We start from the raw sequence: 288,358 nt of genomic DNA, 5'->3' as shown, positions 1-288,358 counted from the left end.
CTTAAATTTTTGGCCAAGTCAAACATGTGGATAGTAAAGAATGAGATTTCAATACTGGATTTCAGTAACCACCTTCAGTATCGGTCAACAGGGTGGAAACTGTACTACTGCTGGCCAAAGACAAAGGAAGAGGAGAGGGGGAAAGCATGTTACAAGGCAGTGAGAGAGAAGGAAAGGCAGGAGTTTTAAAGTAAGAGTATAGACTTTAAATATCGGGACTATGATTGGTAAAGAGAGAGAAAAGACCTCAGAGAAGATTCATGGATTCAGTGAAAGAGGACTTGCGGTTTGCGATTAGAGGAGGATGCTGGGATAGAAATGAAGGCAGATAAGCTGGTGTGACGACCCCTAAAGGGAGCAGCTGAAAAAAGAAGAAAAACACAATTTATATGTTAGCAAACGTTATACAATATGCGATCATACTGTAAAATGTGTGTGTCATTCTCTTATAATCAGTATTACCGGAGGAGAACGAAATGTCAAATTGCATCTTATGTAGAGACAGTTATTAATGCTGGCTTATAAAATCATAGTAATCTGAGAGCTGTATTTTAAGGATAGAGAGCTTATTTTCTGAGCACATGACTGTTGCATTTGGTGGTAGATTCCAGAATGTGGATAAATTGCATTCGGAGGACTTTTTGCTGTGCTTGCCCTCTGTGTTTGTGCTACTGCAGTGCTGATTGAATGCTGTAGCTCCATTTTTCCATCATAGTGAAAATAATATCTGTTGCTGAACTGAGTCATCAGTGATCCCTGAGTTCCTTATTTCTTCTTTCTTTTCAGGTAAAAATCAACTATATCGCTTAAAAATATGTTTCCAAAAAAGTAAACCGCATTCTTTATTGCATTTACATTCAAATCATTTTTTTTCTCTCTGATATAAGTTTAATTTAAACATTTCATTTAAAAGACCAATAAAGTTATCATGAACAGACGAGTAAAGTGCTGGAGGTATAGACCACAAAACGTTTAAGCAGGAGGTTTTATTGCCATGTAGGACAGCTCAGTTTATTGGTGTTTTGTTTTTTGAAATTTCCGTATTGTTCACTTCAGTTTTGTGACCCAAAGAGCTCTGTTTGTTCGGTTTTTTTTTTTGGTTTTTTTTTTAATCTTGTCCTGTCTGGCAGCTTTTGCAATCAGAATTATGATCTGAGTGCTCGGTGATGCTGAACACATTTTGTTTTTGCAAGTTGTATGTACCCTATCTCCTTAGAGGCTTGGCTGAACTGCACAAACACCGTCACTCCTGCAGCGATTATTAACATCTGCAAGTTTAAAAAACATTTACTATAAACTTCAGTTCTTTGGATGTTTGGATTCATCATCATGCCGCGAATGCGATGTTATGCTCTTCGTTTGTGTTTGTTTGTCACATTCAGCAGAAGTTGCTTATATACCACCAAAATTTGTATCCACAACAGAATTTAGTTTGTCTCACCACTAAATGCAGGGCAACTGCATTTCGTTGCCCTGTACCTGTGCATGTGCAATGACAATAGAGTTGAATTCTAATTCTAAATTCAGAATGCAGAGTTTAAAAAAAGCGCTGCAGGTCCTAATAAATAATAACAAACTTTACTTTCATGTCACCTTTCAAAGTTCTTCAGGAGATAAGAAGCAAACAAACTGCAAATCAAACTTTATAGAGGAGATTCAGGTGATCAGCTCTAGGTACAGGATTCAAAGAGATTCCAAGTGATGAATAAATAAAATTAAACCTAGACAGATTAATTAAAAGCAAACATAAAACAATTAAGATACATTAAAGGAGAGCATGATTAAACAAATGAAGGGCATCATAGAAATAGCTCTAATCTATGTGAGTGAAGTTGGCCCCCTCACCTTCTTCAAATCCAACAAAAGTGGTATCAAACGTTTGTGCTACGTTTGTGCTGGTTTGTGCTGCAAAAATTTTTGTTTGTGCTGCTATCATTTTAAAGATATTAATAAAAATTTCTAGAGGTCATCAGAGGTCAAACCCCCCCCCCCCCACATTAATTAAATCAAACAAAATGGGTGTCAATCAACTGTGCCACGTTTGTGCTGGTTTGTGCTGCAAAAATTTTCGTTTGTGCTGCTATCATTTTAAAGATATTAATAGAAATTTCTAGAGGTCATCAAAGGTCAACCAGCCCCCCCATATTAATGGAATCAAACAAAATTGATGTCAAACATTTGTGCTGGTTTGTGCTGCAAAAATGTTTGTTTGTGCTGCTAACATTTTAAAGATATTAATAAAAATTTCTAGAGGTCATCAGAGGTCAACCAGCCCCCCCACATTACCCAAATCCAACAAAAGTGGTATCAAACGTTTGTGCTACGTTTGTGCTGGTTTGTGCTGCAAAAATTTTCGTTTGTGCTGCTATCATTTTAAAGATATTAATAGAAATTTCTAGAGGTCATCAAAGGTCAACCAGCCCCCCCATATTAATGGAATCAAACAAAATTGGTGTCAATCAGTTGTGCTATGTTTGTGCTGGTTTGTGCTGCTAAAATTGTCGTTTGTGCTGCTTCTGTTTTAAAGATATTAATGAAAAGGTAAAGGTCAAAAGGTCAACCAGCCCCCCCATATTAATGGAATCAAACAAAATTGATGTCAAACGTTTGTGCTGGTTCGTGCTGCAAAAATGTTTGTTTATGCTGCTAACGTTTTAAAATTTTTAATAAAATAACGTCTTGATGTGTGCTTAATCATCCAGGTAAGTAAATCCCAAAAGGTTGATTCTGTTCATCTGGACATTTTCAGTTGGAGAAACGTTTCGTCACTCATCCAAGTGACTTCTTCAGTCTCAGCTGACTGCAGGTTTCCCCAACCTTATAAACACATGTGAGTGAAATTGGCCCCCCTACCTTCTTCAAATCGAACAAAATTGATGTCAAACATTTGTCCTGCAAATTATTTTGTTTGTGCAGGTTATGTTTCCCTAATTTTATAAACAGTACGTGTACAGTGAGAGAGAGATGTTACATCTGTCTTCACTTGCATCCCAGTCATAGAAGCGTTGGAGGTACTTCATAAGAGATTCCAGGATCACCCCAACCTCAGCAACAGGACCACTCTCAGCACTGATCAGTTGTGTTTGCTTTTGGAACTGTGTCTTAATTCCACCTATTTTGCATAAGGGTCAGTACAGGCAGAAACCTAGGTGTGCCATGGGTTCCCACAGGCCCATGGTCAAAGTCACCAAACCAGTTCGTAAGCAGGTACAGGTGTGGCCAGAAGGGTCCTCAGAGGCACTGCAAGACTGCTTTTCCACCACAGGCTGCTACACACGACAACACCACAGACTTTAAGGAATATACAGAAACTGTTACTGCCTACATCCCAAAATGCATCGATGATGTCACAGAGACCAGGTGTCACGGGTTGCTTAGAGGATCCACTCGCAGGACTCATGAGTAGCGTTTAAACAGAGACGGTTTATTTACAGATCTTCACCAAGTGTATGTACAGACAGTGCGGGGTTAGTGCTATATACAAGACGTGAGGGGCAGGGCTCCAGGGAAAACGGGGAAATCACACACGCGCTCAGTTCAACCTCTCTCTTCTCCGCTAGCAACCAGTCGCTCCTTCCACACTCCACATGGGGAAACACGGGGACTCTAGGAACAAAGAAACACTCGTTAAGTCTCTGAGATGGAGGCACAGGAAACTTGAGCTAGACGTGTACTGACTAGAGTCTTCACAACAATCCAGCGTTGAACAGATCTCCCCCTTCTAATATACCAGCTGGTCTGATGAGGCCCAGGTGTTCCCAATCCAGGAAGGCGTGGACCGAGGGCGTGAAGCCGCCATGAGTTCCACCCCTGCAAAACAGGGCAGAGAAGGAGAGAGGGGGAGAGAGAGGGAAAAAGAGAAGAGAAGGAGGGCTAGGAGTGGAGAGATTCTGATCAGCACCTTGCCGATCCTGCAGGTCGTGACACCAGGCCTATCACTGTCCGGGCCAATCAGAAACCATGGCTCACAGGTCAGGTTTAAATGCTCCTAAGGTTGAAAAATGCAAGCCTTCAGAGCCGGGAATTAGGTGAGCCAAAGAACAGCAAGGGCAAACCTGTCACGTGGCATCAGCTACAGCAAAGCTTCAGCGACAGCAGAGATACTTGAGGCAGTGGCAAGGAATACAAACCATCACAGACTACAAGCCTACTCTGCAGACCGTGGTGACACAATCCCCAGACAGTGTGTGGAGATCCCTTGCCAAAATCAGTACCGCCGTTCCCACATGCCTCAAAGCCTCCACCATCATTACTGTACCCAAGAAGTCATCTACCTCCTGCTTTAAGGACTACCGTCCTGTCAAACTCACCTCCATCATTATGAAGTGCTTTGAACGGTTAGTCATGCATCAAATCGAATTATCGCTTTTGTCAAAATGCTCAAGTGATGATGGAATTTCAACTGCCCCTTACTCAGCCCTCACACATCTCAACACTAGAGACTCATATGTCAGAGTGCTGTTCATAGACTTCAGTTCAGCCTTCAGCATCATCATTCCCCAGCAACTCATTCACAAACTGGATCTGCTGGGGATCAGCACCTTGCTGTATAACTGGCTGCTAGATTTCTTGACAGGAAGACAGCAGACAGTACGGGTCGACAGCAACAACTCCAGCCCAAGAACACTGAATACGGGGGCTCCCCAAGGATGTGTGTTGAGCCCCCTTCTCTTCACTCTGCTGACCCACGACAAGATCTACTACAGGGGTGAAGTTAACCATCTGGCAGAGTGGTACAGCAACAACAACCTGTCCCTGAATGTGGAGAAGACCAACAGCGACTCTACTTCCTCTGCAAATTGAGAAGCACAAGTATGACTCCTGCACTGGGTTCTGCAGGAAAAAATGACAACGGGTAGTGAGAGCAGCTGCACCTGCCTCATCTGGAAGGTCCTCTCCATTACAGGTGACTCCACTCATCCCTTCAGCAGCGTCTTCAGTTTGCTGCCATCAGGAAGGATACTGAAGAGCCTCCGGGCCAGAACACACAGACTGAGAGACAGCTTCGTCCATCGGGCTGTCAGGATGCTGACCATCTCTGAATCGAGAAGGGGGGCCCAAGGGTACATCTTTCGCCATCCTACAATGCTGTGATTGTAGCCATTCCCCACTTTGTGTGAATGGTACTCATGGCCATTAATCAGTAGGCTTTGATTAGTTGTCATTGATCAATGGTCATAAGAATTTGCATACTAACAATCATGGAACTAACCCCCCAGCCCATTGTTCATTCAGTGGTGCTAGTTTCCTTCACTATGCAAATGTACTGTTTATAAGGTTGGGGAAACCTTCAGTCAGCTGAGACTGAAGAAGTCACTTGGATGAGTGACGAAACGTTTCTCCAACTGAAAATGTCCAGATGAACAGAATCAGCCTTTTGGGATTTACTTACCTGGATGATTAAGCACACATCAAGACGTTATTTTATTAAAATTTTTAAAATGTTAGCAGCACAAACAAACATTTTTGCAGCACGAACCAGCACAAACGTTTGACATCAATTTTGTTTGATTCCATTAATATGGGGGGGGCTGGTTGACCTCTGATGACCTCTAGAAATTTTTGTTAATATCTTTAAAATGATAGCAGCACAAACAAAAATTTTTGCAGCAGAAACCAGCACAAATGTAGCACAAACGTTTGACATCAATTTTGTTTGATTTGGGTAATGTGGGGGGGCTGGTTGACCTTTTGACCTTTACCTTTTCATTAATATCTTTAAAACAGAAGCAGCACAAACGACAATTTTAGCAGCACAAACCAGCACAAACATAGCACAACTGATTGACACCAATTTTGTTTGATTCCATTAATATGGGGGGGCTGGTTGACCTTTGATGACCTCTAGAAATTTCTATTAATATCTTTAAAATGATAGCAGCACAAACGAAAATTTTTGCAGCACAAACCAGCACAAACGTTTGATACCACTGTTGGATTTGAAGAAGGTGGGGGGCCAACTTCACTCACATCTCAAATCTCCTCGGTGGGATCATTAAAGAGATCGATACCTAACTTTTGTTAGGTATGATTTATGATTCATGATTTATGAGCTGAATCATCGTACATTTGCTACAGTATCATACAATTGGTATCGATACTATTGATACTGGAGTGCTCTGCTCTAGTTCTCAGCCAAGATTGTTGGATGACCAGCAGAGCCTCAGCTGAGAACCTGTGGTTACAGCCAGGGGCTGTGCTCAGAGTGGCACTTAAAGGAGATTAAAAGTCAACATTGAAATCTTAAATTAATTGTTTCCTTTTTCAGGTTTCAGGAAGAAGTCTGGCTGCGGCAGTTTGGATTAGCTGAATGAAGAACTGCAGTAATCTGACCTAATCTAGCTCTAATTTCTTTTTTGTACAAAACTCAGCTGACCTTTCTGAGTCTCCTAAACTGACTAAAACACAAATGGACAAGTGACATGCTTACTGATTCATGCTGGTGGCAGGAAAGACACTGGCCACAAATACTTAGAAATGCAAAAGAAAAAGACCGTTTGAGGCCGATGCATAAGAGGAAGCATGAATTAAAACCTGAGTATGACTCATGCAGATCTACTCAGTTGAATTCACAACATAAAACAATCATAATAAACAGAACAGTTCCTCTTTGCAGGTAAACTCCACATAAATGTGTTAACATGGAGCAGGTTTGGGTCCACGTCCAGAATAAATGCCTCTAACATTTCGCAGATGGATTGTGAAAACAATGTTTTTCTGAATTGACAGCCTCTCAACCTCCCGAGTTCAGAGGATAAACTGTCCGCAGGACCGTGGGATGTTGTTAATATTCTCAGGTGTTATCGTCATCATCGGACCTCTGTCTGTGCATCCTGCACAGCTGACATTATGCCAAAGACAAAGACGCACTGCTGAAATGTCCAAAGTTTAAATGAGGATGGCCTTGCATGCCGCCGACTTCACCCGCAGCTATCTTCTTGCCATTTCCTAAAAGGAATGTAATTTCTGCAAAAATCAAAACAAAAAGCCAAAACAAATCTTGTCTGAGGCAATTTTCAGCTATTTACTTGTCAGGCCAAGCTTTTTAAGATGCCAGATTGCTCAGAGACGAGTGTAGACAGCAGCTGACATTCACAGATGCAGACAAATTACACATGGACACTTCAGCTGCAGAGAGAGCAAAGACAAAGACAAGTGCAAAATATTTGAACACAATTACTGATCCCGAGACGGAGTCAGATCATGCCATCGATTGCACGCTTGTCTGAGAAACCGCTGCTATTAAAAGATGGGACCTCCTCAGAGAAGTAAGAAGCCTTCACAGAACATGAATGGTTGGTGGAACAAAGATGACAATGACTCTGACCCCGACCAACCACACCTTTGATGGAAAAAACCAAGATCGGCAGCATAAAACCATGAAAAGGTGTTTTAATCTGGTCCAGTTTGTTAAACAGTGGAGGAAGATCATCATCAGGTTGCACGCTGCTGTTATAACGGTGTGTGCACGTTATACACACTGCAGCAGGTGTGTGTGAATGCGAGTGCATGCGGCAGTGTTTGCAGCACCAAAGCCTCTGGGAGCTAAATGAAGATAAGGGGATGAAAACGAGGTGGGGGTGTTGGTGGTGGAGGTGGGAGGGCTAAATCTGCAGCTGCAGACTCACATGCTTTCTGACTGCTATCCATCCACATTTTGTCTTTCATATCTGTATGCAAACACGCTGTAGCTGTCCTGGTGATGAAAGGAAATCGCTTTGATTGCTTCTGTATAATTTTTTGTTGTGAGTAGAACAATACAAGCTGCCAGCTTTGGTGTTGATGCAGTGTAGGTGTACAGAACAACCATTTAAAGTCATTCTGCTGCTGATGAAAAACACTGGATTCTCAGTTTTCTTACTTTGTAGTTCTGAGAATCCGGAAAAAAAAAAGAATCTCACTCTATTTGTCTCTGCTTTTATGGTCTTTACAATCATTTGGAAATGCAAGGTTTTCACCTGACACCATGTACTAGTGCTCCAGTGTGAAATGTTCCCACAGTGTCTGCTGGCCTTGGATGATTCAATAATACATTCATCCTCACATAAAGGGAAAGTTTACGTTTCGTAGCTGAAAATCCTGAATAGAAACAAAGAAAGAAATCTTATTTTTTTCATTGAATTAGAAAAAGTAAAGTGTGGAAGCTTTACCAAGAGAGAAACTCTGAACAGAATCAGCAGTGGTTGTTGTGCCGAAGTTAACTCTGCTTTATAGCTGCTGAAGTCTGTTTCTGTCAATTTCATGAATATCCAAAGACTATGCACTGATTATGTAGATTATTATGAAGACAATAATTAATTATTATGATTTATAAAATAAAGATCTTATTATCAGCAGCCAGTTAACACAATAAATCTCTGGACCGTGTTTGTGCTGTTGGAGCATTTATAATTACATCATGTGACCAATATACCAATATATGGCCACTGTACTAACAGAGCGTCCAGGAGAAACTGGATGTTACTGAGTGTTGATTAGCCGGGGTTAATTCCAGCTGACAATTTGGTACATTATGGCACATTTCTGACTCCCAAAATTCAAGATAGTGGTAACCAAAACTCTAATTTCACTGGCTGGGCCCACGTCCTCATTTTAGGTTTGACAGCGTTTCAGTAGGTAAATGTGAATGCTTGGACATGAATTGAGCTGCGGTTTGGGGAAGGCCTCGAAGGAGACTGGTGATGGCTCCCGGGCCTGGCAGATCCCCATGTACTAAATAGGAGTGAAGAAGTTAAAGAATTGAAAAGGGGAGAGAGGGAGGGTGGGGCACGTAAGTGAAAATGACCAGCTTGCAGAACTGGGGGAACCTATATAGATGAGAACCGGAAGGAGCGTATTTGGAGCCGTGGTCCCACTCCTGAAATTCCGATAAATAATCTCCAAATGATAAATCCACAACCAGTGGGTGACATCATGGTAGCCATGTCCATTGTTTATGTACAGTCTGTCCCCAGGAGGTGCAAAAACAAAAAAACAAAATAAAAGTGTGGCAGCTCAGTTCTGTAGTTTTGTCAGACCCTGGAAGTCTCTGCTGATGCAGTGCATGTATTTTAAGTATTCAAAGATAAAAGCCACAGTGGATGTATTGCTTTTATTGTCTGCCTCCTGCCTGTCAACTGTAATTATATAGCAGTCACAGCATCAGTCCTGAGCGCTCAGAAACACATTTAAAAACTGGACTGTATCCATAACTACCACCTAGACTATGTGTGTGTCAGAGGAAATATTTATGTGTGCGGGTGAAATAGCTCCTATTAGAGCTGTGGGTTGAGATAAAGGTGAAAAATAAAGTGCATGTAGAGACAGGGATGGAGGGAGTCTAGAAGGCAGACAAAAAGACGAGCGGCAGATAGACAGTGAGATAGACAGGTAGGTTGGCTTTGCATAAACTCTGTAGGGACACAAGGGTAGTATTAAAAAAGTTAAAAGAGAAAACCTAATTAATGTTATCTGAGCGTCCCCATGGAGGGAGTCGAAATTAAATTAAATTAAATCAATGTCAGCTCGGAGGAGGCAGCGAGAAAGTCTCCAATTACAGCTCAGAGCTTTGTTACCTAATCAACATGTCTCACACTGATACCGCCTCTCAGGTGTGCTTCTTCGTGTGTGTGTGTGCGTGTGTGTGTGTGTGTGTGTGCATGTGTGCGAAGACAAACATAAAACAGAATGCCGAAGCAGCAGCAGGAACAAGAGTTTGCTGAGAAAAGGTGCAGAAGGCGTTTTTTCTCTTTTAGAAGAGCAGTGATCTCGTGCAGCTGGAACATCAGCTGTTCAGGTAATAACAGAAGAAATGTCAGCAGGTTGATGGATAAGACACAACGTACTCTATTTATCTGCAAATTTGGCAAAATCCTAGAAAATTGCTGCCTATTTACAGCCTGAGCTAATCCAAAGGATAAAGAAGGTCATGGACATGAGCTTATGGGGTTTTTTTTCAGCCTGGTGTCTCCCGTAAATTTCAGTAAAACTTACAGGTAGGGATGGGTACCGGTATCCGGTGCCATGATGGCACCGGTTCTGACATAAATGGTAGTAACCAGACCGAAAAGCAGCGCACATTTCGGTGCTTTATTTCGGTGCTTTTTTTTCCTGAGCTGTGATACACTTTAGATTCTAGCCAATCATTTTACGTTTCCGAGGATAGTAGGCGGGCCCAGGTACGTACGTTCTTTTAGAGCAGAGCTACAGATTAAAAACGCCCAAGGCGAAGCGGTTGAATTCTGGCTGTACTTCACAGCAAAATATGCAAACTCAGCAGCCTGCAACAAGTGCTTTAAGCTGATACTGTGATACTGTGCAAAGGAGGTAACACCTCGAATCTGATGAAACACCTGGCGACGCATAGCGTTTTTTTTAAAAGCCGAGAAATGCGCCGTATTTGATAGCTTGCTGCGAGACCTCACACCAAGCACATCTACTGCGGGTGTGGTGCCTGTTATCGGACCGGAGTTAGCAACATCCCCCAAAAACCTGAAGATTAAAGTCCTGGCCCCTAGCCCTGGCAGTGTAGCAGAAATGATGACGGATGATGATGCAGCAGCAGCCGTTCTTCTCTGCATGAGTAGCTTAATGTTGTTCATGTGTAATTTACGTTGAGTAGGCTAACCACGTTATTAAATTAATGCATGTAAGGTGAACTAGCAAACATCATCATAGCTACATGCGGCTGTCTTCTTGTTTGATGGCAGATACTCCCTTCACCCTGGCCAAAAAGGCTAAAATGACCAAAGAAAAAGTGGGAAACAGCTAAACATGAGAGGTTTTTGGACAAAGTTTGTGTTTTTTCCATTGTTTAAGCACTGCTTGCAGCCAAGAGTGATACCATATGTGCCCCATAGCTGCAGAAAAGGCTAACATTGTTATCTTTTTACAAAAAAACAGCTGAACATGAGAGGTTTTTGGACCAATTTTGTGTTCTCCATTCTTTAAGCACCGGTTTGAGCACCGTTTGAGCACCGGCACCATTTCAAAAGTACCGATTTGGCACCGGTATCGGATAATACCTAAACGATACCCATCCCTACTTACAGGTGTAAAAAGGTCTTTGTAGAGGCGAGCTCCATCTACTCTACCTATGTGAAATTTGGTCGTGATTAAGCAGTGTATTCCTTGTATCATTTTCCCCAGGATGTTTTCCACTTCCTCGCCTGGGATACTGAGGTTTTCCCAGACCAGATCCAGCGTTTCTTAGTCTACCTCTGAGCTTTGCATGCCCGCCAGATTCTGACGCAGAGAGAAGACAGTCACACAATATAGAGAGTCATTAAAGGTTTGTTTGTCTGAGTGTTGAGCCGTGATAGACTGTAGGGAAACGCGTCCTCATCATACTGAACATGAGCAGCGTCTGTAGAGTGGGAGGGAGACGGTTAGGTATGCTTTGTTTATTAAAGGGTAGTAACTGAAAGGGTTTGCAGGATGAGGTCTTATTTGAGAGTCCAAGCAAGCAGAGCTCAGGAGGAGGTACCAGTGGGCAGTGGAGATCTGTGAAGAGTGGGCAGTCAGGTGAGTGGCAGGTAAGCCTTAGAATCCACCAGGGGCATTTGCCTGTGTGGGTGACCAAAGTGTGAGACCAGTCAGAAACTGTGCCGGCCTCTTTTACCTGCAGTCTTGTTCTTCTGGTCAATACTGAGATATCATGAACACAGAAGACTGAATGATTCAAAGGCTCACTTTACTGTTACAGGATTTCCTCGGCCTGTCTGTAGGGTTCACAGGAAACTTGTGTCTTATCTGTATATTATCTGTATATAATCTGCTCTTATTGCACTTACTGCTTTTGCACTTCTGATTAGATGCAAACTGTAGTTCGTTACCCTGTATTTATACATGTGTAATGACAATAAAATTGAATCCTAATCCTAATCCTTGTATCTGAATCTGTTCATTTTGGTCATTATTGAGAGCTCAGGATGACAATTGAGGTAACATTTAAGCTTCACTTCAGTCCAGCACAGCGCTCACATTACCACTGACCCTGCAGATATCCACTGTCCAGATCCCAAAATTCATAAACTGCTCCCTTTGGGGGCAACGACTCTTATTCCACCGTGTTCCAGCGAACCACAGCTTTATCCACATCACTTCACGCTTGGTGCAAACTGAGGTGGATTCTGACTAAGCCAGCAGAAGCACATCGCCTGAAAATAAAAGCAAAGGGATCGCGCCTTTCTCTGAACGAGACACTGTCCACTCACCCAATCAGATCCGTCATTATCACAAACACAGAACACACAACACTGCATCAACGGGACTCTTCACAAAAGGAGTCCACCTCTTCTTCAGCTCATATTCTCAGCAAATTTAGATCAGTCAAAGCAGAGAGGAAAAATCTCCTCTTTGGCCTCAGAGTTTGTCAGCCTAAAGGAACTAAAACAAGAAGGTCATCAGTCTTTATGTAAGCTAGCACCTTTGGTGGTCTGAACCTGATCCAGTTTCAGTTTGTGATACTAAGCACATTTAACATTCCCCGCAAAGGACACTTAACCAGAGGGAAGTGTTTTAGATTCATAATGATGAAGATGATGATAATTATTAACATATTATTACTCTTTCAGTCATCCTTCTGAGCTCCATGTGATGTCCTTATGCTAAAGTAGCATAATTTTCTGATTCAAATGTGATTTAACATGATCTGAGATTTAATTTCAGATTCAGTTTGGAGGAGAATTGATTTAGCGTGCAAGGTGGATATTAAACCTGCAGAGAAGTTGACGCTGGATGTCTGCAGCTTCAGATATAATTACACCTTAATTAAATGAACAAAGCTGAATGTGAGGTACTGTAAAAGCAAGGAAAAGGTGAGACTGGAGGGGTGGCGAGGACTCAGATGTGACGAATCAGACGCAGGTCACCATGAAGTAATGAAGATGATTACAGCAAAGCAGCCTGGGAGGCCTCTCAGAAGACCTGACTCGGGTGACGGCACGAGGGCTAAGTCTGATCTTCATGTTCAGAGTTCAGTAAAGATCCATTTCTGTCCTCCACACATATAATCTGCACAAACTGACCACTGAGGCTCGTTACTGGACCTCAGGATAGCCTTACGAGACCTAGAAACGTAAAAGGTTCATATTTGGACTGTTTTCTGGATTTAAAGATTCATTTCAAATGTTTTAACTGAGAAAATGTACCATTTAAATAAAAATATGAGCTCATTCGAAGCAACTACAGGGCCATTTTTGGACTCTCACTGGAGAGTCTACTGCGAAGATATACTCCAAAATCATGTCCAAAACTCGAAAACGGAAAGATCGCGTTAAGTTACAAAGAGCAGAAGGTGGGAACACTCAACACTGTTGTGTCATAAAAAATCTAATGATCAATTTTGACGTTTAAAGAGTTTAGATCGATCAGTTGTTTACATCACTCAACACAAGCAGAACTGCATTACAGAATCAGAAGATACATCGTCCACATTCAGAAGCGCATCTCTGTATAGTGACATTTTGAGCCCATAACTGGTCTTATGATTTAAACAGGCAAATGTTCAGCATTCAAACTACAGGTGAAGAATAGTCAAACCAGATGTTTCCCCCGTTATGTCGAGATCAGCTAGTCAAGTACACACCTACACAGCATGTTAACAAACCGTGAAAAAAGCCACACAAAAAATGAATGATTGCTGGTAACGGTTTCTATACATTAGTATTTACGAAGGGTATGTTGTGACTTACCTTCAAAATTACAGTGGTCCCTCGCTATAACGCGGTTCACCTTTCACCTCGCTGTTTCGCAGATTTTTTAGTGCAAGTTTGCATGCTTTTTTTTACGTCACATTGTGTCCTGCGTCCTGATCGCTGCAGACGATCTCCTCCGTGACGTCTCTCCTGTACAGTACAGAATCGCTGCATCGATCGCTAGCAGTGTGACTCTGAAGAGCAGTACTGTATGTCCACGATGTCCACCAAACGTTTTGCACCGTCAAAAAATAAAATTGTCTACTTGATTTCACCTATCGCTGGTTATTTTTAGAACATAACACCCGCGATAAACGAGGGACCGCTGTTTACAGATACTGAGAAATATAAAATTTGAATCCCTTTTCTCTTTTGGTCTGAGGCGCGGGGGGAAAATATCGACAAGTCGATGAACATCATTTACAGATATATTGGGTAAATGCCCAAGACATCTATAGAAATGTAAATTGCCGCTTGATTCATTCATTTGCTTAACTTGTTTTGGACCGTAAACAGGGACGAATAGGACACCGGAAACAAAGCTCCCCACAGGAGTTTCCGCACCGGAAGTAGCATATGCTAATGTGCACATAGTCAATTACGAAAAATAGAGAGAGCATAGCCTAACATATGAAACAGGAAAAGACCGCTGTGTAATCCCTTTATTTCAACAAAGTAACACTATTCTGAATATCACCTTTTAAAACGGTAACTGTAAGAATACAGTTACTCATATTTTATATTTTAAATACGTAATGCCGGTACATGTATTACGTTACTCCCCAACACTGCACACTGCTGTTGAATTACTGAGTTTTTTTGTTTTATAGCCGGAGATGGTCACTATACACTATTAATGCTCTCCCTGTTTCAGAGTACTAATCTGTCATTTACAGTCTCATTCCACTGGTAAAAATAAGAGACGTCATTTAAAGAAAGGCAACTTTTCCAAGTGCAAAACACTTTCAAGCAAACTTTCAAGCAATCCATCAGCACTTAATGATGCTCTGAAAATGTGTCCACGGATGAACAAACAAAGTTAAGACAGTTAAGACAAATCAATCTCAACATCATACATATTCCTCTGGAGGAAGCAGTTTATACACAACAGCAGAAGAAGAAGTTATCTTTACTTTTTAAAACTTACACAGCACCTCAAATTGATATATTTTTGAACATCATTCTTTATAAATATTTATGATTCAAAAAAATCTAGTGACTGATAAATTCAGGAGTTTATGTAATTATAGACTACATAAATGATGATATCAGAAGGCAGGTTACTGCTGAAGAAGCCATAGGTGGGTTTAAACCTATATTAATCTCCCTTTGAGTCTTATAAAGGATTCCCTTCATTCTTACATTGAGTGTAACGATAAGTAAATAACTAGGCACAGGAAACTTAAAAGAAGATAGGAGGATGCAATAGAGACAACAAGGAAGACAGGGCTATTTATACACATGGATGATGGCAGAAAAATGAAACCCAGCTGAAAGTAATGTAGTTAAGTAGATTTTGGGGTAGGCTTTTACGTGATGTCCTTGAATGCAGCGCTAATGTCCACACCTTTCCAGCTGATAATTAGAGGCCTTCACTGCTCTTCACTACCACACAGAGGCATTTGGCAGTCCTTTCCCATCCAAAGTGGCCAAGAGCATTAAGCGGTTAAGCATTGTAGAGCGGTTTGAGTTCTCCAGGAAAGCTGCTCATTTTAGTATTGCCCTTTAGAAAGTGGATTGTGCCACACTGCTGTAGCCATGTTGTCATTTTGCAAACGTTTATGGACTGGCCTTAACTGACTCCTGGTTTTATGGTCCTTTTACTCTGAATTGTTTGATATATTTTAATCATGTTTTTATAAACCATAACTGTACCTTAGGGAGTATTTGTTTCATTTATATCTCTTTTAGGGTGATTGTGGCTCAAGAGTTGGGAGTTCGCCTTGTAATCGGAAGGTTGCCGGTTCGAGCCCCGGCTTGGACAGTCTCGGTCGTTGTGTCCTTGGGCAAGACACTTCACCCGTAGCCTACTGGTGGTGGTCAGAGGGCCCGGTGGCGCCAGTGTCCGGCAGCCTCGCCTCTGTCAGTGTGCCCCAGGGCAGCTGTGGCTACAATGTAGCTTGCCGTCACCAGTGTGTGAATGAATGTGTGGATGACTGGATATGTAAAGCGCTTTGGGGTCCTTAGGGACTAGTAAAGCGCTATATAAATACAGGCCATTTACCATTTTACTGATTTGTTTAATGTTTTATATGTTTTGTTGTTTTGTTGCTTTAGTGGAGGTCATTTATGTCCACTATGAGCGACCATCTTTGAACAGAGGCGGTGGCCTACGACATCAACTATCCATCTATAATCCAGTTTTGAGATCCCTTCCCAGACGCCTTAACACCCACTGGGCCATCTGACCTCAGGAAATCACATAGGGTGGGTCCAGGTTTCACAATGAGCTCATCCGAAACCCTGGCTGATTGTGACCTACTCCCGTTTTCACACCTTGGCTCATGTGATTAGGTAGAGGATCATCAGGGGTCCTTTTGTCCCTCTTTGGGGGGAAACTCCCACAGGGTTTAAATCTGGGACTCTCTACCATTTGACCATTTGAAGAAGCTTCTTGGATGAGAAGTGTAACGTCTTCAAGCAACTTTTTTAAGTTGCTTGAAGACGCTTTTCTTTCCAAGCTCCTTAGACTACGATGACCTGGATGACCGAGAACCTTCACAGACATATTTCCTGGGGTGTAACTCCCTCCCCAGGTGGCATTGTCAACATCCCTTAGTCACCTTCACTGGTTATCCCTTCGCGCCACCACAGTAATAATGACAATCACAGCAGGGGTCTAACGCTCAAAGAAAAACCTAAAGGACAAATATGAAACGCAGAGGCAAGAAACTCACACTAAGCCATGATACAGCCAAGACAGTAAGTATAGTTGTATATAGTTCAGTATGAAATGAAATCAAAGGAAACAGGAATCCAAACCCAACCAGCCAAATGTAAGAATTAAAACCTAACCAGACCCATAACTCATGCAGACAAATTGGAATCCAGAAGTTCCATAAACATCATCAGCCCCCGAGATCATGAAGCATTCTGCTTTTGGTCAGTAAGCTGATTTATTTGAGTTGGCAATGTAGATAATATAACTGGCTATCATCTGCATAGAATAGGAAATATTTGGCTTAAACACTGGCAAGCTGCAGTACAGTTATACCTATATGTATCATGCACTTGGGTGCTTACATTGTTTTTCCCAGGCACCACTTTAGATCATTTTACATACCGTATTTTCCGCACTGTCAAGTGCACTCTAAATCGTTTAATTTTCTCAAAAATCAACAGTGCACCTTATAATCTTGTGTGCCTCATGTATGAGTTCTGGTGCTTACTGCCCTCGAACTGATTTTTACTGAAGTTGGGCTAGCTGGTATATAATGATGTGCTACGTGATCACTAGCAAGACAGCTATGTTAGCATAACATAAACACAGTGAAGCTGGAGGAGGAACACTAACTTTTTTCCACTCCATAAAAGTTAATGTGAGGGTTCCCTATGGTTAGGGACAAATGCAATCGCATGGTAGGATGCTGTAAACGGACCAAACTTCAGTCAGGAGAAAAACTGAAATAATCCATCAACAATATGAGGTTAGTCATTATTATACTGCAACAACATGGGAATAGAGCAGCTGCGAGAGAATTCAACATTAATGAATCGGAAGTGGAGGAAGCAAGAAGAATGAGTTGAGTAAAGTTTGACTTATCTGATTTTGTTTTGCTTAATGCGCTTTATAATCCAGTGTGCCTTATGTATGAAAACGGACCTGTTCGTGGACAGTGCGGCTTATAATTCGGTGCGTTTTATGGACCGAAAATTATGGTATTTAAAGTGTGTTCTCACTACATCTTCCAGAAACTAGTGTAAGTAATCCCAGCCAGGTTTATCTGAAAACAGCCTAAGAGCCATGTTTCGGGTTTAAATAGATAAAGCTACCTCTCCGTTGAGTCTTATCATATGTCTGTATTATCAGTGGCATGAAAACCTGTTGTTCCTGTTCTGACAGCACTAAGAATCAACGTGTCAGTAAGACAAGCTTATACACCATTAGCTGCTTTTCTGCTTCACTTCCTCACTGATTTTGTTGTATGGCACCATAAGTGACTCCTCATAAAAAGCTAATGACTATGTGCAGGCAAAAGCATTCAGACAGTTTAATTACAGAGTAACGTGCAGCTACAATACATTCTGTATGTCTTCAGCATGAAAAAGGTAAGACTCAATGAAGCTTTTAAAAGATCGATGATGCTGCTGGGTGTTTGGCTCTACAGTGGTCCACAAGCACTGCACAGCAGATATTAAAGAGACACGATGCCTTTTTCTTATCTGGACGGCTAATATAGGAGAGGGTTGATGAAACTCTGAGTGAAATTTTAACTTCAGCAGGGGATGGCCATTACCGCTCATTCAGTGTTGATATGCTGCTCACACTGGGGACATTTACAGCTCAGTGAAGCTGTGAGGATGTGTTGAAGCTCCAAGTCTGGTCCTCATCCATGACTCTGGAATCTAAGAGTCTTCTTCACAAGTGAGGGAAGAAAGCAGGTGGGGCATCTACAGTTATGTGATAAAGAGAGAGTTGAGAGTGAAGGTGAAGCTGTTGATTTACCCTCACTGATGGAGCTCTGGGTAATGACCAAAAGAATGTATCTGAAGACACAAGTGGCAGAAATGAGTTTCCTCTGATGGGTGAAGGCAATCGAGTACGGCTGCTACTCCTCCACATCAAAAGTGGTTCCGCATCTGGAAGCAGCAGGATGCCTTCTTGGACTTTATTCATATTTCAGCAGACATAGTCACCATATATTAGGTAACAATACAATACAACAGTCTGTTATCAACATTGATGTAGTTTTTCTGTTTTCAGAGTCACCTTTGGCCTGGAGTCACACAGCTTCTGATAAGTGGAGAGTGATTTGGGCCAGATTTGGATTGCTGTTGATCACATTGTAAACCTCTGGCCTTGCTTTCCCCACAGTGAGCGCTGATTCCTCCTCTAATGACTGTGGGTGTGATTCACTTCATAGCTCGCCTCCGTAATTGTCCCCCACTAATGTTGTCCAATCACTCTATCTCGGATGTATCCTCTGACTTCACCTCATTAATCAGTGTTAATTATAAATGCCTTTTCTAGTGGCTGTTGTAATTGAATTAGTGCCAGGAGACCAAGGTAAAAGAGGTCAGCGTTGCAGCAAGTTTGGGTTTGTGCTGCTGCACAAGAGGGAAAAAAGAGCAACAAAAGAGAGAGAGAGGCAGAGAAGAGCAATCAGAGAGATGAAGTTTTAACGAGAAATAGGAATGAAGGCGTGGATGAGTAGAGGGCATGTAACAGGGAGGGTGATGAGAATGGAAATCATGGCAGACTAATCCTGAGAGCTTGTTGTAAAAGTGATTTCCCAGCAGACTGCATCTGGTTTGAATTGTCACACTTTCTCCACTTAATTTTCACACACAGGAATATTTCTTTTTACCATCCAATATTTGCCTCTTGCTTGAGTCTGTGGCACAGAGCAGTTCCTGTTCAGACATCATGATATAGATTCTGTGGGTTTCGTCTTAGTCTATTTCAGTCTGTTGTAGAAAGAAAATGCAAAGCTTCTTTGTAGGAGCTGTTATCTCAAACGCCTCTTGTGCCTTGTGATGTGAGGGTGATTGTGTTGCAGCCAAGCCAGTGCCACTGCAGAAACTCCTCCACTGTTTGTGAAATCTGGCATTGGCCAGCATTCTGCTGCAGGCTGCGATTTCAAGCACATCCAGACAGCATGCTCAGAAAACTTCTAATGAACCCAGCTCACTACTTTAATGTCGCAACAAGTCAATGAGATCTCTGATAATAGACTGTTAATGGCTGCTAATCAACACAAACACCTATTTATATATGCATCTGTCCACCTCTCTGTGGTCATGGTACTCCAGTCATGCCTCTGCCTAACAAAACCCAGGACATTTCAAGTACAAACAAAAAGGATAATCTCCTCACTGTGTTCTGGGTCCAGACGATGCCTGGAAAAGCATCAATGAAGGGGACTCAGGAGGACCTGAACCATCTCAGAAGGGTCCTTTTAACACAAAGAGACTCAGCTCTGAACTCCCCTCTGGACATCTGAATGATTACACTCAGACCTCAAAGAAACAGAAAGTTCAAAGCTGCAACACATTGTCCTGGAGCAAGAGCTCACATGGAAAGATAGACAGAAAAAGAAGTAACCTCCAGGGTTAAAAATTAAGCCAACTTGGAAATGCACTCTGTCAAATTACCTGTTGAGGCTGGCTCCAAAACGGAGTAACGTACTTGGATTTAGAAATGATCAGATTAGATTTGATGGTCACAGGTCAACGTGACTGCAGGGGCCTCTTTCAGCATGATAATCAGGAGTGTTTTAGACATTTTTAGCAACATTTTAAGAAATCAGATCCTTCAAATTTCTTCAAATCTTAATCTTATCTGGGCATCTGTGGAGTGTGCTCGAAAACAAGCCCAAGCCACAGAGCACCAACCATGAAACTTCACATCCAGCAGATTCCACTCCCTCTGGTTCCGATCTTTGACTTGCTGCCCTCAACAGATGAGACTGTCTTACTCTGAGCAAACTCCGCTGGTAGCAGAGTTTTTACAGTTCCGTGACTAATTACTTTCCCTGATGAGATTCATATTTTGTGACAGAAGTCTGCTAATTGCTGTAATCCTCCCTGCAGGTTTCAGAGTAAAATTATAAATGCGGAGTCTTCGTGTTTTGATCCATGTCACCTGAGGTTCACAAAAACCAGGACAGCAGCTTCAGCTCCTGCTCTGAAGGAAAGGCCAACCAAGGGCTAGTCTGAGGAAGCGATGCTGGTTGTTAGCTCCTTTTCCATCTAAATGAGTTGTATTTTTACCGGCTGATGCAGAGCTCCGTGTTCCCTCTGCAGCTCCTTTGATCTGTTTTGGCAAATTTGACATAATGAGGGGGCTGCATGCTGCCCTTTGTGGCAGTGTGCTGGTTGGGTGAACACATCACAAATTGAATGCATTATTTAGTTTATTATAAGGAAGAAGAAGCTGGACATATCCTTAGCTCAGGCTTCATACTGCTGCTTGGTCCAGTGTTTACATGCACTTCATATTAAAGCACAAATTACCCAGTAGTCTGTAACTTTACTATGAAGAGAGCATCCTGGAGGAAGAAACCTGCATAATTTCACTCGAGATCACAGAGAAACTAATATGAATGTTTTTGAAGAAAAACAAGCAAAAAGGGAGTTTGATCATGTAAATCTTTTTGATCTAGATTTTTGATTCACTACAATTAAATCTGGATGCTTTTTATTATTGACAGTTAATTATTTTTTTAAAGTGAGCTGTGACTTGTGAACTTTGTTTAGATTCTGAAGTGAGGCACTAAAAATGCGAGAACCATTGACTCAAACCACTGACTATGGACAGGAGCTAAAATACCTTTTTACAGATAATTGTGTTCTCACTGAGAACCATTTGCTGGGAGTAAGGGCGCCCTCCGTTTGCGAGGTGCGCCTGCTGCTCGCGGCACAGGGAGGAGAGGGCGGGCCGCGGGGGATTCTCTGGCTGGCTGGAGCAGTATCTAATAACCTCCAGGGTTTGATGTTTGATGATTTAACGTCTCACACACAACCTGTCGAAAGGGGAGGGGGGCCGACTGGTTCCAAATACAGCACATTTCCTTCATAATGTTATAAATCCAAGCCCATTATGTATTCATGATTTGAATCCTGGGTTGTGCGAAATCCCAGATATAAACCCTAGACAAAGCATATCTGTGAACTAAGGTGTAGGTCTATTAGGTTATGTTGTGGCAGTCCTCGAGTTGGGGGATTTGTGTTCATACTGGAGTGCAAAATTAAAACTAATGGAAGATGGACAAGAAAAGTTCAAAGCCATCAGGTGATCAGTTTAGAAAAAATAGAAAAGAAGAGGGAGGGAGTGTTCGCCCAGGGTGCCAAACAGGCTAGGACCGCCACTGGTTCTGAGCTATCTTAATGTAATCTGACATTGCATATTTACCTTATATGTTTAATATATATGTTTTATACATTTAGCTGTTGAATAAAAACTAGAAAAAGTTGCATTTCCTGCGAAAATACTGTGTGAATGCCTTGTAGTGGAATCTGAAAAAAGCAGAAGAAGAACTATCTACTGAAAACACTGTGTGGAAGCTTATGTCTTTGTTGAAAACTGCTTTATTTGAAAGGGTAGAGTGAGTGCAAGAGGAGAAGACGTAGAGCATCAGCTGCAGGTAGGATTTGAACCTGCGGCACTTGGTCTCAAGGCGGCTGCTTATCTCACCAAGCCAAACTGGTTCTCAGGTGACTGAAACGATATGAAACTGAAAATTGTCCTTAAAAGAGGTGAAGATTCTTAAAATTCTGCTGAAAAAAAGTGAACTTGTTGAATTTTATGGTAAAAAGAGTTGAAGAAACTGAGAGTTCTGCTGTAAACAGGCCAAGAAGCTAAAAATTCTGCTGAAAAGACTTGAACTTTCACTGCGATTTTCATAGCTCTTTGTACCTCCATCGCGCAGATATGACGAGAGAAGAAACAGCTTCATTTTCAGAGTTAGAAAACTGAGAGAAGGACAGATTTCCGCCCCTCAAACAAACGTAATTCATGGCTCAACGGTAAGATAATTGTGAAAACTGCTTCCACTGTGAGTGTCAGCAGTGTCTGAAGATATATTGGCACAAGCCTCATGTCTTAACTTCGCTTCATTAAGGAGATATGACAATTTGAAAATCCCTCCCGTTACAGGATTTCAGCACTGAGTTTCACAACCTCCCCATAGACTTTGAATGGGGAATTTTCAGACCTTTTTTCACTTTAAGGGAAATTGTGAAAAAAACGTAGCTCGCACGATAATGATAGTGACACTGTCTTAAAGCCAACAAAAATACCTACGTTTTGATGTATAATTTGTGTGGGTTCAGCGAACATTGAGTAAGCAACAGGAGTTTGTTCATACGTGAAGAAGGGATTCAGAGCTTAGAGTGCACGCACTCGAACTCTCAGTCCATAGCAACGATAACAACCCATGCAAATCCTCATAATTCATACAAAAGTTAAAAATTAATTTAAGGGAAACGGTAGAACTTATGGAAAAGCTGAATTAGACAGACTGTACAAAAACTTAATGTTTCATTGTATTTCATAATGCAATATATAATTGCATTATGTAATTGTAATAATAATATAATAATATAGCTTCATAATGATTACAGGACATCAGACTACTTGTTCTTATTGCTTAATGATGCAGAATAATCATATGGAAATAAAAAACCTGAAGTTGTGCGCTATTTGAGCATGTTGCCTGCAGCACTCAAGGACTCCGCGAGAGACGTCTGTCTTGCCCTAGCAGTACCTACCCCTCTCCTCCTCTTCAGTTCACCTCAACATAAGCTCGTCATATTCTGTGATATGATGTACTCTGAGGTCTTTGACGAGGTTAGTGGTGTTGCCACAACACCTCACTGTCTTGCCACATGTATCGCAAACTACGTCTCGGCCGTCTGTGGAAGTAAAATACGTCCGCACATGACTCCATCTGCTGCTTAACACCGAGAAGACCAAGGAGCTCATCGTGGACTACAGGAGGAATGCTGACCCACATCCACCCATCCACATTAAGGGGACGGCTGTGGAGCGTGTGAGCAGCTTCAAGTTCCTGGGAGTCCACATCTCCGAGGATCTCACCTGGGCGACCAACTGCTCCAAGCTGGTCAAGAAGGCTCACCAGCGCCTCTTCTTCTTGAGGACTCTGAGGAAGAACCACCTGTCCTCAGACATCCTGGTGAACTTCTATCGTTGCACCATTGAGAGCATCCTGACCAACTGTATAACAGTCTGGTACGGGAACTGCTCTGCCTCGGACCGGAAGGCGTTGCAGAGGGTCGTGAAAACTGCCCAGCGCATAGCCGGAGCACCACTTCCTGCCATAAAAGACATCTACAGGAAGCGGTGTCTGAAAAGGGCTGGGAAAATCATCAAAGACCCCAGTCACCCATCACATGGACTCTTCAACCTCCTGCCCTCTGGGAGGCGCCACAGGAGCCTCCGGACTAAGACCACCAGGTACCGGAACAGCTTCTTCCCCACAGCTGTCAGACTCCTGAACTCTGCCTCCTGACATCTGACCCACGTTAACACATGGACTGGACATACACACACCCACAATGGACAACTGTACCCTCAAACACACAATAATAACATGGACTGAACCACCACTCACAACCACTAGCACTTTATATAGCCTCTGTAGGAATTATATCTCACTTATCTTAACTGCACTACTGTATAGCTCTGTGTAAATAATCATTCTGTACATTCGATCATTTTTAATCCTACAACTGTTTACAACTTGCATAGTTCCCATTTCTGTATAACTGTATATCTCAGATTTCTGTAAAGTTATTTATTTCATATTCTGTATAGTTTTTCATATTTATATCCTGTTCATAGCCTGTACATAGCTTGTACTCACTACAGCCTGTACATACTTATAGTTATAGAATATTCACAACATACCTCATACCGTGTACATTATAACATAATAGACCCATTTCTGTAATATACTTACATATCTATATTATTGCTAATATATATTGTAATATATCTATATCACTAAAGCACTTCTGAATGGATGCAAACTGCATTTCGTTGCCCTATACCTGTGCATGTGCAATGACAATAAAGTTGAATTCTAATTCTATTCTATTCATTTATGCTCAGCCATTGTTGTGAGTGCGCACGCCAAGTGGCTGCAACGCATTTCTCACATGACTACGACAGGCGGAAGAAGAAGTAGTTCCTTCCAATGTAGACAATCCAAATGATATAGTTTCTTTCCACTGTGTTCCTGTTAATGATAAACTACAAATTTTCCCTAAATTACTAAAATATCGATATTTTAATATGAGAATTGATTCTAGAACATAAATGACTGGTATCGGAGGAATCGATATTTCAGTATCGATCCGCACATCACTAGTCCAAACTGCAAATGAATCGCGCATGAGTGAAGCCGCTGCTCCTGCACTGACTGTAACGCAATCAGTTCTTCTTTTACTGTTATGTTGTTTTGTGGATCACAAGGTTTAAAAATACTTAAACACACACATCAATATTTCAATAGCGATCCGCACACCACCAGTGATTTGTTTGGAAGCGTGGGTTCGGCGCTGACATCCGCCGGCTTTCCGGCTAACTCACCCGGCCTGTGGCCCGTTTCGGAGCAACGTGAGAGGAGCTGTGAGTTTTGCTAGCGGGCAAACCCGCTGGTTTTCGCTGAAGTGGCGGGCGGCCGGAGTTACTTCATAACTGGATTTAGCGGAGATAAGACGACTAGATGGATGGACGTAGTAGACCGTATGTCAGGTGTCGAGAAAACTGCTAGGAGGTCGTCAGCATTCGGTTTCTCGGAAGCGCCGCTGTGACGTTCGGTGTGTTTCTGGGATTGCCGGAGGAAAAGTGATGGATGCTGAGCCTGAGTAGTTGTTAGTCTGAAGCGACGTCTGACCGAGAATGGACCCTGTTTGCACATAAATGATAATGAACAGATGGTAGAACTGGGGGAACCTATATAGATGACAACCGGAAGGAGCGTTTTTGGAGGTGTGGTCCCGCTCCTGAAATTCCAATACATAATCTCCAAAAAATGAAATTTAAAGTGAATTTTAAATTAAATGTGTTTCTTTTCTTTCTCCGTCAGAGTGCAGACATGTGTGCTGCCAGCAGTCTGCGATCTGAAGATCAGTTTCTGTGCTGCATCTGTCTGGATGTGTTCACTGATCCAGTCAGTATACCATGTGGACACAACTTCTGCAAAAACTGCATCACTCAGCACTGGGACATGAATGTTGTGTGTCAGTGTTTTTTTTTATGTGTAAAGAGACTTTCTACATTAGACCTCAGCTGAGGGTCAACACTTTGCTCTCTGAGGTGGTCGCTCAGTTCAGAGCAACAGAGCAACAAGCTGCCAAACCAGGAGAAGTTCCCTGTGACATCTGCACTGGAACCAGACTGAAGGCCCTGAAGTCCTGCCTGGTGTGTCAGGTGTCCTACTGTCAGACTCACCTGGAGCCTCATCTGATAAAGAAAGGCCTGAAAAGACATCAGCTGATTGAGGCTGTGGAGAACCTGGAGGGCAGAATGTGTAAGAAGCACGATAAACCTCTGGAGCTGTTCTGTAAGACTGACCAGACATGTGTCTGTGCACGCTGCTCTATTTCAGACCACAAGAACCACGAGTTTGTTCCTCTGAAGGACGAATATGAAGGAAAGAAGGCAGAGCTGGAGAAGACAGAGGCTGAAATTCAGCAGATGATCCAGAAGAGACGACAGAAGATTCAGCAGATCAAAGAGTCAGTGAAGATGAGTAAAGGTGCTGCAGACAGACAGAAAGCAGAAGGTGTTCAGGTCTTCGCTGCTCTAAAGAAGTCTGTCGATAGAGGCCTGAAGGAGCTCATAAAGGAGATCGAAGACAAACAGGAAACAAAAGAGAAACACGCTGAAGGTCTGATCAAAGATCTGGAACATCTCTGAGCTGATGAAGAGAAGATCTGAGGTGGAGCAGCTCTCACGCTCTGAAGACCACCTCCACCTACTCCAAAGCTTCTCGTCTCTGAAAGCTGCTCCACCCTTGGTGGGTGGTGGGGACTGTGGTGAGAGCTGTGGCTCAGCTGGAGGAGACACTCAGGAAACTCAGGGAGAAGAAGCTGTCTGAGGCTACAGAGCTGAAGAAGGTCCAGCAGTATGCAGTGGATGTGACTCTGGATCTGGATACAGCAAATTCTAAACTCATCCTGTCTAATGATGAAAAACAAGTGCACTGTGGTGATGTGAGGAAGAAACTTCCTGACAACCCAGAGAGATTTACACGTTATTGTAATGTTTACAAACTCTGTTTGTAATCAGAGTTTCTCTTCAGGCAGATTTTACTTTGCGGTTCAGGTTAAATCACACTGTGTTCTCAGAATGGTTTCTGGACTGTGTGGATGAGAAATGGAAATGAATACAGAGCTCTTGCTGGTCCTCCAGTCCCCCTCTGTCTTCAGTCTGGTCTTGAGATGATGGGGGTGTTTGTGGATTATGAGGAGGGTCTGGTCTCCTTTTATGATGTAGGTGCTGCAGCTCTTATCAACTCCTTTACTGGCTGCTCCTTCAATCACAAATTCCACCCATACTTCAGTCCCTGTAACAAAGATGGTGGTAAAAACTCTGCACCTCTGATCATCTGTCCTGTCAATCAAACTGAGTCGATCAACAACAGATTTTATTAGATGAACTGATTGATTTTTATTGAACAAATGAATATATTCAGCGTAAATACTCTACAGTCTCCATGTTTTCTAATAAAATATGATTATCAGGACTCTGATTAACACTTTGATTTGACTTTCATGGAATTTGATGCAAACAGAAGAAAAGTTGAATCAGGAAATGTTCCCACTAATGGAGACTCAAGCTGAAAACCAAATAACAGAGAATAAATGTCAAAAAGCTTCATCAAGTTTGTTAAATGCTTTGACTGAATATAGAAACGTGTCTGTGTTATATGGAGCAGTCAGGGTTCAGCTGAGGGGGAGTTATGCTGTATAAAAAGTGGTTTGGTTATTTTGGGTCTGTTAGGATTTTTGATCTGTTCACTGAAAACTGATAAGACAGGATAATATTTGTTAGAGATTTTCTACATTATACAATATAACCAAATCTCTATAATACAATATAATCAAGTAAACCTTATATTCTAACCAAATATGCCTTATATTGTATGTGTGTGTGTGTTCATATATTTTCACACAGGCAAAGCTTATTGTTAAAGAGAACATAATGCATTCCTTACTCAAGTGTTTAAGATGTTTTGACAAGTCATGATATACTTTGTATTTCTCACCTCAGTATGTGATGTCAGATAAGCATGATATACTTCTATGTTGTTATTTTCAGTATATGTGTGCAAGGTTAGATAAGCTGAGGTAATGCCTGACCTCTCCTCTGACAGTTAAAAAGAGGAAGTACTATGTAACCCATTTTTGCCTTATAAATAAAGCAAGCAAGCCTGCACTCGGTGTGTCTGTCTTCTCAGAGGCATTCACCCGTGTACACGTTCTTAAACTCTGAGTCGGTCTGCAGTGTCTTATTTCTCTTACTTGTGTTTGAACAAATGTCAACCCCTGACATTTAATTGGTCCTTCGTAGCCGGATAACTAACTGTTATTTTTAACGTCTAGTTTTCTACAGACGGTCTTCATCGATCCTGACGTCGTGTTGCCTGCGCTGGAAAAAACCTGTGCACAGTAAAGGAGAAAAACCGGGACCATTCGATCTCCGGTCAGCGTCTTATACAGGCCCCACGGCGCCAGGACCAGATGAGCCGGATCCAAAACGCAGCGCCACAAGGTGAATATGAAACACTGCATTCCATCAAGCGCTAAATTACGTTGATATTGAGATTTTCCTCTAAAATAGTGTGTAAACCTGGTGAGCGCCGACAGATCTCAGTGTCCAAGAGGGACTAGGAGACAACAGGCAAGAGCGAGATTCTAGAAATCGCTATTAAAAGTTCCGGTTGCTCTGAGGTAGCAGCTGAACGGAACGAGTTCCGGTCACTCGAGGAGTGGCTGCAACGGAACAGTTAGAAGGTTGCACAGCGAAAAATACGGAAAATCTCAATAAAAATTATAAAAGCGCGCTCTGTTTGTGTTAACAAAGAGGAGTGAGTTGTCATTTACGACCCAATACGCGGTCGAACCACTTCTCTCACAGTTGTTTTCCTGTGTACACTCACGTACTGGTTAAAGTGGGATCGATTAGGTTGTGCGTCATCACGTAAAATCAATAACCGCTCACTCGAGTAGCCAGTGAGTAGAAGCCTGTTATTGATAACCCGCCCACTTTTGGCATACCAGAGACAGTGTCACAGTTCAGACGTAATTAGTTTAAAATGGGTAACTCTAAAACGAAAGTAAAATTAACAGCAGATGAAGAATGGTTAAAAAAAAAAACTGTTCAAATGCAGGAATAGTCAGTGCAAAAAGGTGGAGAAATCCACATAAAATATATTGTCCAGCTTGGCAAGGCAAATGCACGCCTGATTTAATAAGTGCTTTAAAAGCCGCTTTGCAAAAGGAGCTGTATGAGGGAAAAAGTCAGAAGAAAAAAGCAAAAAGTAGGACAAAGAAGGGACAAGAGAGATATTAAATGCTATAATTGTGGAAAAAACGGGCATTTTGCTCGAGACTGCAGGAGTGTAATTCAGGAACAGGAAAGTGATGATGACAGGCGTAGAAGGCGTGATGAATGACTAGCACGAGAGGAAGGAAGTGAAACAGATGAAGCGGAGGTTTACAATGCAGAACAACTACTGTTAGGTTCAGAAGACAAGCCAACAGTTGTAATATATGTGAAAGGTGTGCCGTTAAAAATGTTTTGAGACACAGGAGCTTGTAAAACTGTTTTAACTATAGAAGTCCCAAATGTAACATTCTCAAAAAAACACTATAATTGTGAAATCAGCCTCAGGACATGTGACAAAACAGCATCTAACCGATCCCCTTTTTATGTCACATAGAGATAGTGGCCGTGGCTGCAAAAATCAGTGCATTTATGACCCATCATGCCCAGATTGTATGAAATAAATAAAAGGGAATCATTCATATGAAGACCTTTTCTATAAAAAAGAGAGATGCATAAGGTAGATTAAGGCTGTGTCATTGTTCAGCCAAGGAAAGTGTGTGAAAAGATAAATGTTTCCATCCTGGAAGTGGGTGAGACTGCAGCTCGTCCACAGTCCCTGATGGATACAAAATAAAATATAATAATCTGAAGGTTGGATCTGAGATGAGGCAAACAGAAAACCAGTCCAAAAGTAGGCACAAACCTGTTCAGAGAAAAAGCAAATTTGTACAGATTGGATGAACTATAAATTATCTGTTTGCTGAGTAAGATGATCCTAACTATTAAATTAGCTTAGTAGTAGTATAGTGATATACACTAATAAAATATTGTAATATACTATTGTCAATATATAGACAGAAAAAGATGATAATAATTAATAAAGATATAATATTAATATTGTTATGAAGTAGTCTGCATCAAGCTTAAAGGTTTGCTCAAACTCAGTATAATGACATATGAGATGAAGAAAATAAAAGCAATATCTAAACCAATTAGGTGCATAGAGGCACTTAACCTGCTTGGAAACCTGCCATTTATCCTAGATAAATATTACTGAGATACAGAGCACATCTATAATAACAACTAATAAGCCAAACCCTGTAGATAATAACTAAACCTACAGGATTATGAAGCTGAATTAAATGTGTGGACACCGCTAAGTTGATGAGCATGTTACACATTTATTTTTATTTATTTATTTTTATTTATTTGTTTTTTAGAGCAGAGGCTGCATGCTATTAAAAGCCAACACATGCAGCTGTCTGTGAGCTCAGTTTCCCCTCACACTTCTGCTTTGTTTCTGGCAGCATTTTTTCTTTGTCTTTTTGTGTCCTGACTCATGTATGTTTTTGTTTTGTTTGATTATTTTGTTAGTTTGGAAACAAATTTGTGCCAATACTTGTGGATTATGGTGACACATAGTGATTAGGCATATGATTTACAAATGCCCAGTTTTAGAACTGTGAGCTATGAACAATGCAAAGTTTAGGAAAAAAAATATATATATATACAAAACAAAAAACTTCAAAGTTTGAAATATGTAAGATGTGTGAATTCTTTGAAAAACTAGAAGGTATCTAAAATTGCCTCAAGTGAAAATGAAATTCTCTAATGACACTCTGATAGTTAGGTCAGCATAAGGGCCAGAAGGCCTGTGAAACCACAATATCCTTTGAGTGCAGAAGCAAAGGAAAGAATTAGGCCAGTAATTGCAGACATGCAGAAAGCAGGTATTCTTGTGAAAACTAATGAAGCCACATGTAATACACCCATTTTTCCTGTAAAAAAAGCCAATACAGGAAAATATCGTCTAGTGCATGACCTAAGAGCAATAAATGAGGTAACAGAGCAAATACCTCCAGTGGTTGCTAATCCACATACCATTTTAAATCAAGTAACACCAAAAGAACAATGGTTCTCGGTGATTGACCTCTCAAATGCATTTTTCTCTGTTCCCCTTACACCAAGATTCACAGAATCTATTTGGATTTACTTTTGATAATGAAAAATACACATACACCAGGCTACCACAAGGATTTCAAAATAGCCTACCACTGTATGCAGAAGCTCTAAAGAAATCAATGTCATTTTGCTCTCTCCCTGCTCCAGGAAAATTTCTGTTGTATGTAGATGACATATTGATCACAGGCCATACACAGGACGATTGTAAACAAAACACAATGACGGTTCTGCAACATTTGGCAGAACAAGGCCACAAAGTATCACCACAAAAGTTACAACTGTGGAGTGACAAAGTCATCTATTTAGGACATCAGCTAACAGGCCAAGGCCGCACCCTTCTAGAGAGCAGGAAGACAGCAATCCAAAATGCCGCAAAACCAATAACTAAGCAGCAAATGATGAGTTATTTAGGTCTGTGCAGCTTCTGTAGGTGCTGGATTCCAGAATATGCATTGCTGGTCCAACCACTACAGAACCTCATTTATGGTAAAGACCTAGCATTAAAAGACAAAATACAATGGACCCCAGAAGCAGAAAAAGCTTTTGTTGATTTAAAAATAGCATTGCAAACATGTACCGTCTTAGCATTACCAAACTATGAAAAACCTTTTGTCCTCCATGTGGATGGTGCAGGAGGGTACATGAAAGCAGTCTTAACTCAAGCTTTTGGAGAAAAACAACGCCCATTAGCTTTCTACTCATGTAAACTTGACTCTGTAGCTGCTGGATTACCTACCTGTGTTCAGGCATGCGCAGCAGCAGCAGAGGCAGTTAAAAAAATGTGCAGACATTGTTCTGGGACATAAACTAATCATCAAAGTCCCACATGCAGTGACTTCCATTTTACTGCAAGCAAACCTTTCATTCCTTACGCATGACAAAGCAGCCAAAGCAGTGGTGGAAGCAAAAGCTCTCAGTTCCTCAAACTCTGCTCAAAGCACAGAACTGACCAAGGTCATCAGAGCATGTACACTGTTCAAAGGTCAAAGTATTAATATATACACAGACAGCCAATATGTCTATTCAGCAGTTCATCATTTTGCAAAGATATGGCATAACAAAGGAATGACAACCTCCACAGGCAACCCAGTTCAACATGCAAATCTTCTAAAACAGCTACTAGAAGTAATAACGTTGCCAAAAGAATTAGCACTATGCAAATGTGCAGCTCATCAAAAGGATGACACAGAAATAACGAGAGGAAATAACTTTGCTGACAAAGCAGCCAAAGCAGCTGCAGAAAAACACATTGATGTTTTAACAACAGAAACCATAGATTTAATACCATTAGAAATACTAGCAGATGCACAAAAGACAGCATCACTAAGTGAACAAAAATCTTGGTTGAAAGATGGAGCAGAATTAAAAAATAATCTTATGATGTGCAATGGCAAACCAGTTCTTCCAAAATTTTTGCATAAGACCCCACTTTAGTGACACATTCAAAAACTCACGTGTCAAGAGGTGGGATGATTCATATACTTAATAAACAATTCTACACAAATTTTTTTTTGAAAGATCAGCATAAAGAAGTGATACTAAGCAATCAACTGCCGAGTGATCTCTCTCCAGTCTCTTGCAGGTTGAACCCTGGTGATTGGATTCTGATTAAAGTCCTCCAGCGAAAAAACTGGAGTGCTCCCAGGTGGGAAGGTCCCTTCCAGGTGTTACTTACTACACCGACAGCTTGTAAGATAGCCGAACGACTTTCGTGGATACATCAAAGCCACGTGAAGAAAGTGTTTGCACCACAATAAGACGCCGGTTCCCCTGGCTTCTAGGTGATCTGCCGGTGGAGGAAGGGCTGATTGGGTATATCCCGCCTCTTCGCTTCGCTCGGAGTCTACTCACCAGAAGTTTTAGGGGTACCAGGTCATCCTGAAGAACAAACACATAATAAAGACTGACCTATCCCACCGAAGAGCAGAACCAATAACAACACCAGGGACGCCTGAATAAAATCTCAACAAGATGACTGAGGAAAACAACCTGATGAATCCAGAAGAAGAACCAGCCCCAGAGCTAAGCGCAACACAGGCCTCAAGCCCCATGATCCATTCTTTGGTTCTGATGTACCAGATGACTTCAAGCTCTGGACCAAGAGCCAGAAGAATGAAGAAATTGATGCAATTCGCATCACTGTCATGCAACACCGAGTAGCTTTGGACATTGTTCTTGCAGAGAAAGGAGGTCTCTGTGTACTGTTCAACAAGACGTGTTGCACCTATATACCTGACAACATACACTCAGTAAACATGACAAATGCTTTAAATGTTCTGAAACAACTGAGAGACGCTCAGCAACAGGACTACGAGACCGATGAACAAGGCTGGTGGGACTGGTTGCTGAGCGGCTCCTGGAAATATTTGCTGATTAAAGGCCTGTTGGCCCTATATACTATGATGTTTCTATTTTGCATTTTTGTTGCTTGCATTATTCCTTGTTTGAGACGTATGGTGATGAGTATGTTTAACCGTACTTTAGGAAATTTTGTTTTGATCCAGAGGGATATGGAGGATCCCTATCGCCAATATGATACGCTAAATATGGAGGACAGAGTGGAGAATCTCTATTATAGTCTTCACAGAGCTGATGTTTAGATACTTCACTGAATGACATGCAAGTTGAAAATGTGATTTAACAAGTGACTATGCATTGATTTAAACCTGTGAAATATATTAACAACAGGAGGGAAATGTTAGAGATTTTCTACATTATACAATATAACCAAATCTCTATAATACAATATAATCAAGTAAACCTTATAATCTAACCAAACATGCCTTATATTGTATGTGTGCGTGTGTTCATATATTTTCACACAGGCAAAGCTTATTGTTAAAGAGAACATAATGCATTCCTTACTCAAGTGTTTAAGATGTTTTGACAAGTCATGATATACTTTGTATTTCTCACCTCAGTATGTGATGTCAGATAAGCATGATATACTTCTATGTTGTTATTTTCAGTATATGTGTGCAAAGTTAGATAAGCTGAGGTAATGCCTGACCTCTCCTCTGACAGTTAAAAAGAGGAAGTACTATGTAACCCATTTTTGCCTTATAAATAAAGCAAGCAAGCCTGCACTCGGTGTGTCTGTCTTCTCAGAGGCATTCACCCGTGTACACGTTCTTAAACTCTGAGTCGGTCTGCAGTGTCTTATTTCTCTTACTTGTGTTTGAACAAATGTCAACCCCTGACAATATTAAAATAAACTTTGTAAATATTCATACATCCATGTTCTCCACCTCTTCCTGTTAAATTCAGAATTTAATTCAAAATCCTGCTCCTCACATACAAGGTCTTAAATAATCAGGCCCCATCTCATCTTACAGTTTTTGCTCGTTGCTTGAACACTATAAACCCATGCTTAGACTAAAGTAACACAACTTGAAGCTTTTGTTACCATACCTCAAACACATGTACCCATACCTTAAACAAAAGTGCTGCTTTGCACTCTGGTTGCAATTATGCAACACACTTACTCCTTTATGCAACACACATGGTCCTGCATACTACACTCCATTTCATACATAAGACACTTCGTTCAAAAATGAAATTTCAGGGTGCCATTTGGAAAACACATGTATCCAAAATACAAAACACATCGGGTAATTGCAACCACTCAAATATACACCTGAAGGCACTTACTTGCAAAACTGAACACCAATTAGCCAACCACAAAAAGCCCTCAGTTTAGCCATTTCAAGAACTTTGCAAGCATGGATGGATGGAGAGCAAGAGGAAGAGGAGGAGGAGGTCAAAGAGGCCATGCACGGACCCATATTTCTGATGATATAAGAGCAACTTTGGTGGACCATGTCATCAACCACGGCCTGACTATGAGGGAAGCTGGGCAGAGAGTCCACCCACATCTAAGCCGCTTCACAGTGGCATCTGTAATAAGAAAATTCCGACTAGAAAACAGGTCTGTCTTCATCTCACTGCCTTCTACTCTACTCAGATGGTTTTTATAGTACTGTTCTACAGTTACCATATCAAGTGTACAGGGTATTGCAGGGTGCTAATGCTCCTTTTGCAGCCAAAGTGGTAGTTTCTGTGAAACATACCATGATTACTTATATTGAAGTACAGTGTTGTACAGTGGATGATACAGTACATACAGTAAAGTACTGTAAGAAAAATAAGCAAACCGATGACAATATGTGGTTGTATTTCTCTAGAATGACTCGAAGACCTTCTGGGGGAGGACGCCAACGCCTGTTCACACAACGGCAGGAACTTGCCGTTGTGGACCTAGTGAGGGCAGACAATGCTATCCGTCTCCACCAGCTACGAAAGCAAATACTTGCAGACAGGCAAGTGTTCAACAACATAAACCATGTGAGCATCACCACCATCAGACGCATCTTGGGAAAACACAGCATCACCATGAAGCAGCTCTACAGAGTCCCATTTGAGAGGAACAGTGACAGGGTCAAAGGACTTCGAGCTGAATATGTACCATATCAGTACCACATGAATACATTCTGAGAGCTACACAGGTACCCGTGTGATGGGGTGAGGGTTCTGTATGTGTAGCACTGTAGTACAGTAATATGTTCTCTTTTTTTTTGTTTTTACAGAGAATCTTGGCCATGGATGGAGCTGCACAGCCTCATGAATTCATTTTCATTGATGAAGCTGGATTCGACCTGTGCAAAACAAGACGACGGGGTCGTAATGTAATTGGCCAAAGGGCAATTGTGCAGGTTCCAGGGCAGCGCAGGGGAAATATCACATTGTGTGCCGCCATAAGCCTTCGAGGGCTTCTGCATCATCATGCAAAACTAGGTCCATACAATAGGCAACATATACTCACATTTCTAGATGCTCTCCATGATATAGTTGTACAGAACAGACCAGATCAGCCCAGGTTTGTGGTGATATGGGATAATGTCAGTTTCCATCGGGCTGCTCTGGTCCAGGCCTGGTTCTCCAACCACAGTCAACTTGAAGTGGTATGCTTGCCCCCTTACTCACCATTTTTAAACCCTATAGAGGAATTTTTTTCGGCTTGGAGATGGCGAGTATATGACCGCCAACTACATGCCTGCATGCCTCTTCTGCAGGCAATGGAACAGGCCTGCGGCGACATTCAGGTGACAGCAATCCATGGATGGTTTTGACATGGAAGAGGATATTTTCCCCGGTGCCTAGCGGGAGAAGACATTGCTTGCGATGTTGATGAGGTCCTGTGGCCAGACCCCAACAGACGGCGGGATCCATGAGCCCACGTATGCACAATTGTCATGATTTTTTGTTTACAGTATAGTGTTTTTTCTATTACTGTATTATGGGTTTTTTTTTTTTTTTTTTTTTTGCTTTATCTGAATTCATGGTACTGCAATGTACAGTGCTGCAATGTACAATATTGAGTAGGCCTATTTGCTTTTTTGGTTGTTTGCAAATGTGTCTCCTGAAAATATGCCTTCTGAATGAACAATGGAAATCAAAGACTGCAGTGCTTTATATAAAGTAGACTAGTGTGTTCCCCCTGCTCTGTCAGTGTTTGCATATGATGCAAGTATGTGTCATTTTGTCAACAGAGTTACATTTTGACAAAGGAATGTTAGGTTTTGATAGCAGAGTTTAGGTTTTGAGAGTAGAGTTTCAATTTGGTGCAGATGTGAATGGTATATTTCCCAGTGTTGTGTCATGTTTACTTGTGTTTAGGGTTTTGGCACAATGAGCAAAGTTTTGCAAAATGTGTTCAGGCAACGGGCAAAAACTGTAATGACCTTATAGTACCGTATCACCCTATTAGAGCACTTCACTCTTACACTGCAGGCTTACTTGTTGTTCCTAAAGTATTTGAAAGTACAGTGTGGGCCATTTATATGGATACACCGTAATAACATGGGAATGGTTGGTGATATTAAAGTCCTGTTTGTGGCACATTAGTATATGTGAGGGGGCAAACTCCTCAAGATGGGTAGTGACCATGGTGGCCATTTAGAAGGCGGCCATCTTGGATACAACTTTTGTTTTTTCAATAGGAAGAGGGCCATGTGACACATCAAACTTATTGGTAATGTCACAAGAAAACAATGGTGTGCTTGGTTTCAATGTAACTTTATTCTTTCATGAGTTATTTACAAGCTTCTCCTTGTTCACAGCCATTGACATGTCGAAGAGGTTAACACGTGAGGAGCGGATCGAAATTGTGTTGATATCTGGTGAACGCAGTAACCGGGTCATTGCAGCAGATTTCAGTGCAAGACACCCTACGAGACCACCCATCTCCCATGCTACAGTTAGCAAACTGCTTGCTTCATGAAACTGGTTCAGTGTTGGATTTGCCAAAATGTGGACGCAAGAAAACTGTCACTAATGAAGAAACATCAGTGGAAGTCCTAGCTTCATTCAGCAAGAGCCCACAGCGTAGCACTCGCCGCATGTCACTGGAGAGTGGCATTAGTCGAACATCCCTTCTGCGGATATTAGCTACTCACAAATGGCACCCTTACAAACTCCAGCTACTGCAGCATCTCAACGAGGATGACCCAGATCGGCGCACAGAATTTGCAGAATGGGTAAAACAAAAATTGGAACAGGACCCTCAGTTCACGCAGAAGATTTTGTTCAGTGATGAGGCAAACTTTTATGTGAATGGTGAAGTTAACAAACAAAACCACCGCTATTGGTCTGACACTAACCCACATTGGATGGATCCCTCCAAGACTGTTGGAACAACAAAAGTGATGGTTTGGTGTGGTATATGGGGTACAACGATAGTGGGTCCATTCTTCATCAATGGAAACCTCAAGGCCACTGGATATTTGAAATTGCTACATGATGATGTGTTTCCCTCTTTATGCACTGAAGCTGGCACGTTCCCTGAGTTTTTCCAGCAAGATGGTGCACCACCACATTATGGGTGCCAGGTCCGAGCATTCCTAGATGAACAGTTTTCTGGAAAGGTCGTTGTGGGCCAGTTGAATGGCCCCCAAGGTCTCCCGATCTGACCCCCTTAGACTTTTATCTTTGGGGTCATCTGAAGGCAATTGGCTATGGTGTGAAGATACGAGATGTGCAGCACCTGAAACTACGGATACTGGATGCCTGTGCTGGCATTTCTCCTGCGGTGTTGCTATCAGTGTGTGAAGAGTGGGAGAAGAGGGTTGCATTGACAATCCAACACAATGGGCAGCACATTGAACACATTTTATAAGTGGTCAGAAACTTGTAAATAACTCACGAAAGAATAAAGTTACATTGAAACCAAGCACACCATTGTTTTTCTTGTGACATTACCAATAAGTTTGATGTGTCACATGGCCCTCTTCCTATTGAAAAAACAAAAGTTGTATCCAAGATGGCCGCCTTCTAAATGGCCACCATGGTCACTACCCATCTTGAGGAGTTTGCCCCCTCACATATACTAATGTGCCACAAACAGGACTTTAATATCACCAACCATTCCCATGTTATTACGGTGTATCCATATAAATGGCCCACCCTGTAGAATGGGAGACAGAGCCTTCAGTTTTCAGGCTCCTCTTCTGTGGAACCAGCTTCCAGTTTGGATTCAGGAGACAGACACTATCTCTACTTTTAAGATTAGGCTTAAAACTTTCCTTTTTGGTAAAGCATATAGTTAGGGCTGGACCAGGTGACCCTGAATCCTCCCTTAGTTATGCTGCAATAGACGTAGGCTGCCGGGGAATTCCCATGATGGACTGAGTGTTTCTTCTTCACTCAGTATGTGTTTATACATCTCTGCATTTAATCATTAGTTATTATTAATCTCTGGCTCTCTTCCACAGTGTGTCTTTGTCCTGTCTTCCTTCTTTCGCCCCAATCGGTCGCAGCAGATGGCCGCCCCTCCCTGAGCCTGGTTATGCTGGAGGTTTCTTCCTGTTAAATGGAAGTTTTTCCTTCTCAATGTCACCAAAGTGCTTGCTCATAGTCTGATTGTTGGGTTTTCTCTGTATTATTATAGTGTCTTTATCTCACAACAGAAAGCATCTAGAGGTGACTGCTGTTGTGATTTGTTGCTGTATAAATAAAGTTTAATTATGTTAATACAGGTGAGGATAAGTGAGATTCATATACCAGGACATGTGCGTATATTTCATTATCCTGCCATGGTCTCACTCTGGATGTTTTATAGTTAGAAACAACACGTAACTCTGCCACTGATCTCACATAACACTATGATTACATGTATGATTGAGTTTTTCCTTTCCAGTCACCTTTCTCACTCACAATGTGTTAATAGACCTCTCTGCATTGAATCGTACCTGCTATTGATCTCTGTCTTTCTTCCACAGCATGTCTTTATCCTGTCTTCCTTCTCTCACCCCAACCGGTCGCAGCAGATGGCCCCGCCCCTGTTAAAAGGGAGTTTTTCCTTCCCACTGTTGCCAAAGTTCTTGCTCATAGGGGGTCATATGATTGTTGGGTTTTTCTCTTTATCTATTATTGTAAGATGTACTGTACAATATAAAGCGCCTTGAGGTGACTGTTGTTGTGATTTGGCGCTATATAAATAAAACTGAAATTAATTTAATTGAAATTCTCTGGCTAAGCCCCTCAGAGTGTCCACTATGGAAATAAGCTGACTGTCATGACTGCCTTTTGATGCTTACTGCATGCTCTTCATTTTTAGATGTATTAAGCATATTGTGCTGCGGTGGTTTGAATCATTTTCATCCAACAGGGTATAATTCTTTGTTAATATAAAGAGTCTTCTTCACACTGGAGTTCGTTGCAGTTGTGTACTCAGACTTTTTTCACTGCAAAAATTTTCATTACCCACCAGATGATACCCAGCGTTATCCATGAACCCAGAGTTCTTCCTTGCCTTTTTCACCAATTGCTGCTCATAGGGAGTCGTCTGACTGTTGGGGTTTGAACAAAAAGAAAAAAACTGAAGACGTTTAAGGCTTTAAGAGCAGGCTGTTTGAACAGGCTGTTAGAAATGATAGACTAACCCTCATGACCAAAATTCTGAGTTTCCAACCTCACCTTTACAGGTTAACCACATCTACAGTTCTTCGCTTGCCTGGTCATGTCTTATTGCTGTCTTGCTTTTCAGTCATCAACTCAATAGTCACTTCAAAGTGTATTATACTTTAAGATAAAGACCCTACTATAATACAGAGAACACCCAATTCAGACAGAGGACAATGAGCTGGAGGCTGAAATGTTTCCCTCTGTGAGACTCTCAGCACATGAAGAGGAACCTCTGCTTGTGGTGCATGAATCAACCTGCTGTTGCAGAGAGAGCAGAACCCCTTATAACAGGGGTGGGGGAACTCCAGGCCTCAAGGATCGGTGTCCTGCAGGTTTTAGATGTGCCCTTGATCCAACACAGCTGCTTTAAATGGCTAAATTACTTCCTCAAATGGTCTTGAAGTTCTCCAGAGGCCTGATAATGAAGTAATCATTATCACCTAGGGTGATATCTAAAACGTGCAGGACACTAGCCCTTGAGGCCTGGAGTTCCCCACCCCTGTCTTATAGCATAAATGATGGGAAAAAGCCAGAAGAGTTATCCAATAAATGATTTTCAGAAAGTTTGTTTGATGATAAACATTGCTCACACACACACCTGGTGATTGTGCATTCAGCCCCACTAGTTTCACTATGTTTAACATATGGGAAGGAATTCCTTATGTTCTGTCACTAGGTGTATGAAAAGTGATGGACAGACTTCCTCAATTTGGGGGAGTCTGTCCATGCTTTTTAAAGATAAAGCAAAATTTTACACCTGTGTTCGCTCACCATGTGTCATTTGGTATTTCTCCCACAAGAAAGTGATGACCATATTAAAGGCCCACGATTGACAGCAACTAACAGGGGCATTCGAAAACAGTAAACAGTCAGTCAATCTTTTAAATCTCATTTAAAACATCTTTAAAAAAAATATGAACCTATCACTATAAAATTATTTTTGTTTCTTGGGTACTTATAAAGATGTTTGTTTCCTATCACTAGTTGGATGTGTTTTTGACCCCACTCTTATTTCATGAATTGGCTTGTTCCACGTGCACGTGCTCCTGGACTGCAGTAGGACGGCTCCATTAAAAGTGAAGGCTGGGTTTGAAAAAAATGAAAGCGGGACAGATGGAACTTTAACTAGTGGTGAAGTGAAAGAAACTGCCGCGTGTCCCAGTGGTAGCTAGCTTACTTCATCACTAACAGGAAGCATGTGCTCGGTGAAGCCTGACCCTTTGTACACGTGTGCACTACGTTACTTACGTGGTGCCACACAGATCACACCTCTAGCTCAGGCTCAGCTGTCCCACTCACATCTCCCCACAGCCACACTGCTGACACTGAACCAGCCCACTAACACCTGAAGAAACAGGGGAACTCTAAAAACATGTGTCTGACTGCGGGAGGACCCGTGGGAAATGTATTTTTATTCTACACGCTATTTATTTCATAATAATAATACATTATCCCTATAACCCACATAAACAGAGCAGTTATGGAGACGTGTGTGTTGCTCTGCACATATTTTGCACACGGATTTACTTTGTTTGAACACTAAGATCCAAAGGATTATTTAAGTTATATTTCCCAATACTTAATATTATGAATACAATGTTTTAGCAGTAAAAGTACTTTACACCATTTTATAGATGAGAATGAAAAATTATTTCTGTTCAAAGGTTTATGTATATTTAATTTGTATTTTGTGTAAGGTACCAATCAACAGAAATAAAATTTAAAAAAATTAATAAAATTATAGTATTGTTATCATTAAAATGATTAAAAGCATATATCTCATCAACCTTGCATGAAATCATTAATTCTATTTATCCATTTTTCATGTCTGCACAGTGTTTGTGGGTGGTGCCCAAAGTGATATTATTATTTATGTCCCATATCTCTGGTGGCACCCTTGGTGCTAAATGACAGAAAACAGGCACAAAATGACTCAAACTCAAATTTATTCAGTTACTCATAAAACACTCATATAACAGAAAATATCTGGACCTAGTTATGTCAGTCAGTGTGACCTAAAATTCTTGATCCGGGCTCGGTTAAAACAAGTTTTTAGGGTATTGACTCACTGAACAACACCCTCAGTCCAAATAGAAATATGACAACAACAAAAAAAGAGAATAAATGATGCATTGAATATTCACACAATAAAACGTGTTTGATACTCTCGTATAGTCTGGTCCAGGGGTCGGCAACCTTTCTGATGGCGAGTGCCATTTAAAATTTCCTCAGAAGTCAGTGTGCCACATGATTGCATTAGCAATAAATTTAATAACGTTCTATATGAACAGTTACACAATATATAGAACCACTTTAAAGAATTATATTTGTTTGCAGATGTTGACAGCTATCAGCGAATAATATCAGCTATTTTGAAACAAATCCATAATAACAACTCCATAAAAGCAAATGAACTGCACAACAGAAAATACAAATGCTATTTATGGTCTCCTCACAACAATGATAAGAAAAATAAACTAAGCCAATATGGCATGTTTGTTAATACAGAGACACACATGTTAATGTGATCTCTGGTCTCCCACTCAGAGACACAGGTCTCCAAATGTCCAGCATTCAGACGGCTACCTGAGGACTCATGTGAGAGAAAATCTGCTCACACAGACATGTAGAGCCAAATACTGTCAATAAGGCCTCTGTAATGTTCTGAAGACAGTTAAACTTGTCAGGCAGTGATGTCCAGCAGGTGAAAATGCAAGCTCCATGAACACGCACAGCTGTGGATTCCAGCTGCTTCGATGTTGCATTAACTGGCATTAACTCAGCCAGTTAATGCGAGACAAACCCAGCTGCTCATTAAAGATTTCTGCTTTGATCAGAAAATAGAACATTGGTCCATACACCTGAAAGTCCCAAAAATGCATTGTGTCTCGAGTCTACGGATGTATCTGTGTGTTTCCGTGGTGCTGATGCTGTGCTGAGCAGAAAGCTCCTGAAGCTTTTGAAGTGTCGGAATGTGGAAAGTCAACAACGTCCCTCTCACCAGTAGGATAAGTTATTTTTAGCCAATTACAAGTTGAATCTGGTAGTTGGGTTTGTTAGCTAAGATACCGTCATTAAGAAGAGGCACAACTAATGTGTCTATGCGAGCTGATTTGCGATGTGCACCGCTGGCGCAGCCATTTATTTTTTAATGCACCATCTCAGATTAGTTCACTGCGTGTCGTGCCCAGGGCTGGACTGAGACAAAAAATCGCCCCGGGCATTTTGACTACAGACCGGCCCACCAGGTATTAAAGCCATAAAGCCTTTGAATGAAAACAAATGCTGTTGTGACAGTGATGTACAATCTTGTTGGTATATGTATGATTTCTATACATTTTATGTCAGATAAAAACGTTGGTTGTAAGCTTCAGATAATTATTTAATAACAGCTAGACATTTTAAATGAGAATAAGAAAGTATTTCTCTGTGCCCCCCCTCTCCCTGTTAATGCCCTACCTGGCCCCCCTGGCAAAACTTTGCAAGACCCGCCCCTGCACAGTAACCAGCTGTCAGCTACAAAGGATCCTGGTGTTATTTGTCTCTCAGAAACAGTTCATAACTTCCCTTCAACTCATTCATGTCACCTAAAAGGTAAACCTATTTCTCCATCACCAGTTCAGCTCTGATGATTCAGTAAGGACATCTCCTGGTTTCATCTTCATGTTTCCCTCTCACCACATATCCAAACTGATATCATGACCAGCAGCTTTACAGCTGTGGCTCCAGCAAACATCAGCTGATACTTGAAATTAATATTAAATAAATTCTAACAACAGCTGATCAAGCTTAAACGTGCTGCTGTTGTTTAGCGCGACATCTGGCGGTTTCCTCTTTCTGGCGCAAAGTGGGCGATAAACAAACAAGAGAGAAAAGCCGATCAGCTGATCATTGATCAGTTTAATGATTGAAGTAGAAACAGGAGAGGGAGGGGAGAGAATGAGAGAAGAAGATGCAGCTGACAACGTAATGACAGAATAAATCCACCTTTGTGTCTTTTTCCATTCTAGCTGAAGTCCGGGACAAACTGCGTCCCTTCTCAGCTCAACACAAAACGCGTAATAATTTCTCTGAATACGGGACGATTCCGTTTTTTACAGGAAGGTTGGCAACTCTACTAACTAACCTTATGAATAAAATAAAGTTCATTATCAGTTACATCATAGCACCGACCCAGCTGTATAGAAACGTTGGGTTACTTAACGTAATCCCTGGTTCTTTGATAACAGAGTGAGGTGTTTCACTATGGGAATCGCCTCGGCGTGACCAACTACAGAAGCTCCAATGACACCACGTCTGTCTATGACAGACCTGTCGAGCCGTGCTCAGGGCTCCGCCCCCTCATACTAACACGGCCGACCAGTTCCTCCTAACTCATTCCAAGCAGATTTCTTTCCGTGCCTAAGCAAGGAGGGAAGTGTTGGTGAAACACCTCACTCTATTATCAAAGAACCAGGGATTACGTTAAGTAACCCAACGTTCTTTTTCTAACTTCGCTCGGTGTTTCACTATGGGAGATATGGCCCACTCCCGGATTGCGCCAGCTCCCGAAGCTACTCTCCAGTGCTACTCCAGGATCTCAGGTCGAACCTGAGGCACCAGAATCCAGCACCGTCTGAGCCAGGGATGACTGTGCAACATCCAGCTGATAAAACCGGACAAACGTGTGCGGCGTAGCCCAGCTTGCTGCTGCATAAATATCCTGGACTGATACACCTCTGAACAACGCCCAGGATGTGGCCACACCCCTAGTTGAGTGTGCTCGGAGTCCCAGGGGGGCCTGCAAGCCCTTACAGCTATAAGCCAGAGCTAAGGCCTCTACAATCCAATGAGCTAGCCTCTGGCGTGATACGGGCCTGCCCTTGTGAGGGGAGGCCCAGGAAACAAACAGCTGATTCGACTTCCTGAATCCAGCTGTTCTGTCAACATAAGTCCCCAAGGCCCGGACAGGGCACAAAGTGTTCAGCCTCTGCTCCCTCTCTGAAGAGAATGGAGGGGGGTGAAAAGCTAGGAGCTCTACTGTAGAGCACCTGTATGATGTTTCCAACACTTTAGGGACAAAGGCTGGGTTAGGCCTCAGGAGTGCTTTAGTGAGTCCCGGGGCCAGCTGTAGACAAGAGGGGTGAATAGACAGAGCCTGTAATTCACTAACTCGCTTGGCTGTGGTTAGAGCCAACAGCAGAGTGGTTTTAAGAGAGAGAAACTTCAACCCCACTGCCCCAATAGGCTCAAAGGGGTGGTGGGAGAGGGCGTCTAAAACGACTGACAGATTCCATAAAGGGACCAGTGGTCTAGAAACTGGGAGCGTTCGACGCGCCCCTCTCATGAAGCGACATACAAGGGGTGCTGCCCAGCAGGTTTATCACCAAACCCCACGTGGCAGGCTGAAATAGCTGCTAAATAGACCTTTATAGTGGAAAAAGCTTTCCTTTTGTCCAGCAAGTCTTGAAGAAAGCACAACAGCTCCACCACTGAACACTGAAAAGGGATAATCTGCTTTTCATGGCACCACTCTTCAAAAACACGCCATTTGCTGCTGTAAATGGAACGAGTGGAGGAGGCTCTGGCATTCTGAATGGTTTCAATAACCTTCGGAGGCATGCCTGCTGCCTTCAAATTCTACCTTTCACGGGCCAGGCCCAGAGAGCAACCTGGTCTGGATGGGGATGGTATATCTCCCCCCGCGCCTGAGACAGAAGGTCCCTGCGGATGGGGAGTGGCCATGGCTCGTCCACCAGAAGCTGGATGATTTCTGCTATCCAGTGTTTGGATGGCCACCGTGGAGCTATTAAAATCAGAGACAGCCCCCGATCCCTCACTCTGATCAGTGTTGGGGAGATCAGGCTGAGGGGAGGGAAAGCATACAGCAGAGTTTTTGGCCATGGATGGGCCAGTGCATCCACGCCCAGTGGCGCGTGTGCGTCTGACAGGGAGAAAAACAGAGGGCACTGTGTGTTTTCTCGCGAGGCGAAGAGATCTACGGCAGCCCGGCCGTATCTCTGCCAAATCTGCTCCACCACCTGTGGGTGAAGCCTCCATTCTCCGAACAGTGGATTTCCTCTGGACAGGAGGTCCGCCCCCCTGTTCAGAATTCCTGGCACGTGAGTTGCCCGAACTGAGAGGAGCCGAGTGCTGCTCCACATAATTATTTCCCTGGCTAACCTGTGTAGCTGCCGGGAACGGGTGCCGCCCTGGCGGTTGATATAAGCAACTACAGTGGAGTTGTCTGTTTTCACTAAAACATGTTGACCCCGGAGATACGGCAGAAAATGCCGTAAGGCTAGGAGCACCGCGCGGAGCTCCAGCACATTTATGTGATTCAGAGCGAGTCTCTGTGACCAAACGCCATTCACTGCTCTGCCCATCATAGTTGCAGGTGATTCACTACCACCTCGGAGTCTTTGATCGCCTGCTCGCGCGATCGTGAGCATATTAGATAATCGTCTATGTAAGAGAATATTCTGATGCCGCTGTTCCTTAACGGAGACAGCGCTGCCTCCACACATTTGCTGAACACCCTTGGAGCTAAGGATAGCCCGAATGGGATAGTTTGAAACTCGTACGCTACGCTCTGATAAGCGAACCTGAGATATTTCCTGTGTGGAGGATAAATGGCGATGTGAAAATATGCGTCTGATAGGTCGATTGTAACAAACCAATCGCCTGTGTGAATTGAGCGACAAAGCGTCTTGTGTGTGAGCATTCTGAACGTGTACTTTCTCAAATGCTTGTTTAACACACGCAGATCCAGAATGGGACGGAGCGACGTTCCATCCTTTTTCGGGATGAGGAAATAGCGGGAGTAAAAGCCCCGCTGAGCTTCTTCGCTCGGAACCGCTCCGATCGCCTGTTTGTGTAACAGGGAGGATATTTCCTCCTCCAGCACATTCGCTGAATCGCGACTGGCCACTGAAGCTAACACTCCGCCGAATCTTGGTGGTTTTGCCGCAAACTGTAGTCTGTAACCATGGGAAATGATTGACAAGACCCAGGGATGAACTGCGCATGTGCGCCACTGCTCCAGCCGCGCTGCGAGCGGGCCTCTGAAGAAGCGGTAGCGTGACGTCACCCCTGTCTCCCGGAAGGAGTTGGGGCTCTCCCCCTCGGGAAGAGCGTGAGCTCCCCCCGCTGGGAACAACGACAAATTGCAGTGATTTTCTTTTGTTTTTATTTTGAAACTGGGGGGACATTCTGCCCTTGGCAAACTGCCTGGCTGCAGAAATGCACATTTTATTTCTTTTGTTACCCCCAAACCACAGTGAAGTGTCTGATGACTCTGGGCAGTGCTTGGTGACACAGACAGAGTGCTTAGAAGTGTTTGGTGACACTGCGCCATTTGTCCACAAGTCTGTCCTCCCTGAACTGCAGGAGGAGACTGAGAGGGTGCTCCTGGTGAACTGGAAACTTCCGGAGACCCTGAACTTTGGAGTGATTTGGTTACCCCTTCTAACACCTTCCTTCTCTTTGGGGAAGAAAAGCGGGGTGACACAGAATGCTGCAGGTGTGCTAGGCTGACCGCTTCTTTTTCCCCTCTCCGGGGTGTGACGGCTTGTTCTTTGCAGCAACTGCTGCAAAGGAATGCTTGCCCCAAGGTCTTCGGTTCTCTACCTTGGCCTGGTGGGCACCCTGCTGGCCTCCTGCTCCTCTCTGCATTCTGACCCCACTCTGTCTCCCTCTCACAGCTGCTGCTGTTGCTGCAAAGCCAGCTCTTGGCACCTGCTGGGGCTGAGAGTTAGGTTTTCTGGGTAAGCAGAGGTTGAATGCTTCTCCCTCCTGCTTTCTGCGGGTGCTTGTTTCTCTCATTCTCTCCAGGGCTGGGCCAAAGAGACCCTTGGTTGGGTCATAGGCTGCATCCATGACCTCAGCCTTCTGAGCATCACCTAGGCCTGACAGGTTTAGCCACAAGGCTCTCTCACCCGAGACTGCAAGGCCCATAACGCGGCCACACCCTTGGACTGCTCCCCTGGAGGAGCGAAGAATGAGATCATTAACCACGCAGATTTCATCCCAGAGGGCTGGGTTCGGGGAACCCGAGTCAAGCTGACGGCCCATGTCTTCCAGAATTTCTGCCTGATATGCTGATAGCAGTGTGACTGCATTAAGCGAGCATACTGACTGTGCAGCATATTTGTACATCCTTTGATAAATAGATGCCGTGAGGCGATCTATCTTGTTGGGCAAAGAAATGCTAGAAGAAGCTGAGATTGCCCTGCGGTTAGGGTGAAGGTGATACGCCACTGAAGGCTCCACTGCTGGGGGTTCGGTCAGCCCCAGTTCACCCATCCCCTGGATCTCAAGCTTAGAGCAGCCCTTGATCGGAAGCTTGCTTTTAAAAGGGCTTGACCAATAGCGACTCATTTCTTTCATGCAGGCTGGGACTGCTGGCAGAAGCTGCTTCGATGGCGGCAAGGCTGGTGGGAGCCTCTTGCTGTCATACAGGTCGCGTTCTGCCCCTTCGGCATCCTGGGCGGCTGGCCATGGGATGCCTAGCTTGGCAGCAGCCCGTTTGCAGACCTCGTACAAATTGCTGTCCACCAGGGGTGCAACTTCAGCCCCACTCGGTGGCCTGGACTGCTGGGGAGGAAAGGTAGAGTCATCCTCCTGTTCCTCATCCATGTCCTCCAGGTCGAGGAGGTCGGAGTCGGCATCGCCCTCCGCGTCCTCGCCACCCGGCTCGCCCACGTTTTGATCGAGGAGGTCCTCGAACAATGGGGGCATGAGCGGGGACTCTTCTTCCATCATGTCCGCCCAGCTTGTGGAGGCTTGCGGATGACGGATATCGCTCGTAGCAGTAGCAGCCGACAGGCAGGGGTCCTGACTGTTCATTACTGCTACTCTCAGCCTCCTTTCCAGGACTTTCTCTGGCATCAAAGCACAGTGTGGGCATCCCTGAGGGTCCGCCAGTGAAGCCTGAGCATGCTTGGCACCCATACAGACGATGCACATTGGATGAGGGTCCCTGCCCGAGATGGTGGCACCGCATGATGCGGGGCACGGGCGGGATGCAGCCTCTTTAGCCTTCGGCTCCGACCTTTTGGCGGGAGTAGGAGCCGTAGACATGGTTAGCGGAAAGAGGGTGAGACTAGGCTACACCAGGCTCGTCTCGACACGTTAGCCCGTAAGTAGCTAGGACTTGCAGCGGGTGTTAAATCCGATCTAGTCGCGGCGGGAGTCAGCTCGTCGTGACACGTTAGCTGCACTCCGCTAGCCAATATTGTTAGCAACTTAATGCTAACCGAACCCTAGGTCGACCAACAAGCTAATGCTAGTGAGACGCTAATGTGGTTCGTGGCCTGCTAACAAGTTAATGCTAGCCGGACACTGAACGAACAGCTGACCGTAACGCGTTAGCCCGAGTCACACAACGTCGGCTACCTCGCTAACTAAAACCAGGAACCGCTGGGACAGCTCGCCTGACGCGGTTGCTGTTCCACAGTGCAACTCTAAGTACACTTCTTTCGAAGAACTTACTCAGCATGATCCAAACTGGAACCGGAAAAACTGCGTTCGGCGACATACTCCTACACGGGACGCCTGAGAACTGTTAAGCAGCTAATCAAGTTAGCCTGGATGCGCTGAGGGAGCTCAAAGTAGTTTCTCACGGGAAGAAAGCGAGAATGAGTTAGGAGGAACTGGTCGGCCGTGTTAGTATGAGGGGGCGGAGCCCTGAGCACGGCTCGACAGGTCTGTCATAGACAGACGTGGTGTCATTGGAGCTTCCGTAGTTGGTCATGCCGAGGCGATTCCCATAGTGAAATACCGAGCGAAGTTAGAAAAAGAACTCCGTCATGCTAGCTAGTACGCAGTACGAGTTATTCTAACTGACTGTAAAACGTCAGCACAACAAAAATAAACTACCCCTAAACTTGGTTTATATCTGACCCAGATAGACTGCAGGTCATAACTTCTTACCTGAAGTTCAGTTCACCTGACACTCGGACCGGCGGCCGCCTCGGGTCTCTCCTCCTCCTGCCTCCCCTCTCCCTCATCCACCTGCTGGCCTCCACCACTTGTTAATTTTACTGAATCTGTGGAAGCTCCGCCATAGCCACCACCAAACAACTGAGTTATTTTTACACACCGGCCAGGATCTGGCCAATCCACCACCTTTCATTGTTTATACCGTTGCAAAGAAAAAAAAAGTCACTGGGCCACCGAGCAAATGCCCGGTATGCCCGATGGCCAGTCCAGCTATGGTCATGCCATCAATTAACCCTTCGCATGCCATAGTTGGCACGCGTGCCTAGGGTTGCCGACCCCTGGTCTGGTCTAACCAAGTGACCTAAGTGACCCAGCGTTAGGTGATATTTAGCATTTGTCACTTCTGGCTCCAAAAAAAACAAATCAAATGAAAAACAACATGGTGGTTGCCACAAGTCCAGAAGCTTTGTTGTTTATGTCACAGAGACCACATCTGTCTGTGTATAACATCTGGATGCCAGAAGCCTCCAGGCTGTACTCAGGGTTTAGACTGAAAATAGTTTTTTAATTGATTTTGTCTACAGAAAGTAAAATTAAAATGACTTTTTGTAAGAATGAACTCTTAAGTTTGCCTGTGTTTTCTTTGTTACACTTCCTCATCTCTGGAAGCACAAAAACACATTTTATCATTTGTTGTTTGTTAAAGTCATGCTGACCTCACGCTTCTACAGCCAAATAATCTGAGATCAACAATGAGCTGGAGTTAGGAGTGAGCCCTGTGATGCTGCTCATTGGGAGTGTATTTCAGCTCCTGCTGATATGACTGATCACAGTGCACGCTCTGAGAACTCAGTCTGTGTATTCAAAAGTCTTCTTCATGAGCTCTGAGCCTCTCTGTTTTTTTCTTCCTGGGAGACATGAGCACCTACAGGCGGTGAATTTAAATGTGTCGGCCAGGGATGATAAAGGCCGACTGTCCATCCATCTTCACTGCTCAGCAGGATGAGTGCTGCTGGTGGTGGTGGTGGTGCTGTTGCTCGACCACAATCAGAAGCACATCCTGAACCAGTATCAGAGCGACGTCTGTGAGCTGAGACACAGAGTCCACAATCTGCAACTATCAGTCAACCACACACACACACCTCTCTCTCACACACACACACACGCACACACCTCTCACACACACACACACACACACACCTCACACACACCCACACACCTAACACACACACGCACACCCACACACCTCACACACACGCACACCTCACACACACACACACACACACACACACACACACACACACACACACACACACGCACACCCACACACACCTCACACACAAACACCCACACACCTCTCTCACACACACCTCACACACCTCTCTCTCTCTCACACACACACACACACCTCACACACACACACACACACACACACACGATTATTTAAAAAATTAAGGCAAATGGATTGTTGGGATAAAAACTATAATTAAAATAAAAATAATATGTAAAACATTTTACTAAATGCTTCAAGACCACATAAAAATAACTCTCTAAATCAAAAGTTCAGAAAATAATAAATGTATATATATAAATAAATTATATCTGATTACTCCCCCTAAAAAACCCAAATATTAAAACAATATTAAATAATTACATACACAGATTAAAAAGATTTTTTTTAAAAAGCAATAATTAGAACAAGAATCCTGAAAAAGAAATAAAATTACAACAGCATTATGGAGTTGGAGAGGAATTAGAAATAAAAGACATAATAAATATATGTGATATATTCTAAAATAATAAAGGTAGATAAAAAAAAATGTTACAGTTTTTGCCCGTTGCTTGAACACCATGAACCCATGCCTAGACTAAAGTAACACAAGTTGAAGCTTTTGTTACCATACCTCAAACACATGTACCCCTACCTTAAACAAAAGTGCTGCTTTGCACCCCAGGTCCAATTATGCAACACACCTACTCCTTTATGCAACACACATGGTCCTGCATGCTACACTCCATTTCATACATAAGACACTTCGCTCACAAAATGAAATTTCAGGGTGCCATTCGGAAAACACATGTATCCAAAATACAAAACACATCGGGTAATTGCAACCACTCAAATACACACCTGAAGGAACTTACTTGCAAAACCGAACACCAATTAGCCAACTACAAAAAGCCCTCAGCGTAGCCATTTCAAGAACTTTGCAAGCATGGATGGAGGGAGAGCAAGAGGAAGAGGAAGAGGAAGAGGTAGAGGAGGAGGAAGAAGAGGAGGAGGAGGCCGAAGAGGCCATGCACGGACCCATATTTCTGATGAAATAAGAGCAACTTTGGTGGACCATGTCATCAACCATGGCCTGACTATGAGGGAAGCTGGGCAGAGAGTCCACCCACATCTAAGCCGCTTCACAGTGGCATCTGTAATACGAACATTCCGACTAGAAAACAGGTATGTCTTCACCTCCATACCTTCTGCTCTACTCAGATGGTTTTATAGCACTGTTCTACAGTATATCACATTACCATATCAAGTGTACGGGGTGCTAATGCTCCTTTTGCAGCCAAAGTGGCTGATTCCTTATATTGAAGTACAGTGTTGTACAGTGGATGACACAGTACATACAGTAAAGTACTGTAAGAAAAATAAGCAAACCGATGACAATATGTGGTTGTATTTCTCCAGAATGACTCGAAGACCTTCTGGGGGAGGACGGCAACGCCTGTTCACACAACAGCAGGAACTTGCCGTTGTGGACCTAGTGAGGGCAGACAATGCTATCCGTCTCCACCAGCTACGACGGAAAATACTTGCAGACAGGCGAGTGTTCAGCAACATAGACCATGTGAGCATCACCACCATCAGACGCATCTTGGGTAAACACAGCATCACCATGAAGCAGCTCTACAGAGTCCCATTCGAGAGGAACAGTGACAGGGTCAAAGGACTTCGAGCTGAATATGTACGGGTACGTGTAACTGTCCCTTACATTTACAATAGAGTATTGGTGAAGTCCAGTAGCAGCTGAATATGTACCATATCAGTACCACATGGATCTATTCTGAGAGCTACACAGGTACCTGTGTGATGGGGTGAGGGTGCTGTATGTGTAGCACTGTAGTACAGTGATATGTTCCCCTTTTTTTCAGAGAATCTTGGCCATGGATGGAGCTGCACAGCCTCATGAATACATTTTCATTGATGAAGCTGGATTCGACCTGAGCAAAACAAGACGACGGGGTCGTAATGTAATTGGCCAAAGGGCAATTGTGCACGTCCCAGGGCAGCGCGGGGGAAACATCACATTATGTGCCGCCATATGCCTTCGAGGGCTTCTGCACCATCATGCAATACTAGGTCCATACAATAGCCAACACATACTCACATTTCTAAATGCTCTCCATGATATAGTTGTACAGAACAGACCAGATCAGCCCAGGTTTGTGGTGATATGGGATAATGTCAGTTTCCATCGGGCTGCTCTGGTCCAGGCCTGGTTCTCCAACCACAATCAATTTGAAGTGGTATACTTGCCCCCTTACTCACCATTTTTGAACCCTATAGAGGAATTTTTTTCGGCTTGGAGATGGCGAGTATATGACCGCCAACTACATGCCCGCATGCCTCTTCTGCAGGCAATGGAACAGGCCTGCGGCGACATTCAGGTGACAGCAATCCATGGATGGTTTCGACATGCAAGAGGATATTTTCCCCGGTGCCTAGCGGGAGAGGACATTGCTTGCGATGTTGATGAGGTCCTGTGGCCAGACCCCAACAGACGGCGGGATCCATGAGCCCACTTATGCACAATTGTCATGGTTTTTTGTGTTTACAGTATAGTGTTTTTTCTATTGCAGTATTATTGTGTTGTTGTTGTTTTTTTTTGCTTTATCTGAATTCATGGTACTGCAATGTACAATATTGGGTAGGTCTATTTGCGTTTTTGGTTGTTTGGAAATGTGTCTCCTGTAAATGTGCCTTCTGAATAAACAATGGAAATCAAGGACTGCAGTGTTTTATATGAAGAAGACTAGTGTGTTCCCCCTGATCTGTCAGTGTTTGCATATGATGCAAGTATGTGTCATTTTGTCAACAGAGTTACATTTTGACAAAGGAATGTCAGGTTTTGACAGCAGAGTTTAGGTTTTGGGAGTAGAGTTTCAATTTGGCACAGATGTGAATGGTATATTTCCCAGTGTTGTGTCATGTGTACTTGTGTGTACAGTTTTGGCACAGAGAGCGGAGTTTTGCAAAATGTGTTCAAGCAGTGGGCAAAAACTGTAAGATGAAAATTATAATAAAAAATTAATTATAGTTATGTGATTCTAAGTTTAATTTAATTTAATATAAGTTTAAAAAAGGGAAATAAGGAAAAATATAACTACAGCACAAAAAGGTAAATAATAAAACGAAGAATAAAAATAAATTAATAATTAATAATGACAATAATTAAAATGTAAAATAACAAAAATTATTACACTAAAACTATACATTCATATGTAAATAAAAAATGAATATAAATAAAATGTATGATTAAAATATAAAATATCTGGGACATTTTCAATAATAAAAGATAAATAAATAAACAGTCATTACAGTAATAGCAGATCGTGTCTTTCAGTCAGATGACGTTGCTCTGAGGTCACACTCCGGGTCAACGTAAGGAGTAAACGCGCGTGCGTGGCGCTTGTTTGACGCCCGGAGAAAGGGAGAGAGAGAGAGCGAAAGAGAGTCTGAGTTTCGGGTGAGGAGGGGGTGAGGAGGAGGAGAAGGAGGTTTCGAGGTTTTCCTCAGTGCTCGCACGCGCTGGGCTTGCTGAAAGACGCACGAGGCTGCTACTGGAGTAGATTCTAACCGGCGGGAGACGCGCGTGCCGTTACGCACCGGGCAGCTCCGGTGTGTGTCTGTGTGTGTGTGTGTGACAAAGAGGAGGAAGAGTAGCGGACAGAGTCACATTGAGCCCGGAAAGTTGGAGTACAGCTGCGGAGTGATCGGGGGCAGCTGATGTTCTTCACCGAGGACAGAGCTCCATCTCCGGGAGAGCCGCTCCGGAGCATGCGCTCCTGCCCGGACTCCCACTCTTCTTCGTCTTCTTCTGCGTCCCTGCCGGGGCTGCTGTGAGCCCAGGACGGCGGGGTGGGAGGGGGGATCCCACCGTGTCCGGGGTTCGTGCTCGCGCCACTATGTCGGTGGCAGTCCGCGCGATGTGCGGAGAGAGAGAGTGAGAGACCCCGACGCTCAGAGCGAGAGAACCATGACTTCCTGTGGGATTACAGCAGCACGCGACATGATCCTAATCGGCGTCGTCTGCCTGCTGCTCGTGCTCGGTGAGTACACCTCCGCTGCCCGCGTGCACGCGCACAGGTGAGGGCAGAGGCTCGGTTTGCACCTCTGTCAGTCAGCTGTGTCTAAAGATGCTCTCGTGCTCTGAAACACCGAGTAACCGTCAGCAGGAGTACTCGGATACTCACAGAGATACTCCATTACAAGTGAAAATGTTGCAGTGCATGAAGTTAACTTTTAAATCTCCGCAGACAAACAGCGCGCGCCCTTACCCTCAGACCCATGTACCAGCCGTGACGTGTTAGAATAGTACAGAGTACTGTATGTGCAGATTACTGTGTTTACAGAGTACTTGGTGTACAGAGTACTGTGTGTACTCTGCTGTACATTCTGTTTGGATTTCTATTATGTTTCTATTCAGTGTTTATTGTTCATCAGAGCCATAAAGAGCATCTTTGTTACATTCAGTAAATGAAGTATCTTCAGGTGCAGTACTCTCTGAGGTACTGCCATTTTATCCCTGACAGGGTGTAGTTATTTGTACTCCCAGGGGTTTGACTACTTCTACACCTCTGCCTTACTGTGAGCTTCTACTAAAATATGCTGTTACCGTGCTTGATACCAGGACTGAGGACAGCAGGTCTCGGGAACCTTTGTTCTGATCCTGAATATTTTAATCTGAACTTTTTACTGCTGCACAAACATCCACGTACCCCTGAAAGGTCACATCGTTACCCCGAGGTCCAGTAATTAGCTCTTTGTGTGGCCCTCACCTGTGGGAGCTGTTCCTCTGCCCCTGGTTCTGAGCGCTGGTCTGATGTGTTGCAGCTTGTTGAGGTGGAGCTGTGGGGTGGGTGACACAAGCTCGTGGTGCTGGAGCATTTCTGTCTGCAGTGGAACAAACAGAGTGTGGAGCCGTGTTTTTTCGTGCCACCTTTTTTTTTTGTGTCTCTGCAGAGTGTAAATGCACATTTCATGAGAGCAGCACACGATTTTGTCCCACTGTTCCAGCAGGGGGCGCCTGGTGCCCTACTGACCTAGCACTAACCACAGGAAAGTCTGGAGAGTCACCCAGGTTATTTTTTACAGATACAATGTGCAGATGTCCCCTGCAAGCATCGCGTCAGGTGCTGATAAATTGTGAGATGAGGGGAGCCTGCAGAGTGTCCCACAGCTTCCATCAGTTACTCATCATAGGAGACTCAGTGAAGGCCAGCTCAGGTCTCAGACGTCAGTCCCCGTCCAGTCAGCTTAAAGGTGTAGCATTGTCCACCAGCTCCAGCAGCTCCACTAGCTCCGGTTCTGAGGTGGCTATGTTCCACAGTGCTCTCCTTAGACCAGGTGGACAGGAAGAGCCTCCTCGAGTGATTGTGAGGATTAAGGAGGACTTCAGGGACCACAGCCTGTGTGGGACATCAGTATTCACTGCAGACCATAGAAAGCATATAAAGATGTGGATGAACCCACAGTAACAGCCTCGTTCATGAATGTTTTCACACGGATTACAAAGAGTTTAGGTTTATGGTTAGTTGAGAGTAACGGGTTAACGGTCCACCTGGCTGTAACAGACAGCTCACCTGTAAGAAACAGCTGCAGGCAGGTTGAGGTATATCAGTCGTTACCTGCAGAGCTGTGGTTAGGCTCGTATGAACACAGAGAAGATGGAGGATAAGGGTGAAAATCTTCCTAAATGAAAGTTCACTTTGAGGTCCCTCAATGGGCAGAAGGCACAAAGAAGATGCCAAACGAATCAAACTTCAGCCGAGAGAATGGGTGAGATGATCTGTCCACAGCATGAGGTCAACCATTCATAGTCTGGATTACTCGCTGTGAAAGCCATGATCCCCGGCTTCTGGTCCACATGTGAGGTTTCAGGAGCTGTACCAGGGACGAGGAAAATGGAAGGAGGAGCGTGCTGCAGCACTTTCACTTTTACTTTGAAGGAGAACTACAGCTCTTTGCACTTTTATTTTGAAGAACCGCAGCTCTTTGCACTTTTATTTTGAAGGAGAACTACAGCGCTTTACATTTTTAATTTCGAAGAAGGACTATGGTGCTTTGCGTACTGAAGGACAAAGATCTGAATGTGTGTTTGTTCCACATCGTGTTTCCTCTCTATAACACAGCCTTTATATTCATTCACAGAGTTATTATATGATTATGCTTCTGGTTATCATAGGTAATTTTTGGGACTGTGAAATGTCAGCGGCATGTAATGTAATAGTTTACTTTTACCCTCCTGCCTGGTTTTGTGCCGGTTAACCATCAGATCGTGTTGTTTGTTGGCGTTCAGCATGTTATGTCTCTAAAATAATGACTCCAGCAGCTCACACACACACTTCCTGTTTCTGAAAACCCTCGAAATCCCACGAAATGCACACACCTGCTATCTGTGGCTGCCGACAGGTAAACATTCATTTATCTGGTCCCTGTGATGCTCGCTTAATTGGATTCACCCGCATGTTATTGTCTCTGCTGGATGGAAGCTGTTGAACTGCCTGACAAAGGCCACGCTCGACACAGATGGAGCTGAGTCTGTGCGCCCTGGAGGAGATGTCGAGCCGGATTAGTGTGGGATATTTTCTTGAGGACATCCGCGCAATGCCTTCTAATGTTTCCTATTTCAGTTTCATATGTTTCTGTCACAGCTAATGGCCGCTGGAACAACAATAACCTACAACAGGAAGACATATATGATATGATGCTCTATGAACACGTGCTGGCTTTATCCTCAGCTTCTTATCAGGAGATCACCTCATCTCGATCCGAGATCCATCACTGAGCCTTCAATCTGCAATCCTGAGTCACAGCTGAGAAACTGAGGCATAGCATACAGACACACCTCCACCTGCACCAGAGGAAAAGCCTGCCTGAGTCTGCAGAGACGCACATTTATCTGACCAACAGTCCCATTAATATTTTGACATTTAGTTTTAAACGAGCTCTGTTTGAACTGATTAGTTTGCTATGTTAAAGAGGTGGAAAAAGATCACAAAGAAGCAATAAGTGACAGTAAACAGGCGCCAAAAACTACAAAGAGACAAAAATATTGGAAAAATATTTAAAAAGACCATACGCACACACAAAAATTTAACAAAAAGCAGAGCAGAGACACACGGTGACTCTAATGAGACACAAAATGACTGCAAATAGATAAAATGATCACAAAAGTAAACAGGAAGTGAGTGAAGCTAACACCTCTGTGTCTAACTCCCGCCTTCTCCCTGTTTTCCTGCAGATGTGTGCGTTTGTGACTCGGAGCTCAGCACCCCCGGCTGGAGGGAACCTCTAGACTGTGTCCGAGCCTCCGAGCTGTGCAACCAGAACAGCCAGTGCAGCTCGCGTTACCGGATCATGCGCCAGTGCCTGTCGGGCGGGGACAAGGAGCGCAGCGCCATGCTGGCCTCCAAGGAGTGCCAGGGGGCGCTGGAGGTGCTGCAGGACTCGCCGCTCTACGACTGCCGCTGCAAGAGAGGCATGAAGAAGGAGCTGCAGTGCCTGCAGAACTACTGGAGCATCCACATGGGCCTGACTGAGGGTAAGCCTCCCATGCTGGGCCCTGTCCAGAGCTAATAAAGCCTCCTGCTGCCGCCGATGGAGCACAGCAGCTTGCTGGTGTTTTTATGTCAGGTCTTCTCTTCACACGCTGAGGTCGTCTGTTGGCCTGAAACGCAGACAGAAAGTAGAGAAAGTTTTACTCAGTGAGCACTTGCAAACAGCAGGTAAAGACGTGAGAGAGTGCAGGGGAGCAGCCTGAAGTCTGATGTGACAGGAAGTGTGTTTATTCAGGAGACGCTCAGACATCATCACCAGAGTATGAAGAGATTTGACAGGAATGGGGAATGGATGAGTTACACTGTGTCTGCAGTGCGAGCCCTGCTGTTTTTCATCAGTATAATTTGAATTGGCTGGATTCTTCATGCTCCTCTGGATTGTCAGGGAAGCATCACTGATCCCTCAATCTCTGCAGGTTCTGCATCCTGGGCAGAGTTGTTTTTCTGGCTGTTTATGTGTGATGGACAGTAGATGTAGTGAAATTCTCAGCAGCACGAGCCACCCTGAATCTAATGACAATGGGATCGTGTCTGTGCAGTCAGGTTTGAGGGAGTTATTACTGATTGTTTGACAAAATTGCTGCAATCATGTTGATTAGTGGGTGACCTTTAACCTGGGCCAGCTGCTGGTTCAGATCGACTCATGTTTGTGCTATTTTTTTAAGATTACTCTTATTTCACCAAACTATTATTTCATTATTGATGCTGGAGTTTTAGGGCCGATATTGATAACCATCCCACCATCTATCTGTCCGTCCATCCAACCATGTGTTCATCAAACTTTGAAGGCGAGCGCCTGGTTTTGGGTCCATGAGGCTTGGTTGGACACCTACTGAATAACATGGATCTGCTGCTCAGTGAGCCCACTGCCCCAGAGGGCCTGGGGTTGGGTGGAGTGTGAGCTGGGCTGTTGACAAAAGTGGGATTGGTGTTTATGGACCCCCAGACTGGACTCAGTTAATGATTTTTAAAATCCAGATGGTAGTTAGCTGTAAATACATGAAGTCAAAGAGTGTTGATTTTATCAATCGGTAAATCTCGTGTAAAGGCTCAGAGTAAAGATGCTTTACTTCCATTTAGTTCCTATAATAACAGACAGCTAGCTGTAGCATAGCTTCACAGCATGTATTCGACATGTGACTTCATCACATCCAGGTCAGGTGTATATGAAACACAGTTCATACAGCAGAGCACTGTACCCCAGGCTGCCTACAGACCCCCACAGCCATCACACTGATGGCTGTGGGCGTCAGGCGTCCCTTCCTCTGCCATGTTTCACTGAAATCTGCAAAACCCAAAAACTCTCAGTCCAAATAAACCTGCAGCCACACTGAGGTTCACCCGGGGCTGTGTTCCAAACTTTGTCAGCTCTGACTTTGTGATTTTACAAAGGGAGGGCGGCGTGTTTGTTTAGCTGTTTGGTTTTCTGCAGAGGAACCTAAAAATGATTTTAATCCTTTTAAAGTGTCCATCGCGAGCGCTCCAGCGGTGCGCCAACAGACGAGCCTCTGACGGCTTTCCGAGATGCTTCTTTGGGAATTTTAGCACAACAAACGAGCCGCTCACATGAAACGCTCGCTCGCTGCAGAGCTGCTGCGTTCTCAGTCACCTGGATAACGCCCGTGGCTCGTTCACATCCCACTGCCACACACACACGCGTGCACACAGCCCGTTGGCTGGCCTAGTTTAGGTCTCGGCAGTGGCAGAGCTCATTAAGAGCCTTTGTCTTTGTTCTCCTTTCCATTGAGGATGTCTCTGTAGTGCCAGCAAAGCTAGCAAAGCCTCCACATCACACATACACACACAATGCTGTGCGGCCACACACAGGCCGTGTGTTTAAGCCTGACAAAGTTGTAATGTACAGAAACGCAAACATGCTGTCTGACACGCAGCAGAACAAATATCTATACCCACTAACACTGCACGTGCTCACACGGCTTTCCTTCGTGCTGTGTTCGTGTGTCTGAGCTCTGCAGTGTGTTTCAGAGTCTTTTTGCATTAAAGCATCACATCTTAACCTGGGGATCAAACATCTCGGTCGCACACAGCTGAAGGTGGACCAGTGAGAAACGCTTTGAGATCCAGAGACAGAGTCATGTGCAGTTCTTAATGATCTTCCAAACCTTTATTATTTTCTCTGCACTGATTTTGTTCACTAAAATCTCTCTTTTAGTGACTTTTAGCTCAAGCTAAACCAACAGTGAATGACTTTTAGGGAGGGGCAACGGGAGTGTTTGGTTTATTAGACAAAATTAAATGAGCTTGCCTTGTTTCCATCATCTCTAAAAGCCAAATTATAATCTGATCAATCCTCCAGCCCTGCTAGAGGCTGATGACCAGAAACACTGAGTTTATTCAAAGACAGGACCTGAGCGTGAAAATTACAATGCTAGCTGTCACAGAATATGTCCAGTTTGGACCCTGAGAGGAGGTGGAACTGAAAGTCAGTCCTCAACTGGGCCCAACTTGCACAAAAGCAGAGGAAAAAGAAACAGGAGCCATGACTTCACACTTAAAGGTAAAGCTTGCAGAGTTCAGAAACCATCAAGCTTCCAACACGGAGCCTCAGTAGAGGTGACTGTGCATCTGAATGACTTGAAAGTATTTGGCAGAAGTTGCCGTCCTCTTTCAGAAGAGCTGGAAGCCTCTTGGGGAGGTACTGAAGATGGGTGTCCAGGTTTGGTGAGATGTTTGAGGATTACCTGGTTACTTAGCTTGATGATGGACACCTGGATGAATTAGGGTTGGGCGATTGGACGAATATATTGACTATCCTTTTTACAGGGGAGATTTATTTGCCCATCAGTAAGTTTGCTAATAATGATGGAGCTAATAGAAGCAGTCAACAGAAAAAAATAATAATAGCGCTGTTTTAACAGCACCCTCTTTCATCTGTGAGCAAATGCACCCTCCTCAGAGTGCGCCCAAATGCTTGTTGATGGAGCTGCAGAAGCTAGTGATCGCCGCATATCAGCCGGATGGTGGACACGTACATGCTCATGCAAATTAGTCGCGTTTGAGTACTTTGCTCGCACTATACGTCTGCACAAGCGGCACACCGCTTTGGTTACATCCTTAGGTTTACCTCTTTCATCTGGTTTAAAGCCCAAGAAATCCCAAATTGGCGACTTTATATTTCTTTTAGTGCTGTCAGTGCTAACTAACGCGATTAACAATTAACCCATGTGGAGGGTTAATTGTTAATCCGACGCTACTGAGTCAAAATCCCTGAAATGTCTCTGTCAATGCATATCGGGCAGTTTGTGCAAAGTTTGTTCATTCTGCGCTCCAGATGGGTTGAGAGCGTTAAAAATTTTAATCGTGATGACCATGTTAATGCTGCATTAACGCGTTTCTTCCTGTCAAAAGGGAGTTTTTCATTCATGTTGTTGCCAAAGTACTTCCTCACATGGGGTCATGTGATTGTTGGGATTTTTCTGTAATCCTGTAGGGTCTTTACCTAACAGTATTAAAACACCTTGAGGTGACTGTTTTTATTGGTGCTATATATAAAATTGAAAATAAAATTGAATTGAATCAATAGTTATGTTTTTTTAGTGGCTATGAGGGATGATGATCAGTGCTACAAAGCTGTCACATCAGAGACTACAGTCCTCTCCAAACCTTGAACAAGGTGACAACTCAAAGTTAAAAACTCAAACAGTGTTTGTGCACTTTCAGCTAATGAGCAGGATTTCAAGGGTGCAGGTAAATGGCTTGATGTGGCGCGCAGCCTTGAGTCATGAATCTTAAAAATGATTTGAACATGGCAGCAGTCTGTGCAGATTGCTACGAACGTCAGCGTGACTACAAAGAAGCTTTAAAAGGTTTCTCACAGGAAAGTTCATCTGCTGCTCGCTTAATTACATCCTGCTTCTGATGGGTTTATAGAAATTGTGCTCCTGTAGTTCTGGCTTCCAGCTATATTTTTCTTTCATGTGACACTGAACAAAAGATTTTCTCTTGCACTGTTTGTCTCAGTCATGCATGACGGGCAGGAGGGGATGTGTTGGCTTTTCAGCTTAAAACTTATAATAGAAGTCAGGAGGAAGAACAGGTGAGACTGAAAAGACTCCGAAGTTTCTCCCAGTACGAGGTTCAGCCTGTGTTTATGTGCCTGGAAAGCCTGGATTTAGGAGACAGGTTCAAAACTCAGAGCTGTGGTCATCAGAGGAGCCAGTCTTTAACTACATAATGATAATAATAATAATAAGAACAACAACAACAACAACAAAAATATTACTAAGAAATAATGATAATAATGATAGTAATAATAATAATACAAATTTTACAATGACTGTTACAGTGGGGCAAAAAAGTATTTAGTCAGCCACCGATTGTGCAAGTTCCCCCACCTAAAATGATGACAGAGGTCAGTAATTTGCACCAGAGGTACACTTCAACTGTGAGAGACAGAATGTGAAAAAAAAAAAATCCATGAATCCACATGGTAGGATTTGTAAAGAATTTATTCGTAAATCAGGGTGGAAAATAAGTATTTGGTCAATAACAAAAATACAACTTAATACTTTGTAACATAACCTTTGTTGGCAATAACAGAGGTCAAACGTTTACTATAGGTCTTTACCAGGTTTGCACACACAGTAGCTGGTATTTTGGCCCATTCCTCCATGCAGATCTTCTCGAGAGCAGTGATGTTTTGGGGCTGTCGCCGAGCAACACGGACTTTCAACTCCCGCCACAGATTTTCTATGGGGTTGAGGTCTGGAGACTGGCTAGGCCACTCCAGGACTTTCAAATGCTTCTTACGGAGCCACTCCTTTGTTGCCCGGGCGGTGTGTTTTGGATCATTGTCATGTTGGAAGACCCAGCCTCGTTTCATCTCCAAAGTTCTCACTGATGGAAGGAGGTTTTGGCTCAAAATCTCACGATACATGGCCCCATTCATTCTGTCCTTAACACGGATCAGTCGTCCTGTCCCCTTGGCAGAAAAACAGCCCCATAGCATGATGTTTCCACCCCCATGCTTCACAGTAGGTATGGTGTTCTTGGGATGCAACTCAGTATTCTTCTTCCTCCAAACACGACGAGTTGAGTTTATACCAAAAAGTTCTACTTTGGTTTCATCTGACCACATGACATTCTCCCAATCCTCTGCTGTATCATCCATGTGCTCTCTGGCAAACTTCAGACGGGCCTGGACATGCACTGGCTTCAGCAGCGGAACACGTCTGGCACTGCGGGATTTGATTCCCTGCCGTTGTAGTGTGTTACTGATGGTGACCTTTGTTACTTTGGTCCCAGCTCTCTGCAGGTCATTCACCAGGTCCCCCCGTGTGGTTCTGGGATCTTTGCTCACCGTTCTCATGATCATTTTGACCCCACGGGATGAGATCTTGCGTGGAGCCCCAGATCGAGGGAGATTATCAGTGGTCTTGTGTGTCTTCCATTTTCTGATGATTGCTCCCACAGTTGATTTTTTCACACCAAGCTGCTTGCCTATTGTAGATTCACTCTTCCCAGTCTGGTGCAGGTCTACAATACTTTTCCTGGTGTCCTTCGAAAGCTCTTTGGTCTTGGCCATGGCGGAGTTTGGAGTCTGACTGTTTGAGGCTGTGGACAGGTGTCTTTTATACAGATGATGAGTTCAAACAGGTGCCATTCATACAGGTAACGAGTGGGGGACAGAAATGCTTCTTACAGAAGACGTTACAGGTCTGTGAGAGCCAGAGATTTTCCTTGTTTGAGGTGACCAAATACTTATTTTCCACCCTAATTTACGAATAAATTCTTTACAAATCCTACCATGTGGATTCATGGATTTTTTTTTCACATTCTGTCTCTCACAGTTGAAGTGTACCTCTGGTGCAAATTACTGACCTCTGTCATCATTTTAAGTGGGGGAACTTGCACAATCGGTGGCTGACTAAATACTTTTTTGCCCCACTGTACATCACACACAGAGAAAATCTACAAACACAGGAGTGAAACTAAAGTGTGCAGCAGACATCCAGTTTGAGATCTTAATCTACTCTTAGGTTTTTAATCTGATTCATGTTAAAATTAGTTCTCGGTCTCAAACTTGGTCTTTAGTCTGATTTTCATTCTTACATGTTTAATCCAGTCTAAAGATTTTAGCCAAGTCTTTATGTGTTATTCTGGCCTAAATAATCATCAGTAAATTCCAACCTAATCAGGATTAGTCCTGTCAGATTATTGGATTTTTGGCTGCTAATAAAAAATAAACCTTGAAACTAACACACAACGAAATGTCTTTTGTTTTGGAAATGAGAGGTTGGGGTCGCTGAGGGCCTCACATAGATCATCTAGTCCTTAGTGTTACATTTAGACCTGAGTCTTGTCTTTAGGCCTAATTCTGTAAATTTCAGTCTAATCTCTGCTCACTGCTGGGCTCAGCGCTGTGTTCAGGAGACCTTCCAGACATTTCTACATATTTCCGTGAAGGGTTTTCCTCTCGAGACTGCAATGCTTCCACCACGGAGGTTATTTGTGTGTTTTTAGTCAAAGATTTACTTTAATTGTTATTAAAGTTCATGTAGAGGGGCGAAAACTCGGTCACTGTGTGATGCTAACTTTCAGAAATAATGCTGTCACATCCTCTGAAGTGCGTCTTCAGTCCTGAATGTAGTCTTTAATATGTGATGAAATCTTTACTTGTCATTGTGTTTCTGAGGGTTTATGGTTTAGTTTGTTGCCTCACTGTGGTTTTGGTTTCTGTAACGTGCCCACCTGCATTCCAGCAACAGCCAGTAATCGTTTCTTTTCTTGCAAATATTTTGTCGATCCTTTTGTTCAGAGCACAGAAAGAGAAAAGAGTCAGAAGTGAAATGGTCTCTGAAATACCAGCATGCTCTGGAAATGTGTTTAAATTGCTAATTACACGTAGTTCACTCCTGCGTGACGCTGCTTTTATAGTCTGATACAGAGTCTTTCACTTAGTCTTAAATATGGTCTTTGTGAGTCACTTGAGTAAATCAGCAGCCTGTGGCTTAATTAGGAGAGCTGTGATTGACGGCAGCATCCAGGTTTCACTTTGCAGACTCTCCAGTGAGTCTCTCTGCCTGGCAGATCCTCCGAGAGCTGCCGGGAAGGTGTTGAAGGAAAGGGTGGAAATGAGTAATGAGCTGAGGGACAGAAAATTGGTTGTGGGTGGAGAGTGCCGAGTCCAGAGATGGAGGACTGGAGTCTTTCCTGAAAGCTTTTCCTCTGGCATTCTTTTCATTATTCGTTCTTTGAGGGCTGCAGAAGAAACACTCACCCAGGAGGAACAAAGTGGGGTGACAGAGACTCTCAGAGGTTTCCTCCCACCTGTTATTATGTTCACTGTGAATGTGAAGGAGGTGAGTGGAAGCACCTTAATAGGAGAAGGAAACTTACAAATTATCAGAAAGTGAGGCACAGAATAACAACCTGGATATGGTTAGAGATGCTGAATAAATCTATTACCACAGTAGCTATGATGATGACGACTGTGATGTCACCATGACTCACCTGTGGAAAGACCTGCATCATCTGTTGATTTAACATTTTGCCTGTCATTTTGTTAATATATTTCTTTATTTTATTAAGGTGGACTGATGATTGAGGATTTCATCACTTGGCCTGCAACACACATCTGTTCGCAAGACATAGCTATAGTTGCACACATTACAAAACCATGGCAAAGCTAATCCCATTACCAGGAATGGGTTTGGGGGGTGGGGTCACAAATCCATCTGTGAGCTCTTGCTTGTCAGGTGAACGTGTAAAGCACTAGTCTACGGAGGCCTGATGGTATCAGATTTCTGAGTAGGATTATTTCAGGTAAAAGGACAAAGGATGAACTGAAGCTCTGCCATCACGTAATGTCGCATACTGCTGTTTCTGATGTCATTTAAAGAAAAAAAAAAAAAAAAAAAAGGATTATTTCAGGTAGTCAGATATGACTAGAAGGTGAAATGTTATTTAATTCTCTGAGAGCTACAAGAGCATCCTCTTGGTGGGCACCAGTGAGTGGACCCGCAGTTGTTCTATCATAAAGGTAATATAGAATGGTAAACAATCATCACGTCTTTAAACAGAAAACACCATTCAGCTTTTCCATCTGAGATGCAGTGATGATGACTGTAAGCCGGGGCCCGAGGGCAGAAGGATAAACAGCATCGAGGGCCTTAAGAGCAGCTGCAGAGGCATGCCCATAAATCATATCGCCATAATCCAGAACAGAGAGAAAAATGGCCTTAGCTACTTTTTTCTGTAAAACACAGGGAGGTTAGTTCTTTGCAAAACAACACACGTCTGAGCCATCATTTTATTTTGTTTGCTTCCCTCATGGCTCTCATGGCACTTTTGCCTTGGACCAGACGTTCACAGATTTCTTTCCTGCAGACCTTTGCTTGACCCAGAATAATGTCCTGCTCATTGGTAGTAGCTTGAACCGAATTGGCCAAAGCAGAGGTTCCCAAGGTGTGGGGCCCGCCCCCTGAGGAGGCGCAGAGCTATTGCAGGGGGGGGCGCAGTATGAAAAGAGAAAAAAAAAAGAATGCTTGGACACTGCTAGCATAATGAACAGATTTTTGACGAGGCTCCCACACAAACGCAAAGCAGGAGATGAAGCATCGCCAAATATGTTTCCAAACCAACCTCCTTCCAAGCCAAAGACTAGAAAATATGATGAAGCATATCTTCCCTTTGGCTTCACCTGCACAAGTGCCAAGGTAGGTCTCTGCAATAGAATTAGTTTTCCCTGCATTGGAAGCACGCGCTGGGCTCTCCAAATCACAGACAAACAGTATCCCACATTTTTTATTTTTAGTTCACAAACACCATCCATCCATCTTCATCCGCTTTATCCGAGGCCGGGTTGCGGGGGCAGCAGCCTAAGCAGAGAGGCCCAGACCTCCCTCTCCCCAGCCACCTCCTCCAGCTTATCCGGGGGAATACCAAGGCGTCCCCAGGCCAGCCGAGAGATATAATCTCTCCAGCGTGTCCTGGGTCTGCCCCGGGGCCTACTCCCGGTGGGACATGCCTGGAACACCAACCCCAGGAGGCGCCCAGGGGGCATCCTTGCCCGAACCACCTCAGCTGGCTCCTTTCGATGTGGAGGAGCAGCGGCTCTACTCTGAGCCCCTCCCGGATGGCCGAACCTCTCACCCTATCTCTAAGGGAGAGGCCAGCCACCCTTCGGAGGAAGCTCATTTTCGCCGCTTGTATCCACGATCTCGTTCTTTCGGTCACTACCCACAGCTCGTGGCCATAGGTGAGGGTAGGGACGTAGATCGACCGGTAAATTGAGAGCTTCACTTTTACACTCAGCTCCCTCTTCACCATGACGGACTGGTGCAGCGGCCGCATCACTGCAGCCGCCGCACCAATCCGTCTGTCGATCTCCGGCTCCCTTCTCCCATCACTCGCGAACAAGACCCCGAGATACTTGAACTCCTCCACTTGGGGCAGGAACTCATCCCCGATCCGGAGTGGGCACTCCACCCTTTTCCGGCTGAGAACCATGGCCTCAGATTTGGAGGTGCTAATCCTCATTCCCGCTGCTTCACACTCGGCTGCGAACCGTTCCAGTGCAAGCTGGAGGCCATCACCTGATGAAGCCAAAAGAACCACATCATCTGCGAAAAGCAGAGATGAGATTCTGAGGCCACCGAAGTGAAAGCCCTCCGCCACTTGGCTGTGCCTAGAAATCCTGTCCATAAAAATTATGAACAGAATCGGTGACAAAGGGCAGCTCTGGCGGAGCCCATCACCCACCGGGAATGAGTCCGACTTATTGTCGGCAATGCGAACCAAGCTCTTGCAACAGTTGTATAGGGATCGAATGGCCTGTAGCAATGGGCCAGACACCCCATACTCCCGCAGCACCTCCCACAGGACACCCCGAGGGATACGGTCGAATGCCTTCTCCAAGTCCACAAAACACATGTAGACTGGTTGGGCAAACTCCCATGCACCCTCAAGTATCCTTGAGAGGATAAAGAGCTGGTCCAGTGTTCCGCGACCAGAACGAAAACAGCATTGTTCCTCCAGTATCCGAGGTTCGACTAGCGGACGAACTCTCCTTTCGAGCACCCTGGCATAGACTTTCCCAGGGAGGCTGAGGAGTGTGATCCCCCTGTAGTTGGAACACACCCTCCGGTCCCCCTTCTTAAAGATGGGGACCACCACCCCGGTCTGCCAGTCCAGGGGTACTGCCCCTGATCTCCACGCCTCTACAATGTTGCGTGGAGTTCACAAACACTTCTTGTAATAAATAACTACTCCTGACATTTTGGAGATGTTCACTCTTTATACAGTAAAGTTACAGTGGGATACAAATAATATCAGGCTGATCCTGCCACAATTTGTTCTCCCTGTCCAAATCACAGTATCCCACAGTTGTTTATGTTTTTAAACCCATTTTGCACAGAGAGGCATTTTTGAAAAATTTATTGATAGCAATGTTGAATATTATTACAAACGAAAAAACAACTACACGTAAAATAATGACACCGTGACGCCTCTGCCTTTCTAAATGGAGGGACAGTAACTGTGTGTGTATTTGTAAGCGTGTAAAAACTGAAGATAGTAAGATTAACAGTAACAGTATTTTGTCTCTATCTGTCATTGTAGAAATTCATCTCATGCAAACAATAACGTGGCGCACAGCGTGACGTGAAAAAAGGCACATACCTTTGACGTTGCGTGACAAACTCTGTATTCCTCGTCCACACGTAACGCAAAAACTGAGTTTTAAAACATCGCCATTTTCGTTTATTCAAAACGCCGTTTACGTGTGGACGAAAGGCCCAAACGCATAGAATCAGCTGCATTTTCAAAAATACCATGTAGGTGTGGACGTAGTGTAAAAGAATTAGAAGTTTATTTCATTGCTACGTGTAATTTATTGCAGTTTACTTGTATTTGCTTAATTGTTTACTAAATGTTTGAGGTGTGAAATAAACCGCGATGGAGGTTATTTCACACCTCAAAATATGGGTGTGTGTGGTTGGGTGGTGGGGGGGCGCGAAGATTTTTCTTGTAATACAAAGGGGGGCCTAACAAAAAATGTTTGGGAACCACTGGGCTAAAGTATCGAAAAGTTTACATCAGGTCCCACTAGGGTTGGGCAACATGTAAAAATTTTCCAAGCGACAATTGTCAGTTCAATAACTGACGACAGGCAATATAGTCACGCATGTGCAGACTTTTTGATGGGAGGAGCAATGTAATCATGCACGGACTGATTTCTGTGTTTGGACAAACTAATTGCCAAATTGCACACTGGAGGAAAAGGCTCAGATAGAAATGAACCGTTATCTCAGCGAGGAGGTCGTAAACGGAGAAGACGATCCACTGGCTTGGTGGAAAAGGCATGAAAAATGTTTCCCATTGATGTCACACATGGTTCGGAAATATCTGCGTATACCAGCCACAAGCAAACCTTCAGAACGGGTCTTTCAACACCACCTATTGTTAACCACCTGCGCACACTGCCAAAACCTGATAAAGTAAACATGCTCGTTTTCCTGTCAAATATGTCACAAACGGTTGCGGGGACACAACGGGCTGGAGAGCACCGGCTTGACCTGGGACACATGAAACACGTCATGAATGCGCATGTTGTGCGGTAACTTGAGGCGAACAGACACAGGGTTAACAATGGCGTCTATGGCAAAAGGGCCGATGAATTGGTGTGAAAGTTTCTTAGATTTGGCCCTTAGTGGCACAAAGCGAGTAGACAGCCATATCTGTTGTCCCACAGCATACTCCGGGGCGGGTGTCCGACGGTGGTCAGCGAGCGCCTTGTTCCGTTCTTTAGTGCGGAGTAGGGTGTCTCGAGTTGCACGGCGGCACCTACGGCCTGTGAGCCTGCACAGAAGGAACGGTGTGCTCACCTTCGATAGCAGGAAGCAAAGGCGGTTGGTATCCCAGGGATGCTTCAAAAGGAGAAGCTGTTCACAATCCACGGAAGCTGTTCACTCCAGGTCGATTGGTTACCGGATGCGACGCAGCGGAGGGCAGCCTCAAGCTCCTGGTTAGCCTGCTCAGATTGTCCATTACTCTGTGGGTGAAACCCGGAAGAGAGACTGACCTTTGCTCCCAGAGCGGAGCAGAACTCCCTCCACACTAGGAACGTAAACTGCGGCCCTCTGTCCGAGACGACATTCTCGGGGATCCCGTGGAGCCGAAACACCTGGGCGGTGAGGAGCCGAGCTGTCTCCAGGGCCGTGGGAAGTTTCGGAAGGGCGACGAAATGAGCGGCTTTGGAGAAATGGTCAACATGAGCAGATGGTATTGCGGTGTTACCTGAAGAGGGCGGTAATCCAGTGATGAAATCCAGGGAGATATGTGACCATGGGCGAGCCGGTGTGGGGAGAGGCTGAAGAAGGCCCGGGGGAGGACGATTCTGGGCGCACGTAGAACAGGCTGACACATATTCCCTGGTATCCTTTGTTATAGTGGGGCACCAAAAGTAGCGTCGGAGGAAGGATACAGTGCGGAGGACCCCGGGTGGCACGAGAAATGGGCGGTGTGAGCCCACTGGAGAACTTGAGGGTGAACAGATGTAGGAATGAAGAGGCGGCCGGGCGGGCCGGTTCCCGGGTCCAGCTCAGATTCTTGTGCCTCCTGGATGAGCGACTCGATCTCCCATAAAACTGCCCCAATAACACAGGCGGACGGGAGGATGGGTCCAGGGTCCGATTCCTCCTCCGTGCTGACAAACTGCCGGGAAAGGGCGTCTGGCTTCATATTCCGTGAACCCGGCCTGTAGGTGATAGTGAAATCAAAGCGGGTAAAAAACAAAGCCCACCTGGCCTGCCGGGAGTTGAGGCGTCTGGCCGAACGAAGGTACTCCAGGTTCTTATGATCCGTCCACATGATGAATGGCTGCGCTGCTCCCTCCAACCAGTGCCTCCACTCCTCCAGGGCGAGCTTGATGGCCAATAGTTCCCAGTCTCCGATGTCATAATTACATTCTGCGGGAGAGAGGTGGCAAGAGTAGAAGGCACATGGGTGGAGCTTGCCATCCTCCTGCTCGGACAGGACCGCTCCCACTCCGGAGTCCGATGCATCCACCTCCACAATAAACTGCCGGGTGAGGTCCGGTTGACGGAGAATGGGCGCTGCAGAAAGCCTCTCCTTTAGCAGGGTAAAGGCATGCTGCGCAGCAGAATCCCACTGGAAAGAAACTTTGGGAGAAGTAAGTTTAGTGAGTGGGAGAGTGATTGTACTGAAATCACGAATGAATTGCCTGTAAAAGTTTGCAAATCCCAAAAAACGTTGCAGCTGCCGACGATTTGGAAGGTCGGTCCTTCAGTTCCCCCTCTCGATGATATAGCCCAGAAAAACCACCGAGGTCACGTGGAACTTGCACTTCTCCCCCTTCACAAAGAGCCGGTTCTCCAGAAGGCATTTGAGGACCTGCCTCACGTGAACTTGGTGCTCCGCAAGCATCTTTGAAAGGATAAGCATGTCATCCAGGTACACAAAAACGATTGACAAAGTCACAGAGCACATCATTGACCATGGCTTGGAACACTGCGGGAGCATTGGTTAGACCAAAAGGCATCACGAGGTATTCAAAGTGGCTCAAGTGGGTGTTGAATGCAGTTTTCCACTCATCCCCCTCCCTGATACGCACCAGATACCTCCTGCATAGAGCCCACTCACACCTGGATGGGGGAAAAGGCACGGTCAGGATCCTGTTTCTTGACTTTTCCAGTGCCTTTAATACCATCCGGCCCTGTATGCTTCAGGAAAAACTGAACAGGATGGAGGTGGACCCCTGCCTGGTGGCTTGGATCTCCGACTACCTCACTGACAGACCACAGTACGTCAGGCTGAAGGACATCACGTCTGACACTGTGGTCAGCAGCACAGGAGCACCACAGGGAACTGTGCTGTCCCCTCTTCTCTTCACCTGTACACCTCTGACTTCTGCTACAACTCTGAATTATGCCACATTCAGAAGTTTGCAGATGACACAGCAATCATGGGGTGTATCTGGGATGATCAGGAAGAGGAGTACAGAAGTCTGGTGAGGAACTTTGTTGCATGGAGTCACACAAACCACCTGCAACTCAACACCTCAAAGACTAAGGAACTGGTTGTGGACTTTGGGAGGTCCAGAGAAGGTCCACTGCCGGTTCAGCTAGAGGGGGAGGAGTACCTCGGGCTGTGGGTGGACAATAAACTGGACTGGTCATGCAACACAGAGCACCTGTATAAAAAAGCCCAAAGCCGACTGTACTTCCTCAGGAGGTCTGCAGGAAGCTCCTGAGGATGTTTTACCAGTCAGTGGTTGCTGGAGTACTTTTCTATGCTGTGGTGTGCTGAGGGAGCAGCACAGCAAAGAAGGACTCATCCAGGCTGGAGAAACAGATCAGGAAGGCTAGCTCTGTGGTCGGCATGAAGCTGGACACTCTGGTGACAGTGGCAGAGAAAAGGACACTAAAAAAACTGCTGGACATTATGAACAATGCTGGGCATCCTCTGCACACGGCCATTAACAACCAGAAGAGTCTGTTCAGTGACAGGTTGCTTCTCCCCAAGACAAGAACTAACAGACTTAAAAACTCCTTTGTCCCACACGCCATCAGACTGTTTAACTCCTCTCTGGAGGGGAGAGGGAGGGGAAACAGGAGGACAAAGGAGGGGGGAACAACTAAGCTGCAGTGCCTCTTCACTTCACTGTGCAATACCTTTTGTGCAATACTTTTGTTAATAGTCAACGGTGCAATAGACCTCAATACTTGAAATGTGCAATTCACTTGTATTTTTATTTTTATTGCTATTTATTCTATTTATCCCCTTCGTATATTTTATTTATATATGTCTCTGTATTTATATATGTGTGTGTGTGTATATATATATAATATTCTGTAACTCTGTAACTTCTGTCGGTGCTGTGCTTTTGGAAACCGAATTTCCCAGAGGAACCCACCCGAGGGATTAATAAAGTTTCATCTTATCTTATCTTATCTTAGATGGTAAGCATTGCGCAAATCCAGCTTGCTAAAAACAGTCATGCCTTGAAGCAGCTCAAAGGCGGAGGAAAGCAACGGCAAAGGATACTTGTTTTTCACAGTGATCTGGTTCAGGACCTGATAATCTATGCATGGCCGCAGAGACTTATCCTTTTTAGCCACAAAGAAAAACTTGGCCGTGACAGGTGAAGAGGAAGGGCGAATCAAGCCTGCCACGAGCGACTCCGTGATGTAGCGCTCCATGGCGTTTCACGGGCGAAAGCCGTGAGCGTCCCAGCTCCATGGGCTCCTACTCCTCTTCACTGGCCTCAGATTCGCGCAGCCCACAAGCCGCTGTGGAGGCTCCGTGAAGCCCCAGAGGTTCATAACGGGAGGGTGCGTGTGAACTCCAGTGCGCGCGTACTCGATTGTCCACTTGAATACACAGGGTCATGAGAGCATCTAGGGAGGAAGGCAATTCACAAAGCATCAGTTCATTTTTGAGTTCATCAATAATGTTAGTTTCCCCCCATTTCATCTGCTCAGCCAAAGTGGAAGAGAGCATAGAAAAATTGGCCATGCTCCGCTTACCTTGTTTGAGAGCGAGTAAGCGTTGGCCAGCGGCGGCTGCAGTGGACTTTTTGTCAAACACATTTTAAAATTTATCAAGGAAGTCAGAAAAGGACATTTCAGGGGTAGTGTGAAGCACTGCTTGCGCCCAGGTCAGTGTGCGATACTGGAGTAACTGGACAATATAAGCAATTTTAGCACCATCACTAGAAAAAACTTGCGGCTGCTGACAAAACTGGAGGAAACATTGAGTGAGCAAACCAGTGCATTTACCAAGTTCTCCAGAAAAAGCTTTAGGTGTAGGGAGAAATCTGTCTAATAGAACAGGTGTAGGAGCTGGTGGTGTGGCACTTACAACTGGTGCTGGCGTCTCCTGTGGGGGGTGTGGCGGCGGGTGGATTCACCGCCAGAGGTGTTTGCTGAGCCACAGCCTGCGTGAGGTTTGCAAGCTCACCTCGAATGTGGATAAACATTGCTCCTTACGCTCCAGCATCGCTGCCAATGTGGCAAGAGTGGGGGTCGAGGTCGCTGAATCTGCTGAGTCCATTTTTGTGGCTGGATGATTCTGTCACAAACTGTTGCAGGGACTCGCAGAGTTCCTCGCAGAGCGGGTTGTCAGTTCCAAACACAGAGTTTATTTACAAACACCAAGTGCAGAATATATACTGTACAGTGGGGGAAATTCGGGGTTCTGAGGGTCCAAGGGAAAGGTCCAGGGGAAAACTCTCTTGCACTCATTCTCTTCTCCTATACTCCAACACACACACGTCCACACAGCGGGGAGGTCACGGGTCCGGGGGGGAGAACTATCACACAGGAAAGGCAGGTTACACAAAGTCACGAATCTTACACAAGCTAACGCTCACAAGAGCTAGAGAGGATCACTAACGTGTCTCACACAATCATCCAGCGACGAGAAGTCTGTGTCCCAGCCTTAAATGCTAGACACATAATGGCAACATAACAGTGACAGGACCGGGAGACCGCAGTGAGCTCCGCCCAGGCAGAGCGGCAAAGGAGAGAGAGAGAGAGAGAGGGAGCACTTTACTGTATAAAGAGCTAACATCTCCAAAATGTCAGGAGTAGTCAGTTAGTCATTACAACAAGTGTTTGTGAACTAAAAATCAAGAATGTGGGATACTGTTTGTCCGTGATTTGAAGAGCCCAGCGGTGCTCCCGACTAAGGGAAAACCAATTTTGCAGGGGAGACCTACCTTGGTACTTGTGCAGGTGAAACCAAAGGGAAGATATGCTTCACCATATTTTCTAGTCTTTGGCATAGAATGAAGTTGGTTTGAAAACATATTCAGTAATGCTTCATCTCCTGCTTTGCGTTTGTGTAGGCGCCCCATGCTAGCAGCGTTGTTTTTTTGTTTTGTTTTTTTCCCTTTTCATGCCGTGCCCCCTCTGCAATGGCTCTGGGCCCCACACTTTGGGAAGGTCTGCACTAGTCTATGTATCACTTTCATCTTACTAGTGACTTGGACAAGATGACAAACAGAATCTCATGCTGAAGATGCTGTCTGGTCTTCATGAGTTTCATTGTATGTGTATATGCATGTAGGGTTAGTATGGTTAATGCATTTTCTGTTTGTGTGTGTTTTATGTACCTCTCTCATCACGTTTTCATTATTCTTATCACTGCTTAAAACAACACACATTTCTCACTCTGTTTTTTTTAACCCTCCTTTCTTTAAAAAAAAGAAAGTGGGATTGCAGTTGTTTCAGGCTGAGAAACACCAAACACTCTTCATGTTATCATTCATATTTCATCCACACAAATATTTTATTTCTTTTGTCCACTGGGCAGGTGACCTGCAGTACACATCTGCCCCAGCTGGATACCTTTTCACACACACTGTGACGTCAGACACATTCACCCTCACTTTTGCTTTGCACACAATTTCACTTCATTCTTCAACGATCTACACACCACGTGCTGCCCAATAAATACTTTACAGTGTATTTCATCCTCTTTCAAGGGAGACTTACTCAGTTTATTCTCCATTACAAGACAACAATCAGCCACACTCACACAGACCACGTCTGGCCCGCACACACACAAAATAGACACATACAAGAGCTCTGACCTCCTTTCAGTGGAGAAAACCAACACTCAACGCCCTCAGCAGCGGAGAAAAACGTTTTTAACTCTCCTTCTATTCGGTGGAGAAACCTGCTTAGACCTCCTTAAAACTGGTGGAGAAACCATCTTAAATCTCCTTACAAAAATTAAAAACACTGGCGGAGAAGCCAGACCTCCTTGAAACTGGTGGAGAAGCCAGACCTCCTTAAAAAAAATTACAGAAAAAACTGGTGGAGAAACCAGGTAGCTTGCGTCTACACGCACAGCTTGCGCACTCATGTACCTGCGTTTAACCACACGGTCACGTAGCCGCTCTCTATTGTTTTAGGTTTGCGTGAAACTGCGCAACCAGCGCTCCCCCGGACCCACGTCTGCACGCGCAGTCTCAGTGACGCATAAGGCCTTTTCTACTCACTGTTCGTGTTGTTTTCGTTCATCGGAAAAGTCTCTGGGTCCCGTCAATCGCCATCCAACCCGAGGGGAGTTCAGACGCAAACTGTCCGGCCTGGTGACAAAGTTAAGCACCAGGGCTTTCGTCAGGCGTCCCAGACACTGGCTGCTAGCAGACTACGGCGGCGTCATCTCCCTCTCCTCGGTGGATGTGATGTGTTGGGTTCCAGCTCGGAAGGATCAAATAAATGTTGGGTCAGTGTTTCCACAAGCCCCGCTAATTCTAGAGACTTATTCATCATGAAGAAAACAAGACAGTCAGCGATCGATCGATTTACTTGCAAGGGAGGCCTCGTCGGTATCTCAGGAACGCACTTCGAATCCTACCACAAAATGACCCCACATCCGGCCTCCGCTTGCTGCCTTTTATTGGGAAAACAGTTCACACAATACACATCACAGCAAAAGCACCTCCCACCGTAAAAACCCCAAATGGTTCTAAGACAAGGCAGTATGTGTGTGTATGTGTAAACATCTATATGCATGTGCAAGAACGTGTGTGTGTGTGTGTGTGTGTGTGTGTGCATGTCAGAATGTGTGTGTGTGTGTGTGTGTGTGTGTGTGTGTATGCATGTGAGAATGTGTGTGTATGTGTGTGTGTTTGTGTTTGAGTGAGTGTGTGAGAATGTGTGTCTCTCTGTGTGCGTGATTTCCAACTGTTTCTAACAACATCCTTAGTCATAAAATGGTAATCTCCCCCACACCCAATATATGGTTCAGTTTCTTCTTTGGCTCTCGGAGGAGGCGGACGCACTTTTCCTCCTCTCCCTTATCTTCCCTGCTTATGTCCTTGTCTAGTCTCGTGTTTTTTTTTTTTTGTATTTTCCTGGAACACTCTCTCACAGTCTGTTCTCTAAAACCTAAAAGAGGAATTATGGATTGGATCAACTGGTCCCTAAATGCAATTGACACCCCTTTCTCAATGAGAAGTTTGGGTTTGGGTGAGCCTGAGTGCTGAAGATATCTACCTATTCGGAACCATGGTAACAGGGTTCTGGCTGATCGGAGCTGGCTTGGCCCTGGCTTATCGAAGAATTAAGAAAGTGGAACCGGCTGTTCAAACCCCCACAAGGCTGCCCGCTGGGATTGGAATGATGGGAGAGGTGTGAGTTTCTCAAAATGGGCTCATTGAGTCAGCACGGATAAGATCTTGGAGAGGCTACGGCTGCTGTGAATACTCAGAATAAGATCTCTGACTGCAGACTGGATACATCTCGGAAGGGCTAGCCCAGAATAACATCTCTGGGCGCAAATTGGATGACATCTCGGGGAGGCACACTGCCCTGGGTTCTCAGAAATTGGCTCCTTCAGCACAAGAAATGACAACATCACAGAACGCAAGTATGGCGACGCTCGCGGCTCTTCAACGGGAGATTGAGAGACCAGTGTTGGACTGTAGAACTGCTTTGAAATTCATATGAGCTGTTCGCACTAAAGTAAAAAATACCATCACTTATGCGGATACCCCTTTGGCGCCAGCTGCAAGGCCGGAGCTGAACAAAACACCCTGATAACGACTGTGTTTAGTCTGTTCCTTCCCATTCCATGCAAGGCCACCTGGGTTGGCTGGAAGACTGTTTACTTAGCCTGGCAGGGCGAAGGACACTGTCTCAGCTGAACTATGGACACGCACACACACACATACATATACTGATACTGATAAGCACTCACTGACGCATCACCCTCCCTACCCCGGATCCAACGCCACCTCCAACGCTTACCTCCCCTCTGATGTGGACATCGGGTCAGTTGGAGGCGCAGTCGAAAGATTGCAGCGGTCCCAGATCAGATGTACACACTGGAACTCTTTCCCATGTTGCTGTCTGTGTTTATTGTGCTATGGTGTGTTGATATCTGTGCATTCCTGTATTATCCTTTTGTGTTACACATTTCGATGTTTTTTTTTCCTTGCTACCTAGCCTGACCTGTCTCCCCAATGTGATGTTTGTGTATTGTATGTACGGTCGGCAAGGTCTGTCATTTCGGTTGTGGGCAAAAGACCTGCAACTGACAAATAAAGGCTATCTCATCATCTCATCTCATCATCAGTTCCTGTATTGTTTCACCATGCACAACACAGTGAAGCCACGGAAGGGCAGGAAGCTTACCACACAAGAATCAGATCTTTCAGATAGGATGTATCTGCAATAAAACCTCCCCCAGCACAGAGTGGCTGGAGAGGTGGTCAGAGACAAAGGAATGACTTTGATCCTACTGCTTGAACTAAGACTTTACAAATTTAAGAACCACAATGACACATTCAACAATTTGACTTAACAATGGGGACCATGACAGTACCCACCCCTCAACTGGAGCCTCCTGGCGACCCACCAGGCTTACCTGGATGCCTAGGATGGAATAATTTATAAGTTTTGTTTGGAGGGAATATTTTACCTTCTTTTCTTGGTTGTTTCAGTATTAATATAGCTACTTTTGGATTATTAATTTATTTGTTTGATATGTGCCCAAATTGCACAAAAGACTTAACTTTATATCACAGATATTTTTTTATGTTCACTGGAAGAGATATTTTGACTTTTAACATAGTTTTTATTTAATTTTGTATTTGTTGTTTGGCAGAGTGTGTAAGACAGATAAACAATGGAACAGCCTGTAAACACAAAAGAAGCCAGTTTTTCTTTGTTTCCTTCACCACCATTGTGTTTTTTTATTTAAATAAAATATTTTTGTTTTTTCTTAACATAGGCTAAAAGTTTTTTCTTAACACCAAAGAGGGCTCTTTGGTGGAGATGCCCGAGCCAGTCAAATTAAGTTTCATTCATTCTGACCTCTCAGTTTTCCTTCCATAGCTTTTTTATTTGGCTTTTCCAAATAAGCAGAAATTCTACAAACACAGGTCGACTGTGACCAACCCTGAACCCCAAAGATTACAGCTTTCATTGGCTGAAACATGGACAACACCTGGCTGGAGGGTCTGTGTGAATGCAGCCTCTGACCTGCAGTTCGGAGTGTGCTGCGTTTCATTTACTGCAGTGTGAAGATGAAAACAGTGCAGACTTTCTCACACCTTTCTGCTGTGAGACAGTGATCGGGATCAGAACGTAAAGTTTGAGCTCTGGCTGCTCTGTAGAGCCGATATCTGAAACATGCAGTACACCGTCTTCAGGACCAGACGTCTATGCTATTTGTCTGATGGATCTATTAAACATGTTGCTGTTCAGCAGACATTTTATTTTGGTCCTAATTCTGGATTCACGGCCTCCTGTGTGCCGGAGAGATTTTCCACCCTTCTGCAGCACGCGCTCACTGAGGTAAGCAGGCCGAATCTGTGACATCTCAATTAGGAGGCGTGAGGCACTCTGCTCTCCTCTCCGCTGGCCTACTTTAGACTTCACACTGATAAAACGGCTGTGTTTGAATACCGCTCGCAATTCGGGTGGCTCAGAAAGCTCATCATCCATCCTAATTTGTGTTGTTATTCAGCAGCCTGCAGGTGAGGGCAGCAGCAGTCATATTATTTATCACGTCAGCGCAGGCCACTGTGCTCGTATTTATTTTACCCTACTCAAATTCAATTTATGATACATTTTATTTTGAAAGATTTCAAAATAAATCTTAATAAATAAAATGGGCGACCGTGGCTCAGGGGGTTGGGAATTGCATCTGTAACCGGAAGGTCGCTGGTTCGATCCCCGGGCTCTCTGTCCTTGTCGTTGTGTCCTTGGGCAAGACACTTTACCCTACTTGCCTACTGGTGTTGGCCAGAGGGGCCGATGGCGCGATATGGCAGCCTCGCTTCTGTCAGTCTGCCCCAGGGCAGCTGTGGCTACAACTGTAGCTTTCCTCCACCAGTGTGTGAATGTGAGAGTGAATGAATAGTGGTATTGTAAAGCGCTTTGGGTGCCTTGAAAAGCGCTATATAAATCCAATCCATTATTATTATTATTATTTAAAATGGTTCTTTAAAGAACCATTTTTAAAAAGGTCCTTCAAATCGTTCTTTTAAAAAAGCATTTTAAAGAACCTTTTTTGAGTGGTTCTTTAAAGAACCATTTTAAGCCTTTCAAAATAAAATGTATCATAAATTGAATTTGAGTAGGGTAAAATAAATACGAGCACAGCATAGACATATATTAATGGTTTATTGTCATTTCGTAATATACCAAAAGACAAAAAGGCATTTTAACCCTCAGCACAACATCACTACTAATACATGTCACATATTAGTCATTTAAACAGTAATAATTAAATATATTTGCTATACTATAAATAAATATATATATAAATACTATATCTACAGATAACACCACAATTAATACATGTATTGTTTAATTAATAAAACATCAGAAAGTGATAAAACACATTAGAAATAGCAATAGCTTCAAAACAGACCAATAAATCAACACATTTTCATCAGCAGATGTTTGCATGTTCAGTAAAAATATTTCAACAAGTTTATGATTAAAATTATCAATGAACTTCAGCCTTACGTTATGTAAGGTAAGTTTCATGTTGGACTCATGGTCCTTTGTTTGTCCAGTTTAGGACAATGTCTCTGACATATGTATCATATCAAATATATGTCATATCAAAACAAGCCCACACCTGCAGTTGTTTCAGTTTTTCACAGGTGTTTCCTATCAGCTGGCAGTGTTGGGTAAGTTACTTTTAAAAAGTAATTAACAGAGGTGTGGACTCGAGTCACATGACTTGGACTCGAGTCAGACTCGAGTCATTAATTTTATGACTTTAGACTTGACTTGAAAAAATGTTCTAAGACTTGTGACTTGACTTGGACTTTTACACCAATGACCTGGGACTTGAATTGGACTTGAACCGGTTTACTTGAAAAGACTTGATATTTTACCCCAAATATAAAATTTAACATGCATATTATATAGAGATTGAAAATGTGACGTCATTCACGGGTAGAACCGCAAAGGATTCTGGGAACTCGTGGCAAGCGGTACTAGCGCACGCAGGCTTTCAATTAAAATCAGTTATACAGCGATAAAAAGAAACACAAAAATGTCAAGAAGCTGTTGTATTATTAACTGCAATAGCCGGTCGCATGACAGCCACGGGAAGCCGACGGGTAAAGAGATCGGTTGTTATCGGATTACGTCGTTGAAGAGAAATTGTTCAGCCATGTTTCCGAAGTAACAAAGACGCGACGGATGGCCTGGATTGCAGCCATTCAAAGATCAAATATAACGTCCCAGAACACTCCAGCTCACAGGTTAGTCTGCTCCAAGCATTTACACGAAGGTCAGTGTTTTTTAGTAGTTAATACGTCATTTTCATAACATAATTGGTGATATAGGTTACAAGCAAGTCTGGCGCTGAACAGAAAATGTGGCGCTATGCTCCTTTATTTATTGTGCATAAATAGTGAATTGTCCTGACACAATATTGCGTTTCGCTTCTGTTATTATGGTACAGTGACAAAAACCTATACTTTTATTCACAGGATAAAACAGGTTTTTTGTATCACTAATTGCCCAGTACGATTACAGCATACAGTATTATTGTCACTGCTACATTTCTGTGATGGGTACCAGAAATTATTTCCACTGCTAATTAATTACCGTTGAGCTCAAAGGTCCTATTAATAAACGGTTAAGGAATGTGTATTTATGACGACGATTTGTGAGACTGGTAAACTTATGATAGGTACGATGGTCTTTCGTTCTACACGGTGCATTTCAAGGTCCTGCACCCATCCGTCGGTAAACTGTACCTGGGCTTGTTGCAGTGACCTGAAGTTACTAAACTTCATGAGTGTATGCACTCACTCCAAGAACCGTATGATTATAAATATGCATATAAATATGCTACAATGAGATAGCTGACTTCATCTAACTAGCAAATGTTGTCCAGGCTACGTTGGTGATGCAGTTTTTTTAATCTGTATGATATTTTTGTCATGCGATTTTAAAGCCGGTCCTACAACCGCATCCAAGAATAACATGCAGCTTATCTCAGAACTGTCGGTGAAAATTATTCTTGGAGCTAAGTTTAATTGAGCTGCATTTTAAAGAGGTGCAATTTCACAATTTGTGTATATTTTCTAAGTTCACTATTTTGTCATGTGTTGAGAAAAACACAGATTTTAAAATTACATGGTCTAATATTTACATTTAGCATATAACTGCAACATGCTTTTTTCGTTGTTTTTTTTTAAAGACTCGAAAGGACTTGAAATTCAAAGTTTCAGACTTGTGACTTGACTCGGACTTTTACACCAGTGACTTGAGACTCGACTCTGACTTGCCTGACATTACTTGAGACTTGACTTGAGACTTGAGGATAAAGACTTGAGACTTACTTGAGACTTGCAAAACAATGACTTGGTCCCACCTCTGGTAATTAATTACTATTACTAATTACTTAATCAATATTGTATTTAAAATACTTATCTAATTACTGTGTCTGAAAAGTAACTTAATTACTCAATAAGTAATTTAACTAAATACTTATTAAAATCCCCATAAACCTTGAGTGGACAAACAATAGAAATTAAACTCTTAAAATAATAAATAATTTTTTTTAAAAATACGAGTCAACATGAAATAGTTTCACCTTTTTGCTTCCTGAATCATCTTTATTACATTCTATAAAAAAAACATTCTTTAATATTTACATTTTTTAGTAAGGAATGTAACTTTCTTTAGCTAAGAAACACAATTCCAGAATAACGAATATATTTTTCTGCAACATATCTGAATAACAAAAAAGCTTAACTTAAGAAATGTTAAACATGACATATTTCACGCAGTAAACATTAAAATTTTTACATTTTCAAAGCAATGAGTAACATATTCATACATAATGTATGTAGTCATGTCATGTGATTCAACAAAGTGAAGTTAACTCTGAACTTTGGTTAACAAACAGAATTCCTCTGAAACTTCCTCAAACCAATGAGCACCATATTTCCTGCATGCTGTATGCACTCATGTTTTCCAAAACATTTTTAGTACTACTTAGCTGTGTTGTTTTTGAAAAAGTTGTTGTATTTCATTAATGTAAGTCTCTCAAAGCGTTCACTTGACAGTCTGTTCCTTCTGGGTGTAAGCACAAGATTGCCGAGGCTAAAAAGCCTTTCGACTGGTGCGCTTGATGGTGTGGCTGTGTTGTTCCTCAGTGAAATGGCCTTAATCCTGGGAAACTTGCTAAGAACACCCAGCTCAGACCCAGCAGATTTCAAATATTCCATCACCTCTGTTTCAGCAGAGTAGGTACAGTCGTCCTCCTCAAATGAAAAAAAGTCATCAGTGGAGTTAGCAGGGTTCTTGTGATCTTGAGCAGGTTGTTGGTCTTCAAGAGACAACCCACGGCACTCTGTAGTAAGCATTGCCCTAACCATGTCTTTTTTCTCTTCTTCTCTGATCCAACGTAACTTAAATTTAGGCAAAGTGACTGCAGCCAGGAGAGCTTCTTTATTGTCCATCATTGAGGAAAAGCGCACCTTGATCGCCTATGAGAAAAAAATACATCAGACACTTCACATAAGAGCATGATAAATAAAACAAAAATTTATTTTAGGGTAAGGCTATATATAGATTACCTTAACAATGATATCAGGGAGGGATGCTGTCAGCTTAAGCTCGTCCTGCAGTGCCAGCGTCCTGGACATTAGAATCTCCAGAGTTGGAAGAAGGATTCCAAAATAGCAGTTCTCTTCTCCTTGCAATATGTCTAGTGCAACAGTGAGTGGCTTCAACACGATACAATACTCCTTTAGGAACAGATACTCCCGATCAGTGAAGCATTTGATTCCAAACTGAGTGCAGACAGTATTTAATTCAGCAAGGGGAATGTCAGTGATCCTGGACAGAGCGTCGTGAAATGAATTCCATCGTGTTGAAACAGGTACTGAGTTTTTTCTTGAAAAAATTATCTACCAACTCTGAAGCAACAGAAAAACGGTTTGCTTTTGTCCACATTGCAGAACACTTTGAAGTTGCACTTCTGTAGATGAATTTTGCCTCATTTGCTTGAAGCCATTTCTCAACATCATGAAAAATTAAGTTCAGTGTGTGTGATGCACACCTTAAGTGTGGAGGGAGAGAAAACTGTCCTTCAGATTCTGTGGAAAGGGTCTGCTCAACATCAGTAAATGTCACCTCTTCATCTTCTTCCGATTCCTCATCAGAGTCTGATTTTTGGAACATTCTAAAAGTTTTGATAAAATTGGACCCGTTGTCTGTCACGGTGGCTGTCACTTTAGAGTTCAGTCCATAAGCCGAATGTACTTGCTTGATTTCATTGCCGATGACATCATATGTGTGTCTCCCTCGAACTCTTTTACATGCTAGCGCAGCATGTCCTCGTACAAAAGTAGAAGGATCAATCTAGTGTGCCGTCATTCCGAGAAAACTTTTGTTATGGTTCGTCCAAATGTCAGCAGTCATGGAAATATATTCCAAACTCTCGAATGTCTCTTTAAGCTCCATTTCCATGTCAGCATAATGGTAAATGGCCTGCATTTGTATAGCGCTTTTCTAGTCCCTAAGGACCCCAAAGCGCTTCACACTACATTCAGTCATCCACCCATTCACACACACATTCACACACTGGCGATGGCAAGCTACATTGTAGCCACAGCTGCCCTGGGGCGCACTGACAGAGGCGAGGCTGCCGGACACTGGCGCCACCGGGCCCTCTGACCACCACCAGTAGGCAAACATGAGGTTAGTATCTTGCCCAAGGATATTTGGCATGCAGCCAGGAGGCAGCCTGGGATCGAACCACCGACCTTCTGATTAGTGGCTGATCTGCCACCTGAGCTACAGCCACCCTTATCTAAGTAAGTAAGTAAGTAACACTTATCTAAGTAAGTAAAAAACGTTTTTCGATCATGCAGTGCTGCTTTTTTGCCACACACAGGTATTTTGTTTAATATGCACCTAAAAGACGGAGACTCTACAGTACGCAGCGGTAGCATCTCTTCCACAACGTAACCTGCAATCATTTTCTTAAGCTCACCTTCAGACACTTTCTGTGTTGCTGAAGTGAAATCAAGTTTCGTCTGCTTAGCAGGAGTTGCCGCGGTGTTATCCATGGATGATGAAGATGGCTCACTCAGAAGGCTTTGTCTGTGCTGCCGTGTCAGGTGCTTCAGCAGATTACTCGTGCTATTGACAGCGGCCGATAATTTTTTCTCCCCAGGACATAGCTTACATATTACCGTAATGTTCTTGTCTGCTTGTTTTAGAAAAGTGAAGTGACGGGAATATTTCCATTTCATAAAACAGGCCCTCGCTTCAGCCGAGTCCAACATCTTCCGCTGTAGAATATGACTATGCGGCAAACTGGCGCGAAATGATGTACAGCTGCACTACAGCGATGTTAAAGCGGCGGAGTTTATTTTTACCATTAGAAGATAAATTATTGAAATTAAATAATGATTTTCAGCGAGTTTAGTTATTTTACAATGTAACGCAAGTACATTGTAAGTAACTGTATTTAAAATACCTAAAAATGAACAGTAATTAGTTACTCTACTTTTTCAGTGGAAAAGTAATTTAAATACAGTAACGCGTTACTTAGTAACGCGTTACACCCAACACTGTCAGCTGGTCAACCTCACTCAGGCGGACATCCATATCAGCCAACCAAATGACAAGCTCCTCTGTCACGATCTGAGGGGACAGACCGTGCGGTGGTGTGTGTGGTGGACCCAGGTGCGAACACAAGAGAGTAGACCGGAGTAAACTTAAACTGAAAGCGAGCCTTTATTGTGGCTGATGACAGGTCTCAACACAAAGCAGAAACACTGTGACTAAACTGAACCTAAACTAAACTGGGAAACAGATACTGATAAACTAAGCAGACTCAGAAAACCATGACGATGATTGTACAGACTGGCCGTGAGGACATGGAGGGTGGGAACACAGACGACGCGACACAGACTGTATGAAACACAGAGACTAAATACACATGAGGGATGATCAGGGGAAGTGGCCACACATGGGAGCACAGCTGACACACATGAACCTAACGACAGGACAGGAGAAGTGAAACTGAATACACTGACATTGAATACAGACTTTCAAAGTAAAACAGGAAACATGGAGATTAGACATGACATGAACTAAACATAACCACGCAGACATGACGCATGAACCAGGGAGACTTAGTACAGGGGGAGATGACATAAACAACTAAGGAACAAAGGACTAAACAGCAATCTCAAAATAAACTAGATGAGCTAAACTAGGGCACAAATAAATACAAAAGATACATAAAACTCAAACACTGGGTCGCTCGACCCAGGACCATGACATCCTCCCTTTGTGCTTCAAATCCCTCCCACTCTGAGACAAGGAGCTGAGAGAGAGAGGAACGAGTCAATTATAAAGAAGAGAGAAAAGTGAAACCGTCCTCAGAAGGTCTGACTCGCCAGCTCACTGGCGTTCACGTCATCCCTCGCCGATGCCAGCAGCCGAGTCTGCAGGGTGCCCTGGAAGAGCTGAGTTAATGTTCGACTCCTCCTGGTCAGGCTCTCCAGCTGGATGATCTGAGGTCTCCCCTCTCGCCGCTGCCTCTGAACACAGAAACACAAATTGCATCTGAAGCAGGAGGTGCAGATTTTTTTTGCTATTCTTTTCTAAATCCAGGCTAAATCACGTGGAGGTATTTGGAAAACTTTTTTGGCCAGCGGGCGACTGTTGTCTTGCAGAAAGTCAAATCAAACATACGCGATACAAAATCAATTCACAAGAACACATTATAAAAAACAAGTCCAGTTCTTGCCTGATTTCAAGTGAATTCTGCATCAAACAGGGTAAAACGAGTGTTTGCAGCAAATGTGAGCACAAAGCCTCACTTTGTACAAGCCTGCTATTAAAATTCTCCTCTATGCAAACGACTTTCCTGTTTTCAAGGCACAACTTGGATCTGCTGTACGAATCTTATGGATACACACTAAATGAAACAATAGTGTGCACGACTCCAGATTCTAATATGGTCCCAAAAGGCTCACAAAAACCAACGTAGCAATAGCAATAAAGCAAATGTTGAGGCTTCAAAATACTAAGTCCATAAACCAATGGCTGACATGGGATTTATCATAAGGGTGATAAATATACAGATTTCAGTCTGTCTTAGAGATTTGATGTTCATTTACCTGCAGATGCACTATACGTGCTATACTATACTATACTATACCATTTGACCTTAGAACTGAAGAAGCTTCTTGGATGAGAGGTGAAACGTCTTCAAGCAACTTAAAGAAGTCCAGACGCTTTTCTTTGCAAGCTCCTTTGAATACTGCTGGGTGGTTTGTAAAGTTTACAATAACTAGTATTATCATTATGCTATATTTTCAAAAATATATAATGTACTGTTCTCTCTATGTGTTAAACTCCCTGAGTGTGAACATAGATAAACAGCCAGCCAAACTCCTTTTCAAGAGCCAGGAAGGTGAGCATCCAGAATTCATCAGCAAGTACCTTTACTCGTCTCCACTGGCACTTTAAAAGTTCTTTTCCAACAAACTCGCCAGCTGGAGGTGGTACACCAGGTTTCTGCGTTACTATCATAGCGGGAGTCAGCAGCAGTGGTGAAGAAGGATCGGAGGAGACTGGGATCAATGGCCTTGCATTGATTATAGCAGACACCTCTGCCATCAAGGTACAGAGCACTTCATGAGTCAGGGAACTGTGTTTACCGTGAGACAACATGGAGTCCAGTATCCTCCTGGTTACACCAATCCCACACACCTCCCATATGCGAGGCATGTAGAGGGTTGAACTCTCATGTACAGGCCGTGTTCGTAGAAGTATCTCAGGATCTTGTCTTGACTCTGATCATCTTGTCTTATTCCTAATTCAGAACATGCTCCAACAAAGTTTGTACCACAGTCTGACCTCAGCTGCTTCACAGGCCCTCTTAAAGCAAAAAGTCTGCGTAGTGCATTGATGCAGCTACTTGAGTCCATGGACTCAATGACTTCTATATGCAGAGCCCTGGTACTCATGCACGTGAAAAGGATCGCCCATCGTTTACTCTGAGCTGCTCCACCTCGAGTTCTTCGGGTGATTACCTCCCACGGACCAAAAACATCCAACCCTACATATGTAAAGGGAGGAGACATGCTCGGACGTTCTGGGGGAAGGTCGGCCATTTACTGGACTTCCAGTTTTCCTCTCGGCTTTTGGCAGACAATACAGGAATGGATTACAGAGCTAATCAACCTTTTGCCAGCAACAATCCACAGGCCTTCCGCTCTGATTGCCCCTTCTGTAAACTGTCGTCCTTGATGTTTTATCTTTTGATGGTAATGGGTCACTAGCAATTTGGTCACATGATTCTGTTTTGGGAGAATGATTGGATTTTTCATTCCAAGACTAACAGTGGAGTGTTTCAGACGTCCACCAACCCGTAAAAGACCGTTGCACATGAAAGGGTCTAGCTTGAGGATTGTGCTTGTCTTTGAAATTGCTCTATTCTCTTGCAGTGCAACATACTCTTCTGGATAAGCGTCCCTTTGGACCAACCTAAGTATGGTCAGCTTTGCTGCCTCCAGTTTTTCTGGAGTATGAAGTTTGTTGCACATATGCCATCCTCTACATGTATTTGGGGGGTTGGTACTGAATGATTGAGTCTGGTGGCTCAAGAAGGCAACCGCTCTCAGTAAAGACCTCCAGGTGGAGAAGCGTTGGAACCTATTTGAAGTCAACTTACCCTCGGTTATATGGGTAGCACAGGATGTCAGCTGTGGTCTTACCTCTACATCTGCATCTGGTCCCACCAGCTCAAAGGGCTCATGTGTTTTAGCCACAGGAGGCTTGTGAAGAAAATCTGGACCTGTAAACCACATAGTCTCTCCAAGCCGAGATGCTGGACCGATCTGGTGGCTAGGTCAGCTGGATTCTGATCTGTTGGCACGTAGTGCCACTGCTGAGGAGAAGTTGTCTGTCAAATTCGGTGAACACGATTGTGCACATACACATAGAATCGTTTAGAATCATTGTGGATGTATCCGAGAACCACCTTGCTGTCACAGAAAAACTTCACAGTATCAGGTTTAAGATCGAGTTCCCTGAGGATTAGTTCTGCCACTTCGACGGCCAGCACTGCACCACAGAGTTCCAGGCGAGGGATTGCGGGCTCTGGTTTAGGAGCTAGCTTGGCTTTCCCAAGTACAAAGCCGACTCGACACTGTCCGTCTGTAGTGATGACTTTCAGGTAAGCTACTGCTCCTATGGCCCAGTTTGAGGCGTCAGAAAATACACACAGCTCAGTATACATGGCAGTGGAGAGGGACTGTTGTATGTAGGCACGAGGAAGCTGAAGATTACTTAAATCCTGTAGTGATCTTCTTCATGTTTCCCATTCATTTAACTTGTTTGTGGGAAGTTCTGTATCCCAGTCGCATATGTCAGCTGAAAGTTCCCTTAGTAGTGCTCGTCCTCAAATGGTCACTGGAGCAGCCAAGCCCAGTGGGTTGAAGAGGCTGTTAACTGTCGATAGCACTCCTCGGCGAGTGAAGGGTTTATCGTCAGCTGCAACCTTGAATGTGAAGGTGTCAGAATCTATCCTACAGCACAGACCAAGGCTTCTTTGTGCTGGGAGAACTTCCTCATTTAGCGCCAAGTCTTTTAAACCTGTAGCCAGATCTTCAGGGGTGAAAGCCTGCATCACTCTGATACTGTTGGAGGCAATCTTATGCAGTTTAAGATTAGATTCTGCCAGTGATGCTTGAGTGCACTTGAGAAGGTCAATAGCCTCTGCTTCTGTCGAGAGAGAGATCAGTCCGTCGTCCACATAAAAGTGTCTCTCCACAAACTGGCGTGTGTCAGGTCCGTATTTGTGCTCACCCTCTTGGGAAGCTCTTCGAAGTCCATATATAGCGACTGCAGGTGACGGGCTATTCCCAAACACATGCACGCGCATGCGGTATTCCCCTACTTCCTTTGTCAGGTCATGATCTTTGTGCCAAAGAAATCTTAGATAATTTCTGTGGTCCTCTCACCATGAAACCATAGAACATCTGTTGGATGTCGGCTGTCACAGCAACAATGTCCTTTCTGAACCTGAGCAGCACTCCTAACAGGGAGTTATTTAGGTCAAGGCCTGAGAGCAGGGCGCCGTTAAGAGAAATGCCCCTTTCTTGTGCGCTTGAGTCAAATACCACACGTATTTGATCGGATTTTTGGGGGTGGTAGACCCCAAAAATGGGTAAATACCAACATTCTTCATGTTCTTGGAGAGAAAGTGCCTTCTCAGCGTGCCCATTTCAAAGAGCTTCTTCATGAACGCAATGAACTGCTCTTTCATTTTAGGATTTTTGCCCAATGTGCGATCCAGAGAGTGGAGACGAGACAAGGTTGAGCACGGTTGTTTGGTAGGCGTGGTCTGGGCGACCTGAATGGCAGAGGAGCAACCCAGCTGTTTTGTTCATTCTGACAGAACTCCTTCTGCATGATGTTCAGAAAGCTCTCGTCTTCAAACGACAAAGCCGGTTCGTTATCACATGTCTGTCTTGTGAATACGCTTACCCCAAGTTTTTCCTCAGCAGGCATGTTGATGGAGCCATAACTGGACAGGCAAGGGTAAATATCGGGTCTTTGCTCCCCGCCATACGCCAACTTTTCTTTCACAGATATTTCATTCTGACATGGCACCATGAAAGATGGACGTCCATTCAGCAGGACACTAGTCTTATAGACAGCTACAGTAGGCTTGTGTGTCCTGTTGATGCAAACTTCCCCAACTATCACCCATCCCAAATCCAACTGCTGGGCAAAGGGAGCATTGTGGGGGCCGTTAATTTGTTGCCTTACTTTGTGCACACGTATGAGATCTCTTCCCAGTAAGATCAAAATCTGTGCTTCGGGATCTATCTCAGGAATGTAAGGCGCTATGGGCATCAAGTTGGCATGGGAACGCGCAACCTCTGGTGAGGGGATTTCAGACCTGTTGGTCATGATGTCATTACATTCAATGAGTGGAGGTAAGTCTAAGCACACTTCACTGTCTAAAGCCTCAATCTGGAAACCGACTGCCTTTCTCCCTGTCATCTCAGTAGTACCAGCGCATGTCTTCAGCAAGTACAGGGAAAGGTTGCTACTGATCCCAAAGAGTTGGAAAAACTCAGATTTGGCCAGCGAGCGATTGCTCTGGTCATCAAGGATGACATACATCTTGACTGAGCGCTCTCGTTGTCCCTTTGGAAAAACTCGCACCAGGCAGATCTTAGCGCAAGATCATTCAAGGAGACCAACTCCACAGACTTCAGTGCACTTTGAGGTTACCTCTGTTGTGGAGTTGTTTCGCTGGTCTATATCTGACACTGATGCAGGAGGCGACGCTTCTGGGAGAGCAGTCTCCGGATGAAGAGCAGTGCAGTGCTTATCACTCTCACATTCATTGCACTGTAGCTTCATGTGACATTCCCTCGCAACATGAGTAACTGAGCAGCACCTAAAGCACCGTCTGTGGTCCTTTAATAACTTCTTCCGTTCCATGAGTGGTTTCGCTTTAAAGACCCTACATTTTTCCAGAGGGTGGGGTTTGTTGTGAAGTGGACAGTACTTAGCAAGATCATTTGCGCCTCTCCCATCTGTTTCTTCTCTATGTCTGGAGCTTGGATTAGCTACTGTAGACACATTTGTCTTTCGAACGGCTATGGCAGTTCTCCCACCATCATGATTTGCCATGGGTTTTTCATTTCGATTATAATAACGGCTGCTGTTTGTCAAAACAAAAATGGGATCGTTCCTAGCCTTGGCTTCACTGTTCACAAAATCCACAAAAAAGGCAAATTCGGGGAAAGCATACCCCATTTGCCTTTTTTGCCACAAAAAAGGCAAATGCTGAGGAAGGATGACTGCCAAGCTCTGTAGCCTTCTGGCTGATCATCAAATTTAGTGAGACCTGTGGTTACTAATTCCCTGCGTGCCAGATACTTTGCAAAGTCTAACATGCCTGTAGATGGAGTCTGAGAGTTTTGCTGTATGCTGATCCTTTGAGAAGTATCTGAATGCCTTATGTGTGGACTGTGTTCTGAAGATGCCTTACAAAAATAGCGAGGGCTCAATGGAGTGGACTGAGGCGAGAATGGCTGCTGTCCTGTAGTTGGCTGATGCTCACTTAGCTGTGAGTAACCAGGGTTTGTGGATAAAGTGTGATATTCTACGTTGGATTCTGGGAGTTCTTGTTTTGTTGACAGCGATGCTTTCTTAACATAGATGGGACTCAGTGTGGCTTGAGAATCTATGGCAGGTTTAAAACTGATTCGAGCTTGATCTTCGAGGTATGCCTCAGTTTGCTGTTTTATGGACAAAGGTGAGATGCCACTCCTGTTGCTGTGTATATCATCACAGTCTATGGCTGCTGCTGCTTCTAAAACCTCAGCCTCAGCAACAGCAACGGCAGCTGCTTTTTCAAGTTCCAATGCTTCTAGATCTGCCTCAAGAGTAGCCTTTTCTAAATCCAACTTGGCCTTTTGTTTTTTTTTATTTCGAGCTCCCTCTGTGCAAATGTGGCCCTGGTGCGTGCAGCTTCAGCGATAGCTCTGGCTTTTGCAGCGGCGCTGGCTACTGAATGCTTTGAAGAAGAGGTGCGCTTGGAGCTGGAGAGCGATGACACTTTGTCGTCCATTTTGGTATCCATAACTATGCTGGAGAATCCCTCTGACGAATACAGGAAGTGCAGAATTATTAGGCAAATGAGTATTTTGTCCACATCATCCTCTTCATGCATGTTGTCTTACTCCAAGCTGTATAGGCTCGAAAGCCTACTACCAATTAAGCATATTAGGTGATGTGCATCTCTGTAATGAGAAGGGGTGTGGTCTAATGACATCAACACCCTATATCAGGTGTCCATAATTATTAGGCAACGTCCTTTCCTTTGGCAAAATGGGTCAAAAGAAGGACTTGACAGGCTCAGAAAAGTCAAAAACAGTGAGATATCTTGCAGAGGGATGCAGCAGTCTTAAAATTGCAAAGCTTCTGAAGCGTGATCATCGAACAATCAAGCGTTTCATTCAAAATAGTCAACAGGGTCGCAAGAAGTGTGTGGAAAAACCAAGGCGCAAAATAACTGCCCATGAACTGAGAAAAGTCAAGCGTGCAGCTGCCAAGATGCCACTTGCCACCAGTTTGGCCATATTTCAGAGCTGCAACATCACTGGAGTGCCCAAAAGCACAAGGTGTGCAATACTCAGAGACATGGCCAAGGTAAGAAAGGCTGAAAGACGACCACCACTGAACAAGACACACAAGCTGAAACGTCAAGACTGGGCCAAGAAATATCTCAAGACTGGTTTTTCTAAGGTTTTATGGACTGATGAAATGAGAGTGAGTCTTGATGGGCCAGATAGATGGGCCCATGGCTGGATTGGTAAAGGGCAGAGAGCTCCAGTCCGACTCAGACGCCAGCAAGGTGGAGGTGGAGTACTGGTTTGGGCTGGTATCATCAAAGATGAGCTTGTGGGGCCTTTTCGGGTTGAGGATGGAGTCAAGCTCAACTCCCAGTCCTACTGCCAGTTTCTGGAAGACACCTTCTTCAAGCAGTGGTACAGGACGAAGTCTGCATCCTTCAAGAAAAACATGATTTTCATGCAGGACAATGCTCCATCACACGCGTCCAAGTACTCCACAGCGTGGCTGGCAAGAAAGGGTATAAAAGAAGAAAAAACTAATGACATGGCCACCTTGTTCACCTGATCTGAACCCCATTGAGAACCTGTGGTCCATCATCAAATGTGAGATTTACAAGGAGGGAAAACAGTACACCTCTCTGAACAGTGTCTGGGAGGCTGTGGTTGCTGCTGCACGCAATGTTGATGGTGAACAGATCAAAACACTGACAGAATCCATGGATGGCAGGCTTTTGAGTGTCCTTGCAAAGAAAGGTGGCTATATTGGTCGCTGATTTGTTTTTGTTTTGTTTTTGAATGTCAGAAATGTATATTTGTGAATGTGGAGATGTTATATTGGTTTCACTGGTAAAAATAAATAATTGAAATGGGTATATATTTGTTTTTTGTTAAGTTGCCTAATAATTATGCACAGTAATAGTCACCTGCACACACAGATATCCCCCTAAAATAGCTAAAACTAAAAACAAACTAAAAACTACTTCCAAGAACATTCAGCTTTGATATTAATGAGTTTTTTGGGTTCATTGAGAACATGGTTGTTGTTCAATAATAAAATTATTCCTCAAAAATACAACTTTCCTAATAATTCTGCACTCCCTGTATAGTCTTTCACTGTACTGTTCTCTCTATGTGTTAAACTCCTTTTCAAGAGCCAGGAAGGTGAGCGTACTTGCTCCTTTAATGACTCCAAACATAGCAATCATCTTGCACTGACATCATTGAACCGGAGTGAAAGACTATTGCTTTCTGAAGGACTCCTTTGAAGGATTGCTTTGGATTCCACATGAATGATTACAAAGGTGTAGACATGCTTTTCCCACTGTTCTCTGCATTTCCTGCTTCCTGTCTATGCACATGTCAAAATAAAAGCCTTCCTGTCTTACCAGTTGTCAAAATAAAAGATTCACAATTTTCCAATGTATAACAATAGAAATACACTTTACACTTATTTGTGTCATTAGCATATGAACATATTGAAAACAGAACATATAATAATCTCAAAAGTAATGGCTTGAAGCAGAAATTAGTAATACTTTATTAAAATTCATTATAGTGAATAAATATTTATGCCATTTTACACCATCAAACTTAGATAGCTAAGGATGAAGAACCTTTTGTTCTTTAAAGAACCATGGTTCTTTAAAGAACCATGAAGACATCTGAAGAACCATTTAAGAACCATAATTTTTTCTGAGAGTGTGTCCCAAAACGTCGGCTGCATCCTCCGGAGGCCGCACTTGAAGGCCGATTACGTCACAGCCAGGCGACGAAGGCTGTCCCAATTCGTCGACTCCTTCAAATGTGGCCGACAAATGCGTCCTTCATTTCCCCGAATTTGAAGGATGGGTCGGGTGTGTCCTTCGTGGCCCACCATATCCCAGAATTCATAGCGCGGCCTAGCCAATTTCAGTTTCCAACAATGGCGGCCGCTACTAAGTTTTAAAATTACTCTTATTAATCTTTCTGGGTGACAAAATAAACTTTTAACATATTTAACGAGAAAGTAGCTGTGTAAACTTTAAATATCTGCTTGGTTTATCAAGACATCGCATATTTGCAAAAGCGCGCCAACGTTTTCTAAGACGTCTGTTACCCACCCGCTCGATAGCAAGCCGGGGGGTTCAATGGCCACTCGAGCCGGCGAGAGCAGCGGACTTGCTACTCAGGTTAAACATGATATATCACTCGGATAACTTAAAAATGTAATTGTTTGGCTTTTGTTTTATTTGTTCCAGAGTAAATTGTTTTGGCTGAGATCAATGTTATTAGATTATTAGATTAAATAAAACTTTATTAATCCATCGGGTGGGTTCCTCCGGGATTTTCACACAGCTGAATAAACGTCAAGCAGAAAACTGATTAAACAGAAGTGTGAGATGGTCGAGAATTTATGCCAGTGTCATTTTTAGATAGCAAGGAGCAGACGTCTGAATTTATTAAACTCCACCGAGACAGCGGTGACGCAAATCTGAAGGCTAGACCGTCCCATTTCACAGCCTCGCACTTCCGGCTGTCTCGGTCTTCGAAGGACCCGGCCCATGTAGACCGCGAAGGCCGGGTCCTCCGTAGGATGCAGCCTACGTTTTTGGACACAGCTATAGTCTCTCTTTCACACACACACACACACACACACACACACACTATAAGGAGATTGCTGTTTTATGTTTCTGTGTATTTTATATTTTTGTGTTCCAAGTTCTGTATGTTTGTTTCTCTTACAGGAGCGACAGTCAGTGATATGTTATACATTTCTATTTGTACTGTATCATTTTATCATGCCCCCCCCCGTTTTGGTTTTTTTCAATCTGGCTCCAATTACTGAGCCAGCCCTCCTCACCAGTTTTTCCAGTCTCCTTGCATCCGTTTTTTGAACGCAGTGGGTGTGAAAGGGTGAATGTGGCATGTTGTATAAAGCGCTATATAAGAATCAGACCATTTGCCATTTTTGATGGCCCTTGATATTGATAAAATGTCACCAAGCAAAATGGATGGATGGAATATGGATTTCCCCCACCCATGTCTCTTCAGCAGCATGCACAGATCCTTTGCATGTGAAGCTGCAGCGGGTATTGCACGTATCACTTCCTGTTGATCTCTTTAACGTTATGATTTTTGCGATTCCTTTCACTGGATGCTTCTCTCTGTTTAATTGGCTGCTAGTTCACGGTTTTGAGCTGCGATCATTAGAAGATGAATTCCAACTCTTACTGTGGATCTTGTGCAGCTACATTATTAAGTGTTATTTAATTGCTTACACAATGCATACAAATATTGTTTGACAGCAGATTAATGTGCACAGCTGTCTGCAGTCATGGAGTTAAAAGAATGAGTCTGCAGGCTGTTTGAAAGGAACAAGCTGCTGATTAAACTGCAGCGTTTGTGTGAACAGCAGCAAGACAGCGGGGCTGAGGGTAACTCAGAGGATCAGCAGATCAAAGACTGATACCCCGGGAATCAGATCAAAGTGTGATGACAGCAGATGACAGACGAAGATGCAATTTGAGGACAGGGAACAGAAAGAGGAGGAAATGGTGCAGAGCAGGGAGAGATCAGAAGGAGGAGTTCAGATAGACGAGAAGGTGGGCGACACAAACCTCTATTTCTCTGCCGCTGGTCGTTAAAGGACTCGGAACGGCAGCTTGGGTGCAGGTTAAGTCTTCCTGTTTACACGGCTCACTCTGAGGAGGGTTTGCTGTTTTTTGGTGGCAGGAGCTGTAAAACGCTCCATGAATCAGTGGCTGGCTGTTTGATTACGGCGTGTCGAGCTGCTGAGGTGATGTATGGACACTTGATTTCTGATTGGCCTGCGCAGATCCATCACCGTGGCACCGATGCGTGGTGCCTGCCCGCCATACAGTGACGTGTTTGTGCCACTTGCCGGTCCATTAAACGGTACTGAGAGTGACGACCATCACAGCGTTTCTGTGTCCTTGAGCACAAACAAAGAGAAGAGAAGCACTTAAAGGCAGAAACAGAGAAAAATGGAAATATTCACAAACATCTGCAGCTGATGAAGAGCCGCAGAGGGCCTGGATATCCAATGCTAATAAAGAAAGATTATTTGGTACACTAATGTCTGTACGCTTGAAGACAAACAGCTTGGGTGGTTTTTTTTTTTTGGTGTTTTTATCTCAGCCCGTTCTCACTCCCAGGGCGTAGCATACCGACGTTTTGTCACGTCCCGCGGTGTTCCTGAAGAACGCGAAAGGTGACCTTCGGCGTGAACGAACATGCGTAGATTGAGTCCAAACGGTTCTCGTGTTTTCTCATTTTTCCGATCTCGTCATTTAGGAATGTGTTGGTTACCCGAAAGCGTAAAATGTTGACGATTTGTCACCTAGCGTAAAATATTACGCTTAAGGAGTGAGAACGTGTTGTTTATCTTCATGGCAAGCATTCATGTTACAGTTCTGTGATGAATGTGGGGTTAAAGGGTAGAGGCTGAGCTGCAGTTTGAGGGGTAGAATAAAAAATGCTGCATTAATCACTGCAGAGAAACCACAGCCATTTCTATACACAGATCCTATTGTTCTCACAGATGATTATTATTGGTGCCCTTCCACTTGGGAGTAAAGCTGATTTGACCTTAAATAGTCTTACTGATGGCAGACTGGTCGCTGATGACCTGCTGTATTAGTCTAATGGTGAATGAGCGACTTTTCGTCCAGTCTTGGTGCTTTTGGCTTTTTTGCTCTGGATCGTTTCACTGCCAGAGGAGTGCTGAGGCAAGTCTCTGTTTCCCTCCATCAGCTTGAAAATCCTCTAATTCCTCTGAGCCCTGAGGATTGACAAGGTCAATACTGACACCCTGATAATACTTGATAGTTTATTGTTTTGATATCATGGGGAAGATCTCGACCCCGTCCTACAACAACAGGAGTAATTGTCGAAAAACTCATATCTCGAAAAAGTGAACTTGTTTTCACTTAATTTTTCCAGTTATTAGTGAGATTGAACAAAATAAATAATAAATGCATTAAGAATAAATTTAAAGTTTTTATGTATTTTTTAAAATGATTGTCATTGATGGATCGCTTTATCACAGAGTGTGAAGATAAAATAAGACAAACAACACAATACTAACAAATCTAAATCATTTAATTATTGTAGAAGAGGATGATTATGGAAAAGTTCAAATGTCCTTTGGATAAAGTACAAAGCAGATATAAAAACAGTTCTGTGAAAGATTGAACTAATCACAAAAAATAAAGAAGCCTCTGCTGACTGGCTGCTTTGGTCCAGGTTTGACTCTTTATTTGCTCCGGACTCTCTGCTCTGTTCAGCTGTGTTATCCCTGCTGCTCTGCACAGCAGGATCTCGCTTGCTTCATATATCCGCAGTCCGCTCTGTTACAGTTCAGGATTCCATCTATGACTCATTAAGCCTCTATAATTAGTCATCTTTATCTAACTACAGTCTGCTAGCAGCTACGTTAATCGGGTAACCTCTAATAGTTAAACAGCTAACGCATTCACTGGCCAGGTTAACATTTCTGTTTAATATTTCAGTGCTGTTGAAACAGGAGCTCACTGCCTCTCATCCATGTTGAGTGTGGCCTGCACAGAGTCTTCTCCATTTAAAGGGATACAGTGGCTTGCAAAAGTATTTGGCCCCTTGAACTTTTCCACATTTTGTCACATTACAGCCACAAACATGAATCAATTTTATTGGAATTCCACGTGAAAGACCAATACAAAGTGGTGTACACGTGAGAAGTGGAATGAAAATCATACATGATTCCAAACATTTTTTACAAATAAATAACTGAAAAGTGGGGTGTGCGTAATTATTCAGCCCCCTGAGTCAATACTTTGTAGAACCACCTTTTGCTGCAATTACAGCTGCCAGTCTTTTAGGGTATGTCTCTACCAGCTTTGCACATCTAGAGACAGAAATCCTTGCCCTGAACTCAATTTGTAGAGCTCCGGACTACTTTATCCAGAGGAGAGCGTTATGTTCATCTGCACTGATTCATATTTAGTGGATGTGGTGTGATCTCGAATAATCCTCCTCTCTTTAATGACCAAAATCAGAACTACTGTGAGACTCGAAGGGTCCACGGTGACCCCCAGCTGTGGGGATTGTTTTTATCTGACACAGGAGTTGCTGGTCCACAGCTGCCACACTCTGTGACTTTGGTGTTTTGCCTTCTAAGATGTTAAAGATGAAAAGTGTTCTGCTGTGTGGATGGATGCGATTGGATTCAGGTAGCAACATGTCTCAGGTCCAGTTCTAACCCACTGGATGCTGAGCTGCCATTAAAAGAACAAATCACCTTCTTCTGCCTGAAAATATACAGAGACATAAATGCCAACAAAGCTGAGTGGGTAGTAACAACAGATGGCCACCTTTACAGAAAATAAAAGCATGAAGCCAGTGACAGAAGCACAAACAGCTGTTAGAGGTGTGATTCAGCCTTTTGTTCTCACAGAGTCGCAGCAGATCGGGGTGAAATCAACACGTCTGGCGTTTCTCGCGCCTCGAAGGAGCACATCTAGGCGAAAGTACAGCGAAAGGATAACTCACTTTGTCAGACTGAACCAAGAGCTGAAGATGAGCTTTGAATCCAGTCTTCTTCCACACATTTCTAGTCCCTGAGAGATGAAGTACATTGGGACTCGTCACACTGTGACAGACTAGCACGAAGAAACATAAATGGATATGAGACGATATGAGTGGACCAAAAGAACAGAGTTATTGTTTTATCTGAGCGAGTGTGGCTGGGAGTGGAGTCAGGGTGGAGGGTGGAGGGTTTGGGCCAGTCTAAGCTGTCCCCAGAGGGAGTTGGATAGAGGATGGGAGGCATTAGTCAGCTCTCTGCATTGTCAGTTGATTCCTTCAGCTCCGCTCCGAGCTCCCACTGCGACCGATCACCTCCATCTCCTGCAGCTGAAACATGCAGAGGGGGCGGAGGTTGGTGAGGCGAAGCCACCTGTGGAGGTAGCAGGTGCTCTATTGGAGCAGGTTTGGATGCGTCATACCTGAACCACACCTCCACACTGCCACCATTGCCATGGTTGCCAGATAGAAACAAGGACTGACACCTCATCAAAGAATAGTATTGGCCAGATGTTTCCTTGTGACATCACTATCAGTTCTTAACAGTGAAGTGACTGTACTGCTCAGGTAAAAACTTAGAACAGCTTCTGACTACAGCGGAAAAGGAGTTAAATATATTAAAAAACTGGTTTGATGTAAATAAGTTATCATTAAATATAAAGAAAACAAAATTGATTATTTTTGGCACTAGACAAATGAAAAATGTATCTAAAATAAGGGTTAATGGAATTGAAATTGAAAGAGTGTACGAAAATAAATTTCTTGGAGTGATAATTGATGATAAGCTGAGTTGGAAGTCTCATATAAACCACGTGAAAACAAAAATGTCAAAAACCATTGCTATTCTCTATAAAACAAAGCATGTCCTGAACAAAAAAATCATTATACACACTTTATTGTACTCTGTTGTCCATATATGACTTACTGGGAGATATGGGGTAATGCATATAAAACGAACACTCTTCCTATTTTGAAGTTACAAAAAAGAGCTATAAGAATTATAAACCAATCAAACTATATAGAACCAACTAACATTTTGTTTATTAATCTGAATACCCTGAAATTTTATGATTTAGTTGAATATAAAATGGCACAGATAATGTATAAGCACAAATAACTTGCTTTGCCCCAGTACTCAGAAGCTGTTCAAAGTCAGAGAGAGTCAATATGACTTAAGGGGAACAGATTTCTTTAAAAAAAACAAGATAAGGACAAATATAAAGCAGAGATGTGTTTCTGTTAGAGGAGTTAACCTGTGGAATAGTTATGACAGTGATTTAAAAAGGTGTAGTTCATTTTCCTTGTTTAAAAACATGTTTAAAAATAGAGTAATAGAAAAATATATAAATCAAGAATGAAAAGAGCAAAAAGGAGAAAAAAAAACAACCTCTTGATTCTTTTGCTTTGATGTAGTTACTTATCTAAGGTGGAAAGTTTTTTTTTTCTTTGTTTTTTGTTTGTTTGTTTGTTTGTTTGTTTGTTTGGTTGGTTTTTGCTTTGTTTTATTATTTTCTTCAAGCCCTGTGTACAGGAGCTGCATACAAAAAGATATTTTGTGAAAAGGGTTGGCGTAATAAGCAAATGCTTCAGCCAATACCTTTTGATTAGCCTTGTCTCATGCTTTCTTTCTTTATGGTAGATTTTTGTTCTGTTTTCACTGTTTTTTGTTTTTTTTTCACTGTTTTCACTGAGATTTGAATTTGAATGCTAATCAATAAAATCAAAATCAAAAAAAAAAAGCTTGAGGCTTCAAGACTGAACCCGTGGGTGTGGTCACAGCTGTAGTAGTCTGAAGTAGTCTGACCACAAATGTTACACACGGGGCTCAGCATGCACTCTGCTTGAAATAAGTCAGTCTGAGGCTTATTTCCACTGTTATAATCGTTGAACACTGTGACCACAACAGCCTTTGAGAGCGCTGCTTCCTCTGTCTTTGTTCTGTCTTTCTGTGATCTTCACAGTTTACATGGAAATGCAATTAAAAAGTCATTAAGAGAGTAATGTGGGAACGGCAGAGCTCGAGTAAACAGCGCTCTCATTATGTTAATGTGATCAGAGGAGGCAGAAACACTGAGGATATACAGATATTCTCCCCTCAGCCATCTTTCTCAAATGTATCAGCTGACTGTGAGTTCTACCTTTGTGCACAAAGGTAAAACGCATGTGCAGCTTTAATGGTTTTATGTCTTTTGTGTTTGCTTCAGTCTCACTGCTTTCTTACGATTACAAGAAAATAACCCATAAGTCATAAAGAGTGACAGATGTGCGTCAAATCCAGATGTTTTTAGAGTTGAACACACGGTGCAGGTTCTTTCACCGCCTGGCAGTGCTGCATAAACCATACACTTGAAATTTGACTTTCAGATAAAGAGATGCTGTTTTTAACATTCTTTGAATTTTACCCAAATTTGTTTTCATCTTTTTTTTGTGCCCATCTGCCTGCGAACATTAATGATATTCAGATTTACGGAGCTCTTCTGTCCTGGAAACAATTTAAAGTCGACTATAAAGGATGTGAGTGCCTCAGCTTCCCGTGATTCTCACCCAGCGGAGCTGTAATCCCAGAGGACGGCTCAGCGGTTTCCTGCAGGCACGAGGAGCTAATGTGGAAATATGGAAATTATGATTTAATATTAAAAATATGTCCATACTGAGTTTAGGAAGAAAGTAATGGATCCAAATAAACTTAAAACAATGTGCTGCCTCAGAGAGAGCGGCCATGAAAACTCATTAACAAGCAGCCAGAAAATCCCCAAAATAAAAATCTTTCAAAGAGCAGATCATTATGAAAAGTAACGTATAGCTAAACACAGGGCATGCAATATGAACAGTCAACTGAATAATGGAGGATAAAAAGGATGTGTTGTTATATTGTACACATACTGTACAATATACCTTTCAAAAAGGCTGCCAAAAAAAACAATTAAATATTCAAAATGCTGAAATAAGATTCAGAGCGGTTATTCAAAACTAAAGAACAAACTGAAATAAAGCTGAATTTGTTTAGAGTCAGATGTTTGGTAGAAATTGTTTTTGCTTAATAAATAAATGATAACTGGTACTTATATACTTATATAGTTCCTCTATACTCAGTTTGAGCACTCAAAGTGCTATCTTGCTACAAGTCTCATTTACTAAATCACGCATCCACTGGAACACTATTGATATAACGTCGTTCTCACACCTGAGCTGGTTAGTCTGTTTTATCAACCTCTTATGTTCTCCTGAAAGTCCGGGGACGTGGGAAAGTAACAAAAAGGAAAATGCTATCACTTCCATCCAGTCTGCAGGGCATGAAGGCTGTTCTGCTGAGCAGGACAAAAAGAGCGAAGGCAGTCCCCTCAGGGCGAGTGCGAATGAGCAAAAACCAACTGCAGAAGGCACATAACAGAATCAAAATACTACAATACTACTACAACACTACCACAAGAGGTGTGAGTTTCTCAAAATGGGCTCATTGAGTCAGCACGGATAAGATCTTGGAGAGGCTACGGCTGCTGTGAATACTCAGAATAAGATCTCTGACTGCAGACTGGATACATCTCGGAAGGGCTAGCCCGGAATAACGTCTCTGGGCGCAAATTGGATGACATCTCGGGGAGGCACACTGCCGTGGGTTCTCTGAAATCGGCTCCTTGAGCACAAGAAATGACAACTTCACAGAACACAAGTATGGCGAAGCTCGCGGCTCTCCAACGGGAGATTGAGAGACCAGTGTTGGACTGTAGAACTGCTTTGAAATTCATATGAGTTGTTCGCACTAAAGTAAAAAGCACCATCACTTATGCGGATACCCCTTTGGCGCCAGCTGAGGTCGCAAGGCTGGAGCCGACAAAAACACCCTGATGACGACTGTGTTTAGACTGTTCCTTCCCATTCCATGCAAGGCCACCTGGGTTGGCTGGGAGACTGTTTACCTGGCAGGTAAGCGAAGGACACTGTCTCAGCTGAACTCTGGACACACACACACATACATATACACTGATATGCACACACTCATCCCCCCTCCCTTTCCAAATGCCTTCGATGCCTATTCCCTTCCGATGCTGCACCCTTTACCCACCCCTGTTGCTTGTCATGTGTTTCTTTGGTGTATTAAGAGTTTTTTCATTCAAGGTTCAAGGTTCTTTATTTGTCACATGCACAGTTATACAAGTATAACACACAGTGAAATGTAGCCTGACACGCTCCTCGACATGTGCAAAAATTGTGTGTGTGTGTGTGGGGGGGGGGGTAGAGGAAGAACATTATATATATATATATATATATATATATATATATATATATATATATATATATATAGTATATATAGTATATATATATATATATATATATATATATATATATATAGTATATACATTGGGTGAATGTGCAGTAGTAGCAGCAGTAGCAGCAATGTGCTATGTGCAGAGGTGTTTTTTTTCTGTTCTCAAACTGATCTCCCTGTTGGAGCTCAGTCTGGGGGGAGTTATTTTTTCTCCTTATCTTTCCTCATGTGGTGCATTTTCCATTGTTATACCTCTCTGACCTGTCTTCCCCATGTGATGTTTTGTGTAATGTATGTATGGTCGGAGGGTAAGATGGCACCGCCATTGCGTGCAATAGGTCGGCAGCCTTATGAAATTTCCCCTTGTGGGACCAATAAAGGTATATCAAATCAAATCAATACTGCTGAGGCTTTCAGTAGAAGAGCTAACGAGGGAAACTTGAAATGACTTGATATCAGCCATGTACACAGACTGGGGTCACAGGGTGACGACACGTTTAATCTCATATTTCGGACAGATCATGCTCCTCAGTTGTAGGTGACCTTATATAAGCTGGATGAAGCCAAACATCAGGATCATGTTTAACCTTTTCACACAAACAGAAGAAGCTGATTGTTTCACATAAAGTTGTAAAGTTCATTTTGGGAGCAGACTGAGTCTGAGTGACTGATGTAACCCACAGTGCTGTGGAACAAGGCAGAGAACCTTCACTGTGGAGTTTACACATTGTCCTTGTTCAACTAAGGTTCATTTAAATATGACACTGAGGCCTCCAGGCTGTTCACCTTCCCTCTAAAGCGCTAAAGTAATGTCCTTCAGTGACACAGGTGGTGTCCTCCGGTGCTATTTAATGTAAGGTAAAGAGCCCACAATAACACTTTATATTGAAGCCTGTTAATAAGGGTATAATTCCCCTGTAAGTACATGTCATGTCAGCATGTTTTATTTTAAATCACAGTGTAATTATATTTACCTACAAATACTTAAAGCCAGGCACACTGGAATAAGGAGGTATCAAGTCAAGTTCTTACCGACCCTACAGTATTAGAAAGAAACCCCAATAATCACATGACCCCTAAAAGCAGCACTTGGTGACAGTGGGAAGGAAAAACTAATGTTTAACAGGAAGAAACCTAGGCAGAACTAGGCTCTCTCTTTCTACTCTTTCTGCCCTTGATTAATTTGGCTAAGTATCTGAGCCAAATTAATCAAGGGTCAATGTCACGGCCGGCAGGCTGACACAGGCGGAAGGACTCAAGTGCAGACACTCAGAGGCACGTGAAGCGAATGCAAATATCCGAAACTTTATTTACAACATATAACAGAACCGACAGGGTGACAACTCAAATAAACACGACACCTGGTGTGATTTACTAAACCCTGGGGATTAATTAAATTCAGACCAGTCACTGTAAGTTCAGATTTAGCTATGACTTCAAATGATGAAAACACAACTAGTTCATCTGATTGATTATCATCACAACGAGCTAATAAATCCCTGCAGCAGAGAACAGAATGCCACTAGTCACACTATGAAGGTTAAACTAAGATTCCCTGGAATCTAGGAAAGTTACACAAGCTCAATACAAAAACACTCCAGGTGAATACTATAGACGCTGCCCTACCGAAAGAGGCACTATGTGAGTCACTCTATGTACACATTTACAGTGAATACATGGTTCGCATTAATCATTAAGTGGTCAGTGAGGGAGTACATGAGGGAGCCTTGGGGCTGTCGTGAACATGGCTGGGAACCGACACTGGGAAATATCCAGAGCAGGAACCTGGGAAGAGGGGTAGAGGAAAAAGGGTGGAAGCGTGAAACTCAAGTCACTGAAACAAGAAGTTAGTTACTATTCCAAACACAGGTCCCAGAAGTAGGTTGCATCTGCAAACCGTCTTACTTTCTACAGGCGGAGGCGAAGCATAGAGGGGGAGACGGCCTGGGTGACATGAAGAAAGTATTCAATGCACAATCCATCCTCTTGCTCTGTATGACATCATAAAAATCCCAGAGCTTGCCATAACTTCACTGTTGAAAGCAGCCTGAGCTTTGTTACAGGGATTACTGTCCTGGTTGTTTCTTTACACGACAGTGAGGAATAAACAGTCTGCAGGCTTGGACTAGGATGTTTTACGCTGTATAACCTCCTTCAGTGTTTCAGTTTTTCTAATGATTTTAATGGTTTGATGTCTTTGTGTCTGCATTCAGAGTGAGTGAATTGTCCATAAAGACGAGAGTTTTGTTGGCCACAGAAAAATCCTTTTTGTTGTAGCAGGGACCTCCTGTGGAGCTGCCTCTGCTGCCTTTGTGTAGATATGAATAAAAGTGTTTGGGAGTCGTGCAGCTCGCTGCAGCCCGAGCTGCTGAAAGTGCAGGATTTCCTGCGGCTCAGGCACACAGTGACCTGACAGTATTTAAGTAATTGCTCGGAGTAGATTGCCAAATCCTTTAGCTAATAGATCAGGGCACTTAGTATTGACCGAAGCCATTTAGCATGCATGCTAATGTGCCGGGCTTTAAGTATTCTGTCCAGTGACTGGCTTGTAGCAGCAGCTAATCACAGAGGTCCTTGGAGTTCAGCCTGCTAAATGACACATTTAACACTGACGTTGGTATTTAGCATGTAGTCAATAAATGGCTAATTTACCAGTCTGACTAATGACTGATGTGTTTAGCATGCAGGCTAATGAGCGAGGTATTTAGCATGCGGGCTAATGAGTAAGCTGGAGGCTGATTAGTATTGCTCCGCAGAGAGACACCACTGTTCGCTGTTTACTCATCTCATTCTCAGCTGCGTGTCACACACACACACACACACAGAGTCAGAGTGTGTGTGTGTGTGTGTGTGTGTGGCGAGCGTGAGCAGGGAACAACTGCAGTCACACGTAAGAACGAGGTTTTTAGTCAGATTAAATCCACACCCATTCCTTCTCCTCACAGGAACCGTGAGAAAAAACCAGGGCTGGGCAGTTAATCGGAATTTAATTTGATTTTAACTTTCACCAATTATGAGACCATAAAGAGGATAAATCATCCATTTTTCCAAGGTAATTTTCCACAGATTTCATGTGCTGTAAATGAAGTCCACCTCTTTTCTGTATAGCTGTGCATTTCCACCTCTGCCTAAAAGCCGAGTTTAGTATTGAGAAGACAAAATCATGTCAGGTATTCGTAGGTGAACCTATGCAGGGTGACCCTCCCAGCCCAAGAAATTAAAAGTGCATGGAGAGCTAATGCTCTCCTCCTTGAATCGCTACCTTATCGTGGTGGAGGGGTTTGTGTGTCCCAGGGATCCCAGGGGCTATGTTGTCTGGGGGCTTTTGCCCCCTGGTAGGGTCTCCCATGACAAACTGGTCCTGGGTGAGGGACCAGACAAAGAGCGATTCAGAAGACCCCCATGAAGAGAATATCGAGGGAACAGTTTACCCTGCCCGGGATAGGGTTACCGGGGCCCCGCCCTGGAGCCAGACCCGGGGAGGGTGCCCGAGGGCGAGCGTCTGGTGGCCGGGCCTTAGTTCATGGGGCCCGGCCGGGCACAGCCCGAAGAGGAGACATGGGCCCATCCTCCCGCAGGCCCACCACCCGCAGGAGGCGCCATAGGGGTCGGGTGCATTGTGAGTCGGGTGGCGGCCAGGAGCGGAGGCCCTGGCGGACCGACCCCCGGCTGCCAAGACTGGCAATAGGGACATGGAATGTCACCTCTCTGGTGGGGAAGGAGCCTGAGTTGGTGCGTGAGGTTGAGAGGTACCGGCTAGATATAGTTGGGCTCACCTCTACGCATTGTCTGGGCTCTGGAACCAGTCTCCTGGAGAGGGGCTGGACTCTGTCTCAGTCTGGAGTTGCCCCTGGTGAGAGGCGGCGGGCTGGGGTGGGTATTCTTATATCCCCTCGGCTTGCTGCCGGTACGTTGGGGTTTTTCCCGGTGGATGAGAGGGTTTGCTCCCTGCGCCTTAGGGTCGGGGAACGGGTCCTGACTGTCATCTGCGCTTATGCGCCGGGTGGCAGTTCGGAGTACCCAGCCTTCTTAGAGTCCCTGGGGGGGGTGCTGGAAGGTGCTCCACCTGGAGACTCTGTTGTCCTGCTGGGAGACTTCAATGCTCACGTGGGTAACGACAGCGAGACCTGGAGGGGCGTGATTGGGAGGAACGGCCTCCCTGATCTGAACCCGAGCGGTGCTTTGTTATTGGACTTCTGTGCTAATCACAGTTTGGCCATAACGAACACCCTGTTCGAACATAAGAGTGTTCATAAGTGCACGTGGCACCAGGATGCTCTAGGCCGTAGGTCGATGATCGATTTTGTAATCGTATCACCAGACCTGCGACCATATGTTCTGGACACTCGGGTAAAGAGAGGGGCTGAGCTGTCAACTGATCACCACCTGGTGGTGAGTTGGATCAGGTGGCGGGGGAGGACGCTGGACAGACCTGGTGCACCTAAACGCGTAGTGAGGGTGTGCTGGGAACGTCTAGCAGAGGCCCCAGTCCGCGAGATCTTCAACGCACACCTCCGGCAGAGCTTCAACAGCATTCCGAGGGAGACTGGGGACATTGAGTCCGAATGGACCATGTTCAGCGTCTCCATTGCCGAAGCTGCTGCATTGAGCTGCGGCCGCAAGGTGGTTGGTGCCTGCCGTGGTGGTAATCCCCGAACCAAATGGTGGACACCAGAGGTGAAGGGAGCCACCAGGCTGAAGAAGGAGGCCTATCGGGCTTGGTTAGCCTGTGGGACTCCGGAGGCAGCCGACAGGTATCGACAGGCCAAGCGGAATGCGGCGCGGGCAGTGGCTGAAGCAAAAACTCGGGTGTGGGAGGAGTTCGGAGAGGCCATGGAAAAAGACTTTCGGACTGCCTCGAAGAGATTCTGGCAAACCGTCAGGCGTCTCAGGAGGGGAAAGCGGTGCTCTACCTGCGCTGTGTATAGTGCTGGCGGAGCGCTGTTGACGTCGACTGAGAAAATTGTCGGGCGGTGGAAGGAATACTTCGAGGACCTCCTTAATCCCACTGACACGTCTTCCGAGGAGGAAGCAGAGTCTGGGGATGAGGGGTATGACCCGCCAATTTCCGGGGGCGAGGTCACTGAGGCAGTTAAACAACTCCTTGGTGGCAGAGCCCCTGGTGTTGATGAGGTCCGCCCCGAGTTCCTGAAGGCGCTGGACGTTGTAGGGCTGTCTTGGTTGACACGTCTCTGCAATGTTGCGTGGAGATCAGGGGCAGTGCCTGTGGACTGGCAGACCGGGGTGGTGGTCCCCATCTTTAAGAAGGGGGACCGGAGGGTGTGTTCCAACTACAGGGGGATCACACTCCTCAGCCTCCCTGGGAAAGTCTATGCCAGGGTGCTGGAGAGGAGAGTTCGTCCGCTAGTCGAACCTCGGATACAGGAGGAACAATGCGGTTTTCGTCCTGGTCGCGGAACACTGGACCAGCTCTTTATCCTCTCCAGGATACTTGAGGGTGCATGGGAGTTTGCCCAACCAGTCTACATGTGTTTTGTGGACCTGGAGAAGGCATTCGACCGTGTCCCTCGGGGTGTCCTGTGGGAGGTGTTGCGGGAGTATGGGGTGTCTGGCCCATTGCTACGGGCCATTCAATCCCTATACAACCGTTGCAAGAGCTTGGTTCGCATTGCCGGCAATAAGTCGGACTCGTTCCCGGTGGGTGATGGGCTCCGCCAGGGCTGCCCTTTGTCTCCGGTTCTGTTCATAATTTTTATGGACAGGATTTCTAGGCGCAGCCAAGTGGCGGAGGGCTTTCGCTTTGGTGCCCTCAGAATCTCATCTCTGATTTTTGCGGATGATGTGGTTCTGTTGGCTTCATCGGGTGAGGGCCTCCAGCTCGCACTGGAGCGGTTCGCAGCCGAGTGTGACGCAGCGGGAATGAGGATCAGCACCTCCAAATCTGAGGCCATGGTTCTCAGCCGGAAAAGGGTGGAGTTCCCACTCCGGGTCGGGGATGAGTTCCTGCCCCAAGTGGAGGAGTTCAAGTATCTCGGGGTCTTGTTCGCGAGTGATGGGAGAAGGGAGCCGGAGATCGACAGACGGATTGGGGCTGCGGCTGCAGTAATGCGGACGCTGCACCGGTCAGTCGTGGTGAAGAGGGAGCTGAGTGTAAAAGCGAAGCTCTCAATTTACCGGTCGATCTACGTCCCTACCCTCACCTATGGCCACGAGCTGTGGGTAGTGACCGAAAGAACGAGATCGCGGATACAAGCGGCGGAAATGAGCTTCCTCCGAAGGGTGGCTGGCCTCTCCCTTAGAGATAGGGTGAGAAGTTCGGCCATCCGGGAGGGGCTCAGAGTAGAGCAGCTGCTGCTCCACATCGAAAGGAGCCAGCTGAGGTGGTTCGGGCATCTGGCAAGGATGCCCCCTGGGCGCCTCCTGGGCGAGGTGTTCCAGGCATGTCCCACCGGGAGGAGGCCCCGGGGCAGACCCAGGACACGCTGGAGAGATTATATCTCTCGGCTGGCCTGGGAACGCCTTGGTATTCCCCCGGACAAGCTGGAGGAGGTGGCTGGGGAGAGGGAGGTCTGGACCTCTTTGCTTAGGCTGCTACCCCCGCGACCCGATCTCGGATAAGCGGATGAAGATGGATGGATGGATGGATGGAGAGCTAATGCTAACATGCTGGGATGGCAGTAATCTGAATCCTGGTGATCGAGCAGCATGTGTACAAAAAGCCTGTCAGTAATCTGTAATGTCTGCAGGAGATTGAGGGCCCCGGTCAGTGTCTCAGCAGAAAATGAGAAAATGTCCCTGTTTGTGTGCAACAACATAAACCCTCCTGACGTTGTGTTTCACATCTCAGCAGAAGTTTCAGCAGGGACGCCGCAAACAAAACAGCTTTTTCTAGCTTCATTTCCTCAACTTAACACTAACTCTGAGTCGTACTCTGAACTTCACACCATCACTCAAAGAAAGTGCTGCAGAACGACCGTGTGCAGTGGAGCTGCGATCTCATTGGCTTTTAAATGGTCGCTTTGAAGGCGGGGACAGGTGACACTGGTTTGTCTAAGGCTGAGTCGGTCTGTCGTCATTCTGCGAACAGGGTTACGTTGGTAACTGCATGCAGTCTGTTTTTAATGACACTTTGATCAGCTGTCGTGGATTGAACACAGAAAGAGTCCAGCCAAACGGTGCAGACACGGTGACGCAGTGTCTACACAGCGATATGGGCATGGCAGCAGAATATGACACTCAGTGTGGTCCTGTCGTGTTGGCATTCTGTGTGTGTTTAAATGATTTAATCTTCAGCAAACAGAGAGCGACCACAGTCAGTCCAAGTCACACTGTGATCGTTAGACATGGGTTGCCTTCCACCAGGTTCCTCAGAGGTTGTGGGACTTGCATGCTTGAAGTCTGGGTAACCAGTTGGTCAGTGGGAGAGCTGGCAACCAGCAAAGTTGGTTTATGACAGCAAAAAACTGATTTTTGCTTTTCACAAGGAGGTTAGCGTGTATTTTCACTCTGGTGTGAGCTCTTAGGAAAGGCTGTGGGCATTTCACTTTCCTGGATTAGGACTCATTGATGTAGTAACCTGTGATAACCTGGTGACTGTGAGAATTATTCCACCCTCAGTGCTTTACCATTATGAGTGGCATCCAGATAATAATAGAGATGATGTACTGAAGTGTTAAAGTTAAAATTACAGCCACTTAGAAACTTTTGATGTTAATAAGAAACGACAGAAACATAATGTGTTTGTTTTTGTTTGTTTGATGTGATATTTTTTGTCTGAACCAGAACAGCAAATAGACACATTCTGTTAAACATTAAACAATAAAAATGCCTAAAAATGTTCTCTAAAGCCTCACACACCCACACCTACCTGGAACTGTAACATGCAAACTCACAGCTGTATAACACACACAGGATTTTGCACATGACAGGAATCAGTATAGATTAGTCCCACAGTCTTCAAACGCTCCACTGCTCAGTCAATGAGCATAAAGATCGAAGCAGCAAGCTGCAAGCTGCAGTTTCACAACAGAAGACAGTTTAGTGGAGCTTTATAGCAACATCAGAGCTCTTTGGAAGCTTAATTATTTATGAGTAGATGGTCCGGCTCTAATGCCACACAGCGGTACCAGACACGGCACGCCATCGATTATCTGAAAGCACAGAAAGTTAAGAAGGAGTGAGCCCGCGTTTATCGGCTGCTTTGGGATGCTGTTGACTGCACAACTTCCCCAATCGACAACTAACGCGTGTGTGTGTTTAACGGGAGGGGGGGGGGGGTATCGAGCAACTACACCTCACAGCACACACAGAGTGAACAAAGAACCACAGAAAATTTTAGAGATCTCACAGTTTTAACAAGACTTTCCAGCTTTAGCTCAGCTTTGACAAAAAAGCGTAATTTGTCTTTAATGTTGGGCAGAAAAAGTTCAGCTGCTGAAGATGAACTGAATAAAAGTGAAGCTGAAGCTGGATCTGAGCACGCTCCTCTGGTGTTAGATGAAGCCTGACTGTATGGACGTCTATGAGAAACCAGAGCCCTGCACTGCAAGCCAGGATTTAGCCCTATCCAGGTAACTTCAGGTTAACCCTGGGCTCTGGGCACTAAAGGTAGTTCACTGAGGTATATCACCATGGTAACTCATGCTGCAGGTTAGAGTCCAACATCATCATCTTGATGTTTTCAAGAAAATATCCCAAACTAATCCAGAACCCTTCTGGCTGCAGGCACTCCTGTCCATGTTGAGGTCTGAAGTCTCTGATTTGCGTGAAATTTGTCTAAGAGTAGCGTGAACAGACCAATCACAGCTGTTCGCCATGTGCAGGTCTCTGTTTGCTCATGGGTTTAAGGCAGCACTATGAATGAAGCAAGATGATCTTAATCTAAACCAGAGCTCACTCCAAACTTAACTGAGTCCCCGCATTGCCTCTGAGCAAACACAGCTACTGTATGTCCCCACAACATGAGGAACACACACACACACACAGAGTAATTACAGTGATTAGGCCTGAAATGATTCTCACTTTCTTATTTGGCGGCGCTCACTCGCTCGCTCTGTGTTTACTCATTTACAGACACACACACACACTCGACAGGAATAGTAACGACAGCATTCGAGGCGCTCACTAATTGATTGAAACATTTGTTGTTGGAAAGCAGCGGAGTCAGACTGGACTCTGGAGGAACACCTGCACTCATCAACCTGCAGCTCTCCTGAGCTGTGACCGTCCAATCAGAGCACTGCCACAGTCTCATCACCACACCAGCAGGTGTGTCTGTGTTTGCCCACAGGTGGGAGTGCTGTGGAGATGCAGGCTGCGTTTGGACAGAGCTGAAACTGGAATTCCAGCCACATTAAAAACCTCATTGACTTTTCAATAATTTAAGCAGAAACCGTCAAACCTTTCTCCGCGCTGGGTCATGAGTGTGATAAGTGTGTTTAAATTGTGGTTACATTTAAAAACTATCCACATAGGCCACGTGGAAATGTTCCAGCAAATGAATGAATAACTCCTGCGTGGGGATTCAGCCGCTGACCTCAGCTACATTTTACTGAAGTTTGTTTGTGGTTGGGTGCAAAGTTGAATCCTGCTGGTATGGCTTACCAACAAGCCACACAAATGATTTATTATTAATCTGACTTCTCAAACCAACCAAACCACTGTTAGGACCTGCAGACATCTGAGTGAATATGCGTGTTTAGTTATTCTACTCAGAGGTTTCAGTTTCTACTTACAGACAAATATTAGAGCCTGCACAGGAAGTGATATCATGACCTTCCTCTCTTACTCTTTGAATGGTACTAATACTCTTTTATTAGAAGAATTCTCCTTCTCTGTCTTAGTGTTGTATTGTTCCAAGCAGTCTGATTATGATTCCTCAGACCCCCAAAACAGATCCTGACCACAGCGCGTATGACAGGTTTGAAAAGCTGCGTTGTGGACGAGGCCGTGGGCTCGTCCAACAGCTCACAAAGTTTCCTTTTACAGCTGCAAGTAACATAAAGTCACGATGTAGTAATGGGAATATTACATTCCCACAGGTTATTGTAGTAACGCCTGAGGCCATATTATTATTGGGGTAATAGTTGCTCAGCGGAGGAGTCGTAGATGAAGTCTGATGCACGTCAAATGTCTTTGGAACAGGAAAAGGTCATCAGCTCATCAAGCTGACGTTAAAGCGTGAGCATCCTTTGAGTTTGGGGTTCTCATGCATGCAGGCTCATGACTCAGATTCAGGTGGAGAACCAGAATTAAAATATCACCACTCATCTTACATCGTACTGTACCTTACGGACTGACAGGGGGCATCCGCCAGCTGCTGAGGGTGAGGGCCCTCCAGCTTCAGGCTCAGAGTTTAGTCTGAGGGTTGAGAGTCCAGTTTAGATGGCCGTTAGCTGTGAATGATAGTAATTATTCGTGTTTTCATGCAGCAGCTGATGACAGGACCCACAGTGAAGAGGCGGTGAGTTGATGCCGGAGTACTATAGATGAAGCGTTTGACAGAAAGTAGAAGATGTGTGGTGGCGATGGTAGCCGCAGAGGGTGGACACGCTCTCCCTCCTGTCAGGAATAATTAAACGGGGAGTGAAAGGAGAGAGGAGTAGCAGGGAGGAGTGCAACTAAGCACTTTGAGATTCTTCAAAATCAGCGTATTACATACACACACGCACAGGCTGGACAAGAAGCAGGCGTGCAGCTTCACACAGGAGCCGCAGCTCATCAGACCAGCTGCTGACAGAGTCCTTGTACCGCCATCACTCCTCCTCATCATCAGGCTGTCACTAACTAAGTTATGGGGGCGGGGTTAGACATGCATGCATCTGAAAACAGCAGTGCAGTTCACACTGGAGCCTTTCAGCACTCAGAGTGATTCAAAACATCTGCATCCAAACATCCATTACTTCAATTCAATTTTATTTATATCGCACCAAATCACAGCAGCAGTCGCCTCAAGATGCTTTATATTGTAAGGTAAATACCCTTACAATATACCCAATACAGAGATACCACAACAAACAGAATAAGCGCTTTGGCGACAGTAGGAAGGAAAAACTCCCTTTTAACAGCAAGAAACCTCCAGCAGTGCCAGCCTCAGGAGGGGCAGACAGTTGGGGGAAGAAGACAGGACAAAGACACGCTGTGGAAGAGAGCCAGAGATGAATAATAACTAATGATTACATGCAGAGATGTATAAACACATAGTGAGTGAAGACGAAACACTCAGTGCATCATGGGTATCCCCCGGCAGCCTACATCTATTGCAGCATAACTAAGGGAGGATTCACGGTCACCTGGTCCAGCCCTAACTATATGCTTTATTAAAAAGGTTTTTAAAAAGTTTGAAGCCTAATCTTGAAAGTAGAGATAGTGTCTGTCTCCTGAATCCAAACTGGAAGCTGGTTCCACAGAAGAGGGGCCTGAAAACTGAAGGCTCTCCCTCCCATTCTACTGTTCTTGGTCATCACATTTTTTATATTACAATTTTTATATGTTATAAGCACAAAGAGCACCTTTTCAATTTCAGTTGTTTTATTTTGTCTCGTGAATTCTTGCTTAATGTCCTTTTTTGTCGCTGTGATATTGTGTTTGTTGAAGGTCTAATGTTGACCACAGACAGAGTCTTACTGTCACAGTATTGTCATTCGTGGAAAACCTCTGTGTGCAGCTGATGGTTAAATAAAACATTTCAATTCATTCAGATTTTTAGTATACAAAGTCGAAAACATTGAATGGTCAATTTGAATAAGTGCAATTTTAGGCACTATATGGTTGAAAATAACATTTGTCTGTCATATCATGATATTAGATTTTCCTCATATCGCCCAGTACTATTGCCAGCTTGAAGGCCTGTGGTACGATTATTAGAGATAGGTTGATCATATTTAAGATTGAAGCATTAATTAATGGTAGGACTTCTTTGAGCAGTCTTGTAGGAATGGTGTCTGAAATAGGGTTGGGCGATATGTAAACATTTTCCAACTGAAAATCGTCAGTCCAATAATCTCATCTGGAGCGCAGAATGAACAAACTTTGGACAAACTGCCCGAAATGCGTTGACAGAGACATTTCAAGGATTTTGACTCAGTCTGCGCTCCAGATGGGTTAATTGTTAATCGTGCTAGTCGTGATGACGGTGTGTTAACGCTGACTAAAGAATATGAAGTCACCATTTTGGGATTTCTTTGGCTCTAAACCAGATGAAAGAGGTAAACCTAAGGATGTAACCAAAGCGTTGTGCCACTTGTCCAGACGTATAGTGCGAGCAAAGTACTCAAACGCGACTAATTTGCATGAGCATGTATGTGTCCACCATCCGGCTGAGTATGCGGCGATCACTAGCTTCTGCAGCTCCATCAACAAGCATTTGGGCGCACTCTGAGGAGGGTGCATTTGCTCACAGATGAAAGAGGGTGCTGTTAAAACAGCGCTATTATTTTTTTTTTCTGTTGACTGCTTCTATTAGCTCCATCATTGTTAGCAAATTTACTGATGGGCAAATAAATAAATAAATCGCCCTTGTAAAAACGATAGTCGATATATTCGTCCAATCCCCCAACCCTAGTCTAAAAGACACATTGATGGTTTTGAGGAACTAATTACTGAAATTAACTTAGAAAGATCAGTTGGAGAAAAAGACTAAATGAATATCAATGGTACTAAGAGTAGCTTTAGATAATGTTACATCTGTAATTTGTTCTCTAATGGTTACAATTTTACTTGTGAAGAAGTTCATGAAGTCTTTACTAGTTAACGATAAAGGAATGGTTGGCTCAACAGAGCTCTGAATTTTTGCCATTTCCTCTCCAGCTTACAAGTCATCTGCTTTAAGGGAGACGGGTTGCCTTCCAGCATTAAATGGTAAAGCAACAGGGAGTTGATGCAATCTTAGGTTGCTCTAAGGAATTAGGGGCGGTGTCAGTCAAGCGATATCTGTTCTAATTGTAAAAGTACTGTTTTTATGCAGTGAGTTTAAATATACAGCTGTAGTTTGAGGAATCCGTGCTTCATTTTTGCAGTAGTTTGTGTCAGGAGTTGCTGTGTGGATGTGGAGAAGAGGGACCCAAGCGCTGGACTCGTGGTGAGAATTAAGGTGTTTATTGGAGTGGCAGGATGAACGGATGAACAGAACGGGGAAGAAGGCAGGCAGCCTGGCTGGCTGGCTGACTGACTGACTGACTGACTGACTGACTGACTGACTGAACTGAAAGGCAAACACGTGGAATAGACAGCAGTGACAACATCAATGACACGACACTGAACTGATGAAACTGAGGGACTTAAGTACACAGGCTGAATGATGAGTGATTAGAGACAGGTGAGTGAACAGCTGTACATAATGAACTAATGACAAATGGGAAGAGAACTAGAACATAATGCACACAGAGTAAGGCTAACACAATACAACAGGAAGTGGAACATACAGAAGATAAACAGCGAACATGAACTGAAAATACTGGGTCAACGACCCAGGAACCCTGACAGTTTGTTGAAGTGAAGAAAACAGACATTTGAATTTTGTAGAACCCGAGCAGAAACAAAGACTCACAGGAAACGTGTGGAAGTTCTGCTGAGCGTGACACAAACGAAAAGTCTCGTCTGCTTGAAACTACAAGGTGTTGATCCTATGAGAGTATTTACATTAGTCAGTACGACGTACTGCAGCTCACACCAGGTATTCATAATGTGTACAGGCAGTCATTGGACACGTGCATGCCACTGCAGGTGTGTGTGCCTGTGGGCTGCTCTGTTTACACACACACACACACACACACACACACACACACGCACACATGCGCACACACACACACACACACACACACACACACACACACACACACACACACACACACACACACACTCTTCATTAGAATATGATTCTACTTCCTCTGCTCCTGACACACTCTCCTGGTTTCGAGGTGGCTCATCATTCAGGAACACGTTGCTGATAATTAACCTTCAGGTGGAGACAGTCGCTGTGTTATCATTAACCGTATGGCTGAGCGGAAAATTTAAATGAGGACGTGCATTAAAATGATGTCAGCGCTCCGTAACCGCTCATTACACCGCCTTTTTAATCTTAAGGTCACTGCATGTATTTGTTGGCTTGCTTTAAGGCTGCTGCGCATCTGTTTGCTCGGAAGCTCGCTTTTTATTTCAGTGTACGTTGCTCTGTTTGCAGCAGGTCCAGTGAAAAATGGGAAGAATGACAATTAGAATATATAAAGCTGTGTGAGAGCAAGGACAGACAAATTGTTTACAAGGTCCAAACCTGAGCTCAACTCCTTTCCTCTTTTATTAAAGGTGAGCAATAGCTATGACCTGGTAAAGAGTCATTAAGACATCAAACCGAGCCGTGCACACTCTGAGATTATATCAGCTAACTCAGTGATGCTTTAGATATGCTCATAAAACCAAATATAATTATTCAGACTCATATTTTTACTGTTTAACGAGTTTTTTGTTTCATTGATTCAGTTAATTGTTTTCATTGTGTGTGCAGTGATCCATGTAAATGCTCTAAACACTCCGTTTATTAAGTTTTTTTTCTACTCGGGTCTGTGTGATGTCACAGAGGCATCTGAGGAACTGCAGCCCCTCCCAGAATCATGCAAAGCTACTCTAGAATGACAACACCCAGATGGAGGTGAGCTACACCACAATGGTGGAGTAACTGGAGTTTTGTGGTGGTTGATTTAAATATGGGAATATTTTTTGGTTTTGCCCTACGTTTCCAGCTTCTCTTCCTCACATCATTACCAGAGTTGGTTATCCGGTCACAGTGACCTTTTCTCTGCTGTTTCTTTGTAAAAATGCATTTTTAGGATGCAAAAGCCGCTCGTGGCAGTAATTGCAGACACACAGCGGCACTCTCTCCTTTCATCTGCTCTCAGTACCAATCTGTGGACAGAAATAGGCAGCATTTATTTACAGAGGCTGCCGGATCAGAAATCCTTCCCGTACGGGAGTCAGCATTTCTCTTATTTCCTCATGAACACAGCGAGCATCTGGTGTCAAAGCCTCGGCACATGAAACGAGATCAGACGGGCAGGTGAGGCGCGGGAGTGTTTCCCTCTGTTTATTGTTGCAGCAGCTTGGTTCTTCTCTCTCAAACTATCATTTTACTCTGTGAGAGTAAATTAGTTGAAACTCGGCGGGATGTGATGATCTCAGCTCTGTAACTACAGGCAGGAGTGGGGCCAGCGGCATGGCAGGGGGGCGCGGTGCTGCTAAATGCCAGACGAATGCTCGCGGGTGGAAAACAATTGTGGGGGGGGGATTCAGCGTTAATGCGGCAGTAAATCAGCCGCTGAGGTTTCCGGGCTCAGTGCAGACCTGTAAACAAAACAGCAGCAGAAGAAGAACGGGTGCCGGTGGTTTGGAGGTCGTGGTTCAGCACGCCGTGAAATGTCACATTCAGCCAGCCCTGCATCTGAGGGCTGGCTGAATGTGACATTTCACGGAATCAGCCGCTCTCTGCTTCAACTGCAGGATGAAAGCTCTTTGATCAGCGGCTGTGTTGCTAAGCTCGCATGTCAACATCACACTCAGTGTTTGTGGCGAGCAGCGGTTAGGTCAGTGTTTCAGGAATGATCATACGGCAGGAAGCACCGTCCTGCTGCGGACTGAGAACGTGCACACGTGACCCACGCGACGTGACGTGAGGAGCATCATACCTGCTGTATGTAGAAGAGGGGATGATGCACCTGACACAGCCTCACATGAGTCACTCACTGGAAGTCTCGTTAAGCCCACCTGCCAGATGGCTGAGGTCCTGGCGAGATCAGGAGCTGCCCTGGGCACCGGTTCCTGATTAGGGTTGGTCCTGAGACAATGTTGCTCAAACACACATGCATCATTAAAAAAGCAGAGTTTCCCTCATCAGGACCATCACACAATGCAATTAAAGTTCAAAGTTCGCGACATGCTTATTGTTTTAGAGTAGTCTAAATAGAAGTAGTTTGATTTGTATGATAACGAGGACGATGGTAAAAACTGGAACAGTTAAGTCTGTAAAAGAATTCCTAGGGATGGGAATCGAGAACCGGTTCTTGTAGCGAACGGTTCCCAGTAGTCCAATTCCTTGCAATCATCAGTTTTCCCGCTTATCCGTTCTTGCACTCTCGCTACGATCAGCTGATTTCAGTCCGTGTGTGAGGAAAATAGTGAACATTACTTTTATTTTTATTGCACAAAAGGATGAGAGCGCAATTGTAAAGTGGAGACTGCATTATACTGTTAGCACAACTTTGGCTCTTCGCAAGCACCTGCACAGACAGCATGGTAACACTAAGCTAGCCAAGAACCCAGAGTGATGGTGAAGCTGAGTTTAGCCTTTTCATCTTTGCTTTGTGTTATCGGCTTTGAGTTCATACCTAAACACTAAGAGAAAGATCACGTGTGTCCTCATTAGGACAGGGATTTGTGTTGGTGTGTGGGGCTGTAGTCTGTAGGTTTATATTGTTGATTGGTGATAATGAGACAGTGTGTTTCAGATTATTTTACAGAGTAACGTGAAAATAACGTAACAAGTAGTGTAACAAATGTCTTTATCCTGGGTGTAATTAAGTAATGTACTGCATTACTTTTAAGAAAAGTATTCCATATAATATGTGCAATAATTACTTTTTTGAGTAATGACCCTAAAACTGATCATAAAAAAGAGAAGAAATACCTCCAGCATGCGCGCATTTGAGCATGTGGCATGTGATTAATTTTTGATAAGAAATTGAACTGATAACTGATATTGATAACAGAATCGGATTTGCTACACTGTTATTAATTCCCATCCCTAAGGATTCCTGTATGAAGTGAATGGGCAACTTTAAGGTTAACAGAGTGTGAACCTGCACAGGTGGAGCTGGTGCTGCTCTCTGTAGCTCAGAATCAACTCTGAGCTACAGAAATAACTAAATTCAGCAGGTTCCACTCAGACTTCCAGCCTTCGTGTGCTGCAGGCACCGGTGAGCTCATATCAGCTGCTGCAGGCTGAGCAGCGGAACATCAGGATGTAAACATCACGTAATATGTCAAAGGCAGCACACTGATATCACACATACACACACACACACACACACACACACACACACACACGTGTTTAAGCTGTTTCCTCTTGGTTTCAGTTAGCATTTCTGTGACAGGAACCTGTGAGAGCTGCTAGCAGAGGCCTGAAACCACGGCTTCTGTTGCCGGTTACGTTTCCATCATTAACTCATTAATAAAGAAATCAGCTCAGCTTTCGAGCACCGGTTGATGTGGACACGTCTCTTTAACAAAGACAGGTGTGCAGTGAGGAGAACAGCGCTGTGATGCAGCAGAGATCCAGCTTCCTGTTTGGATTGTCCTGACTGAGGAGGTGTGATCACATGCGGTGGTCGGTCTGTGAGGTGTTAGTGCACAGTGTTATGTATATGCTGCAGTGAAGGAACAGCTGCTGGAGACTCGCTGACAGCCCAACACGTTCAGATGGAAACAAAGGCGCTTGCATAATTACAACCCACCCGCCGCCTCATTGCCTGTCATGTTGTATGTTTTGTGTGGGAGAGAGCATGCAGCTTAAAGCTCAGGTATAAATATATAGGAAGTGCTAATGCACGCAGCAGCATGCAACGCTCCACATTCTTCAAACAGGGAGTCAGCGATCCTCTTCCATCTTTTATGAGAATACCAGATTCACACTGAGAGGAAATTTGTTCCACTTAATTCGATCAAACTGGAATACACGTTCCAGGAACCCACCATTCTGCTTTGTAGTCCTTCCTGTGATCCCAGCTCCATGAACCTCCAATGCAGCGTCCTCTTTATAAACAGTTTACCCAGTGACATCCAGCAGGACTCGCACATTGGCTGGAAAAGGCTTCTTTTACCTGGTCAAGTGAGGTTGGCGTGGCGTCTTCAGTCGCCTGTAGGCCTGTGTGACCCTGCGAAGCCTTACTTGTCTTCTTTGGTTAGGTTTAGGCATTAAAAGCTAAAAGTGGGTCAGGATTAGAAAATCGAGCTTCTGCTGTTCTGCTTTCCTCCTCTAAAGACCCTCCAACAAGCAGCAGACAGATTCTACTTCCTAGTCAAACACGCTGTTTCAAAGTCACGCTGAGAGTCGATGGAGTTGTTTGTTACTGTTTCTTAAGGTTTCCCTCCACAGCGGCCTGACACCTGAAAAATGTGCTCTGCAGCTATGTATTCGATTAAAATGTGGAGTCAGTGTTAATGTGTGCTAGCAGAACACTGACCTGAGGAACTTTTATTTCATACCTGTGTTAGCGGGCTTCATAGCCATGGAGAAACAGCAGCAGCGCAGCAGCTTTTGATGGAAGATCAAACTGGAAAGCCCCGACCTCAGTAACCCCAAAACCCTCCAGGATGTAGCAGGCTGTTTGTTCTTGTGAGGCAGAAACAGGAGCTGAACAGGTTTTCAGAGTTAAGTCATTCAGTCTCAATGATGCTGGTCACAGCTGGTTGTTAACAGGTGTAAAGTTCAGGTGAAGAAGTTTGGTAGGAGTTTGTCTGGCCCTCAAACCTCCCTGCTGATCCAACAGTGTGGACTCTCAGATTCTCAATGTCTGTGGGTTTCATTCTCTGCTCTGTGAGCATTTCTGCAGCAGAAAGTGATGCTGACGGTGTTGCAGATCATCGTGACGTCACGTTCAGTCTTTCCCGTGCTGCGTTTGTACCAACAGTTTGACGGGAATCTCTGATGGACCCCGCACAGCACAAACACAGCACTGGTCATGATGTTGTAAAGGAAACAGGAGTCCCTTCAGAGAAAGTCTCAAGTTTTTTCTGTAATTCCAATTTTATCCAACATTACAGCAAATTAAAGATGTACGGCAGATGCAGAGTTATGGCGGGAAGTATATTTATCTGAAAGTTATGCAAAGTAACTGTGAGAGTATAATTTTACGTAGATCATCGCTGGGTTAGCCTTCACACATGGTTGTTTGTGTCATTCATGTTTTGGATGTTCTGTTGCAGGTAAGGGTTAGGCATGAAAAATGGCTCTGTTAGTTTTAGGAAAAGATAATGGTTTTGCTCAAAGCTCTCACAGCAGCTGAAACATGGCACATGGGAGTGACGTGTCAGGAGAGACCGAGCATTCTCACAAATGCAGAAACTCAGGAATGAAAACAGATGTAAAATTCGATGATCTCTGTGGGAAACTCCGTCTTTCCAGGCTCCGGCTGTGCAGTGGTGCACAGTGTCCTAGGAGGATGAGTCACACACAAATCTAAATGATAGTTTGAGAAGGTTGTATAGACGCTACTGAGAGAGGAGTGAGGTGGGGAAAGCTGATTCCATAAAAAACAATAAAAACTTTATCAGCTTTAGTGGAAACAAGAAAGCCTCCTTTGGTTTTTGCTGGTCGACAGACTCCATCATCAGCTGTCAGCTGTACCTGCACCTACTCAGACAGCAACTTTCAGCCTAAAAAGGCCTAAAATATTCTCAGTGATATTATTGAGGAATCTGCCTAACTTAATTAAAAAAAAAAAAATCTTCGATCATTTTCTGAGACGGTGCTCGTAGACGGCCACTTCATTGCTGGGCCTGAAGAGGTTAATGGAGCTGAGAGCTTCAGCAGATAAAATCCACTTCACCTTGAGCGGACCTCTCCTGGGCGACCTGCTTCTTCATGCAGAGGAGGGGGCCTCTGCATGAAGAGGTGAAGGGATTTTGAATGTGTGCTGTGACACGCAGTTATTTAAGGACAGATCCAATTTCTTGGTGTGTTTGATGACTCTGGCAGCAGCCGTGTGGACGAGCTGCAGCTGTCTGAGTGATTTTTTCCTCAGACCTGTGAAGACACAATTAAAACCGTCTCGCCTGCTGAAAATAAACGATTCCACAAATTATTTCCATATGTGGCTGAGACAGGAATCCTGTCGCTCCTGCTCTGCTCTAAGGGGGGAAGGAGGACCGTTTCACTTCAAGTGGATGTTAAATGAATCGGCTCACCTGCAGCTCTGATGTGTAGATTTTTGTGTATTGGACTTTGAGTGAGTGACCTTTTGATTCTCATTTGTTGTTTGGTGATAAAAAACAATGTTTCCAGTTCCTGACGAAGGCCTGGCTTTTTTAAACTGATGATTCATGTTTCAATAACAATATCAGGTCCTGTGTTAGCAAAAATCACTTCAGCATATTTCACTGATAGTTGCAACAACACCCTGGATCTGCTGGGATTTATTATATAACCATTAAAAGCATTGTTACAAAATAAATATATATCCTCACTGTTACATTATCAAAACACCGTAATGACCACCAGCTATAATTACCAATATTCCTTTAACATTAATCAACACTTTTCACTTACACTGGCTGCGAACTGCTTCCTGAGCACTCAGAGCGGTGACGGGAGATTGACTGGTGTTTCCTGCACTCACTGAAATGGCAGCTCAGGTGACTCCTCACGGTGCTTGTGTTTGCAGGTGCACAGGGGACGAATGCGGCCTGTAACGCTCTGCTCTGTCATTTCCTTAGCCGTGGTCTTTATGGGTACTGCGTGCTTTTACACTCAAAAATGTCTGCCACAACAAGCCATAGTCACGGCATAGGAGTGTCCGCCTGCACTGCAGCTGCAAACCTTTCATATGAAGCACAAGCCACAGGAAGTAATGGGTTTCATATCGTAGCAGAATGTAACCATGGTCCTGTCCAGCTGGTGCCGGTCTCAAGATTAAAGATTCCAAATCACTGTTTTCCTTGATTTGACTCAGACAGGTGGATCTAAAATACGTCTCGGTAAACACTGGTCAATTTTAATTTGCAACAGGCTCAATGTATATAACCTTTATATATGTATATGACCTTTAGGTCACTATGAGAAAGGTGATCAAACTTCAGGTTGAAATAATGAAATTTAGGGTATTTTACTGCTGTCAAAGGTCAAAATGTGTCAGATCTGACCTGAACAGTATGTAAGGGTTAAACAGAGTTTTGTGATGTAGAGAGTACAGAATCTTATTGTTGTGTTTTAGTTTGTCCATGTATATAATAATAATAATAATGGATTGGATTTATATAGCGCTTTTCAATGCCACTATTCATTCACTCACTGGTGGAGGCAGCTACGGTTGTAGCCACAGCTGCCCTGGGGCAGACTGACAGAAGCGAGGCTGCCATATCGCGCCATCGGCCCCTCTGGCCAACACCAGTAGAGTAAAGTGTCTTGCCCAAGGACACAACGACCAGGACAGAGAGCCCGGGGATCGAACCGGCGACCTTCCGGTTACAGATACGCTTCCCAACCCCCTGAGCCACGGTAGGATGAGTGATGAGGAGGTGTGCTTACCAACTCTCACCACCTGGGGCCTGTTTGTGAGGAAGTTTAGAATCCATCTGCAGATTGGTGTTCCCAGCCCAAGGTCGACGAGCTTCGTGGCAAGTTTTGAGGGGATGATGGTGTTAAATGAGAGACAGATGTTTCATCCAATTACCTGCCGACCATAGAGACGCAGTGCTCAGTAGTTTTCAGTCAGTTTCCAAGAAAGAGTTCAGATGTGCCTCTGTCAAGCGGTCCATCTGCTGTCAGGTTACCAATTCTGTGGGTATTCCCAAAAGACGGCTCAAGCCATCTGAAGAAAAAGCAAAGATGTCCATCATCTTCATTCTTTATTTTTGAATTCAGAAACTTCAGTGTGAGTCACATCAGTCACAACTTTATTTTTACATAATTTATTTTTATTCTTGTAAGCTTCTCTACGCTCCACACATGCTTCACTGCACGATGACTGCGTGAACGGCTGTAGAGCTGAAACAAGAAGTGGAATGATGTCACAGTAGCTTGTTTAAGCCTTAAATTGTTTATATTTCAGAAGATCGGGTACACCAAAGCTGCTGTCAACAGTTGTTTTCTGTGCTCCTGTGGACTGAAACTGCTACTGAATTGCTCTGAATGTTCTCGGAAGCGTGATATGTAGATTGCTTTGTAATCAGCCATGTTTGTTTTCTGTCTGATTTAAATGAGCTGCAGTGATGATAAGTTTCCAGAATGATCCGGATCCAGCTCTTTTCCTGTTTGAGTGTGTGACTCAGTGCTGCAGGCCTGGTTTCTCTGTAGCGCTCTGTTTCTTTTGTCTGTCGTCCTCGCTTCATTTTAGACGTGTGAACACGGCGTTCTCTGACAAACAGAAACCTTTGGCGGTAAAGCTCCAATAAAATTAGAAACATGAGAAAGGATGACAGTCGGGTTCGGCTCAGCGTGGAAGTCCCATAAAGGAAAAAATTACTGGGGATATGATCGAGAAGAGAAAATAACTGTCATATAGGAGCTTTTTTTACTGTTCCCACAACAAATTCTCACATTAAATTTCTCTTTCATTCTCGAAACAACACAATGTTCAAAAAGGAGACAAATGATCATGCTTTTTTTAATGTTTAACAGGCTCAGTGTTAAAAATAAAGGCACGCAATTTTGTACATAGGTTTTAGTGTTTCAGCCGTCGCCATTTTAGGTTTTTTGGACTATATTTGTGTGGTTAATAGTCTGCATCCCCTAATTGTATAAAAAAAAAAAAACATCTAAATTGAAGCTCTGCCTTCGTGGACGCTCTGTTAGAAGGAGAAGAAGGTGTACTTTATTGATCCCCGTAGGGAAATTCCTCTCTGCATTTAACCCATTCACTCAGTGAGGCAGTGGGCAGCCATTGGGCAGCCATTGGGCGCCCAGGGAGCAGTGTGTAGGGTACGGTACCTTGCTCAGGGGTACCTCAGGGTAGCTGTTCAGGGGAATCGAACCCCTGACTTTCCAATCATGGGGCCACCACTCTACCTACTGAGCTATCCCTGCCTGTGAAGTTAGCACAGTAACTTCACAGCAGCCATATTATTGGTCACATGATGTCATTAAAAAGGCTCCAAAAGCACAAACACAGACCAGAGGTCGAGTTCAGGTAGAGCTGGGCGATATAAGATTTTTTCATATCACGATATGTTTTTTTCATTTCAGGCGATAACGATGTCTATCACGATATAAGCCAAATAACTATATTTGTAAGATTTAAATGTGCCGTTGCTCACAAATAAAATGTGAAATAATCAGCAGCTTGTTTTGATTTAAATATTTATTTCCCATAATAAGTTCAACAGGGTAGATGTACTTAAGGAACATGAGACTTTTTCAGATAAATAAAGGCAAATATTGCAAACTACACAAAAGGCAGCCGCTAAAGCGTTTAAGTTTCAAAATAGAACAAACAAAACAGACTACTAAATTGTCAATTCCACTTAGAAACAAAATATTAATTCTAAAAATAAATCTTAGTTTGTTTTACAGAAGAACAGACAAAATTGACTAACTTTTGTCAATATCAAATAAACTGAGAACTAAAAGGAAATTCTCAATCTCTCCTTGTTGTATAGCTTAGCTTTTCAAACAGTTTTAACAGTTAATTTAGTCTGACAAAAGCCGAATGACGAATTAGCGCTTTCAGTCAGAAAGCGATTTATTGTATTTCCAGACTTGCTTTCGGCACAATTTACAGTGCGCGCTACTCTGTTTTTTGTCAGACTTAAAATAGCCGAAATACCTTCACACTACGGAACTTCTATGGCTCTTCCGTTCGACAATCTCTCCAGCATTGGAACCATCATCTGTTTTCTCTTCGGTAACCTTTGGTCACGCTCGGTTGATTTTTCTCTAGTCGGCACACTCATTTCCTCCATTACCCGGGCGGTACGGTGGCTGGCTGCTTTCCAAACAAATACACATGTGCGGCTTGGCACTTGTCCTGTACGTAACAAGTCACGTGACGTGACGCTGCGGCTGTGATTGGTTCGGCTCTGCGCTAGTTAATTTGGATTGGCTGTTCTTTTTTTTTTTAAAGAGGACAAGAGAGACGAGGTCTATCGCAATAGTTTAACTTTTCTATCGAGGAAAAGTTATTTCGCAATACATATCATTATCGTTCTATCGCCCAGCTCTAAGTTCAGGTGAGTCCTAGTAGACAGCTAGCAGCTACAGCTGCTTGTGTCACCATCCACCTGTCAGTCAAAGAGGCCACGCCCCTTTGACTTACATCAATGACAGAGCCCTGTGGAACACCATGAGCTGTAAGAAGGCACTCTGTGGTGGTTTTTGTGGCTCACAGTGATTTCTGATGGTTACTGCTTCCAGTAAAACTCTGGTTTGAATGTAAAATACTTCAGGTCAGACCTTCAGAGGCTCATCATACATGCGGACTTATGTTTCTTAATACAAACATTTCTGTTAAGTTTATTGTGTATTTTTAATATATATACAGTATCATTAAACCACAGCACTTCTGCTTCTCTGTGTGAAACTAAAGGCTATCGTCAGTATTTTGTCTGACACTGACACCAGGTCAAATGTTCAGATGATTTACCAAAGTTACCACAATACAATTTAAACAGGTGAGTTAACATGGGAGTCCATGGGGACTCACTGCTGCCTGCGCTGGTCATTAGAGGAACTGCAGGTTTGGGTTTTTGGCTCTGGAGGTTGAGAAACGTTTTCATGCACAGACAGGAGACCTTTGAAGGTCGTGCGCAAGTAGATGCAGACGGTTGGGACTGTACACTGAACATGTTTCTGTTTTCTGTTCCTCAGGGGAGGAGTTTTACGAGACGTCTCCATACGAGCTGATCCACTTCTCTGAGGAATTCAGACATGCCTCCATCATCTCAGGTAACGCCACCGTGTGTGTGTGTGTGTGTGTGTGTGTGTGTATGTTTGTGGGAGCAGACTGAAGCAACGGACACACACTCATCTAGGTTTGTGTGGGTGGAGGAGGGGCTGATTAAGCTCGGGCCACTCGCTCCATCTGTGAGTGCGTGAATGAATGCGTCTTTGTAATTACAGACGTGTGAGAGAGCGTGCAGCTGAAGCAGCTCTTTCATAAAAACCTATTTTCCGTCCAAAATGCGTTTGTGCCTCTACATACTGCGCTCATTATTCAGAGGACGGAGAGATAACCTCTGCTCCTTTTCATTACAGGCTGTCACATATCGTTGACATCCAACATGGATCAGTGTGGGGGTGGAAATGTGCTCAGGGCTGCAGCTAATTATTATATTTTCATTATTGATTAACCTGCAGATTACTCTTAATGAAATTATGAAATATTAAGTTTATTAAATGCAGAAAAAATGATGCAGAAATGCTCATAAGTATTTTTTGAATAGAATAGAATAGAATTCAACTTTATTGTCATTGCACATGCACAGTTACAGGGCAACGAAATGCAGTTTGCATCCATCCAGAAGTGCTTTAGTGATATAGATATATTACAATATATATTAGCAGTAATATAGATATGTAAGTATATTACAGAAATGGGTCTATTATGGTATGTTATAATGTACACGGTATGAAGTATGTTGTGAATACTTCACATTCATTTTGGAGAGCTGAATGTGACATGTTTCGAGTTTTTTCCCGCTGTTACGTTTCTGTTGCTTTTCACTGCACCTCTGTGGAAACGTCTGCCGTGGAAAGTTTAAAGTATTCACAGATTTGGAACGTCATGCAGTCTTTTGTTTAAAGCACACAGGTGTGGGTGGTGTGGCTCGTTTAGTGGCCAATAAAAAGCTCTGATTAGCACATCTCTTTGTGGAGAGTGCTGCTGTGTGTGTGTAATCATAGTGTTATGTGAGATCAGTGGCAGAGTTACGTGTTGTTTCTAACTATAAAACATCCAGAGTGAGACCATGGAAGGATAATGAAATATACGCACATGTCCTGGTATATGAATCTCACTTATCCTCACTTCTATTACCATAATTAAACTTTATTTATACAGCAACAAATCACAACAGCAGTCACCTCAAGATGCTTTCTGTTGTGAGATAAAGACACTATAATAATACAGAGAAAACCCAACAATCAGACTATGAGCAAGCACTTTGGTGACATTGAGAAGGAAAAACTTCCATTTAACAGGAAGAAACCTCCAGCATAACCAGGCTCAGGGAGGGGCGGCCATCTGCTGCGACCGATTGGGGCGAAAGAAGGAAGACAGGACAAAGACACACTGTGGAAGAGAGCCAGAGATTAATAATAACTAATGATTAAATGCAGAGATGTATAAACACATACTGAGTGAAGAAGAAACACTCAATGCATCATGGGAATCCCCCGGCAGCCTACGTCTATTGCAGCATAACTAAGGGAGGATTCACGGTCCCCTGGTCCAGCCCTAACTATATGCTTTACCAAAAAGGAAAGTTTTAAGTCTAATCTTAAAAGTAGAGATAGTGTCTGTCTCCTGAATCCAAACTGGAAGCTGGTTCCAGTCTACTTTTAAAAACTCTAGGAACAACAAGTAGGCCTGCAGTGTGAGAGCAAAGCGCTCTAATGGGGTTATGTGGTACTATAAGGTCATTAAAATAAAACGGAGCCTGATTATTCAGCACCTTGTATGTGAGGAGCAGGATTTTGAATTCTGGATTTAACAGGGAGCCAATGAAGGGAAGCCATTATAGGAGAAATCTGCTCTTGCTGCAGCATTTTGAATAACTGAAAGGCTTTTCAGGGAGTTTTTAGGACCTATCCTAGTTTTGTATCATGTGTCACATGACTGTTGGTACCACCTGGGCTTCTCAGATGCGCTGAAGTGCAAATGGCAAAAATTTTAAATGAGTTTCAATAAACTGATTTTGGTAAAGTATTGGTTTTTCTTGAGGCATATGTAACGCATAGTTGCTCATCAGGAATGTTTGAAGGATGAAATGAGAACAGCAAAGCGGTTAGGCTCAGGCACTAAATCTACCAGGGTCATGTAAGGTGCTGAAAGCTGCTTGTGAGGTTCAGACGCCCTGCAGTCACTGAGTGAAACTGTTGGATGTGTGTTCAGTCTTCTCCTTCATACGTTCCAAAGAACCTCCTCGCTGTTGATATCACGGCTGCTGATGACTCAGTTATCATCACCACAGGATCCCTGCAGAGTTATCTTCTTTATCCTCATGCAATGAGCCAGCACCAAAAAATAAAACATGGAAAGGATGTTTTTGGATGCCATCGATGGAGGATTTCATGAAAAGATGCACTTAAATGAATCGATGTATTAAAAATGTGTTTTTCACTCTCTGTCAGCATGTTAGCAGGACTCCATTAAAGCTGTGCATGGCTCTCCGTCTCGGTCTCACACGTTTCTGAGGAGTGTTTAAATGTCAGACGCCCTGAGCGATACAGCGTCATTTACACTTTCTTTCTTTCTGTGTGTGTGTGTGTGTGTGTGTGTGTGTGTGTGTGTCTGTGTGTGTGTGTGTATGTGTGTGTGTGTATGTTAGTGTGTGTGTGTGTGGTCAAACATCTGTGAAATAGACTCACGGCTCTGTAAATTGGCTTCTGCTCTCTCAGATTAACACGAGTACAAACAACACGGTCAACACAGGAGTGCTGCAACCAACACAGCTTCAAAAGCACTTTCTGTTCCTAACACACACACGCACACGCACACACACACTTGTCTTCATATCTTAGTGAGGACATCTAAATGACATAACCCTTTCCTTAGCTGCTTACCCTAAACATCAAAAATGAATGTCTAACCCTAACCATAATCCTAACCTACCTGTAACCCTGACACTGAAACCACATTTTGAGTCTCAAAAATGTCTTCAGACTCGTGAGGACGGGCACTTTGTCCCCATAAGTTGCAACTATAGTAGCAATTTTTGGTCCTCACAAAGTCATGTAAACATGGTGCACACACACAGACACACAGAGGACACTGGTGCAGGTGTTGTGTAAAGTTTCCCTTATTTCCTCTAACACGGCGTCACCAAACACAACATTAATCTGTGGCTGCTCCTTTGCACGCGTGCAGGACAGGCGCTTGGGGGGAGGGGCCGGCTTGCAGTCCAATCACCTGTCATCAGGAGTCTGACTGCATGATGTGAAGATGTGCAGCGAGAGAAGCTCGAATGCTCCATGCTGATAAAAGAAGACGGGGGTGGGGGGATAAGAGGATCATATAGAAGTGTGTTAAACAGCAGTGGCAAGAAGAAAGAGCCCTGGAACATTAAAGTACGTTTCAGACAAGAGTGTCGCAAATTGATTGGAGGGAAAGGCTAAGCGTGACAGAGTTTTTGTGAATACGGTGTGTGTGTGAGTGTGTGTACTCGAGAACTTGTTAACTGTTTGCAGACTCGAGGCGCAGTGAGAATACTTTAGCGTGTGCAGCGAATTAGAGCTGTAATGATTCAGCTCGTACAAGCAGCTGCAAACCTGATTATAAAATTTAAATATTGTTATCTCCTCTAAACAAACTCTCTGTTTGCATTCTCGGAGCGCCGCCACCAGAGGCGGAAAAAATGGGCAAAGCTTGTGGGTCTGCAGACTGAAGCGCCTTAAACCTGCGTTTCACCTGATGCCCAGCAGGGGGCAGCTCCTGTCATGTCAGTAGAAACATGAATGAAGTCAAATTGTCCTTTGCGAGCAACTGATGTACTTGCAGCAGTCCACAGCAAATGTAGTAGATATGTGGTCCATCCATCAAGTTCTCGGGCCAACCTGAGGTCACCTCCAATAAAGGCCAAGCCCACTTTACCTGCTACCTTTTCCTCTGTCTGCACTACAGCAGTCCAGTGCAGCCATAACCTGAACACATGAAACATGCATGTAGGTAGCCATCCACTGCACAGTTGTCTTAAACTGGCAATTTCTCTGATGGCCAGCAGGGGGCGACTCCTCTGGCTGTCTGATTGTATAGAAGTCTTTGAGCGATTGAGCCTCCCACTCCCCTGATCTCTGAGCTCAGTGAACATCATCCTGATGAGTTCATGGTCTCAGTCACTGCTTTCAGGTCTCACTGAATAAAGCATGAAGCTTATTTTGAAGATCTGGAGAGTCAAAGAGGCACGATAGGGCGGTGTCCCTCAGTCAGTCATCATTCATCAAGTTTGAAACATGGGACAGCAAAGCTCCCCAGAATCACAAAATCAGCACAGAGTGGAGGTCAGGGTGGAGGGGTGTGTTAGCAAAGCAGTGATGATATACTTTATTCCTAAAAGTTGCAAAATTCATGTGCAACCTATAACAGAATATTTAGGTCAAACTCAGCAACACAGAGTCTGACAAAGTAACCCAGTAAGGTAAAGTTACTGAGACAGAAAAAGTAACAGAGCTCAATAAGTAAATAACCTGAGATTCACAGAATTTACAGAAAATGTAAAATTTTTGTGATATGTATTGTTGTCGGGATAATAAATGTCTTATATCGGGATATGAGATTTTGGTCATATCGCACAGCCCTAATGTGTAGATGGATGTGCAGATGGATGGGCAGGTGGGTGGGTGGATAGATGGGTTGGTAAACTTTGAGTTTGGATGAAATGTTGTGTTCACAGACACAAAAAGTGATAAACTGACAGCAGCTCAGAAACTAAATGGTGTCTTAGAAAGTAAGACAGTCATTAAGCAGCAAGAGAGGCGGCGCTGTAACAGGTATGTGATCTGATATGAGAGAATACTTTAGTTAGCAGCAGGTAGTGTTACACTGTCAGGTGTAGTGAAGCTGATGCTGGACAGAGACCTGCAGAAAGACCCAGAGGCTGCTGTCAGACTCAGTTTACACAGCAGCCACTGAGCTGAGAGTTCATCCTCCCAAAGATGGAAATGTGCAGAGCAAAGCCCACAGAAGCAGCCGCTGTGATTATAATGCAACAGAAGCAACTTGAGAGTTTGTCTGAGTCAAACTCTGTTAGGTTCACTGTGATGGAGGAGTTTGGTGTTAGGCTGATCAGGTTGGGACCCAGGGCAGAATTTAAGTTTACCAAAAATTGCTTTGACCCTCAAACAATGAAACTTCCTTTAACTTGTATGTTACATCACCTCACCAGACAAGCACGAAGCTCAGTATTTTAGAAAATCTCTAATTAAAAATCCTGTGAACAACTACAACTCTCAGGGTGCATTTCACTAACTTATAACACTCTGTTAAAAATTATAACATTTATAACTTTATAACATCCTGTTATAAAATTTCAGTTCTTCTCCTTTAGCTATCCCAGCATCCTCCTCTGTCTCACCAGCCCTCTTCATGTCCTCCTTCACTCCTTCCTCCTCCCCGCAGCTCCACCTTAATCCTCTACCCTCCCTCCTCTGCACATCTTCAAACCATCTCAGCCTCTGGGACTCTGATGGACTCCCAGTGAACATCTGAACATCTGCAGCTCAGCGTCATGGATAACATTTTACCTCAAGTTAACTCTTTTAATTATCTTAAAATGAAATACTGTAGTTGTAAATAAAGTGTTGCATGTATTCAACTTTTAATGGTGTTTAGATGCACTTACTGTGGAAACTAAAAAGCAGCAGTTAGAGTCTCTGTGTGGTCACTTTAATGTTGGATTTATTGTAATGTTTTACTTTGAAAAGCATCCGTATACGGTCGTGTGGTTTAAATACAGCTTGTTTGTTTCCTCTTTGTGCTGATGATTCAGAGACTGCATGATTCACTTAATCAGACACAATCACGCTGCAGATGATGGCCAGGCTCATCATCACCACTCACCCAAATAAAGGGCTCTTCATCTTCTTCATCTTCATCTCTAAAGCCCCTAATCTGCATTCATTACACCCCTCTGCATGTTTTCAGAGACTCTACAGCTCCAGATGTTTCCCCTTATTCAGCTGTCTGACCTGATCAAGGTCTGAGCCTGTTCAGAGTCCATGTTAAATCTGAAACAACAATACAAAGACACAGCAAGGATGCAGCTGTCCTCACTTCAACTTCAGCTTGGACTCAATTATATCTGGAAGAGATATGAGAGGGACAGAAAGAAAGACAAAGGAGGCGAGACAAGAGAATATGAAAGGATAGATAGAGGAAAGGACATGGAAACGGTGACGCCAGAGGTCCGGAGGGAGCAACGGGAGGAAAGAAAACCGAGAGGAGTGGAGATGATAAGAGAGGAGGAGAAATGTGAGACGAGAGCTTGGAAAAGCAGAAAGTGAGGAGAGTTGATGGCAGCAGAAAGGAGAGTGGAGCAGATAATTTAACCACAGGGGAGGAAGACGTTTCCTCTGACGCAGCTTCGTCTGTGCGCTCGCTCAGGACACCGTCCGCCCAGCGTCCTCCACGTTCAGAGGAGGCAAGTGGGTTTTTCTGAGATTCACTCTGACTTCAGACACTTCCCTGCAGCTGTTCACTTCATCATCACAGCAAAGTGAGAAATTATGTTTAGTATAGAGGGGGTCACTCACTGTTAGCCAAACATATACCTGAACGGTGCTGAGGTCAGAGGACAGCCAGGTAAGGTGCTGCAGGGATGTCAGCATGCAGGATCCTCAGGCCTAGCGCTGCGACTGCTCTCCATCATGGCTATTGGTAGTGGGCGGGATCTAGCAGAGAGCAGGTGAACATGTTGTCCTCAGAGTTGATATTAGAAGAAGATTTTGGGTGCAGTTTGGGTCAGAACATCTCCAAACCTGCAGCACTGTTGGCGTTCCTGGTCTGCAGGGGCGGGATCTATCAGAATGACTCAAGGAAGGAACAGCGGTGACCCAGGGTCACGGGCGTCTCACTGATGCACTTAGGGAGTGAAGGCTGGCTGTGTGGTCCGATCCAACAGACGAGCTGTTGGACCTCAAATGTTTATGCAGACTCTGATAGGATGCACAGAGCATCACCTCTGACCCTTGTCTACTTCTGAAAGCTCCAACTGTGACCTGGATCACAGAGCTCGTCTGCACCACAACACCGGATGGAGACCAGTGGAGTCTCGAGTGGAGTCTGATCGCTGTCACCTGACTCATGATCTCAGCTGCTTACATGTCATTACTCCATCAGCACACAGCTTATCCACTGAAATCCCTGCAGCATGCTACATCTCACCTGCACCTGTACCTTTCACCATCACTTCCTCAGCTCTGGGACATGAGCTGACTCCCGCTCCACTGCGTCTGGATTTCTTCTTCCACTTCAGCCTAAGTTTCAGTTTCTAGTTTCTGCTCCACCTAAACTTATCTCTGAATCCCTGTTTTGACCTTCATTTCAACTTTTTCACTAAGTCCTTTAATCTGTGAGTTCCTCTGCTTTAAGTGATTAAGTGCTCGCACCCTCCCCGGCCTCTGTTTTTAAGAAGAAAGAAAACTTGTCTTTAACAGTTTGTTTTAGAGTTCATTTTGATTCAAGAGCAGTTTTCTGGCTGCCACAGTGCTTTAACAGCTAAACTTTTATCCTCCTGTGTTGTTTATCTGCTTTCAGAGGTTACATTTCAGTTTATTTCCAACATCATTTGACACTTCAAACCCCTTCAGGTTGTTTTTAAGGAAAAGAGATGAAATGGCTTCTTTCAGCTTCCTTCCCTTTGTTGAATTTGCCTGACTCGTCCCTGTTTGACGCATCACACCTTGTCAGTCATCTGTCAAACCAACACACCAGAAAAATTCTGTTAATGTGCATTTTTCAACCCCCTTCGTTTTTTTTTTAGTAAAAACTTGCCAGAGTAAGCATATTTCCTGTGTTTTGCTCTTTCACAGTCATAATGAAATTAGCAGATTAGGTTTAATCTCACTGAATGTTCTGTGTAGCAGCAGCAGGCAGCTGGACATGCCGCCGTCAGGTCGACACAACAACAGCATGAACTAATGAAAAATGTGTGAAAAGCACGATAGTTACAGAAAGCCATTTGATTCTGACTTTAATGGGGACATTAGGATTAGCACTGGCATTAGGATTTGGATTAGGATGAGGATTAGCCCGGTGCTACACGATGCAGCACAGCTACTCTTTGGAGACCAGCAGCCCGAATACAACATGTGATATTTAAATATTTACAAGACAAAATTAAAGTGTTCTTCATTTAAGAGTTCAGCACTTCCATAATTAAAACAGACTTTCTGAGTGTTATGTAATGAACCACACATAGTTTTTATTCATTGGCTTACAACGAAAATATGGTTGTTGAAATTCTCTGTGATTCGTAGTTTGCTGGTCATAGTTATGTCACACAGAGCCTCAGAGAGGCTGACTGAACACCAAAGCAACCAGTATGGAGCTGTCACCTCCGAAGTGATGCTTGGTGTGAGAGATGAGAGGCTCATATGAACACCGGTTGGAGACCGCAGTTATGGCAACCGTTGCCTTTGAACCGGGGACCAGGTGTGTTGCTGTCGTGTCTTCACTCTGCTCTGGCTGAAGATCATGTGACTGTACTCTAACAGAGCTGCCACGTGTTGCATCTATCTGTGCCCAGCTCAAAATCAGGACGTTTGCAAAGCAAGTAATCCAGCAGATTAATGACAGACCTCCTGCTGTGGATGGATCATCTCGTATGTTCTCTCACCTGGTTTCTCTGTTTTCGGCATTGTCTTCCTGTCATGTGACGGTGTTCGTCTCTGCCCATCAGATTCTTATATAATCTAGTTTAGGCACAGCAGTGCTGTATATTGTTTGTTAGTTCAGTCAGAATGAACTTTACTGAAACAGCTGGAAGCACAGACACTCATCCTTTTATTTTTTTAACTCAGAGTTATTTTTAGCGAGTGAAGGAGGATTTAGACTCGGACATGGTTAGTGGTGTCCGTATGAAGTTTGGAGAACTTGTTGTGGTATGATATTCTGTCACATGTAAAATGATTAACTCATTAAGTCTTGAGAGCCTGCTAGCAGGAACCCTTGAAGCTGTTTGCTGAGCTGCGAGGTTTCTGTTGTATTTCAGGGTGCTTAAAGAACCACATGCCTGGGTTTGTTCAGAAGTTAGTGCAGCTACACTCACAAAAACCCGGCAACTCTTCAAATGGTGCTCAGACCACATCTTCACTCAACATGTGGAGGTGTCAGAACTCTTCATTAGGGGTACAGACTTGTCACATGTCGAGTTTAGAAAGTCAAAGAGCTAAGCCAGTCAGACTCAGTAGCTGTGACTGCAGGTTGTTTGTGTGGGTGGTGGATCATTCCTCCACCACATGAAGCTGAATGCAGGTGTGAACCCCCCAGTGTACCACAGAAATGCTCCTCAGGCTGTTTGGGGTCACCTGTGAAAGGTGGAGCTGACAGAGCTGCAGGTGGTGTGGGTGTGCTCCACCCTGCTGCAGTCACGTCTTCCCTTCTTGTCTTCATCTTCTCACTCTGTCACAGCTCGACCTCTTTTCCTTTTCCCCTTCATCTCCCCGCTCTCTCTCTCTCTCCTACGCCCACATCCTCCCTCCAGTTCTGTTTCTGACCTCGTTAGATCGTGTCTCCGTGGTGTGTATATATCTATAACGGACACTGGAGCAGTGTTTTAATAAAACATTATGTGTGTGTGTGTGTGTGTGTATGTGTGTGTGTGAGTGTGTGTGTGCGCGCGTATAGCCCTGAGCGGGGCTCTGTGTGTATATCCTGTTGAGACTGTGTGTGAGGAAGATAACAGGACAACCTAGGGCAACTCTCTAATTGGCCCGCACTCCTGCCCTGGATACTCGCTCTCTTTCTCTCTATATATATCTGCTCCTCTTCAAACATTGCGCTCATATCATTCCTTCTTCTTCTTCTTCTCTGCTGGAAGGTAGAGAGAGCCGGGTAGAGGGAGGAAGACGCCGCGGGTCGAGAGGGTTAAACAGCGAGACAGACTCTAATGAAACAGTCACTCTGAAGGAGGAGGAAGCGGCTCTGTTATGTATTCATCTTATGCTAGCACACAATCAGAGCTCTGCAGCGCTGTGGTGTGAATGTGCTGCGGTGTGAAGCAGTTTGAAGTGAGGAAGGATTTAAACGTTGTACCTGAGTCAGGTTTGGAAATCTTTTCGCCTGCAGTAGTGGGAAAAGTGCTTTCCTGTACATCTTTAATTCATGGAGCTTTTCTCTACTCTTAGTTCAAAGCTGATGTTAAAGTCAAGTTTAACAAGAAAGTCCAGTTCATGAATGACACGTGGAGGCAGGCTTTGCTGACTGGTATATATGGATGGTATGGATGGTATATAAAAGACAGACATAACTGAACTGTTGCTGCACACTAGTGTATGATGATCTGTTCTAAATGCTCAACATTTGCATGGTGGTCACCTGCTAATACCTACTAATTAAAGCCTCACCCCCCTAAATTGGAGCTCTTCTTGCATGGTCTGTTAGCACAGTAACCTCATAGAAGTCATACTATTGGTCACATGATGTCATGACCGTGTTTGTGCTGCACAAACACGGTCCAGAGGTCCAGTTTAGGTAAAGCCTAGCAGACAGCTAGCAGCTACAGCCACCTTTGTCACCATCCACCTGTTAGTTAAAGAGGCCACACCCCTAATAATGCAAACTTTAAGCCTTAAAACAGGTGAGTTATAAAAACACTCTGCCCCATAACATTGTTACAAAGGAGGAAACGTTTTGGGCTGTGACAAACAAGAACATGATTTAAATGTGTAAAAAGTAGAGGATCAATAATAGAGCCCTGTGGAACGCCACGGCCCCAAGAAAACACTCTGTGATGCCCTGTTCCCTTTTCTTGTGACTCACGGTGATCTCTGATGGTTACTGCTTCCAGAAAACCCCTCATTTATATGTGGACTCATGTTTCCTAAAACAAAAAATGCTGCTATTTGAAGTCTTCAGTCTCTTAATACATATGGCAGGTCTAGTGCTCATTTAACCACAGCTTTTCTGCTTCTCTGTGTGACACTGAAGGATGCCTTCAGTATTTGACACTGACACCATGTCAAATATTTGGATGATTTACCAAAATTCATGCAATTATACCACAGTGCAAGTTAACAGGTGAGTTATAAAAACATCCTCCCACTGTACAAGTGATATGAAGGTGTTAGAATTATCCACAGAGACCAAGAAGTTTGTGTATCAGGCTGTAAACATGTTTATTTTTACTGTAAAGATTTAACATGGGAGTCTATGGGGGCTGGCTCACTGCTGCCTCTGCTGCTTTTCTGTTTTTCTTCTTTGTTATTGCTCCATAATAAATCACATGCACAACTTTTCATCATATTCATGTCCTCTCCCCAGTCTGTGAATACTGGTGTCTGCAGCTTCCATGTTAAAAAGAAAAGAAAAGAAAAGAAAAAAAGTCCCTAAAAACAAAAACTGTTGTCAGTCATAAAAAAGCAGCTCTCAGAGTTTCTGTTGAAATGTGCAGCTGTTATTTCACAGTTAATGAAAATATCCCAGCAGCTATTTTTATCACATCCAAGTGCAACATGCACAATGTGAAGCACTTTTACACAACAGTCAGTGGAAATCTGGCACCCTGCTGTAGTCTCATAATTTATATTTTAATAGTGCATACTACTCATTTTAAATAACTTTTATTTTTATGCCTCAAAAGTTTGAGGGGACCCAGAAAAGTTTCTTTCAAACTTTTATTTTAAATGAGCAGCATGAAGAGGGAGTACATAAAAAGTACAGCAAAGGCATTAACAAGGATCTTTATGATTTTTTCTCATAATGACGTTCTTGTGAGAAGAAATGGAAACATCCTCCTGTACACCTGCGTAGATGTCCCATTAAGATCACTAATGATTAGTGATTTGTGATGTCATTAATCATTAAAACTTCTGATCAACTTTATGCTGTTTTGTGCCATCCTTTGAAAACAAACGTGGCCTTTTATTGGTTTTATGCAGCTTTTCTGTGCTTCCAAACTGAGTGTTTCTTCAGTTATGGAGCATTAAAGAGGATTCTGCAGTTCAAATTGATAATAATGCATTCCCTCAGGCTGATGTAGAATTTAGTGTCATATTAACAGTGACGGCCTAACCAGGTGATGGACTCTTTCTAATCTGGACAGAGGGAGCAGCTGCCTCTGCTGTGCAGAGCCACAAAATTAAGACGAGTGCGTGTGGAGCGGAGGAAGCCTGCTTCATTTCACAGAATCGATATAATCGGGTGTGAGGAGGTGTTAGCTGCCCCTCAGAGACTAAACACGCCCATTTAACTAAGTGCGCTATGGAAACACTGAGAAGGCTGCATAAATTCAGAAATTATTCATGGGCTGGAAACACAAGTTTTCTGTATGTCCCTGAACGTGCCGTGAAACAGTGTGCATAACGAGCGCAGCACAAACCTCAGTGACGCTGAGCTACCTTCATTTCGATTTCTGGACATAAGCTGTTAAATCCTCGTGCATGTTCTCTCGCTGTTTTGTCCCACTTCAAAGCCGGCGCTGTTTGGATGTGGAGAATGAGAATGTTCCGGCTGTCCTGCAGGAATATAAGCACATTGTGGCTTTATCTGTGCTGTCTGTCAAGGATGAAGATGTCGAGTTTCCGCCACATTCAGCTCAGCGAGAACAACTCCAAACTGCTGAACTTTAATGAAACCAACCAGGCCAGCGAGCGTTTAGCTGCTGAAGCTGCTGTGGAGGCAGAGGTGATATCAGGCCGATCAGGGTGATGAAGCAGCTTCAAGCTGGAAAATGAGCTGCAAGTCAAAAAGGTTCAAACAGCCTCGCTGTCCTCAGTTATATTTGCATACTGGCTTTAATGCACCTGATTACCTCATCAGCTCATTAGCTGCCCAGCATCACTGGTGTGGATATCTCTAGTAGGTGTGACCAACACCTGGTTGTAGGCTCAGTCATCTGTTTTCACCTTATTAAATGGTGCTGATGTCACGCTGATGAAGTGGCTTTTAGGCCTTAAGTGGCTGTCAGCTCAAGGACAAAGACTTATTTTAGAGGTTTTTTTGCATAACATGCACCTCCCAGTACCTTTAACTGCCTTTATCTGAACTTCAATCAACTTTCAGCTCTTCTTCTGCTTTACTGCAAAAAGTTCTGTATGTCTTCCACAAGAGAACCAGTGACAGAGAACAGAGAACTGATGTCGTCTGACAAAGACAGACTAATTTTATCAACAGCACAAAGCTCTGTCATGAGGAAATGAATCTAATGGAATAAAAAAACAAAAAAACTTGCATGAATAACAAAATCAAAGCAATTGATATAGTATATTTTAATATTTTGAGAAAATTAAAGTCAAATTTATACAAATGTTTATTTTTGCATCAGAGCAACTTCATGTCACATCTGCAGCTCAGCGCCATCAGCAGGCAAAGCAGCAACCTTCCAAAATAAGTCAGACATGTAGCTGTGTGAATAACTGGGCAGCCAGATAATTAAAGTGCTAATTTTTAATGAGAATAGGAACGAGTCTCAGGGAGTTGCTCCGAGGTAAGACATTTACAGAGTTGGAGACACTGAGGCCGTGCACAACATCATCTACTACAGTCAACAACATCCTACCCAATTGACGGCCTTCGAGTGAATCAGCAGCCCTCTCCAACATCGTTGATCCCTTCAGGAGGCTCTGAAACATCCTCATCATCAGCTCTGCCAGCCCGGTCAGCTCATTCATGATTGATCTGGTAGAGAGATCTACCAACCCAAAAGTATGATCAAAGTTTGCTGTTGGAGACAAACAGAGTTACAGCTCATCGCTCTGCATTCAGCGTACTTCTCTTCCACCTCCACCTCCTCTCTCTGCCTGTCAAACGTTTTCTGCTCAGTTAGATAAAGTGAAAAGTTTGGACGTGCTCGACGGTGGACGGCTCCATCATTTCCAGACGACTCACTCTCTGCACTCAGATGATGGGCAGACAAAGTTTTTGGGGAAAGTGCTTAAAACAAAAACTTTCTGCAGATCATTAGCATGAGCGAGACACCTGCTGGGAATGTAGGACGCTGGCTGTTGTGCAGTTTATGCATGAAGCAGCATCACTCAGTCACAGCATCTCTGCCTCTTCACCCTCTCAGACATTATCAGTTTCTGTCGAAGGACCTTATCATTGATTCTTTTCCTCATCAGAAGTTAGTTTTCAGTACATCTGTGGGTGGGCAATACCCAAACCTTAAAGCCTCTGCAAACCCAAACCAGCAACAGCCTGCTGTGGGTTTGGGTTTGCCTGACATGCTGCTGTAGAGGTGTCAGGGTAAATATTCAGCTAAGACCCTTAGAACCAAAACCACAAGCTGACCAGCAAGTAAAAGCACAAAATAGAAGCAGAGTAGAAAACAATGAGAACAATTAAAAAACAATACTCCCGCAGGATAACATGTCCAGTTTCCCCATGCAACTTGATTGCTCTTTATAAGTAACCGACAACTCACTCCAAATAACTCATCCTGACTCCTTCACATGTGAATGATTCCACAGTCTTTAGGGCTTGACAGGAGAGTCAGGGAAGCACCTGGAACAGATCTGGGTTTAACCTTTCTTCTGGTTTTTATTTTTCTGCATCAGATTTAACAAGTGTGAGAAAAAACTCAAAGTATCAGTGATGTTTCCTGAAAGACGTGTGGGTGGTGAAGACGTCTTCACGATGGCTCGACTTTCTGCTTTCATGGAGCCACAAAGCAACACCTCAACAGCTCGAGCTTTCCTGGAAACACACAACGGCTAGTGTGTGTGTGTGTGTGTGTATTGTACTCTGTCAGTAGATGTTTGAGCTCAAAGAAGAACATGTTCCATGAGGGCCGACTCTGTCACTGATAATAAAATGATAATTAAACCACCAGAGAGCATCCCATCCTGTAAACTTCTACATGTGTAGCACACGGAGAGCCTGAGTGTGTCTGTGTGTGTGTGTCTGTGCGTGTAACTATGTGTGTGTTCGTGTGTGTATGTCTATGTATGTGTGTTTGCGTCTGTGTGCGTGTGTGCTATCTGCAGTGTGAAGATGCTGATAGGACCCTGCAGAGGTGCATTGATGGTGACCACATTCATATTTAATTAGTGAGGTGTCAGTCAGAGGTGATGGCAGCTCACAGCGGTGTCCTCTCCGTCACCTCGGCTCACTCCGGCCGTATCGACACAGACGCGGTGCAGAAGTTCAAAGGGTGAAACGATGCTGCTGCATAGCTGCAGATCTGAGCAGCAATCACAGGTTGAGGGTCTTCATGGAAGCAAATGACATCAGCGATAAGCAGAAGCATGTTGTTTCTGTATAAAATACTGACAGTGGTTTTTGCTAGATGGCATAAATATGAAAATCCAAGGTCACTTCCTTCTGGAGTTGTAAAAACTGGACCTCTGACCTTGAGGTCAGAGTTGGAGGTGAAGTTGTCTGAAGGTCTAATATAGATAAATGTTCCCAGCTTTGAGGCTGAAGACCTGCAGGGACCAGCTGTTACTTAAAAACCCACCACCTCCACCTTTTCCTAATGAATTTGAATCATCTTAAAAGAAGTGATTTTTAAAAGGTTTCGGTTTAGCGCACAGCATGTTAGGTATTTGAGATTGCAGTATTGACATCATTCCCCACTCTTCCAGAGTGGATGAATCTGCATCCGGTGTCCCGTGCTGCTCTCAACCTGAGGAGGTTCAGCTTGATGGTTTTTGTGTAAACAGAGAAACTGGCGCACTGCGCAATGAGCTCATACCTCCACCGAGGAAAAGCCAATTTAATTCATATTTCTGAGGTTTGGAGGCTCCGCTCCTTCGAGGATTCTCTGCATGAGATTATTTTTTCTGGGGTTTCATTGATCGTGCCCAGTTTTCTGCCTCACAGGAAGCCTTTGATTTCTCTGCTCAGCACTGGAGGCGTTGTCAGTCACTGATGTAAATTTGCTAAAACACTGAGGGAAATGTCATGATGCCACGCTTCATGATCTGTCCCTGAGCCGCAGATACAGCTGTCTTTTCCATTGGAGTTGTGTGATTGGATGTGTTAGGCTGAGACTTAATGGTGTCCACACGTGTGTGTTCACACTCGACATGCTGGTGTGACATTCACACACTTGATTGGATCTCACCGTAGCCCTGGAGACGAGGAGGTGTCGTTGTTCTGTAGATCCTGATCGTGTTGGAGGGCAACAGACATGTGCTCAGCTCTGCTGCTGCAGGTAGAGCCGCAAACATCACGACCCACCCACCCAGTCTCTGAGCACACCATTAAATACATAATCACCGCCCATTTTATTAGGTACACCTGTTCAATCCCTCGTTAACACTGATGTCTAATCAGCCAATCGCATGGCAGCAGCTCAGAGCCTTTAGGTGTGCAAACATGCTGAAATTCAAACTAGAGGTGGTCTCGTCCAGGTATCGATAGTATCAGATCGATGCTTTGTTTCTATCCTCTATGTGCAGCTCACTGAAGCGTGTTAAATAAGTAATTTTTTTAATAAAATTCTACACCCCGAACATGAGCTATGAAACATGTCTGTGCTGACTGTCTGCTTTATTTACAGCCTGCAGCACAGTTAAACTACAGACGCTGAGCCAGACAACTCTACATTCAGCTCAGTCACAGTGATTTAGTGATACTTAAAATGCCTTCAGAATTTGCAAACTGATGATGGTTCATCTCATAAATCAGGACACACTGCGCTCCCCGACATCAGCTGCCTGTAGAAATAGTTAAAAATATCACTATTGGCATCGGTATCAGTGGTACTGGCCCTGTATTTACCCGGTGTTGGATATACACCAATCTGCAGAGTGGCGCAGCACGAGTTCAAACTGAGCATCAGAATGAGAAGAAAGTTGCTTTAAGGGCCTGAGGGCGGCGTGGTTGTTGGTCTGAGTGTTGCACAATCTGCTAATCTGCTGCGATTTTACCACCAACCACCATCACAGACATCAGCTCTCTGGGAGGAAACGCCCTGCTGAGTTCAGAGGTCAGAAGAGAAACAGCAGACTGCTGATAGAAAGGTACTCATTACAACCAAGAAGAACCTTCAAGCAGATGGGCTGCAGCAGCAGGAGACCACATTGTGTCATTCCTGTCAGTAAGAACAAGAAACTCAGACTCACAACACAGTCTGGTTTCTGAACATGACAAGTTCGCTGCACTCAGTCCAACAGAGCACCTTCACCTTCATCACAAAGGCAGCAACACACCTGCAGAAACTGTGTGATGATGTCATGATGATGTCATACCATGGAACAAAGTCTGAGGAACGTTTCCAGCAGCTTGTTGAGTTAAAGCAGCTCTGAATGAAAAGAGCCCATCCACATCCTAACAAGGTGTAACTAATAAAGTGGCCAGTGTTTAATTAAAGTCTAATAACACATTGGCGGCATAAAGTAAATGTAAAGAAATGAACACACACACACACACACACACACACACACACAGTGTCCTGTCCTTCAGTAGGCTTCCAGACGTTGGTCATCAGGGAACAGGATGATACAGAAGGATGATTCTTAACTGTGAATCATGCAAAGCCACTCTGATAAATTCCATGAGTGAAAAACGGAGCAGGGCATGATCAGGGAGCGCTTCATTTAAACCCATTAAACTCAGGATGTTCAGTATTTGGATGAAGCCGCTCATGAGAAGAAACCTCAGCCTGTCAGTCACATTTAATCAGCACTCAGGTAAAACAGATCAGACTCAATGAAGCTCAGCTCGTTAACAAAGAAGCTGCACTGATGGTGTCTTACCACGTTGCTGATGATATCGTTTAATCAGCACCTCACAGGCCGTCAGCTGACCCCCTCTCCCTGTAATGTCCTGTAGCCAGTGAGCAGAGACCTGTCAGACATGCCGCCAGTCCTTCGGCCTGCTTCTGCTCCACTTAAGACTATTTGCCTGTTAGCAGCTGACCCAGGGTCAGCCAGTCTGGGCGTGTCCCTGTGTATCATGCGCTCATCAGAAACGTCCTGCACAGCGGTGGTGGTCAGAGCAGTCTGCCTCACAGGCAGGAGATGCTAATCAGCACAGCTGTACATGTGAATGCAGGTGATTACATGTAATAACATGTGGGTACATGTGATTGCAGCACTCAGACCTGACATGGACACGACTACAGCACTTTCACTGCTCCTGCAGCGTGCTCACTGTTAAACCCTAACACAGCTGCAGGACACAGAACCACAAACACTGCCTCCTGTTACAGTCCTAATTAGGTCACATGGTGAGTGCACTGATGGAGCTGAAGTTGTTGATGGAGGAATGACAGACTTCTGTGCTGCTGCTTGTTGGGTGGATGCTGTTGTCACGGCCAGCGGGGGCAGACCGTGTGGAGAGCGTGTGGTGGACCCAGGCGCGAACACGGGAGTGAACTTAAACTGAAAGCGAGCCTTTATTTGGGCTGATGCAGGAGGGAGTAGACAAAACATAACAGGGACAGAGACTGCAACTAACCAAAAACCTAAACTGGGAAAACACTAACCTGACTGAAAGGAATAACTATGATCACTGTGAACAGAATGCTGTGCAGATGCATGGAAACTGAACCAAATGGCATGACGAAACAGACATGAACATGACCTGCACAGAACCTCATCGTGCGGCTGCATGAAAAACAACATAAACCAAATGGCAAACATGAACTGCACAGACAGTGGCGTGTCTAGAAAATTTTTGTTGGGGGGGCCAGGTAGGGGCACAGATTTGGAGAAGGGTGGCAGATGTAATTGGCAGATAATGTTAAAAACAATTCTACCAACCGTTAACCATAATTCAATAACCCTATAAACCTAATAACCGAATGCGCTTTTAACTCTTATTAGAATGAGATTTTAACCACTATGGTGCAAAGTTTTTAGATACTGCGTTGATAAAGTACAAGAGATACAATCAGTCAGTGTTTATTCAGCAGTCAAGGACATCAATATTTGCATAGTATTTTTAATGACATGTAGTGCACATATGTTTTGGGCAAAAACATTTTTGAATATTAAAATACGAACATTTTTAACATACAATTGGCAAATTAGCCAATGCAAAACCAATGCCTGTTAAAAAAAAAAAAAAAAAAAAAAAGATAATCTTCTCACAAACTGGTGTTTGATTTTGAAACAGGAAAAAAGTGGGGAAACAACTGAAAAGACTAACATTTGAATAAAACCTGAAAGCAAGTAAATACTTTATATGCTGGCTTATGGTCAACTTTGGTAATATTGATAAAGAACAACACTGGCTGATGATGAAATACAGTCAGCTGGCATGGTGACACTGCCAGTATTAACCTGCAGGGCTGGACTGGGACAAAAAAAAAAAAAAAAAAAAAAAAATATCGGGCATTTTGACTACAGACCGGCCCACCAGGTATTAAAGCCATAAAGCCTTTGAATGAAAACAAATGCTGTTGTGACAGTGATGTACACTGTCTTTTTGGTATATGTATGATTTCTATACATTTTACGTCAGATAAAAACTTTGTTCGCAAGATTCAGATAATTATTTAATAAAAGCTAAATATTTGAATTGAGAATAAGAAATAAAAGTATTTCTCTGTGCCCCCTTTCCCTGTTAATGCCCTACCTGGCCCCCTGGCAACACTTTGCTAGACCCGCCCCTGCACAGTTACCAGCTGTCAGCTACATAGAAAAGAATCCTGGTGTTATTTGTCTCTCAGAAACAGTTCATAACTTCCCTTCAACTCATTCATGTCACCTAAAAGGTAAACCTGTTTCTCCGTCACCTGTTCAGCTCTGATGATTCAGTAAGGACATCTCCTGGTTTCATCTTCATGTTTCCCTCTCACCACATATCCAAACCGACATCATGACCAGCAGCTTTACAGCTGTGGCTCCAGCAAACATCAGCTGATACTAGAAATTAATATTAAATAAATTCTAACAACAGCTGATCAAGCTTAAATGTGCTGCTGTTGTTTAGCGTGACATCTGCTGGTTTCCTCTTTCTGGCGCAAAGTGGGCGATAAACAAACAAGAGAGCCGATCAGCTGATCATTGATCAGTTTCATGATTGAAGTAGCAACAGGAGAGGGAGGGTGAGAGGATGAAAGAAGATGCAGCTGATAGCGTAAAGACAGAAAAACTCAAGCTTTGTGTCTTTTTTCCATTCTAGCTGAAATCCGCAACAAACTGTTCCTTTTCAGCTCAACACGAAACGCGTAATAATTTCTCTGAATATGGGACGATCCCGTTTTTTACGGGACGGTTGGCAACTCTACTAACAAACCTTATGAATAAAATAAAGTTCACTATCAGTAACATCATAGCAACCGAACAGCTGTATAGAAACTCGTCATGCTAGCTCACGCAGTATGAGGTATTGTAACTGAGTGTAAAAAGTCAGCACAACGAAAATAAACTGCACCTAAACTTGGTTTATATCTGACCCAGATAGACTGCAGGTCATAACTTCTTACCTGAAGTTCAGTTCACATGACACTTGGACCGGCGGCCACCTCGGGTCTCTCCTCCTGCCTCACCTTCCCTCATCCACCTGTTGCCTCTGTGGAAGCTCCGCCATAGCCACCACCAAACAACTGAGTTATTTTTATACATCGGCCAGCACCTGGCCAATCCACCACCTCTCATTGTTCATGCCATTACAAAAATAAATAAATAAATAAATAAGTCATCAGCCCACCATGCAAACGTCCGATGGCTAGTCCAGCTATGTTAACTTGTTAACCTTTCGCTGAAAAAAATGTTTTCTGCGGTGCCGTCTTTCGTGCTTGGCTCTCCTACCTTTGCTAACATGATGCTCATAGTGCAGAAGCCAGTGCTGCATTCACTTACCCTCGGATATCTGAGCTTCACTGTGAAACCATAATCGTACATTTGATATTTCATTAAATTTTGTTGTTTTAGCTTCGGGGTGGCACCTGGGGTGGCCAGTCTGGTGGGGGGGGTGGCCTGTGCCCCCCAGGCCACCCCGCTGGATACGCCACTGTGCACAGAATCCTGAAAAACACTTAACTTGACCAGAGGGGAAGTACACAGACAACAAACAAAGGAAGACTGAGGACTTAAATACACACATGAGGTGATCAGGGGAAGTGGAGACACATGAGAACACAGCTGACTCGAATGAAACATAATGACAATACAGGGGAGAGAAACACTAACTACAATGAACAAAGAACACCAGACTTACAAAATAAAACAGGAAACACGGAGCCATAGACATGGAGAAAAAACATGACATGAACTTAACCGCATAGACATGAAACGTAGACGCAGGAACCAGGCTGAAACTAACTAGACTGAAAATGAATACAAAAAATACATAAAAACTCAAACACTGGGTCACACGACCCAGTACCGTGACAGCTGTGCTGTTTAGGATTGTGTCACAGTGAGCTGTCTCTGAGAGCAGGGAGCCCTGACTGACGGAGGCATGTTCTGTGTCTGTTTGTGGGTCTGTGTGCGGCGCTGATTGCTGTTTTGTGTGGTTTTCTTTCTTCACAGTCTGAGTTGTTAAAATGTTTCTGTGTGGATGTTGAGTCTCTCTATTAAACACGTCCAATAAATAAAAGTAGTTTTATATATTTGAAGAAGGATGCAGACTGATTGACTCTGAATCATGGAGCAAACTTAAGCAGTAAGTGGTTTACGCAGGATTACAGAGGATTAGTCACATGAGCTCGTACAGCGTACCAAAGACAGCTCTTCTTCATTTAAGTTTATCTGAATTCATCACAACAACTCAGACATCCTGATAAAAATATCATTTATAAAATCTCAGCTTTGTATTTAGAGTTTTCTGTTTTAGGAAGAAACACAGTTACAATGATGACCTGTCCAATCACGTTGATGGACGTGATCTGTGATCACTCTGCTCTCATCCTGTGATTATTGGGCATGCGGGTGCAGGCTAGAGGGCTGACGGAGCAATCAGTCACACATCGTTCGTGTGATTTTAATATGTTATTCAGTACAAACATGTCACTGGGTTTACACAAAGATCGCAGGTTAGATAAATCAGAGATATTCCTGGCGACTAATTTCTTAGTCTACTAAAAAAAAGATTCTTCAACAATGAACCATGCCGCTTCATTATCAACATTACACGTTATACTCCAGACAGCAAGGCAGAAAAACACTTTAAATAAACTGATGTTAAATATTGTATAAAACATGGTAGTACAAAAGTTCACATGTTATTAAAACTGTGACTGAGCAATGCGCCGTGCATTATCGAAGCTGGTTGCTGTTCATCCACTTCAATAAAAGTTCAAATCTAAAATAACACATTAAATCATTCATTTATTTTCTTCTGCTGATCTGAAGTTGGATCTCGGGGGCAGCAGCAGGGAAGCCCAGACCTCCTTCTCACCGTCCTCCAGCTTATCCAGAACCATCAAGGCGTTCCCAGGCTAACCTCCTCTCTGGAGGACAAGCCCGGCCAGAATAGACAGGAGGCGAAATGTTCACTTTTCTACAATAAGCGAAGCTTCTCTGTAGTTATTATTCAAATTCACCTGTCTAATGGTGCATGCTGTAGTAGTGTTCTTATTATTTTGTCAAAGGTGACTTTCTGTTGTTCCTCTGAGTTTCTCTTTGTTTTTGTTTTTCTTTGACCTCCGGCCTTCGGACTTTTCAAAGTAAGTGGAGAAGCAGAAAAACACGGTTAATCATAAAAACAGAAATCGAAGCTTTCAGTCTAAAAGTGTCTTTTGGGAGACACGAGAGTGCCGCGAGTGGAGTGATTACAGCCTTGCTGATTGGAGCCTTGCTGAAGTCAAGTCGCTCTCTGAAAACGTTCAATTATCTTTCAGCAGATTATTTCATTAAGTGCACAAATTAGTGCAAGCTCGGGCACAAAGACGTGTGTGAGTCTCTTTAATTTATCTTTTATTTCTTCTCTCTCTGCAGATTCATCTCTGACCAAGATGAGCCCCTGCTCCGAGGCAGGGAAACCCTGTAACCCCTGTCTGGATGCGGCGAAGGCTTGTAACCTTAATGAGACGTGTAAACGTCTCCGATCTGCCTATAACTCCATCTGCAGCAAGACCACGCCCCCGCAGCCCTCTGCGGGCTATCAGGAGCCGTGTAGCAGGAAGCGGTGTCAGAAGGTGGGTGCAGCGCCTCAAGTTTGAGGGGAAATCCTGAAGCAGTATGAAAACTGCCCAGCGTTCAGCTCAGCTGCACGAAGTTCATCTTATTTCACACTTTCACACAGCGTAGATAAAAAAAATCTCCGAACTTCTCCACAACAGCATCCTGCTCCAGCGTCAGAGGCAGGGAATGTGGGAAATGTAGCAGGGAGGTGGTTTAAAGACAGGGAACATAGCTCTGACCCAGACTGCAGGTACATGCTGCAGGTCACAGGCAGGGGATGCTTAATAAGCCCTGTTTTATGCTGAAGGTCCTTCAGGCCTCATCCTCCTGGTCACACAGGCACAATTTTCTGTATTGAAGCAAGTGGTTTAACTCACACTCACTCTGATGGATGCACCAGGCTTTAGTATCTTGCCCAACGGTACTTCAACATACAGACTGCAGTAGCAGGGGGTCAAACCTCCAACCTTCTGATTCGTCAATAACTGCTCAGGGTGGCAGTTGAGCTCAGTGCGTTGAGCAGGCACCCATGTGCTGTACGGCTGAGAGCGGCCGGCCCAGGTTCAAATCTGACCCGCGGCCCTTTGCTGCATGTCTTCCCCTCTCTCTCCCTCCCTCTGCTTTCCTGCCAGCTCTTCACTGTATCTGTCAATAAGGCCAACATAAAAATTAAATAAATAACCATTTTCCTTCTGAGCCTCTGACTGAAACTAGTTCATGTAAATTGAGAGCATGCAGCACTCACTCACAGACTGATCTGTTTATCAGGTCATAATACCTGCAGGTGTAAATTATGTAATTATTCTCAGATGATCTTTTAGTACAGTAACCTCATAGCAGCCATATTATTGGTCAGATGATGTCATTAAAAATGCTCCACCAGCACAAACATATGCACATGTGCAGTTAGCACACAGCCAGCACTGACAGCTGCCCGTGTCTCAGCGCCCTTCAGAGTGATTGAGCATCATTTACAGCATTTGTGGCACCTGAGGCTCAAACCTCACGGCCTCCATGTTTAAACCGTCAGAGGGTCTCTCTGATGATGGTGATGATGTGACGGGACTGGACTGCAGAGCTGGTGTTATGGTATCAGCGCTGTGCAGGCTGTGATGCTAAAAGCTTTCTAAAGGCTAAAAGGTTATTAACGTTTCAAGTTCCTCCTCCTCGGTTTCGCTTTTACGTCAGTGGCAGAATTACACAAACTGTTTGTTGGAATAAAATCTTTAAAAACAGTCAAGTAAAAGTGCAGCATTTAAAATGCTTTTTTAATACGGTTATATTCCACCTGAGAAAGCATCTAAATTCAGCTCCACAGCTCCGAGGCTGAGCTGAACACCCCTGGGCTCCATGGATCACAGACTCCTGGGAAAATCCAACAAGTCTGCGTGTCCTCATCACCGGGCCACAGCCAAACACCTGCAGAAAAACTGCCAGTTTTGCTCCCGGCTCAGAGTAGTGAGGAGTTTTTACCAACTGTGAGTCAGTGACACTGAAGATGCTCAAACACAGATTCAGTGCAGCAGATTTTACTGTGAGGATCCAGAGTAGCCTCTCTGAGCGTGTCAGGAAACATCACAGCTGAAGTAATTCTAGACTCGTCGTGTTTCAGCTTCAGTATTGCCTCAGGGCGTTTTATATTGTAAGGTCACGACCCTGCAATTATAATAATGCAAAAGGTAACATCCTGTTTGATTCAGTCACACCTGACAGGAAACAGTTAACTGAGCTCAGAGACCAGTTGAACAGGACGCTCAGACTTCTCGAACAGACTTCTATCCAATCAGACCTGAGGAATCACCCCCTGATGGAAATGAGAAAGACTGTAGGCAAAGTCCATCTTTTATCTACAGTTTATGTCTTCAAATGATGCCGCAAATAGGGATGGGTATCGTTTAGGTTTTATCCGATACCAGTACCAAACCGGTACTTTTGAAACGGTGACGGTGCTTAAACTGTGCTCGAACCGGTGCTTAAAGAATGGAGAACACAGACTTTGTCCAAAAATCTCTCATGTTTAGCCGGTTTTTTTGTAAAAAGATAACAATGTTAGCCTTTTCTGCAGCTATAGGGGATTTATGGTATCACTCTTGGCTGCAAACAGTGCTTAAACAATGGAAAAAAAACACAATCTTTGTCTAAAAACCTCTCATGTTTAGCTGTTTCCCTCTTTTTCTTTGGTCATTTTAGCCTTTTTGGCCAGGGTGAAGGGAGTATCTGCCATCAAACAAGAAGACAGCCGTATGGCACTACAAAGGTGTTTGCTAGTTCACCTTACATGCATTAATTTAATAACGTGGTTAGCCTACTCAACGTAAATTACACATGAACAACATTAAGCTACTCACGCAGAGAAGAACGGCTGCTGCTGCCATCATCATCCTCATCATTTCTGCTACACTGGCAGGGCTAGGGGCCAGGACTCTACTCCTCGGGTTTTTGGGGGATGTTGCTAACTCCGGTCCGATAACAGGCACCACACCCGCAGTAGATGTGCACGATGTGAGGTCTCGCAGCAAGCTATCAAATACGGCGCATTTCTCAGCTTTTAACAAAATGCTATGCATCACCAGGTGTTTCATCAGATTCGAGGTGTTACCTCCTTTGCACAGTATCACAGTATCAGCTTAAAGTACTTGTTGCAGGCTGCTGAGTTTGCATCTTTTGCTGTGAAGTACAGCCAGACTTTTGACCGCTTCGCCTTGGGCATTTTTTATCTGTAGCTGTGCTCTAAAAGAACGTACGTACCTGGGCCCGCCTACTACACTTGCAAAGGTAAAATAATTGGCTAGAATCTAAAGTGTATGACATCTGAGGGAAAAAAAGCACCGAAATAAAGCACCGAAATGTGCGCTGCTTTTCGGTCTGGTTACTACTGTTTATGTCAGAACCGGTACCCATCCCTAGCCGCAAACAATTCTGACAAGTCTAACAAGCAAAACAAATGAGCTGCCTCCAAAGAAGTTTAGGCCTTCACCGGGATTCTAACAAAAACATTTAGACCTATTGATCTTTGAGCCCAGATGTTTCAGACCCGTGAGATGTGTGGAACGCTATGTTAGTACTGGGGTCACTGCGGCGCTCAAGTTCTCCTTCAGCATTAACATCAGCACAGAAGCTGTGTGCCGGGAGGTTCACGCTGAGGGCCTCCTGCAGGTGTGACGTGAACAACTTTTATCCGTGTACAACCCCAATCCTGACAAAGTTGTCATGCTGAATTAAACGTGAATAAATAGAGAATGCAGTGATCTCAGAAATCTAGAATTTATTCTCAGTAGAAAACAGAAAACCTGTCACATGTTAAAACTGAGGAAATTCAGTTTTAATAAAAATCTAAGCTCATTTTGAATCATTCAGATTTCTTTTTAACATTTTACTCAGCGTCCCGACCATGTGGATACCTGTGGACACCAGTCTCACTGGTTTGTTGTAAAGCTAGTGAGGATTAAATCAAAGGGACCAGTGATGCTGCAGATCCCTCCTCAGTGAAACAGACCACTTTGCCACTTTTCTCTTTCCAGATATTTTTTCCTAATTTGGGAATTCCTAGTTTATATTCCAGATAAATGCAGACACCAGTCCCGGCCAGGCGGTTGTCTCCCTCGGCACTTAGGAAAGTGATATTATTATTTAACAGGCTATGCTATACTGTTAATGCAGGCTTCTTTTCTCATATTAAGGAATAATAGTTTAGTGCTTTTAGCTTTTTCGCTGCACTCAATCACCTGTACCACATTCCTCGTCTGGTTTACCTTTTTCTTCGCGCCGTGTGTTTCAGGCCCTGCGACAGTTTTTCGAGCGGGTGTCATGGGAGCTGAGCTACCCCCTGCTGTTCTGCTCATGCCCGGACCAGGCGTGTGCTGAGCGTCGCCGTCGCACCATTGTCCCGTCCTGCTCACACCAGGAGAGGCACAAAGCCAGCTGTCTGGAGCTGCGGCGCACCTGCCGCTCGGACGCCCTGTGCAGGTGAGCCACCCTTGTTAGGCCTCGTTAGGGCCCCTCAGCATGATTTCCGCCAAGCCCGAGGAGGAGCTAATCAATGAAATCAGCAGCTCAAGACCTTAATGGGGAGAAATCTCACAGCCTCACAGGTGCAAATTATACATTTGATTGATAAGCACCAGCTTTAAAGGTGAGAGAGGCTTAAAGTGGGCAAGTCAGCATTTCACACACACACACACACACACGCACACACACACACTCACGCACACACACCTGCCCCCTTTAGCGACTACAGGCCAGGCGTCCTTAAGAAGGAAGCACTGCCGGGAAAAGGCTCACACATGATTGGATGGTTTTTTTATCTGCGTGAGTATGAGCTGAATCCACTGATGGAGGCAGCACCTGACCTGAGACAGAGCTGCTAGGTCATGTGACTGATGCTGCAAAGGTGCCACACACTTAGAGGAATCATCAGAAATAACGCTATGCACAGTTTCAAACCCACAGCTGCAGGAAATATTTACACTCTGAAACAGAAGAAATCTTTATTTTTCCACATGTGCAGGTCGGGTCTTCTAAACATCTGGATTTATGCTCCTCCATTTAACTAGCTGAAGACAGTCAAGTTTAATCTCATCATCACCTCAAAAGCACTCACAGTGCATATGTTCCTGTCCCTCAGTTAGAAAAATCAAGTTTATCTTAATATAATAAAGTTCCAAATATGAAAATGTGAGAAGAAAAGAGCCAGAGTGGTGAGAAAATATGACGAAAACTGTACATCAGAGACTCTTTACCCCCCTCCCTCCACGGAGGGGTAGTAGTTTGCTTACAGAGCAAATCGGTCCATCGCCATTCACAGAGAGCGCTGAGCCATCTGGAGAACAGGAAGAGCTACGTGAGGATGCTCTTCATAGACTACAGGTCAGTCATTTATTAATATCCGAGAGCTGTGTTTGGATTGATGACCATTTGAACCTGAACCTGTTAGTCGAGCTCTGGGAGAAGATCTCAGGCTGGAATCAAGCTTCCTGTTCCTGTAGGTCAGTTTTATCGCCACCTTCAGTCCGTCAGTCCCTGTTTGGTTTTTTATTTCCTGCTACACATTTTCAGCATTTTCATTGGTTCAGCCTGGCCGTTGAGGCTGAGCTCACAGAGCTCACTGCCATCATTTAATGATTCAAACTGTTTCCTTCCAGCACCTTCATACATTCAGCACAGAGTTGGGGTCAGACTCATCTCATCAAGCTTATTCATGTATGAGTGGGGAGTGTGTGTGTTAGTGTGTATGTGTGTGTTAGTGTGTATGTGTGTGTGCGCACTCAGCCTTGAGGGTAGAGGTTAAGCACTTGATGGACTTGTCTGATTAAAGTGAGCACATGTTGTCTCTTTGTGGTTTTGAGTGATGAAGCTGCTTCAGCAGAGAAACAGAAATATCAGATGTGCAGTCACACAGTGAGGCCAGTGTTTCCAGATGTTTCATACAAATAAACACAGACATCTGTAACAAGGACTGATTACCTGCATGAGTCAGGCTTACAACATGAAGAGGAACTTGAAGTTAGAGTAGGGCGAGCCGTCACAGCGGCACGAAGATAATGAGCGAACACAGTGGACATACAGTCAACTCTGACACATGTTTATCAGTCATTGATATATCGATCGGGTTATTGTTGATGCTAACGGACCGCCTTGACTGCTGCCAGGGACCACACAGCCAGAGGTTATGGCTGCTGCCTTATAAAACGTGGTGATCCTGCTGATCAGTGATAATTTAGGGCGTCTGTTCTTGATGTTCATAATGTGCCTTCTATCAGTCCCTGTCCTTCCATACCTACTTATACCGGTATATAGTTTCTATAGATATTAACAATAATGATAATAATAATAATTATTATTAATAATAATAATAAGTATAAAATAATAATAATTATTATTATTACTATTATATTATAATAATAATTATTATTATTATTATTTAAATTATTTTAAAAGCTCCTTTCAAGACACCCAAGGACACTTAACAATAGAATAAAACATATAATAGAGATGACAAAATGAAGGACAATAAAAACAAAAACAAACAGTGGGTTCACAGTGAATATTCAGATTTGAACAGATGGGTTTTGAGTTAAAGATTTAAACAGGGGGAGGGAATCAATGTTTCTTAAATCTGGGGGTAGAGAGCTCCACAGCCTGGGAGTAGAGCAGCTGAAAGCTCTCCTTCCCACTGTGGTGAGGTGGAAAGAAGGCACAGGATAGAAGAAGAAGATCGAAGTGAGCGGGCAGTAGTAGCGGGTAGGTAGTGCTTAACAGGTCAAAAAGGTAAGGAGGAGCAAGGTTATGAAGGGTCTTGAACATGAGCAGAAGAAGTTTGTATATTATCCTGAATTTCACTGGGAGCCAGTGAAGTTCATGAAGAACAGGGGTGATGTGCTGGTAGGAGGGGGTTCTGATAATAATGCGAACAGCAGAGTTTTGAACCAGTTGAAGCTTATGGAGGGATTTTTGGGGTGTAAGATGGTGTAAGTTGATGTACTCAGTCTCATCCTGTATGGATTTCTGTCGATCGCTGTTTTCCTCAACTAGTAAATCTGCAGGTAGTTCTGAATGCTAATACCAAGGCTGCTTACTTGCTCGAGCAGACAGAACCATTCAATCACTGTGACTGCTAGCGTCCTTTCACTGGTTCTGTGTTAGTGTCGGGGTGCAGTTCAAAGGTCAAACGTTTGTTTCGTGCATGTATCTGATGACCGGGAGTGCACCCTGAGCTCCGCTGGTGCGGTTTGGTGGAAATTCAAGCTCTGTGACATGAAGGTTAACGTTATGTACATGTACGTTTCATAAAGTACTCTTTATGCTTTGGAAATATATTACATTTTAATTTAATATGACATTTTTAGCTGTGTATTGTTCCAGATGCCAGCCCTAGTACACTTGGTGCCTATGGTGAAACAGTAAAGTGAACAAAGTGAAGCTTTGGTCCAGATAAGATTCATGCAACCACCTCTTCATGTGGACTTCAGTTTCAGCCTTTAAAGAGGAGATCAGGTCTTTTTTTTAAAATGAGCTGATAATGAAACAGCGGTCAGCAAACAGCCAGAGGGTCCTTGTGTGGATCTTCTCCCACTCTTGTCCTGGTCCTGGATTTATTTATGTGTGATTACAACTGATAATGTACCGTAGTTTTTGGACTATAAGGCGCACCGGATTATAAGGCACAATATCAATGAACGGGTCTATTTTGTTACAGAAGGCGCACCGGATTATAAGGTGCATTAAGCAAAACAAAACTGTCACATAATTCAAACTTTAATCAACTCATTCACGATAACTCTCAACATTGTTCAGTTGTAACACATAAAATACAGAACAAAACACTCACTTTTTCAGTTCATTCTTTGTCCAGAAATCCATCAAATTCTCGATCTTCAGTGTCTGAGTTTGACAGGTGGGCGATTTCGGCCCGTAAGCATGTCTCTTAAAAGGTGCCATTTTGGGGTCCTTATAATCACACCATAATATTATGTTGAAGCAGATTTTTGAGTGTCGTGTACTACAAAAAATCGGTTTGACGTCAGTAAGCTCAACCAGAATTCATACATAAGGCGCACTGTCGATTTTTGAGAAAATTAAAGAATTTTAAGTGCACCTTATAGTCCGAAAAATACAGTAGTTTGGAGGAAAACCTCTGAAGCAGGTGTAAGAATCACAGTGACTCACGTTAAAGTCACTTGGCTGTTTACATGTAAATGCCAGGCAACCTTTAAAATCCCCAGAAGGGGCTCCAAGCTAAAGGTATTCCCAGAATCCAGACCTCAAACCATCTGGATGAAACAAACAGCGATGCGGGTGGGACGGTTTGTTAATCTCGAGGAAAGGTGCTAACACCTGAAGGTTGAACTGAGATCCTTTGTTAGTGCACCAATGGCATATTTAATTCTCACACGGTGGCTGGAGAGAACTCATCCCGAGGTTGTTCTGCCAGTTTTCCGGGGTTTACCGTCTCTATCCATCCTGCTGTCAGCTTTCAGTCACATATTCTGTCCTCCATGTGGGTATCAGATCAGCGGGTTGAGCATGCTTAGAGAGAAGCATGTAAACAGCTGACCTGCCTGCTGGGCTGAGCTCTCTTCCCATCAAAGGTTGCTTGTTGCTTCAGCAGCAGCGATGCTCCTCCACAGCAGGCTGGATCTCTTCACTGTGAAGAACCTGTGAAGGTGATAGATTGATGCTCTTATTGCTCCCACATGTGCAAAGGTTGTTTTTAAGAATGTGTATTTCCAACATATGATGCAGGAAAGCTCCTCCACTCTTCAATCAGCTGATTCAGCAACTCAACTCCTCGATGACTCCTCGGGACCTAACCTGGGCTGCTTTTAGGACTCACTGAGAAACCTGGTAGAGAAGTCCAGAGTCCAGTTCGGGCAGTGGCTCATGTTGGGTTGCCCACATATGGAGAGGTTATGTCAGCTGTTGGGTGGGCGCGGCATGGCCCGAAAGTCATGACATGGTTATTGGTGGAGTATTTAGATGATCCTTTGCCCCTGCAGACAGCTCCCAGGATTTTACAAGCTCCTCTCGGTGACAGCAGCAGGAGGTTTCTGTGGTTTCGGTGTCTAAGTGTGACCTATGGAGAAGCAGCAGATACATGAGTGAGTGGGAGTTGGAGTAAGACCACCAAAAGAACCTCAGCACTGAGCTGAGAGCCAGAAGGCAAAAATCCAAATAAATGTCCCCAGGACCCCCCCCCCCCCACGAGTCCCCTCCCTCCCCTCAGAGTGCACTCTGCAGCAGGTGACGGCCGGTATCACACATGGAGCATGAATCGTGTTTGATTGCCTGTAAAAAGAATCCGGAGCAGGCTCGTTCTTTTCCTTTTAGCCTCCATTAACCCCGGATGGAGAGCGGAGAGCTGCATAATCATGGGAATCCCGCAGGTCCTCCGGGTCTCGGCGGCCTCGGAGGGTGGCTTGCCTCCCACTGAGGCTGAAAGCAGCCGGGATGAAGCGACTGCTGGGAGAGGGACTCTGAGTGACAGAAGGACTAATTAAATATGGCCTTTGCCACAGGTAATGTAGGAGAAACCTACGGGGTGCTCTAAAAGGTTTTTGGACTTTATTTGCATTTCAAATAAGAGCACAGTCAGACCTACTGTTCATTTTCACTGAGCCAAAGACGGCGGCACCTCTCAGAGCTCCCGCTGTGTGCACACACTCACCTGTGTGCACTCAGGCTTCACCTGCAGATCTCTGCACAGAGTCATGGTATACACCAGCGGTCTCCAACCTTTTTTGCGCCACGGACCGGTTTATGCCCGACAATATTTTCACGGACCGGCCTTTAATGTGTCGCGGATAAATACAACAAAATAAAACTAGTACCGGTACCGAAAAAAAGAAGATTTATTCATAACACACGTGAAAAGACCCAGGAAAACCGAGTTAACGATAAAAATGATAACAAAATAATGCCGAAAACCGATAAAAACCCTGAAAACTATACATTTCACACCTGAGCCTCAACTCTCGCGGCCTGGTACCAAACGACTTACGGACCGGTACCGGTCCGAGGCCCGGGGGTTGGGGACCGCTGATATACACCACCTGTTAATTTACATGATTTGCTGTCCTTGTGTCCATCATGGCTGCTGAGGGTTTGTCCATATACAGGTGTGGACCTGTTCATGCTTGGTATACATAACTGTACTTATAACACCTGACTTGAAAGGGAATCATCTTTTAGACTTGCAGAGACTAAAAACATTCTCTCATCTGCTGACTTTGATGAAGTAATTCATGCTTTCACTTCGTCCAGGCTTGATTATTGATTCCAGCATCTGCAGCTCTTCTCCTGACAGGCGCTCGTAAACGAGATTGTGTTTCCCTCTTTTTCACTTTAGTGCGCTTTAGAATTGATTTTAACATTTTATTGTTTGTTTTGAAGTCAGTACATGGATCAGCACTCTTACCTTTCTGAACTTTAACTTTAACTTTAACTAAGCACAGCGGTCTGGCTCTTCAAATTATGACCTCTCCAACACTCATCTTTAAAATCTTTGAAGTCTTTACATCTTTAGTTTCTGACACTTTTCTTTCTTCTAGTCTTCAGTATTTTCTTGCTTTGCTTTTTTCCAGCTAGTTGTGTGGCACATTGGTCCACCATGCTCATGAATAACTTGACGTGACTGGGTTTTAGAAACTTGTTTAGCACATGGCTGCAGTGACCTGGTGGATGTTCTCTCTTCAGTGCGTCCACAGAGGTGGTGTTTGCGTCTGGTATCAGAGGTGTGGTCTCTCTGAGGCGGCCATGGTGGCGGTTTGGTCCGAGGGCTGGGGCGTGAGTATTTAGTTGGGCCTGTGGTTCTGGCTGTGGTTCTGGGGCTGAGAACAAAGCAAGGCACTGAAGCTGCTCTGAACTCCAAACAGCAGTCTGTGGAGTGATTTAGATCCTGGTTTGGATCTCATTACGATGAGCAAACATGGCGCTGTTTGTTCTGAATATGAGGGCGAGCGGCAGGTAGGGGCTGCTCTCTGATTGGTGGCATCACCGTGGTGCTCCTCCTGAATGTTTAACCTGGGTGCACACAATTTCCTGTCTGTGTCTGGTGATCTTGCTGCTTTGTTTTCTCTCGCTGTTTCTTTAATTAAGAGTCCCTGAGTGGGAATGCTCATTTGCATATTTACATATTAGCATAGCTGACGAGCCAGCGTCTGCATCAGGATGGCTCGCCCTCGGTCACACTCATGGTTATATTGCTTTCTGCACCATCTTCACAGGGTGAGCTCGTCTTACTGCCCGCCCCCCACCCGGAAAGCAAGCTTCAGACGAGTGCAGAGGAAATGAGATGAATCACAAGCACGTCGGCGCGAGCGGACGGGCCTGGTGCGTGTACCGGCGTCCTCTGTGACCTACAGAAAAGAGGCAGCTATTTCCATCACGGCACCACCCCACCTCACTGACCGTGTAATGGAGCGCTGCCGCTGCTAGATTGGCTCGCTCGCCTTAAAGCAGCACTGAGCCGCCGCCTCCGTCGCTGCTGGCGGGTTTAGGAAAGCAGTTTAGTGCCATGCACCTCGGCACTTGAGTGTGTGTATGTGTTTGCATACGCCCCGCTGTCATTACAGCAAGCATTCTCAGTCTGATGGGGGTCACAAGGAATCTGATGCACATAAATCCTCACATTTGCCAGATGTGTCCCAGCGGAAAGCTCCAACAAGTCTATCACAAGTTAAGTTAGGAGTTATTAAAGGATCAGTTCACAGAATTTAGAAAAAGGAATTCTTCTGCTTTTAGACCCATAACAGCTCCAAATACTGAGGAGGACAGGAAGGAAACACACTGACATCATGAGCTAACTTACCCTCCCAATCATTTATGAACCCCCTTGCTCCAGTCTGTAGTTACTCACCTTACAAAGGGTAATGTCAGAGTAATGGCTCCTAATGAAATTTGAGTAGTGTTGGAGTTGCAGAGAACTGCACAGTTAATCATCAGCAGGAACTTTACAAAGACAGAACCTTTATTACTTTACCTTTAGTTACCTTAAGTGACTATTTCAGTTGTTATCACTATTAACTCAGTGGAAATGAGAGAAAGCAAGTATTCTTACAATCACACACATGAAAAAAAGGAGGTCAAACTTTCAGAAGGCATTCATTGTTTTAAAAAATTTAAAGAGAGAAGAAGAGAGGAAGAGGAAGAGGCTGCAGAGTTCGTCTGTCTGAGCTCTTCAGATTTCAGGTGAAGCTCAACTGTGTGAGAGGATGACTGATGTGGAGGACAAAGGACAGCGTGGATGACCTGCTCTGAGTCAAAGGTCACCCTGAGGTCACGAGGCCCAGACAAGAGGACAGACCAATGGTGGTGCTTGTGCTGGGTGGGATTATTTTGCACCATGAAGCAGAGCGAGTGTGTGAGTCATCAGAGCTGATGGGCTTTAACAGGACACAGAGACTAGGCAGCCAAGGCCATCGCTCTGCAAGATTAGCCCTAGGGCTAGCATGGTGATTAACATGGGACCCAAAATGGATCCCTGTGGGACCCCACAACACTTTACCTCATATACGTCCTCAGATTCATGTGAAATAGACTCTGCTCAAAGCACCACGCTGCTGTTCAGGTGCTCTATTCATCTAAATGAATAGAAAGCAAAGTGATACTCATATACTCAAGTACTTATATAATATATATGGATTTATGATCCACTGTTACAGCTCAGTGTTACTGATGTGAACATCCTGCTTGTTTTATAGTTATCTGATTTCAGTTACCCTCATGCTGCGGGGCTTTTCTCTGCACTTTCTCATGCACTAAATCTTTTTCTAATTATATCTACGTACGTGCGGCGCCCGGCGGTGTCGCATTCGTGTCCTGAGGTCTTTACAAGGGCAGGGACAGGAAACGTGCACACGAGAGCTCTCTGTTGGTCCTGGATTATTTCTGGATTTAGGAGCACGCTGCAGCTGGAAGGATTAAAGGGACAGTCCATCCTGCTGTCAGACATTTCTGATGTGAGCACTAATTGCGCTACTGATTGCTTCTGAACATGGAACTTGATGTTGAGCTTCACTACTCTGCATCCACAGACTTTTATTCAAGTTTTATATCCTCTCATCAGTGAACATCTGGGGGTTCTGCAGTGGTCCAGGGACCCTGAAGTATTCACACGTGTAATGTTGAGCTGCTGAAAGCTGAACTCGTTATAATGTCAGCAGTGATGGGTGTGATGATGCGATTGCAGTGCTCCGTTTTTCTGCTGCTCTTGATGGAGCGATGAGCTTCACTGCGTCTTGTTGTTGTGTGGAACTTTTATTCCTGTGTTTTCTCTGTGCTGATGAGTTGATGGGGTGGTTCTTTAAACAGGTGTGACTCCGCCGTGTTAACCTGTCTATTTTCCTTGGAGTGTCTGCACTTTAATTTTTCATGCACAATAAATCTCATAATCAGATCAAAAGTTTGTCGAGGCATGTGCACCAACAAGTACTCAAATCATAAATCATTTATTACACATGAGTGAATGAATGAACTCACTCGCAGGTTTCAAACTGCGTGCCTAACTCATGACGACATGTGGAGCATTTACACACCGTAGATGACTAATCATAATTAAATGGCCCATCACAAAATCTGCATTTCATATTCATCAACCATGGATTTGTGATCACTTCATGATCGCTTGCTTATGACATGTCACATTGATTATCCTCTAACTGATAACAAACAGTTCTGCACACAAAATCAGTCTGAGACATGGCTGAGTTAAAAACGCTGAAAGGCTCCAATAACAGGATTAGCACAGCCAATCGAGGCGTCCCTGAACGAGAGGATTCAGGTTCAGCTGAGTTATAAAGTTAGCAGCAGCTTAGCTGTTTCATCTGAAGGTCATAAACTGTACTCCTTCTCCAGACGTTCCCAAGTCAGCAGAGAGACGTAATGTCCCGGCGCTGGTCACCCAGGTGCCATGCAGCCCAGCTGTCAAACCAGCCCAGCTGTGGTCGGCTGTTGATGTGAAGGAGCAATGGCTCTTCTCCTATGGACAGCCCTCACACTCCTTCAGTGGAAGCCCATTTCCACCTCAGTCACCGCCCACACCTCGGCACGGCAGGTGAGGGCAGAACATCCTTCACACTCTCCTCAGTCTTCACCCCAGCGCTCTGCTTCTCTGAACCCTGGCCTCAGACTTGGAGGTGCCGATTTTCACCCTGGCAAAAGTGCCGCAGTGGAGTCATTGCTTGGTAACACCCACAGAAACACATCAAACAGGCTGTGAGGCCCACCCGTCTGTCCATTATGGTGATGCAAACCAAGCACGTCTACAGGGGCTGCAGTCAGATTTCTTCTCCAGGTCCAGAAAACACGAGCAGACTGTCTGGGAAAACTCACACGCCCTCGAGGCTGCAAGGAGCTGGTTCAATGATCTCCACTGCTCCTCTTGGGTTCTTGAAGGATGGACCCGCCTCACTGTAGAAGAGTGTGAGCCCCCTAAAGCTGAAATACACATTCTGTTCCCCCACTCACGAAAGCTTCTCCAGGTTTGAGGAAGTTTATTTCCACTGGTGTCCTGTTTTTCTGCCACGCCACACAGGTCTGTTTAGTGAGCATTAATGTGCGCTGAGTATTCACATAGGTGTGTCTGTGTGTTTGTGCTTTGTTTATCCCCATTAATGCAGACCTGATAATTGAATAACTCTTGAGGGATCTGTGAGTCTGTTACACCATGACTGACAAGTCAGGGTCAGAGGGGGAGGATAAGGGAACATACATGCTGCATGGACGGCTGATGGAAGCTCTTATAAATCACCATATACACTTTTAATGTGTGTTTGTCAGGATGTACAGCAGAGCTAATTGGATTCATTCGTTCCAGCAGGGCCTGAGTGTGTGTGTCTGTCACTGCGAATACATCGTGCTGCCTGACAGTCAGTAATGAGGGCATTTAGACTCACTCAGCCTCGCTGTAATTTCATTTTAATATTCTTCACCTTCACATGAACACACACTCACCACCGCAGACACACATGCACACACAGACACAAACACACTGCACAGCGATAAATGAGAGCAGGAAAACAGACGATCTGATTTATCGCAGAAACACTAAATATTAATGTGTGAGTTTGTGTGCGTGGGTGTGTGTGTGTGTGTGTGTGTAATAGTGTGTCCTGTGTGAATGTGTTATTTATTAGTTGGGAATAAGTGATGCATTCGTGCTCCGTGGGTATTTACAGTGTTGATGTTGTCATGTCTGCACACTCTCGATCCTGATTGGTTATATTTTGTGTTTGTGTCGTGACCTTAGCAAGGAAAAAAACTCTCTGCTGAAGAGACTCTGAATTTCAACTTTTCATTGAAATTCTCACTTTTTAATTTGAAATTTTCCATATAATTTTGTAAAATATCAAATGTTCTGCTCTAATTAAATTTACTCAACTGTTACACATTCATATCTCACTGAGCACATTTTAATTAAAGATTAATTGTTTGAGTAAATAAATCTTTGATTTTATATACTTCAGTTTCATTGTACTCAAAAAATTGGCTTCATGTTCATGAAGTTGAAGAGAAAACCCTGCCTGTGGACACAGCCCGTAAAAATTCAATGTAATACAATAAAATGATCGAACACAAATCTGAACAGATGGTATAAAAGGCTAGCTACAAGTGCAGCTAAAGATATTGCAGGGCAGACGTGACTCATGAACACTTGCTGTCTAAAATTCTAATAAAAATATTAACGTTTATTAAAGAAAATATGGAAAAATATTTTAGCTAATGTTACAAATAAAAGTGTTATCTAAACAGAGGCTAATGAGTTGAAAATGGTCTCTTAATGGAATAAATCTCTATGAAGTGGAGCAGCAAACCGAGGCCTCGGTTGTCATCTGATGTAGACGGCGAGTCCAGGACTTCTATGATGGCTGCTACCTGGAGCGTCTGAGCGGTTGCTGTAAAGCCGGTACCTTTAAACCAAAATTCAAAGAGCGTGCTAAATGTAATGACCGTAAGAAGAAGTTCATACAAACATGTCTGAACACGAGACGATGGAAACACATCAAATCAAAGAAAGACTTGAACGCTCGGGAACTTCCTGCCGCTGTCACACGAACACCTCCGCGCGGTAACCTGCAGGCATGACTTTTTCAAACATGTTTTTTCATGCATGCTGTTCCAGAGTCCTGGTATTACGAGGGTCTGAGTCTAATTCAGAGGAAACATCTTAGGTCAGGCAGCGTACAGTACATCTGCTCCATCTCTCTGCCGGTTGATGATTAGTGGAGATGAAACTTTAACGAGCCCTGCAGGGAGATGAGTGCTCGGCAGGATTTGATCAAGTGGTTTCTGAGGCAGCAGACTGCACTCCTCAGCTAAATCTGCCCCAACTCCTCTGCTGTCTTTGGCTCTACCATCATCGCTCTCTGACCTTCATTTGTCACCATGCTAACTACTTCCTGCATGGGTAAAGCACTTTGTTTCAGGGTAAAATACTCTGATTATTTTAGTGGTGGTGGATATGAGTCTGGATATGAACCCGTCAATGCCTTTACTGATGCCCTCAGGTTCCTGTCATCAGTCTTCTCAGGTCTCACAGAGTGGAGGAAAGAGTCTGAAACATCCGGTCTCAAAGATGAGTCAAAACCAAACCTGTGCCTGCTCAGTCTTTCTGTTCATGAGTAAAATATTAATTAAGAGATTAATAAGATGTTCAGTGTTTAAAGCCAGGTTTAAAATTTGATGTGAATCCACTTTTCTCGGTCATGGCTTCCATGCGTGTTGTATTAAGTTTGAAGAGCTGATTAATTTGACTGAGCATCCTAAACTTCAGCAAATATTCTGTCACAGTCTGGCTGAGGCAGACTGTATGTAGTAAGGAGTGGACTCAAAATGCAGACACGAATGAACTGATAGAAAAATACTAAGGCAAACAAGAGGAGACTAAATAAACAACCTAAAACTGACCCTGAAACTGATCAATAAAACAAAAAGGTTCACAAGAAAACCTGGAACTCAAACAGTCCGAAACAAAAGGCCCACGAAAGGCACAGGAGCCCAGGAAACAGTTAATAAACATTTCAGGAGCTGACCCTGACTCCAGGTAAACAAAGTCCAAAAGCACCACTCAGGAGGTCGACCCGGTTGGTGACAGCATAACAGTCCATGGTTTATCAGTTCAGGAGGCCGACCGCGGAGTCAGCGGTGGCGACGAAGTAGTTCAGGAGCCTGACCGCGTGGAAGACGGTGGCGATTGAGCAGGTCCAAAGGCTGTCTGTGGTGGCGAAGAAGTCCAGACAGCAGCCTGGAAGGTGGCCACTGACACCAAACCAGATGTGGACGAGGCAGGACCAGGTGAGGCAGGACCAGATGGTGGTGCTACAGGTGACAGTGTGGAAGCCGCAGGTGGTGGAGCAGGTGGTGGCTGAACGGACTCACTAGAGCCGTCAGTGGACACAGAGAGGTGCTGGACGGGCGCTCCAGAATCCCCAGCTGATGTGGCATGAAGCTGGACGGGCTCTCTGGGCCCTCCAGCTGACGTGGCAAGAGGCTGGAGCGGTTCTCCTGAACCCCCAGTGGACGAGGAAGGTTGCTGGAGGGGCTCTCCTGGGCCTCCAGCAGGAACAGACGGCGGCATGGGAGCCGCGGAGTGCTGGAGGGGCTCTCCTGGGCCTCCACCAGGAACAAAGGCAAGGCCAGCAGGTATGGAGACCTCCGGCAGAAGGGACGCTAACTGTAGCTGCATGGGGCACACGGCCGGCACAGGATGCAACGGCTGGGGCAGTGCACTGCAAACAGTCTGTCCGGGATTTATTACTGAGATGCAGTCCCCTGCTGGCTGAATGAGCTCACCGGAGCTTCCAGCAGAGGATGGAAGTGGCTGAACAGATGGCTGAGCAACTGACTGAGCTGGTGACAGAGCTAATGGGTGAACTGGAAACAGAGCTGATGCCTGAGCTGAAGACTGAGCTGAAAACTGAGCAGGTAACAGAGCTGACAACAGCTAGGTCTCCTAAGCCTCCAGAACACGATTGTACCCGTGCATGTACGACCAAAGCCTCGTACATGCACGCACGTCTGTGACTGTGTGATGACAGAAGGAGGCATAAATGAAAGCCCTTCATAAAGCCCAAAGCAAAAGGCACTATAGAGGTGCAGACCTACTTTTTAAGTTTTCACCCAGTAAACGTGAAGGTTTGAAGTCAGACAGATGGAGCTGATCCTCAGGTCACTCGAAATAATTATTAGTAGGAAAACTGCAGGAAGGTCACAGGCTGATGGTGGTGATGCCCTTTAAAAACCAGCCTCGTGTGGTAAACCCTCTCCTCATGTATCCTTAAAACTAACAAAGAGCTCGACGGCAGTTGGCTCATGCCTCACATGGCATCTGCCACGACGAGGCAGCAAAGGGCGAAGGGGCAGGTGTGTGTGAGTGTGTGCGATGGTACGGTGTGTGTTTGAGTGATGGTACTTCTGTCTCTGGAATGAGCAGTTTGAAGGTTAGGTGAGGTTTGAGGGTGCAGACTCAGTTTAGCCGCAGGTCACTGGCAGGCTGGTTTAGGTCAGGATGGTCCTCCCATAAACACAGCTCTGGTCTCTCATGTGAGAGCAGGTGTGTGTGCTGGTATGTGCAGGCGATTCAAACACAAAGATCAGATTTAACAAAGACACAAAAATAATCTTATAAACTAGTCTGAGTCTCAGTAAGGTCTCATGTTTGTGCAGTTACTCACAGACCCACACTAACCAGTCCGCACCATCATCACCGATCTCTGCCTGTATTTCAGCATAAAGCTGTAATACAGGCTCCAAGCTTACTGAGGATTTATGCTTCAGCTGGAAATCTGCGCCATAACCAGCGGTGTAATCTGACCTTTCACTTTTTTAGAGATCTACAGCTACTGTCATTGTTCTGTTCAGCACCAACAGTTCCTCCTGTGACTCTATCAGTTAGAGAGAAACGGTCATCGTCTTAGCATAAAGAAAAATAATCATAATCATCAACAGAAGGACTCACAGATGTCAGCAGTTTCCTGGAGAGTATAACGTCACCGCATAGTTTCTATGAGCTGGACTGGCCGGGACACGAGCACATGGGACTCAAAATACAGAAATACAACAACATCATCACACACTCACAGAGACAGGCCTGCAGTGGATGGACGGATGAAGCACTGCATTCCTGTGAGTTTTATTTTTTTGGTCCAGCCTCCACCAAGTTCTGGAGGGCCTGGTTCTGCTGAGGCCCGGGAACTTGTGAAGTTTAGCAGCAGGTCTGAGAAAGCTGAGATCACTTGACCTTCATCAGTGACAGCCTTCCTTGGAGATGCTTAGAGGATGTGTTCAAGTGAGTGAGTTTTGTCATAATGTGCCTGCGTAAACACACACGCACACACAGACACGCAGGCCCACACACAGACACACACTCAGTGGCCTCTGTTTGAAAGTCACTCTGCAGTCGGCCTGTCACACCCGATCACTCTCTACAGCCACCACACAGTCATGTCTTCCGTGTCACGCTCTCGTGTCCTCTCTGAGGACATGATGCAGTCCTCGATGGCGGCCAGCTAAAGCTCGGCGTAAACACAAAGCCCATCACGCTGTCTCAAACAGCGACAAGATCACACGTCTCCGTCACCACACGCCACCTTTCACCTCACCTGTCTGTCAAAAATTTTCAAGAGAGAAGAAGAAGAGCGACGTTAAAGAGACGAAGCAGGTGAGAGGCTTTAAGAGGAGAGCGAGACAAAGGAAACCAAGAGGAGAGACGGGATGTGAAACACAAAAGTAGGACAGGCAGTAGATTAAGCTCAGCAGCTTTACTCTTATTGCCTGTGACAGTTTCTTGTGCATTAACATATGCATGATGTAGTGGATACTGCAGGACATGCACGCAGGAACAGCAGATAATCTCCCAAACTACTGCATGAATCAGGCGGATATTTCCACAAGGATTTTCAGCTCTCAGGAGAGTTTGCTGGGCATCTGTTCGATCTGTTTTTAACAATGTTTGCATTTCTGAAGGACTTTACACTTCGACAGTGCAAATAACGGCAGTCTGAGTGCTACATACCCACTTTATACTCCATTCACAGCACTTAAACAGCATTAACACTGAGGCGTTGTGTTGAAATCTCTCTGCTCAGTGGATAAACTGGGCATGGCGTGAATGATTTGAACTGGTTGACTGGGAAATGTCTGTGTTTTTACCTCAAGAAGAACTAAATCCAGAAGAGCAGACTCTTTGAAACAGGACTCTGTCCTCTCCCTGTTATCAGAAAATACTGGAAGCATATCAGCAGATTAATCTGTCATCGAAATAAAGTAAATAATGTCCTTACAAGCTGTTTTGGTTACCTTCCCAGTGACAAATCATCAGACCCCTATAGCACCTCATCCGGGTGGTGGGAACACTGCAGGGCAGGCTCTTTCAGGCAGGGTCTCAGCCATAAGCCCATCTGTCTGGGGAGACCCTCTGCCTTTGTTCGATTCACAGTCTGGTCCAGTTTTCCTGATGGTGGCATTATCAGATGATCCAAACAAAAGAAATAAAGCTTCCTTCAAAGCTGTCTGTGCTCGGCCTGAGAGGCAGGCTCCTCCACATCGAAAGGAGTCAGCCGAGGTGGCTCATCACCTATCCAGACAGCGGGATGGGATCCTAGAACAGACCGAGGACAAAACAGATAGAATGTGTTCTCCACCTGATTGGCTAAACCCATGGCCTAGTCTGTACACATGTCAGCTGCTAAATGGTTCCTGTCTACATCCGGCCATTTTAAAAAGCCTGCTCCCAGCAGCAGTGTTTTGGTCCTGTCCCCGATCTCCAAACCTCTGATAATTCAGTGTTTTACATGGAGAAACAGTAGCTCTGCTCCCTACTCGTTACCTAAATTGTGTAGTTTAAATGGCTGCTCTCTCACCGCGGTTGTTTTCCCCTGTTTTCAGTCAGTTATGGAGTTTGGTGTCATGTAGGGATGCATGTTTAATGCATCTTTGGTGTGCCGCCCTTCCTCTTGAATAAACATGTGTTGATAAACTGCACCTTTAACTGAGAGTTACTGGTTGGTTTGTGGGCGAGGCCGTGGACTGTGGTTTAACATTAATTTGGCCCTCATAAATAGCAGGAAGTGGATGCATGCATGGACAGTGACATCACTTACTGCAAAGAGTCCATCAGAGTCTGGCCCTTCTCTCTCTTTCTTCAGTCCGGTCTGAATTTTTTACACATGCACAAAAGCTGACTCATCAGTTTGTTTTGAGGGCCGAACCGGACTCGGCGTGAGGTCCAGACTGCAAGGCAGTGACAGGCAAGCCCATGAAGCTTATTAAACACAGTTTGTTCATCTCTCATAAGCAGCCAACTGTGGCACTGCCGTCGCCCATCTTTCATGAGGGGAGGATATTTTTCCCCCAGTGTCTCATTAGCATCCATGCTGCTGCCAAAACAACCCGTCTTCTTTCAAAGGAGTCCAAATCAGCCACTTTTTGTCTTTGGAAATTTTGGTGTGAAAGACTTCAAACATAATCTGTTGGATTTACTTCCACTCGTCTGTGAGTGTGGGACAGGTCTGTATGATAAATGTAGAGAGGAAAAACTGTCCCCTTCACATCTGCGAGAGTCGGCTCCCATTCATTTCCATTTCTGTAGCTGTTACAGCGTATGATGCCATCTGTGAATCATTTTCAGCTAAATAAAATTGCTCTTTTCTTACTTTCTTTATGTTAGTCACTCTGTAAATCCATCTGTTTTAAAAGTTTGCTGATCTGAGCGAGATGCAGGGTGAAGCCCAGCGATAATCAGGGCGTGTCCTCAGCATCGAAACTGTTACACAGAGCTGAATGTCATGTTTCCCACACGCCTCCATTGTTGGTGCTTTGACTGGGGCTTTGACGTCACCTCGCCACATTCTTTTCTTCTTCTGTGGTTTAATGACACCTGCTAAATCACCTCCACCAGCTGTTGTGCTCCATCAACCGATGATAAATCCCATAAAAAAAAAAGTCAACCCCAGAGGTTGTTTGCGCAGCTGCTGCTTATTACAGTCCATTGTTAGGCTTAATTACTAAGGACCACTCAGTGTCATGTGACCATCAGTCCTTCCTGCAAAACCCCCCAAAATGACACGTGTTTGCTTTCAGTGTTCACGGGAATGATTCTGCAGACGTGACGAGCAGCATGCAGGATTTAAAAACACACTCTCATTGAACCACCCACAGCATTACACTGCCTGTTCCTTGTGCCTGTTCAGCTGGGGCACACCAGGAGGCGCTCGATGGAGTGAATAGAACAAAATGTTATTTCCAGCTGATTGTACACAAAAGTCTGTTTCATTTTTGCTTCCATAAGTCCAGCATGAAGGAAAACTACTCTTCTTTCCTTTAGTTTTTCTCACAGCGATTGCCATAAAATGCTAGCACTCTGCTAATGTGTGCTGATTGGCTGGTTCAGGATTTAGGGCAGGTCTTCCTCCCTCAATGGTGTCCGTTTCGAAGCAATGACTACAGCAGATGTTAGCAGCGTCGTTAAAGCCCAGCAGAAGCTACCATGTGTGTAGAAGCAGCAGCTGATTGCGGTGGTTGAAGGTGATGCTAACAGGGAGCTGCTGCTTGCTTTACACCCCAATTCAAGATGGGGGACGCCGTTTCCGTAAACTGACAGAAAGGTCTTTCATGAATATCTAAAAATAGAAGTGTTTCGATTGTCTCAAGCCCTTTGGGGGAGGTTTATTCTCCAGAGGCAAAGAACCCCATTCACTCTAGGCAAGCTTGACAGCACCCCCCCCCCCCCCACACACACACACACACACGCACAGGGAGCTGGTAGCTGTTGGCCAAATTACATCATGTTACTGATGTTTTTTGTTGTGTTGCTTCCTGTTGCAGGTCTCGGCTCGCTGATTTCCACATGAACTGCCAGGTGACACCACACACCGTCACCACCTGCCCTCACGATAACTACCATGGCTGCCTCATGTCCTATGTCGGCCTCATTGGTAAGTCTAGCCTAAACTCGGCTAACCTTCTGATGTGTACATCATCAGTGGTGATGGCCCCAACCCTAACCCAAATACTGGAAACAGAATTGTGTTTGATGGAGTCGGTTAGACTGTCGTTACAATACTGCTTGCCTTTTATCACAGTTTGCTCAAAACTGACATCTGAATGACTTCATTAGTACGGTGGCCCTGAGAGGCCAAACGGACTGCAACTTAAGAAAAGACCAGTAATAAGAAAAACGCTGCAAAAGCACACAAAACACAACGGAAATAGGAAAAAACAAAACAGAAATAGGAAAAAACAGATTTCCAAAAGCACAAGGGAAGTGCTTCTGGGGAGACAATAACCCGACGGACCAGTTGCAGAAACCCAAAACATGGTAGGTGTGTTTTATCATGATTCATATAATACTGATGACGGATTTTTAGGCTAATAGTTAGGCTAACACACTTACCTCTCATCTTTTCTTTCCTCACAAAACCATTAGATCCTCCACTTCTTTTAAGTGTCTCCCAGTGCAATTCTTAGCACATTTTGATTCCTGCAACTGGTCCGTCGGGTTATTGTCTCCACAGAAACACTTGCCTTGTGCTTTTGGAAATCAGTTTTTTCCTGTTTCTGTTTTTGTTTTTTCCTATTTCTATTGTGTTTTGTGTGCTTTTGGAGTGTTTTACTAATTGCTGGTGTTTTCTTAAGTTGCAGTCTGTTTGGCCTCTCAGGGCCACCGTAGATTAGTAATTAATTCTGCTTTCTCAAAATATCTTCCTGTTTATAGTAGAACCTGACCTAACCTGTGACAGGTGTTTGGTACAGAGATCCTCCAGCACAGAGTTAGTTGTTTAGATGTAATGAGTTCAGGTAACTGTGCCTTCCTCTAACTTTACCACATGACCTGTTTAGTGAAGCCAGCCTGTTCGTTTCTGGCTGTGATCAGCAGCCACTTGACCGTTATTTAAATCTTTCAGTTGAGAATTAAGAGCAGAGAAACATTCTACTGGTGACTCATTTCTTCTCTGGAAATCTTTCAATGATTCAATTCCCAATTTGCAAAAATCCTCTTTACCTTTCTTCCCGGCTAATCTCCACCCTAATTCTTATTCCTCTCCTCCTCCCCCCTCCCTGCCTCAGGCTCGGATGTAACGCCAAACTACAGCGACAGCAGCCCATCCAACATCACTATGAGCCTGTGGTGCACCTGCAGGGGCACCGGCCACCAGGAGCACGAGTGTGAAGCTTTCCACCGCGATTTCACACACAACACCTGCCTCAGTGAGTGCTGCATGCCTGATCAGGAGGGTCAGAGCTGTAAAGTGTTGATCCTCTCCAGTTAGTCTGGAGAATATTTACCTAAATAATCCAGAAAACAAAATTATTAATCAAACAGGTTATAAGCCAATCAGCCGTCACACTGCTGTAACAACATGTGAACATACCTGCAGGTAGTTTTATGCCGTGTTTTCTGTTTGTTGTCTGATGGATTCAGTCATTTATGGATCTGAGTTTATAAAGCTGCTGCTAACAGAAATGTATCTTCCCCCTTTACACTGAAAGGGTGGAAATTCATGGAAATTCAAAATTTCAGCTCTATCATATTACAGAACTCAGAACAGAATTTTTCATTTCTATGTTGCTTATCAATGATGTTGCCTGTTTAGGTTATGCATTTTCCAAAAACGGTTAGCTCTGATCTACGACCATGGGTGGGAGGGGTGAAGGGTAAACAAACAATTTGCCAAATTCTGGAAACACTGAAGTTTGAACGTCTCCAGGTGTTACTGATTGATTAGATGCAATAACGTTATTACCTGTCACATGACCTGATCTTTGCTGATCCATGTGGGGCAAGGGGGAGGGGTTGATGTACTTAATATTCTATTTGATTATCAATGCGTTTTTCTGTCAGTGGTGTAATTGATTATTCCATAAAAGGAAAGTGATTTGGGCGCTATAATTCAGTTTACAAATATGAAGCATAGAAAAGCAGAAAATATTCACACTGAATAATTTCTTATTTTTAAATGTCTTAATTATTGATTGTAGAAATTATTACAGAGAAAATGAGATAATATTCACATTTAAAAGTAGGCGTTCATTTTGGGAAACCATTAAATGGTTCATAAATAATGAGACTTTCAGACTTTAATGTAGAAATGTTATCAAACTCTAACCCAAGCTGTGCAGAGGTGTGGAACTGCAGCATGAGGTTAAATCGATGAATAAAATCATGATACATGTTACTGTTAAATGTGTCATCTCAGCACATGAAATGCTGAAAACATTGGCATGGTTAAAGAAACAGAGGTGTGAGTGAGGCGGATAATTGAGGGGAAAGGTTAGTGGAGGAGGAAAAACAGAGAAGTACGAGCCGATGTGTTGAAGATCCCCAGATACCTTCTTTAAATAACACTGACCCAGCTCCAACATCACCTCTGCGCCTCCTCCATCACACATCCGCTCCTCCTCCTCCTGCTGTGGATGCAAACATACATATCCATGTGCTGCAGGCAGCGAAGAACACAACCATGCCGTTACATTGAACTTCATGCATTCATGTATATGTGAAGGTCAGTCAGTTAATGAAGGATGAAGCCTGTTTATGATGTACATGTCTCCAAATGTTCAAACCCAAAAGTACTCAGATTACTGGACTGTGCTCTGATCAGGCTCAAAACTGTGAGCTCTGTCAGGTGACGGGAATAACACTGATTATCTCTTCATCACGGCTCCTGTTAGTGTGCGGGAGTTATCACGGATCAGGTGAACTTCGGACCCACAGTCCAATCCATGAAGGTCCACCTCCCAGGTTATGGCCTGAAAGCACCTGCATGTTGGTGCAGATACCTGAGCACAGCGTCAGGGCTCGAGTACCCTCTCCATGATCTCCCGGTCTGTCAGAAGACGCGGCGGCACGTTAACGTTTAACAGGGGCGGAGAATGCTCTTTGCAGTCGAGGTGTAGTCAGACCTGGACAAACACGTTTTGTGTTCAGATGCAAGAATAACCTTCAGTTATCTGAACGTGATTTGCTGCACTGAGGCAGCAGCAACCTCTGCCTTGTGTTGAGTGGGTTGCATTGCACCGCTGTGTTCATTAATCATTCTCCAAACAGACCACCATGGATCCTACCAACAGACTCCACAGACCAGTGTGTTGGGCTTAAAAAGTTGTTGGTGTATCTCTGTGCTGGTCTCAGTATGAATTCCCATAAACACACACAGTTCAGCCAGACTGTGGTGTAAATACTAACTTCTATATTCTTTATTCTGTATTCAGCCCTCGTGAAAATGGTCGATAGTCATTCGTCTTCAGTTTGTTAGGTTATATTTTCATCTCCAAGGCCAGTGGATCCCCAGAATGTAAAAAAGACCAGAAAAAACACTCAAAGCCATAAAAGAAGGTTAAAATTTGATTTTCAGTGTGCATTATTCATATGTATAAACCAGGATTCCTGCAATCCATAAAAGGTCTTTAATTAATTAAACCAAAAATGACATAACTGGGGTTAAATCAATCTTTTAAAAGTCTTTGCAGTGAAAGAAAACACCTGTGTCTCCAACCCTGTGTCTGTTTGTTTCTTTAGTTTTATAGTTGTCATGCTGGCCTTGAATTTCATCATGAGTTGCATTTTTAACTCTTAAAAGTCTTAAATCTAATCTGAATCTGGTCTGAAGCCATAGCGTCACTTATTACTGTGAAGGTTTTTCAGGTTCAGTACTCAAAAATCCCATTATTCAGTGCAGTAAACATCAAAGTATTTGGACTCCTTCAAATGAAGAAACAGCAGATAATAACCAAGTGATCCCAAATAATCCTCAGGGGATCCTGGGTGGACACAGAGTTAACAGTTCACCCAAAACTGTAAATGTTAGATCACCAAAATTCCCCATCCTCCATCAACCATGGGTATCTGCACTAAATGCCATGGCTGTCCTTCTAATTGATGGTGAGATACTGAGGTATTTGGAGGAGGCTGTGAATGAAGGAGAGGTGGAGTGAGTCAACATCTAACTGGTAGACAGATGACTTTATTCGAGGCTGCTCCGCCTCAGTATCCCCCAGTATGCCCCAGTATCTGGCTAAACTGTACCCATACCAAATACCAGGTTAACAATGACCACCTCGGCCTCTGTTAGCTAACAGGTTGCTGGTGGAAACTGTGCTCCTGTTGGCCATAGAGCAGAGGGGGAAGGCATATTAGAAGGCAGTGAGAGAGAAGGAAAGGCGGGAGTGAGGAGGTGAGAGTTTTGTTTCTGTTGATAAAAAGTTATTTCAGCTATTTAGATTTGTAGTTCTTCGAACTGAGCATTAGATTAGATAGCAGGAAGAAACGTGTTCATTGGTTATGAATATGACTTCAGATAAGTATTATATATAATATAGCAAAGGTTTCCAGACACCCAGGTGACCAGCTGAATTAGGTCACTTCAGGCTAGACTTGGGCACACTTGGGCTGGATTCTGACAGGTGTGCCTCAGTAATAATTGTCTAAGGAGCTTGGAGAGAAAAGCGTCTGGACTTCTTTAAGTTGCTTGAAGACGTTTCACCTCTCATCCGAGAAGCTTCTTCAGTTCTAGGGTCAAAATGGTGGAGAGTCCCAGATTTAAACCCCGTGGGAGTTTCCCCCCAAAGAGGGACAAAAGGACAGATGATCCTCTACCTAATCACATGAGCCAAGGTGTGAAAACGGGTGTGGGTCACAGTTGGTGTTGTAAGCCACTGCCTCTGTTCAAAGATGGTCGCTCACAGTGGACATAAATTTATTTATTTATTTGGGACAGTGCATGTTAATGAACATAAATGTAAAAAAAAATTACATGAATGTAAACATACCAGATTATAGCTACATTGGAGAGACCAAACAGCCACTTCACAAGCGCACGGCACAACATAGAAGAGCCACCTCCACAGGACAAGACTCGGCGGTCCATCTGCATCTAAATGACAAAGGTCACTCTTTCGAGGATGCCAATGTTCACATTTTGGGCAGAGAGGACAGATGGTTTGAAAGAGGAGTGAAAGAAGCCATCTATAATCCAGTTTTGAGATCCCTTCCCAGATGCCTTAACGCCCACTCACACCCTGGGCCATCTGACCTCAGGAAATCACATGATAGGGTGGGGCCAGGTTTAACAATGAGCTCACCCGAAACCCTGGCTGACTGTGACCCACACCAGTTTTCACACCTTGGCTCATGTGATTAGGTAGAGGATCATCAGGGGGTCCTTTTGTCCCTCTTTCGGGGGAAACTCCCACAGGGTTTAAATCTGGGACTCTCCACCATGTGACCCTAGAACTGAAGAAGCTTCTCGGATGAGAGGTGAAACGTCTTCAAGCAACTTAAAGAAGTCCAGACGCTTTTCTCTCCAAGCTCCTTAGACTACGATGACCTGGTTGACTTAGAACATTCACAGACATACTCGCTAATAATTACCAGTTTGATTGAGCTTGGAGGGTTTGGCTTGTTTTGTTTGGAATTTAGGACCCAACAGTGAACCATGTGTGCTGATCTAAATTTAGGATACAGACCAGCGTCAGATTCTTGTTACCTACCTGGAGGAAGGCCAGGTGGCAGCTGCCTCTTGATGAGAAAACAGTAATTGGTTGTCAGGTCAGTGTGGTTCTCAGCAGGTGTAGAAAGTTCTCGCTCTTTCTCTGACCGCCCGTCTCTATCTCCACACAGAAAATGCCATCCAGTCGTTTGGTTATAGCTCGGAGGGAGGGACTCTTTTCGTAACCGAGCCGTCATCCACTTTCCTGCCCCCTGCCGGGCCTCCAGTCATCGCCAAACCTGCTCCCTCTCTGCACGGAAATGCAATCAAACCCCTGGACAGTGCTTGTATGTTTTCCACTTGTGCGAACCTGCAGGTGAGTTTGGATTAGGCCTTAGTAATCGAGTATTCTAGTGATTATTTCATTGATTAATCAAGCAATTGGATAAGAAGTACTTTTGTCTTATTGTTGAGCAATAATAAAAACAGGAGGCAGAAAGAGTTGTGACAGCATTTTATCTCCTGGATGAGGTGGATTTGCTATGTGTTTATGTTTATGAGTTTTTGTGCGCGTGTGTCTGCATGTTTTACTATGCTCGAGAGTGAGTGAGTTTGTATCTGTAAGCCTTTAAAGAAAAGGCTTACAAATAAAATGTGGTGGCTGCGATGAAGAGAAATGTATCAGCATTGTGAAGTGTGTGCTGTGCCTTTCTGTGCTGCTGAAAACAAGATGTTATTATGGTGTAGACCTTAATTAATATTAATAATAATTCACTGTCCAACCTAACAATCCTCAGTTTTATTGGCCCATGTACATTTTTAATGGTCTTGCATTTATATATTTTTACTTTTTTTAAAATATTTATATTTTGAAATATTAATACAATACTAGTACACCCAATGTCCTTCTTTAGACTCACCCCTGCTTGCTGCAGGTATCAATTCCATGTAAAATAGGACGGCTGCCGTCAGCTTTCAGCGAGCTGTATAATTTAAACATGTATCAGACTAAGTTAACATTTCATCTGCAGATTTTAATAAACTTCTAGAGACTCACTGCAGATTTCTCTGTGTGAAACAAACCTCCTCCACGTTAAACTGTGCCTGCGTCATCATCTCTGCTGCTCTTCTGTTACCAATGTTTTTGTTGAAGACTGGGGCCTGTGTGTTCTTAATGTGGTTTATTCACTCACTACTCCTGAATAAATCTCTGGCCTGTTTATGTATCGCTCGTATTTACATGGTAATGACGGAACGAAGCATTGAAGAAAAAAATTTGCTGTGACGATTTTTTTATCATCGAGTTATTTAAATTACTCGATGAATATATGAGAGGCTTGGTCTGGATATAGTTTTTTTGTGGTTTCTGCCTGAGCTACAGTACATGGCTGCTGCCTTATTTATTATATTCTTTACAACAGGTAAGCTCAGTGAGAACGAGATCTTTTTTCAAGAGAAATGTCAGTACAAAAAAAATTCAAAAATTTAGACAGTCGGCTACACAATAGAACAAGCCATTACACATTATCACAGATGAAGAAAAACCTACTCAAGTAGTTGCATATAAACAAATGCAACGCTTTAAAATGTTCCTGTGAAATCAGACAACACCATTCTTGGGTTTGTTTTTAGCTTATTCCATTTATAGGCAGTGAAGTATTTAAATGCAGTTTTCAAGAGGCACAGCTAATGATAAAATGTCCTGCAAACTGACATTGTAAGTACTGTGTTTAAATTCAGCAAAGGAGCAGAGGTAAGTAGCAGAGCCTGGAAAGACACATGATTCAGTGCACAGAATACACAAAATCAAGAGGCGTCGAGGTGGATATAGAAGCATGCATATGAACAATATCATCGTTAGTGTTCTGCTTATAATGTGATGGTTGACACATTTGCATGGCAAGCAAAAGGTCACTGGTTCTCTACAGACACAGGGCAGGAAGGAATGGAAAATCTACCAAATCAATCACATTACCATCCAAGGCACAAACCTTTTGGCATGGCTGTAGTGCAGGTCATCTGCTAACTGGAAGGTTGGTGGTTCAAGCCCTGGTACTCCAGTCTGCGTGGAGAGTACTAAACCCAAGTTGCTCTTTGATGCATCCATCGGAGTGTGAATGTCAGATAGAAAGCACTTACATAGAAAAAGTGCTTGTGTGAACGGGTGAATGAGTCAAGTTGTATAAAGTGCCTTGAGTGCTCAGGTACAGTAGAAAAGCGCTTTGTAAGAAGCAGTCCATTTACCAGGACTGGCAATGTGCTTGTGAATGAGAAACAAGATTTGTTTCTGTGTGAAACTCTAATCTTCATCTTTAATTTTCCTCAATAGTGGTTTTTAAAAGTGAGTCTAACTTCCAGCCAGAGTCCTAAATATTTATAACAGAGAACAATTTTAATGACCATGATGAGTTTTAGTATGGACTGTATGCTGGATATTTTTAGTTGACCTTAAATGGACTCATGCATTTTGTTTTATCAGAGTTTAAAATAAGATTATGTGTGATAAGAGAATTTTGAAATGTATCAAAAGCAGACTGTACATTTGCAGTGGCCTGATCCGAGGAACGGCCAGTGGCATATAAAACAGTGTAATCTGCATAAAAATGTATGTGCAGTTTTAGGTAGCAGAGATTATGCCACCATATTTGCCAGATGTTTGAAAATTTAAGTCCAAAGGACCTAACCTTTTTTTTCAGCTGGATTATTAATTACAGAAGGATGCAGGAGTATAGAGGCTGAGGTGGTCAAATGTATTATAGAAGCTGTGCTATTAATGGTTGTGTTTCTGCTGAGAGGACATGGTGAACTTGGTTTGAGTTTTCAATAATTGAAAGCTTAGTGCAGTTTACCCTCAGCTAACCAAACACTTCCAGAGCTGACTGAGACACCACAGACAAACCGTTCTCATTACTGTATTTTTCACTCCACTCCAAGAATGCATGCATAGTTCCCGCTTCAAACTTACTTTCTGATACTGAAATTTACACCCATCCATCCAACCCCAGTGGACCTTCACCTCAGTAGTGTGATTCTTACAGACCTGTTGGCTGTACCATGCTGGTAGTCTAAATCCATGCCAGGTAGCTAACTACTGTTCGTTTTAAATCTATATCAAATATAAGGAGCATATAACTATCTAGTTTCTCTTTAAAAACAAATATTAGGTTGTATTCAGTCCAGTATAATCCACAGGAGCATGCCTCTCATACTTCCCATGCCGGGGCTCAGTAAAAATGTGTTTAAGCTTAGGACATGATAGCTCTGTCTGTGTGTTTTCAGCTCAGTCTCAGAACTCTAGCAGGTAGGCAAACAGTGCAGCTTACATTCCTGTGTGGAGAGGAGATCTGGAGCTCAGTCACAGGTGTTTTGCTGGCACACCGCGGATTATAAATCTGTAAATCAGGTGGTGGTTAAGCGAGGAAAGCTGATAAAGAAGCAAATGAAGATTCCCGGCTAAGTATTCATATCAGCCCCACGAGTTTGGATGAATTAACTGACCTCATCCATCCACAGTAGCATATTTTTATCTTTGAGATAACTTTCAGTTTTTGGAAAATTAAACCAGCTATTAGTAGGAAGCAAGAATCGTGGAAGGTCTTGTGTTATTTTCTTTCTTTAAGTTAGTCTGTTCATTATTAGCAATAAAAAAACAAATAAAAATATATGTTTGCCTTCATTTTGTTTCTCCTTTTGAAGATGTTTCATAGCCACGATTAAACCACGAAAGCAGGAGAACGCGTACCTTTGGAGCACTGTGACTAAAGTCAAACTGTGTGGATCGCCTCAAAAAATAAAATATGAATATTTGGTTCTAAAGGGATAAATCTGAAAAAGCTAATTTTTTTTATAGCAGTATAATAAAAACGGGTGGTTATAGAAAGAGAAATGCAGACAGCAGGTATGACTGAGGAGGTCTGAGCACTGCAGCTTTATGTGCTTCGCTCTTCTTCACCTTCACACACATTAGCATCATCCTGCCTGCATTGTGGGAAAGTGGAATTCCATCCATTATGTACAGAGAAGAGGTGCAAGGCTGGAGGTTATATAGGCCAAAATAAATTGCTATGCATTATGAAAGAGATTTAAAGCATGAATTATAGAAAACTTCATCATATAATGGGATGGATGTGACATTTTACTGAACTTTTACATTTTTAACCCACTTGCATACACATATAACTTTTAATGATGAAAGAAATGAAAACTCTACAAAAAATACCCAACATTAGTTTTGCTGATCATGAGTGTGCACGTTAACCAAGTCAGTGTGTACTGAGTTTGTAGCTTCATTTAATGTGGGCTCAAATACAGAAAAGAGAGAATTCTGCAACAAACCAATGAGTTTAATGAGTTTCTGAGATGTGTAACAATTTACACACCTCAATGAATCAGTGAATCTTCTTATTTAAGCCTGGACAGCTAAACAACATCAGCATGCTCAAAGACTGCACCACCCTCAGGACTGAATTAAATGACCAGTCCATAAATGTCACTTCCTGCTGTTGGTTCTCAATTATGACATGGTATCATATACTTTACCATTCCAAAAATACTCTAAAAAACATGCAATGCATATTTAAAACCATATACACACGTACACACAGAAAAGTGTAATGTGTAAAACTATCTGTGTTAGACTGGAGAGGCAAAGCAGGAGACACAAGTGGACCAGTGAACCCAGCACACACTGACTGGTACCGCAGAATGTCCTCAACACATTTCCAGGGCCATGATTTCAACTAGCTGCAGAAGCTGATACCTCTCTTTAGTTTGAAACAGACATGAGGGCTACTTTGTTAGTTTATTTATAATTATAATGTAAATGTTGGATTCTTTATAGAGTTTATGTTGAGTCTTGAAGTCCAGCCATCCTCTGTTGGAGGGTTTTGGCTTCAGCTGTTTCTATGTGATGGTTTCCTCACATGCAGGCAAATGTCTAACAGATTTTTTTCTTTCGGTCCGTCTGAGCTCTGTGTTGGCAGTCTTGTGCCAATGTAGAAAATTAAAGGTTGAGCCAAAGCTGCAATGTTCTTATTTTTTAAGCACATTGCCAGCATTCATGCCATCCCGGAACACCTCTAATACATTTCAGTTTTGGAGTCACAAAATACTGAGTTAGTATCACTGAAACTGGAGCTGAAGCTGATGTGTCTGTAATAAACTCCAGTCTGCAGAACTGCAGACTGGAGTCTTCTTCCTATTTGTCTGCTGTGGAGCAGTTTGTGGATTTTGGCATTCTGTTTTAGATCGTAAGCCTTGAATATGTGAAGACTTTCATTTATTTTGGTGCACTCGTACACCTAAACATATGGGTTTTTTTTTATTCTCTTTGTCTTTGTAGTAGAGAAAGAGTTTTACAGTTAATGTTTTGTGCGGAGGAGACACTAATCCCTTTGGGGTTGAAGGAAGAGCATCCAATATGAAATTCTGCCAAATCAAACATACGGAGGTCCCCGCTGGGAAGGAGGGAGCAGCTAAAGGTAGCAATAGCTCTATTTTGTGCAGATATCTCAGGCATTTCTGGAAATTGTGCTTAAACACCAGCAGCTTTCCAGTGGTCAGAATTCTCATGATGGGACAAAAACAGGAAATCAGCTGATATTTTAGTAAAAAAAAGAACACCTAAGGTGGAGGTTCAGGTTGACGGGTGGCTCCACGAACCTTTAATTAGCAGTGTTGTTCCATCTTCCAATGACAAAGCCATGCATCCCTGACTGTAATAATCAATGTCTGGTAACCCTAACCAAAGGCCGGTGTACAGCATAGTGATTAGGCCTGTAAAGGTGACACTCAGCCTGTTTCCACTTCACTGGACTCAAATGCTCTGATAACTGGTAACAGCTTCAGTCACACTGTAAATTCCACACATAAACCCAACAACAGAAGCAGAAGCAAGTTAAGCCATGCTAAGTTTTGAAGTTCTGGTTACGGTTGGGTGAGCTTGGAGCTTTGTCATTGGAAGATGAGTTCACCTTCGAGTGACATGTGGCCTCCAGCTTCTACCAAACTTCACCGAGACTACAATGTACCAGCTACCATGTCAGAATAGCATGGCTTCATGCCAACCAATGTGCCCATCCACAGTGTCTACAAGCAAGTATACACCTCTACTACTACCTCTATTACAGATCTTTGAAACTGAAGGATGATTTGTCCTGTTAGTGACAGTAACTGTGGTTTCCAGGTGGTTGCTGATTGTTGTCAAATAACTGGTGGTGATTGGTTTGAGAGGAGAAACCCTGCCTTGCAGTTTTATAGAGTTTCTTAGAAGTTCTGACCCTCTTTTTTTCCCTGTGCAGTGCGTGCTTTAGTGACGTTTAACCAGAGGCCCTTTTAGCAGATTTGAGATTACATATCATTATCATGTACTCAGTTGACCTACTCGTTTGTGAGGTTCCAGTTTGAAGGCTCGAGATGAAAGTTTCCACTGTTGACATGTTGGTGTTTTCAAACGACATGTGACGAGAACGGGGTGGGGGAGACTATGAAAGTGAACTCTCATTGGCTAATGATTTAGGACTGACAGTTAACCAGTGCGTGTATCCCAGATAAACCGTTCTGAAACATCAAACGACCAAAATTTACAAAAGTGACTTTTTGTTTTATTCAGTATCACCTAAAATAAGTTATTGAGCATAAAATCAGAGAAGTGTTTGCAGAGGGTGTAGATTTGTTTTGCAGCCACATATATCACCCCCTGTGGCTGCAGTCTTCAGACCCAGAAGCTCCGCCCACCTATGATACTGTTTATAAATTTTGGTGTTAGAAATTAATGGCTGCTTCTGCCAGTTATTGCATTTGTTGCAGTTACTTCTCACATGGCCTCTGATGACTGTGGTTCCAACTTTAGGATCAGCAGCTTTATGGTGACAGTGAAGTAAAAAAGGTCCCACTAGGGTGGTCCCTGTGACAGGAAGTGCACAAAGTTCTGGTCCTCTTTTCCTGGAATGGAAACAGTTTCTGTAATTCTCATTCTTCAGTGGAGCAAGAATGAAGACCAGGGTTTGCGATTCTGGGACCTTTACGGGTTCGATTTGTTCGGCTTAAGATAAAGAGCAGATGACTCAGTTTGTTCCTCCTCATGAGGATTGTCCCTGCTTTTTGGACCATTTCTATTCATTTTTATTTCTTTCTGTTTAATTCTTTTGCTGCACAGAGCACAGTGTTCGGATGAATCGGAGCTCATGTGTCTGTTTTCCCATCTCTCAGTCCAAAGCTGCAGCGTTGATCACTGTGATGGTCGTCTGAACTCAACCGGTCCTCAGGGTCGATGGTGCTTCCCTTTATGTCCAGCCTGCAGACATCCTTGTAGCACAGATATGAGTCTGCATCCAGTCCACATACAGCACAGCACATCGTGGCCAGCATTTCAGCTGTAATGTCTGAGTGGGTGCAGAGTGCTGCAGTGGATCATCTTTATGAAGACGTGTGTGTTCTGAGCTTAGTGTTTTCATTTGAAGTTCACAGACTGCCAAGATGGAAACGTTAAGAAGGCAAACAGATGGAAAGTAAACTCTGGCGTGTTAAATGTGGCTTTGAGAAACCGGCTGGAAGGATAAAGAGCCGAGGTGAAAGCAGATCATCGCAGGAAGGATGAGTTCTTCTAAAAGTCAGAAAACCAAACTTAAAAACAACAACACAAACAAAGATCATGATCAAAAATCTGTCTTTCTGAATTTCTGTTCAGTGTTTCCCACAACCCCTGGACCTCAGTTGGAAAACACTACATCAGGTCACAGTGATGGTCTGCTCAGACCCAAGTTTTCATCAAGTTTCATGAGGTGCAGAGTCCCACCTAAACCTAACCCACTAGCTGACAGTAAGGAGAACCACTGAGCAGAAGTGAGAGGAAACAGGGTTTTTTTTTTTTTTTAAAAAAAGTGGAACAATGTTCAAATCATAGAGGTCCAAATGGGACGTGACCTCTGGCTTCCTGTAACCTGTAACTAAATTCACTTTCACCCTCATAGCAGCGATCTGCTGAAGGCTACTGCTGAAGAACGATGGATGGATGGTTTATTTTCCTGTCTCCATTCTTCAACCAACCCTTTTATGCCAGAGTGCCTGCAGAAGCATTCTGAGCACCTGTAAATGCTCTGCGACCACAGGAGACCAACCCTGAGTCAGATGATCCAATTTCACGGCACCTGTACTGCACGTTTAACATAGTGTGACAGTATGAATTCACCCTGCAGCCCTCCATCAGGTGCAGAGAGCTGTAGACGGCTACCTGTCAGCACTTTCAAAGCCTCTTTCTAAAGACCTGCGATGTCAGCGTGCATGTTTGGAGTGGATCTGAATGCTCTGTGGACAGCCGGCAGTGCAGATGGAGTTACATCTGAAAAACAGGCAGATAAAGAGAGAAAGGGATCGGCAGGAATGTGATACTGCTGTGCGCTGCGTCTCTGTTGATGCTGTATATCACCTCATGCATACTGTTCTGAATTTGCTTTGTGAATGGTGTCTTTTCCCCAAAGCTCGTGAATACAGCGATCATTTTCAGCTCTTTTAAAGGAAGCAGACGTGCAGAGGCGTCCGGCGTCGGAAGATGTCCATATGATAGCAAATCATCTGCACGCTTTAATGATCAGGATAAATAAGCCTGTGCATGTGCACATGGATGCCTATTTGTGGCTCTGCGCATGTATATTTCAGGGAAACGATAATGATCTGGCCACTTGCGATGATTTCCCCGACGCTGAAAAGAATTTTCTTCCTCCTCGCTGAGCGATAAGATCTGATTGGCTCACCCACCCAGGCAGCGGGAGGAGATATGCTAATGAAGCACTGACAAAGAAGCTGATGGAGGCCGGAGATAAATGCTGGCATGTGTGTGTTTGAGGACAAATAAGTGTGCATCCTTGTCATCATCAGCACTCTGCATTTTAATGAAGGTGGAGCTCGATTTAACAACCTGAGGAGGCTGAAACGTGGAGGAGCTGCTTCCTTTAACAATCTCACAGAAGCAGTGGTGCAAACACCACATTTTACTTCAGGTTTTGACCATCTGCTTTAATTATTGATGATCTGTTTCTGAGGAATCTGTTGTTTCCACAGTTTGACAGACATCTCCAGAGAACCCGAGAGCCTTTGAAATCACTGACTGTAATTTTTACCTCTGAATTAAAGCTGAAGTGTGCATGCTGCATTTCAAACCTCTGTGGGGTCCAGGTATTTATGGACCGACTCTGAGTACTTTTTGGAACTAAATCCTTTTGATTTAAGCAAGTGAATCATTATAAGATTGGGGAAACCTGTAGTCAGCTGAGACTGAAGAAGTCACTTGGATGAGTGACGAAATGTTTCTCCCACTGAAAACGCTACGTCCAGATGAACATAATCAACTTTTGGGGATTTACTTACCTGGATTATTGAGCATATGCATCAAAACCTCAGTATAAGTACAAAAATCATCATGATTATTAGTCTGTGGTCTGTACTGTGATACAGGGTTTGGACTTTAGGGAGGTTTAACTCTGGGTTCACAGTGGTTACAGCATGATTAAGCCCATGCACTGGCCAGTCAGTTCTGTGGAAAATGGTGCCATCATTTATTGAAAATATTGTGGAGGTCTGTGCGTGCACCATGAGAGAATCTGAGAGTTTTTACAGATCAACTAAAGCCTTCAGCTTTCTCTGACAAGCTTCTGCACGATATTACAGATGAAGACTCTCAGCAGAGGGAGATCACACTTCAAATTCCTGCAGGTCTCAGTCCAGCACCATGGCTTGATTTTTCTATTGAAACTCATCAGAAAGCACCTTGTTCACTCACACATTTTATTACTGATCTGGATGGATGGATCTTATTCAATACTCAGCCTGATACTTTCTCACAGTGAGCTCTTGTTTTACAGGATGGAGGACAGAAGTGCATCCCCTCTGATGACTTCGAGTGCGAGGAGGTGAGCAGCTCTGATCAAAACTTTAAAAACGATGGTTGAAGTAATGGGTGGAGGGGTCTCCATCTCCCCCATCACTTGGACCAGCTGATGTGGTGTTCAGGTTGTTTATATGACGCTGACGTGCATCATCAGATCAGACGATGAGATGAAAAATGAACAGATGATTTTTATCAGAGACAGACAGCTTAGAGCCCTTTCACTAAAATCATCTGAGCAAGTTCATTCTGGACAGACCTGAGAGCGCCCCTTATGGAACAGGAAGTCCAGACAATGGAAGTTCTTGATTATACTAAACCAGGGGTGTCAAATGCCAGTCCTCAAGGGCCAGTGTCCTGAAACTTTTAAATGTGTCCCTGCTGCAACCTTTTATAAAATTAGGTCATTAGCAAGACTCAATAGAACTTGACTGCATGCTGAGGTGGCAACCCCTATCCCTTATCAAATAATTTTAAATAAATGTAAGTAAATATAAGTGTTTGGAAATGTTTACTTCTAAAAGTACTTTTATTGCACCTTGTGCTTTCACTCATGAGCTGCTGTAACATGAATCAAATGGCTGAATTGCCACCTCACCAGCCCTCAAGAACTGAAGTTTGACACCTGTTTGCTAGACGTTTTCTGATTGTGTGTCTGAGAGGGCCACTATTACATCACAGAGAAAGCTTTCATTATTGGTCAACATAATGGAAAAAAGTAAACTTAAGTGGTGTTTTATTACAGCATGGGCTTTTTGGTCGAGTGAGATTATGAGGAGATCATTCTGAGGTGAGATGTGATCTTCAGGAAAGACTGTTAAAGGATGGGTGAAATTTCCTCTGGCTCTGAGCTCAGGAAACTCTTTCCCAATGAGCTTATGGTGTCAGTCGCTTCTTTCAGGTCTGATTTAAGCACCATGTCCATTTTGGAGTTTCAGGTCCTGTTACTCAGAAAGGACCAGAAAAGGGTTTAGGGCGGGGCTACCTGTGACTGACCGTATGAGTGTAGTGTCTGTAGTCTTTTAGAAACGGTGTATGATGGGATGCTGTGTGTACTCAGCTCTCAGTTTCACAGCTGGCACATTAAAAAGCGAGCAGTAGAAGTTTTCAGTGTTTTCGCCCACTCTCATTTCTAAGAGTTCGCTGCCAGACTTCCTGTGTAAGCCTCCCTGTGGCCGGTTCACTGAGTGTCCTCCATCTGTTTTCGGGTTAAAGATCCACAGCTGAACTGTAAAGTGTAGTGTGAGGAAACAAAGTGAGACTCCCTCCAATAAGCTGCTCTGTATTAATACTTGATCACCACACTAATATCTTCATCAGCAGCTGTTACCACCCCAGGTTGGAGAGGAGAGTCACATGACAGATGGAGAACATGGGAGCACTTTGTTGAATTTATTGATATATTATTGCCAAACCTAAAGCTGGAGATGAACTTCCAACATGAAATATGCACGAATAAGAAGCGGCAGAGAGTGTGGCGGCAAAGAAAAGGAGCGGCTGCGCCTCGGTGGAGATCTGTCTGTAAAACAGAGAGACACAAAAGGAATTACCTGCTGAAACTCTGCTGAAACTCAAGCAAGAGAGTTAGACTCAGATATTTAGCAGCCCATAAAAGCTCAGCTCTGTGACTCACTTTACCTTCCTGCAGACACCTCTCCTGCTCGGCCTCCACACACCATCTGTGCTGAGGGCGGCGACCACAGTAGGATACTGCTCCTCCTGCAACAAAATAAAAATAAAGAATAAAAGTGCAGCGATGTTACAAATGTGCAATACCACAGATTTTACGCTTTATGTTTCCTCTTCAGCTGCATTTTCAGAGGTTCACGCGCCGAGTTGCTTGCTCTGGTTAAGTGACGCCGCCATCTACAGCTGACAGTTACAAAAGAAATAAATCAATTATTGATAGCAAAATTCAATTTGGGATATCTGAGAGTTTGACATGCAGTCAGTGGTGAGAGACTGTAACACAGCCGTACGTAGATTTATTATTATATTATTATAGCAGGACAAGATTAAACGGTACACATCTGAAAAAGTAGGAAATTATATATTGATGAAGAATTAATATTTAATTGTAGAAAACTTTATCTGAAGCCAGATATGAGGTATGAGGCGTTCTAACACCGCCCGCAACTGAACCCGCTTGATAGAAAAGCTTTGTTTCAGAAATCTGCAGTCACCAGTGACACACGAATTTTGGATTTATAATATTAGTACTGAAGAATGAAATGTGGCTGTCTGTAATTAGAACAGGAGCTGGTCAGAGGGACTTTATACAAACTTTCATGGATAGATTCACAGGTATATTGATTTCCAGCTAACAAGCAGCTTCATCGTTTGTAAGATTTTCAGGACACCACAGAATGAGGCGTTACAAACACTTGTGCACTAATGCTCGTGCCTTTGCCCCCCCTCTGTGCTCAGGCTCTGTTGGCCCAGGGCTCGATAGACTCTCAGGACTCTGCAGGGCCCAGAAGCAGCAGCCGGCCATCAGCCCCACTCCTCCACCTCCTCCCTGTGACTGTGTGTGTGTCCATCCTGCCAGCGTTCCTGTTCCACGTCTCATAAATGTGAACTAGCATACACACATACATGCCCACACACACACACACACACACACACACACACACATTTACACACACACACACACACACACACACACACACACACACACACACACACACACACACACACATTTACACACACACACACACACACACACTAAATGTCAGCCAGCAGACGTCCAGCATCAACAACTGCCTTTCAGAGGAGGAGGGAAGTTATTCTGGAGGACGTTCGGATTAGCCAGCTCTCTGCACCACACACACAGTGCACACACACCGTGAGAGGGTGTGTTGTGTGTTTGAGCGAGGGTGAGAATGAGAGAGGCAGACACAGAGAGACTCCTGGGATTTTCGATCACATTGACTTCGTTTCCAAAGCTCAGTGTCTGCAGAGTTTGTGTGCAGCCCGGCTCAGACTCACTGCCTCCAGCTTTCTGGGATCCGAGACAGCTGGGCTCAGAAACACAGGGACTTTGGCTCAAGCTTGGAACTGCACACACACGCTCACAAACACACACACAAACACGGAGAACAAGTCTTAAAGTTGGCAGCGCGATGGTGAGAGAGACGACAGAGCTGGACAGATGGGACGGATCATTCCTCTGTGTTTGTCAGCTCAATTTATCACTTCCCTGGACCTCTCTGGTGGCAAGAAAGCTATACTGCATACATTCAAACGCACACGCTGTAACCCTCCCCTTAGACCTCGTTAGCGGGCAAACAGGGTCCCCACAAGGACACAAACACTCATGCTGTACACCAGTGTGCTTTTCGCAGGTCTTTCTCTTCATTTTGTTGTCAACATTCTGTAAAAACTTCATTTAATGTGGAATATGAAAAAAGAGTGTATATTTCACAAATGTAAGTGTAAAATTGTGCGAGTGTGTGTGTGTTTGTGCATGAGTGTCGGTGGCTGAATGTGGATGTACAGACATGTGGAAGCAAACAAAGGAAGAAGGACTCAGCTGCAGGACACACAGCGAAGTGTGTGTACTCTCAACCAAACAAAATTTGGGAGTTTTAGGTTTTTTCCTCCTCTTGTCTTGATTGGTTGTAGGTGTATTGCTAACAAAGCTACAGCTGTTATCATGGTATTAGACCACCAAGCCCCTGTCAGTTTAACACAGTCTCAGTTTAAATGGGTGCTGCTGGTGCTGCAGTTACAGCAGGGCAGACAGTGGTGGTGGACACAGACCCACCAAAGTTGTAGAGATCAGCGCGCTGAGACGGGGAACAATGCTGTGACCGCTCACAATCAGATCCAACTTTGGAGCAACTTTGGAGCACCAACACAGCAATACAGCCTGCTGTCCTTCTGTGACTGAACAGGTCAGGTTGGCAATTAAATGCAAGCTGTTCCTAATAATACGGCAAAAAAACATGTTGGTGTCTTCAGTCACACAGTCCAGCCTGAACCTCAGCGGCCTGAAACAGAAATTCCTCAATAAAGAGTGACGTTGTTTCTGCACAACAGCGATAAATCTGCAGAACTGGTTTTTCTATAAGGATAGAACCAGAGACCTGCCCATCGAGTCATGTCTGCTACGCAAAGACGAGCCACTCTGTTCAGCACAGACGGACTCAGGTTAGAAATGACAGTGAGAGTGACTGCAGTCTGGGGCGAAGCACAGTTGTTGGGTTGTGTCCCACCAGACTTGTCGTCAGTGCTCGCCGCTTCACTGCATTTTTTCGAACCCAAACCAACGGGTTTTTGGATCCCGTTGGTTTGGGTTAGGGGAACAAATAAAAGTCTGTCCTTTGTGATGAAAGTCGGACCTACATTCGCTTGCTCATTAGAAGATTTGGAGATTTGAGTTGTACTTCTTCACACACGCAGCGGGCAGTTAAAATAGGTGATTAAGAGCAGAATGGGCAGGGAAAATGTTTACTCCCTGCTTACTCCCAGAGTCTCTGTTTTATAGCTACTGAGCTTCCTCACACAGTTTCTGGATGATCACCAGCTATGCTCGCTATCAGAAAAAGTGACTCCCACCACCCGTTACAGCTGCAGAGTCTCAGGCAGCGGGGTGGCAGCTGACACCTAACATATTCACAGCAGCTTTATGTCTGTGGAGTTTCTGGTTTCAAATGTACCGTCTCCAAGATGCACCAAAGACTCAACTATATTCATACCTGTATGAAACCATCCTCTGTCCTGGCAGCTCTTGGGGCTGTTGACAAAGACTCTTCAGTTCAGAGCATAAAAGTTGTTTGTGTTCTTACGCTGCTTCTTATCATCAGCGGTTCAAATACGATCATATGAAGTGGTACCTGCTTCAGAGCCACCGTGTTTCTAAGTAGACCACATTTCTTTTGGATCTGTGTTTAGCTTCCAGACATCGAGTACACTTCTTTGGCACCATGTTAGCAGGCGATGCTATCGGGCTGTCGTCACTTCCTCTGGTAGCGGCTTCAGTCACTTAGAATGGAGAAAAGCTGAACTTATCACTAGCTCACCTCGAGGAGCTGTTTCCTCTATTGTCCCTACAAGTTGGTCGATTTCATTTCGTTGTAGGTTTTAGGCTTTCTCTTTTAAGCCTAAAAGCACAAAAAACATGTAAAACTGCTTCAACTATCCAAGAGCAGTCGCCTCAGGGGTGTTTATACTGTAAGACCCTGCAATTAGACAGAAGCTCTCGGCAACAGTGGGCAAGAAAAACTCCCTTCTGAGAAAATGAAAGTTTCAAGAGAACTAGGTGACTGAAAACATCAATAATTCAAGGAAAGGATTTGTCACTAGTGTTAGCGTGTTAAAGGGCAGGGTCACTGTTTCCAGCAGACTGGCTCAGGTTCTTCTGCAGTCAGCCCAAAAAAACACATGTACAGCCTGATACACAAACTGTTTGGTCTCTATAGATAATTTCCCCTTCATAATCACTCTTTATGATTCACCTGTTTAAATTGTATTAAAGTTTACATTATTAGGGGCGTGGCCTCTGACTGACAGGTGGATGGCATACAGCTGTTTGTAACATTTGGATCACTTCCTCCTGCGTTTGCTTCCCTTAATGTGTTTAATATGTGAGTGTGTGTGGGGTTCTCAGTGTGTACGGTACCTCTGGCCACTCTGTGGGGTATTTTTTATGTTTCATAGAAGCTACCAGGATGCAGAACATGAACTGTTGTGCTGCAAGGTTGTCACCAGTCGAAGCTCGAGGTAGTCGTCACTTTGTGCCATCCGTGGGCTGGAAGACCTGAGATCAGTTCCAGAGGCGCTGGTGCATCCTTACTTTAGTGTGATTATTACTGTCGTCCCTGCTAGCGGTCAGGAAAACGTATTACCGTGTCCGTGAAGGGTCATTACACAATTGTCCAAATCAGTGAGATTGCTATTAAATTTGTTGTAAACATTGTGATATTTCCCCTCGGGCTTTCAGCAGTATCATTATTAGGACAGATTTGTTTTTGTGTCTGAAATTGGACGATGAAGTCATATATTTCTAATCACCTCGGCCTTCCTCTTGTCCCGTAATCATGTTGCTTTTTTCATCTACTTTTATTCCAGGAGCATTTTTCCCTGGAGTTTCTCACCGGCATCATCCAGACACCTTTTTTCGCTTAAAATGTGATTTAAAATGTGATTTTCATTAAACTCAGTGTTAACGTAACGCTGGCTGTTCATGATGCCCTGCACATCGGGATCCTGAGTGTTTCATTAGCAGTGTGAACATTCATGGTCCCCAGAGGGACAGTTCATCCCTCCACTGCTTTAGTGCTGCTGAAGCTTCAGGTTTTATTTCAGAATTAAAATGCTAGTGTCGAGATAGTGCAGAACTTTATAAATAACAAAATATTAAAATCGATTTCCATAACTTTACTGTAACTTTTCATGATCCCCAGAAGATGATCTCTGGCAGGCTTGATGGTCCCCTGTTTTACAAGCACCATCAACATGAAAACATTCGATTTCAGCAGCACACAAATCACAAAATTATCTGTTTAATGGTAGAAGAATTCAAATTTTGGGAGAAAAATATTTGAAATGAATGGCAGAAATGTCACAATGCAATATTTACAGTAACTTCTGTTAATGTTGGCAGGCAAGTTTATCTTTCACATTTGTACTTAATTTCCTTCCTGTATAAATGTGGTTATCTCCAAGGAATAGGATGGTATCGTCAGCCAAAACTAAAATTAAAACAAATCACTGACGCAAGTGTAAAATTTAAGTTTTTTAAATTTAAGTCCAACGATCGATCCCTGTGGAACACCATGATATCTGATTCATAACAATTCATTCATTACTAATTGTATTTGAAAACAAAGAACTGTTTGTTCAGGATGGATGTCTGATTTTACATTGGTGTTGAAGATGACTGAACAGGGCTTTGTGCTGGTACGACCGTGTGTTGGGCAAGAGTAAAATGAGGACAAAGGTGACGGTGAGAAAGGTTGTAAATTTGCTGATCTATTGGTAAACTTTAACAGCGCTCAGCAGTGTAATGAAATATGTGTCTGGAAATAAAAGTAACATCTGTAACAACAGCTGTCCACAAACATTTCTTCTTCAAGTTCTTCGTCCTCCTGAAGCCTCTCTGAATGATGACCTCTGCCTGAGTACCTGACACAGTCTACACTTGTCTTTGTGGGTGCTGAGTTAAGGCCACAAACACGTCACACAGGTGTTCAGTAAAGTGCTGCCCCTAGCCTGATGAAATCCCTCTGTGTGGTCTTACAGTTTGGTGAAGGTTTCCTCGGCATCAAACTAACCTACATGTGTGCAGCCGAGAGGGAACTATGGTGGCTGGTAGTGATGGGATTTCCGGCTCTTTTTAGAGAACCGGCTCTTTCGGCTCCGAACCGGCTCTTCAGTTTGTTTTGTTGCTTTAATTAATTTATTATTAACAATAATATAAAATTATGCACAAAAGGAATTACTAACATAAAAAAAGTGGTTTTATTTATATATGTTTATATATAAATATATGTGGTGGCCCCTAGAGACAAAACACGTACAAACTCCAAAACACATTTCTAGCATGAACTGAACTTCCAAAGCAGAGCTACCTAGATCACTTAAATTACACAATTGAAAGCATGTGTGTATTGTTTGTGTATTTATACACAGGCACTAATATATATTCAAATAATTTTAAAAAAAGTTCATTTACCTGTTACTACCACACACCAAATTCGGTCGTTGCTAATTGCTGGCTTGTGTAGCCACTAGGTAACAAAAGCTCAACACTGCGCCTAGCATCCTGGAGCACTTCTGTTGTCTTTTGCACGTGTTTTGAGTTTTTATGTGCTTCGGAGTTTGTACGTGTTTTTACGTGTTTTGGAGTTTTTACGTGTTTTGGAGTTTGTACATGCTTCAGGGTTTGTACGTGATTTGAAGTTTGTACGTGCTTTGTCTGTAGGGGCCACCGTAAATATACTTTTATTTATTCACTCCACATAAAATGTAATAAATAAATCATATAATACAAAAATCAACTATTTACATTTCAACTTTTAACTATTTAAATTTTCAGCTTTTTCCTTTTACAAATTTAAAGTAAAACAACACAAAACACTGCAAACCACAACACAATTAAATATAAATTATAATATGAAAACAAAAAGAACATGCATATTCTCTGTCATATGGACCTGCATGAATAAACTTTCTGAATCCTTTATCATCTGCAACTGAAAATAGTTGTGGATGATTACTATACCTTTCTAATGTGACGTTGTTGTCCCTGGCTCTCTTTCTCTCTCTCTTCCTCCCACTCTGTTCCTGTGCTACTGAGTGTAACTACCACCCCTCCCCCCTTTGCCCAGCGTAAAGCACAAGGCTCGCATACTGAGTGAAGCGGAAAAAAGTGCGAGAGAGAGGGTGAGAGAAAGGGAAAAAAAAAAAGCCCCACATGATGGCTTGCGATAAGGACGTCGTTTGGTGTCGTTCACATCAAAGATCCGGCTCTAAGAGCCATTTCGTTCGCGAACGACCCATCACTAGTGGCTGGAGGCTGAAATCAGAGTGAAGCCATGCTGTTGGCTCCAAACACATCTCTTCAGGCTTCTGTTCCAAACACATCTCTTCAGGCTTCTGTTGACTCATTCAAAAACCACTCTCTCTTCAGAAACAGTCAGCATGGCTTTAATCTACACATTTAGGCTTTCTGTCCCATATGGAAAAGAAATAGAAAAAACTTATAAAAGTCTTGCATCAGATGTGGCCTACTTCATATAGTGAATCATATAAGGCTTATATGATTTACTCATGAAAGTGGCCACTTTCATATATTGTTTTAGGAAGTATCTGTTAGGGTTCCTGGGTCGGTGACCCAGTGTTTTCAGTTCACATTCACTGTTTATCTACTGCCTGTTCCACTTCCTGTTTTATTGTGTTAGCCTTGGTCTGTGTGTATTATGTTCAGTCCTCTTCCCATTATCATTAGTTCATTATGTTCAGCTGTGTACTCACCGGTCTCTCATTATCATCATTATCACCAGTCTGTGTATTTAAGCCCTCGGTTCTACCCATTCAGTGTCGGGTCATTGATGATGTCATTCAGTTCAGTCAAGTCAGCCATCCATCCAGTCAGTCAGTCAGTCAGTCAGTCGTCCAGCCAGCCAGCCATTGTCTACCTCTGTTCTGTTCATCCACTCCTTATAATAAACCTTCACCAGTCTTCACCTACCTGCGAGTCCTGCGTTTGGGTTCCTTCCTCCTCGCCTCCACACAACGCCTGACAGAATGACCCGACCCCGCGTTGTGGACCCAGCGGACTCTGAACTTTTCGAGCGGCAGGAGGCAGCGCTCCTTCGCTGGACGGAGGGGCTTCGTGGAAAAGAGCGGCTCTTCGCGGAGAGAGAGCACGTCTTCGAGGGGACTCGCCTGGCTCTGGGCGGGCCTCGGAGACGCCGCGTTCCCCCACCTGCTGCCTCAGCTGCACCGGAGCATCCGCCGCGGAGAGTGGGCGTCACAGCCCAAGCTTCGGCCGATCGCTCTCCCGCCGCTCCGCTCCTCGCTCGCCCGCCAGCCGCTTCACTCTCCAGCCTTTCCGCCTCGCCACGGCACAGCGGCTACGCCTCCCACCTCGGCTCAGCGGAGGCTACCGCGCCAGAGGCTCAGCCGTTTATCCGGCCCGCTTCCTCTTCCCGGGTGGGGGTGACTGGTGTCCAGCCACCTTCTGTGCCTGTCCCAGTGCCCAGGCTGAGGGCAGCCAGAACCCAGCCTGACCTCCCTGGAGGCTTGAAAGAGCTAACCGGTCCACCTACTACTTCACCCCTTCATCCACCTCCTGATCCAGCTTTTCACGCCCTCGCAGTATCACTGGTTAGGCTAGCTGAGGTGTCCCCTGCTCAGGCACCAGCTTTATTAGCCCAGGCTGCACTGTTGTCCCCTTCACTAGCTCACTCTTTAGCTCAGCCATTAGCCTCACCGACCCCTGTTTCTCCATTGGTCTCCTCAGTCCAATCTGTCCTCTCACCTGTAGCTCAGTCTGCTCCTGTCCTCCAGTCCCCTGTAGCTCAGTCTGCTCCTGTCCTCCAGTCTCCTGTAGTTCAGTCTGCTCCTGTCCTCCAGTCACCTCCTGTAGCTCAGTCTGCTCCTGTCCTCCAGTCACCTCCGGTAGCTCAGTCTCCTCCTGTCCTCCAGTCACCTCCTGTAGCTCAGTCCCCTGTCCAGTCAGTCCAGTCTGCTCCTGTCCCCCAGTCACCTTCTGTTTCCCAGTCGCCTGTCCACCATCCTGTTCGGTTCCCAGACCTGCAGCCACAGCACCCAGAGCCAGCTGTGAGCTCTCCTGCTCCTCAGCCAGGGGTTTCCGCACCTGCTGGCCCGGCCGCTCCTCAGCCAGGGGTTTCCGCACCTGCTGGCCCGGCCGCTCCTCAGCCAGGGGTTTCCGCACCCGCTGGCCCGGCCTGTCTCCAGCCGGAGGCTTCAGCTTCGACTGGTCAGGCCTCTGCCTCGGTTGCACCCACGCCCGGCCCGGCCTCTGCCTCGGCTGCACCCACGCCCGGCCCGGCCTCTGCCTCGGCTGCACCCACGCCCGGCCCGGCGTTGGCCTCTGCTCCGCCTGGTCCGGCTCCAGCCTCAGAGCCTACGTCCTCGTCTGGCCCAGCCTCGGAGCCTTCGTCCTCGTGGAGGGACGGGGGCCGCGCGGCCGGCCGGCCCCCGGACCGCCTTTGCCTGAGTGGCCGCCGTTGCCTTCCGCACGGCCGGCCCCCGGACCGCCTTTGCCTGAGTGGCCGCCGTTGCCTTCCGCACGGCCGGCCCCCGGACCGCCTTCGCCTGAGTGGCCGCCGTTGCCTTCCGCACGGCCGGCCCCCGGACCGCCTTCGCCTGAGTGGCCGCCGTTGCCTTCCGCACGGCCGGCCTCCCGAACTGTGTCCACGTGGCCACCCTCCTGAACTGTCTCTGTGTGGACTCCGTCCCTCCGTCCTGGGCCCCCTCCGCCCGCCCTGTTCTGGTTCTTTTTCTTTTGGCCGTCGGGTGCCGGCCTTTGGGGGGGGGGGGGGGGGGGGGTACTGTCAGGGTTCCTGGGTCGGTGACCCAGTGTTTTCAGTTCACATTCACTGTTTATCTACTGCCTGTTCCACTTCCTGTTTTATTGTGTTAGCCTTGGTCTGTGTGTATTATGTTCAGTCCTCTTCCCATTATCATTAGTTCATTATGTTCAGCTGTGTACTCACCGGTCTCTCATTATCATCATTATCACCAGTCTGTGTATTTAAGCCCTCGGTTCTACCCATTCAGTGTCGGGTCATTGATGATGTCATTCAGTTCAGTCAAGTCAGCCATCCATCCAGTCAGTCAGTCATCCAGCCAGCCAGCCAGCCATTGTCTACCTCTGTTCTGTTCATCCACTCCTTATAATAAACCTTCACCAGTCTTCACCTACCTGCGAGTCCTGCGTTTGGGTTCCTTCCTCCTCGCCTCCACACAGCGCCTGACAGTATCCAAAACATACAAGTTTCATTTATATAATTTTTCAAGGTATCTTATATCTGTTTCCACTTTTGTATGCTTTTCATACAAGTTTCACACAAGACCGATACAAACTTTATAGGATTTATATATATCTTTTCCATATGGGGTGGCTCAGTTTGTAAAGTGTTGCTCTGTTAACAACATTCGAAAGCTTTGGAAACTCTTCAGGTCTCTGACTCGAGCACAGCTCTGCAGATCTGATGTGTTTGTGGCTGTGAAGCTGCACGAAAGCCTCACAGTTTGTACCTGTAATGTTAGTGTCGAACGTTAGCACTAACATCTACTGCATGATCCTGATTACGAGCTATAGATGGACATCAAGCTTGATTTTATTTATTTCTTTTAATTTCCTGTACTTTTTAGTCCTGGTGTGTGATCCTGAACCTGCAGCTCCTTATTTCATCCTCTGTCTGAAATGAGATGTTTTAGCTCCTCCCCCTTTAACCAACCTTATTCTGATTGGCTGTCCCTCATAGGTACAAGGCTTGAAAGTTTCAGTGCTCACACGGGGATGCTGTGTCCCAGACATAGTCATATAAGGATAGCCGCCCTCACTAACATCATAAAAATGTGCAAGCAGAAGAAACTGTGATAGCCAGAGTGTTTGGAGCTTCAGGCTCACAGTGTTTACTGACCACGCTCTTTATTAGACACTGTCAGTTTAACTTGAGCATTAGCAGGAGGTAAATGAAGTGTTTCTGTGCTGATGCGTCTGAAGGTCACAGTCTGAGGAGGTGATGCAGACTTTATGTAACGTGTTTCGCTCGTTTGGAGCTGCAGCTCATCAGAAACCCTTTCCCAGTTTAGCTGAACCTCTCTGCGTTGTTCAGCTCTCAGGAATAAAGTGAGAGGCATCCTTCCCCCGATGTACTCACAAGAGGCTTTTTAAATGTGAACTTTGACCTGACTCTTGCTGTTCCGTATTTTTAGCTGAGCGTGAGGAATCCGCTGATTGAAACGCCGTGAGACAGATTAGTGAGCAGACGGGAGAATAAAAAGAAACGATGTGCACGTGAGAGTTTGTGTCTTTGCTTCTCTGCTCTTATCTCTGCCTTACTCTCAGCACTGTCACATCTCCTCCTCTCTCCCGGCTAATCCTGATTCTCTCACTTTGATTCAGACGACACTGATAGCAGGTTGTGTGAAATCATCATCCTTCCATCCATCTCCATTCCCTCCATTTCCACACCGAATCCGCCTGTCACGTCTGCTTCAGCCTCCTTTATGTCTTCATTCCTGAGATCCATCTGCCGGCCCTTTCCTCATCACTTTGTCTTTCCCTCTCATTATCCTCTCATCGCTGGCTGTGCTTTACTGCCTCCTTCAGCCATGCCTAACCAGAAAAATATCTGGCTCTGTTAGATGAAGCAGACACTCAGAGTTTGTGTTTCCACTGCAGAGCGTTCAGGTCCGTCTCAGGTGGATCTAGTTAGGAACAAAGTCAAACTAAGCATGAAGCTGTGAAACACTCTGTGGACTAGCCGGGATCGAAACCGGTGACAGTGGGCATCAAGTCATACGTGACAACCAGAACATGCTCTGTGTGTATGTGTGTGTCTGTGTGTGTGTGTTGCTGGTTTTGGCTGATTAAAGCAATTACACACAACAAGGTGAGACGAAGTTACTCAGAGATCCTCCAGGTTTACGTCAGGCTGTGCTTTTCATTAAAAGCCTCAAACCCTCACGCTAGGACAGCAGGATCTCTTCAGTCTTTTACACTAAATGACTGAAATATTTCATCCTGAATCCAAAGAGCTGCAGATCAATCATCTGTAGCTGCTGCGGAGCGTCCTCGCTGCTCCACCCTGCTGCGGCAGGTTGGTGGCGGGTGAGGTAGGAGTTTAACCGTGTGGACATTCACTCTAACGATTAATGTCAGCTGAGCTCCAAGCGACAGTGTTACCACTCCACCTCCTGATGGAGCAGCCATCATCAGCCACCAGACAAGGTCAGGTAAGCTCAGGGAGAAGAAGTCCAGGTTGAAGGAGAGCCGACACATCCACAAACAGCCCACCTCCACCCAGAATAAACACATTTAAATCAGTGTGAAAACAGTGAAGAGCTTCCTGAGACACACAGTGTGCCTCTCAGCCCGACAACCCGCCTTCAGCCTTCACACATCCAATCATGTGTGTGTGTTAGTTTGTGGACTTCTCTCAAGATCTGTGATCTATGAAGCTGATGCGAAGGTTTTATTTGCCCCTGTTTCTATGGTAACTGTGTGGACACCACCATCTATGAAACAGACAAATAAGATGGTGTGTTCCTCCTCCAGGAGCTGGGGTCCTTCAGTAGCTTTCCATGGATGACTACCTGGATGGCATTCTGACGCAGGAACAGATCTTTCTGGAGATACTATAAATCTCATTTAGTATAAAAGGATCTTCCAGGAAGAACCAGGATAAAGGATTTGTGTATGGCTTTGTAGTCCTGCGATAAGTGAAGAGACTGGAAGGACAGCTTCCCTCTTCCCCTCATTAACTGAGACAAACCTGAGTCCAAGTCTGAAAGGCTCAAAGCAAAACGAAACAATCTGAGGTCGAAGAACAGGAAAGGAAGCAGAACAATATCCTGAGAAAAAAATATAATCACATTAATAATAAAATAATTTTCACAAGGTAACAAGCTGAGTGTGAAACTTTAATATCATGCTAATATTCAGGAGGTGCCACTGAGGACAGGAAGTCATGTTCTCAGGTTTACATCCCACATTTACTGGGAAATTATGCGTGATTCTGAAGGCTGATTACAATTTTAATTAGACTCGTGCTCATAAACGAGCAAAGGTCCTTATGATACTATTGTGCACTTTCAAGACAGAAGAAAAGCGGCGGTGCCCAGTCAGCCTGAGAAAACCTCTAATTATATCAGAAATAATCAAATATTTGTCCACATTGTTACACGCTGAACGTGAAACTTTGATATGGCGTCGGGGGCTGCAGCTTCCACCACGGACAGGAAGCCATGTTCTCAGGTTTACATTTGCATACAAATTATGCATGAGGGCTGATTACAATGTTCATTAGACCTGCTTTCATTAATAAGTTGAGGTGCTGGTGGGGTGCCTGTGGTGGATCTTACCACGCTTTTGTATAGCAGTGAACTCAACAGACTGGGCCTGAACGATGAGGGATCCAGGTTCAAATCAGAAGCAGAGCCGTGTTCACATAAAAATGAGGTCAGATCCATGTGACCCAGCTCTGTTCATAATCAGACACTGTGATTGGTCCACCACTGGCTACCTCACAGTTTTATTTTTATATTACAACAACAGTCCCCTCCAATGCTTTATATTGTAATGAAATGTGCCACAGTAATGCAAACCCCCCCTCACAGCATTACCTCGGACCTGTAATGCACTACACCTCCTGTTAAAGGTGGACTCCCTGAAAGAACGAGGTAAACACATGGGAACTGTGGCTGAGTGTGCAGTGCCCACCAGGTTTCACATCACATCTGGAACATTTACAGCAACGCGGTACTTTCTGGGGCTCAGCCAGGCTGTATTATGGAGCGTCTGAACTTTGCCTAATTTCAAGAGGTTTTATGTTCATAATCGAGCCAGTTTTTTTATACAGTTTCATTTGTGACTCCATCCCTGTCCAACAGCTTGAAGGTGAAGCCACTCCATAATTCAGCCCCAAAAAGAACAACATATTTAAATGTAAGATGAAGAAATATTGTTTGTTTTTCCACAAAATTACCAAGAAACTACACAGAAATTACTCATGCACTACATAAAGTTACTAACAAATGTCTTCCATTCAGTTACAGCATCATTATTTGGAATTTCAAATAAAATACATTAAATTCCACTTTAATACAGGCACATAAGGGCTGTATCACAAAGCGTAACACTAAGCTGGAGACCTGACTGACCAGCAGGCGACATCCATCTTTTATGCAAGTGTGTGCACCTCAGAGACTGTGAGCCCAGATAAGTTATAGCATATTACATATTTTTATTTTTTCTTTGTTAAAACAGTGAAACAAAAACTGAAATCTGTCACTGACCTGAGAGAAAGTGTCTGACCTGTAATAAAAATCAGAGCTGCTTCAGATCCAGAGACTCAGACGACATGTACAGTAATGTGTGCCTGTGTGTGTACAAGGGTGCGCGTGTGTGTGTGTGTGCGCGCGCGCGCGAGTGTGTGTGCGAGTATGTGTGTGTGTGCGAGTGTGTGTGTGCAAGTGTGTGTGTGTGTGTGTGTGTGTGTGCAAGTGTGTGTGTCTGTGTGTGAGGTTTGGTATGTCTGAAATATCTGGGAGTAAACACACTGTTTTTGCTGTCACTATAGCAACATGTGTGTGAGCATATTTAAAGGGCCGGCTTTCTTGCTCCTGCCTCATTAAGTCTGGGCCCGGCGGTTCAGCTCGTCCATCTGTCTGCAGCATCTTCTGTTCTTCTCGGTGTGATGTGCCAATCAGACAGCCAATCAAACACTTGAATGCAAATGAAGGAAGGAGCTGAAGATATCCTATTGGACGGCACAGACACAAACATATAGGAGCTGCAGGTCTGCTGAATCGTTTTCAGGCTCTTAAAAAGAAGATTCGTTCTTTCATCCAGCATCCCCTCGGCTATCAGACCAACGAGTTCTGGGAGGTTTGTGCACAACTCAAATTAGAGAAAGTCTTCTCTGCTAACACAGCAAGATAAGAAACAGATCATGGAGCTGAGCTCTGGGACTCGCCAGAGACTGTTTAAACCTACAGAAGATTTTGGTTGACCTCTCAACCATCACGGAACTGCAGAAGAACCTCTGAGGCTTAATTTGACCTTAGAGTTCTTATGCTATAAGAATGCCAATTAGGAGAACTCAATTAACATTCAACCACATGTGAGACCTCTGTCCACTAGGTCTCACAGTGAGAAGAGGTCCTCCACCAACCTCTGAGGTCTCCACTGAAACTCAGAGACCTCTTGAAATGGAAACAGAAGTCTCAGAGGGCTCTAACGGAGGTCTGTGGAGACCTGTGTCTCCACTGAGCTGGATCCACATCTTTCCAGCTTCAGCAGAAATATCTCTGCAGCTGTCTCCATCTCTGGGATGTTTGTGCTCTTACAAGAAGTCAAATCTGAATCAAGAGCAACAAAGTTCAAATTAAACTGAACATCCAGCAGGTCACCGGCACAGCAGGGGTCATTTTCATCATAGAGTTCAGCTGTGTTCCATAAATAAATAACTAAATAAATAAAAACAAACGCACAAGGACAGTAAAGCAGTGTAAAAAAGGCAGGGTGAGTTCGGAAGCTATCCAATCAGGGGTAGGCGAAGGAGCTGTGGTTCACAGGTACAGCTGTACATCAGACTTTATCAGACGATACCTCCAAATTGCACACCTCTGAGTCTCACAGGTCTGACATGTTTTTGTGAGATTTCCACTATGCAGATGAAGTGGACCTGGAGCAGGTGGCCTTCAGAGCAGTAACATGTTGGCTTATGTTCACTTTACTGTTTTGAAACTTTTCATTCCACTGGTGGTCATCATATGGACATAGCTGACCCACAGTGACTGACGCTGGCAGTGTGGCAAAGCAGGTGATGTTTCAGGTCACACCCACCAAACAAACTCTAAACTTAACATTTACAACAACTCACCACATGTTTTACCTTTAAGAGCATCCAGTGGCTGCTCGTGCACAGCAACCACACACGGCAACCACAAGCTGCTGTTGACACAGTGAAATTGGAAAGGAGGAAGTGAGAGGAGGCAGAGGGGATTAAACGGTTGGAAATAGCAACTAGACAGGAAGGAGCAATAGGAGGTGGAAGAATTCCTAAATACTGCAGTACCATCAAAACACACACACACACACACACACACACACACACACACACACACACACACACACAGACACACACACAGACACACATACAGGAACACAAACATCAGAGGGATTGATGACCTGAGCAAGGGTCAGAAAAAGGAAATCGTGCTTCAGAGTGAAAGATAACTCGTAGATGTCAGCAACAATCATCGCGGCCGCTGCGATGCACACACTCGTCATGAGGCCGCTCATCACTCCGACGGCGACGTGTGGCTGCAGGAAGGTTGTCGTTATTTGTCTGAGAAATACCGACGTAGATGTGTGAGGGTCGTGTTTCCCGCGAAGAACTCGGCGCTGTGAAATGTGATGTGGGAGCAAAGCCTAAAAATAACCGTAATAAATGAAACCTCTGAAACATTAAATATGATAAATCAGATGCCACGTGTTCAGCTCCTGCTTCATTTACATCACAATTTAAGCCCCGCTGGGACAGGATGAGTGCTAGAGCGGGAGGCGGGGGAGAGATGATCTGCAGAGGATTTTAAGCCTTGTTGTCATTTGTCACATCATCACCAAAGTCTAAAAATATAAAATTTCAGATATTAAGTGTTTAAAAACATAGTTTGACATCATACAGCTGGCAAAATGTGAGTTCATTTAAACACTGAGAACATTTCTATGATTTTTCAGTAACATTTTCCTCCTAAACACTAATTTGGATTCAGACACATGCAGCCCTTTACTTACTTTGTGTTTCTCCGTGAAAATCCTCCACTTGGCTTCACACAGTTTTTTCTACTGTTACCTCAATGTGACATCACAGAGAGGGATATAACACACTGGCCCCACCTACTCTTGATCAGGAAGGGCAGCCAGTCAGAAGAAAGTTGCGTGTTTCGGCTGTGAATCATAAGAAGCTGTGTGAGGAGAGTCCAGAGTTAAAAACAGATAGCGATGAGCAGAATAAAGTCTGCGTTAAGGATTTAGTTTGGGGTTGGTGATTAACTCGTTTGAGAGTCGAGAGAACACAGAAAGCAAACATGAATGCATTAACATGGCTCTAATTACCCATACATACCCACTCCCCTCCGACACCCTGTAATTATTTACATCACGCCTGCTGTCAGGCATGTTTCTATCAGCCGTCGACTCGAAAGGAGAGAAACTCCACAACAGGCTCTGAGGCAGTGCTTTCTCACACTGAACGATGACGATCAGAGAGGTGATGAGGTTTGGTGATTTAGGAAGAAGCTCGATGCTGAAAACACGGCACACACTGACGTGAAGCCCAGAGCCTCCGACTGCAAATACTTCCTGTAGATTGACTGAAGCCAGAAAGAGCTGCAGGACCACAGAGATGCAAACCCACAAATCAGAAGGAAAATAAACAGAAAGCGATGCAAAGGCTGAAAAGAGACTCAAAGACAATTAAGATGAATCTCAGATGACTACAAAGAGGCGCAATCCAATAAAACAGATGAAAGCAGCACAGAGACAAACCTGCATTTCAAAGTCTGATTGGATCCAAGTGTGAGAAATGAGCCCACTGCTCACCTTCCTGATGAGTTTATGGTTCAGTTGCTGGTTTCAAGTCTCACTGAATAAAACATGAAGCTCATTTTGGAAATTAAAGTCCAGAAAACAGATTTTCTAACGTGCACCTACAGCTCCACTCGTCCTTCTTTATTATATGTTTTAGTGGCACCGGGAGGTGCAGAAAAGGCCAAACCAAAACACATTTCAGCTGAACTTATGGAGCTGAGTTATAACAGCTGTGAGACAACACTGGATGAATGATGCCTCGATACAGGCTCTCTCAAAGCTGCAGGTCTAGCTAAGCACCAAAAAGCTCAAAGAGGAAGAATCCTGAAAAACACAACAGCACGTAGGGGGCTTCGATGATTTACATGGGCGTGTGTAGGTTGGCAAGGAAAAGGGAAGCCCCAGCATGAAACCTGCAGTCTGTTTAGTGACCAGCAGGGGGCGACACAAGCGGACACAGGTATGGCTTTGTCCGAATTACATGATGTGCTGAGCTCGCTTCAAAACAAGGTCCCGGGCGCAGCCCTCATTGTAGCAGGAGACTTTAACAAAGCGAACCTCAGACAAGTCATGCCAAACTTTTACCAGCATGTCTCGTGTCCAACGAGAGGGGATCGAATTTTGGATCACTGCTACATGCCATACAAGCAGGGCTACAAAGCTGTCTCACACCCGGCTTTTGGGAAGTCTGACCACAACGCCATCTTCCTCATCCCCCAGTATAAACAAAGCATACGGAGGGAAGAAGTAACCACGAGGGAGTTAAAACGGTGGACTGCCCAATCAGAAGCTACGCTACAGGACGCACTCAACGACGTCGACTGGGACATGTTCAGAGCATGCGCAGTCGACATCAACGAGTTTACGGAAGTAGCAGTATGCTTCGTCAATATGCTAGCGGAGGAGATTATCCCCACTGCGAGAGTCACCTCATTCCCAAACCAGAAACCGTGGATGGACAGATCGATCCGCACTGCAGTAAACGCCAGGACCGCCTCCTACAACGCGGGTCTCGCCACTGGCGATATGAGCGCCTACAAAGCGGCCTCATACGGCGTGCGGCGCGCGGTGAGAGATGCTAAACGCCGGTACCGGGAACGTGTGGAGTCCCACTTCCACCAGGGCGACACACGGAGTATGTGGCACGGACTACGCACCATTACGGACTACAAAGCCAGGGACACTGCGCTGATCAACGCTGACTCTGCATTCACCAACGAGCTGAATCAGTTCTACGCCCGTTTCGAGGTTAGCCAGGCGGCTAATGCTATCTACCGCCTGACTACCGAGGACAGTGACGTCATCAGCGAGAGACCGGTGACCAGCATCGCGGAGCATGACGTCCGAGCGGCACTGAGGAGAGTGAACACAAGGAAAGCGGCGGGGCCAGACGGCATCACCGGCCGTCTGCTGCGCTGCTGTGCTGACCAGCTAGCAGGTGTGTTCACTTACATCTTCAACGAGTCCCTGGCGAAGTCTGTGGTCCCCACATGCTTCAAAAGATCCACCATCATCCCTGTGCCCAAGAACAGCAAACCCTCATCCCTGAACGATTACCGGCCAGTTGCACTGACCTCGGTAGTAATGAAGGTGTTTGAGAGGCTGCTGAAGAACATCATCTCCTCCTCCATCCCAGACACCACAGATCCGCTGCAGTTCGCCTACAGATCCAACAGATCCACAGAGGATGCCATCGCCCACGTCCTACACACCACTCTCAGCCATGTGGACAAGAAACAGGGTAACTATGTGCGAATGCTGTTTGGTGATTACAGTTCAGCGTTTAACACAATAGTGCCCTGCAGACTGTTCACAAAGCTGAGGGATCTGGGACTTAACAGCCGTCTGTGTGCATGGGTGTTGGACTTCCTCACTGGCAGAACTCAGGTGGTGAGGGTGGGCAGGTGCTTCTCCAACAGCATCACCATCAACACAGGAGCACCTCAGGGATGTGTCCTCTCGCCACTGCTCTACTCCCTCTACACTTCAGACTGTGTGGCCACCCATGGCTCCAACACCATTGTGAAGTTTGCTGACGACACAGTGGTGTTGGGTGCCATCTCCAACAACGATGAGGCGGCCTACATGGATGAAGTGAAGAATCTGGCATCGTGGTGCCAGGACAACCACCTCCAGCTGAACGTCAGCAAGACCAAGGAGCTGGTGGTGGACTTCAGAAGGGGTCAGCACAGAGACTACAAGCCCATTATCATCAATGGAGCTCCAGTGGAGAGGGTGCAGTCCTTCAAGTATCTTGGTGTCCACATCTCCTCAGACCTGACATGGGCTGCCCACATTCAGGTCCAGACCAAAAAGGCTAGGCAGCGCCTGTATCACCTACGACAACTGAGGAAGTTCAGGGTCTCTCCAAAGATCCTCAGGATTTTCTATACAGGCGCTGTGGAGAGCATCCTCACACAGAACATGACATCGTGGTTTGGGAACAGCTGTGTGAAGGACCAAAAAGCTCTCCAGAGAGTGATCCGTACAGCAGAATGCTGCTGCAGGATTGCTCTCCCCCCGCTTCAGGACACCTACACCAGGAGATGCCGGACTAGAGCAGCGCAGATACTGAAGGACCCGTCCCATCCTGGCAACAAACTGTTCCAACTTCTGCAATCTGGTAGAAGGTTCCGCATCTTCCGGGCAAGGACAGAGAGACTCAAGAGGAGCTTCTATCCCCAAGCCATCCGTGCTCTAAACACACACACCCGCCCTCTCACATCATCTATAATTGACTGAGTCAGGACTCTTCCAGACACTAAACCAAGGCACAATGTACATTTCAATTCCTTTAATTTTAAATATGTTTATATTGTCTATCCTGTAAAATAGTCAGATGTCTATTCATATTAATGTACAGAATTCACCTGCTTGCTGCTACTACTGCACATTCACCCAATGTATATACTACATATATATTAGGGGTGCAACGATATTCGTATCGATATTGAACCATTCGATACAGTGCTTTCGGTTCGGTACGCATATGTATCGAACAATACAACATTTGTAATTTATTTTATCAATTTTCCTTCTGACGATGCTGTCTGTGTTGAGCGCTCAGTGAATCTGTGTTCGACTACTCCGCCTAGGCTGCACTGTCGAGCGCAGATCCACTGAGCGCTCAACACAGACAGCATAGTCAGAAGGAAGAGCGCAGGGCAAGCTAGCGAGACAGAAGTTAAGCTCTCTTTGCAACATTCAGATCTGGCGTTTGGAATTATTTTGGTTTTCATGTGACGTATGACCCTGAAGGTAAGCGAGTCATGGACTAAAGTAAAACAGTATGTTGGATGTGCCATGCAATGCTCAATTACATTGGTGTGAACTAGTGTGTTAGCGCAGTTAGCTCGTTAACGTGTTTGCCGTCTAGCCCCATGCACGGAGCGATCGGCAGTAGCTCGTTAACGGAGATTTGCCGTGTTGTGGCGTTAAGGTCATTTCAACGAGATTAACCTGAAAGCACTAGTGGGAACACAACGAATATGACTGCACATTTACGCCGACATCATCCTAGTGCAAAGACAAGTGGAAGCAGACAAAAAAAAGCAAGCATGCTACTAACTTTAGCCGAGTCATTTAGACAGCTGTTAGCACATGATTCTCCTTATGCTGCTGAGAATATAGCCCAGAAGAAGCGGATAGTATAGCTTTTATTTTGGAAAGAGCCATTTCTCTGTAATAAACTCTCTTTTCCAAAGATGAGTGATTCCTCAATCAGATACAGGGCTTGCAATATCGCTAGCCCGACGTCCCGGAGCTAGCGATTTTTTCAGTCGGGCTACCAAAATCTATCTCTTCCCTGCCCGTCGGGCTATTGTAGGAAAAATATATGTCAATGCTTTTGCATTCTTTCAGAAATGTAGCTGGGTAATTATGTCATTGGCATCGGTGAGCCACTGTCAATATGTGACATATTGAAGTCGCGTTTGAATTTGCGCTTGTTTTTTTGCTTTCACTTTGCGATCGTGCGAACTGTGTATAGAGAGCGACAGCACTGATCTGTGAGTGATGATAATTTGTGCACCAATTCCTCTGACATAGTCTTATCAATCGTTAGCTTACTATGCAAACATGACAAGTGAAATCTCCCGCAGCAAGCTTAAACATGTGAGAGGTTGATCGCGCAGAGAATCGCTGAGCTTATGTGAGTGAGCGTGTAAAAGCATTTCAGTTCTGCTGAGCCAAATAAGACAGGTCAGGGTGAAGAAGTGACAGCCAAAGAAAAGCTTACCACAAAACGGAGAAGTTATGACAAATCAGACTATAAGGCAAAAAGAAAGTGCAGCTTTATGGTTTCATGGACAAAAGAATTTCTGTGGCTGCAATATGATGAGCTAAATAACCAGGGCTGCACATAAGTGGTCCGCAGGTGCGCATTCGCTGTCAAAATAAAAAACACGCACAAGGGTTAGGGTTAAATTTAAAAACTGTACTTTTGAGTTAAAATATATATTTATAATTTTAATAAATGACAAATTAAAAATGCATGAACATTTTTTTGTATCGAAAAAATATCGAACCGTGACACCAAAGTATCGAACCGAACCGAACCGTGAATTTTGTGTATCGTTGCACCCCTAATATCTATATCTATCTATATATATATATATATATATATATATATATATATATATATATATATATATATATATATATAATGTTTTTCCTCTACACCCCCCCCCCAATTTTTTTGCACATGTCGAGGAGCGTGTCAGGCTACATTTCACTGTGTGTTATACTTGTATAACTATGCATGTGACAATTGTCAGTTCTGGTCAAAGAAAGATGATCCAGGGGATCCTCATGGGAAAATGAGGTGTGACTGTCAATAATAATAATCATCATCATCATCATCATCATCACAACAACAACAACAACAACAACAATAATAATAAAAATAAAACTTTAAACACAGGAAAGCAGTTAGCAATGAGTGAAATGCAGTGTCAAGTTCGAGCATGTGTGTATATGACAGTATCATCAGCATAAAGTGATTTTTACTGAAATCACTCAGAAAAATAGAAAGTAAAATAGAAACGCTGCAGATTTATATTCCTTTGCATGAACACACTGATTTTGATTTACCAGATAATTTCAAAACCATTTAACACAAAAATCAGCATAAATACTTTTTTAAACATATGATCCACTGTGTAAAAGGCCTTTGACAGCTGTTTCAATTCATTTCAATATAAAATTCCTATGTTAATACACACGTAAAGCAGTGCAATGCTGTTTCCTGTCCAGGGCCAACTATCACAGCTGTAGTAATGGTACTGTGCCCAGTTCTAACTTGAAATTTTATCAGATAAAAACTGCTTTAACTGTAAATGAGATGAGAGATGAGATGAGATAGCCTTTTTTTGCCAGTTGCAGGTCTTTTGCCCACAACCGAGATGACAGACCTTGCCGACCGTACATACAATACACAAACATCACATTGGAGAGACAGGTCAGGCTAGGTAGCGAGGAAAACTTCGAAATGTGTAACACAAAAGGATAATACAGGAATGCACAGATATCAACACACCATAGCACAATAAACACAGACGAGCAACATGGGAAAGTGTTCCAGTGTGTACATCCGATCTGGGACCGCTGCAATCTTCGACTGCGCCTCCAGCTGACCCGATGTCCACATCAGAGGGGAGGTAAGCGTTGGAGGTGGCGTTTGATCCAGGGTAGGGAGGGTGATGCGTCAGTGAGTGCTTATCAGTATCAGTATATGTATGTGTTTGCGTGTCCATAGTTCAGCTGAGACAGTGTCCTTCGCCCTGCCAGGCTAAGTAAACAGTCTTCCAGCCAACCCAGGTGGCCTTGCATGGAATGGGAAGGAACAGACTAAACACAGTCGTTATCAAGGAGTTTTTGTTCGGCTCCAGCCTTGAGCCCACAGCTGGCGCTGAAGGGGTAGCCGCATTATGATGGTAATTTGTCTTTTGCAACAACTCATGAGAATTTCAAAGCTGTTCTTTAACACTCCGACACTGGTCTCTCAAACTCCCGCTGGAGAACCGCGAGCTTGCCCATGATGGTATTCATCTTGCTGGTGTTTTCATTCTTTTGCTCAGAGAGCTGATTCTGAGAACTCACGACTGCAGTCAGCTGTTCCACAATGTAATCCAACTTTTGCTCAAAGGTGTTATTCTGAGCAGGCCTCTCCTTGATGTAACCCAATATATGCTAGAGGTGTTATTCTGAGTATTCACGGCAGCTGTAAGCATCTCCAAGGTCTTAACCATGCTGCTCTCAATGAGCCCATTCTGAGAAGTCGCGCCTCGTCCCATCGTTTCAATCCCAGCGGGCAGCCTTGTGGGGGTTTGAACAGCCGGTTCCGCTTTATTAAGATAAGCCAGGGCGAAGCCAGCTCTAATCAGCAAGAACCCTGTTATCATGGTTCCGAATAGGTAGATATCTTCAGCGTCCTCAATTGACAGTCCCGCCAGGCACACGACCTTCCATTCCTGCCACCCGTATATCGTGTATCCGGCAGGGAAAGTCCCTCCAGGGCACTCGGGCTCTCCCGAGCCCAGACTTCTCGTTGAGAAAAGGGTGTCAATAGCATTCAGAGACCAGTTGATCAAATCCATAATTCTCTTTAGGTTTTAGAAACAGACTGTGAGAGACTGTTCCAGGGAAAGTAATAGAAAAAAACACGAGACTAGACAAGGACATAAGAACTAAGCAGGGAAGATAAGGGAGAGGAGAGGAGAAAAAGTGCGTCCGCCTCCTCCGAGAGCCAAAAGGAAAGTGGCAGAAAATTTACCTCAGATTGAAAGATTGTAACCCATGAAGCTGTCATGCCTGCCATCTTGAAGTAAGTAATCCATAATCTATCATGATCTGTGGAGTTAACCAATGACTGTGTGTTTCACAGTCAGATCTAGCGTTGTTCCTCACATCAGGTTTAATAACACTAAGATGGTGATGATGAAAAACACTCAGCTCAAGGCCGCCATCTTTCATTCTGTCTGAGACTGAATTGGGGTCTGGCTTGCCAGGTTGTGGAGACAGATTGGTTCAAATTGTGTGTATTTTGTTGACGACCTAGTAACTTGGGTAACACTAAACAAAAAATTGCATGTAGTAAAATATTCATAATGAAGTTCAAAGTTTGTACAGATCACTGGAGTGTCCCTGATAGAGCAGGAAACGCAGAGGATGCTGGTTTCAAAATGCAGAAGAAGAAAAAAAGAAAAACTAAGAAACCTCGCCATCCACATGTCTGATCGCTGTAAATGTAAACGCAGCTGAACTGTCTTTACTAGTTTGTCAGGATCCTTAAAGCTTAAAGCTTTTAATTAAACTTCCTCCCGTGTCACACAAAGCGCCCTGCGGAGAAGCTTTGAACAACATGAAACCCTGGACAGCCCTGCAGACTCGGCATCTGTAATGTATGCAGCGTGTGTGTATGTGTGTCTGTGAGTGATTGTGTGTGTGTGGGTGTGTACGTGCATGTGTGTATATATGTGTGCGTGCAAGTTTGTATATGTACATTTGTATATGTGTGTGTGTGTGTGTGTGTGTGTGTGCGCGTGAGATGTCTATGGTGGGAGCAGCTAAAAATAAAATGCTCCATGCTGAAACGTAATAAAAGCAGGAGCCAGGAGACGATGCAGAGCCTGGAGGGGAGCTGTGATCACTGCTCAGCGTTCCGTCTCTGTGCCTCTCAGAGTCCAAGGCCAGTGGAATCACTCAGGTGTTAATGAGACAGGCCGCGAGCCTTAGGAGGTCACCTGCCTTCCCTGTCTGAAGCCAGCGCTGTGAGCCACAGACCTGTGCAGGCACAAACAGGGTGAAAGCACATGCTGTGGGTATTCTTTACAGCTTTAGATTTGCAGTAACTGAGTTTATGTCTAAGATGTTTTTAGCTCTGGTTTTGGTCTCCACCAGCTCAGAAACACCACTCCTGTGAGCTTTAGCAGCCAAGCGCTCCATAAAAGCAACTGATTTCAAAGAGTGTTTGTGGAGCAGCTCATAAATGAAAGCTTTTAACTCCTTCTGTCTGCCTGGTGTTAAGAAAGAAATGGAGGAATGAAAATCATCCACCTGTTAATATCCAAGGCACCCTCAGTGCACTCCCTCAGTTCATCCTCAGTTCTGTCTCTGTATGGATACCCCTCATCTGGAAGCCTACCAAGGGGCAGCAGTGGGTTTCAGGTGTGTCCTGTGTAGTGTAGGAGAAAATAATTGTACTTCTGGTGTTGATGAGCAACATTTTAGTGTCTTATTGAAGAGACATCAGCACTGGTGTCTTCGATAACACCAGTTACAACCAATGACTGTAGAAAACATGGACGACACGACACCGCCTCCTCCCATTGTGCAAAAATGAAGCCAAAATATCCCACTTCCATCTTGCATTTTTGGAGCCAGAGTCTGCGCAGTAGTGACTTGAGGTGGAGCGACTGTGTAACGCTCCCGCCCACACACCCGCTGGACATGACTGCAAACACGCCCCCCTACACTTTTACGTAGCCCGGCTGCTCCAGTTTTGAGCTGGTTTACCACGACTGATGACTCGTTTAATTAAGGTAAATACAACCATGTCACTGTTATAAAAAAGACACACAGCTTATCATCTTATAGTTCTAAAATCACTCTGTTGTTAATTCGTTTGCTAGATTAGCCGCTAGCATACGCACTGTGTTGGGGGCTTGTTGCTAGCTAGTTAGCGATGCTACACACCTGCTACTCTAATAGTCTGTGTTATTGAAGGATTCAGCACTCCTCATGTTTTTTTTTTATCCATTTTTAGACAGCGATGAGATCAGCTGCACACTCCACAGAGTCCCAGAGTTACTGTCCCAGAGTTACGGTGGTGACCGTGGCTCAGGGGGTTGGGAATCGCATCTGTAACCGGAAGGTTGCCGGTTCGATCCCTGGCTCTCTGTCCTGGTCGTTGTGTCCTTGGGCAAGACACTTTACCCTACTTGCCTACTGGTGTTGGCCAGAGGGGCCGATGGCGCGATATGGCACCCTCGCTTCTGTCAGTCTGCCCCAGGGCAGCTGTGGCTACAACTGTAGCTGCCTCCACCAGTTATGTGAGAGTGAATGAATAGTGGTATTGTAAAGCGCTTTGGGTGCCTTGAAAAGCGCTATATAAATCCAATCCATTATTACTGTTAATATCAAAAAATGTAATGCTGTCCTTGGAGATTTTAACATTTAAGACTGTGAGTGTAATGGATCTAAAACTGTTTAAATCTCTACAGCCTGGTAACATGGAAACTTTAAAAACAGCAGCACAAGGTTTCAGTAGTGTAGTCTAATTGGTTCTTTTCATTTAATAATAGAGTCTACATTCCCCCTGGGGAGAAACTAGTGAGGGAGACCATCAGGAACAAGCTGGGTTTCTGGGTCCAGAGGTTTGGAGACACTTCTTCCCTTTCTTTCATCACAGCTGTCCTGTGCCAGAAGTTCTGTTGACCCACTGAGAGAGGCTTCATTTAAGAAACACCAGGAAGACTAAAGCTTATCGCATTGATCAATGAGGACTCATGATCTTCACCAGCAGCTCCCTCACAGGGAAATCTTCAGAGCTCCTATGTAGGCCCATCTCAGAAGATGAATAAACCCAATATTTCATGAACACTGTGATGGAGACCTTTGGTTTGTGTAATGTTATAAATACTCGGATACTCCCCAGAGGCACTGGACTTTTACATAAAGATATTATATTCAGTCCTGTAGAAAGTTATATATTTAAAAATATATGATCCTCTCTGTTTACTCTGGTATGAATAACTCTGAATCACTTTATGGTAAATAACCCACTATGTGCAAAAAACTGTGAAAGAATTCCAGATCACAAGTCTGTAGTTCAACATACAAGTGACGACCTTTGACCTTCATCAGGTTTTGTTTAATTGTGTCAGAGAAAATCTCATGTGCTCTTCATGCAGCTGAGTACATCAAGTGTTTAAAACGGAAGCTGTGCAGGTCTGAGATCAGCAGCTCTGTGAAACAGCAAACTGAGGTCCTGTTAATGCTGATATATAGTGACAAAGTTACATGAGTGATTAATCCTTTTGTTTTTTTGTCTTTAACTTTATCAATAAAACAGCTGCAGCTTTCACTAACAGCACATGTGGTACTTCAACCTTTGTACTGTTTTCATCAGTTAATCTTGCAGTTAACATGTGAACATGTTGGATGATCTATCTGCTGTCACTGGGTGGTGCTGAGGTCTGAATCTGAGGGCAGCTCCTGAGAACAGAACCATCACAAACTGAAATATAAAGTTCCTCTCAAATATGAAATAAAGCTGATCCTTTTCTGTCCTCACACACTGAGGATCTGAAGCTCTTCTCTTACATTTTTTTTTCAGTTCTACAGTTTAATCCACAGTTACTGATTAATGAGGAATTACTGAAGTACAAGCTTAAAAAAATGGTGTTACTGTCTTTACACATGTGGAGACTGAAAACATGATGTTGTTTGCACATATGTAATAATCAGCTCTGCACAGGAGCTGCAGCAGGGTGCAGCCTGTTGCATTTACAGTATAATACTTGTAATAAAAGTACAGTAACGGTAATTATTGACTGAGCAGCCCGGACGTTTCTCTTGATTTCTTTAGTCGGGGTAAATTCATTCACCTGCAAGGATTAGCTAAAGAACGAATGGAAACAAGTTTCCCCGACAGTCGAGTGCTCATCTTAGCTAGCTAGGTCGCAGGAACTAGCTAAGGACGGTAGTTACGGATTAGCTTACAAACACGTTTAACTTACCGAAAAAGTGCAGCGGGGCCTCGGGTCCTTGAGGATAGACTTTAAAGTTCTGATGCTGGTCTATAAAGCTCTGAATGGTTTAGGACCAAAATACATCAATGACCTCCTGACCCAGTATGAACCTTCCAGATCCCTCAGGTCATCTGGATCCGGTTTTTTTATCAGTTCCCAGAGTCAGAACCAGACACGGACAAGCTGCATTCAGCTTTTATGCTCCATATATCTGAAACAAACTCCCAGAAAGCCTCAGATCAGCTGAAACACTCAGTTTATTTAAATCCAGGTTGAAGACTCACCCACCCAGCTGCATTTGAATAAAACACCAAATCCACACTTTTAAGCTTAAATTTCAAAACTTATATTTTAACTACTGATTTTATCTACTGTTTTTTTAATCAATTTTAAATCATGCTTTTTATTGTTTTTGTTTTTTAATGTCTCTGTAAAGCACTTTGAATCACCTTGTTGTTGAATTGTGCTATATAAATAAACTTGCCTTGCCTTCTGTCAGGTAGTCCAGTTTACTGAAGGACACCTCAGGCTGTCAGGTTAAAACTAGTGATGTGCGGATCAATACTGAAATATCGATTCCTCCGATACCAGTCATTTATGTTCTGGAATCCATTCTCACATTAAAATATCGATATTTTAGTAATTTAGGGTAAATTTGTAGTTTATCATTAACAGGAACACAGTGGAAAGAAACTATATCATTCGGATCATGTCTACATTGGAAGGAACTACTTCCTCTTCCACCTTTCGTAGTCATGTGCGAAATACGGCTGTATAAATGCCTCGCAGCCCCTTGGCGTGCGCACTCACAACAATGGCTGAGCATAAATGGAGTCATGTGCGGACGTATTTTACATCCACAAACAGCCGAGACGTGGTTTGCAATACATGTGACAAGAAAGTGAGGTGTTGTGGCAACACCACAAATTTGTCAAACATCACAGAGTAAATCATATCACAGAAAATGACGAGCGTATATTGAGGCGAACTGAAGAGGAGGAGTGGACATGGACAGGTGCTGCTAGGGCAAGACAGACGTCTCTCACGGAGTCCTTTAGTGCTGCAGGCGAGCAAGGTGTTCAAATAGCGCACAACTTCAGGTTTTTTATTTCTATATGATGAATTCTGCATTATTAAGTGATAAGAACAAGTAATCTGATGTCCTGTAATCATTATGACGCTATAACTTGAGATACAATAAAAGATACTTTGCACAAAAACTTTATTTATTGTATTGGTATTGGATCGGTATCATCAATACCACCCTGAATTTTACTTGGTATCGGATCGGAAAGGAAATCGCACATCACTAGTTAAAACAGTCGGTCGTGTTTTTGTAACGTAAACGCTGGCCCTCCTCTCAGAGCCTACGCTCTATCTGCTATTCCCGAACAGAGATACACAAGTTTCTCCGTGACTGCAGCTGCCAGTCAAAGCTGCTATGATGACGTTTCACCCCAATTTAACATCACCGCGGTAGGAATTAGAATCAAACTTATGGGGAAGGAGACCCCTTGGACATCAATCAGCGTGATGAGAACTATTGATAATAAAAGAAGGAATCTTTGGAAAAAATGTATCTGAGGAGAATTTATTTATTTTAGTCTGACCCCAGTCCCATCCGCTAACATGGAGGAGGCGGGGTTTATGACCCATACTGCAGCCAGACACCAGGGGGCGATAGTGACATTTTGGCTTCATTTTTGGGGAGCTGTCGCGTCATCCATGTTTTCTACAGTCATTGGTTACAACATTCATATTTTACTAACATATGGACCGGGTTAGTGCCGGGTCTAATATCCCACACCTCTGTCTTTGTGACAGAAAGCTGTCAACATGGTGGACGAACTGTGGCTAACTCACCTGCAGCAACACAGGTGAGTTAGCCTAACTCACCTGCTGCTCTTAGCAATGTTAACGTTAGCTCTGCGAATGAGACTGAGACACTGGGAGTCACGAGCCACACTCTGAATATGTTAACGTCATGCCCACCGCATGTTTGTGCATCGGTAAATTGCGTTTTTAATCAGAGAACACGAGTCACGCCCTGGCTTTGCCTGTCATGTGACTTCCTGTCGCTGCATGAGTCTGAAGCAGATGAACCACTGTTCACACTGCTCACATGCAGCGGCTTCCACTACATCGAGTGTATGTGTCTGTGTGTTGCGTGTGTGTGTGTGTGTGCGCGCGTGGATGTACCAGATCCCCCTCTATTGATACAGACACACTGGGCTGATCTCCACCATTATTCATGGGAAACGAGGAAGTTTGGAAGCTGTAGTGGTGTTGGTGGGGGCTGTAGTTATTGTTATTAGCCAAGTGGATAAATGTGTGGAACAACCATGCTCTCCTTTCATTTCTATTCTTTGTTCTGCTCCATGTTTTTTCTGCCTGCAGACTTCAAGGCTGGCGTTCTGTAGTGCTGCATTTGCTCGACAGGTAAACATCTCCGCTGTCTTTAAAGGTGACATTTTTTACAAAGGACGAGAAAGGAAAAGAAGAAAAAGACCTCCATGGCTTTGTCGACTCTAATTTTGTGGAGGTGTAATCTGTTTCCCCTAGATTTTTTTGTACATTCAAAGTGCCGCCTGCTGCTCTCAGAGCAGCGTTATCTCTGTGATAAGGGCCTGTGTTTAAAGGTGCCAGTATCAGCTAAATCTGCAGTCGTGGAAGAAAGAATAAGAGCATCCGTCACCCACGCGATGCATATCTGCTGGATAAGAGCTGAGCAAAGGGAAGCAATCAAGTGGGAGGAGCAGGAGAGTTGGAAGCGCTGCGCTCCAACAAGCGCACTAACTGCTCCGTTTGTCCAAATTAAGACCTGATTTGTCCACGACGGCCCGTCCCGCCTCATCCCTGGACCCCCAACCAGATTTTGCTCCACATGTTTATTTCCTCTTTGCGTCACTGAACGTAATGAAAATGCTCAGAGACTGAACTACAGTATATTCAGTGAGAGCGGAGGAGCGTTCTTCTTTTTTTATGCTGTGTGAAGTGCAGCTGTGAACATGATCAGTGACGACTCCTTTAAACCTATGTCACATTTAAAAACATGAACGCTGTTATTAAAATTCATATTTAGAGCAGCTCTGGTTCCCATTCATATTTAAAAACAGAGAGGCAGAAGTGAGGGGAGCAAAATCAGAGCAACCAAGTACAGATGTTTAGGACAGGATTGTCCTAAACATTGAAGACTGCATACGAGATGAGAGAGTAGAGGCTTCAGGCTCAGCCCCCCCCCCCCCCAAAAAATATGGAGATGGTCAGCTGTCCATTTGTCTCTGTGCATCTTCAGTTTGGTTTCTTTCTTCTCTCTCGCAGTCTGCAGAAAAAAAGGAAAGCCTCGGGCAACGTAAACCCTGCAGAAATGCACCTGTAGATGTTCAAAAAACATAACTCTGTTATTTTCTGCACCATTTAGCTGCTATGGCCACTTACGTTTAGCAGCTCCTGTAAACTTGTGGTAGACCACACAGCTCGCTACTGTTTTCCTGGGGTTCGATACGAAGACATTTCAGCAGCGCATTAGGGATTAAATATGTTTGCTTGGAGGCGCCGAGTTGCACCACTTATCAGTGTCACCTTCAGGCCCGATCCCTGACACAGGAACAATGAGGCCAGTACATCCTCCTGTGCCGGAGGATGTTTGTGTTAGAGACGTTGCCCGGCGTGCATGTTCACGCTGCTGCTGATGAGCTCTCTGCCAGTGTTCACGATTTACATAAATGATTATATCAGAGCATGTTCCTGCCTCAGCTCACAGGATGAGTTTGTTTAAATCACATGTCCATGGGGGGTCGTGGACCTGAAGCAACCCTGAAGTTTGACTGAGAGCGCATCATTGCACACAAACAGTGCACAGCCCCAGGCACACAAATCCGTCCCTAAATCAGTCAGAGGAAAATATGTCTCCATCATTTTTAATGCAGATATAAGGGAAGCTTATAGGGCAGACTCTGCATCAACAGCATGTTAAACATGAACATGTTGGTGATGAAGATACACTGTTTAACATGGGAGTCTATCAGCTTTGCAAAGGAAAGGTTGCTGGTTCGATTCCAACTGGAGATGATCATGTCCTTCATTTGGAAGGATATCCAACAGAAATCTGTGCCAAGGTCAAACATGCGGAGCGAGCCGCTGTGGTGCCCCCAAGAGGGAAACTAGCCTTAGCCTCTGCAGCAGTGTTGCCAACTCCTCAGTAAGGAAAATCGCTATTGGTTGTCCTAAAAGTCGCTAGAAGTCGCTAAATGACATCATCGCCTAATTTGCATAATTGGTCATGCTAATCTAATTGTAACCTATGTTGTTGGAGAGAGAAATAACATCGTGGAAGAGACATAAAGTGAGTAAGAAACGTCCTAAATGCATTTAGAGTTTATTTAGAACTACAAATTAAATTTCTTTTAGCAATTATTGTTTTTTAATGTCACAATTCCAACCCTGATCCTCTATCCGGGTTTGGACCGGCAAAAGTGACCCGAGATTGGCACTCTGGTGGAGTTACATTGTGTGTGTAAGTGTTTTTAAACCTTGTGATCCACAAAACAGCATAAGAGTAAAAGAAGAACTGACTGCAGTCAGTGCGGGAGCAGCGGCTTCGCTCATGCGCGATTCATTTGCAGTTTGGACGCACAGGTGTGAACGTCTCCTGCAGCGGGGGGAGGACTATCCTCCACCCGTGAGCGCTTTAGCACGGGTGAGGTGCCCACAGCAGCACCCGCTGCTTGTTGAGAGTAAGAGCAACACGCCCTTTCACATCAAAAAGTCGTCATAAATAAGTCTCCAATAACACCAGAAAAAGTCGCCAGATTTGTCGCTAGTCGCTTTTTGGAAAAAAAAGTCGCTAAGGGGTCTGAAAACTTGCTAAATATCCGGTTGTTCAGTGATGACGCGACGAATCCTACTTCCGGGCCTAAAGTAGTCTGCGTTTAATATGGCTTTTGTGTTGTTAACATGTTTAATGTTATGTATTTTCTTCTATTTGATCTCAAAAAGCTCCTAAAACAGTCAGTGATCACTGTTGACCTCCCTCGGCTTTTATTACCGCTAATCATTTATTTAAGCTCAGTTTTTAAAACCTTAGGATGTAGCTACAGCCCAGCCCATGCAGCAGTATATGAATGACTAACCTCGTATTGTGGATGGATTATCTCAGTTGTTCTCCTGGCTGAAGTTTGGTCCTTTTACAGCATCCTGCCATGAGATTACATTTGTTCCTGACCACCGAGAACACTCAAGTTAACTTTTATCGAGTGGGAAAAAAAGTTAGCTTGTTTATATTATGCTAACATAGCTGTGTCGCTAGCGGTCACGTAGCACATCATTATATACCAGCTAGCCAAACTTCAGTAACCCTACAAACGTCACTGCTGTTTTGTTGAGCTTGAAGAGTTTTCTTCTTCTTCGGCCATGTTCTCTTAATAATACACTCACTTGGTTGATTACTTTGCCCGTTTCTTTTATTGTTAGCAACACAGGAAGGGAATGAGATACATCATTGCTGCAGTTCGCGCCAACTGAACACACACACGGAACAGGAAGAGGAAATGAAAAAACAATCACCAAAGTAAAATCTCTTTCAAAATAAAATGACAATCAGAAAACGACAATCAGAAAAACGTCTCTCCCAACATAAAATAAATCAATATATTTACTCATGAGAACACAAATCTAACATGTTTAGTTTTCTGTCTTCATTTATGTTGGAAGTGATAACAGAGCTGTACGTTTTAATTTGTTTCCAAAACCCCGCAGTCAGGACATGCTATATTGTATTTAGATAGAAGCTAGCGAGCTAACTCCCTGCTAACTTCTAACTCCGTTAAATGTCATAAATTCCGTTTTCATGGATGCCTGGATGTTAAACTCAATTGTTACACCTGGTAGAGCAGAACGCTGATCATTTTATTAAAGATGAAAGACTTTAGACAGTTTTTCAACTCTCAGTAATGCCACAGTGATCATTTGATATATGGACCTGCAGCGGAGTTTAGGTCCAGACACGGCTAGTGACGTCAGACTGAACAATCGGATAGCGACAAAGTCGCTAAGTTGGCAACACTGGCTAGCTCCTGAGACCTAGCAGGCTAAGATGAGCACTCGGCTGTCGGGGAAACTTGTTTTGTAAAGTTCGTTTAGCTAATCCTTGCAGGTGAATAAATTTCCCCTGACTAAAGAGAAAGAGAAACACCCCGGGCTACTCAGTCACTAATTACCGTTACTGTACTTTTATTATGAGTATTATACTGTGAAAGCAACAGGCTGCACCCTGCTTCAGCTCCTGTGCAGAGCTGATTATTAAATATGTGCAAACAGCAGAATGTTTTCAGTCTCTTGCCACATCTGTAAAGACAGTAACACCAAATAAAAAAAAAAAAAGAAGAAGAAAAAAGCTTGTACTTCAGTAACTCCTCATTAATCAGTAACTATGGATTAAACTGTAGAACTGAAAAAATGTAAGAGAAGATCTTCAGATCCTCAGTGTGTGAGGACAGAAAAGAATCAGCTTTATTTCAGATTTGAGAGATAAACTTTATATTTCAGTTTGTGATGGTTCTGTTCTCTTTGTGATTACAGGAGCTGCCCTCAGATTCAGACCTCAGCACCACCCAGTGACAGCAGACAGATCATCCAACATGTTCACATGTTAACTGCAAGATTAACTGATGAAAACAGTACAAAGGTTGAAGTACCACATGTGCTGTCAGTGAAAGCTGCAGCTTTTTTATTGATAAAGTTAAAGACAAAAATTCAAAAGGATTAATCACCCGTGTAACTCTGTCACTATATATCAGCATTAACAGGGCCTCAGTTTGCTGTTTCAGAGAGCTGCTGATCTCAGACCTGCACAGTTTCTGTTTTAAACACTGAATGTACTCAGCTGCATGAAGCGCACATGAGATTTTCTCTGACACAATTACATAAAACTTGATGAAGGTCAAAGGTCGTCACTTGTATGTTTAATTACAAACTTCTCTTACAGTTTTTTGCTGATACTGTGTTATTTACCATAAAGTGATTCAGAGTTATTCATATCAGAGTATACTCTAATATCTTTATGTAAAAGTCCAGAGCCTCTGAGCAGGGGCGATTATAGCCAATTTTGGGGGGTGCTTCAGCCCAAAATGAATCAAAGCACCCCCAAAGATTTCTTACTGTTTTGACAATATTTGCTGTTTGTGTGACACACTACTAAAAATATAAAAAGCATACAGTACGTAATTGAGATGGAACATTTTAACAACAAAAGTCTAGATAACCCCCCCTCCCAAAGTGGTTTGTTCCAGCTCTCCCCTGCTCTGGCTCTAGCGCCGTTGCTGCCAGAACGCTGGTGGCTGAGACGCAGCGGAGCGGAGGTGTTAGTGCCTGGCTTAAAACAGGACATATTAGCTGCATTTAACCTTCAGTTACTCTTTATAAAGTTAGGTAGGAGTCAGACCATGTTTCTTTTTAGCTGAAAAGCATTACACCAGGTAACCTGCTGTGTTGAAAACATGTTTCCCGACTATGTTTGCTACCCTACAATCCGTCCTGCTCTGTAGTAAAATCAACGACATTTGACTGTCCTGTTGCTCCCATTTAAATGTATACAGCCTATTTAAAATCTAAAACTTAACATTGTCCGTAGCCTCGTGTTGTTACCACTGTCCTGTTTGAAATGTAATGAGAGACACTGGTTATTTTGTCCTATGTACATGTACCGATATTGAACCCAAGGTACTAACTAGCTAGCTGGCTGGGTGCCCATTAACCTTATAACTGTTGTGTGTGTGTGTGTGTTTGTGTACAGAGAGACAGCCAGGTTCATAATGGATATGAGGAAGTTTTTTCAAAAACAGGAGCCACATTCAGGTAAAAGTGTAAGCTCAAATGATCCATCAATAAAGGATAATGTTGGATAAGTGTTTCAATATTTATATCCTTTATTAGATGTACATGTGGTTTGGTTATTTGCCTTTTGGTTGAAAGTACACTGAGAGAGGACTTTTTTTTTTATTAGTGATCTTAATAGTATTTTTTTTTTATCTAATTGAATACAATGATTGTATGATTGTCAGTCCAAAGAAAGAGAGAGGAAAGAGGGGAACCTAAGGAGAAAGTATAGGGTCAGGAAGAACAAGGTAAGAAAACAGACAGTGAATACTAACAGGCAAAACAGAAACTGTTAAACTGGCAAAGAAAAAAAAACACAACAAATTTTACTCATACAATCTGGAAGTTGTGTTCTCCCTATATTAAAGCTGCTATAAAGAGTCTGCAAAACAAACTGGGTTGTCAGCTCTGGCACTGCAATAACCATATTGAGCTTCAGTCAGAGGAAGTCACGGTTGCCAAAAACTTTTTGAAGCTCAAGAGTGAGGCTGGTGCCATTCCAGATATGTTAACATTGTACAATCTTCTGGATAATCAGATCTTCCCCAAACTGAAAACTGTTATTCAGGTTGCCCTAACAAACCCAGTTAGCAGCTGTAGCTGTGAGAGGTCTTTTAGTGTCTTGAGTCAGCCCCATACCTGGCTGAGAAGGACCATGGGTCAAAGCAGACTCCAGCGCCTGGCTGTGAGGTCAGTTGAGAAAGAGATGCTTGAGAGACTTGACCACCAAAATGTGATAGACAGATATGCCAAACTCAAGGCGAGGCGACATAGGTTAAAAGAAAAGAAAAAATCTGCTGAGCCATAGGAGTATCTGCAGTAAAGATCTTTTCATACATTGTATACATTGTACCATAGGGCAAGGTGTCTCCATTTTTAAAATTTTTTAATAATATTTTGTACATTTCAAGGACCTTTCTATTTTTGGAGTGTATTTTTTATGTATCTGTATTGTATTATACATACACTTTAAAAGTGAATCTCTGTCCAAAAAATGCACTGTTTACTTTTTACTCACTATGAGCATCATTCATTATTCTCCCGGAGTAATTAAGGTTAGGATATGTTTTCTTTTTTTTTTTTATTCCAATCCATTCTTCTTTAGCAGCATTTAAATAACCTTAATCAGATTTGATGGTTTTGTTATAGACTTTTCAAAAAAGTGTTTTGCTTTTCTTTCACAAATGTGGGGATTAAATTGTGTTAAAATGTACAAAACAGTGATGTCATGTTTTGAGACGAGGACCCAGGAACAGAGAGACTTAATGAATTTAAGAATTTTATGATTTAATAAAGAAATGTGCAGACTTGCACAGAGAGGGTAAAATTATGACTGATAATGGAGATGAAGACAACAGACGATGAGGACAGGGAGGAACAGGGGTTTAAATGCACCAAAGAGACAGTCAGAGGGAACACGGGACAACGGGAGACATTTAAGGATGCAGGGACTGACAGAGACGGGGAAGAAGTCTCATTGCGACGAGTAAAGTTTACCTTGCCTGGATGGGCAGCTCTCTGGGTGCTCAGCACCCCCAAAGCTCTGATCCTAGAATCGCCCCTGCCTCTGAGGATTATTCAGGTATTTATAACATTACACAAAGCAAAGGTCTCCATCACAGTGTTCATGAAATTCTGGGTTTAGCCATCTTCTTGGGCAGGTCTACGGTGGAGCTCTGAAGATTTCCTTGTGAGGGAGCTGCTGGTGAAGATCATGAGGTCCTCCTTGATCCCACCACAAGCTTCAGTCTTTCTTAAATGAAGCCTCTCTGTGGGTCAACAGAACATCTTGCAGGGACATGCAAAGTTTCTCCAAACCTCTGGACTCAGGAAACCCAGCTTGGTCCTGATGGTCTCCCTCACTAGTTTCTCCCCAGGGTGAATGTAGCTGTTGATATAATATGGACTCTATTATTAAATGAAAATAACAAATTAGACTACACTACTGAAACCTTCTGCTATTTCTAAAGTTTCCATGTTACCAGGCTGTAGAGTGCTCTGAAGATTTAAACAGGTTTACATGCATTAAACTCACAGTCTTATGTTAAAATCTCAAAGGACAGCATTACATTTCTGATATTAACAGTAACTCTGGGCCTCTGTGGAGTGTGCAACTGATCTCATCGCTGTCTAAAAATGGATAACGAAAACTAGGAAGTGCTGAATCATTCAAAAATACAGACTATTAGAGTAACAGGTGTGTAGCATCACTAACTAGCTAGCAACAAGCCTCCAACACAGTGTGTATGCTAGCGGCTAATCTAGCAAACAAGTTAACAGAGTGATTTTAGATGTTGTAGAACTATAAAATGATAAACTGTGTGTCTTTTTATAATACTGACGTGGTTGTATTTACCTTAATTGAACGAGTCGTGGTAACCCCATTAGCAGATAAACTGGAGCAACTGGGCTACGTAAAAAGTGTAGAGGGAGGCGTTTGCGGTCACATCCAGCGGGTGTGTGGGCGGGAGTGGGACACGGTCGCTCCACCTGAAGTCACTACTGCGCAGACTCTGGCTCCAAAAGTGCAAGATGCGCAAATCTTACGTCACTTCCTTTATTTGCCAACATTTTTTTTTTTTTAACTTTATTTATCACATTTTAGACATACAGTCAAGTAAAACAGGGATCACATAAAATATGACATTGTGGTAGTACAATGAGGAACAGAAAGAGTGACAAGGACAGTGAGACAAAAGTGAGTACAAAAAATAAAATAAATTATCCTCTATTTGCCAACATTGCGACAGTTAATGTATTTGAGTGACATGGTTAGCGCCCAGTTAGCTCCTAGCATTTCTCAACAGCTCTGCTTCCTTTTCGACTGCCCGGGACATTTAAACAATGGATAATCCATATACAAACAAATTCATGCTTTTCTCCTCAACAGAGAGCGTTCCCGGATTGAACATCAGCGCCGTAAAATAAGAAGAATGGCACCGAATTACATACTTAATAATACTGACTTAGTAATGTGTCACGGGAAGATTCATCAGCCAGATGAAGTGTTTACTGACAATTGACAGTGATAGCGGACATCATCATCACTATTCCAACAATCCTCTCCACACAGACAAGCATAAACACACTCAACTATCACTAAATCAAATTAAACATGCATTTGTAATGACGCTACTTCAGTTTACAATAGGGTTCATTCGCTCGGTCAGAAGGTGGCGGTATCCTCGTACACTGGGGAGTAAACTGTCATTAAATGAAACAGAAGAAGAAGAAATTATCTGCACATGCGCAGTACGGATCGGGTAGACCCGATTAGTACAGTCCGATTTTGCACATGCGCAGTAAGGATCGGGGAGTCCTGATCCGTAACTATCTTTTTATTTTTCATTTTTTTCTACATTATATTGAATTGCTTCATTATTGCAAACATTTTAAGAGACATTTATTATTCTTAACAGATTCTCTGACCTGTAACTATCGTGAAATGCTTTGACTGGAAGTAGACACCTTTCGCGCATGCGTGGTATGGATCGGGTTTCTGGTACGGATCGGAAGGATAATTTGGCTTCATTTTTGCACAATGGCAGGAAGTGCTGTCGTGTCGTCCATGTTTTCTACAGACATTGGGACTGACTGATTCCTGGAGCCTCTGGTGGTCATCAGAGGAACTGCAGGTTTTGGCTTCATTTTTCAGCGCTTCTATAATTATTGTGTCATCTGAATAAAAACATCAGTGAATGTGATCCAGACCGAACCAACAGCCAATCACCGACACGATGAAGAAGAACTGACTGTTTGTTGTGTCTGTCTGCAAATATCTCAAAACTATGTCTGAAAAATCTTGTTTATTGTTCAGTTTCTGATGGATGAAGCCTCACTCACCCGGGGCTGTGATCTCTCACGTCAGCCAATGAAATCCACCTGTTTGATGCTGGAGACTTCTAACTCTTTAGCCTGTGCCCATGACGCTGTGTGGCTCGTGACTGAGCTACTCTTTGTAGTACCTGGAGTAACCTGGAATCTTTTACGAACATGTTACTCGTGAGTATTTATCCAATCTGCATTGTTACTAAACCACAAAAATTCAAAGGACAGACAGATTGACATCCTCATGTTAGAAATAAATTGGAAATAATCAGAAACATGAGATCTGCTTGTTAATAAAGCAAAAACATCAGAGGCTCATGGACGGTGGACTACACTGAGACTGAAACTGCCTTATAGCTATAATGTCTGAATATGAGTACTCAGCCTAATATTCAGTTCCTACTAAATAAACTAAAATTACTAACAGAATGAATACGCATGATTAAATATAGAATAATGAATTTGTCAGGGCCACGTCAGACTAAGAAATAAAACTCACATCAAAATGACACCTGTTCTTAATGTCTTGACAGACCATTAGCAGCAGGAAAGACACGAGCTCCAAATTAAGCATTTGTTTTGTAATAATGATGATATCTACCACATTCTGCACACAAACTTTTCACCTCTGCAGCTGGAAGATGAGCTGCTGCCTCATTCGCACTTGGTGGTTCAATAATCCTGAGAAACTGATGCTTTTATAGTGGAGAGAAGACAGGAAGTGAAGATAATGAGATGCATCTGTAATCCCTTGGTGGATTTAGGAGACTGAGGTTACGGTTCGCGGTCAGCTTGTTAAACCCACCGGTCAGATCCACCTGGGCGACTCTGCTGGCAGTTGGGGATTATAATAAATCCACTGGCCAATCAGTAGCCAGAATTATACACAGAAAACACACACCTTAGATCACATTAGCATGTCTTTGCACAGTGAGATGAAGAGGTGGAGACTGAACCTGAAGTGACACACACGTGGAGCCCGATGATAACTCTGTCATTCTGGTTCTTTGTTTATCAGAGATCTGCCTCTCTGATCCAGTCCTCCATCCACACACACTGATAGCAGTAATTCAGGGCGTCGCGTCCTTGGACACATAGAGCTGATGATCACACCTTCGACCTCGTCATTAGTGTGTGAACCGCTCCACTGATGATCAGACATTGATTCAGAGTGGATCCTGGCTACATCTACAGTGCATGATAACACTGTGGAAGTGGTGGAAGTGGAGGTCTGGCTAGGCTAAAGCAAACCTCAGCGGCTCTCTACTGTTAGTTTCATCCAAGCCACACAACAGAAAGTGTGTACTGAGGGCAGATTGGAGGTCACGGTGGTTATTGTCGCCTCTTCAGTGATGAAGTGTTATAATGAGGGTGGACAGGCATGCTAACCTCAGCAGAGAGCCTGCAAAACGTGTTGTTACATCTCTGCTCTGTTATCTTTCAGGCTCTGCTGGTTTCGGCTTCATTTCTCAGCCTCCACGGTTGATGCTTGGCCCCGCCTTATCCTGCTCGGGCTCACGTGTATGTCCCTGAACTTCCTGTTACTGAAGCCGCAGGGATGTTTTCTGCCGAGCAGAACGCTAACATTAAAATCTGCTGTGGGGCACTCACGTTTCCCGCAGACCTTTAATGCCTCTTACGTCCCCTTTCCTGGCAAACGACTCTTTGACGCAGCGCCTCTGAGGTACAACACAACAACTTATATTTACTGAGGGGGGTCTGCACCAAAACCCACTGCTGTGTGGGGCTTTACGCTCTTCTCCTCCCTCCCCTCTCCGTCCTCGGGCAGCAAGCCGCATCATAGCTCTGTTTCTGGGCTATTTCAGGAGAAGCAGCGTCATGTTACTGCACTTTTATTTCCCAGCAGCAGCCTTCAACAGGACACATGCTTTATTTGAGGCACACTGAGCGCTTAATAGGACACCGGGCACAGCGGGCTGGTAATCTGGCCCCGTGGCGGCATCACCCGGCTCAGATCACACCGATATCTGCAGCTGTCCTCACAGGCTGCTCAGCAGCACAGACACCACGTCAGAAGTCTTTAACACAGCTTGGAGTTTAATTTCACAGTGATTATCATCGAGCTGTGTTTTAAACAACACACTCCACAGTAAACACACACACACACATGCACACACACACACACTAACAGAGTCGTACGATTAAATTCACGCTCTGTCATGAGTAAGTTCAGTTTATTGTGCTGAACACAGAAAATTGAAATCATGTTAGCTTTATTTCACAGCCTCCAAAACAACAACATCATATACATACACACACACACACACACACACACACACACACACACACACACACACACCTATCTCACTTTTATAAAGGAGCATTTTAACTGTAAGACTTAAAGAGCTTCCAGTGTAAACCTGCTGATCATGGGCAGATTCCAAGGTCATCAGTTCAACAACTGTACTGAAGTACAAGTTATTCACATGTAAAAATAATATATAAAATATATAAAATAATAACTAAAATAAAACTGAATTGAATGACAGTAGACATGTTTATGTGAGTAAAGGTGAGGCTGTCAAGCACGGTGGTGGTAGCATCATGCCCTGGGCTGTAGCTGCAGAAAGTAGACGGGATAATAAAGAAGAAGGATTACCTCCAAATCCTTCAACTTCACCTGAAATCATGAGCTATCTGGGTGAACCTTGGACTCAGTCAGGTTCTCCAACAGGACAGTGACCCCAAACAGAGAACTGGTTTTGAATAAAGCAGGATAACATGAGCTTCTGGAATAGCCTTCCCAAAGCTCAGACCTCAAACCTATTGAAGATTTATGGAATCAGGTTAAAAGCCAGCTAACAGACATCTACCCAAGTAACAGCTGGAACTGTATTTCTCAGGCACTGCACTGGCTAAAGCTGTGCAAGCCAGATGTGAGCCAGGAGTTACAGCACATATGGACCAGATGTGGCATAAATGTCAGAAAACACCTGAAATGTGGTCAGTACCTGCAGCATCCAGACTCCCTGAGTCAGAGCCAAATGTGACCAGTAGAAACCTGTAGGTGTGCAGGTGTGGGCCACGATTGGTCCAAAGATTCATTCCTTTCTGCCTGTCGAGCTTCATTTGGGGGGTCTGAGCACATATTCTTTAATTTCAGCTACATTTCCATTTACAAAGATGCTCAGAGTGTCAGAGGGACAAAGTGTCTTTCATTTATTGCCTGGCGGCCTCGGTCTGTGGAACAAAGAGCAGGAACAACAGCGCATATGTGCAAACAGCTCGTTTACGGGCGCTGCTGCTCAATGAGCTGAACTGAAGCGTGACAAGCACGGCGAGGGGAGGTCAGCCGCTCGAGCTGAGCTGGGAGACAGCACATTTCTACGAGTAAGAAAAATAAAATCCTGAAACTGAGCACTGAACGTGAAGCCATGCAGGAAGAGCTGAACATTTAATTATTCACACGAAGCCACATGAGTCACATCATTAATGCCACTTCATGTTTTTCAGTGATGAAATGAAGAATGGCTCGCATTTATTCCTGTCATTCAGAAGTCTTTTATTGGATGACCCCCCCAAACCGCTACGCCACACCACATTGAACTGACGCAGACTTAGAAGCTGAGAAAACCTGCTGAAGCTCATAATGTTCACCATGTTCACAGCTTCTCCAACATTTACTCATCCAGCAGCAAAGTCCCAGGTTTGCAGATACGTGATTAGAAGTCAGAGACTGGACTGCATCCCTAATGGTGCAGTTCTATGGGCAGAAATCTGTGCCATCAGAAACTGAATTTGAATAAGTTAAATTTGAATTTGAATTGCTCAGATTGAATCTGAATTGTAACTTGAATAAATGCTTTTGAAAACTGAATTTGAATTAGTCTAATTTGAAATTGAATTTATGGTTTGAAAATGATCATCACTAAATTGAAATTGAATTTTATATTTTGAAAATGAATTGATTTGCTTTGAAACTGCATTTTATCCTTTAAAAATTCAGCTCTCGAATAATTTCAGTTTCACTTCTCACCATTCAGTTTCAGTTCTACAATTCAATTTCAGTTCCAAAATTCAGTTTTTTGGAACTTACATCCGGTTCCGGTTCAAGCGCAGATTAATAGAACTACGTTTTACTAGCGGACTGAAAGTGTTACCGACGGGAATCTACAGCGTCTTGAGCTGAATTAAGACTTCAGAAGTCATTCGTCATGTCGAATGACCAGCGGATAAACTCTCAGGTTGGTAATAAATGTATTACATGTATAAGAACAAGCGTCATGTTAACAAATGATAGCCGTAAGGTAACTTTTATGCTTATTGTAGCTGTTAGCTAAAAACGCTAATTTAGCGTAGTTTGCCCTGAATTCAGCTTTGACAACAAATATGATCGACTGTTTCTAGTAGAATTCCAAAGTTGTCATCTTGGACCCTCTCAGAGTACCCCCTCTGTATGCTTGCAGAGACCCCTACAGTAGGGAAACATGCAAAACGGTGTCCAAACCTTTGTATTTTAGCTTTATTTATGTCTTACACAGCATCCCAACTCTTTAGCTAACTTAATAACTTTAGCTAAAGTGAATAGTTAGTCTAATTCATTAGTGCAGCATTACTGGATCATCTCTGTTTGAAGTGATATAATGTGATATACAACTATCACTGAAACAGCAAACTTTGTAAATAAGCAAACAACACTTCTCATTCTTTAAACGTTTGGCCACAGCTGTAGATTACACTATCAGTGCTTGTTCACTCTTGACAATAATTACATTTCTAAATTTACTTTGTGCATTTACAGGTAAGCAATATCTAATATTTTATCTAAATGACTGCTTTGTCTTTGAAAAGGGTGAAGAGCCTGAGGCCGGTGACAGTCCAGTTCTACTCTAAGTACATCCTTACAGTGGCTCACAGGACAAGGCCACATTCCTGTCCTGCCAGAAGAGAAGAGAAACTTCAGAGTCTTCATGCAGTTCAACCACAGCTGTCATATTCCGTATGACAAGGGGCTCAAACTCCAGTCCTCGAGGGCCAGTGTCATGCAACTTTTCCATGCCCTCGAGGACTGGAGTTTGAGACCCCTGCCGTATGGTGTTCATGCTGTTTTCCACCCCACAGTTACAGCATGTCTGACTGCCTGTTCAGCATATGCAAAAATATATGAGTTTAAGCATGTGATGACTAAGGCCTTCCATTATGGTGTTTGTCATCACATGTCACAGACATCTGGATGATCATTTGGAATAAACAAAAAACTATAAACTTGTTACTTCATCTTATCTTTATTATTATTATTGTTCTTATTTTACATTGTTAGGCATTAGGTTTATTTGTAGTAGTCCTTTCCAACTTCTTTCCCTCTTCCATGTTACTGTGTCAGCTTGTCAGCATCTATTTGGGTTTGGAAGTGGAACAGAAAGTAAGGAAATCCAAAGTGCCATTAAAACCAGGAGATGTTCTTATATTTCAGAAGAAGGGATTAATTCAAAAGAAATGACCTCAATGCCATATTTTATTTAGGAACCCTAGAGAGCACTTTGCAAAATAACACATTCTTATAATTTCACCCTCAGATGAGCCAAGCTACGACTGTCAGGGAAGGTGATGTAGGTACAGAGCATATGAGAGTGGTTAAGTTTGTCTCTTGTCTAGATGAAGGCACAAGAGAGAGCACAAGAGATGGCAAGGCGTAGAGATTCAGTATCTTCAGTCTTCAGTGGACACTCCATTTCTGGCACAAAACACCTGTAAAAGATGGTCGATTTAGGAGGTGACCCGACAACTTCAGCCTGTCAAACATAGTAATGGAGCAGTGTGTTCAAAAAAAAAAAAAATCGAATTAAGCATGCACTCAGTACCCTAAGAATTATTATGGTAGTTAAACACAGTGATAGTTGTATATCATATTATATCACTTCAAACAGAGATGATCCAGTAATGCTGCACTAATGAATTAGACTAACTATTCACTTTAGCTAAAGTTATTAAGTTAGCTAAAGAGTTGGGATGCTGTGTAAGACATAAATAAAGCTAAAATACAAAGGTTTGGACACCGTTTTGCATGTTTCCCTACTGTAGGGGTCTCTGCAAGCATACAGAGCTCTGAGAGGGTCCAAGATGACAACTTTGGAATTCTACTAGAAACAGTCGATCATATTTGTTGTCAAAGCTGAATTCAGGGCAAACTACGCTAAATTAGCGTTTTTAGCTAACAGCTACAATAAGCATAAAAGTTACCTTACGGCTATCATTTGTTAACATGACGCTTGTTCTTATACATGTAATACATTTATTACCAACCTGAGAGTTTATCCGCTGGTCATTCGACATGACGAATGACTTCTGAAGTCTTAATTCAGCTCAAGACGCTGTATATTCCCGTCGGTAACACTTTCGGTCCGCTAGTAAAACGTAGTTCTATTAATCTGCGCTTGAACCGGAACCGGATGTAAGTTCCAAAAAACTGAATTTTGGAACTGAAATTGAATTGTAGAACTGAAACTGAATGGTGAGAAGTGAAACTGAAATTATTCGAGAGCTGAATTTTTAAAGGATAAAATGCAGTTTCAAAGCAAATCAATTCATTTTCAAAATATAAAATTCAATTTCAATTTAGTGATGATCATTTTCAAACCATAAATTCAATTTCAAATAAGACTAATTCAAATTCAGTTTTCAAAAGCATTTATTCACGTTACAATTCAGATTCAATCTGAGCAATTCAAATTCAAATTTAACTTATTCAAATTCAGTTTCTGATGTGTTACACCCCGGCCTAGGCAACCGGCGTGCAACTCAGGAAAAATAGAAATAAGGGAAAAAGGGCCCCCAAACTCACTGCTCTTAAGGAGGGCGAACTCATAAAAAAGACTAATACGGGCCTCCACAAAAATAATCCCAAGACGAAAGTATCGACAACTATTTTCTTTAAAGCAAAATACGATATTTATTTACATCACAACACAAGGCGCCAAACTATTTACAACGGGGGGGAAGATCGCGACCCTGACACACTGAAACACAGGGTTTAAATACCTAGAGGGAGCAATCAGGAAATGGACAACAAGAGGGAAACACAGCTGGGGCAACGCTTACACTGACGAGACAGGGACACGTAAATTGCACACTAAGATAACACAGACTTTCAAAGTAAAACAGGAAACACATAACAGTCATGCCAAAACAAAACGCCTAAAACAATACACTGCCAACGCCGAACCGTAACATACCCCCCACCCAAAAAAACAAACATTTAAAACATACAACCCCAACGAAAAATGTTTGTTCCATGTCCAGCCCATACGGCACCGGCCGCCGTCCCGCAGGCGACGCTGATGGCAGGTCGGGTCCTCCAGTGGAAACGGAAAACTGGAGCGGTCCCTCGGATCCCCCAGCGAAGACAAACGAAGGCTGGAGCGGTCCCTCGGACCCTCCAGGTAAGACAAACGAAGGCCGGAGCGGTCCCCCGGACCCTCCAGCGAAGGCGGATGAAGGCTGGAGCGGTTCCCCAGGCCCTCCAGCGAAGGCGGATGAAGGCTGGAGCAGTCCCTCGGACCCTCCAGCGAAGGCGGATGGCTGAAGCGAAGGCAGACGAAGCTGATGAAGGCTGGAGCGGTCCCACTGACCCTCCAGCAGACGACGAAGGCTGGAGCGGTCTTCGGACCCTCCAGCGAAGACAGACGGCTGAAGCGGTCCGCGGACCCTCCAGCGATCCCGGACGAGCCCCCATATGTTACACCCCGGCCTAGGCAACCGGCGTGCAACTCAGGAAAAATAGAAATAAGGGAAAAAGGGCCCCCAAGCTCACTGCTCTTAAGGAGGGCGAACTCATAAAAAAGACTAATACGGGCCTCCACAAAAATAATCCCAAAACGAAAGTATCGACAACTATTTCCTTTAAAGCAAAATACGATATTTATTTACATCACAACACAAGGCGCCAAACTATTTACAACGGGGGGGAAGATCGCGACCCTGACACACTGAAACACAGGGTTTAAATACCTAGAGGGAGCAATCAGGAAATGGACAACAAGAGGGAAACACAGCTGGGGCAACGCTTACACTGACGAGACAGGGACACGTAAATTGCACACTAAGATAACACAGACTTTCAAAGTAAAACAGGAAACACATAACAGTCACGCCAAAACAAAACGCCTAAAACAATACACTGCCAACGCCGAACCGTAACAGATGGGACAGATTTCTGCCCATACAGTTCCTCATTTAAATGAAGCCCATTCCAGACTTTCCATCAGTGTGAAACATCCAATGATCAGAGACTGCCATCAACTCCGGCTCTTTATTCTCACCATTGGTTTGTGCCAACACGACAGCCTCCTCCATTAGACCCAAACAAAGTGCGCATGGTTTGGTGCCTGATGTGGCTGTGTTAGTTTCTGCAGGGAGCTTTAATTCATTTGGGGATCTCATGGACTTAAAATGGAGTGCTCATGGAAGGAGAGGAAGAGTTACTCAAATCAAGGTACAGTGTAAAGTCTCTGTGTGGCTTCACTCAGTGTGCACAAAGGGCTCTGCAACATCACAATCTGGGTTTCATCAATTTTTTCATCAGATTTTTCAGTGTGTCTGTCTGTCATGCATTACTTTTGTGATTTGGTAAATGAAAAATGAAAGTGAATTACTTGATGTATTTCTGGATTTTGCAGAAACTTTGGCTGTCAGTCAGATTCTTTCCTTTGACTTTAATATCTGCAGCCTCCCACAGCATGCAGAAACTCCCCAGAGCAAGCATGCAGCACACATGTATTAATACCTGTATATACATGTATATATACCTGTAAATACATGTACTTACCCTGTAAAGTCAAGTGGATCACATTTGATGCATGAGTTTCTCAGACCTCTACATCACCTGTGTGATTTATTTTACTCTGGAAAACCTAAACAAAATGCATAATACATCCTTTATAAGATAAATTATATAAATTACACAAAAATGCAGCTGTAGCAAATATGATACAAATTAAAACTCCTGATATTTAATTTCTCTTTCTTTTTTACATTTTCCAGAAGGTTCAATAAACACTCAAATTTTAAAATCTTTGAATTTCCTAGCAATAATTTCATATTTAAGGCTTCAGAGATGACTGTGTTATCCTGGGAGGGGCCACCCTGACCTCCACACAGCCCCCATCAACTTCACCTCATATCAGCTGTCAGCTGCCTCTCACTGGTTTGATTTGCCTTGGCTCGATTTTGGATAACACACCTGAAACTTGAGTTTCGTGTGGATGTTGTTTGATCAGTCACTCATTCTTCATGTGCGCTGTTAGCAGATTACACTCACAGCTCCACTTAGTAACTCTGTGTCATTAGTTCCAACACAAACTGCTGAATTAACCCTCCTAATGTGACCCTCCAGCGTCAGCTCGAGGCACTTTAAGTAAAATCACTGCGGTGTTACAGGGAAATACTCAGCAGCAGCAGCCTGGTGCTGTACTTCACCAAGTATAAGAACAAAGCTAAACAGGAGATAGTCAGGGCTCCTCCCCCGGGGTATGAATTACTCGAGCCACGTTTGGTTATGAACACACAATTAGCAAAACAAAAAAGTAAAACTCAGTTAATAAACCCAAAATGAATCTGCTTGTGTTTCCATAATCACACAGTGTTTTGCCCCTCCTGGGTTCTCGTCTTCAGAGCTCTCTCCTCATGACTGAGCATCCTGGAGTTTTGAAGTGTTCATCAAAGACGGTTTGATTTCTCACTGATTACCTTCGTTTCATACGCAAAACAGTTCAAAGAAATAATTGGAAGCCTAATCGATGATGGAAATAATTTGGTTTTATTTGCTCAGCTGGGCTGAAAAAAAAGCTCCTGACGGATCTGAGGCGGAGCCGGTTTGTGCCACAAATAGCAGCAGAGTCGCTTTCAGAGAGGAAAACAAATGACCAGCAGCAGGAAATCAGACAGCAGGTAAAGAGGGAGCTGAGGCAGACTGTAATGTGCACAAAATAAATTGGTCGTGTCTTCACCTAAATATGAGACCGCCTGACATTGGTAAGTAGGTTGCTCTAAAACTAGCGGCCCCTGAAGGAAGGCAGCGCTGTGTCCCGCCGCTCGCCGTCTGAAGGAGGAAATGAGGGAAGTCCGGGGAGACGGCCGAGCAGAGGTGCGGCATAATTGGCTGACTGGTGGTTTTTATAATAGAAGTGAGAAAGCCTTTGTACAACTTGTCTTTGAAAAATACCCTCTGATAGACTCAAAGTAAAGACGTGGTGGGCGAGGGGTGATCACGTCCCCATTACAGGAAACAGGAATGCACGTTTCAGCTCGAGTCTTCATGTTCTTTCTTCTGCACAACCTAAAGAGTCCTCGGAGAACAATTAGGACAGCGAGCGTTTTGCATGTTAGGTTTAAAGCTTCAGGAAGCAGAGACTTTAATCTACTGAAGGGCTGACACCATTTTCAGCCTGCCGGCACTCGCTTGCTCCAACCGCTCCTCCTGTTAACAGTCAAGATCCACAATGGCTCCAGTGCAAGCAGTGAAGGGCACAGTCTGCAGCCCTTATGAGGGTTTTATATGGAAGTACTCTGACTCTGAGTCCAAATTACACAAATCTGTGTTTCTTAATAATAATATCCAAAGAATGAAAATTTGAACCAAATACTGAAAAAAAAATCTAAAAGATAACGAGAGGATAAAGAAATGTTAAAATGATGTCACAAAGACGACACAGGAGTAGAAAAACGATTTCTTTCTTTGTGATTTTACACATTTATTTCTTACCCTCAGACATGCTGACAGATTTCTTTCATTCACTGAAGAAGCATTTCAGTCTTTTTAAATATTGTTTTATTATTTCTGTAATTTGCAATGTATTTTATTTTTTATGACATGCAGCTGAATTTCTGTATCATGTAGAAAACCTGAGATGTGCTGCTGAACTGTCGAATATCTCAGGGATTAAATGTGTAGTTAAAGTTTGTGACACTGATTAAAAAACGCTCTGTATGATGTAAATGAGTTTGATGTTCCTGCTTTAAGCGAATCATCTGCTTCCACCTCCTCTGTCACGCCAGCCCTCTGCACGTCCTCCTTCACTACATCCATGAACCTCCTGTGCTGGAGGGTTTGAACGTGAGGAAGACCGAATGCAACAATAAAGGGGCCGTGAGAGAAGAGTGAACCTTTCCTTTAAGAAATCCTGCTGTGTGGAGGAAAGCCAGCTCTATATTCCTGCCTTTTCCTCCGATGATGACGATGTTTCACTGTGAGCCACATGAAGAATGTCTTCAGCTCTTCTGTTATGCTTGGAGAGGACTTCACAAAGGGAAGACAGATTTATAATCACCAGCCTTCAGTCTGTCATGAATGCTCACTTCAGGCTCTTCAGACTCATTTTCCACACACTCCGTCTCCCTGAGGCTCCGAGGACATCATCACATGTGGGGATGTACAGTATTTACACTCAGATGTGGCCTCGGCATACGGCTGCTGGTACATTAGGAACTCAGCATGCTGCTCATGTTCTGGCACAAACTCCCTGGCACGGTTTCAACTTCACTTAGAAACGACGGTGAAGGAAGTGTCATACTCGTGTTTCCTGCTGCACATGCACAAGGTTTAGTCAGTTATAGGACCCCAACAGCCTGCTGTCATCTCTCAGTCTTCAGATACTGTAGGAGCTAAAAATACTCTGTTTAATTTAAGAGTTTCTGTTCAACGTAGGCATGATTTATACTGTGATCACTAACAGTGCTGTATTAGGGCAGCGATGAGTAAGAAATAAATAACAGAGCCTGCAATCACCAAGATTATAAAGTCAGATATTTACTAGAAAAAAAACAGTTTTTCAGACTGAGTGCAGACAGTGTGACAGAACATTTCAGGTTGCTTCAGTTAAACTTGTTTAATAAGGAGCAGGATTTTAAAGTGTTGATTTAACAGGAAGCCAATGAAGGGAAGCCAATATTCGCTCTAATAGGATATGATGGTCGACAGTATTGAACACTGCACTGAGGTCTAGCAGGACAAGCACAGAGATGAGTCCACTGTCAGAGGCCATAAGAAGATCATTTGTAACCTTCACTAAAGCTGTTTCTGTGCTGTGATGCCAGCTTGAAGGGTGCAGAGACGATTATTAGAGACAGGTTGATCATATTTAAGATCAGTTAATATCATCATAATTTGGGGCTTTTCCAGCTCATTACTGTAACCAGAAGCAAGATCACGTTTAGCTTGTTTTCATCTTCACTTTGGAGACTTTCAGTACTTTTAAATATTGATGCCATGATTCTGCTGTGCTTCATATTCACACTCTGTCTGCTGTAATTCTGTTAAACCAGCAAAGATCATGTGTCGGCGGCATTATTCACTTTCTAACCTCTCCAAACAACATTCGCCTGCATTTTAACATGAGTTTGGAATCACAGCATCACTTCAGGCTCTTTAAATATCTCCTACCTGTGGATACCGAAGCTCTTTTTTAAAGTTTAAACTTCTGTGGTGAGACAGCTGAACAGTAATCCTGATGCTTCTCCCTGATCTGCTAAAAAACTCTGTATCGACCTCTAACTGCTGATACATTTGCCTGCCTAACTCCACCTGCTCTGACAGGATCTGTAGAGATCATCGTGGCAGCTGAGGTGATGTTAAAGCACAGGCTTCAGCCCTGGCTCCACATGGACACAGCGGGCTGGGGGTCTGATGCCTGCAGAGAGTAGCTTGATGCAGAGGAAAAAAGACCAAGAGGATTGAATAACATTTTTTTTTTTATCAGGTAACTCAGTGTTCTGACTAAAGTAATCACAGAAATGACACGTTTCACTCGGGTGTTTTTATTTTTGTTCAGAAGCTGTTGACGTGGCATGCTGATGCAAATGCAGACGCTCATCTTCAACCAAGTGCACCTCGCACACTCTGACAGGCGCTGCAGCTGAAATGTGATTTCATCCTCAAAATAGAGACTGAAGCTGACTGATACTTCTTCCCACTCCCTTTCAACATGTAAATTAATCAGAATTTTTTTTGTATGTAATTTGTATAGTATTTTTTTCTCTCTTATTTTCTTTTCTAAATGTACTTGGATATTGTTCACATGTTGAAATAAATTACCAATCAATCAAGCTGCCTGATGGAGCATGTTCGGGAGGCTGTATGTTATGGATGGGTCTTACTTTGCACTGACAATAAAGTTACACTGAATACAAAATCAGACTCACTCAGGAAAACTTTATTAAGACTGACTCTGTCAAGCATCACAGCAGCAACAGAAAACTTTAATATGGAACCCAAATCAAACCGTATAAATCATAAATGATCTTCATACGTTCTCCAAAAATACTCAACCCTGAAAACGCCACGAGATTCATTATAAACAAGTAACAACCATAATAAATCAAAATGAATTATCAGTCTCTATGGGAAAGAGTGTGTTACCTCTCAGTTACAACACTGACAAGTCACAAAGAGTAAATCCCAGCAGCCAAGCAGTTTACAGGCTGCATCCACAGTGTGTATGTGAGCCTCACTCAGACACAAGTATCTGCTAATCAACAATATCTAATTAAAATAATCACATTTCACTCAGCAAAGCTGGAGCTCCACCTTATTGGACAGTCTGTTAGAACAGTAACATCACAGCAGCCATATCACTGGTCAAATGATGTCATTAAAAATGCTTCAAAAGTCTCCAACAGCACACACAGTTCAGAGGTCCAGCGCAGGTGAAGCTAGCAGCTACAGCTGCATAGTCACCATCTACCTCTCAGTCAAAGAGGCCACGCCCTTAATAATGTAAACATTAATCCAGATGATTTTTAAAAACATCCTCCTGTACAGGTGTTGATGATGAAGAAGGAAATTATCCACAGACATCAAACGGTTTGTGTGTCAGCCTGTAAACATTTTTCTGCTGTAAAAACATTGAGTCTATGGGGACTGACTCACAGCCGCCTCTGCTGGACATCAGAGGAACTGCAGAGTTTTGAAGTTTCAGTGCTATCCTTAAACACTAACTGAGGTAACTGGTAACAGCATTCTCTCTAATGTCCAGCAGGGAGTGGCTCCTCTGGTTGTAACAGGTCTGATTGTATAGACTTGTTATGAGAAAATGGGCCTCCCGTTCAACTGATCTCAGCTCAAAAAACTCCTTCGTGATGAGTTTGTGGTCTCAGTCACTGGTTCCTGGTCTGATTGTATAAAACATGAAATTATTAATTATTAAAGTAATAAAGTCGCAGGAAATGGGGATGTTGAGCTGGGGCGGAGCTATAGTGTGACTGAAGTGATGAGCACCTCCCTCAGTCTCAGGCATGTCCACCGCTCACTCCTCACAGAAAAAATTGCTCAAGGTTTCAGAGAAGGACGAATCACTGGGTGACGTTCTGGTGGCCATATGTGCAAGTTCAGCAGGAATGTGTAGAAATCCGTCAAAGGCAGGACTACACTGTAAATCCACATCTCCTAACAGCACTGTGTCTTCCGGCAGTGATGTTGCAGCCGTTTTCTGACTTTGCTCTAAATCACATGCAAACGACACCAGGCTGCTAAAAAGTCACCCGACAAACCTCTGCACTGCCTCACAGGTGTGTGTGAAAGCTGAAAAGTCTTCCAGGAGGAGAGCACTGTGCTCTGCATGCAGGCAGAAGCATAGTGACCTGTGGATGAGTGTGTGCACACACACTGAGCCCGTGATGGCTGAACAGCTGAGCTTATTGAACAGTTTATGCTGACCATCTGCAGCGCAGCACCCTGGGAAATTAAATGAGCAAACACTGTTAATTAGAGGAAGACAAGTACACAGACTTGTCTGTGCTTCCTGCCATCTTCCATTGTGGAAAACACAGAAGAAAACAACACACTCATGTGATAACTGCTGCAGGATCCTTACGTCATGAGGAGCGAGTCAGAGACAGGACTCCATGTCGTTGGGTGAAAGTGGAAGATGGTAGGAAGGTTTTGGCTGGTTCAGGTTATCCTTTTACTCTCTGAGCTGCACTTCTCACAGACAAATCACTGCAGGCTGTGTTGGAAAGGCTCCATACTGTGGATAGATAAACAGTCAGGCCTGAAACTGAGAGTACATCACATGCATGTAACCAGCTAACGGCCAGCTTACCCGTATGTGTCCAGTTTATCCAGAAAGACGCCCACTTTGAAATATGCTCCATGTTTTAGAAATGTAAATACCCACAGGCAGTCACTTATGTCTACCTGCACACACTCACAATTTCTGTAATATTAAAAAGGTTCACTCTTCAGTTACAGATTGTGTTTGAGGTGGAAATATATCTGTCCCATGAACCTTGATGTAAAGGTGGAGGTCAGCTCCCAGCTCAGCAAGGGTAGAGGGAAGGGAAGGTGGAGGTTGTAGGGATTGGTGAGGATGTTTAATGTCAAACACAGGAAAAGGAATCAAGAGATGACTTCGAAGCAGTGGAGAGAAACTGCAGGGACAGCAGGACCTGAGAGAGCGCCGAGCTAACAGAAATCAGCCAAATCCAGAGCAGCAGCACGCCGCAGCTGATGTGAATCAACACAACAGCTTGTGTGTATGCACGAGTGCATTTGGATGTGTGTGTACACCAGGCTCAACCCCAGGCACGAACCAGCACCTCAAGCACAGGATTAACCCTGCCTGCTACCTGAGCTCAACCTTACAGGCGGCTTCAGCACACTGGGTGCCCTAACCGTCCACTGCTGCATTTACAAACTAAAACTAGACTTTCACAGAGTCAAAGCTGAGGATTACTCACACTCAGCTGGGCTTAAACAGGGCCTCTCTCAGGTGGATCCACCAACAAGTGGACTACACTGGGCTCCTAACGAATCAGCAGCAGGTGCAGCCAGGAGGCAGAGTTTCACAGGGCCAATCACAGCAGAATCTACATTTAACCCAAAACACTGGCAGTCAGCACATGGAGGGGAAAACAGGCATGTCTGAAGCAGAGGAGAAGATCCAGTTCACTTTCCTTAAATTTGAAAAACAGGACACTGTGCTTTCTGTGTGCCTGATATCGGCCTGAATTACTGCTGATTAACTCACTCATGTTTGACGAGTTTTCAAGCCTACACGACTTTCTCTTCATGTTGGAAATGAGAAATAAACCAGCCCACTCTCCCACTTTTGAACCAAGGAGTAAGCAAGTACCAACATCTAATCTAAGTGCTGGAACCACAGACAGTATAAAAGGTGGATGTAGCTACATCACCTGCTGGTGAAATGAGCTGTCGCCATCTTGATTACAAAGAAATGGATGCGATGAGGAACAGAGGGTCTGACTGAAACTGCACGCTCATTGGCTAATGACTTATGACTGATGATGAGTGAATGATTTCATACTACAGATAATCCTCCACTTTGAAATATGGTATGTCTAAGACTTAAAAAAAATAATCTAGTTATGTATTCAGTATGGCACAAAACGAGAAACTGTAACTAAGGCCGGTACCAGAAGAGCAACACTGAACAAGAGACACTTCCGTTTAAAAATACACATCTGGAAAAGATAATATGGCAAATTTTCAGGAACGTGCTATTTCATATCTTTTTAAGAGGTTATAATGGCAAATGGGAACCAGCTAGTTACACGGGCCTAGAGACCACATGGTAATCAATGGGTAACCACTAATTGCTAGGTAAAAAGCATGAATTCAACAACCAGTTGATGAGTGGTTTATGAGGATGCTGCCCCTCTTAAGTGTGGAATTCATTGGAAAGAGGTAAACAGTGCTGCACTGAAACTTTGCAGTTGCTTTGGTTGCTAGCAGGTTACCTTTAATTTGCATGGAAGAGGCCATCTTTTCTAAACTCTTGCAAACTTTTCTCTGATTGGCAGTAACTGAAGACACAACCTGGAAATGAAGATAGTTTGCCTTCAAAATATAAGTTGTGCCTTTTTACTGCAACCAACAAAGTTTTAGTTTGAAGGTAAAAATTCTCAATTTTTTCAAGTAAATTAGAGGACAGTGTGACTGAGGCCGTAACCTAATCTCTGTAAGCTCCAACCACATGACATGCATTCCATCATGACTTCAGTTTTATCTGGTTTTACAAGCAGAGGCACAGGCCATCAGGACATTTATGTCTCTGACACATGCCTGTACTTTCACCAGATAATCTAAATTACTTCTTTTAGACAAATATACTGAGGTATCATCTGCATAGCAACGAAATCTACATCAGTCAGTTATGTCATTTATGATCACTCCCTAATTAACCAGAGAAATCAGCACCAACTCAATGTGCACTGAGAACCGCACTAACCACAGAGCAGCTGGAAGGAAGACAAACCTTCAGCCGTAGTACTAGCTACAGTATCAGCCAGCACACCACTAAGCAAGCTCATGAAAAGATGGATTTAATGTGTTTATGGAAATGATTTCATTCACTAAATAACTCCGATCCTGATGAAAATAATTGTCCGTCTCCATTTCCTCACACTTTTCCTCCACACTGCCCTAAATGCTGATGCCTTTATCAGAAAATAGATTCCCTGGCCCGACACATTGAATGCAAATGGTGCAGAAGTAAGTTAGATGACCATCGAATGAGGTTTGGACCAACAGCCCCATTTTTATTACTTCAACATGCAAGCAGATAGACTGGCTCCATTACAGCATTTTGCCAGGTCACATATCATTTTATGACTTTTTATTTTGTTCATCTTCTTCTCCATAATGTAGAAATACCCTGTGACACTGCTCCCTGTGCAGATGATGACAAGACCATCCATCCTGACCCATCATGCTGGCACCACTGTGACATCTCATTCCCACATAAGGAAATTCTTCCTGGTGCCTTTTTAAACTCTGTGCTGCTGTCAGCCTTCTGCTTGAGTCACACCCACCCCAACTCATTTTAAATACAAAGAATCACATGAAGCCAAGATGTGTGTTATTGTGAGTTAGTCTCCCAGTTAGTCTATCAGTTCCATGAATTTCCACTAGCAGGATAAAACTGGATGTTTGTTAAAGTGGCCGCAATAAAGTGGTCAGATTTGGAGTTAGCACATCCTTTTCACTTTTAGGTGAAAAAGACTGTACTAGGTTTAGTTGCGTGAACTACAACACTCTGGGAAATACATCAGCTGCTACGGTCAGATTTTCATCCAAATCAGGCACAATGTTTGAGAGACTTTTAATCTATTCATTCTACAGCTGGTGCTATGGAACAGCTGGAGGAGAAATGGTGTCATTTAAAGGATAATTCTGCTTTATTTCAGCCTGCTGTACTTCCTCATGGATCATACTCTACACACACCACTTACAGGTAGGTGGACTCATGGCCAGGTAAAATACTTGAAATTGGTAAGTGAGTGCATACTGAGTCCCATTTAATGGCCTAAGACTGTTCATTAAACCATATAAAGTCTACAGCATGACACCTAAGACTGTGATTAGTAGTGAGGATGAAAACAAAGTTTAAAGGGGTGAAAATGTGTGAATCAAACTGCAACTAATCATCGGTATGACACCAGCCAAAGTAACAGGAACAAGACAAACCAAGCAAACCAAGACCCCCCCATGCCAGTAAGTAAGTTACCTGCCAGGAGTCAGCTGACTCTGAAACCCAACTATTTCTCAGGTCTGATCCTGCCCAGTCATCCATCCTAAACTCCAGACCAACAACTGAAGGTGGCACAGGTCTCACAGCCGTGCAACCCCACCCCACACACCCTGCAGTCTATGACCTGTGAGCTTATTCAAAGCTCAAGACTCACCTTTACAAACATTTATGAGGTCCTGATGTCATCACTGCAGGTCTCGTGGCTTTGCTTTGCTTGTGTGTTGATGAGCATAGCTACATTTACAGGTATGAATAGAGGCATTTTGCTTTTGTAAACCCCCTTTTTTTGCAAGTTCATTAGAGTTTCTTCTTCCTGCACCTTTTATCGCTTTGATCTGTGTGGAAGTTATTTTTATTTTATATATTTTAACCCAAACAAACTCAGTAATTATTAATGTGAAGTCAAAGGAGCTTGCAAAGAAAAGCGTCTGGACTTCTTTAAGTTGCTTGAAGACGTTTCACCTCTCATCCGAGAAGCTTCTTCAGTTCTAAGGTCAAATGGTGGAGAGTCCCAGATATAAACCTAGTGGGAGTTTCCCCCCACAGAGGGACAAAAGGACCCCCTGATGATCCTCTAGTCGCCTGAGCCAAGGTGTGAAACTGGGCGTGGGTCCAAATCAGCCAGAGTTTCGGGTGTGTTCATTGTGAAACCTGGCCCCACCTTATCATGTGATTTCCTGAGGTCAGATGGCCCAGGATGTGAGTGGGCGTTAAGGCGTCTGGGAAGGGATCTCAAAACTGGATTATAGATGGCAGAGAGTTGGTGTCGTAAACCCCCGCCTCTGTTCAAAGATGGTCGCTCACAGTGGACATAGATGGCTTCTTTCACTCCTCTTTCAAACCATCTGTCCTCTCTGTCCAAAATGTGAACATTGGCATCCTCGAAAGAGTGTCCTTTATCCTTAAGATGCAGATGGACTGCTAAGTCTTGTCCTGTGGAGGTGGCTCTTCTGTGTTGTGCCATGCGCTTGTGAAGTGGCTGTTTGGTCTCTCCAATGTAGAGGTCTGAGCATTCCTCGCTGCACTGTACAGCATACACCACATTGTTAAGTTTGTGTCTTGGCGTTTTGTCTTTCTGGTGAACCAGTTTCTGTCTGAGCGTTAGAACTGAAGAAGCTTCTCGGATGAGAGGTGAAACGTCTTCAAGCAACTTAAAGAAGTCCAGACGCTTTTCTTTGCAAGCTCCTTTGACTACGATGACCTGGATGACTGAGAACCTTCACAGACATATTAATGTGAAGTGCTGTGCTGCGTGACATTGTCTGCAACCATCATCAGAAGAAAGAAGCTGTGCAGATATGATTACAGGTGTGCCATTCAAAATGAAAAACACTGAAACAAAAGACTCACATGTGGCGCATCCTGCGGGCATGGACCTCTGGCTCTACTTTAACCACAGCACGACCAAATGGTGCTGATAAATTATGAAACTGAATTCATCCCCAGGAGAGAGCTCAGTACATGAGCTTAACATCTTAACATCCTCAGGGGCAGGAACAAGGTTAGGCTGCACTGTAGCTGCATGCTAAACAAAGAAGCTTGGTCCTGGTGTCCTACTTGAACTCTCACTTTCCAGCTCTTTCTACCTGCTTAGGTTAGCACTGCACACAGGAACAGATGTGAACCAGGCGAGAGTCGAGAGGTTAGGAGTGAATAATTTTACAAACACTGAACTGAAATTCTTTGATTTAATTTTCATTCACTGGAAACTTTGAAAGAAGTTCTGCTTGGTGATGATCTGACCTGAAACCACGACTGAAAACTTTTAATGTGCACAGCAGGAAGCAGAAATTGAAATAGCACTGTTTCTTCTCCAGTCTCCGCACTAAACTGTGAGCTGAATGAAGTAAAATAGCAGAGTGTAAGCTGTTATTAGTCTGCTTTTTCAGGCTTTCTGAAGTGAACTGAAGGTCAGCTGTACCGCTTTTTGTTTGGATCCTCTCTTTGTTCCCTCTTGGATGACACCAAGCATTCATGCAGCCTTTCGCAGTTTTACACCAGATTTCAGAGTGTAAGGTGTGTGTGTGTGTTTGTGTGTAGGTGTGTGTGTGTGTGTAATATGTTCCTGCTCGGCAGAAAAATGGCTGAGAGATGAATGTTGCCTCTGACCTGATCTGAGTCTCTGTGGACTAATACCCGAATGGCTAATACACAGACACTTTCCTCACACACACACACACACACACACACACACACACACACACACACACACACACACACACACAGAGGCAGGTTATTTATACAAGACACACACTTATATGTTTCCAACAGCAGATGCTCGAGCAGTCAGCTGTCAGATCGGTGTGATGTATAGTTGCTGCATTCAGCCTGCGAGCTGCTGTTCATGGTGACGCCATGACGGTTTGCAGACGTGCTATGGAGGTCAGTGGATCGCTTTCAGTGTCAGTGAGTCTGGAAGTGTATCACACCATTGGTTGGTTACTGTCTCCATTAAAAACAAATGTATTACGAGCTAATTAAGAGCAGTGGCTCGATTTCACGGGGAGGCATTAGTGTGAGTGGGCATCAGTCAGAAATGATGCCTGAAGGTGACAGTGCCCATAAAAAAAATGGGCGGTGCTCCAGTGATGTCACCCACTGGTTTGTGTGGTCTGGTACTGAAGACCTTCAGAGTGGCTGAGCCTGTAAACTCAGTGTTTACTGAGGTTCTTGCAGAGCGCCATTTCCCCACAGGCTTGTTTAGGACAGGAAGTCTGCGACCACAGCTATCGCCCCCTGGTGGCCTATAAAAATATTTAAGTTTAAGGCAAATCCACACTGGCTTAATTTTTCAGACCCTGCATCTATGTGGATCTTTTCTGCCACTTGTGGTCATGCACTAACTACCAGGAGGGACTCAGAGACTGAACTGCACTCAGAAACACTACTGTCTAAGAGCATCGGTGCACGTTCCGAGCACAGCGTGGAGGAAGGTATGAGCAAAAAGTGCGCCAAACAGTAGTAGCTTTAATTATGCCACAGACAACAACGATGCGTTCACTGTCAGCTTGGCTCTCTCACGCTCACCCTCTCCTCATGTTCAGGTTAACACTTGTAGTAAGAAAACTTTTAGTGTTTTTAACTTTTCCCTTTGTCTGTGTGAGGAGAGGAACTCGCGTGACAGAAAGTAAAGGAGCTCGACCACAGTGTAAGCAGCAGCAAAGACTCTCACACTGAGCTGAAACTAACAGAAATAAATTAGGTGAATAATGTAAATACTTTTGCATTGGATGTTTCTTGCTCTTTTTCTCCTTCTGCTTTCCAAGTGAATTCAAGACGAGTCTATGATTAAAATCACATCTCCAAAGACGATCCTGCAGACACACTTCCTCTGAATGCAACACCTGCTCCACAGAGTTTGTGACGCCCAGCAGTACAAACATGTTCACTGTTGTTCTGTTTCTGGTGACATTTTTCTTTCTTTTTGTTTCCCTTTCTTAGCGACAGGAGGACTTCGGCTGTGTTGTGTGTAATGAAATGGTGACCTTTTGATAGCGCACGTATAACTGGCCAAATCAGCAGAGCTTTCTCATGCTCTACAAAACACAATTCATTGGATTTACTATCAGTGATTATACACACACAGTCCTTTATGTATACACACACACACACACACACACACACACTCTTATATATTTGTAAACAGAGGACTGTAGGGCATTGGTCCCCAAATGGGGACCACGCTTTCTTATTTTGAAAAAACAAAATGAATTTAAAAGAACAGAAATTCTCATGTTTACTAAATTTAGTTCTGTTTTTCTTTGAATCTAAAAATGATTAAAGCAGCTGTGTGAAATGTCCGTCTCCCCCTTCTGGCAGCAATAGGAATTACACAAGCACAGTCAGTTCATGGTGGCACATTTCACATGTTCAAATCTGTTTCTTTACACAGTTATCCGGCCTCCAACTTATTTATTTTTCAAACTCATTACTAACTTCCACCAATAATCCATCAGCCAGTAATCTGGCACACCAGTCATTACTGGCCGACTTCTAGTACATTTGTACCAGTGCATCAGTGCAGGAAGACCTGCATATATATACCCCATTTAAAATTTCAGTGTGCTGCAAATTAAAGAGATAATTTCCTTGTACAACTCATAGTTTTTGGCTTCACATCCAGCTGGAGGGCAGAGAGGTTTTCCTCCACTGCTTGATGTTTTGTTATGAGGTTAAATTTATTGAACAACAGTTGTCTCTGTCATTTTGTAGTAAAATCGCAGTCCTGCAGAAACTATGTCCCTATTTGCGGAGGAATAACTAGTAGCTGATCCATGATTGTGACTCATATAGTTAATCTTTGTATTTTTATAGATTGCATGAAACTCCATCTTACTGCTCTCTTGGTGCACCAAAGTTGCTTTAAAGAGTTCAGATAATGTTGCTCCTGCTTTAATCTCCAGCCACTGTTTGCCCTCCTCTCAGTGTAGCATGAACAACCTCTGGACTGTTGCTGGCTAAGCTAATGCTGAATATTCAGCAATTACAACAAAGTTTAAGGCCTTCACGCTCCAACATGATCAACCCCTGTAAATTAAATAGATACATATAATGTATTACCCTTTGTACATGATTACATTTTGAATCTGTGGGATTCGCCACAGCTGAATGTAAAATGCTGCTGAACTAGAGCTCTGACAGGGTCGATATCAACATGATATCTGCTGTGAATCTACCAAAGGGGATCTCATGCAAGAGTTCCCATAATATTACTGAAACCAGCCAGACGTAAATGTTCATATCCAAAAACTTCAATGATAAAGAGGAAATGAGAGAGTAAATCGCCCCTCGTCACTGGGTTTTCATGCAGCCTGAATGCTGGCGCTGCTGTTTGGTATTAGACTGCACAACACAGGTGTGCAAGTGATGATGCTGATGTGTTACTGGATAATTTCAGCTCTACATGTTGATAGTGGGGGTTTCCTGATCCCTGTGCTCATTCTTGGAGGTTTAATGGTGAAAATGCCTGAGAATATGAAGACTCAAAGCATTTCTTCAGAAATGCTTTGACACTGAATTTGTGCTTCCTCTCACTGCACTGTTAATTTACGTTTCCGTCTCTGAACTTCAAAAGGCATCGGTGTGATCCACTTAAACAGCAGCAGGGAAAATGCTTATGTCTACTTCCACCATGAACATCCACCCGCTCCGCAGCAAGATAAGTCTGATCAGAGTCCATGTTCATCTCACACAGAGCCCCGCTGGGAGTAATCACATTATACACCTGCACAACCACCAAGAAAAGGTTAAAGAGGGGAGAGTAAAGGTTAATGCTATATTGATCTGGAACAACAGTGGGAGTGGGAGGGAGGAAGAGAAAGGAAAGGGAGGACAGAAGGAATCTAAATTTAAGAGAAGGAGTGAGTTAAAAGAGGTGATGCTTCAGAAGCTGAAGGTAAAATAACGAGTTGGCTGCAGACTTAAAGTATTTATAGATCACCTGAGGAGGAAGAGCTGCTGAATGCATAGCAACAAAGAGCGCAGAGTCCAAAGAAATCCCAACGTCAGAACTCCGAGATCGGAGCACCGGCTTTCTCTTCATACACCAACGAGTTTCCAGTTTCCAGCCTTATGTTGTCTTGAGCCAGATGGAATTGGTGAGGTTCCTGGTATCTAGTGTCTGTCCAAATAATGCACATTTATAAACTAGGAACATTCTATGAACATAAATATTAATAGATGTGAAAACATCTGGAAAAGCGAAGTGAAGCTGTTTTGGAGAAAGGTTCAGAGGAGGTTGGAGATTGTTACCATCATAGGCTCATCCGGTCAGGATGAGAATGAACAGTCAGCAATCACTTGCAGGTTTTTCCGTTTTATTGAATAATGAGCAAAAGGAAAGACACACATGGACTGCCATCTCTGAAAGGAAATAAAGTATGATTTAAGTAACTCAAAATAATACATGAACTCAGGAAACTCAAATAGAAACTCACCTCAAATGCTGCCCCATGTGTGAAGAAAGAGTGAGGTGTAGGTGAGTGCAGTCCTTATATAATGAGTGACAGGTGAGTGCAATTAAGGGCAAGCACCACACCCAATCAAAGATGAGGAAGAGAAACAAGGTGCATATGGGCTGTATCCCAATTCAGGGTCTGCAGCCTTAAAGTACGCATTTCAAGGCCGATTACGTCACAGCGGCGCGCCGAAGGCTGTCCCAATTCAAAGTTATGTGACATTAGTGACGTTTGTACTAACTTGGTTTTAAAGCCTTTACTTTAAAATATACACCGTTCAATAGCTGAGCTTAATCTTACAGAGAATGATCAAAGCTCATGTAGAAACAAACAAACAAATGAACAAAAGATTTTCTCCTTCATTTCTGTCAAACAAAGCTGTATGACACGTTTCCAGCTGGTTAGTATCATGGTTGCTAGGCAACCTGGACAGCGCAACAGAGGCTTTTTTTTTTTAACTTTATTGACAAACAACAGTATCAGCGCAACGGAGGCTAGACCGTCCCATTACACAAGCCTCGCACTTCTGGCCTTAGCGGTCTTTGAGTACGCGGCCCTTGAGGATCGTTGAGGCTGCGTACTTTAAGGCTGCAGACCCTGAATTGGGATACAGCCATGGTGAAGTGAGTGTGCTAAAAGGTGAGCCTTCACAACAGAAGCGATCATTGAGGTCACAGATCAACTGAACACAGACGTCATAGGCTGTATCCCAATTCAGGGTCTGCAGCCTTAAAGTACGCAGCCTCAACAAGCCTCAAGGGCCGCGTACTCAAAGACTGCTAAGGCCAGAAGTGCGAGGCTTGTGAAATGGGATGGTCTAGCCTCCGTTGTGCTGCCCAGGTTGCCTAGCAACCATGATACTAACAGCTGGAAACGTGTCATACAGCTTTGTTTGACAGAAATGAAGGAGAAAATCTTTTGTTCATTTGTTTGTTTGTTTCTACATGAGCTTTGATCATTCTCTGTAAGATTAAGGTCAGCTATTGAACGGCGTATATTTTAAAGTAAAGGCTTTAAAACCAAGTTAGTACAAACGTCACTAATGTCACATAACTTTGCCGACATGTGGCCAACAGTAATGTTTTAATGTTCTTCGTTATTAAACATTTTTAATAAGTAGCTTTACATGAATCACACTTAAAAATCATTTTATATGCTCACAGCAGCACCCCCTGCTGTTGTGGAGGGCAAATTTAACATGTTAGAGAAAATGATTGGCAGTTTGTAAAAATTACATTTCCAAAGCATGAAACGTTATTATTATTATTGTTATGACATTATCGTGATGATAGCGTTCAACTATTAGCACGCTGTGGTAGGCAGTGAGTCGCACGGAGTTTGTAACACTCATGTTCTGATTATTATGTCGGGGAGATCAAACACAGGATTCAAACCAGCCCCGTGGATGTTCATTTTTCTGATCATTTTCACAGTTTTACAACATTGTCACTAACAGACTCACCCACAGTACAATACTACCCCAGCGTTTAAAACTGAGGGTCCACTAGAAAACAGGAAAGTTCCTTTCACTGTGAACCATCAAATATCAGAACTTCATGTTTTTAAGTATGTCCACAGTAAAAAAGGATTTTCTGCAGATTAACAGAAAATTTCTCATTTAATTATGGGACAAAAAGCAAATAATGAGCTGCCAGTGTAATTTTACTGATTTATATCTGAAAGCATGGTTAAGCTATGCTGACTGCTTTCTTTGTTTTACTAAAGCAGAATTTCTTTATAATGTGATAATGTAATGCAGTGTAATGTTGAAATTACTTAAGACATTTTTGGGTGTTAATCACTTTAATGAAAGTGAAATTTTCAGAATGTAAACTGGTTCATAAATCAACCAACTGAATTATTTTATAGGTAAAACTTTGCAGGCAGTTGTTTACTGGTCCTGCTCCCTGAGAACCACCCCGAACCTTATGCCTGCCCTGGTGTGTAGTGGGCCACATGTGGCAGAATGATATTATTTTGGGGAGGCAGCACTTTAAAAAGCCCCACAGATTAAGGCCTGGCTACCAGACGTTCCCTACGTGGCACAGTTGCCCCAGACAACGACGCTACAGTCACCAGGACCAGCGGATTGGTAAGGAGTCAGCAGTAACAGACTCGAGAAATTAAGGAAGCACTGAGCACTGAGACTCGTTCCAACCCTCACCTATGGTCATAGGTTCTGCCTTATGGTCATAAGACTGAAAGAGTCAGGTCAGGAATATTAGGCTTGAATGAGTTTCCTCCACAGGATAGCTGGGTTTATACTTTCAGAGAGATCTCAGCTGAGTTTGTGACAGTTGAGGTGCTTAAGGTAAGGTTTTCTCAGGTATGCCAACGGGGAGGAGACCTCAGGGCAGACCTATATCTCATCCTGCCTGGGAATGCCTCCAGATCCCCCACGAGGAAGGAGGCAAAATGTGTAGAATACCACATTTCTCCTGCTGCTACTGCAACCCACCTTTGGAGAAGTGGAAGATGATGGATGGATGGATAAATGAATAAATGAATGGATGGATGTGAGTTTACTGGTTTAGCCCATTTATAATCAAACACTTGCATTTGACTCAGACATCCATGATTCAGATGAACACTCCCCTCTTCTCCTCTTCTTGCCTCCTCTCCTGTCCTCACCTGCTCTCTCTTGTTTTAGAAGCATTTTGTTTTTAACTCTCCTTTAGCACCCCCCTCTCCTCCCTGCTCCTCCCCTCTCCCTCTCACCCCTCCAGCTCTGTTTCTTAGCTGATGGAGGAATTCAGGCTTCAAAAGAACACTGACCTTTTTCTTCTGCAGCACACACAGCTGTAAAGTCACACACATCGATGTGCAGAGCGCCGCATAGCGCTGCTCTCACACTAATAGGTTGTCAACACACACTCCAAACATTCACACACACACTTGGTTTATTAAGATGCACAAACACACAAGGTAATGAAATTCAACCTGATGAAAACAGCCAGCGTTACCATGGAGAGAGTAGAGACGTTTTCCTCCGATGAAATGAGGGAAGGGACAAATCCTGAGGGAGAGGAGCGGAGGGGGCTAACAAATCTGCAGGCTGCAGATAAACACAGAGGTGAAGAAGAGCAGAGAATAAGGGAGTGGGAGAGGTGTCTATAGGAGGACAGAGTGAAAAGCTGAGCTCCCGGATTTACAGGCTCTGATCAGACTTTGACCTGAAGCACGAGTTGTTAAACCCTGAACACCACAGCACTTGTGAGGAGGAGGAGGAGGGAGGAGGACTGGACACGGCCAAAACTAAATCCAGAGTGTAAAACCGGAAAGCTGGACAGACTTAAAACAAATCCCCTAACAAAGACTCTGATCTGAGCCCGGTCCTAAAATCCTAAATCCTGATACACGAGACAATAATCCAGCAAAAATAATCCTGTTTCATCTATGAACTGTAATTGGACAATAAGCGATGAAGTTTAACAGCTTTTAGGAGCCTCTCATTTGTGTTTCTGAGCCCATTTGTGGATGCTGATTCACTGAATGTCTTCCGAAAACACACATTCTCACACTTTACATCACAAAAGTGGTTTTCTTTCATTTATGGAAGGGCTACAGTGTCTCTCCCTCCCATCTCACTGATGACATTCATCAGTGCATTCATTCTCCTGGCAGGTTAGTCAGGGACCGGGTTTGAAAACCTGAGCGGCACATATCAGGAATACAGTGGCTCAAAATCTGGATGTGGCTGTGACTTTTTTTTCCATGCATGGTAATCATCTCAAGTTTCATGCTCCTTTTAAATTCCAAAAGGCTTTCATGGCTTGAACCCGTCCGTCTTCCTGTGCCATCATGCTTTAGTCCATCTAAACAGGCAGCATGGTGCTTTCATCAGGCTGCCTCTCCCAATGTTCTCAGCTCTGTTCATCACTGTTTGTTCTTGTCATTGTCCGTGTGGATTCTAGTCTGTTTCATTTAGTTTTAGTTTTGTTTTTGTTCAGGCTTGCTCAGTTTTTAATTTTAGTAATATTTTTCATTTATGGTTTATTCCCTGAGTTTCAGTCATCTCTGTATTCACCATGTCCTGTTTTGGAATCTCCATCACCTTCTCCATCATTAGATGTTCACATGTTTAGTCAATAGAGTTTAGTTAATAAAGGTTCATTTTTGGTTAATTTCATGAGTCTGCAGTCGGGTGCAGAAATCAACATGATCCATAAATCAGCAGAATTCCTGCACCAAGCTTGTCATGCCTCTCATTTTCTGAAAAGCATATTCGATGTATACGTTCGCTCAAATTTTGAAACGTTTTGCATGTGGCAGTAATTCTTTTTCCATGTATAGTAATCATCTCAAGTTAGAAGTTCCTTTTAAGTTCCAAAAGGGTTTCATGAATCCAGCCTTCCAACCAGGCTGTATTCCAGCCATCATGCTTTCATCCAGCTGACCCGGTCATACTCGTGTGCTGCTGCACTTTGGTCAGTCCAGTGAGGCAGGTTTCCTGTACCGTCATGCTTTCATCCAACTATCTGGGCTGTACTCCTGCTCCCTCCTGCTGTGGTTAATCTGAACAGGCTGTATTCTTGTGCCTTCATGCATTCATCAGTGGAACCAGGCGGTAATCTTGCCCTGCCATGTTTCAGTTTTTGAGAAACACCAGCAACATGCTTCATGAATAGATTTGCTTGAGAAGGATTTGGATGTGACTTATACCGAGTACAGTAATCATCTGACTTTCAAGTTCCTTTTAAGCTGTAAAAAGGTCAGCTTTCATGTTTCTGACCAGGTCATGCTCCATTATTGTCGTGTTGTCACAGCTCGCAGTTTGTTAAAAGCACCAGAAACATGATGAATACATCTTGTTTGCCTTTAATATATTCCATGTACCCGACAACTCAGTTTCCTGCTCACTCTGACAACCATCCTCTTGTTTTAATTTAACATGATGCTACTATTATCACTAGGACTGAGCTCAGAATGTGGAAAAAGGCCTGTGAGGTTGAATTTGTCCTCAGTATTACCAAACTGCTACAACTGACCACACAGGCTTGAAGTCTGTGTTGCTGTGGGATACATTATCAGTCATGACAAATTGAATCAGCTCCTCACACTCTCCTTGAAAGCACAGCACTCCCCACCATGACACACTGATTGATTTGTAACAGGCAGTGACAGACAGTCCAAACCGGCTTTCCTCCAAAGCAAATGGATGCTCCTGTCTTCAAATACAGAGTCCAGCACCTGTGAAGCAAATAAACCCCTGAAAGTGGCACACAGCATTTCTGTTCTCACAGCTTAATCAGGCTTGAAAGGCAGAAACTCGCCTGCTGCTCCAGTTGCCTGTCTGTGTTATTTAAAGTGATTTATCCGTTTTAATTGTGCAGTTTGTTAGGCTGAAGCTGACAGTGATTTCCATTTTCAACTGATCTCTCAATTATGTCTCGTATATATATATATATATATATATATAGCTTAGATAATGTCACTACAGAAAAGAATATCGCCCATATGGTTTTCACTGCCCTATGCATAGCCAAGAAAACAGTCCTCATGAACTGGAAAAATAAAAGTAATCTTAATTCTAACCAATATAGAAATTATCTATTAGATTACATGATACAGCCTCTGCCACCACATCAGATCAATTGCTCTGGGCTCCTTTGATCAGCTCCATCACCTAGTGGGGGTGGGGGGTCATAGTTTAGTCCCACCTTCACTGTTGTGATTGGTGTGGGGGTAGGGACAGGCTTAGGGCGTCGGGGGGTTCCCCGGGAGCATCTTCCTTGGAGGGCTCAACCCGGGGTAGCGGTCATGGCCTATTAAGGGCTCTGTTGGCTCTTAGGTGACTGTTTCCTCGTGGCTGCATGCAGCGGGGCTAGGGGAGGGTCTGTGCTGACGGACGTGGGTTACTGACCTGGTAGCCTGGCTGCCCCTGGGTGGGTCCGGGATGGGCGTGAGGTTCTGGGGGTGCTCGGTCTCTGGGCTGGGGCCCTGGCTGGGCCTCGGGGGCTTGGTCCTGGTTGGTGTGTTGCCGGGGTTGTGGGCGGGTGGGTGTATGGGGGCCCAGTCCTGGCGCAGGGTGCCGCCGGTGCATCAAGCCACCTGGGGGAGGTTGTTACATCTTGCAGGACCTCTCCTCTCTTCAGGAGCTCACTCTGCAGGAGGGGGAGATACAGGAGAGGTGGAGGAAGATCTCAGCCTGGGCATCTATTGTCTTGTGTAGTCTGGAAGATGAGTGGATGACGGGGTGGGTGCAGTTTTCTCTGAGGTGGGGTCGGGTGGGCTGTCCCGGGCTCTGTGGTGCCGGGCGGCGCTGCTGTACTGGGCCCCGGTCTGGATGGGCCTGGGCCCCCTTTCCCTGGCGGGTCGCGGAGTATGGGGGTGCCTACTGGGGTCAGCGGGGGAGCTGGCCCCAGGGAGGGGTCACTTGCCCCTCCCTTCCTTCCCTCCCCATCTCCAGCTGCCTCCCTCTTCCCGCTCCACCGCAATCACCCACACATGCAGGGCCTTGGGGTTATGATGTGTCACCAGGGTGCAGAGGAGGCATGAAGACGTGTATGAAGATGTGCGTGTGTCATTCCAGTCACTGAGTGTTCAGGAGTCTGGCAGCTTGAGGGAAGAAACTATTCCTCAGTCTGGCAGTGAGGGCCCGGACGCTCTGGTACCTCTTTCTAGAAGGCAGCAGGGTAAAGAGTGTGTGTGAGGGGTGTGTGGGGTCCTCCACAATGCTGGTGGCTTTGCAGATGGAGCGGGTGCTATAAGTGTCCTTAATAGAGGGAAGAGAGGCTCCAATGATCTTCTCAGCTGCTCTCACTGTCCATTGTAGGATATTAAGATCTGATAAGGTGCAGTTACCATACCAGACAGTGATGCAGCTGCTTAGGACACTCTCAATAGTCCCTCTGTAGAACGTGGTGAGAATGGATGGAGGGAGATGGGCTTTTCTCAACTTCTGCAGGAAGTAGAGACATCGTTGAGACTTCTTAGTTGTAGAGCTGGTGTTGAGGGACCAGGAGAGGTTCTCCGCCAAGTAAACATCAAGGAATTTGGTCCTTGTTATGGCCCGTCTAGGCGCGGCCAGACCACAACATAAAGGGTGATCGATCCCCGTCCAACCCCGAGCAGCACGTCACACACTTAATACTTTGTGATAATGATTTATTTACAATGAGTGCAGTTAAACAAAGGAAGGGAGCATATCATAACTTCAGGGTGAATCCAAGGCCAAAACAACAGACATAAGGTAGCCTATCTCAGGAATAAATACAACTTACCTACGCAAAAGAACTAACTCAAACAACAATCACTTTCCTCCCTGCCTAACAAATACGGGAGAAAACTGATCAAACAAAAAGGCGGTCCACCCCTACATGCTCTTACATTAACCAACATAGTGACACAGTTAACGGTCTGCCGGTTGGGTTGGGCCGAGGATGAATGACCTGGCAGTCCCTGGCGGTTTCTTCTTATCCGCTGCCTCCCGGTCCTTAGCCAATCGGTGCGATCCATCCACCCTGGATGCACCAATCACGGAGGAGCACCTGCACGCTCAAATTTACATATGATAATTACGACAACAGTCGTAACCAGAGATGGGCAGTAACGCGTTACTTGTAACGCGTTACTGTAATCTGATTACTTTTTTCAAGTAACGAGTAAAGTAAGGGATTACTATTGCAAAAACGGTAATTAGATTACCGTTACTTTGCCCTAGGAACGCTGCGTTACTGCGTTACTAAAACCGTGATTTTTTTGCGAGAATGTCTCACGACAGTGATGTAAGCGAGTGCGACGTTCGTGGCAACAGCTGTGTGCAGATCAACAATGGATCATATATCGATTGTGGGAGAGAGTATGAGCGTGCAGCGTTTAAAGCATGGAAGTACTGACCTTACTTTGAGTTTGATTCCATAAAAAGTGACAAAAACATTAGCGTCCGTTGTGCGTGGGAAGAAAACTTATTTTTACAGCGAAAAAAAACCCCTAAACAAGCACCGAGTGCGCAACGACGTAATGGGAAATTCACAGAGAAACTCGCGGATTCTTCAACTGACCGCAGCACACCTGCACCAGGGTAAACCGCCGTCTACCCTGCTCCTGCTTTACAGGTGAAAATAGAGCAAAAGGACCGCTGAGTCTTTGACTTTATTTATTTTCTGCTGTGTTTTACTTGCATCTATTTGAAAGAGTGAGTGTAAACACAAAAAATATTTTATTTTATGTGCTGGAATGTGCAGAAAATAGGTTTAAATGTTAAACTAATTTATTCAAGTCAGAGAATGTTGCATATAATTAAATTTTTGCTTGATGCATAAAGTTAAAAGATTAAAACTAATAAAACAAGTTTTAAAAAGGGACTTTTCCATTTGATTACATTCTGTATGATGGATTATGCAGAAAAAGTAGAATTGGGCTGAAAGAGCTATCACTTTATCACCTCTTCAGGTTATAAATCGTGTTTTTAAAAAGTAACTAAGTAACTAAGTAATTAATTACTTTTGAAAATAAGTAATCAGTAAAGTAACGGGATTACTTTTTGGGGGAAGTAATCAGTAATTAGTTACTGATTACTTTTTTCAAGTAACTTGACCAACAGTGGTCGTAACAGTCCTCTTGACGACCTCCACAGAGGATCCATCAATCCATTGATGTTAAGTGGACAGTGATCTCTCCGTGCTCTCCTGAAGTCAACCATCATCTCTTTTGCTTTGTTCACATTCAGAGACAGGTTGTTGACTTTACACCAGTCTGTTAGCTGTTGCACCTCCTGTCTGTATGCTGACTTGTCGTTCTTCTTGATGAGACCAACCACAGTCGTGTCATCGGCGAACTTGATTATGTGGTTTGAACTGTGCATTGCTGAGCAGCCGTGAGTCAGCAGAGAGAACAGAAGTGGGCTGAGTGTCAGTGAGGACATCTGTCAGCTCGTTTGCACATTTCCTGAGCACTCTTCCAGGAATGTTTTTTGGACCAGCAGCTTTCCGTGGGTTAACTCTGCGAAGAGTTTTCCTCACATCAACAGAGGTCAGACACAGAACCTGGTCGCTGTGAAGTGTGGTGGACTTCCTCACCAGCACATCATTCTGAGTGTCAATCTGTGCACAGAAGTTGTTCAGCGCATCTGCTAGGGAGGCGTCACCATCACAGGCAGGTGTTATCTTCTTGTAGTTGGTGATGGCCTGGATGCCCTGCCACATGCGCCACATGTCACTGCTGTCCTGGAAGGGGCTGTGGCCATCAGAGCGTTTTGCTGCTCTGATGGCTCGAGACAGTTTGGCTCTCGCTGTTCCCAGGGCCGCCTTGTCACTTGCTCTGAAGGTGGAGTCTGGAGTCTTTAGCAACTCACGCACTTCTGCAGTCATCCGTGGTTTCTGGTTGGAGCATGTTATGATAGTCCTGGAGTCAGTGACATCATCGATGCACTTGGTGATGTAGCTGGTCACAGAATATGTGCACTCCTCCAAGTTGGTGCGGTTGCCATTTGTTGCCCAGTTAGTGTGCTCAAAAAAGTCCTGAAGAGCAGAGAGAGCTCCTGCGGGCCAAGTTCTCACCTGTCTCAGAACCGGTTTGCAGCGTCTGACGAGCGGTCTGTATGCTGGAATTAGCATAACAGACAAGTGGTCTGAGTGTCCAAGATGGGGGCGGGGCTTCGCTCATCACAAAGTCCATGCGTTGATGGAATTTCAGAAACACTGACTTGAGATTTGCATGGTTGAAATCTCCGGCAATAACAAACAGTCCATCGGGGTGTGAGCTCTGGAGCTTGCTGATCTCCCCGTACAGCTCACAGAGTGTCTCTTTGGCATTTGCACTGGGTGGGATGTACACTGCTGTAATGAGCACAGCAGTGAATTCCCAAGGTAAATAAAAAGGTCTGCATCTAACAGTCATAAACTCTACCAGCAATGAGCAGTAATTAGAAACTAGCACTGAGTTCTTGCACCATTCCAAGCTGATGTAGACACATAAGCCACCACCTCGAGCCTTACTACACAGAGCTGCATTTCTGTCAGCACGAAATGAGGTGAGCCCATGTAGCTGAATGGCAGTGTCCAGAACTCTGTGACTGAACCATGTTTCTGTGAAAACAAAGATGCAGCAGTCTCTAAATTCCCGCTGTGTGGTCCGCTGGAGTCGAATGTAGTCCAGTTTATTGTCCAGTGAGCAAATGTTTGAGAGCAAGATGTGTGGAAGAGCTTGGATTTGCTCTTTGTCTTAGCACAGACCCCCTCGTGCTTGCCGCACTTCCGCTTCCTCACACACCACTTTTGGCAATCCTTCCCCTGGCCACGGGCAACAGGCAACACCAGGAACTAAAGGCCTGATTTCCGTAGCAACCTGAATACACACAGCGCTTCCAGCAGTTCCTGGTCAGTTTTTATATGATGATGAAATGGTCATGATGAAAAGGCGATAGAGAGCACAAAAACAGCACCATTTTGGTCCGGAGTGGCTGCTGCATGCTGCTGCCGTCTCGCCAGAATGCTGGTCATCTACCAATCAGAAGATTGGTAGAATACCCGTTCTATCACTTATGTGAGTGTTCCACCTTGTGGGTGAATAGGGCGGACCAAAACAAACCAGTCCTTTCTTTGACTTCTTTGAGATAATCAGGTGGCTTTATGAAGGGATGTTAAACTTTTAATAGTTATATTGTTGGAAAATAGATGGTGGTGTGGTTTATGATTAGATGTTTGGTTGGATGGATGGAGGGTTGAACACAAATCAGATTTGGTGGCTACAGAGTTTGTTGTCTTCTCGTAGGGTTAATGATTTGTTGGTTATACAGATGGATGATGAATACTTGAATGTTGGGGGGATGTCATATGGTGCTTGGCTTTATGATTCCATGGTTGGATGCTGCAGGTTTATTAGCTGGCCTTGAGGTAGAAAAGTCCAAATGAGCTGAAGAAAAATAAGAAATAATCACTAATGGAAAGTTTTTTTCTCAGTTCAAGGTGATTTTAGTTTTAGTGAGAAGTCCTCGTAAATAACTGGTCACACTTCCTGGTGTTCATGCCTACAGTATTGCCATCAATGGAACACTACCCACAACATTTCAGCTTCCTGCAGGTGGTTTTTCAGAAGCAAATCAGTTTCTTTGTCACAGCTCTGTCACAGCACCGTTGCCTGTGTTAAAGGAAAGCAGTCCTCCCCATCACATCCTGCTTCCAGCACCATGCCAGGCACACAAGACCCACAAATCTCCAATAAAATAACACAATCTGTTACTGATGTTCAGACCAGTGTGTGCTGGTGTGGAGCCAAGACTTCACCTGCACTGCCATCCAGCCTGGCACAGCCATATGCACTAACCTGTGTGTGTGTGTGTGTGTGTGTGTGTGTGCGTGTGTGTTTGTTTGTTTTAAATCCATGCATACAATACATGCAGAGGGTGTGCAGCAGTGTGTGCAGAGCTGCACTGTGGTCAACAAAGAGTGAGCAGAGTGATGATAATGCCATTATTATGTGTTTCTGTTGACTGAGCAGAGACATGATGTTCCTGGCTCCGTGTTCCTGGAGAGACTCGAGCACTCGTGTAGTCATATCTCTGCCTGTACAGGTGCCTCCACAGGACAAATTTATAGAGACCGTGGAAACAGGTGTGGTGATTCATTTCTAAAATGATTGTGTACTGTGTGATGACTCCACACGGTATAACTTATTTTATAAAGAAGCTGTAATTAACAGATTTTTATTATGTAAAGCTGTGTCTGACGTTTCCAACCATCTTTGAACTGTTGTTTTTCCAGGGCAAAATGATTGTAAAGCAAACACTCTAACGACTTTTATAACCTTTTAATAAGTGGTGCTGAAGGTTCTTACAGTATCTTTAATTTAACATGGCCTGTTAACTTCTCATTAGGGATCACGATTGATTATTGCTGGTAGTTTCTGCTTGCAGCATGAAAGGATTTGTTTGAGCACTGACTGGACTGACCAACACTCAGAACAATGGGAAAGTCCCACTGACCCAAAATGCCTCCCTCAGATGAGAGGAAACTGGTTCAGGAACAATCCAGGAACCACCAAGGTTCAAACCTGACTGGTTTGAACCTTGAACTGGAAGCTGCTGGAACACCAGCATCATGTCCACAGTAGTTTCACATCTCCATGGACCAAGAGGGTACAGCTGCCCACAAGGACGAGCCAAACACCTTCTGGAGAAAGGTCTGATGATCAGACGACACAAAGACTGAGCTGTCTGGACACGACGATAAGAGGCATGTTTGGAGGAGTAAAGGTGAGGTGTCCAAACCTAAGACTACTGAACCATCTGTCAAGCATGGTGTTGGTAGCATCATCCTCTGGGCTGTTTTGCTGTCAGTGGCTTGAATAATGAATGAAGTCATCAACTTAACCTCAAATCAGCAGCTAGACATTTGAAACTTGGACATCATGTTCCAACAGGACAATCACAAATCAGAACTGGTTTAGGATAAAGCAGGATAACATTAAGCTTCTGGAATGGCCTTCCCAAAGCCCTGACCTCAACCCGGTGGAAAATGTGTGGACTATGCTTAAAAGCCAGGTCTGTGCCAGGAAATGAACCAATTTAAATGAACTCTACCAATTAAGGAGCTTGGAAAGAAAAGCATCTGGCTTCTTTAAGGTCTTTAACAAGTCCAGACACTTTTCTTTCCAAGCTCCTTTGATTACAATGACCTGGATGACTGAGAACCTTCACAGACAACTCTACCAATTCTACCCAGAAGAGCGGTCAAATATCAGCCAAATCAAAAATCAAGACAACCTTCTGTGGATAGAAACTTCTGACCACAACTGTAGTTAGTTCAAGTTGTGACAAGTTGTAAATAAGTGATTGATTTTTAGTTAGCCGTGTTTCTGTCTTTAGCTGTGTAGCCATTTTTCTGCAACTCTGAGTGCAAAAATAAACTGCAGAAGAATAATTGTCATGAAGTTACCAGGCAGAGGTTACATCCTGATTTTGATCAGATAGCGCACTACAATAAAGTTTTTTTTCTCTTTAAAGAAGGGTGGATCTCGGGGGCCGTGAGAGGAGACCATGTTAGATCTGTGATCATTTTTGCCTGTCACTGTCACCTGTATGTTATATGGTCATATATAACCTGCACAGAGAGACCACAGATGCTGTCATATTGCCTTCATTTACACTGTTGCTGTTCAATAAATCAAAAAAAATAAAGAACTGTTTCCAAAAGAAAAAGCACTTAATCTACATGACAGCTGTTAACTGCTCATATAAAACATGACAGCTGCCAGTGAGTCCGTTGTAACTAGCAACGCCTCCAGCTAATAAGCCACAACATCAGACTGGATGATGACGAGGAAAGAAGCGGCCGTCAGTCTGTTTAAAGGTGGCCTTATTACAGAGCAGATATTCAGACAGTCGTGATGGCACTGATGTTCTGGAAAATCTGCAGGAAGCGCTTCTCCCTATGAAAGGAGGAGTTTAAAGGAAGCTGTTAAAACAAACAGTGACCCGTGTGCTCTTGTGCTTCCAGCGTTTTCATGTGAACCATAATGCCATCGCTGCCACCCTGGGTAAGATTAATACTGCACACAAAGAGGCAGACACGCTGTGAAATAAGACACAGCCTCTTCCAAAAGGACGTGTCCTTTACCTCTAGCTAACACACACACATACACACTGTCTCTTATAGAACAACTGTGACAGAGGAGAGGACAGATAGCCCCAAGCTACAATCCTGTGAAAAACATTCAATAAACAGCGGAATCTCTCCTCCATTATTCTGCTGCCAGGGGACCGCCATTTACCCAGACACTATTTACATGTTGTAATTTGTCAGCAACATTAACACGGCGCACAATAGCAATTCAGCTCTCTGTGAATACAACAAGATCAGCCGGCGAGCAAAAGGACAGGAGGGAAAGAGTGCGAGCGAGGACTGAAGGGGGAAACTGATTTACAGAGAGAATTAGGCAAACCGGGCCGACGCACAAACACACAGAAAACCACACATGTGCACACAGTGTGCAGCAACGTGATAAGAAATACAGGATCATTTATCTGCTTGCTAAAAGTCTCCGTCTCTCCTCCTTTATCCGTAGCCTCTTTTCCCACATTCCTCTTCCCTCCCTTGCCCTTCAGCCAGGGCTGGTGATGCTGCTTTATTTGTGTTGCTGCTTTCAAACACAGATGATTCAAACCGCTCCACATCAGGCACAAAACCCATGATAAGGACATCCAGACACGCCGAAGCCATGCTGCCATCCACCTGCTTCTATTTTGAACAGCCTGAATGGAGATGCTGAACACTCAAAACAGTCTTTAGCATCACTGTGGGTGTAGATTTTAGGGGCGACGCCGGGGACAATATGTGCATCTTTCCCTTCAATGAAAAAGTGGAAGCAGTGCTCAGAAAAGTCGACAGCACATGTTGTATCATCACCTGGTTCCTGGGTCAGGATCACATCCACCTGAGTGAGAGTTTGGAAGACTCAGATATGAGAATAGAAAAAGTGTAGTCCCAGCACAGGTATGAGACATCATGTAAGAGGTATCGTCATCATCGTCAACATCGTCATCACGAGGTGTGTGTGCCATGGTCCCAGGCCGCCCTGGGGCTTCTCTCCGCTTTGCTGTTTCTGGAAGAGATGGGCAGGTCCCCGAGTAGTCCCGCCTTTGGGTGGCGTCCTCTGTTTCCCAACACACCTGTTACTCATCTCCTCACCCTGCTGGTATTTGGACCGAGTTCCCATTTCTGTATAGCTGTATATCTCATATTTCTGTATAGTTTTTTTTTTCATATTTATATCCTGTTCATAGCCTGTACATAGCTTGTACTCACTACCGCCTGCATACTTATAGTTATAGCATATTCATAACATACTTCATACAGTGTGCATATTACATACCACAATAGACCCATTTCTGTAATATACTTACATATCTATATTATTGCTAATATATATTGTAATATATCTATATCATGGCTAAAGCACTTCTGGATGGATGCAAACTGCATTTTGTTGCCTTGTACCTGTGCATGTGCAATGACAATAAAGTTGAATTCTATTCTATTCTATTCTATTTAAGGAGCAGCTCAAGCCACTACCCTCCACCAGGTTGTCGTCTACGTTCGCAGTAATTAAGTTTTCTGAAGCTTACCTGTGCCAGCGATCTCTGTTGTTCAGAAGCCGCCCTGGAACGGTTACCTGGAGCACTCTCTCACTCACCTGCTGCCTCCCAGCTTGGTCCGCTCTCCTCATGAAGATGTTCACCTGTCAGATCCACCTGCCCATCCACTGTCTCTTGACTCCCTAACTTTCTCTAAGTGCTGCTGAGACAAACACAAAGCAAAGGTTTTGCATGAGCTGACTCTTCTCCAAACATCCAAACACACAACCCTTGTGCTGCTGATTTGAATCAGCTGGAGGCACCGTGACCTGTGGATTGTCCCGATGCCATTAGCTATCAGAAAAGAGGATGCTGAGATTTTATGACATATAGACTGGAATGATCTGTATACTGTGAAGTGCTGGATTTACTCAAGCTAACATTTCAGACCTGAGAGCCCTGTACCTTTCCATCATACTCCCTATACTTCACACTTTATGCATTTACACATCTTGTTTTATGATTTTGTGATTTGTGCTAATGATAAACTTAGACAGTTTTAGTTCTCATGATTTGTAGTAATGGCTGACTGTGAGGTTTTACACCTCCTAATTGGCAGATTTGACAGTAAAAACTGCTCTTAGTCATCAAAGTTTCAATATTAATTGCAGCGGATTGTAAATCTGTCATAACAGGTTTTTGTTTGTGACCCTATACGTTGACCTTGACTATAAACATGTCAAAATGACTGTGCTGATGAAGGATGATGGGCTCTGTGAAGTCTGCCAAGAAGTGATGTAATTCAAGGTCAGGGTTCACAGCGGAAACAGCAGAGATCATAGATCATAAGCACATAGAAATGTGGAACTGATTCTTTGTTAAGATTCAGACACAGATTGGGAATAAGTAGACTTGTAGTCAAGACCACCTAAACCAAGACAATACCAAGACCAGAGGGTATCGAGACCAAGACAAGACCAAGACCAAGACAGACCGAGTCAAGACCAAAACAAAGTCGAGACACGAGCCACTTAGTGAAAGAGTTAGTTTGGATTAATTAGGCTGAAGCTGTGTGAGGTACTGGCCTAGTTAGCACATTACCTCCAGCAGACAGCAGCTAACATCCCCAAAACAGACCAAGACTGCAACTACTGCACAACCTGTTTAATCAGGTTAAAGTGACATGATGTTTCAGGAGCTTTTATTCATTTACCCGCTCACATAGAGAGCTAAGGCTCTTCTGTCTGCCTTCTGACAGTGTAAATATCTCTCTGGAGTCCTCATGTCATATGCCGGCCTTTTACTCGTCTGCTTAATTTCAGTCTCGTGTCTCCTTTTTGATCCGCCGCTGCTCTCCACACTTATCACTCTACTCTGTCTGGACACAGTCACTGCCATCAGCACGATTCATCCTGCTCTCTCAGAAGAGCAGCGATGGCATGGGAGATTTATTCTAAAGAAATTCTAGTAGTGCTCCTTTCAGAGGTACAAGCGGCCACTGAGGAAGCTCTCAGAGTCCTTTCAGAGGTTAAATTGAATCTGTAAGAAGTTCTAAAGTCTAGAAAGCATGTATGAGATTTAATGGTCCTGAATGCCCTCAGGGTCGATTTTCCAGGAGTTTTCCACTGCAGGAACCTGTGGGCCTTATAATCATGTCATACATATCAGGAGTATATGTCATCCTCTACTGAGCAGGCTGTTTTTATCCATTATAAGCAGCGATAAAGAAAACAGAAATCAAGCACTGATGGCATAAGTAAAATCTGTAAATGTAGTGGGAGCTGACATGTTTCCTACAGTGGGATTTGAACCCAAACCACGATCTTGTCTTCACCTAACCCTGAGAAAAGCACTCTTGGTGTTGAAACCTTTGCCATTTGAGGTAGGAGCCAAAAAGGGTGTAGTTTGTGGGTGTGATCACCCCTGTGTACACCTGTGAGCATGGACGTGCTTGTTTTGTTTTTTTTAAAAGGTTCCTTCATGTAATGATCTGCTAGAGGGTGTGGGGGGGCCACTGCCCCGTCCTCCAGGGCATGAAGCAGGTATGGAGGAGATCAAAACTCCAGACATCCAGAGGCCCCCAGAACACAAGAGACCAAGGAAGACTAACAGAGGGGCAGCCGCGCCACTGTCCCAGAAAGAGCTGAGGAGAGTCCCAGATGAGGGTTCACTCAGCAGCCGCGGAGCAGAAGCCAGGGGGGGTTGCAGTGACGCGCCCGTGAGCTCCGCCGGCAGCCAGCTGTGCCTGAGTGACCGAGCCCCAGGCCGAGAGGCCGGGGGCACCCCACCTCCGAAGTGGCCCAAGCGAGCCCCAGGCTCCAGGCCCCGATAAGCGGCCGCCAAGGAGTGAGCCTGTCACGGTTAGGCGTGGCCAACCGTGGGGGGATGTGGGGAAGGAGGACCCAGGCGCGGAGCTCAAAGTTCAAGCAGTGCGTTTATTTACAGAGGGTGATATCAAACAACAATAAATCCCCGTGTTTTTCCCCAGACTCCCGTGTCGTGTCCTCCAAGTGCTCTCTGCTCCCGTGTCTGCACTCCCGGTGCTCGCTGCTCCTTAAGCCTTCCACGCTCCTCCTGCGGGAAACAATAGTGGCAGCAGTCAGGACACTGAACAATGGGAGGCATACACTACACGACCAAAACCTAAACTGGGTAACTAACGTGGAGTCCCAAGCAATGATCCCGCGTCGGTGGGAGCTCCAAGACTCTCTTAAGTAGCTCCCCCGACGAGGCCTGATCAGCAGCAGGTGTGTGGCTTCGGGTGTGGCCAGTCCCCTAGCAGGGCCACACACCCCAGGCCTGACGGCGCCTATAAACAAGTACTCAGACACACAGCCACCCACACACACACATATGTACAAGCACAGAGAAGGGGAAGCAACACTAACAATACATAATAATAACACAGGTCCACGACTGCCCAGGAGTCCTGGGTCGCCCAGTCCCAGGGCCCTGACAGTACCCCCCCCCCCTCTAAGGGTCGGCTCCCGACGACCCAAAAACAAAAACACAAACCAAAAAACCACAGCACAACCAACCCAGGGCGGGCGGCGGGGGGCACAGGACGGAGGGTCAGAACCAAAACAAGCAAAACCCACCAAAGAAACAACCCCCCCAAGGTCACAGTCCCAAAGTCTGACTGCGCATCCCGCAGCAGAGCAAAAAAAGAAAAAACGCCACAAAACAGTCCCAGGCGGCCCATCATTACAACAAAAGAGTTCAGGGGGCCTACCTCGAGTCCAATGGCGGCAACGTTGCAGCTCCGGCGGACGGCCAAGGGTCCGGCAGCAGCGGCGGAACAGTTCTGGCGGGCAGCCACGGGTCCGGTGGCGGCGCTGCTCCTCCTGCGGCCTGCCACGGTTCCGGTGGCAACGTCGCTGCTCCGGTGAGCAACAGCGAGGTGTGGCACATGGTCTATGACGCGCTGGTCGCTGACGTTGACGCACTGGACGTGGACGGCGTGAATGGCGCGCTAGTCGTGGACGGCGTGGATGGCGCGCTAGTCGTGGACGGCGTGGAGGGCGTGGAGGTCCCTCCGGCTCGCCGACCTCCTCAGCTGGTGGCTCGCCGAAACCACAGAAGTGAGGTGAGCTTCGGTTTGACGGAGATGACGCCGGCGCCGTCTTCCTTGCAGTGGTGGGTCCAATAGGTGAGCAACAAGTGGCGGTGGGAAAACTCTCCGCCTATTAGGAAAAAACCAGGCAGCCTCGGCTGGCAGCGAGAGCTCCTCCTCGGCTGGCAGCGAGAGCTCCTCCTCGGCTGGCAGCGAGAGCTCCCCCGGCTCGCCAGGCTCCTGCTCCGGCAGCGCGAGCTCCCCCGGCTCGCCGGGCTGGGCAGGTCCGGGTGGCGACGTAGCAGGCGGTGAAAAAGATGGCAGAATGGTGGCTGCAGGCAGATGAAACGATGGTGGTGCTACAGCTGCAGATGGTGAAGCAGCGAGTGGTGTGGGGACCTCTGACCGAGGTGATGTTACCTGCGCTGTCAGTTCGTCCACTGCAGACACAAACACAGATAGTGAGGGAAATGGAAAATTGTCCGTACTACTCACCACAGCCGGCTCTTGAGAAGTCCGTGGGTTAGGCTGCGGTGAGGAACGCCGGCGGCGCAAACGTCGTTTCCGTGTAGACGTCGGGGCCGGCGTCTCAGGCTGTGAATCCACCAGCTGGCCGGGCCGGTGAGCAGCCTGAGGAGGAGAGTGGAGGTGGAGGGTGGAAAGCAGGAAGTCCATGACGATTGGATTGAGCGTATCCAGTACCCACGGGAAGCAAGACACCGTCTCTTTCAGCCGCTTCTCCACGGCGCGATGAAATCTTTCCTCGTGCCCCTCCAGCAAAAGGTCACAGAGTCTATAAACTTTATCCGTTACCTCCCTCCTGAATCTCTCCGATGAGTCCGCTGGGTCCATGCCGGGCGGGATCATTCTGTCACGGTTAGGCGTGGCCAACCGTGGGGGGATGTGGGGAAGGAGGACCCAGGCGCGGAGCTCAAAGTTCAAGCAGTGCGTTTATTTACAGAGGGTGATATCAAACAACAATAAATCCCCGTGTTTTTCCCCAGACTCCCGTGTCGTGTCCTCCAAGTGCTCTCTGCTCCCGTGTCTGCACTCCCGGTGCTCGCTGCTCCTTAAGCCTTCCACGCTCCTCCTGCGGGAAACAATAGCGGCAGCAGTCAGGACACTGAACAATGGCAGGCATACACTACACGACCAAAACCTAAACTGGGTAACTAACGTGGAGTCCCAAGCAATGATCCCGCATCGGTGGGAGCTCCAAGACTCTCTTAAGTAGCTCCCCCGACGAGGCCTGATCAGCAGCAGGTGTGTGGCTTCGGGTGTGGCCAGTCCCCTAGCAGGGCCACACACCCCAGGCCTGACGGCGCCTATAAACAAGTACTCAGACACACAGCCACCCACACACACACATATGTACAAGCACAGAGAAGGGGAGGCAACACTAACAATACATAATAATAACACAGGTCCACGACTGCCCAGGAGTCCTGGGTCGCCCAGTCCCAGGGCCCTGACAGAGCCGGTGTGTACCTGGATGCCCATCCCCAGACACAAAGAACCACCAACGCACCGATGTCTGAGGGAGTCCGCCACTGGCAGGGGAAGTGGTGGTGGGGGGAGATAGACCTCCAAACCTTGGAGGGCCTGAGATGTCCCCAGAGAGGTGGCGTCTGATACCCAACCTGACATATAGACACAGACATACAGGCACACACAGATACAAACATCCATTCCCACCCTCATGCTCTCATATGCACTTACTCCACACTCAACCAACGTGGAGACAGACATGAAGAGACGCTGTACACACGATCACACTCCCCAAGCGTACTCTACGAACCGGGTCTAGGTACCCTTGCCCCTGGAGGGGGGAACTGCACCCAGACCCAGGTGGTGTTACCCTTTTCCCTGCAGTGGGGAGAGGCAGACCGCCCCGACTCCGCAGCAGCAGGGAGGCCCCACACTCCAGACCGCAGTCGGACAGCCAACTCCTCCTCCTAGCCCCCCCGCTCCAGCAGGTCGAGCGGGTCGAGCTCCTACCTCAAAGCACACTGTGTTCTGTTGATCTTATGTGCTGCACAATAATGTTTAATATTTAGTATTTACTGTCATATTCCCATTTATCATTGTGATGTTGTTTATTCTATTACTCTTGTTCTCTTCTGCTTGTTTTCTTTTTTCTTTCTCAACAGGTGATCCAGGTGATCGATAGATGCATTTTTTTTTTCTGCCCATTCTGTTGGTTTTTGTTTTTTGCCCTTCTCCCCCGTCCCTCTTCTCAGCTGTTTCTCTTTCCCTCTTTCTTTCTCCCCTTCTTTCCTCCAGTCAAGTCTGTCCCGTATTCAGCAAGTGAAAATAAAATAAACAATAAAAGGTGAATCAAATGGACCATTATGGCAAGGCTGGGATGGTCAATTTGGTAAAGTAAATCCGTTGGGCATCTGTCTTTGCCTTTAGACAATAATTCTGATGGCAAAAGAGCCAAATGGGACAGGCAAAAAAAAAAAAAAAAAAAGAAACCTTTGCCATTTTTTCCTCGAACCCAGACGCCCCCCGGATCATCTCAGACTCTTATACTGAGTTAATTAAACCCCCACTCTACCTCCTCACGACAACTTCCATTCAGCAAGCTGAAATGACTTCCAATGAATGTGACGACAAACTCCTAACAGTTGGAAGTGGCCTTTTACTGTATGTGTGGAAGTGATAACACATAATCACCATTCAGCAGGTTACCATGAAACTGGAAATGGTAAATGGACTGGCTCTTATACGGCGCTTTATACAACACAACTAATTCACCCCTTCATACAAGCACTTGCTTCTATGCTTTTTCTACCCAAGTACTTTCTCCACGATCCACTATGAGCTTCTGCAGCAAAGGCTGTCCTTGGATTTCAGGTGAGTATCACACCAAATCCCAACTCCAAACAGAACTGCAGGAAACACTTTGTACACAGTTACAGACTGTGTACAAAGTTCTAGAGTATTTTATAGCGTCTGACAGTGTGAATCTGCTATCTGAGCACTGATTGGCTAATAGCAGACAGAAAACCTCTAGTTAGAGGTGTGTTGGATTTGTGCTTTGCTCACCTATGCTGTGGTCAAAAGAGAGCACAGCTGAAACAAAACAAGCGGAGATGAAGCAGAGGGGTAAAGCACGGTTTGAGCTGTTTGAGCCCGATGCCAATCATTACCATTAGAATCTTGTTCTTTAAGCTACTCCCTGTATTGGGTGCCACAGTAGATCATCTGACTTCACCTCCACCAATCCCAGCATCCCCCTCTGTCATGCCAGCCCTCTGCATGTACTCCTTTACTACATCCATGAACCTCCCCTGAGCTCTTCCTCTGTTTCTCCACCCTCCCTCCTCTACACATCTTCAGACCATCTCAGCTTCTGTGACTCTGCAGTCCCTCTGATGGGCTCATTTCTAACATCTTCAGCTCAACCTCCACAGTCTCCAAACATCCCAGCAGGTCTCAGTGCCATCTTTAAACCCCCCCCCACCACCACCACCACCTTTCACTCCTGTTGCTCTCCTCCTGTCAAAAATCAGCCATTAGGATTTGAATATGGGATGATATAAACTCTTTCTCCTGTTAATAAAATATATTAACATACTGTCTGCTAATCCTGATTAGTTTTGTATGATTTCGAGGAGACATGGTTAGAGCTTTTGAAGACCTGCAAATATCTCAGCATATAAATAATTCTGCATTACTGCTGGGATTTGTTTGTTGAGCTGAGCATCACAGATTGTGCGGTTGACTGGTGGGCAATTAAAATTCCCTTGGGCTCTTCTTTAACCTTTATTTAAGACTGAAAGCCTGTTTCGCTCCCTGGTCTGTTTGGACTCTGTGTATTAATGTGATTTAAAATATTCAACTAATCTGCTCACTTGCTTTTAATGAGACACCCAAATATAATTACATGGAATCTATGCCATCAATACATCTGAAATCTTCTGCCAGTAACAGTGGACCTCTTCTGCTCACTTCCTGCTCCAAGTTTTTATTCTTGGACTCTACCAGGGCAGCTTTGCATGATTCACAGTTCAAAATAATCCCTCTTTATCTGATCCTTGGCCTCGGTGCAGCCCCTCAGTCCATCCCCTGTTTTTTAGGCCAATTTTCTTTTGATTGGCTGGCCCTTAAACTGAAGTAAGTAATTAAGTAATAATAATAATAATAATAATACATGTTATTTGAGGGCACCTTTCTAAAACCCAAGGTCACCTTACAAAGAGAAAAAAAGATATCAATACAAAAAGTAGATTAAAATAAAGTAAGATAGAAAAAACAAAAAAAACAAGATATGACAATAAGTAAGATCTGTAATAAAGCGAGTAAACCAGATAAAAACAAGTATGTTTTGAGCTGTGACTTAAATTAGGGAAGGGAATCTATATTTCTTATGACTGGAGGAAGTGAGTTCCAGAGCCGAGGAGCAGAGCGACGGAAAGCTCTTTTCCCCATAGTGATAAGATGAGCAGAAGGAACAACAAGATGAATTGTACATGAAGATCTGAGAGAGAAGATAACAGAAATAAGGAAGGGTAAGTGTTAAGAGGTATACTCTAAAACACTTCTTCAGTAGAGACTCAGAGAAGAGAAACACACAGAACTTCTTGCTAGCAAGGGCAGCCTCCAGAACTGAGACTCGCACTGAGGACTGCCCTGGTCTTTATTTATATGCTTCAGTGAGCGTTTGTTCCTTACATTGGAATGTGGAGGTGTGTGTGTGTGTGTGTGTCAGAGTGTGACCCCATAAACGACTTCCCTTAACCTGCTGGTCTGGAAAATCCAACAGTTCATCTATATGTAAAAAAGCACTTAGACTAAAACTGACATAGCTACATTAATCCTACCGTAAAACAATAAGACAAGGTACGACCTCTCCCATGCTCCTAGGATGTGGGGGTGAACGCCAGAACACCCTGGAATGTTACAGACCTCCTAGGATGAGACATTCTTTCAATATGCCACCAACTATATACTTCTAAACACAAATGATTACATGCAGTATTCTACCATATGCAAACTTATATCATTAAAAGATTATACTGACTACTAAATACAATTTTCCATTGACAGCAAGGGTATGGATGCACTTAAATGTGAGAACTACAATTTTAAAGTTTATCCTAGCTTCTATGAGCAACGAGTGAAGCTGTGTAAGAATTGGGGTAATATGTTCGCTCACGGGAGTATGAGTCATGAGCCAAGCTGTGGAATTCTGAAGAAATTGAAGTTTATGGACGGACTTATTGGGGAGACCAAATAAGAGGGAGTTGCAATAATCAATCCAGGAAGTAATAAGACTATGGACAAGGATGGCAGCAGCATGGGGAGAAAGGAAGGTTACGCAGTCGGTTAATGTTACCTAAGTGAAAGTATGCAGACCAGGTTATGTAATTAACGTGAGACTGAAATGAAAGAGTACAGTCAAATATGACACCCTCTTTCTGAGGGGAAGGAAGGATGGGGGGATTTTCAATATTAATGAAGAAACTGAGATTTGGTTAAGGTAGAGGCTGTGCCAATGAGTAAAACTTCTGTTTTATTACTGTTAAATTTGAGAAAATTGGAGGAGAACCATGATCTAATCTCAATAAGACAGTTTGAGAGGGAGGTAGGCAGAAGGGATGTATTAGGTTTGGAAGAAATGTAGAGCTGATTGTCATCAGCATAACAGTGAAAATTTATATTATATTTTCAGGATATATGGCCAAGAGGGAGCATGCAGATAATGAATAAAAGAGGCCCTAATACTGAACCCTGGGGCACACCAGCAGAAACAGGAAAGAAACTTGAAGAGTGGGATATAAATCGGATAAACTGAGTGCTGTCTGAGAGATATGAGGTGAACCAGGCAATGGGGGTAATGACTAACACCAATGGATGCTAATCTGTTCAAAAGGATTTTATGAGAAATGGTATCAAAAGACCAGAAGCAGCTGCCATCAGAAGGTCATTAGTAACCTTAAGAAAGCAGTTTCTGTACTATGATTGGGGTGGAAACCAGACTGAAATTGTGGCTACTGAAAGTGTGGCTACTGTGTTTGATGTGACCTTATTTGGAATAGCCACTTCCCATGACATCATCCAAGAGTATTAAAAAAAACGGTGATAAAAAATGGAGTGTTTGGAAATAAAAAGAAAAAAAAGTTCCCTTCTTTTCAGAAGGGACTGTTGTTTCAGGGTGTTCAGAGTCTGTAGAACCACGGAGAGCATGATTGCTGGTGCTAAAACCTGTTCCCAGTGGGTGTTCAGAGGTACAAGTGGCCACTGCAGCAGTAGGCTAAATTCCTACCCTAAAAATGTCCATGACCTTTGGGATTGCAGATACATGCAGCAGAAATGAGCTTCCTCGGAAACGAGCCTGGTGCAGCTCAGAGTGGAGCTGATATTCCTCCACACTGAAAGGAGGCAGCTGAGGGGGTTCAGCATCTGACCAGGATGCCTCCTGGGGATGACCAGGACTCAATGGCTATATCATGTCTCTTTAGCTGGGGTGAAGAAGGTCCAGGCATCTCTGGCTGCTGCCAGCACCACCAGGACAAACAGTAGATTAGGGGTGGGTATGTTTATTCATCTCATGGAGAACAGCTTGTTGTGGAGACTAAAAGCTAAAATATGATGACGATGACGATGATGAAGATAACCTGCCTATATATACACACACATATGTATACACATACACACACCTGCTTAAACAAAATAAACAAAATTTCAGTGACAAGAAATAACCGCTCAATTATCAAGTCCAAAATGGAGTAGGAGCAAGTATGTACATGCTCCTCAGTCCCTTCTCAACTCTGTTTATTTACCATATTCATTATTATCCCACTTCCCCACAGAGCTTGTGTAATCTTGCCCCACAAAAAAGTAAAAAAGTCTATGTATAAATTTATAAATCTATGTATAAATTTAGAAACAATGACAGTTATAATTCAGATATACATTCACATATTTATATATACTATCGGTCATCACTTTTATTAGTTTCACACTCTTCCAAAAGCATTTTTCAAATGGTTTTTTAAACTGAATAATACCTGAACATTGTTGTAGGTCCACAGTTTTACTCTGACAAAAACATCCTCTGTACATAACTTTGATATAAATTTATTTCATATTTCATATGACACAGTCAGGATAAAGCACCATACGCTCATAAAGACAGAGGTTTACCTGTGCAGGTGTGTAGCATGCAGAGATAAAGTACCATACTCCACCCTGCTCTGCACCGTGGAGGCAGTCAGCTGTAAGAATAGACTGAGAATAAGGAGGGATTACATTCTGCCTAATAGTTCACAGATTATTCTTAGTTATAAATTAAATATAGGGCAGACAAATAGAGCCACTAGTATTCTAAATACATATTTATAAAGCTGACTGAGTGGTGGGATTTGCTCGACCACATATACTAAAACTGCGTGAGCTTGCACACAATGAGTGAGAGAGTGCGCTCTGGCAGACATGACTTTATTGTGGTAGCTAAGACTCTACAAATGAATTTAATCTCTCGTCACATTCAAAATCCATCGCTTTGTGCAGCAGAAACGTGCACAGCAGAATAAAAAAAACCAGTTTATTGTCATTTTTGTTCATGATCTAAATACAGAGCGAGGAAACGAGTTCATACACATTCAGGCGAGTGAAAATTAATCTCAGTATATGCACTGGCACGTGCAGATTTACATACATGGACACAGAAATGGGCAGAATATTAATGAATTTCTTTGTTTGACCCATTTCAGCTCGTAACTGACATTTACACAAAGAATGTAGGCTTAAATTCAAAGAAAATTTGAATAGTTTTCTTCAGTCTTTTAACACAGGTTCTCTCCTTTAAAATGCAACTTTTTAAAACCTATATACTAATAGGTAAGTATATACTAATATATAATATGTATTAGTGCAGTCAAACAATTAAAATGTTTAATCAGAATCATCACAGGGTTACTGTGGATTAATTTTGCTTACTTACGATTAAATATAATTCATTTTTATGGTATATTAGTCGCATTTCATTTTGCATGAGCAAACAGACTCAAGAAAAAAGGGAAAATATATGCACTTAATATGTTTATTGAACATCTTGAACATTCATGTCAACAAAAAACTCTCTCTCTGTCACTCTTGGGGAGGCACTTCAAGTCCTTGAAACGAGGAACCAAAGCTATGTAAAGCACGTGTTCTCAACAATATTAACAGGTCTGCAGTTTGTTGCAATCCACTTGGCAATGGTGTCAGTCAATATTTCCAAGGTAGACTTACTGAGTCCCTGATGCTCTGTGAGTGGTTTGTCGCCAGCTGGGTGACACGTTAGCCAAAGTGCTAGCAGCATCCCCGACTAACGTATGCTTCGCGTCAATGTGATATTTTAAGCTGGAAGTGCTTCGGTGAAAAAAAAATTCCTTCTTGCACAATGTGCATAAATAATACTTTGTGTCGGTCGACTGTTCCATCTTGTTATTTTTTTAATACTCAAATTTCCCATCGAGAGGGCCAATGTGCGTTTATCATCTTCCATATTGAGTTGATTGGTTCAGCTGCCCGTCACTACCAGATCAACTGTCCATTTGCGCATGTGCGAAGGTAACTCTACTTGGACAAACTGCCCGAAATGCATTGACAGAAATATTTCAGGGATTTTGAGTCATTCTGCACTCCAGATGCGTTAATTGCGTTAAAAATTTTAATCGCGTTGACCGTGATGGCGGATTAATTTTTCTTAATGTGGTAATTTTGACAGCACTAATTTATATTCTTGTTACACCTGCAGCTCACCTCTTTAAACTCTATTAAGGCTTAAGGTTTGCACAATTAGGGGCTTGGCCTCCTGGACTCTTGGATTGCAATAATCATATTCATGGAAACAACAAAAGGAGGAAATTTGTGTCCAGAAACGCAAGTAAGAGGATAAAAGTTAAAGACAAAAGGATAAGAAGTTACTGAACATTAATGAGAGAATCCAGGCTAATCTCCCGGAAGCAGCTGCTGTAGGAGTGCAGAAACAGCTGTGTGATGTTCATCTTTAAAATGAGCAGCAACAGGAAAACATAAACATTTGAGCATTACAACACGCTGCAAAGGTGATCTCTGCAAGCTGTAACATGTGCTGACAAAGCTTCCCTGAGCTGCTGGAGATGTGGCCTCTGAAATATCTTTGGTAAAAATCGGAGCCTCCAACAGAGAAACTCTCTCCGCGTCGCCATTGTTTGCTTGTTGAAGCAGAACAAGCAGAAAGCACCTGTCTGGAGCAGGCTCTGCTGAGCTCTGCAAGGGTTTTTTCCAGCTCTGATGGAAACTCGCGTGTCTGATTGCCAGTACATCTCCAGGCAGGGCCGGGCGACAAAGTGGGGCATGTTACAGTGTGTAGCAGTCATGCTCCAGTTTGCTGTAGATGTGTATTTAACATGCTCTTTATAAGCAGGAGCTTAGCTCAGGCCCAGCTCACACACCGACCCACAGCCTCCATTTGTGTCTGTTTTTGGTCAAAGCTTGTTCAGCTGTGATGACCTGCATCTTCCACCTTCATTATCAACTCCTTACCTTTGATTTTCCCCTAATCTGAGCTCCAATGTCGGGTCACATGAACACTGACAGGATTTCTATTTTGGATTTAACAGTTAATACCATTAAGCAACAAAGCGAACCATAAAACACTCTGACCTTAATGCTCATCAGTCCTTAATGCTCACAGATACTGGTGGGGGAAATTTGTTTTTGGGAGGGACTCCGAGCAGAGCCACTACTTCTACACATCAAAAGAAGTCAGTAGAGGTGGTTCAGCCTTCTGATTAGACAGCATCATGGGCGAGGTGCTCCTGGCATGTCCTACTACAGGGGTGTCAAACTCCAGGCCTTGAGAGCCGGTGTCCTGCAGCTTTTAGATGTGTCCTTGATCCATCACAGCTGATTTAAATGGCTAAATTACCTCCTCAACATTTCTTGAAGTTCTCCAGAGGCCTGGTAATGAACTATTCATTTGATTCAGGTGTGTTGACTCAGGGTGATATCAAAAAACCTGCAGGACACCGGCTCTCAAGGCCTGTAGTTAGCCACCAATGTCCTACTAGGCCCCTGGGGTAGACCCAGGACACACTGTACAGTTTATGTCTCTTTCAGCTTTCCTGGGAATGTCTCACTGTTCCCCTGGAGGAGCTGGAGGTAGTGGCCAGGGAGAGACAGGTCTGGCTTCTCTGTTTAGGCTGCTCCCCCACAACCAGACTTTGGATGAGCAGAAAAAGATTGACGGACAGATGGACAGATGGATGGACCAAGCTTGTGGCCCTGAGACCTCTGCTGGTTCCTGTGCTGTCTCAGTCTTTCAGCAGATATTTTTGGTCCTGTTGGAGAGTTTGGGCCTCTGTATTGTCCAGGCATATTCCACAGGTGCAGATAGGATCTGGATTCCCCACGCTGAATCATCTGCTCCTCTGGCTTTAAAAAGAAGTGAGCAATGTTCCTGCTCAGCTGATGTCATGGTTTCAGTTGTCGCTTTCAGATCTGACTGAATAAAACAAAATGTTCATTTTGAAATTATGATCCTATTGAAACACTTCTATTGATTTTAATTTTTTTATCTCTGGACCCACCATCAGCGCTCAGCTTGAGGGTTCGAGACAGGACTTTGCAAACCAAAGGAGGACGTCCGTCTGAGAGTGTGCATGTGGGGTGAGCATTGGTGCGATGCTGGGGAGACCGCCCCCATCAGGAAGTGCTATGCTCAGACTGCAGCGGTGTTTAGCTGTCTGTGCTACAGGTGAAAGCAACATCCTTACAGAACACAAGGTCGACTGTATCAATTCAACCTTATGTATCTAGCCCTGAATCACAACAACTGTTGCCTCCAGATGCTTTATTATGTATCATATCTTGTATCAGAGAGCACTCAATGCTTTATGATCATAAACATGTCAAAATTCATCATTTGTGGCCAAACATTTAGTTTTCTCTGGATGAAAATTTATTTGAGGTCATAGAAAAGTCAGAGCAATCAGCAAGTTAAAATGTGAGTGCTCTCTACGTTTGTGTGTATTCTTTTATTCAATCATCATTTCATTTTGACCCAACACTTAATTTTCCTGCTATTAACTTGCACAAAGCATCCTGTGATGTTTGACACTTCACGCTGCGTCTGAATCACTTTCTATTCTTCCTGGAGGACTGTTTTTTTCATCTCCTGCCATTTGAAATTTCCAGTCTCTTGTTTTCAAATTTAAACATTAAGTCATGTTTCTGCAGTAGGACACAACACAAAGAGCAGGTCAGATAGGCCACAATGTGTCACTCATGTTGACGTTGATGTCAGCCGACATGCATGAAAATCATTGTGTAGTGATGATTTTCCAGAGCAGAAAAGGAGCTGGGAAACTGGAAAATAGTTTAATATTCCACTAACATTCGGTTTACTATAAGTAGAGCTGATCGAAGACGTCTACTTTTCCCCTTGTAATGGGTTTGCTTTGAGCAGTTCATTCTTAAAGAGTTGTAAGTGGGCCTTTGGATAATTAAGCTTGGAGCACCGTCCTGCGTTTACCTGCTGAACACGATGGCAGAGTGTTCACTCACTGATCCTGTGTGACAGATGTGGCTCAGCAGCACTAACAGCAGCGCTTATGTTTCAGCAGCCACATTTTCAGGAATTAGACATGTCAGAAAATGAAAAAACAAATGTTTGTGAGCTAATTAGAGAAATATTTCTGGCATGCCAACATGTTTAGACAGATCCAATTAGAAAAACACAAATTCAACATCTGACAGACCTGAAAGGTCTCTGCAGTAAAGCGAGCAGACTGTTTAACAGCAAAGGAGAGTAACAGGGAAAGTTTGTCAGAGTATGATCAGTACTGTGTGTGTGTGTGTGTGTGTGTGTGTGTGTGTGTGTGTGTGTGTGTGTGTGTGTGTGTGTGTGTGTGTGTGTGTGTGTTAATATCCCTGAACAATCATTAGTGATATCTGGGGCTCGTTACTGAAGCTGCTTCGTTACAAAGTGCCGTCAAATGTGTTGTTTTATTCATGTTTCTTCTCACAGTAATTAATCACACCAACTAGCACTACTCCACAAACATTCCTGACCCACTTCCACACACACGGATGCAGGAACACACACTCGGTAAAAAGGCTTGTTTTGATTTCCCGTTTTTTTTCCCCGATTAAAATGTTTAAATTGCGGAGACGATCCTGAGAAAGCACAATGTTAGACAGAGACTTGTTGGAATGCAACGCCTGCAGAGAAAACACGAGTGAATTAGCATGCACAAGTGCAGCGAAAGACAAACAAGCGTAGTGTACGCAGAGTGGCGTGAGGAATGGAGAGAGAGGTAGCAATTACTTCCCTGCCGAGGTTGTTTAGTGTGCTGTTGGTTGGAGGACAGGAAGTGAGAAGGAGGAAGAAGCAGTTTTATGTATAAATCTGGCTGCGTACAGTATTTCATGTTTTAGATTATGACGTAAGGATGTAACTATACTGTGTGACTGTGAGGAATTATCCCATTGTTACCTGACATACTGCTTCACCACAATAACAAAAACAAGATATCTGCAGCAGATCATCTGACCATGAACTGTCAAGTCTGGGGTTTCATGAAGACATAGAAGACACTGGGACAGCTTAAACCCACTGAGGAACTGTGCTGAGTTCCTCAGCATGCTCCAAAAACAGTTACAAACCAACATTTAACTACAATCCCCAACAAAAAGGATGCCAAGTTCTTCAACATGCTCCAAAAACAGAAAATTAAGCCCAAAGTTGGAACAAAGACTCTCCAAGGTGCTAAAAAGAAAACAGGTTCATTTCCAGAGGATGTCCTTTACCAGCTGTTACAAATAACAACAACAACAATGATAATAATACACCCTGCAGTTGACTGGAGAAATGTCCATGCTGTAATGAATCAAAAATAATACTTTGGTAAAAGTTTCAGGCATCATTCATCGCTCTCTGTCCTTGTCAGTGAATCTGCTTGCCGGGTAACTGAGATGTAATTCATAGAAACACAAACCCTCTTCAATATCGTCACATCAGCTGATGACTACCTGCCAAATATTAATTTCCTGAACCTGAAAATTATCAGTGGCATCTCTCTGAGGACCGCTCAGCTCACAGGAGCCTGGCTGGAAGTATTCTGCACATAAATAAGATAATTTACTAAGATTATTAGCTCCATATCTCCTCCTTTGTCTTCTGGGGAGGCTCTGTTCTGCCTCTTTCCATCCTGTGTCTTCCCCGCTTCCTCCTCCAGTGTAACTGAAGGAGCCACAAACTTCGTTAACACTTGCACAGACAGAAGGACGAGGCCCCCGGAGAACCCGATCTGGAGCTCATCAAAAAAACCCCTTATGCATGTATGCAACAGCAGCCACACACAAACTTTCATCACTTCAGGAGACAATGCGTTCATTTCCTGGAGACGTACCCGAGCGCAACCTCAAGCTTCCTTATTTTCTGTGTTTTCTCCAAAAGAAAGACGAGTCACAGTAACATGACTGCAGATTCACATCCATGCAACACAAATAATACTAGCATGAAGACACAACATACAAGTTTCCATATTTCATTTAAATTTGTTGGTAGTTCGTCCCCTTCTGCACGTCTGGGACAGACGGTGAGTCCACAGCTTCTTAAAGGCATCACGTCACACAATCATGCTCATGGGGCTTGACGTTCACCTCTGACCTCTTCTCATATAGGAAAATATCAGAATCAAGCAGCAGGGAGTACCTGTTCACAGGTGAGAACTAAACAGGTGGCTGGAGAAAACTTGGCTGGACTTGAAAGAAGTCAAGCACACACACAAAGAGCTGCACAGTGATCACAAAAAAAACAGGTTAAATGAACAAATGTGATAAATTCAGGCAGAAAACAACACAGCTGACAAATCCACACAAGAGGGATGGGGGTGAGGCACAGGTGAACTTAATCAGACTCAATCAAATTAACATCTTGGATCCATGACCAGGAAACTGTTAATTCCATCCAGAGTCTACAGTCAGTCCTCAAAAAGCAGGGGACCCAAAACTGAGATCAGCCTGGAGTTCTGATGTGGCAGGAATCTCCATCAGCCCGGAAACTGGGATCCAGTAGAAGTCATGAAGTGGAAGCTTGAACACGTGATTACTGACTCTTAGTCTGATGGTTCTTCTCTACATCAGAGAAACATGTCAGATATAAAACTTACCAGAACCTGGAAAGGTGAAAACTGTGAAACACAAA

At 44.0% G+C, this 288,358-nt stretch overlaps 3 protein-coding genes, 3 long non-coding RNA genes and 1 pseudogene across 6 annotated transcripts; 3 read left to right on the top strand and 4 right to left on the bottom strand.

Moving 5' to 3' along the window:
- Positions 1 to 45,314: 45,314 nt before the first annotated feature.
- LOC120730417 lies at positions 45,315 to 66,865 on the bottom strand (annotated as a pseudogene).
- On the top strand, positions 51,581 to 54,067 carry LOC120730416. The gene is made up of 2 exons (XM_040026811.1): positions 51,581 to 52,733; positions 52,915 to 54,067. Exons 1-2 carry the CDS (start codon positions 51,978 to 51,980, stop codon positions 53,557 to 53,559), a joined length of 1,401 nt encoding a protein of 466 aa, XP_039882745.1. The 5' UTR covers positions 51,581 to 51,977; the 3' UTR covers positions 53,560 to 54,067.
- On the top strand, positions 54,331 to 194,885 carry gfra2b (GDNF family receptor alpha 2b). Its single transcript, XM_040026810.1, has 10 exons — positions 54,331 to 55,092; positions 58,287 to 58,586; positions 129,061 to 129,138; positions 151,903 to 152,102; positions 155,867 to 156,054; positions 174,406 to 174,515; positions 175,648 to 175,788; positions 180,200 to 180,384; positions 189,866 to 189,913; positions 192,316 to 194,885. The coding sequence occupies exons 1-10, from the start codon at positions 55,020 to 55,022 to the stop codon at positions 192,457 to 192,459; spliced, it is 1,467 nt and encodes a 488-aa protein (XP_039882744.1). The 5' UTR covers positions 54,331 to 55,019; the 3' UTR covers positions 192,460 to 194,885.
- Positions 194,886 to 219,891: 25,006 nt separating this feature from the next.
- On the top strand, positions 219,892 to 238,358 carry LOC120730414. The gene is made up of 3 exons (XR_005695105.1): positions 219,892 to 219,935; positions 229,156 to 229,159; positions 238,249 to 238,358. It is a non-coding gene; the product is annotated as an uncharacterized LOC120730414 (long non-coding RNA).
- A 5,939-nt stretch (positions 238,359 to 244,297) lies between these two features.
- LOC120729387 lies at positions 244,298 to 246,921 on the bottom strand. Its single transcript, XR_005694926.1, has 3 exons — positions 246,198 to 246,921; positions 245,970 to 246,122; positions 244,298 to 245,830 (listed from the first exon to the last, which is right to left on the bottom strand). It is a non-coding gene; the product is annotated as an uncharacterized LOC120729387 (long non-coding RNA).
- A 7,304-nt stretch (positions 246,922 to 254,225) lies between these two features.
- Positions 254,226 to 255,536, bottom strand: LOC120729386. The gene is made up of 3 exons (XR_005694925.1): positions 255,399 to 255,536; positions 255,088 to 255,267; positions 254,226 to 254,871 (listed from the first exon to the last, which is right to left on the bottom strand). It is a non-coding gene; the product is annotated as an uncharacterized LOC120729386 (long non-coding RNA).
- Positions 255,537 to 273,737: 18,201 nt separating this feature from the next.
- On the bottom strand, positions 273,738 to 275,553 carry LOC120730488 (serine/threonine-protein kinase C-like). The gene is made up of 4 exons (XM_040026893.1): positions 275,348 to 275,553; positions 274,378 to 275,260; positions 273,850 to 274,062; positions 273,738 to 273,752 (listed from the first exon to the last, which is right to left on the bottom strand). The coding sequence occupies exons 2-4, from the start codon at positions 275,035 to 275,037 to the stop codon at positions 273,738 to 273,740; spliced, it is 888 nt and encodes a 295-aa protein (XP_039882827.1). The 5' UTR covers positions 275,038 to 275,260; positions 275,348 to 275,553.
- Positions 275,554 to 288,358: the final 12,805 nt, after the last annotated feature.

The sequence above is a fragment of the Simochromis diagramma genome, unplaced genomic scaffold (genome assembly GCF_900408965.1).
Source record: "Simochromis diagramma unplaced genomic scaffold, fSimDia1.1 OVJJ01000293.1, whole genome shotgun sequence".
NCBI lineage: Eukaryota > Metazoa > Chordata > Actinopteri > Cichliformes > Cichlidae > Simochromis > Simochromis diagramma.
The sequence above is the reverse complement of the archived record's forward strand: the minus strand, read 5'-3'. Positions and strand labels throughout refer to the sequence as shown.

Coding starts and splice junctions, on each gene's coding strand:
- gfra2b (XM_040026810.1), top strand. CDS start 55,020: ATGACTTCCTGTGGGATTACAGCAGCACGCGACATGATCCTAATCGGC. Junction 55,093..58,286: donor CTGCCTGCTGCTCGTGCTCG/GTGAGTACACCT, acceptor GTTTTCCTGCAG/ATGTGTGCGTTTGTGACTCG. Junction 129,139..151,902: donor ACATGCCTCCATCATCTCAG/GTAACGCCACCG, acceptor CTCTCTCTGCAG/ATTCATCTCTGACCAAGATG.
- LOC120730488 (XM_040026893.1), bottom strand. CDS start 275,037: ATGATCCCGCCCGGCATGGACCCAGCGGACTCATCGGAGAGATTCAGG. Junction 274,063..274,377: donor CGGGGGAGCTCTCGCTGCCA/GCCGAGGAGGAG, acceptor GTCCACGTCCAG/TGCGTCAACGTCAGCGACCA.
- LOC120730416 (XM_040026811.1), top strand. CDS start 51,978: ATGGATGGAGGGAGAGCAAGAGGAAGAGGAAGAGGAAGAGGTAGAGGA. Junction 52,734..52,914: donor TTCGAGCTGAATATGTACGG/GTACGTGTAACT, acceptor CCTTTTTTTCAG/AGAATCTTGGCCATGGATGG.